Source organism: Ranitomeya imitator, chromosome 1, assembly GCF_032444005.1.
Source record: "Ranitomeya imitator isolate aRanImi1 chromosome 1, aRanImi1.pri, whole genome shotgun sequence".
NCBI classification, from domain to species: domain Eukaryota; kingdom Metazoa; phylum Chordata; class Amphibia; order Anura; family Dendrobatidae; genus Ranitomeya; species Ranitomeya imitator.
The window spans coordinates 815,182,630-815,470,987 of record NC_091282.1 but is presented as its reverse complement, the minus strand read 5'-3'; the positions used below and the strand labels follow the sequence as shown (position 1 = coordinate 815,470,987).

Genomic DNA, 288,358 nt, shown 5'->3' with positions numbered 1-288,358 from the left:
TGCATATAATGTAGGCGTGATGTTGAAAATGAGAAACTGTGTTATAAAACACATATAAATGAGAATACCAGTATCAAATAATAGTGCAGAAACACAGGCGTGGTGTTGTAACATGTCCATATACATAATATGCCCATGCACTGATCCTGGTGCATTATAAAACACATAAAATGAGAATATCAGTATCAAATAATTGTGCAGAAACACAATCACACCTAACACAGTCCCTGGACACGCTGAAAAATTATGCTGTTGCTGCTTCATTCTAAATGTGCCGTGGTCAGTGCCCTGAGCAGCACTTGTAACAGACAGTTGGATAGCATTTTTTATTATTAAGGCTCGTATTTTTTTATTACACGCACCCCTGCTGTATTTTATTGTATATCATGCTGTAATCCACATACAATGTATTGTGTCTGATACATACTTTAATAAAGTCTTTTAAAACTCATACAATGACTGTCATTTTCATAATATTGAGAATTATACTATCACACACTATTCTATTAAGCATTGCATATAATGTAGGCGTGATGTTGAAAATGAGAAACTGTGTTATAAAACACATATAAATGAGAATACCAGTATCAAATAATAGTGCAGAAACACAGGCTCATTTTTCCTGTCATCGGGTTATCAAATAAGAGTAAACTTAATACAACATATAATGACCAAGTAGTCGCATTTTGACATTTAACATTTTGATAGAGACATAGATAATATACCAGGATAAAATACATTGTGCTACACAACAACATGATAATAATAGCCCGGCAATCAAACCTTGCAAGCTCACAAAGCAACTACATATAATATGAAAATCTAATAGGATATAAAATAAACAGCATGGTGTGTTATAAAACACAATTCTGCACTATATGTGCTCATTGGTAATAAAATACATTGCTCTGATTACAGAATGAAATCTCACAACAACGACATATAAAAATTTAATATAAAAACAAACAAATACTGGGATAATAATCACTGGATCAAATTAACAATATCAAACTATATCAAAAGGGAAAATCAGCCAGACACACAGGGACAGCTGGCTGACAGGGGCTGGGAAGGGTTACACATTTTGATACACTCTGATAGGGGCGGGTCCACCTGTCAAAGTGAGTTTGACGAAACGTTCCTATGCTACGCTACTTGCAGTGTTGTTTCAACAACTACTTAACAAGAGCTTGAAGATAGAAGCTAGGGAGAGGCAACCTGCAGAACACCTTGGAGCGGCATACATCGTCTCTACAATCCAGACCCAACTTGTAGGCCTAATGCAGTGTTGCTTCAACAACTACTTAACAAGAGCATGAAGATAGAAGCTATGGAGAGGCAACCTGGAGGACACCTTGGAGAGGCAACCTGGAGAACACCTTGGAGCGGCAGGCACCGTCTCTACAACCCAGACCCAACTTGCAGGCCTAATGCAGTGTCGTATCAAGAACTACTTAACAAGAGCATGAAGATAGAAGCTAGGGAGAGGCAACCTGGAGAACACCTTGGAGCGGCAGACACCATCTCTACAACCCAGACCCAACTTGTAGGCCTAATGCAGTGTTGTTTCAACAATTACTTAACGAGAGCTTGAAGATAGAAGCTAGGGAGAGGCAACCTGTAGAACACCTTGGAGCTGCAGACACAGTTTGTAGACCCCAACGAAACTTGTGGCCCCAATACAGTTTTAAAATTCCGACAGGCTGAAAACCAGACAATTGCAGCTCATTTTTGTTTTAAAGAGGAGGAAAGCTGTATTGAGTGGCGCAGACAGACACTGCTAGTAGGCCTTACACCACAAAGTTGGCTCGCTGCAGGTTTAAAAAAGGTTACATAGGTACACAGGCAGCATTGGTGTGGTCAGCGGAGGACAATTGGAAGGAGGGACCGCAGACAGACTTAGTAGGCCTAAAATAAAAAAGTAGGCTCTATGCAGTTTTAAATAGGTTACAGGGGTACACAGGCAGCATTGGTGTGGTCAGCGGAGGACAATTGGAAGGAGGGACCGCAGACAGACTTAGTAGGCCTAAAATAAATAAATTAGGCTCAATGCAGCTTCAATTATGTGGTAGGGGTACACAGGCAGCATTGGTGTGGTCAGCGGAGGACAATTGGAAGGAGGAACCACAGACAGACTTAGTAGGCCTAAAATAAATAAATTAGGCTCAATGCAGCTTCAATTATGTGGTAGAGGTACACAGGCAGCATTGGTGTGGTCAGCGGAGGACAATTTGAAGGAGGGACTGCAGACAGACTTAGTAAGCGTAAAATAAATAAATTAGGAGTGTCTGACACAGTTAGTACTCCCAAAAAATAAATAGATGTTAATGTCTCGCAAAACAACAAAACAAAAAAAAAAGGGTGGCATACTTAGGTACAGGGGTGGGCTCCTCTGCTGACTTTCAGACATAGTATTTTGGCGCAAAGTATTTACTGGTGTAAATATAGGACACGGCCCCTGACTATTTTAACTAGCATCATACATGTCAACAAACTGGTATTGTCAGTGCCAGGCATTGAAAGATTTCAGCGCATAGACTAAACATTGGTGTAGCTGTGAGAGATAATTTAGCAAGTGGTAGAGCACTGTTTGAGCTGGGGGGGGACACTCTCTTGTGGCCGGCGGTACAGGCCCAGGGCCCCTCATGTTACAATGGTGTGTCTGACATTGGGTGCGTGCCACCACCGCCAGAGACACTTCATTGTACTATGAGGGAACCAGTGGCAGTGCCGTTGACCAAAAGTGGGCACACCCACCTCTTCAGACAAACGGCACTCTCACGGGTGCTTGCACCAAGTGGCGAAGCCACGGCCCTGTGGGGGGGAGTTAGCCCATTTAGGGAGGTGTAAACATGTCGTATGCTGGACAAACAGCAGCTGCAAATTAAGAGATTGGAACAGTCAGTAAGACCAGCCCACAATCAAGACCTTTTTATAGGAAAGCTAGGTGTCAGCCGGGAAAGGTGGGGCAAAATAATTAGAAATCCATGAGTGGTTCATTTTAATGAAGGTTAGATCATCAACATTTTGGGTAGCCAGACGAGTCCTTTTTTCGGTCAATATTGAACCAGCAGCACTGAATACTCTTTCTGATAGCACACTAGCTGCTGGGCAAGCAAGCTCCTGCAATGCATATTCTGCCAATTCAGGCCAGGTGTCTATTTTGGATGCCCAGTAATCAAATGGGAATGACGGTTAAGGGAGAACATCAATAAGGGATGAAAAATAGTTAGTAACCATACTGGACAAATGTTGTCTCCTGTCACTTTGAATTGATGCTGTAGTACCTGTCCTGTCTGCGGTCATTGCAAAATCACTCCACAACCTGGTCATAAAACCCCTCTGTCCAACGCCACTTCTGATTTGTCCACCTCTAACACCTCTGCCCTGTTGCCCCCTGCAGCTTGTATGAGAACCATCACCGGCGCTGTGTGCTGGGAATGCCTGAATCAAACGGTCTACAAGACTTGCTTGTTTGGTTGCCAATATTTGTTCGAGGTTCTCATGTGGCATGATATTTTGCAATTTGCCTTTATAGCGAGGATCAAGAAGGCAGGCCAACCAGTAATCGTCATCGTTCATCATTTTTATAATGCGGGTTCCCTTTTGAGGATATGCAAGGCATAATCTGCCACGTGGGCCAATGTTCCTGTTGTCAAATCTGCGCTTGTGCTGGGTTGAGGGGCAGTTTCTGGCAAATCAACGTCACTTGTCTCCCTCAAAAACCCTGAACCCGGCCTTGCAACGCCACCAGTTTCTATTGCCCCCTGAGAAGCTTCCTCATTCAAAAAATACTCATCCCCATCATCCTCCTCGTCCTCCTCCTCTTCGCCCACCACCTTGTCCTGTACACTGCCCTGACCAGACAATGGCTGACTGTCATCAAGGCTTTCCTTGTCCTCGGAGTTCCACCTTGTTGCAACGTCAATGATTAGGCGATGCTGGGGAAGGTTCAAAGACCGCTGATGGTTCTGCATACGGCTGGAGTGTATGGGCGAACGGCGGATATGCGAGCAAAGTCTGCGCACTTTGAGGAGCAGGTCGGGTAACCCCAGATAACTTTTCAGGAAGCACTGCACCACCAGGTTTAAGGTGTGAGCCAGGCAAGGAATGTGTTTCAGTTGTGAAAGGGCTATGGCAGCCATAAAATTCCTTCCATTATCACTCACTACCTTGCCTGCCTCAAGATGTACAGTGCCCAGCCATGACTGAGTTTCTTTCTGCAATAACTCGGACAGAACTTCCGCGGTGTGTCTGTTGTCGCCCAAACACTTGATTGCCAATACAGCCTGCTGACGCTTGCCACTAGCTGTTCCATAATGGGACACCTCGTGTGCAACAGTGGCAGCTGCGGATGGAATGTTCATGCGACTGTGGTCTGTGGACGAGCTCTCGCTTCTGCAGGAGGAGGAGGAGGGGGGCGAACGCCTACAGCCAACTGTTTCCTAGACCATGGGCTAGGCAGAACTGTCCCAATATTGCTGTCCCCTGTGGACCCTGCATCCACCACATTAACCCAGTGTGCCGTGATGGAGACGTAACGCCCCTGGCCATGCCTACTGGTCCATGCATCTGTTGTCAGGTGCACCTTTGTACTCACAGATTGCCTGAGTGCATGGACGATGCGGTCTTTTACATGCTGGTGGAGGGCTGGGATGGCTTTTCTCGAAAAGAAGTGTCGACTGGGTAGCTCGTAGCGTGGTACAGCGTAGTCCATCAGGGCTTTGAAAGCTTCGCTTTCAACTAACCGGTAGGGCATCATTTCTAACAAGATTAGTCTAGCAATGTGGGCATTCAAACACTGTGTACGCGGATGCGAGGATGAGTACTTCCTTTTCCTAACGAGAGTCTCATGTAGGGTGAGGTGGACTGGAGAGCTGCAGATGGTGGAACTAGCAGGGGTGCCGGTGGACATGGCAGACTGAGAGAGAGTTGGAGATGGTATTCTTGCTGGTGCCCTACATACAGTGTTTCCTGCCACGAACCTGGTGATTCCTTGACTGCTTTCGCCTTGCGACGAAACCTCCACATTTACTGCAGGTGGTGCGGTAAACGGTGGGCTTACAGTGAGGGAAGGGATGTAGCGTTGCTGACTAGCTTCATTGTGAGAGGGTGCTACAACGTTAAGGGACGTTTGGTAGTTAGTCCAGGCTTGCAAGCGCATGGTGGTTTAATGTCTACGCATGCAACTTGTATTTAGATTTTTAACATTCTGACCTCTGCTGAAGCTCCTTGAACATTTTTTACAGATGACTTTGCGCTGATCATTTGGATCTTGTTTAAAAAAATTCCAGACTGCACTCTTCCTACTCTCGGATACCTTTTCGGGCATTGCACACTGAGTTTCTTTAACCGGATGGCCACTCTGTCCTACAACTGGTTTTGGTTTTGCCACACATTTTTGGCCAGATACGGGCCTGCCAGATGGAACCTGTTGCGATGTTGATGCCTGCTGCAGCTCCTCCTCCTCCTCCGCTTCACAGCTACTGCTACCTGCACCCTGTTTCCCCAATGGCTGCCAATTGGGGTCAACAACTGGGTCTTCTATTACCTCCTCTTCTATGTCGTGTGCAACTTCCTCTGTGTCACCATGTAAGCCGGTGCTATAGCGTTCGTGACGGGGCTCCATAGTCTCATCAGGGTCAGATTCTAGATCAGTACACTGCGAGGGCAATGTTCTGATCTGAGTCAAAGGAACAGCATAGTAATCTGGCTGTGGCTGTGCATCTGTGCACTCCATGTCCGATTCATCTGGTAATGGGCATAGCCTGTTAACAATTTCCCTTTCTAACTCAGGAACGGTATGTGTAAAGAGCTCCATGGAGTAACCCGTTGTGTTGCCTGACGCATCCTTCTCTGTTGTTCTTAGTGAAGAAGTCAAGGAAGCGACTTGTCCCTGACCGTGAACATCCACTGACGACGCGCTGCTTTTACATTTAGCAGTTTCCGAAGAGGAGGCGAAAGAGCTAGAGGCAGAGTCAGCAAGGAAAGCCAAAACTTGTTTCTGCTGCTCTGGCTTTAAAAGCGGTTTTCCTACTCCCAGAAAAGGGAGCGTTCGAGGCCTTGTGTAGCCAGACGATGACGCTGGCTCAACAACTCGAGATTTAGTTGCTATATTGCTTTTCCCACGACCACCTGATGCTCCACCACCACTACCATCATTACCAGCTGGCAATGACCGCCCACAGCCACGACCTCTTCAACCAGACTTCCTCATTGTTTGAAAAACGTAGCCAAATAAACAAACAAACAGTATTTGTTACTGTAAAACCAGTTACAAGGTGTACTCAAACTTGTGGTGAATTTATATCTCCCTTTATAGGTGGGTGAGACTGCAGGGAAAATCAGGCCCACTGTATATGCAGCGCCCCAGAGACCTGGTCATTGCAGTAGTGTCGCTCTGCCACTAAGGGGAGTGATGGTACGTCTGATGGCACTAAAAGGGTTCAGCTGACCAGGTATCACGAGCACACATTACACTTCACACTCCGGCCACTAGGGGGAGCAAAAGGTCTTAGTTATTAGGCCACTCCTCACACTGGTAAAACTAGGGGTTGGATAGGAAGTTAGTCAGAAGCTGACTGGGTTTTGTCGAGGCAACATCCCGTGGCAGGGGGTGTTGCGGGGAAGATTCAGGGGGGTCCCTGTCAGGCGTGGGAACCTGGCAGGAACCTAGCGACAAGGCAGAACGTTACGGAACCGCGCATGCACTACCTTGCGGCGGTATGCAAAGAAAGGACACGAAGCGAAGGATATTGTGGACAATGAGAAACGAGATCAAGCACAAAGGAGAGCCAGTAGGAGACGTGCCCGGAGAACGGCAACATGCTACTGAGGCGCGTAGCCGGTGCCCAGAACACCGAGGAAGTAACTGATTTTATGCCTTACTTCAAATACCGCAGGACAGTTAATTATAGGTTGGCTGTCTACCTTACATCACCTAAGCAGACATAGGGGGCAACCGTGGAGAGGGCCGTCTCTAGGGTCCCGGAAGAGCTCCAAGCCTACCCGTCAAACGGGTGCGTCCTAGCCATAACAAACCTGGGGGACGGAGAATAGAAAGATCTAGAAAGAACTGGAACTAACGAGAATAGAAGTTGTGAGGACTATCCCGAATGCTCAGCAGGGAAGCACTACAACACACAGGCGCTAGTGGTAGGCAACGATTTCCACCTGCAAAGGGAACTCTGGATGTGCCTTCGGACCGGCCGGTCTCAGGCAGCCTTGTTAACTGTGCTCTGGATTGAGGATCCTGAAGTCACCAGTAAAGAGGTAAAGAGACTGCAACCCTGTGTCCTCGTTATTGTCTGCACCTCACACCATCACCATCCACCTTTCTGGGAAGCCCTGGGGACATACTTCACCTGTGGGAAGGTTTACCATCTAGCTGCCATCACATCACCCCAGTGGGCCCCAAGCAGCGTCGGTCACCCTGACCGAATACCACAGGTGGCGTCACGAAACCTTGACAGACTTGTATCACCTTTTATTGGACGCCCCTTGGCAGGGTCACGGACCGGGTCCAGCCACCGTGACATCCCCAGGATTGAGCCAGCAGAGGACCGGTACCGAGTAACCCGCGGCCCTGGGTTTGGGGGCGCTCCATATAACAGTACACAGCTTAAGTGGCAGACAGATATGCCACTAACAGAACTGACGCAGATGCACACACTACCAATAAAAATCTCCCCCTTTTTATTTTTTCTGGGAGAATATTGAAGAAATCAGGCCCACTGTAATACAGTATATTTTCTATAGCAGAAAATGAAAGACAGATGCCACACACAGGACTGGCAGTGATGCAGATTTGCCAATCTTAATCTCCCACTTGTTTTACTGGGAGAATTGTGAAGAAATCAGGCCCACTGTAATACAGTATATTTTCTATGGCAGAAAATGAAAGACAGATGCCACACACAGGACTGGCAGTGATGCAAATTTGCCAATCTTAATCTCCCACTTGTTTTTTTTTCTGGGAGAATTGTGAAGAAATCAGGCCCACTGTAATACAGTATATTTTCTGTGGCAGAAAATGAAAGACAGATGCCACACACAGGACTGGCAGTGATGCAGATTTGCCAATCTTAATCTCCCACTTGTTTTATTTTTTCTGGGAGAATATTGAAGAAATCAGGCCCACTGTATTACAGTATATTTTCTATGGCAGAAAATGAAAGATAGATGCCACAGTCATGACTGGCACTGATGCAGATTTGCCAATTTTAATCTGCCCCCTTTTTTTTTCAGGGAGACTAGTAAATAAATCTGGGCCACTGTATTAGAGTATATTTTCTGTGGCAGATAGTGGCTTGAAGAGATATAACAAAAAAAAAAAGGGACTGTACTACAATTACTAGCTCCCTACAGTAATCTCAGAAAAGTATGGCAGGCAGCAATAAAACGGACTGCTGCACACAAAAGTCAAAAGTGTGTGCAGCGCCCCAGAGATCTGGTCATTGCAGTATGACACTCTGCCACTAAGGGGAGTGATGGTACGTCTGATGGCACTTAAGGAATTCTACTGACCAGGTATCACCAGCACACATTACACTTCACACTCCGGCCACTAGGGGGAGAAAAAGGCTTTATTTATTGGGCCACTCCTCACACTGGTAAAACTAGGGGTTGGATAGGAAGTTAGTCAGAAGCCGACTGGGTTTGATTCAGGCAACATCCCGTGGCAGGGGGTGTTGCAGGGAGAAGACACAGGGGGATCCCTGTCAGGCGTGGGAACCTGGCAGGTGCCTAGCGAACAGAGCAGAACGATACGGAATCGCGCCTGCACACCCCGCGGCGGTATCCTAAGAGAGAGACACGAAAGGAAGGATAACCATGAAAGGAGAACCAGTAGGAGTCGTGCCGTGAGACCGAGGCAACATCCTACTGAGGCGCGTAGCCGGTGGCCGGAACACCGCGGGAGTAATTGACTCTAGGCCTTATTTCAAACTCCGCAGGACAGTTAATTATAGGTTGGCTGTCTACCTTAAATTTCCTACGAAGACATAGGGGGCAACGCGTGGAGAGGGGCATCTCTAGGGTCCCGGAAGAGCTCCGAGCCTTCCCGTCATACGGGTGCGTCCTAGCCATAACATACTGGGGGACGAGAAACTAGTAACATCTGGAACAAGCGAGAGAGAATTAGAAAGAACGAACGAACGAGAACAGCAGTTGTGAGGACTATTCCGAATGCTCAGCAGGGTAGCACTACAACACACAGGCACTAGTGGTAGGCACTGATTTCCACCTGCAAAGGGAACTCTGGAAGTGCCCATCGGACCGGCCGGTCTCAGATAGCCCTGTTAAGCGTGCTCTGGATTGAGGATCCTGAAGTCTTCAGTAAAGAGGTAAAGAGACTGCAACCTTGTGTCCTCGTTATTGACTGCACCTCACACCATCACCATCCACCTTACTGGGAAGCCTTGGGGACATACTTCACCTGTGGGAAGGTATACCATCCAGCTGCCATTCCATCACCCCAGCGGACCTCACAGCAGCGTCGGTCACCCTGACCGAACACCACAGGTGGCGTCACAAAACCTTGACAGACTCCTATCACCTTTTATTGGATGCCCCTTAGCAGGGTCACGGACCGGGTCTAGCCACCGTGACAGCCTCAGAACCGAATCAGAGAGGCCCGGTACCGAGAACTCGTGGCCCTGTGTCTGGTGGCGCTCCATGTGGACAAACAAGATAGCAGTGCAGAAAGGAAGGAGCAACAGGATTTGTGCTTTGAAAAAAGCAGTTGGTTTGCACAGTGGCGTACAAACAGCAATGCAGCTATCAGGGAGCCTTATAAGGCAGCCTAAGCTACAGAGCTGATGCACCCAAAAAAACTCCACTGTCCCTGCAAACAAAAGATGGTGTTGGACAGTGTAAATCGCTACAGCACAAGCGGTTTGTACCCTGCCTAACGCTATCCCTGCTTCTGACGAAGCGGCAGCAACCTCTCCCTATACTCAGATCAGCAGCAGTAAGATGGCTGTCGGCGTGCACACCCCTTTATAGTTCCTGTGACGTCGCAGAAAGCAAGCCAATCACTGTAATGCCCTTCTCTAAGATGGTGGGGATTGAGACCTATGTCATCACGCTGCCCACACTCTGTGTCCTCCTTCATTGGCTGAGAAATGGCGCTGAACGCATCATAGAAACGCCACTTTGGCACGAAGGTCGTCAACCGCATGGCCGACCCCACGCTGGGATCGGATCAGGTTTCATGAAACCTGACTTTGCCAAAAGTCGGCGACTTATGAAAATGACCGATCCGTTTCGCTCAACCCTACCCTCTACCCATCCAGATACCTGCTCAGTAAGGGTGCCCACACATGAAATAATTGGTCTTCCTGGATTTCCAGATTTGTGGATTTTGGGAAGCATGTAGAATGTCCCTGTTCATGGACTTTCTGGTATCAGGTCATTGGCTCTTATGGATTCGTCAGGCAGACAAGATACCAACTTGTTTAGTTCCTTGTAATAATCCTGTGTAGGATCCGACTCCAATTTTTTGTAGTAGTGTGTGTCCATAAGTTGTCTGTTTGCTTCCCTCATATAGTCTGATGTGTTCATCATGACTATTGCACCTCCCTTGTCAGCAGGTTTGATGATGATTTCTTTGTTGGTTTTCAGAGACTGTATGGCCTTTCTCTCCTGGGCACTGATGTTGGATGCTTGTCTCCTGTTAGTATCTATGATGGTGGATTTTATCAAATGTCTGAAGGAGTCTATATATTTATCCAAATGAGGGTGGCGTCCAGGTGGAGGTGTCCAGTCTGACCTCTTCTTTGTTGTTAGGATCCCTTTTCCTTCAGTCCAGGTGGGTTCTGAATCTTCTGTATCATTGAAATATTCCCTCAGGCGCAGTCTCCTGAAAAAAATGTTCCATATCACTGCAGAGTTCAGTTTTATCCAGGGCCTTAGTAGGACAAAATGAGAGTCCTCTGGAAAGCACAGCCAGTTCCACTTTGTTGGGTTTATAATCTGAGAGATTAATATTATGCACAAAACCTGTGTCACAGGACTTCTGATAAGATTAAGAAATCATGTTTTGCATGTCTGCTACAACATAAAGAGTAAAGTCCAAAGGCAATTTGAATCTCTGAGGAAAACACTTACAGAAGACACAGAGCAAAAATTACAACAATATTACAACAAACTACGGACCCATCTAATTCATAACAAGGAAAAGAAACTGCACAGTTTGCGCCTCATTTCAGGACTCTATACAAACAGATACAAAACAAAGCCAAAACCTGACAACTTGGACAACCACTCCATTCCAGACACAAAAGAATCTAACTGTGTCATTAATCGCCATACAATAAGAGAAAAAAGAATGGATCTACCTGTGGCAATACATTTTTGTCTCCCAAATCATAACACTATGGACATGAAATTACTTGTGTTAAAAGGTAGCTTCAAATCTCAGAGAGAAAGAAGAGTCTGGGAATATAAACTGATGACGACCTTTGACAGTCTTAATGCAGAAATGAATGTGTCGCACGGATTTATGTCTTTTTACATCAACTAAGGAACTTGCCCCTCAGACTATGAGGGGTCATCACAGCAGAGACCCTAATCAGAGGACAATAAAACATTCCTTATCTAAGAGCTGGCCCAATATTTATGGACATAACTTTAGTTATCATTCATGATAATTCTGTTTCATGTCACCTGTCTTATCCATGGTTCCCCCCCCCCCTTTTTTTTTTTTCTCTGTGCTATGTTGTGCCTAAATATGTGATTCTTCAGAATTTGTTTTAGTCTTTGCCTGATGAAGAGACCTGTGTAGTCTCGAAAGCTTGCAATTTGTTACCATCTTTTCAGTTAGCCATTAACAGGTATCAACCACTGAGGACTCTCAATTCTAAATATTTTTCTATCTACGGGCTAACACAGTACCAAGATATATATCTTTCCTGTATCGATTTCCGAAGATATTTTTGAGTTGCCTTGCACAAGTTGACCATAAATCTTTCTGATGGGTAATCATCGGTGGCTACTGGCTAGTATATTGTCAATCAATGATTTATTAGAACATTTCTTTTGTAGCATTTTTCTATCTAATTTTCCAGTATCATCTTTTTGTAAATTTTTTCCTGTAAATTCAGAATTATAATAACTAGCAGCATCTTTCAAAGAAGAACAAGAGTATGACAACGATGATGATAATGATGATGTTGAAGTTTCATCTGGAACCATATCATCTGAGGAAAAACCACCTTTATAACTAAAAGAATCAATCTCCTCAAAAAATTCCCCAGAGTGAATGCTTTCCAATTGCTCCAGTGAATTGAGTGACCCATCTGATTGATCTGATTCTTTTTCTTTAATATATTCAGGTGAGCAAGACGTTATGTTAAGAGGCATCCTTTTAATCTCCTCTAATATGCCTTCTTTGGTGGTGAGAAGAAAGGAATCAAAATCTATATTTTTTTATGCTCTCTTTGATATGGTTTGTTAGTTCAGTACAGGTACTCTCTGCAGGTGCAAAGTCTGTCCCATTAGATTTATTCTCAACCCCATTCACCTGCATTTCAAACAAGTGCACCTTCTCTTTAGTGACATAGGTAATATTAGGAGTATTAAAAGATTCATCTCCTGTATTTAGTTGGTGATTGTATAGACTTTTTGTATGTACAGGGTTCATTTTTATAAACTCTGTGTTATTTGGGCTTTTATAGGAATAGTTATTAGTGGCACAATCCATTGCAGTAAGAGTTGATTTATTACCGTTATAATTGAATGACGGTGTTTTGTTAACTGCACCTGATGATCACCAGTTAGTGCCATTACTCTGATCTCTCTCTTTTATTATGTCTGATGTACGTATGAGGGTTTTCTCATCTGTGTTCCAGTAAATTGATTAATGTCTGGAGGGCTCTCCCTCCATCCAACCAGAGTGATGTGTCTCCTGCAGGCTCCGTATTTGCATAGGATATTTCTCCTCCTCCATCGTCATATCCAATGTCCGGCCTTTTTTACCCCCATCTGTCTCAGGCATGAACACTGGCGCGTCATGCCTGAGTTTACTTCTTTGGACCTGGAGAGCTGCGGAGGTCTCTCCGTGTCCGTGCAAAGCCAAATCCAGAGATTCACCTTCTGCTCCCCTCCGTAGCGTTGCAGCACCAGGAATCCCCGCAGTCCCCCTGCGTCTTCCCAAGGCATTAATCAGAGTCGCGGTAAAAGCGGGAATCCCTGTGTTACGGAGAGGCGGGGTCAGTGGGTGCTCTTGTCCGCTGGCCTGGCTGCCTTTAGCAAGACTGCATGGACCACGGCTCATACCACTGAACGCCCGCTCTATCTCCCAGTGGGCAATACACTACACAGACAACACAGGGTTAAGGTAAAACAGGGCGGCAATACTTTATTGAACCACAGCACACAATAGCAAACAGAGCATTCCCAACATGCCTGGAATTGTAGGGGTACATGGGCGCATATAAAATATCACTGCGTCTCCACGTGTTTCCAGTGTTATTATTATTATTATTATTTATTATTATAGCGCCATTTATTCCATGGCGCTTTACATGTGAGGAGGGGCATACATAATAAAACAAGTACAATAATCTTGAAAAATACAAGTCACAACTGGTACAGGAGGAGAGAGGACCCTGCCCGCGAGGGCTCACAATCTACAAGGAATGGGTGAGGATACAGTAGGTGAGGGTAGAGCTGGCCGTGCAGCGGTTTGGTCAATCGGTGGTTACTGCAGGTTGTAGGCTTGTCGGAAGAGGTGGGTCTTCAGGTTCTTTTTGAAGGTTTCGATGGTAGGCGAGAGTCTGATATGTTGTGGTAAGTATGACATGATGTCAGAGCTCCCAGGGTCGCTACTCCATCTGTGGATGAACGCACAGAGAAGGGGTAACGACAAGCATAGGGAGATGACCAAGAACTGTCCATAGAGTCCATACAAGGTCCAAAGCCAGTTGACATGATATCAGAGCTCCCAGGGTCGCTACTCCATCTGTGGATGAACGCACAGAGAAGGGGCAGCGACAAGCATAGGGAGATGACCAAGAACTGTCCATAGAGTCTATACAAGGTCCAAAGCCAGTTGACATGATATCAGAGCTCCCAGGGTCGCTACTCCATCTGTGGATGAACGCACAGAGAAGGGGCAATGACAAGCATAGGGAGATGACCAAGAACTGTCCATAGAGTCCATACAAGGTCCAAAGCCAGTTGACATGAGAGTCACCACCTGTCTTATCGGACCATCTCCATGGAACCAGGCGACCAGCGGGTCCCAACCCTGGCTTTCTCCAAACATATCCATGGTGCAGAGATGGTCACTGGATCAGATCTGTGTCCTTCCAACCGGAGCCGAAAACCCCTAGGTTGTATCCTATAGAATCCTAGACCAGTGTCCCTCATGATGGTGCCATGATGAATTGGCTGCAGTCCTTTCTTCTTTTTGTAGTGTGGTTTTCAGAATGTCCGGCTGGTAGCTCTGTGTACTTCAGACTCCCAGGATGTCAACTCTGAGTCTTTTTATACCCAAGGCATGTAAGCTATTTTTAGAATTACCCAGTGTCCTTTAGTTCAACATCAAGATATGGCAAACAATGGTGATGGGATTAAGTAGCACTATTAGCATATAAGCACACATCAATAAACAAAGCTTAACCCACTCAATGTACAGTCACTATTACAGACTTAGGGTACCGTCACACAGTGGCATTTTGATCGCTACGACGGCACGATCCGTGACGCTCCAGCATCGTAACAATATCGCTCCAGCGTCGTAGACTGCTGTCACACTTTGCAATGTACGACGCTGTAGCGATAATTTCATGACGTATGTGCGATGTAGAAGCCGTTGGTTACTATGCGCACATCGTATACAATATCGTGCACACCTTTGTTACACCATGCGATCATGCCGCCACAGCGGGACACTAGACGACGAAAGAAAGTTTCAAACGATCTGCTACGACGTACGATTCTCAGCGGGGTCCCTGATCGCAGGAGCGTGTCAGACACAGCGAGATTGCTGGAACGTCACGGATATATCGCTGGAACGTCACAAATCGTGCCGTCGTAGCGATCAAAATGCCACTGTGTGACGGTACCCTTACACAGTATGTTAGATAGTAAATCAGTGGGCAGTCTGTCTTTTTGACCCACCAGACATAAACACTTAAATTCACAAGCCAAAATACAGATAAAAAAAAAAATGTTCTTTTGTTTATGCAAAAACGTAGCTGTCTGGGTAATTAAGATACAATCTGGTTTCTTCACACCCTGCCGCAGAAGAAAGAGTCCCATCATCTGATCCTCCCCGCTGCGTCACCATGCCAGAGCACAACACGATCCCCCGTCGCTTCTTCTTGTTATTGTCAGCTGGTACCGGAGCTGTGACAAGGGCGGGAATTTTAACTTCGTCACCATTTTCTCTCTTCTGCACCGTCACATCTTCAGTATCCATCGCGTTCACCTGGCCTCCCCTCGGGTTTTTGTCAGCTGATATTGAAGCCTCAATAAGAGCAGGAATCTTTGTTACAGATGTTCAACAGGCCGATTTAGATCCATGAGGCTTTGATACCATCGGGTCTTGGCAGGGATCCATATTTTGAGGTAAATGCCCAGTCACTTTTACCTCGGGAAAGCAGGCCTCCATTAGGCCCCCTCCCAGTGTCCTTGCGTCTCGATAAAGGAAATTTCTTTGATGAATCATCTTTTTTTCTTAACATAACCCAGTCCAGGCATATTTCTATAAAATTTAAGGTCAGATATTTCACAATTTAGTAAGCTTAAGTAGCTGAAAATAGGGGATTGTCAGGAGCTCCGTAAAAGCATGTCCGCTCCTGTCCCCTGCAAACCACACCCCTCCAGTCCTATCTGTGAGAATTCTAATATCTCAGCCAATGGTATGGGGTTACTTACAAAAGGATTTATCTCGAAGTAAAAAAAAACTCTTCCAGATCCTTGCATAAATCTTAGTTGTTACCTTCTTCCTACACCCCTTAATGATAGAAACTAGATTTTCAGAAAATTCCTTTGCCTCCAGGATATGCCACTCAAACAACGTGTCGTCAGATGGAAATTAAATAATCCCTGCCAAACTACTGGACCCTGGGATAGTAGTTCTGGAATTCTTGGGAAAAAAACACATATCCCCCACTGCCATTAGCCTTAGCCATATGAACCAAAAGGGTGCAATCAGGATTGCTTCTTGATCCAAACAAACCTTCATTAGCACTAAAGAAATCAGGGATGCTCCTATGAACATTTGATGAGCAAAGCATTCACCCCATATTGGGATTCCTTCATATCTAGGGAAAAATATTTTGGCACCCTCCTGTTAGTTTTGGATGCAAAAAGGTCTATCTGTGGCTGTCCCCATAGTGCTACTATCTTCTGATTTAGGCTAGTTTCACACTAGCGTCGTGTGACGGACGTCGCAATGCGTCGTTTTGGAGAAAAAACGCATCCTGCAAAGTTGCCCTCAGGATGCGTTTTTTCTCCATAGACTTGTATTAGCCATCGCATTGCGACATATGGCCCCACATCGCATCCATCGCGCGACGGATGCGTCGTGTTTATGGCAGCCGCGACGCACAAAAAACGTTCCATGTAACTTTTTTTTGCATCGGGACCGCCACCTCCTCCCCGAAACTCACAATGTGCAGCGGATGCGTTGTAAAACTGCATCCGCTGCCCTTGTTGTGCTAATCAGTCACACTGTCCGTCGGGCCGACGGTTTGCGACGGCCCGTACTGACGGACTAGTGTGAAAGTAGCCTTAGTGACCATTCGTCCTGACGTAGCTTGTGCCGGCTTAGGCACTTTGATGTTGGTCTTTCCTTTCATATAATCTGCTGATGAGATTTTTTTTTTTTACCGTCATGAGTCTCCCTATTTCAGCCATCAGTTACCTGGAACTTGTGCCCCCTTGCCATGAAGCATTTTGGAAAGAGGAGTTTCACTGCTTTTCCTATAGTCTCCATTTTGAAATGTATTCCTGCGCTAAGGTCTGTTGTTTTACCTTCAAGGACAGGATTTTTGTAATCAGGAATTTTTCTGGAGGCTGAGAGCTCAACTCTAGCTTTAACCCCTGTCGTATGATACCTAAGATCCACCTGCTTTTTGAAATCTGGAAGAAACAGCGGGATCAGCGGGAAAGGAACCATAGATAAATTCTTTCCTTTTCCGCTTACCTTTCCATCTTAGTGTCCCTGGCTCTTGTAGGGGAAAACTGCCTTCTACACGAGGGAGGAAATGACCTCCTCTGAAAGGGATTAGTGGAAAATCCTTTCTTGGCATCTGCCGCTTTTTCCAGGATTTCATCTAAGGGCTCATTCCCACTTGCGATGAAATCGGACCTATGTTATTCTATGATTTTGTGTTTATCTGCGTTTTTTTTTCCAGCTCGGACAATCGGACTGGAAAAAAGTCACAGCATGCTGCAATTGCAATTGGAAATCGGATCGCATCCTGCAATAGAAGGCAATAGGTGTGAGAAAAAAAATCACACAGCACTTCGACCATGCGAGTGGTGTCCGATTTTTACACACCAATCTCATTTGAAAAGCCGGCAATTCAAATGTACAGTAAAATCACACTGACAGGTTAGAATTGATAGAATAGCTATATACACATAGAATACAAATATATACAGCTCTGGCAAAAATTAAGAGACCACCACATCAAAACCCTGTCATGGGCAGCCCAATCTCCAAACCTGAACCCTATTGAAAACCTCTGGAAGTAATCAAGAGGATGATGGATAGTCACAAGCCATCAACCAAAGAAAAACTGCTTAAATCTTTGCAGCAGAAGCAGTGTTAAAGACTGGTTTAAAGCATGCCAAGATGCATGAAAGCTGTGATTAAAAATCATGGTTATTCCACAAAAATATTGATTTCTGAACTCTTCCTGGGTTTAAAACATTAGTATTGTTGTTTATAAATGACTATGAACTTGTTTTCTTTGCATTATTTGAGGTCTGAAAGCACTGTTTTTCTCAGTCTCCCATGACAACACCACGGAGAGAGGGGATCCGCTCTTCAGGGACAGGAAACCTACATTTACAAGGGCGGTACCTCTCCCTCGCATCAGTTGGTTTCCTGTCCCTGACAGGGAACTTTCAGTGCGGTACCTGCACGAAGATGTCGGCTGAACGAAGATAAAGGACCAGGGCTGGCTAGTTGGGATCCGGCAGCGAGGAGGCTCCTGCCACGGTTGATCCGGTGCTTGAGGCCGCCACCACTGGGACTGATGGGTCCTTCAGGGTGAGCGGGCGGGAGTGCAGCTGCCGCTCCGTAATGGAGTATGGGGCACCCGGATTCCCCAGGAGTACACGCGCCGACAGCGTGCACAATAGGTGCACCAAGATGGCCGCTGCTTCGGAAGTAGAGCGGGACTTCCGGGTCCCAGGGTGGGCGCATGCCCAGTAGTGCTCCCCTCTTTCCCAATGAGCGCAGGAGGAGGGGGCGGGACCGGAGGTGATGTTGCAGGGCAGCAAATTTTAAAAGGAGACCGATGCAGACAGCTTTTGCTGCATGCGGTCTCCATGAACATGGAAGGCAGCGACAAGCAGCTCAAGAGCAGCAGCACCAGCTTAAGCAGCAACAACAGAAGCACCATCATAAACAGCAGATGGTCCAAAGGACTAAGACAAGCGGAGTAGCTGTTCCAGTAACTGCTCCACGCAGCGCAGCAGGTCGGCTGCAGCGAACAAGTCACCATCTACAGATCCCTCGGTCCAAGCAGTCCCCCCTCCAGAACCGGTACTTGCGCTTTCATCTAATGGTGAGTGAAGGTAGAGAAAGTCCATCATTGTAATGGGGTTCCTTCTGTTCCCTTAATAGGGAAAGAAGAAGTTGGGGAAAATGAGAAATGATGTTGCTCCACTTGTAACAGACCCTTATCAGAATCATGGGATAAGAAGCTCTGTAGATCATGCATAGAAAAATAGTATGTGAGGAGACCCGGATTTTGCTTCTGAACTAAGATACGCAATTAGATCTGAAGTTCAGAATGCCTTCTCAACCATCACCCAGGGGGAAAAAATCAGTAAATAAAGATCCTATATACGCCAAGTCTGACCCCACTACTTCAGGGGAACTGGATTCAGATGCCTCAGACTCCTCAGCTTCATCCTGGGGTGAAGATAAAGGAGGATGTCACTGCTTTCCCCTAGACGAAGTGGAGGGTCTTGTAAAAGCAGTGAGATCCACCATGGGAATGGAAGACCCCTGTCCGGATAGAACAATCTAGGACATAATGTTTGGGGGCCTAGGACAGAAGAAACGCAGAGTATTTCCAATAAATCCAAATGTCCAAACCCTAATAAAAAAAAAAGAATGGGAAAAACCGGATTGGAAAAACTTGTCAGTTCCTTCCCTCAAAAGAAAATACTCCTTTGAGGATTCCCGAACCTAGGGTCAACACAATACCAACGGCCCTTTCGGTATAAGAAATTCTTCTGTAGAAAACCCCCAAGGGAACAAAATAGATGTGAGGAAGGACGGAAGAAGGACAGGGGATTTCTCTTCGGCAACCCCTCCCGAGATAAAAAATCCCCCAAGTGACTGTCTTCCCAGGGTGAGGGGAAGATTACCTTTTTTCCTCGCGACCAGGGAAAAAAAAAAAACAGCCCTTGGATCCTAGGTCTGATCGGATCAGGGTTGAAAATAGATTTCTCCTCCTTTCCCCCTCAAAACTACGTCATAACTCCTCTAAGGTCTTCAACAAAGGAACAAAGAGCATTAGAAAACAAGGTCTTAAATTTAGTAAAGAAAGCGGTTCTACAGCGTGTTCCACCTCACGAAATGGGGAAAGGATTTTATTCCCCACTATTCCTGGTATCAAAACCAGACGGTACATATCTGACAATAATAAACCTACGGAAATTGAACAACTTTGTTTGAAACCAAAAATTCAAGATGGAATCAATAAGTTCCACCATCAAGATACTGTTTCCAGGATGCTTTATGACGGTATTAGACCTCAGAGGGGCATATTATCACGTACCTGTCCACAAGGAATATCAGAAATTCCTGAGGCTGGCAGTCTTCATAAACAGGGATGTGGAAGAATTCCAATACAAAGATCTTCCATTCGGAATATCAATAGCCACCGGGTGTTTACAAAATTAGTAGCAGAAATAATGGCCCATCTGAGGGAACAAGACATTCCAATAATTCTATACTTAGACGATCTGCTAATAGTGAGCGACTCAGCCCAGAACTGCAGAGTTCAAAGAGACAGAGTGATGAGAACCCTGGAAAATCTAGGATGGCTCCTAAACTAAAAAAAATAAAGATTGGAAACCAGCAGAATTCAAGAGTTTCTAGACCTAACACTGGACTCACAAAAACCAGAATGCTGACTTCCAGTGCACAAAACACAGAACATCTTACACATAGCAACAAAAGCCTTACGAAATCCATCCATGACATTAAGAAAGGCAATGTCACTACTGGGCTCTCTCTCAGCTTGCTTACTGGCGGTACAGTGGGCCCAGCTACACATGAGAGACCTCCAATGGGACATATTGGAGAATCAGTACAAGTTGAGAGGCCACTTAGAAAGGCAGACAACTCTAAATTCCTCTTCTCATTCCCTACTTTGGTGGACAGATGCCCACAATTTATCCAAAGGGATCTCCTGGGCAACAAAGATATCCCATATAATTACTACAGATGCAAGCCCCGCGGGATGGGGAGCACACATGAACAACCTAGTTACTCAGGGGACATGGAAAAATCAGGAGCTAGAAGCTTCTCTGAATCAGAAAGAGCTATGGGCTGTGGGTCAGGCTCTCTCGGCTTTCCTACCTCAACTATGGGGTCACCATGTCCGTATATTTTTGGACAACCAAGTAGCAATAGCTTATGTAAACCATCAGGGAGGTACCAGGTCCCAATCCCTGATGGACACCTCCGCCAGGATCCTCAGACTAGCGGATGAGAATCTTCTATCCCTCTCAGCACTACATATTCGCGTGGTAGAAAATCAAAAGGTGGATTATCTGAGGATTAAAGCAAGGCGAATGGGTCTTGAATCAATTCATCTTTCAAAAAATAACAAAGATGTGGGGAACTTGTTTGCCGATCACAAAAACAAAACAGGAGAAGTCTTCTGCTCCCTCAATCCCAAGGGGAAATCCTCAGGTTTTAGATGCCTTTATGCTTCCATGGACTCAGAATCTGACATACGCCTTCCCCTTATCCTTATACCAGCAGTAATATGGAAAGTCAGAGAAGACAGGGCATGGATGAAACTAATAGCCCCATTCTGGCCAAAGAGAACCTGGTTCTCTTGGCTGAGGATGCTATCTGTCATCAACACTTGGGTGTTACCGGACCTCCTGTCTCCGGGACCAGTCTTACACCCTCAAGCAGCGAACCTCCATTTAACAGCATGGAATTTGAAAGGACGCTGCTGAGGGAAAGAGGGTTCTCAGACGAACTGATTTTTACACTACAGAAAGTAGGAAACCAGTTTCCACTAGAACTTACGGCAAAACCTGGAGAAAAATCCTATCCACCTCCAAGATAAAGATCAAGGAGGGGGCCTCAATTACAGAAGTACCTGAATTTTTACAAAAAGGTCTAGAAAAAGGCCTAGCAGTCAGCACGTTAAAAGTACAGGTAGCAGCCTTAGGTGCATTTTATAATCAGGATATTGCAGGCAATCCTTGGGTAGCAAGATTCATCAAAGCAGCAACAAGATCTAAACCATTGGTCAGCCAAAAACTGCCATCCTGGGATCTGAATCTGGTCCTGTCTGCCCTAACAGGACCCCCGTTTGAACCGATAGACACAGTCTCCCTTAAAATGTTATCCTGAAAGACCATACTACTGGTAGCCTTAACATCGGCCCGTAGAGTAAATAACATTCAGGCCCTATCGGCAACACCCTCATTCACGAAGATCCTAGATGATGGGGTTATATTAAAACCTGACCCAGCCTATTTACCTAAGGTGGCATCTCGGTTCCACAGGTCCCAAGAGGTAGTCCTTCCTTCCTTTTGCCCAAATCCTAGAAATAGTAAAGAGAAGGAATTCCACACTCTAGATGTCAATAGATTCCTAGTTCAGTACCTAGAGTCCACCAAGAGCTGTATTAAAGAAGGATCTCTCTTTGTCTGCTTTCAGGGGCTAAGGAAGGGACTTAAAGCATCCAAGGCAAGGTGGATAAAGGAAGCGATAACCCTGGCCTACTCATCCACTGAGAACACAATCCCGGATGGTCTAAAAGCTCATTCTACAAGGGTCATAGCGACCTCATGGGCAGAGAGGTCAGAAGTATCTATAGAACAAATCTGTAAGGCGGCCACCTGGTCATCACCTTCAACCTTTTTTAGACACTACAGATTTGATTTAACCTCTGATTTGACCTTTGGGAGAAGAGTCCTTCAGGTGGTGGTCCCTCCCTAAGTTTCCATTTTCTGAAATTCTCTCCGTGGTGCTGTCATGGGAGACTGAGAAAGTTGAACTTACTCACCGATAACTGTTTCTCAGAGCCCATAAAAGCACCCGCTTATTCCCTCCCATCATGCGTGCGGTGAGCACATTTTTTATGTACATAGTATAATTCAGTATAGGCACGGTGTTCTTCTCTAATAAGCAATACTATAATGTATATATATTTTTTGTTGTTACTAACCTGGAGGTCCTCTGATGCTCTGTAAGCTATCAGGGTTCAGGGGGAAAACCTGAAAAGTGGACCCTCTGGGTCACGGCTTCAGAGCCCCTGAGGATGAGCGGACCAGATGGATCCACCCCCTATACAGGGAGTGTTTGGAACAGGCCCAAGGGGTATGAAAACCACAACTGCCAGAGCCAAAGGGGTGACTAAGGGCTGGACAAGGAAGACGGGGTATGGATGAAGACACAGGACTGGCAGGGATGGCAGAGACACAGGACTGGCAGGAACGGAAGTGATACAGGGCAAGGCAGGAACGGCAGAGACACAGGGCTGGCAGGAATGGCTGAGACACAGGGCAGGCAGGAATGGCAGAGACATGGCAGTGTAATAAACTTAGTGCTAAGTGCAGTGGAGATCAGTATCATGGGTCAGAAAAGAGGCCGAGAGACAATAGATTAAGAGTTCAAGAATATTTATAATGATATGCAGGTAAACAGCTATGACACAGCAGGTTAGTAGCAGACAGAGCTGGATAAGCAGTAAACACGTGTACAGACTGTGGAAGTCCAAGTATGTCAGGTCCAGAGACCTGGAGACCAGACCAGGCCTCCTAGCAGGGAGCAGTCCAGCGGCAGAGACGAGTGCAGATCCAGGGAAACAAGTCTTTGCAATGAAGAGATGTAGAACCGGAGACAGATGGGGTATCCCAAAGTAACGAAGAAACCAGCAAGATAGCAGTTCTTCCAGCTTGATCACAAGTCAGGAACAAGATACTCAAGCAATGAGTACATATACAGAGCTCCCTTAAATACACCACAGACAGGAGCAAAGAAAATCTGACAGGAAACAAGATGGTCCCCGTGAGGCCAATGACTCCATCTTAGGTAAGGGCAAAAGTAACTGAACTGAGGGCAAACAGCAAACAGAAACAGATATACAGTCCAAGTCCTTACAGGCAGGCTGGAACAGCAGTGACACAGGGCAGGCTGGAACGGCAAAGACACAGGGCTGGCAGGAACGGCAGTGACACAGGGCTAGCAGGAATGGCAGAGACACAGGGATGGCAGGAATGACAGAGACACAGAGATGGCAGGAACGGCTGTGAAACAGAAGAAAGACAAGGCTGAGACTTAGCGAAGTAAATAGAGAGAGGGAGCCTAGGTACCAAAGATAGCACCAGCAAGAATGCTGGCGTGAGCACGATAGATACTAAGGCGTCTTACCTGAGGAGATGCCGGATAGAAATACCCGATGGGCGCCGCCATGTTGGGGCAGAGCCACCGGGTCATGACCTCCCAGAAACCCTAGCAGCAGAAGGAGCGCATCTGCACATGTGCGCGCCACAGAAGCGTCGCGAGCCCGAGAACCCGGGCGGAAGACAGTGAGGGACATTGTCGGGAGCGTGCCAGCCAGACAGGTAAGTATCAGACGACGTGACAGTACCCCCTCTCTTACTCCCCCTCCTTTTAATGCTGGAGAGGAACCTCCTTAAGATATGAGGAGCATCGATGCTCTCTAGGGTTTCCCATGATCTCTCTTCAGGACAGAATCCCTTCCAATCAATTAAAGACACAGTACTTCTCCTGATCGACTTTCTGGCTAAAATATCCTTAACCTTAAATATTCCAACAGAAGTACTGGGTTTAGGGGAGTGAGACGGAGCAGAATGAAAGTGATTGAAGACTGCAGGTTTGAGGAGAGACAAGTGAAAAGCATTGGGAATATGCAACGAAGCAGGCAGCTTCAACTTGTAGGATACATCGTTGACATGACTAGAAATCTCGAAGGAACCAATGTAGCGTGGACCTAACTTCTGAGAGGGAACTTTAAGTCTGATGTAGCGTGAGGATAGCCAGACTTTATCACCTGGACGATACGGAGGAGCATCCAGACGCCTCTTGTCAGCGTACCTTTTCATTCTGCCACTAGCCTCTCAAGCGCCCCTTTAGTCTCTTGCCAAATTTTAGAAAATTCCAAGGACAGGGAATCCTCCGCCGGTACACCTGAGGTTGGGAGAACAGGAAGGGGAATGCCGGGATGTTGCCCAAAGACCACAAAAAATGGAGACTTAGATGAGGATTCACTAGGGTGATTGTTGTAGGCGAATTCTGCCCATGGGAGGAGAGAAACCCTGTCACTCTGGTGAGCATTGGAGAAATGCCGAAGGAACTTGATTTACACATTCTACCTGACCGTTGGACTGAGGATGATAGGCGGAGGAGAAATCTAGGGACACTTTCATTAATCCACAAAGATCTCTTCAGAAACGTGAGGTAAATTGAACTCCTCGATAGGACACGACATGCTGTGGAAATCCGTGAAGTGGGAAGACTTGATGTAAAAAGATCTTCACCAAGTCAGGGGCAGAAGGTAATCCAGGCAAGGAAATGAAGTGGACCATCTTGGAAAATCTATCTATAACTACCAAGATAACAGTGAAGTTTGAGGAACGCGGTAAATCAGTGACAAAGTCCAAAGCAATATGGCTCCAAGGAACAGAAGGCACAGGGAGCGGATGCAGGAGTCCCAAAGGCAGCTGCCGAGGAACTTTGTTTCTGGCACAAGAAGAACAGGAAGCGATAAAATCAAGGACATCTTGGCGAAGTGACGGCCACCAGTAATGGCGAGAAATAAAGGAGAGAATCCTCTTGCCCCCAACGTGTCTGGCAAACCTGGAGGAATGACCCCAACGCAAGACTTTCACTTTGTCACGATTTGACACGAAGGTCTTCCCAGGAGGAGGGATGATCACGTTCAATGGTGCCGCGGAAAATTGATCTTAGCTGGATCAACAATATGCGCCGGTCTCTCCTCTTCATCCAGTGGTTGAAAAGACCTAGATAGGGCATCGGCTTTGATGTTCTTATTACCAGGTCGAAAGTGGAGCTCGAAGTCAAAACATCCGAAGAGCAATGACCATCTGGCTTGCCGAGAATTTAGTCTTTGGGCGGACTGAACGTAGGCCAAATTTTTCTGATCCGTGAAAATGATGAAGGGATGAACAGCTCCTTCAAGGACATAACGCCACTCCTCCAAGGCCAGTTTGATGGCCAACAGTTCCTTGCCACCAATGGAATAATTTCGTTCAGAAGAGGAGAATGCTTTAGAGAAAAAGCCACAGGAGACTAAATGACCAGAGTTAGACCTTTGCAAGAGAACAGCTCTAGCTCCAATGGAAGATGCATCTACCTCAAGGATAAATGGTCTAATGGCATCCGCTCGATGGAGCACAGGGGCTGTAGCAAATTTTTGTTTCAGGGGTTGGAAAACAACCTTAACCCCCGGGGGCCAGTGATTAGAGTCGACACCCTTATGAATAAGAGCAGAAATTGGTCCAGTTAAGGAGGAGAAATGAGGGATAAATTGCCTATAATAATTGGCAAATCCAAGAAAACGCTGGATAGCCTTCACTCCTAGAAGACGTGGCCAGTTTAGAACGGCAGATACCTTCTCAGGATCCATCCTCAGGCCATCCTTATAGACGACATAACCCAGGAAGGGTATGGAGGATTGCTCAAAGACACATTTCTCTATCTTCACGAAGAGATGATTCTCCTTTAAATGTTGTAACACTTGACGAACGTCTCGTCGGTGAGAAGATAAATCTGGAGAGAAGACGAGGATGTCATCTAGGTAGACTATGACACTGGAATAGAGACAATCTTGAAAAACATCGTTTAAAAATTCTTGGAATACCGCAGGAACATTACAGAGGCCAAATGGCATAGCTAAATACTCATAGTGACCGTGACGGGTGTTGAATGCGGTCTTCCACTCATCCCCAGCGTGGATTCGGACTAGGTTATAGGTTCCTCGAAGATCAAGCTTGATAAATATTCGCGCTCCCCTCAGGCGGTCAAAGAGTTCAGGAATAAGAGGCAACAGGTATTTGTTCTTCACTGTAATGTTGTTTAAGCCTCTGTAGTCAATGCATGGGCGAAGAGTGCCATCCTTTTTCTTCAGCAAAAAGAAGCCCGCCCCAGCAGGAGAAGATTTTCGAATGAAGCCTCTGGCAAAATTTGTCTAAACATACTCCGACATGGCTTGAGTCTCTGCAGGAGAGAGAGGATAGATTCTTCCTCTAGGAGGAGTGGTACCAGGAACGAGATCAATAGGGCAGTCGTAGGGACGCTGTGGAGGAAGATTCTCAGCCTCCTTCTTGTCAAAGACATCCGAGTAGGAGCTATAAACAGTGGGCAACTCGGAAGGGATAGAGGGTGAACAGGGAACACCAACAGGACGCACCCTAACGCAGAATATCACCCTTATGCCAATCTAAGGTGGGCTCGTGGGTCCGCAACCATGGAAGACCAAGAAGATCTGGATGAGAGATACTGGCTAAAATATAAAACGCCATTTTCTCCTTATGCAGGGCCCCTACCTGAAGCTCTACTAGCTGTGTAACCTGGGTTATGGTCTCTTGCAGGGGCTTGCCGTCCACTGAAGCGAGAAAGAGGGGATTTTCCAAAATCCTAACAGGGACAGAAAATTTAATGACCTCCTCTAGCCTAAAAAATTTCCTGCAGTGCCCGAGTCTACATAGGCCTCTAAAGAAAAACGTTTACCATCAACATGCAACAAGATAGACAGAGTGAGGGGTAGAGAGGTATCACATGCACCTAGGGAGGCCTCTCTTACCTGACCTAGGCAGAGGAGTTTTCTGGACGATCTGGGCAGGCACGGAGATGATAGGAAGAACTTCCACAGTAGAAACAGAGACCTTGGGTGCGTCTCTCCCTCCGACATTGCTCAGATAGTGCGTCTCTGCATTGGCTCTGGTGCAGATACAGAAGCGGAGGCCCTGAGACATGGACTGGGGGGGTCTGCGAGAAGACGGTGGAGGACAAGGAAACCTCTCACGGGCTTGCTCCTGAAAGAGAAGGTCAATACGAGTGGCCAAAGCAATCAAATCCTCCAAATTGGAGCATCGCGACCGGCTAATTCATCCTTTATACGTCCGGATTGCCCCCGCCAGAAAGCCCCCACCAAAGTTTCATTATTCCAACCCAAATCAGAGGATAAGGTCCAAAACTGAATAGTGTACTGACCAACAGTTAAGGACCCTTGGTATAGATTAAATAAGGACTCAGTAGTAGAGACCAGGCGACCCGGTTTGTCAAAAACTTGACGAAAAGACTCCAAAAAAGAAGTCAGTTGAGAGACCACGGGGTCGTCACACTCCCAAAGAGGGTTTACCCATGCCAAAGCGTCTCCTTCTAAGTGAGAAATAATAAAGGCTACCTTGGCCCTATCAGTTGGGAATTGCAGGGGCAGGAGTTCAAAATGGAGACGGCATTGATTAAGAAAGCCCCGACAAAACTTAGGATCTCCATTGAACCCAGGTGGCTTAGCCAGACGGGGAGGAGCAGATGCGGCAGTCTGCAAAGAAAGTAATCGACTGTCAACAGATGCCATGTACAGTAAGTAAGGATATGAGCCTGAGTGTCTCACTGCTGAGCCAGTTCTTGTTGCAGATTGGCCAACTGGGAGGCGTTCCCAGGATCAGAGGCCTGAAGAGCGGAGAGACGAGTGTCCATTGATTTCATAAAGGACATCATCCGAGTCTGATTTTCCCACAAGAAAACAAGCTCCTTCTGAGCGGCCGAGGCTCCAGCGGGATCCATGGCCTTAGTATGCTATCAGGGTTCAGGGGGAAAAACCTGAAAATTTGACCCTCTGGGTCGTGGCTCCAGAGCCCCCGAGGACAAGTGGACCAGATGGATCCACCCCTATACAGGGACAGTTTGGAAAAGGTCCAAGGGGTATGAAAACCACAACTGCTGGAGCCAAAGGGGCGACTAAGGGCTGGACAAGGTAGATGGGGTATGGATGAAGACACAGGACTGGCAGGGATGGCAGAGACACAGGACTGGCAGGAACGGAAGTGACACAGGACAAGGCAGGAACGGGAGAGACACAGGGCAGGCTGGAGCGGCAAAGACACAGGGCTGGCAGGAATGGCAGTGACAAAGAGCAGGCTGGAACGGCAAAGACACAGGGCTGGCAGGAACAGCAGTGACAGAGCTAGCAGGAATGGCAGAGACACAGGGATGGCAGGAATGACAGAGACACAGGGATGGCAGGAACGGTTGTCAAACAGAAGAAAGACAAGGCTGAGACTTAGCGAAGTAAATATAGAGAGGGAGCCTAGGTACCAGAGATAGCGCCAGCAAGAATGCTGGTGTGAGCACGATAGATACTAAGGCATCTTACCTGAGGAGATGCAGGATAGAAATACCCGATGGGCGCCGCCATGTTGGGGTGGAGCCACCGGATCACGACCTCCCAGAAACCCTAGCGGTGGAAGGAGCGCATCTGCACATGCGCGGGCTGCAGAAGCGTCGCAAGCCCGAGAACCCAGGCGGAAGACAGTGAGGGACATTGTTGGGAGTGCGCCATCCGGACAGGTACGTATCGGACGACGTGACATAAACCAACTGATGCGAGGGAGAGGTACCGCTCTTTTATCTGTAGGTTTCCTGTCCCTGAAGGGTGGATCCCCTCTCTCCGAGGTGCTGTCATGGGCTCTGAGAAACACCGTTATCGGGGAGTAACTACGAATTTTTAAATTTTGACCATTTCTCCTTTTCATAAATAAAACCTGCAAAACTTTGGAGACATGTTGTCAGAAGTTTATAGAATAAAAGAACAATTTACACTTTACTCAAAAATATACCTATAAAGAGAAAAATCAGACAATTTACAGTGTTCTCTTAATTTTTGCCAGAGCTGTATATATATATAGATGTCAGTGACATATATATGTATTTATATTACATAGATAGATAGAAAAAAAGCTGGCAATTCAGCAGCCACAGTTGTGTAAAATCACCGCAGTAGCGGACAGAATAGAAGATGGCTTAGAGCTGATGGTTTTAGCCTGGGGGGAAGTATCCATGGCCCCTTCCTAGGCTATTAATATCAGCCCACAGCTGTCTGCATAGCCTTTGCTGGTTATTAATGATAGCGGGATCTTTTTTTTTTTAGGGTCCCCCATTTTAATAGCCAGTAAAGGCTAATTAAACTGCCAGCTGATAGTAATAGCCTGGGAAACTCCATGGGTATTACCCCCTTCCCAGGCTATAAACATCTGCCCCCAGCCATCGGCTTTCCCTCTGCTGGTTACGAAAATTGCATGGGAGCCCACACCATTTTTTTTTTAAATAATCTTTTATTAAATAAATACATGTCCAGTAATTTGCACACACACTGTACTAATTGTATTTGTCACTGACATCTATAGTGGGTACAGAAAGTATTCAAATCCGTTTAAATGTTTCACTCTGTTTCAATGCTGCCATTTGATAAATTAAAAAAAGTTAATTTTTTTCACATTATTGTACACTCTGCACCCCATCTTGACTGAAAAAAAAACAGAAATGTAGAAATTTTTGCAAAATTAATAAAAAAGAAAAACTGGAATATTACATTGTTATAAGTATTCAGACCCTTTGCTCAGACACTCATATTTAAGTCACATGCTGTCCATTTCCTTGTGATCCTCCTTGAGATGGTTCTACTCTTGGAGTCCAGCTGTGTTTAAGTAAACTGGTTGGACTTGGTTTGGAAAGGCAATTGTGAGAGAAGAGCCTTGGTGAGAGAGGTAAAGAAGAACCCCAAGATCATTGTGGCTGAGCTCCAGAGATGCAGTAGGGAGATGGGAGAAAGTGCCACAAAGTCAACTATCACTGCAGCCCTCCCCCATTCGGGCCTTTATGACAGAGTGGCCTGATGGAAACCTCTCCTCAGTGCAAGACATATGAAGGCCCTCATAGAGTTTGCTAAAAAAAACACATGAAGGACTCCCAGACTATGAGAAATAAGATTCTCTAGTCTGATGAGACGAATGTAGACCTTTTTGGTGATAGTTCTAAGCGGTATGTGTGGAGAAAACCAGGCACTGCTAATCATCAGCCCAGTACAATCCCAACAGTGAAACATGGTGGTGGCAGCAGCACCATGTTATGGGGGTGTCTTTCAGCTGCAGGGACAGGACGACTTGTTTTCAATGAAGGAAACATGAATGCGGCCAAGTACAGAGATATTCTGGATGAAAACCTCTTCCAGAGTGCTCTGGACCTCAGACTTGGCCGAAGGTTCACCTTCCAACAAGACAATGATCCTAAGCAACCGCTAAAATAACAAAGGAGTGGCTTCAAAACAACTCTGTGACCATTCTTGACTGGCCCATCCAGAGCCCTGACCTAAACCCAGTTGAGCATCTCTGGAGAGATCTAGAGATCTAAAAATGGCTGTCCACCAACATTCACTATCCAATCTGACGGAACTGAAGAATGGCAGAGGATCTCCAAATCCAGGTGTAAAAAGCATGTTGCATCATTCCTAAGAAGACTCATGGCTGTACTAGCTCAAAAGGGTGCTTCTACTCAATACTGAGCAAAGGGTCTGAATACTTATGACCATGTGTTATTTCAGTTTTTCTTTGTTAATAAATTTTCAAAAAATACATTTTTTTTTTTCAGTCAACATTGGGTGCAGAGTGTACATTAATGAGAAACAAATGAACTTTTTTAATTTACCAAAATTATGCCCTATAATGTCTGGCATTGGATCTTTTTCTGAGATATTATCTGCCTGGGTAGATTGCTTTATTCAACCTTTGGTATTATATACCCCCACATATATCAAAGATACAAAATCGCTTTTGAATTTTATTAAAGAATTAAAATGGAAACAGGAATATGGATGGGTTACCAGCTATGTCATTTCGCTTTATTAATCTATGCCGCTTCAAGAAACATTATCGGCTGTATTCAGGGTTACGAAAATGTATACTACAGTGCCAGAGTGGATCATAGTTAAGATTGTTAATGTGGTGTCCTTTTTACTATCCCATAGTATTATTATTATTATTTATTGTTATAGCGCCATTTATTCCATGGTGCTTTACATGTGAGGAGGGGTATACATAATAAAAACAAGAACAATAATCTTAAAGAATACAAGTCATAACTGGTACAGGAGGAGTGAGGACCCTGCCCGCGAAGGCTCACAATCTACAAGGGATAAGTGAGAATACAGTAGGTGAGGATAGAGCTGGTCATACAGCGGTTTGGTCGATCGGTGGTTACTGCAGGTTATAGGCTTGTCGGAAGAGGTGGGTCTTCAGGTTCTTTTTGAAGTTAATAGTTAATTTTGATTCAATTAAAATACCATAAACAGGTTAAAGGTTGCCCGATGGGGGGGCAAATGCTTACCTTCTTTGGCAAACATTTACATGATATGTTGGGAATATGATTTTTTGGATCCAAAATCTAATTCATATTATGGCAGGATTGTGTGAACAGGACGCTACATTGATGATTTAATTTTTATTATCAAAAAAGAAATGGCAGGCGATCACCATATGTTTTTGAATTGTAATGATCGGAATTTGCAGTTTGTTTCAGAATACAAGGATCAAAGTTCCCCTTTTCTAGATGTATTTGTTGAAGGACAGGTGGACAGTGCTAAAATCTGTAGCAGAATATACCGTAAGCCAACTATGGGTAACGGAGTTTTGCATGCATCCAGAGCACACCCTGTTCGCACAATAAAGAATTTGCTCATAGGAGAGTTTTTTAGGGCGAGGGGTACTTGTTTTAATGATGTTGAATTCAATCAGGAGTGCAAAGTAATTGCAAGGAGATTCAAACAGGGAGTTTATTCCCAGGCATGTGTGAACAGGGCCAGAAATATAGCATGCAGTAGAAACAATGTTTAATGGATCGCAGTAGACGTGATTCTCAATCACAAGTAGTTTTTTCTACACCATTTTCCATTGAATATCTACAAATATTTAACCTCTTTCTGACATCTGACGTACTATCCCGTCGAGGTGGGCCCATATGACTACCGACGGGATAGTACGTCATACGCGATCGGCCGCGCTCACGGGGGGGGAAAGCACGGCCGATCGCGGCCGGGTGTCAACTGCCTATCGCAGCTGACATCCGGCACGGACCGCCTCCGGCACATTAATCAAACATGATCGCGGTGTGCCGGCGGTATAGGGAAGCATCGCGCAGGGAGGGGGCTCCCTGCGTGCTTCACTGAGACCCCCGCAGCAACGCGATGTGATCGCGTTGCTGCGAGGGTCTCTTACCTCCTTCCTCGCTGCAGGCCCCGGATCCAAGATGGCCACGGCATCCGTGTCCTGCAAAGAGGGAGGTGGCTTACCAAGTGCCTGCTCAGAGCAGGCGCTTGGTAAACCTGCAGCGCTGTAAGTCAGATCGCTGATCTGACAGAGTGCTGTGCAAACTGTCAGATCAGCGATCTGTGATGTCCCCCCCGGGACAAAGTAAAAAAGTAAAAAAAAAATTTCCACATGTGTAAAAAAAAAAAAATCCTAAATAATGAAAAAAATATATATATTATTCCCATAAATACATTTCTTTATCTAAATTAAAAAAAACAAACAATAAAAGTACACATATTTAGTATCGCCGCGTCCGTAACAACCCAACCTATAAAACTGTCCCACTAGTTAACCCCTTCAGTAAACACCGTAAGAAAAAAAAAACGAGGCAAAAAACAATGCTTTATTATCACACCGCCGAACAAAAAGTGGAATAACACGCGATCAAAAAGACAGATATAAATAACCATGGTACCACTGAAAACGTCATCATTAGGGTTGAGCGAAACGGATCGGTCATTTTCATAAGTCGCCGACTTTTGGCAAAGTCGGGTTTCATGAAACCCGACCCGATCCCAGCGTGGGATCGGCCACGCGGTCGGCGATCTTCGCGCCAAAGTCGCGTTTCATATGACGTGTTCAGCGCCATTTCTCAGCCAATGAAGGTGGACGCAGAGTGTGGGCAGCGTGATGACATAGGTCCTGGTCCCCGCCATCTTAGAGAAGGGCATGGCAGTGATTGGCTTGCTTTCTGCGGCGTCACAGGGGCTATAAAGGGGCGTGCACGACGACCGCCATCTTACTGCTGCTGATCGGAGCATAGGGAGAGGTTGCTGCCGCTTCGTAAGAAGCAGGGATAGCGTTAGGCAGGGTACATTAACCCCCAAACCGCTTGTGCTGTAGCGATTTCCACTGTCCAACACCACCTTTTCTTTGCAGGGACAGTGGAGGCTAGATTTTTCTTCATCGACTCTGTAGCTTATTGGGCTGCCCTAGAAGGCTCCCTGATAGCTGCATTGCTGTTTGTACGCTGCTGTGCAAACCAACTGCTTTTTTCAAAGCACAAATCCTGTTGCTCCTTCCTTTCTGCACAGCTACCTTGTTTGTTTGTCCACACTTTTGTGTGCAGCAGTCCTTTTTATTGCTGCCCGCCATACTTTTCTGAGATTATTGTAGGGAGATAGTAATTGTAGTACAGTCCCTATTTTTTTTAATATATATGTATCTTCAAGCCACTTTCTGCCCCTGAAACTGTGTAGTGTAAAACAGTGGGCCTGTATTTTTCTGCACTGTCCCACACCCAAAAAGGGAAATTTATATTGCCAATCAGTGCATCTGCGCCAGTCCTGTCTGCGGTATCTCTGTCAGTCATTTTCTGCCACAGAAACTATACTGTAATACAGTGGGCCTGATTTATTCACTAGTTTCCCATATAAAAAAAGAGGAGATTAATATTGGCAAATCTGTGCCAATCCAGTCTGTGGTATCTGTCAGTCATTTTCTGCCACAGAAACTATACTGTAAAACAGTGGGCCTGATTTATTCACTAGTCTCCCATATAAAAAATGGGGAGATTAATATTGGCAAATCTGTGCATCTGTGCCAGTCCAGTCTGTGGTATCTGTCAGTCATTTTCTGCCACAGAAACTATACTGTAAAACAGTGGGCCTGATTTATTCACTAGTCTCTCATAAAAAAGGGGAGATTAATATTGGCAAATCTGTGCATCTGTGCCAGTCCTGTCTGTGGTATCTGTCAATCATTTTCTGCCACAGAAACTATACTGTAATACAGTGGGCCTGATTTATTCACTAGTCTCCCATATAAAAAAGGGGAGATTAATATTGGCAAATCTGTGCATCTGTGCCAGTCCAGTCTGTGGTATCTGTCAGTCATTTTCTGCCACAGAAACTATACTGTAAAACAATGGGCCTGATTTATTCACTAGTCTCCCATTTTTTTTTTTTAAAAAGGGGAGATTAATATTGGCAAATCTGTGCATCTGTGCCAGTCCAGTCTGTGGTATCTGTCAGTCATTTTCTGCCACAGAAACTATACTGTAAAACAGTGGGCCTGATTTATTCACTAGTCTCCCATATAAAAAAGGGGAGATTAATATTGGCAAATCAGTGCATCTGTGCCAGTCTAGTCTGTGGTATCTGTCAGTCATTTTCTGCCACAGAAACTATACTGTAAAACAGTGGGCCTGATTTATTCACTAGTCTCCCATATTTTTAAAAAAGGGGAGATTAATATTGGCAAATCTGTGCATCTGTGCCAGTCCAGTCTGTGGTATCTGTCAGTCATTTTCTGCCACAGAAACTATACTGTAAGACACTGGGCCTGATTTATTCACTAGTCTCCCATATAAAAAAGGGGAGATTAATATTGCCTAATCTGTGCATCTGTGCCAGTCCAGTCTGTGGTATCTGTCAGTCATTTTCTGCCACAGAAACTATACTCTAAAACAGGGGTCCCCAACTCCAGTCCTCAAGGCCCACCAACAGGTCATGTTTTCAGGATTTCCTTTGCATTGCACAGGTGATGCAATTATTACCTGGGCAAGACTAAGGAAATCCTGAAAACATGACATGTTGGTGGGCCTTGAGGACTGGAGTTGGGGACCCCTGCTCTAAAACAGTGGGCCTTATTTATTCACTAGTCTCCCATATAAAAAAAGGGAAGATTAATATTGGCAAATCTGTGCATCTGTGCCAGTCCAGTCTGTGGTATCTGTCAGTCATTTTCTGCCACAGAAACTATACTGTAAAACAGTGGGCCTGATTTATTCACTAGTTTCCCATATAAAAAAGGGGAGATAAATATTGGCAAATCTGTGCATCTGTGCCAGTCCAGTCTGTGGTATCTGTCAGTCATTTTCTGCCACAGAAACTATACTGTAAAACAGTGGGCCTGATTTATTCACTAGTCTCCCATATAAAAAGGGGAGATTAATATTGGCAAATCTGTGCATCTGTGCCAGTCCAGTCTGTGGTATCTGTCAGTCATTTTCTGCCACCGAAACTATACTGTAAAACAGTGCGTCTGATGTATTCACTAGTCTCCCATCTAAAAAAAGGGGAGATTAATATTGGCAAATCTGTGCATCTGTGCCAGTCCAGTCTGTGGTATCTGTCAGTCATTTTCTGCCACAGAAACTATACTGTAAAACAGTGGGCCTGATTTATTCACTAGTCTTTCATATTTTAAAAAAAGGGGAGATTAATATTGGCAAATCTGTGCATCTGTGCCAGTCCAGTCTGTGGTATCTGTCAGTCATTTTCTGCCACAGAAACTATACTGTAAAACAGTGGGCCTGATTTATTCACTAGTCTCTCATAAAAAAGGGGAGATTAATATTGGCAAATCTGTGCATCTGTGCCAGTCCAGTCTGTGGTATCTGTCAGTCATTTTCTGCCACAGAAACTATACTGTAATACAGTGGGCCTGATTTATTCACTAGTCTCCCATATAAAAAAGGGGAGAATAATATTGGCAAATCTGTGCATCTGTGCCAGTCCAGTCTGTGGTATCTGTCAGTCATTTTCTGCCACAGAAACTATACTGTAAAACAGTGGGCCTGATTTATTCACTAGTCTCCCATATTTTTTTTTAAAAAAGGGGAGAATAATATTGGCAAATCTGTGCATTTGTGCCAGTCCAGTCTGTGGTATCTGTTGTGAATTTTGCTTTTGGGCTCCCTCCGGTGGTTGTAGGTTGTAATGCAGTTGTCCCAGGGCTGCAGTCATGGTCAGGTGTTTCTGCTGATTGCAATTCTGACTGGGGTATTTAGGTTTGCAGGATTCTTTAGTCCTTTCCAGTTGTCAATGGTTCTTGGGAGGTGTTGGACCTCTGTCTGGTTTCTCCTGCTTAGATGCCAATTCAGCAAAGATAAGTGTCTGGTTTTTTTTTCTATGGCACACATTCTGTGTGCTGGATTTTTGATTGTATTTCTGCTCTGTGTGTAGGATTCTCTGGAGTTGCAGATATACGTTCCACGTCTTTAGTTAGATGGAGGAATTTTTTGTATAATCTGCTGTGGATATTTTTGGAAGGGTTTTAATACTGACCGCACAGAACTCTGTCCTATCCTTTCCTATTTTAGCTAGAGTGGCCTCTTTTGCTAAATCCTGTTTTCTGCCTACGTGTGTCTTTCCTCTCCTACTCACAGTCAATATTCGTGGGGGGCTGCCTATCCTTTGGGGTTCTGCTCTGAGGCAAGATAGTGTTCCTATTTCCATCTATAGGGGTATTTAGTTCTCCGGCTGTGACGAGGTGTCTAGGGTTTGTTAGGCACACCCCACGGCTACTTCTAGTTGCGGTGTCAGATCAGGATTTGCGGTCAGTACAGTTACCACCTACTCCAGTGAAAGTTATTCATGCGGCTCCAAGGTCACCGGATCATAACAGTACAACTGGCCAATAATGAGTTAAATGCATCTCAGAAGAAGGGAAGAAAGGTGTTGAGCAATTTTTTTTTCTGCAGTCTGCTTTATCTTCTCTTCCCTCTTTATCTCTGGGTGGCTGAGGAGCCTTGTGCAAGCATGAATGTTCAGGAAGTAGCTTCTCGTGTAGACCAGCTTGCTGCTAGGATACAGGGTGTTTCTGATTATATTGTTCAAACTCCTGTTTTAGAGCCGAAGATTCCTACTCCTGATTTGTTTTTTGGTGACAGGTCCAAAATTTTGAGTTTTAAAAACAACTGTAAACTGTTTTTTGCTCTGAGACCTCGATCCTCTGGTGATTCCATTCAGCGGGTTAATATCGTCATCTCCCTGCTGCGTGGCGATCCACAGGATTGGGCATTTTCCCTGGAATCTGGGAATCCGGGTTTGCTTAATGTAGACTCCTTTTTTCAGGCTTTAGGATTATTATGTGATGAACCTAATTCTGTGGATCAAGCTGAGAAGACCTTGTTGGCCCTGTCTCAGGGTCAAGAGGTGGCAGAATTGTATTGTCAGAAATTCAGAAAATGGTCTGAGTTGACTAAATGGAATAATGATGCTTTGGCGGCAATTTTCAGAAAGGGTCTTTCTGAATCCGTTAAAGATGTTATGGTGGGGTTTCCCACGCCTTTCGGTCTGAGTGATTCTATGTCTCTGGCCATTCAGATTGATCGGCGCTTGCGGGAGCGTAGAACTGTGCGCGCTGTGGCGTTGTCCTCAGAGCAGATTCGTGAGCCAATGCAGTGTGATAGGATTCTGTCTAGAACGGAACGACAAGGATTCAGACGTCAGAATAGGTTGTGTTATTATTGTGGCGACGCTTCTCATGTCATTTCAGTCTGCCCTAAGCGGACAAAGAGGATCGCTAGTTCATTTACCATCAGCACTGTACAACCTAAATTTCTGTTATCTGTGTCCTTGATCTGCTCATTGTCATCATTTTCTGTCATGGCGTTTGTGAATTCAGGCGCCGCCTTGAACTTAATGGACTTTGAGTTTGCCAGGCGTTGTGGTTTTCCCTTGCAGCCTTTGCAGAACCCAATTCCTTTAAGGGGCATTGATGCTACACCCTTGGCTAAAAATAAGCCCCAGTTTTGGACACAGGTGACCATGCGCATGGCGCCAGCCCATCAGGAGGATTGTCGATTTCTGGTGTTGCATAATTTGCATGATGCTATCGTGCTGGGTTTTCCGTGGTTGCAGGTACATAATCCTGTGTTGGATTGGAAGTCCATGTCTGTGACTAGTTGGGGTTGTCAGGGGGTTCATAATGAGGTTCCTTTGATGTCAATCTCCTCTTCTTCCTCTTCTGAAATGCCAGAGTTTTTGCCTGATTTTCAGGATGTATTTGATGAGCCCAAGTCCAGTTTCCTTCCACCGCACAGGGACTGCGATTGTGCAATTGACTTGATTCCAGGCTGTAAGTTTCCTAAGGGTCGACTTTTCAACCTGTCTGTGCCTGAACATACCGCCATGCGGAGCTATATTAAGGAGTCTTTGGAGAAAGGGCATATTCAGCCATCTACTTCACCGTTGGGAGCGGGATTCTTTTTTGTTGCTAAAAAAGATGGCTCCTTGAGACCCTGTATTGATTATCGACTCTTGAATAAGATCACGGTCAAGTTTCAATACCCTTTACCTTTGCTTACCGATTTATTTGCTAGGATTAAGGGAGCTAGTTGGTTTACGAAGATTGACCTTCGGGGGCATATAATCTTGTTCGTATTAACCCCTTAAGCCCCGAGGGTTATTTGCACATTAATGACCGGGCCAATTTTTACAATTCTGACCACTGTCCCTTTATGAGGTTATAACTCTGGAACGCTTCAACGGATCTTGGCAATTCTGACATTGTTTTCTCGTGATGTATTGTACTTCATGTTAGTGGTAAAATTTATTCGATATAACTTGCGTTTATTTGTGAAAAAAACGGAAACTTGGCGAAAATTTTGAAAATTTTGCAATTTTCCAACTTTGAATTTTTATACCCTTAAATCACAGAGATATGTCATGCAAAATACTTAATAAGTAACATTTCCCACATGTCTACTTTACATCAGCACAATTTTGGAACCAAAATTTTTTTTTGTTAGGGAGTTATAAGGGTTAAAAGTTGACCAGCAATTTCTCATTTTTGCAACACCATTTTGTTTTTAGGGACCACATCTCATTTGAAGTCATTTTGAGGGGTCTATATGATAGAAAATACCCAAGTGTGACACCATTCTAAAAACTGCACCCCTCAAGGTGCTCAAAACCACATTCAAGAAGTTTATTAACCCTTCAGGTGTTTTACAGGAATTTTTGGAATGTTTAAATAAAAATGAACATTTAACTTTTTTTCACACAAAATTTATTTCAGCTCCAATTTTTTTTTTACCAAGGGTAACAGGAGAAAATGGACCCCAAAAGTTGTTGTACAATTTGTGCTGAGTACGTTGATACCCCATATGTGGGGATAAACCACTGTTTGGGCGCATGGTAGAGCTCGGAAAAAAGGAGCGCCATTTGACTTTTCAATGCAAAATTGACTGGAATTGAGATGGGACGCCATGTTGCGTTTGGAGAGCCCCTGATGTGCCTAAACATTGAAACCCCCCACAAGTGACACCATTTTGGAAAGTAGACCCCTTAAGGAACTTATCTAGATGTGTGGTGAGCACTTTGACCCACCAAGTGCTTCATAGAAGTTTATAATGCAGAGCCGTAAAAATAAAAAATCATATTTTTTCACAAAAATGATCTTTTTGCCCCCAATTTTTTATTTCCCAAGGGTAAGAGAAGAAATTAGACCACAAAAGTTGTTGTGCAATTTGTCCTGAGTACGCTGATACCCCATATGTGGGTGTAAACCATTGTTTGGGCGCATGGCAGAGCTCGGAAGGGAAGGAGCGCCATTTGACTTTTCAATGCAAAATTGACTGGAATTGAGATGGGACGCCATGTTGCGTTTGGAGAGCCCCTGATGTGCCTAAACATTGAAACCACCCAAAAGTGACACCATTTTGGAAAGTAGACCCCCTAAGGAACTTATCTAGATGTGTTTTGAGAGCTTTGAGCCCCCAAGTGTTTCACTACAGTTTATAACGCAGAGCCGTGAAAATAAAAATTCTTGTTTTTTTTCACAAAAATGATTTTTTAGCCCCCAGTTATGTATTTTCACAAGAGTAACAGGATAAATTGGACCCCAAAAGTTGTTGTCCAATTTGTCCTGTGTACGCTGATACCCCATATGTGGGGGGAAGCACTGTTTGGGCGCATGGCAGAGCTCGGAAGAAAAGGAGCGCCATTTGGAACACAGACTTAGATGGATTGGTCTGCAGGCGTCACGTTGCATTTGCAAAGCCCCTGATGTACCCAAACAGTAGAAACCCCCCACAAATGACCCCATATTGGAAACTAGACCCCCCAAGGAACTTATCTAGATGTGTTGTGAGAACTTTGAACCCCCAAGTGTTTCACTACAGTTTATAACGCAGAGCCGTGAAAATAAAAATTCTTTTTTTTTTTCACAAAAATGATTTTTTAGCCCCCTGTTATGTATTTTCACAAGGGTAACAGGATAAATTGGACCCCAAAAGTTGTTGTCCAATTTGTCCTGAGTACGCTGATACTGCATATGTTGGGGTAAACCCCTGTTTGGGCGCACCGGAGAGCTCGGAAGGAAAGGAGCACTGCTTTACTTTTTCAACGCAGAATTGGCTGGAATTGAGATCGGACGCCATGTCGCGTTTGGAGAGCCCCTGATGTGCCTGAACAGTGGAAACTCCCCAATTCTACCTGAAACCCTAACCCTAACACACCCCTAACCCTAATCCCAACGGTAACCCTAACCACACCCCTAACCCTGACACACCCCTAATTCTAATCCCAACCCTAATCCCAACCGTAAATATAATCCAAACCCTAACTTTAGCCCCAACCCTAACTTTAGCCCCAACCCTAACCCTAACTTTAGCCCCAACCCTAGCCCTAACCCTATCCCTAGCCCCAACCCTAACCCTAGCCCCAACCCTAACCCCAACCCTAGCCCCAACCCTAGCCCTAACACTAACCCTAGCCCTAACCCTAACCCTAGCCCTAACCCTAGCCATAACCCTAGCCCCAACCCTAACCCTAACCCTAGCCCTAACCCTAGCCCCAACCCTAACCCTAACCCTAGCCCTAACCCTAGCCCTAACCCTAGCCCTGATGGGAAAATGGAAATAAATACATTTTTTTAATTTTATTATTTTTCCCAAACTAAGGGGGTGATGAAGGGGAGTTTGATTTACTTTTATAGCGTTTTTTATATCGGATTTTTATGATTGGCAGCCGTCACACACTAAAATACGCTTTTTTTATAGCAAAAAAGTTTTTGCGTCTCCACATTTTGAGGCCTATAATTTTTCCATATTTTGGTCCACAGAGTCATGTGAGGTCTTGTTTTTTGCGGGACGAGTTGACGTTTTTATTGGTAACATTTTTGGACACGTGACAGTTTTTGATCACTTTTTATTCCGATTTTTGTGAGGCAGAATGACCAAAAACCAGCTATTCATGAATTTCTTTTGGGGGAGGCGTTTATACCGTTCCACATTTGGTAAAGTGGATGAAGCAGTTTTATTCGTCGGGTCAGTACGATTACAGCGATACCTCATTTATATCATTTTTTTATGTTTTGGTGCTTTTATACGATAAAAGCTATTTTATAGAAAAAATAATTATTTTGGCATCGCTTTATTCTCAGGACTATAACTTTTTTAATTTTTTGCTTATAATGCTTTGTGGTGGCTCGTTTTTTGCGGGACAAGATGACGTTTTCAGCGGTATCATGGTTATTTATACCTGTCTTTTTCATCACGTCTTATTCCACTTTTTGTTCGGCGGTATGATAATAAAGCGTTGTTTTTTGGCTCGTTTTTTTTTTTTTCTTACGGTGTTCACTGAAGGGGTTAACTAGTGGGACAGTTTTATAGGTCGGGTCGTTACGGACGCGGCGATACTAAATATGTGTACATTTATTGTTTGTTTTTTTTTAGATAAAGAAATGTATTTATGGGAATAATATTTTTTTTTTTATTTATCTATTTAGTAATTTTTTTTTTTTCTACACATGTGGAAATTTTTTTTTTTACTTTTTTACTTTGTCCCAGGGGGGGACATCACAGATCGCCGATCTTACAGTTTGCACAGCACTCTGTAAGATTGGCGATCTCACTGACATCGCTGCAGGCTTACCAGCACCTGCAGGCGACCCGGAAGTACTCCCTGCAGGACCCGGATGCAGCCCCGCGGCCATTTTGGATCCGGGGCCTGCAGGGAGAAGATGTTCGGTACAAGGTGAGCACATCACCTTGTACCGATCGTCTCAGGGAAGCACGCAGTGAGCCCCCTCCCTGCGCGATGCTTCCCTGTACCGCCGGCACATCGCGATCATGTTTGATCGCGGTGTACCGGGGGTTAATGTGCCGGTAGCCGCTCCTGGCACATAGTGCCGGATGTCAGCTGCGATAGTCAGCTGACACCCGGCCGCGATCGGCCGCGCTCCCCCCGTGAGCGCGGCCGATCGCATATGACGTACTATCCCGTCACTGGGAATTAAGTCCCAAGTCACCTGGACGGGATAGTACGTCATATGGGATTAAGGGGTTAAGCAGGGTGATGAATGGAAAACTGCGTTTAACACACCCGAAGGCCATTTTGAATACCTTGTGATGCCATTTGGGCTCACTAATGCTACATCTGTTTTTCAGTCATTCATGCATGATATCTTCCGGACTTATATTGATAAGTTCTTGATTGTATATTTGGACGATATTTTGATTTTTTCCGATGATTGGGAGTCTCATGTGGAACAGGTCAGGATGGTATTTCAGATCCTTCGTGAAAATGCCCTGTTTGTGAAAGGGTCTAAGTGTCTCTTTGGGGTGCAGAAAGTTTCTTTTTTGGGCTTCATTTTTTCTCCCTCGTCTATTGAGATGGATCCGGTTAAGGTTCAGGCCATTCATGATTGGATTCAGCCCACATCCGTGAAGAGCCTTCAGAAATTTTTGGGTTTTGCAAATTTTTATCGCCGTTTCATTGGTAATTTTTCCAGCGTGGTTAAACCCTTTGACCGATTTGACGAAGAAAGGCGCGGATGTGGCGAATTGGTCCTCTGCGGCTGTCTCTGGCTTTCAGGAGCTTAAACGTCGTTTTACTTCTGCTCCGGTGTTACGCCAACCGGATGTTTCTCTTCCGTTTCAGGTTGAGGTTGACGCTTCTGAGATTGGGGCAGGGGCCGTTTTGTCCCAGAGGGATCCTGTTGGTTCCTTAATGAAACCGTGTGCCTTCTTTTCCCGTAAGTTTTCGCCTGCAGAATGCAATTATGATGTCGGCAATCGGGAGTTGTTGGCTATGAAGTGGGCGTTTGAGGAGTGGCGACATTGGCTTGAGGGAGCTAAGCATCGTATTGTGGTCTTGACCGATCATAAGAATTTGATTTACCTCGAGTCTGCCAAACGGCTGAATCCTAGACAGGCTCGATGGTCCTTGTTTTTTTCCCGTTTTGATTTCGTGGTCTCGTACATTCCGGGTTCTAAGAACATTAAGGCTGATGCCCTCTCTAGGAGTTTTGTGCCTGATTCTCCTGAGGTCTTGGAACCGGTCGGTATTCTAAAAGAAGGGGTGGTCCTTTCTGCCATTTCCCCTGATTTACGATGGGTTCTTCAGGAATTTCAGGCTGACAGACCTCACCGCTGTCCTGTGGGGAAACTGTTTGTTCCTGACAGATGGACTAGTAGAGTGATTTCTGAGGTTCACTGTTCCGTGTTGGCTGGTCATCCTGGCATTTTTGGTACCAGGGACTTGGTTGGTAGGTCCTTTTGGTGGCCTTCTTTGTCGTGTGATGTGCGTTCTTTGTGCAGTCCTGTGGGACTTGTGCGCGGGCCAAGCCTTGTTGTTCCCGTGCTAGTGGGTTGCTTTTGCCTTTGCCAGTCCCTGAGAGGCCCTGGACGCATATTTCTATGGATTTTATTTCGGATCCTCCGGTTTCCCAGAGGATGTCAGTTATCTGGGTTGTTTGTGACCGGTTCTCTAAGATGGTTCATTTGGTGCCTTTGCCTAAATTGCCTTCCTCTTTGGATTTGGTTCCGTTGTTTTTTCAGCATGTGGTTCGTTTGCATGGTATTCCGGAGCATATTGTGTCCGACAGAGGTTCCCAGTTTGTTTCTAGGTTTTGGCGGGCATTTTGTGCTAGGCTGGGCATTGATTTGTCTTTTTCTTCTGCGTTTTATCCTCAGACAAATTTTTTTTTTTCTTTTTTTATTTTTATATAGCGCTAACATATTCCGCAGCGCTTTACAGTTTTGCACACATTATCATCACTGTCCCCGATGGGGCTCACAATCTAAATTCCCTATCAGTATGTCTTTGGAATGTGGGAGGAAACCGGAGTGCCCGGAGGAAACCCACGCAAACACGGGGAGCACATACAAACTCCTTGCAGATGGTGTCCAAGGTGGGATTAGAACCCAGGACCCCAGTGCTGCAAGGCTGCAGTGCTATCCACTGAGCCACCGTGACAAATGGTCAGACCGAGCGAACTAATCAGACTTTGGAGACTTATTTGAGATGCTTTGTGTCTGCTGATCAGGATGATTGGGTGGCTTTCTTGCCATTGGCCGAGTTTGCCCTTAATAATCGAGCTAGTTCGGCTACTTTGGTTTTGCCTTTCTTTTGTAATTTTGGTTTTCATCCTCGTTTTTCTTCTGGGCAGGTTGAGCCTTCTGACTGTCCTGGTGTGGATTCTGTGGTTGACAGGTTGCAGCAGATTTGGGCTCATGTGGTAGACAATTTGGTGTTGTCTCAGGAGGAGGCTCAACGTTTTGCTAACCGTCGTCGGTGTGTTGGTTCCCGGCTTCAGGTTGGGGATCTGGTCTGGTTGTCTTCCCGTCGTGTTCCTATGAAGGTTTCTTCTCCTAAGTTTAAGCCTCGGTTTATTGGTCCTTACAGGATTTCTGAGATTATCAATCCGGTGTCTTTTCGACTGGCGCTTCCGGCCTCTTTTGTGATCCATAATGTCTTCCATAGATCTTTATTGCGGAAATATGTGGAGCCCGTTGTTCCCTCTGTTGATCCTCCGGCCCCTGTGTTGGTTGATGGGGAGTTGGAATATTTTGCTGAGAAGATTTTGGATTCCCGTTTTTCGAGGCGGAGGCTTCAGTACCTTGTCAAATGGAAGGGTTATGGCCAAGAGGATAATTCTTGGGTTTTTGCCTCTGATGTCCATGCCGCTGATTTGGTTCGTGCCTTTCATCTGGCTCGTCCTGATTGGCCTGGGGGCTCTGGTGAGGGTTCGGTGACCCCTCCTCAAGGGGGGGGGTACTGTTGTGAATTCTGCTTTTGGGCTCCCTCCGGTGATTGAAGGTGGTAATGCAGTTGTCCCAAGGCTGCAGTCATGGTCAGGTGTTTCTGCTGATTGCAATTCTGACTGGGGTATTTAGGTTTGCAGGATTCTTTAGTCCTTGCCAGTTGTCAATGGTTCTTGGGAGGTGTAGGACCTCTGTCTGGTTTCTCCTGCTTAGCTGCCAATTCAGCAAAGATAAGTGTCTGTTTTTTTTTCTATGGCACACATGCTGTGTGCTGGATGTTTGATTGTATTTCTGCTCTGTGTGTAGGATTCTCTGGAGTTGCAGATATACGTTCCACATCTTTAGTTAGATGGAGGAATTTTTTGTATAATCTGCTGTGGATATTTTTGGAAGGGTTTTAATACTGACCGCACAGAACTCTGTCCTATTCTTTCCTATTTTAGCTAGAGTGGCCTCTTTTGCTAAATCCTGTTTTCTGCCTACATGTGTCTTTCCTCTCCTACTCACAGTCAATATTCGTGAGGGTCTGCCTATCCTTTGGGGTTCTGCTCTGAGGCAAGATAGTATTCCTATTTCTATCTATAGGGGTATTTAGTTCTCCGGCTGTGACGAGGTGTCTAGGGTTTGTTAGGCACACCCCACGGCTACTTCTAGTTGCGGTGTCAGATCATGATTTGCGGTCAGTACAGTTACCGCCTACTCCAGTGAAAGTTATTCATGTGGCTCCAAGGTCACCGGATCATAACAGGTATCTGTCAGTCATTTTCTGCCACAGAAACTATACTGTAAAACAGTGGGCCTGATTTATTCACTAGTCTCCCATATAAAAAAGGGGAGATTAATATTGGCAAATCTGTGCATCTGTGCCAGTCCAGTCTGTGGTATCTGTCAGTCATTTTCTGCCACAGAAACTATACTGTAAAACAGTGGGCCTGATTTATTCACTAGTCTCCCATATAAAAAAGGGGAGATTAATATTGGAAAATTTGTGCATCTGTGCCAGTCCAGTCTGTGGTATTTGTCAGTCATTTTCCGCCACAGAAACTATACTGTAAAACAGTGGGCCTGATTTATTCACTAGTCTCCCATATTTTTCAAAAAAGGGGAGATTAAAATTGGCAAATCTGTGCATCTGCGCCAGTCCAGTCTGTGGTATCTGTCAGTCATTTTCTGCCACAGAAACTATACTGTAATACAGTGGGCCTGATTTATTCACTAGTCTCCCATATTAAAAAGGGGAGATTAATATTGCCTAATCTGTGCATCTGTGCCAGTCCAGTCTGTGGTATCTGTCAGTCATTTTCTGCCACAGAAACTATACTGTAAAACAGTGGGCCTGATTTATTCACTAGTCTCCCATATAAAAAAAAAGGGAGATTAATATTGGCAAATCTGTGCATCTGTGCCAGTCCAGTCTGTGGTATCTGTCAGTCATTTTCTGCCACAGAAACTATACTGTAAAACAGTGGGCCTGATTTATTCACTAGTCTCCCATATATAAAAATGGGGGGATTAATATTGGCAAATCTGTGCATCTGTGCCAGTCCAGTCTGTGGTATGTCAGTCATTTTCTGCCACAGAAACTATACTGTAAAACAGTGGGCCTGATTTATTCACTAGTCTCCCATATTATTTTTTAAAAAAGGGGAGATTAATATTGGCAAATCTGTGCATCTGTGCCAGTCCAGTCTGTGGTATCTCTCAGTCATTTTCTGCCACAGAAACTATACTGTAAAACAGTGGGCCTGATTCATTCACTAGTTTCCCATATAAAAAAGGGGAGATTAATATTGGCAAATCTGTGCATCTGTGCCAGTCCTGTCTGTGGTATCTGTCAGTCATTTTCTGCCACAGAAACTATACTGTAAAACAGTGGGCCTGATTTATTCACATAGTCTCCCATATAAAAAGGGGAGAGTAATATTGGCAAATCTGTGCATCTGTGCCAGTCCAGTCTGTGGTATCTGTCAGTCATTTTCTGCCACAGAAACTATACTGTAAAACAGTGGGCCTGATTTATTCACTAGTCTCCCATATTTAAAAAAAGGGGAGATTAATATTGGCAAATCTGTGCATCTGTGCCAGTCCAGTCTGTGGTATGTCAGTCATTTTCTGCCACAGAAACCATACTGTAAAACAGTGGGCCTGATTTATTCACTAGTCTCCCATATTATTTTTTAAAAAAGGGGAGATTAATATTGGCAAATCTGTGCATCTGTGCCAGTCCAGTCTGTGGTATCTGTCAGTCATTTTCTGCCACCGAAACTATACTGTAAAACAGTGGGCCTGATTCATTCACTAGTTTCCCATATAAAAAAGGGGAGATTAATATTGGCAAATCTGTGCATCTGTGCCAGTCCAGCCTGTGGTATCTGTCAGTCATTTTCTGCCACAGAAACTATACTGTAAAACAGTGGGCCTGATTTATTCACTAGTCTCCCATATTTAAAAAAAGGGGAGATTAATATTGGCAAATCTGTGCATCTGTGCCAGTCCAGTCTGTGGTATCTGTCAGTCATTTTCTGCCACAGAAACGATACTGTAAAACAGTGGGCCTGATTTATTCAGTAGTCTCCCATATAAAAAAAAGGAGATAAATATTGCCTAATCTGTGCATCTGTGCCAGTCTAGTCTGTGGTATCTGTCAGTCATTTTCTGCCACAGAAACTATACTGTAAAACAGTGGGCCTGATTTATTCATTAGTCCCCCATATTTAAAGAAAGGGGAGATTAATATTGCCTAATCTGTGCATCTGTGCCAGTCTAGTCTGTGGTATCTGTCAGTCATTTTCTGCCACAGAAACTATACTGTAAAACAGTGGGCCTGATTTATTCACTAGTCTCCCATATAAAAAAGGAGATTAATATTGGCAAATCTGTGCATCTGTGCCAGTCCAGTCTGTGGTATCTGTCAGTCATTTTCTGCCACAGAAACTATACTGTAAAACAGTGGGCCTGATTTATTCACTAGCCTCCCATATAAAAAAGGGGGAGATTAATATTGGCAAATCTGTGCATCTGTGCCAGTCCAGTCTGTGGTATCTGTCAGTCTTTTTCTGCCACAGAAACTATACTGTAAAACAGTGGGCCTGATTTATTCACTAGTCTCCCATATTTAAAAAAAGGGGAGATTAATATTGGCAAATCTGTGCATCTGTACCAGTCCAGTCTGTGGTATCTGTCAGTCATTTTTTGCCACATAAACTATACTGTAAAACAGTGGGCCTGATTTATTCACTAGTCTCCCATATAAAAAAAAGGGAGATTAATATTGACACATCTGTGCATCTGTGCCAGTCCAGTCTGTAGTATCTGTCAGTCATTTTCTGCCACAGAAACTATACTGTAAAACAGTGGGCCTGATTTATTCACTAGTCTCCCATATAAAAAAGGGGGACATTAATATTGGCAAATCTGTGCATCTGTGCCAGTCCAGTCTGTGGTATCTGTCAGTTATTTTCTGCCACAGAAACTATACTGTAAAACAGTGGGCCTGATTTATTCACTAGTCTCCCATATTATTTTTTAAAAAAGGGGAGATTAATATTGGCAAATCTGTGCATCTGTGCCAGTCCAGTCTGTGGTATCTGTCAGTCATTTTCTGCCACCGAAACAATACTGTAAAACAGTGGGCCTGATTCATTCACTAGTTTCCCATATAAAAAAGGGGAGATTAATATTGGCAAATCTGTGCATCTGTGCCAGTCCTGTCTGTGGTATCTGTCAGTCATTTTCTGCCACAGAAACTATACTGTAAAACAGTGGGCCTGATTTATTCACTAGTCTCCCATATAAAAAAGGGGAGATTAATATTGGAAAATTTGTGCATCTGTGCCAGTCCAGTCTGTGGTATTTGTCAGTCATTTTCCGCCACAGAAACTATACTGTAAAACAGTGGGCCTGATTTATTCACTAGTCTCCCATATTTTTCAAAAAAGGGGAGATTAAAATTGGCAAATCTGTGCATCTGCGCCAGTCCAGTCTGTGGTATCTGTCAGTCATTTTCTGCCACAGAAACTATACTGTAATACAGTGGGCCTGATTTATTCACTAGTCTCCCATATTAAAAAGGGGAGATTAATATTGCCTAATCTGTGCATCTGTGCCAGTCCAGTCTGTGGTATCTGTCAGTCATTTTCTGCCACAGAAACTATACTGTAAAGCAGTGGGCCTGATTTATTCACTAGTCTCCCATATAAAAAAAAGGGAGATTAATATTGGCAAATCTGTGCATCTGTGCCAGTCCAGTCTGTGGTATCTGTCAGTCATTTTCTGCCACAGAAACTATACTGTAAAACAGTGGGCCTGATTTATTCACTAGTCTCCCATATATAAAAATGGGGGGATTAATATTGGCAAATCTGTGCATCTGTGCCAGTCCAGTCTGTGGTATGTCAGTCATTTTCTGCCACAGAAACTATACTGTAAAACAGTGGGCCTGATTTATTCACTAGTCTCCCATATTATTTTTTAAAAAAGGGGAGATTAATATTGGCAAATCTGTGCATCTGTGCCAGTCCAGTCTGTGGTATCTGTCAGTCATTTTCTGCCACAGAAACTATACTGTAAAACAGTGGGCCTGATTCATTCACTAGTTTCCCATATAAAAAAGGGGAGATTAATATTGGCAAATCTGTGCATCTGTGCCAGTCCTGTCTGTGGTATCTGTCAGTCATTTTCTGCCACAGAAACTATACTGTAAAACAGTGGGCCTGATTTATTCACATAGTCTCCCATATAAAAAGGGGAGAGTAATATTGGCAAATCTGTGCATCTGTGCCAGTCCAGTCTGTGGTATCTGTCAGTCATTTTCTGCCACAGAAACTATACTGTAAAACAGTGGGCCTGATTTATTCACTAGTCTCCCATATTTAAAAAAAGGGGAGATTAATATTGGCAAATCTGTGCATCTGTGCCAGTCCAGTCTGTGGTATGTCAGTCATTTTCTGCCACAGAAACCATACTGTAAAACAGTGGGCCTGATTCATTCACTAGTCTCCCATATTATTTTTTAAAAAAAGGGAGATTAATATTGGCAAATCTGTGCATCTGTGCCAGTCCAGTCTGTGGTATCTGTCAGTCATTTTCTGCCACCGAAACTATACTGTAAAACAGTGGGCCTGATTCATTCACTAGTTTCCCATATAAAAAAGGGGAGATTAATATTGGCAAATCTGTGCATCTGTGCCAGTCCAACCTGTGGTATCTTTCAGTCATTTTCTGCCACAGAAACTATACTGTAAAACAGTGGGCCTGATTTATTCACTAGTCTCCCATATTTAAAAAAAGGGGAGATTAATATTGGCAAATCTGTGCATCTGTGCCAGTCCAGTCTGTGGTATCTGTCAGTCATTTTCTGCCACAGAAACGATACTGTAAAACAGTGGGCCTGATTTATTCAGTAGTCTCCCATATAAAAAAAGGAGATTAATATTGCCTAATCTGTGCATCTGTGCCAGCCTAGTCTGTGGTATCTGTCAGTCATTTTCTGCCACAGAAACTATACTGTAAAACAGTGGGCCTGATTTATTCATTAGTCCCCCATATTTAAAGAAAGGGGAGATTAATATTGCCTAATCTGTGCATCTGTGCCAGTCTAGTCTGTGGTATCTGTCAGTCATTTTCTGCCACAGAAACTATACTGTAAAACAGTGGGCCTGATTTATTCACTAGTCTCCCATATAAAAAAGGAGATTAATATTGGCAAATCTGTGCATCTGTGCCAGTCCAGTCTGTGGTATTTGTCAGTAATTTTCTGCCACAGAAACTATACTGTAAAACAGTGGGCCTGATTTATTCACTAGCCTCCCATATAAAAAAGGGGGAGATTAATATTGGCAAATCTGTGCATCTGTGCCAGTCCAGTCTGTGGTATCTGTCAGTCTTTTTCTGCCACAGAAACTATACTGTAAAACAGTGGGCCTGATTTATTCACTAGTCTCCCATATTTAAAAAAAGGGGAGATTAATATTGGCAAATCTGTGCATCTGTACCAGTCCAGTCTGTGGTATCTGTCAGTCATTTTTTGCCACATAAATTATACTGTAAAACAGTGGGCCTGATTTATTCACTAGTCTCCCATATAAAAAAGGGAGATTAATATTGACACATCTGTGCATCTGTGCCAGTCCAGTCTGTAGTATCTGTCAGTCATTTTCTGCCACAGAAACTATACTGTAAAACAGTGGGCCTGATTTATTCACTAGTCTCCCATATAAAAAAGGGGGACATTAATATTGGCAAATCTGTGCATCTGTGCCAGTCCAGTCTGTGGTATCTGTCAGTTATTTTCTGCCACAGAAACTATACTGTAAAACAGTGGGCCTGATTTATTCACTAGTCTCCCATATTATTTTTTAAAAAAGGGGAGATTAATATTGGCAAATCTGTGCATCTGTGCCAGTCCAGTCTGTGGTATCTGTCAGTCATTTTCTGCCACCGAAACAATACTGTAAAACAGTGGGCCTGATTCATTCACTAGTTTCCCATATAAAAAAGGGGAGATTAATATTGGCAAATCTGTGCATCTGTGCCAGTCCTGTCTGTGGTATCTGTCAGTCATTTTCTGCCACAGAAACTATACTGTAAAACAGTGGGCCTGATTTATTCACTAGTCTCCCATATAAAAAAAGGGAGATTAATATTGGCAAATCTGTGCATCTGTGCCAGTCCAGTCTGTGGTATCTGTCAGTCATTTTCTGCCACAGAATCTATCCTGTAAAACAGTGGGCCTGATTTATTCACTAGTCTCCCATATATAAAAAAGGGGGGATTAATATTGGCAAATCTGTGCATCTGTGCCAGTCCAGTCTGTGGTATGTCAGTCATTTTCTGCCACAGAAACTATACTGTAAAACAGTGAGCCTGATTTATTCACTAGTCTCCCATATAAAAAAGGGGAGAGTAATATTGGCAAATCTGTGCATCTGTGCCAGTCCAGTCTGTGGTATCTGTCAGTCATTTTCTGCCACAGAAACTATACTGTAAAACAGTGGGCCTGATTTATTCACTAGTCTCCCATATTTAAAAAGGGGAGATTAATATTGGCAAATCTGTGCATCTGTGCCAGTCCAGTCTGTGGTATGTCAGTCATTTTCTGGCACAGAAACCATACTGTAAAACAGTGGGCCTGATTTATTCACTAGTCTCCCATATTATTTTTTAAAAAAGGGGAGATTAATATTGGCAAATCTGTGCATCTGTGCCAGTCCAGTCTGTGGTATCTGTCAGTCATTTTCTGCCACCGAAACTATACTGTAAAACAGTGGGCCTGATTCATTCACTAGTTTCCCATATAAAAAAGGGGAGATTAATATTGGCAAATCTGTGCATCTGTGCCAGTCCAGTCTGTGGTATCTGTCAGTCATTTTCTGCCACAGAAACTATCCTGTAAAACAGTGGGCCTGATTTATTCACTAGACTCCCATATTTTTTTATTAAAAGGGAAGATTAATATTGGCAAATCTGTGCATCTGTGCCAGTCCAGCCTGTGGTATCTGTCAATCATTTTCTGCCACAGAAACTATACTGTAAAACAGTGAGCCTGATTTATTCACTAGTCTCCCATATAAAAAAGGGGAAAGTAATATTGGCAAATCTGTGCATCTGTGCCAATCCAGTCTGTGGTATGTCAGTCATTTTCTGCCACAGAAACTATACTGTAAAACAGTGAGCCTGATTTATTCACTAGTCTCCCATATAAAAAAGGGGAGAGTAATATTGGCAAATCTGTGCATCTGTGCCAGTCCAGTCTGTGGTATCTGTCAGTCATTTTCTGCCACCGAAACTATACTGTAAAACAGTGGGCCTGATTTATTCACTAGTCTCCCATATTTAAAAAGGGGAGATTAATATTGGCAAATCTGTGCATCTGTGCCAGTCCAGTCTGTGGTATGTCAGTCATTTTCTGCCACAGAAACCATACTGTAAAACAGTGGGCCTGATTTATTCACTAGTCTCCCATATTATTTTTTAAAAAAGGGGAGATTAATATTGGCAAATCTGTGCATCTGTGCCAGTCCAGTCTGTGGTATCTGTCAGTCATTTTCTGCCACCGAAACTATACTGTAAAACAGTGGGCCTGATTCATTCACTAGTTTCCCATATAAAAAAGGGGAGATTAATATTGGCAAATCTGTGCATCTGTGCCAGTCCTGTCTGTGGTATCTGTCAGTCATTTTCTGCCACAAAAACTATCCTGTAAAACAGTGGGCCTGATTTATTCACTAGTCTCCCATATTTTTTTATTAAAAGGGAAGATTAATATTGGCAAATCTGTGCATCTGTGCCAGTCCAGCCTGTGGTATCTGTCAATCATTTTCTGCCACAGAAACTATACTGTAAAACAGTGAGCCTGATTTATTCACTAGTCTCCCATATAAAAAAGGGGAAAGTAATATTGGCAAATCTGTGCATCTGTGCCAGTCCAGTCTGTGGTATCTGTCAGTCATTTTCTGCCACAGAAACTATACTGTAAAACAGTGGGCCTGATTTATTCACTAGTCTCCCATATTTAAAAAAAGGGGAGATTAATATTGGCAAATCTGTGCATCTGTGCCAGTCAAGTCTGTGGTATCTGTCAGTCATTTTCTGCCACAGAAACGATACTGTAAAACAGTGGGCCTGATTTATTCAGTAGTCTCCCATATAAAAAAAGGAGATTAATATTGCCTAATCTGTGCATCTGTGCCAGTCTAGTCTGTGGTATCTGTCAGTCATTTTCTGCCACAGAAACTATACTGTAAAACAGTGGGCCTGATTTATTCATTAGTCCCCCATATTTAAAGAAAGGGGAGATTAATATTGCCTAATCTGTGCATCTGTGCCAGTCTAGTCTGTGGTATCTGTCAGTCATTTTCTGCCACAGAAACTATACTGTAAAAAAGTGGGCCTGATTTATTCACTAGTCTCCCATATAAAAAAGGAGATTAATATTGGCAAATCTGTGCATCTGTGCCAGTCCAGTCTGTGGTATCTGTCAGTAATTTTCTGCCACAGAAACTATACTGTAAAACAGTGGGCCTGATTTATTCACTAGCCTCCCATATAAAAAAGGGGGAGATTAATATTGGCAAATCTGTGCATCTGTGCCAGTCCAGTCTGTGGTATCTGTCAGTCTTTTTCTGCCACAGAAACTATACTGTAAAACAGTGGGCCTGATTTATTCACTAGTCTCCCATATTTAAAAAAAGGGGAGATTAATATTGGCAAATCTGTGCATCTGTACCAGTCCAGTCTGTGATATCTGTCAGTCATTTTTTGCCACATAAACTATACTGTAAAACAGTGGGCCTGATTTATTCACTAGTCTCCCATATAAAAAAAGGGAGATTAATATTGACACATCTGTGCATCTGTGCCAGTCCAGTCTGTAGTATCTGTCAGTCATTTTCTGCCACAGAAACTATACTGTAAAACAGTGGGCCTGATTTATTCACTAGTCTCCCATATAAAAAAGGGGGACATTAATATTGGCAAATCTGTGCATCTGTGCCAGTCCAGTCTGTGGTATCTGTCAGTCATTTTCTGCCACAGAAACTATACTGTAAAACAGTGGGCCTGATTTATTCACTAGTCTCCCATATTATTTTTTAAAAAAGGGGAGATTAATATTGGCAAATCTGTGCATCTGTGCCAGTCCAGTTTGTGGTATCTGTCAGTCATTTTCTACCACAGAAACTATACTGTAAAACAGTGGGCCTGATTCATTCACTAGTTTCCCATATAAAAAAGGGGAGATTAATATTGGCAAATCTGTGCATCTGTGCCAGTCCTGTCTGTGGTATCTATCAGTCATTTTCTGCCACAGAAACTATACTGTAAAACAGTGGGCCTGATTTATTCACTAGTCTCCCATATAAAAAAAAAAGGGAGATTAATATTGGCAAATCTGTGCATCTGTGCCAGTCCAGTCTGTGGTATCTGTCAGTCATTTTCTGCCACAGAAACTATCCTGTAAAACAGTGGGCCTGATTTATTCACTAGTCTCCCATATTTTTTTATTAAAAGGGGAGATTAATATTGGCAAATCTGTGCATCTGTGCCAGTCCAGCCTGTGGTATCTGTCAGTCATTTTCTGCCACAGAAACTATACTGTAAAACAGTGAGCCTGATTTATTCACTAGTCTCCCATATAAAAAAGGGGAGAGTAATATTGGCAAATCTGTGCATCTGTGCCAGTCCAGTCTGTGGTATCTGTCAGTCATTTTCTGCCACAGAAACTATACTGTAAAACAGTGGACCTGATTTATTCACTAGTCTCCCATATTTAAAAAAGGGGAGATTAATATTGGCAAATCTGTGCATCTGTGCCAGTCCAGTCTGTGGTATCTGTCAGTAATTTTCTGCCACAGAAACTATACTGTAAAACAGTGGGCCTGATTTATTCACTAGTCTCCCATATAAAAAAAGGAGATTAATATTGGCAAATCTGTGCATCTGTGCCAGTCTAGTCTGTGGTATCTGTCAGTCATTTTCTGCCACAGAAACTATACTGTAAAACAGTGGGCCTGATTTATTCACTAGTCCCCTATATTTAAAGAAAGGGGAGATTAATATTGGCAAATCTGTGCATCTGTGCCAGTCCAGTCTGTGGTATCTGTCAGTAATTTTCTGCCACAGAAACTATACTGTAAAACAGTGGGCCTGATTTATTCACTAGTCTCCCATATAAAAAAAGGAGATTAATATTGGCAAATCTGTGCATCTGTGCCAGTCCAGTCTGTGGTATCTGTCAGTAATTTTCTGCCACAGAAACTATACTGTAAAACAGTGGGCCTGATTTATTCACTAGTCTCCCATATAAAAAAAGGAGATTAATATTGGCAAATCTGTGCATCTGTGCCAGTCCAGTCTGTGGTATATGTCAGTAATTTTCTGCCACAGAAACTATACTGTAAAACAGTGGGCCTGATTTATTCACTAGTCTCCCATATAAAAAAAGGAGATTAATATTGGCAAATCTGTGCATCTGTGCCAGTCCAGTCTGTGGTATATGTCAGTAATTTTCTGCCACAGAAACTATACTGTAAAACAGTGGGCCTGATTTATTCACTAGTCTCCCATATAAAAAAGGGGAGATTAATATTGGAAAATTTGTGCATCTGTGCCAGTCCAGTCTGTGGTATTTGTCAGTCATTTTCCGCCACAGAAACTATACTGTAAAACAGTGGGCCTGATTTATTCACTAGTCTCCCATATTTTTCAAAAAAGGGGAGATTAAAATTGGCAAATCTGTGCATCTGCGCCAGTCCAGTCTGTGGTATCTGTCAGTCATTTTCTGCCACAGAAACTATACTGTAATACAGTGGGCCTGATTTATTCACTAGTCTCCCATATTAAAAAGGGGAGATTAATATTGCCTAATCTGTGCATCTGTGCCAGTCCAGTCTGTGGTATCTGTCAGTCATTTTCTGCCACAGAAACTATACTGTAAAACAGTGGGCCTGATTTATTCACTAGTCTCCCATATAAAAGAAAAGGGAGATTAATATTGGCAAATCTGTGCATCTGTGCCAGTCCAGTCTGTGGTATCTGTCAGTCATTTTCTGCCACAGAAACTATACTGTAAAACAGTGGGCCTGATTTATTCACTAGTCTCCCATATATAAAAATGGGGGGATTAATATTGGCAAATCTGTGCATCTGTGCCAGTCCAGTCTGTGGTATGTCAGTCATTTTCCGCCACAGAAACTATACTGTAAAACAGTGGGCCTGATTTATTCACTAGTCTCCCATATTTTTCAAAAAAGGGGAGATTAAAATTGGCAAATCTGTGCATCTGCGCCAGTCCAGTCTGTGGTATCTGTCAGTCATTTTCTGCCACAGAAACTATACTGTAATACAGTGGGCCTGATTTATTCACTAGTCTCCCATATTAAAAAGGGGAGATTAATATTGCCTAATCTGTGCATCTGTGCCAGTCCAGTCTGTGGTATCTGTCAGTCATTTTCTGCCACAGAAACTATACTGTAAAACAGTGGGCCTGATTTATTCACTAGTCTCCCATATAAAAGAAAAGGGAGATTAATATTGGCAAATCTGTGCATCTGTGCCAGTCCAGTCTGTGGTATCTGTCAGTCATTTTCTGCCACAGAAACTATACTGTAAAACAGTGGGCCTGATTTATTCACTAGTCTCCCATATATAAAAATGGGGGGATTAATATTGGCAAATCTGTGCATCTGTGCCAGTCCAGTCTGTGGTATGTCAGTCATTTTCTGCCACAGAAACTATACTGTAAAACAGTGGGCCTGATTTATTCACTAGTCTCCCATATTATTTTTTAAAAAAGGGGAGATTAATATTGGCAAATCTGTGCATCTGTGCCAGTCCAGTCTGTGGTATCTGTCAGTCATTTTCTGCCACAGAAACTATACTGTAAAACAGTGGGCCTGATTCATTCACTAGTTTCCCATATAAAAAAGGGGAGATTAATATTGGCAAATCTGTGCATCTGTGCCAGTCCTGTCTGTGGTATCTGTCAGTCATTTTCTGCCACAGAAACTGTACTGTAAAACAGTGGGCCTGATTTATTCACATAGTCTCCCATATAAAAAGGGGAGAGTAATATTGGCAAATCTGTGCATCTGTGCCAGTCCAGTCTGTGGTATGTCAGTCATTTTCTGCCACAGAAACCATACTATAAAACAGTGGGCCTGATTTATTCACTAGTCTCCCATATTATTTTTTAAAAAAGGGAGATTAATATTGGCAAATCTGTGCATCTGTGCCAGTCCAGTCTGTGGTATCTGTCAGTCATTTTCTGCCACCGAAACTATACTGTAAAACAGTGGGCCTGATTCATTCACTAGTTTCCCATATAAAAAAGGGGAGATTAATATTGGCAAATCTGTGCATCTGTGCCAGTCCAGCCTGTGGTATCTGTCAGTCATTTTCTGCCACAGAAACTATACTGTAAAACAGTGGGCCTGATTTATTCACTAGTCTCCCATATTTAAAAAAAGGGGAGATTAATATTGGCAAATCTGTGCATCTGTGCCAGTCCAGTCTGTGGTATCTGTCAGTCATTTTCTGCCACAGAAACGATACTGTAAAACAGTGGGCCTGATTTATTCAGTAGTCTCCCATATAAAAAAAGGAGATTAATATTGCCTAATCTGTGCATCTGTGTCAGTCTAGTCTGTGGTATCTGTCAGTCATTTTCTGCCACAGAAACTATACTGTAAAACAGTGGGCCTGATTTATTCATTAGTCCCCCATATTTAAAGAAAGGGGAGATTAATATTGCCTAATCTGTGCATCTGTGCCAGTCTAGTCTGTGGTATCTGTCAGTCATTTTCTGCCACAGAAACTATACTGTAAAACAGTGGGCCTGATTTATTCACTAGTCTCCCATATAAAAAAGGAGATTAATATTGGCAAATCTGTGCATCTGTGCCAGTCCAGTCTGTGGTATCTGTCAGTAATTTTCTGCCACAGAAACTATACTGTAAAACAGTGGGCCTGATTTATTCACTAGCCTCCCATATAAAAAAGGGGGAGATTAATATTGGCAAATCTGTGCATCTGTGCCAGTCCAGTCTGTGGTATCTGTCAGTCTTTTTTCTGCCACAGAAACTATACTGTAAAACAGTGGGCCTGATTTATTCACTAGTCTCCCATATTTAAAAAAAGGGGAGATTAATATTGGCAAATCTGTGCATCTGTACCAGTCCAGTCTGTGGTATCTGTCAGTCATTTTTTGCCACATAAACTATACTGTAAAACAGTGGGCCTGATTTATTCACTAGTCTCCCATATAAAAAAAGGGAGATTAATATTGACACATCTGTGCATCTGTGCCAGTCCAGTCTGTATTATCTGTCAGTCATTTTCTGCCACAGAAACTATACTGTAAAACAGTGGGCCTGATTTATTCACTAGTCTCCCATATAAAAAAGGGGGACATTAATATTGGCAAATCTGTGCATCTGTGCCAGTCCAGTCTGTGGTATCTGTCAGTTATTTTCTGCCACAAAAACTATACTGTAAAACAGTGGGCCTGATTTATTCACTAGTCTCCCATATTATTTTTAAAAAAAGGGGAGATTAATATTGGCAAATCTGTGCATCTGTGCCAGTCCAGTCTGTGGTATCTGTCAGTCATTTTCTGCCACCGAAACAATACTGTAAAACAGTGGGCCTGATTCATTCACTAGTTTCCCATATAAAAAAGGGGAGATTAATATTGGCAAATCTGTGCATCTGTGCCAGTCCTGTCTGTGGTATCTGTCAGTCATTTTCTGCCACAGAAACTATACTGTAAAACAGTGGGCCTGATTTATTCACTAGTCTCCCATATAAAAAAAGGGAGATTAATATTGGCAAATCTGTGCATCTGTGCCAGTCCAGTCTGTGGTATCTGTCAGTCATTTTCTGCCACAGAATCTATCCTGTAAAACAGTGGGCCTGATTTATTCACTAGTCTCCCATATATAAAGAAGGGGGGATTAATATTGGCAAATCTGTGCATCTGTGCCAGTCCAGTCTGTGGTATGTCAGTCATTTTCTGCCACAGAAACTATACTGTAAAACAGTGAGCCTGATTTATTCACTAGTCTCCCACATAAAAAAGGGGAGAGTAATATTGGCAAATCTGTGCATCTGTGCCAGTCCAGTCTGTGGTATCTGTCAGTCATTTTCTGCCACAGAAACTATACTGTAAAACAGTGGGCCTGATTTATTCACTAGTCTCCCATATTTAAAAAGGGGAGATTAATATTGGCAAATCTGTGCATCTGTGCCAGTCCAGTCTGTGGTATGTCAGTCATTTTCTGGCACAGAAACCATACTGTAAAACAGTGGGCCTGATTTATTCACTAGTCTCCCATATTATTTTTTAAAAAAGGGGAGATTAATATTGGCAAATCTGTGCATCTGTGCCAATCCAGTCTGTGGTATCTGTCAGTCATTTTCTGCCACAGAAACTATCCTGTAAAACAGTGGGCCTGATTTATTCACTAGTCTCCCATATTTTTTTATTAAAAGGGAAGATTAATATTGGCAAATCTGTGCATCTGTGCCAGTCCAGCCTGTGGTATCTGTCAATCATTTTCTGCCACAGAAACTATACTGTAAAACAGTGAGCCTGATTTATTCACTAGTCTCCCATATAAAAAAGGGGAAAGTAATATTGGCAAATCTGTGCATCTGTCCCAGTCCAGTCTGTGGTATGTCAGTCATATTCTGCCACAGAAACTATACTGTAAAACAGTGAGCCTGATTTATTCACTAGTCTCCCATATAAAAAGGGGAGAGTAATATTGGCAAATCTGTGCATCTGTGCCAGTCCAGTCTGTGGTATCTGTCAGTCATTTTCTGCCACCGAAACTATACTGTAAAACAGTGGGCCTGATTTATTCACTAGTCTCCCATATTTAAAAAGGGGAGATTAATATTGGCAAATCTGTGCATCTGTGCCAGTCCAGTCTGTGGTATGTCAGTCATTTTCTGCCACAGAAACCATACTGTAAAACAGTGGGCCTGATTTATTCACTAGTCTCCCATATTATTTTTTAAAAAAGGGGAGATTAATATTGGCAAATCTGTGCATCTGTGCCAGTCCAGTCTGTGGTATCTGTCAGTCATTTTCTGCCACCGAAACTATACTGTAAAACAGTGGGCCTGATTCATTCACTAGTTTCCCATATAAAAAAGGGGAGATTAATATTGGCAAATCTGTGCATCTGTGCCAGTCCAGTCTGTGGTATCTGTCAGTCATTTTCTGCCACAGAAACTATCCTGTAAAACAGTGGGCCTGATTTATTCACTAGTCTCCCATATTTTTTTATTAAAAGGGAAGATTAATATTGGCAAATCTGTGCATCTGTGCCAGTCCAGCCTGTGGTATCTGTCAATCATTTTCTGCCACAGAAACTATACTGTAAAACAGTGAGCCTGATTTATTCACTAGTCTCCCATATAAAAAAGGGGAAAGTAATATTGGCAAATCTGTGCATCTGTGCCAGTCCAGCCTGTGGTATCTGTCAATCATTTTCTGCCACAGAAACTATACTGTAAAACAGTGGGCCTGATTTATTCACTAGTCTCCCATATTTAAAAAAAGGGGAGATTAATATTGGCAAATCTGTGCATCTGTGCCAGTCAAGTCTGTGGTATCTGTCAGTCATTTTCTGCCACAGAAACGATACTGTAAAACAGTGGGCCTGATTTATTCAGTAGTCTCCCATATAAAAAAAGGAGATTAATATTGCCTAATCTGTGCATCTGTGCCAGTCTAGTCTGTGGTATCTGTCAGTCATTTTCTGCCACAGAAACTATACTGTAAAACAGTGGGCCTGATTTATTCATTAGTCCCCCATATTTAAAGAAAGGGGAGATTAATATTGCCTAATCTGTGCATCTGTGCCAGTCTAGTCTGTGGTATCTGTCAGTCATTTTCTGCCACAGAAACTATACTGTAAAACAGTGGGCCTGATTTATTCACTAGTCTCCCATATAAAAAAGGAGATTAATATTGGCAAATCTGTGCATCTGTGCCATTCCAGTCTGTGGTATCTGTCAGTAATTTTCTGCCACAGAAACTATACTGTAAAACAGTGGGCCTGATTTATTCACTAGCCTCCCATATAAAAAAGGGGGAGATTAATATTGGCAAATCTGTGCATCTGTGCCAGTCCAGTCTGTGGTATCTGTCAGTCTTTTTCTGCCACAGAAACTATACTGTAAAACAGTGGGCCTGATTTATTCACTAGTCTCCCATATTTAAAAAAAGGGGAGATTAATATTGGCAAATCTGTGCATCTGTACCAGTCCAGTCTGTGGTATCTGTCAGTCATTTTTTGCCACATAAACTATACTGTAAAACAGTGGGCCTGATTTATTCACTAGTCTCCCATATAAAAAAAGGGAGATTAATATTGACACATCTGTGCATCTGTGCCAGTCCAGTCTGTAGTATCTGTCAGTCATTTTCTGCCACAGAAACTATACTGTAAAACAGTGGGCCTGATTTATTCACTAGTCTCCCATATAAAAAAGGGGGACATTAATATTGGCAAATCTGTGCATCTGTGCCAGTCCAGTCTGTGGTATCTATCAGTCATTTTCTGCCACAGAAACTATACTGTAAAACAGTGGGCCTGATTTATTCACTAGTCTCCCATATTATTTTTTAAAAAAGGGGAGATTAATATTGGCAAATCTGTGCATCTGTGCCAGTCCAGCCTGTGGTATCTGTCAGTCATTTTCTGCCACAGAAACTATACTGTAAAACAGTGAGCCTGATTTATTCACTAGTCTCCCATATAAAAAAGGGGAGAGTAATATTGGCAAATCTGTGCATCTGTGCCAGTCCAGTCTGTGGTATCTGTCAGTCATTTTCTGCCACAGAAACTATACTGTAAAACAGTGGACCTGATTTATTCACTAGTCTCCCATATTTAAAAAAGGGGAGATTAATATTGGCAAATCTGTGCATCTGTGCCAGTCCAGTCTGTGGTATCTGTCAGTAATTTTCTGCCACAGAAACTATACTGTAAAACAGTGGGCCTGATTTATTCACTAGTCTCCCATATAAAAAAAGGAGATTAATATTGGCAAATCTGTGCATCTGTGCCAGTCTAGTCTGTGGTATCTGTCAGTCATTTTCTGCCACAGAAACTATACTGTAAAACAGTGGGCCTGATTTATTCACTAGTCCCCCATATTTAAAGAAAAGGGAGATTAATATTGGCAAATCTGTGCATCTGTGCCAGTCCAGTCTGTGGTATCTGTCAGTAATTTTCTGCCACAGAAACTATACTGTAAAACAGTGGGCCTGATTTATTCACTAGTCTCCCATATAAAAAAAGGAGATTAATATTGGCAAATCTGTGCATCTGTGCCAGTCCAGTCTGTGGTATCTGTCAGTAATTTTCTGCCACAGAAACTATACTGTAAAACAGTGGGCCTGATTTATTCACTAGTCTCCCATATAAAAAAAGGAGATTGATATTGGCAAATCTGTGCATCTGTGCCAGTCCAGTCTGTGGTATATGTCAGTAATTTTCTGCCACAGAAACTATACTGTAAAACAGTGGGCCTGATTTATTCACTAGCTTCCCATATAAAAAAGGGGGAGATTAATATTGGCAAATCTGTGCATCTGTGCCAGTCCAGTCTGTGGTATCTGTCAGTCTTTTTCTGCCACAGAAACTATACTGTAAAACAGTGGGCCTGATTTATTCAGTAGTCTCCCATATAAAAAAGGGGAGATTAATATTGCCTAATCTGTGCATCTGTGCCAGTCCAGTCTGTGGTATCTGTCAGTCATTTTCTGCCACAGAGTCTATACTGTAAAACACTGGGCCTGATTTATTCACTAGTCTCCCATATTTAAAAAAAGGGGAGATTAATATTGGCAAATCTGTGCATCTGTACCAGTCCAGTCTGTGGTATCTGTCAGTCATTTTCTGCCACAGAAACTATCCTGTAAAACAGTGGGCCTGATTTATTCACTAGTCTCCCATATTTTTTTATTAAAAGGGAAGATTAATATTGGCAAATCTGTGCATCTGTGCCAGTCCAGTCTGTGGTATCTGTCAGTCATTTTCTGCCACAGAAACTATACTGTAAAACAGTGAGCCTGATTTATTCACTAGTCTCCCATATAAAAAAGGGGATAGTAATATTGCCTAATCTGTGCATCTGTGCCAGTCCAGTCTGTGGTATCTGTCAGTCATTTTCTGCCACAGAAACTATACTGTAAAACAGTGGGCCTGATTTATTCACTAGTCTCCCATATTTAAAGAAAGGGGAGATTAATATTGCCTAATCTGTGCATCTGTGCCAGTCTAGTCTGTGGTATATGTCAGTCATTTTCTGCCACAGAAACTATACTGTAAAACAGTGGGCATGATTTATTCACTAGTCTCCCATATAAAAAAAGGAGATTAATATTGGCAAATCTGTGCATCTGTGCCAGTCCAGTCTGTGGTATCTGTCAGTAATTTTCTGCCACAGAAACTATACTGTAAAACAGTGGGCCTGATTTATTCACTAGCCTCCCATATAAAAAAGGGGGAGATTAATATTGGCAAATCTGTGCATCTGTGCCAGTCCAGTCTGTGGTATCTGTCAGTCTTTTTCTGCCACAGAAACTATACTGTAAAACAGTGGGCCTGATTTATTCACTAGTCTCCCATATTTAAAAAAAGGGGAGATTAATATTGTCAAATCTGTGCATCTGTACCAGTCCTGTCTGTGGTATCTGTCAGTCATTTTTTGCCACATAAACTATACTGTAAAACAGTGGGCCTGATTTATTCACTAGTCTCCCATATAAAAAAGGGAGATTAATATTGACACATCTGTGCATCTGTGCCAGTCCAGTCTGTGGTATCTGTCAGTCATTTTCTGCCACAGAAACTATACTGTAAAACAGTGGGCCTGATTTATTCACTAGTCTCCCATATTATTTTTAAAAAAAGGGGAGATTAATATTGGCAAATCTGTGCATCTGTGCCAGTCCAGTTTGTGGTATCTGTCAGTCATTTTCTGCCACAGAAACTATACTGTAAAACAGTGGGCCTGATTCATTCACTAGTTTCCCATATAAAAAAGGGGAGATTAATATTGGCAAATCTGTGCATCTGTGCCAGTCCTGTCTGTGGTATCTGTCAGTCATTTTCTGCCACAGAAACTATACTGTAAAACAGTGGGCCTGATTTATTCACTAGTCTCCCATATAAAAAAAGGGAGATTAATATTGGCAAATCTGTGCATCTGTGCCAGTCCAGTCTGTGGTATCTGTCAGTCATTTTCTGCCACAGAAACTATCCTGTAAAACAGTGGGCCTGATTTATTCACTAGTCTCCCATATTTTTTTATTAGAAGGGGAGATTAATATTGGCAAATCTGTGCATCTGTGCCAGTCCAGCCTGTGGTATCTGTCAGTCATTTTCTGCCACAGAAACTATACTGTAAAACAATGAGCCTGATTTATTCACTAGTCTCCCATATAAAAAAGGGGAGAGTAATATTGGCAAATCTGTGCATCTGTGCCAGTCCAGTCTGTGTTATCTGTCAGTCATTTTCTGCCACAGAAACTATACTGTAAAACAGTGGACCTGATTTATTCACTAGTCTCCCATATTTAAAAAAGGGGAGATTAATATTGGCAAATCTGTGCATCTGTGCCAGTCCAGTCTGTGGTATCTGTCAGTCATTTTCTGCCACAGAAACGATACTGTAAAACAGTGGGCCTGATTTATTCAGTAGTCTCCCATATAAAAAAGGGGAGATTAATATTGCCTAATCTGTGCATCTGTTCCAGTCTAGTCTGTGGTATCTGTCAGTCATTTTCTGCCACAGAAACTATACTGTAAAACAGTGGGCCTGATTTATTCACTAGTCCCCCATATTTAAAGAAAGGGGAGATTAATATTGGCAAATCTGTGCATCTGTGCCAGTCCAGTCTGTGGTATCTGTCAGTCATTTTCTGCCACAGAAACTATACTGTAAAACAGTGGGCCTGATTTATTCACTAGTCTCCCATATAAAAAAAAGGGGGACATTAATATTGGCAAATCTGTGCATCTGTGCCAGTCCAGTCTGTGGTATCTGTCAGTCATTTTCTGCCACAGAAACTATACTGTAAAACAGTGGGCCTGATTTATTCACTAGTCTCCCATATTTAAAAAAGGGGAGATTAATATTGGCAAATCTGTGCATCTGTGCCAGTCCAGTCTGTGGTATCTGTCAGTCATTTTCTGCCACATAAACTATACTGTAAAACAGTGGGCCTGATTAATTCACTAGTCTCCCATATAAAAAAAGGGAGATTAATATTGGCACATCTGTGCATCTGTGCCAGTCCAGTCTGTAGTATCTGTCAGTCATTTTCTGCCACAGAAACTATACTGTAAAACAGTGGGCCTGATTTATTCACTAGTCTCCCATATAAAAAAAGGGGGACATTAATATTGGCAAATCTGTGCATCTGTGCCAGTCCAGTCTGTGGTATCTGTCAGTCATTTTCTGCCACAGAAACTATACTGTAAAACAGTGGGCCTGATTTATTCACTAGTCTCCCATATTTAAAAAAGGGGAGATTAATATTGGCAAATCTATGCATCTGTGCCAGTCCAGTCTGTGGTATCTGTCAGTCATTTTCTGCCACATAAACTATACTGGAAAACAGTGGGCCTGATTTATTCATTAGTCTCCCATATAAAAAAGGGTAGATTAATATTGGCAAATCTGTGCATCTGAGCCAGTCCAGTCTGTGGTATCTGTCAGTCATTTTCTGCCACAGAAACTATACTGTAAAACAGTGGGCCTGATTTATTCACTAGTCTCCCATATAAAAAATGGGGAGATTAATATTGGCAAATCTGTGCATCTGTGCCAGTCCAGTCTGTGGTATCTGTCAGTCATTTTCTGCCAAAGAAACTATACTGTAAAACAGTGGGCCTGATTTATTCACTAGTCTCCCATATTTTATAAAAAAAGGGGAGATTAATATTGGCAAATCTGTGCATCTGTGCCAGTCTAGTCTGTGGTATCTGTCAGTCATTTTCTGCCACAGAAACTATACTGTAATACAGTGGGCCTGATTTTTTTGCTGTCTCCCACACCTAAAAATGGGTCTCTGTCAGTCCTGTTTGTGGCATATCTGTCAACCACTTTCTGCCACTCAAACTGGGTAGTGTAATACAGTGGGCCTGATTTTTTCCTGCATTCTCCCAATCAATAAAAAGGGAGATTTATATTGCCACTTAGTGCATCTGCGTCAGTCCTGTTTGTGGCATATCTGTCATCCACTTTCTGCCAGTCAAACTGGGTAGTGTAATACAGTGGGCCTGATTTTTTCCTGCATTCTCCCAATCAATAAAAAGGGAGATTTATATTGCCACTTAGTGCATCTGCGTCAGTCCTGTTTGTGGCATATCTGTCATCCACTTTCTTCCAGTCAAACTGGGTAGTGTAATACAGTGGGCCTGATTTTTTCCTGCATTCTCCCACACATAAAAAAGGGAGATTTATATTGCCACTAAGTGCATCTGCATGAGTCCTGTTTGTGGCATATCTGTCAGCCACTTTCTGACACAGAAACTGTGTAGTGTAATACAGTGGGCCTGATTTTCCCAGCAGTCTCACACACCTATAAAGGGAGATTTAAACTCACAACAAGTTTACGTACACCTTCTAACTGGTTTTACAGTACCATATAACGTTTGTTAGTTTGGTTACGTTTTTGCCAAGAATGAGGAAGTCTGATGGAATGGCCGTGGGCGGTCATTGCCAGCTGGTAATGATGGTAGTGGTGGTGGTGGAGCATCAGGTGGTCGTGGGAAAAGCAATATAGCACCTAAGTCTCGAGTTGTTGAGCCAGCGTCATCGTCTGGCTACACAAGGCCTCGAACGCTCCCTTTTCTGGGAGTAGGAAAACCGCTTTTAAAGCCGGAGCAGCAGGAACAAGTTTTGGCTTTCCTTGCTGACTCTGCCTCTAGCTCTTTCGCCTCCTCTTCGGAAAGTGAAAAATTTAAAAGCAGTGCGTCGTCAGTGGATGCTCCCGGTCAGGAACAAGTCGCTTCCTTGTGTCCTTCGCCCAGAACAACAGAGAAGGATGCGTCAAGCGACACAACAGGTTACTCAATGGAGCTCTTTACACATACCGTGCCTGGGTTAGAAAGGGAAATTGTTAACAGGCCATGCCCATTACAAGATGAATCGGACATGGAGTGCACAGATGCACAGCCACAGCTAGATTATTATGCTGTTCCATTGACTCAGATCACAACATTGCCCTCGCAGTGTACTGAGCCAGAATCTGACCCTGATGAGAATATTGGGCCCCGTCCCGAACGCTCTAGCATCGGCTTACACGGTGACACTGAGGAAGGTGCACAGGACATAGAAGAGGAGGTGATAGGTGACCCAGTTGTTGACCCCGATTGGCAGCCATTAGGGGAACAGGGTGCAGCCGGCAGTAGCTCTGAAGCGGAGGAGGAGGAGCCGCAGCAGGCATCAACATCGCAACAGCTTCCATCTGGCAGGCCCGTATCTGGCCAAAAACATGTGTCAAAACCTAAAACAGTTGTAGGACAGCATGGCCATCCGGTTAATGTAGCTCAGTGTGCAATGCCTGAAAAGGTATCCGATAGTAGGAAGAGTGCAGTCTGGCACTTTTTAAATCAAGATCCAAATGATCAGTGCAAAGTCATCTGTAAGAAATGCTCAAGGACCTTCAGCAGAGGTGAGAATGTTAAAAATCTAAATACAAGTTGCATGCGTAGACATTTAACCACCATGCACTTGCAAGCCTGGACTAACTACCAAATGTCCCTTAACGTTGTTGCACCCTCTCACAATGAAGCTAGTCAGCAATGCTACATTCCTTCCCTCACTGTAAGCCCACCGTTTACCACACCACCTGCAGCAAATGTGGAGGTTTCGTCGCAAGGCCAAAGCTGTCAGGGAATCACCAGGTTCGTGTTAGGAAACACTGTATGTAGGCCAACTGCAAGAATAACATCATCACCAACCCTCTCTCAGTCTGCCATGTCCACCAGCACCCCCGCTAGTTCCACCCTATGCAGCTCTCCAGTCCAGCTCACCCTACAAGAGACTCTCATTAGAAAAAGGAAGTACTCATCCTCTCATCCGCGTACACAGGGTTTGAACGCCCACATTGCTAGACTAATCTAGTTAGAGATGATGCTCTACCGGTTATTTGAAAGCGAAGCTTTCAAAGCCCTGATGGACTACGCTGTACCACGCTACGAGCTAACCAGTCGACACTTCTTTTCGAGAAAAGCCATCCTAGCCCTCCATCGGCATGTAAAAGACTGCATTGTCCATGCACTCAGGCAATCTGTGAGTAGAAAGGTGCACCTGACAACAGATGCATGGACCAGTAGGCATGGCCAGGGGCGTTACGTGTCCATCACGGCACACTGGGTTAATGTGGTGGATGCAGGGTCCACAGGGGACAGCCCTTTTGGGACAGTTCTGCCTAGCCCACAGTCTAGGAAACAGTTGGCTGTAGGCGTTCGCCCCCCTCCTTCTCCTCCTCGTCCTCCAGCAGTAGCGAGAGCTCGTCCACAGACCGCAGTCGCACGACCACTCCATCCGCAGCTGCCACTGTTGCACACGAGGTGTCCCATTATGGAACAGCTAGTGGCAAGTGTCAGCAGGCTGTGTTGGCAATTAAGTGTTTGGGCGACAACAGACACACCGCGGAAGTTCTGTCCGAGTTCTTGCAGCAAGAAACTCTGTCATGGCTGGGCAGTGTACATCTTGAGGCAGGCAAGGTAGTGAGTGATAACGGAAGGAATTTTATGGCTGCCATAGCCCTTTCACAACTGAAACACATTCCTTGCCTGGCTCACACCTTAAACCTGGTGGTGCAGTGCTTCCTGAAAAGTTATCCGGGGTTACCCGACCTGCTCCTGAAGGTGCGAAGACTTTGCTTGCAAATCCGCCGCTCGCCCGTACACTCCAGCCGTATGCAGAACCATCAGCGATCTTTGAAGCTTCCCCAGCATCGCCTAATCATCGACGTTGCAACAAGGTGGAACTCCACACTGCACATGCTTCAGAGACTGTGCGAACAGAGGCGTGCTGTTATGTATTTGTGGGAGGATACACATACACGGGCAGGCAGTTGGATGGCAGACATGGAGTTGTCAGGTGTGCAGTGGTCGAAGCTACAAGACCTGTGTCAAGTCCTTCAGTGTTTTGAGGAATGCACACGTGACACGGCTGGTTAGTGCAGACAACGCCATGATAAGCATGAGCATCCCCCTAATGCGTCTGCTGATGCAAAGTTTGACGCACATAAAGGAGCAGGCGTCTGCAGCCGAGGACGAGGGAAGCCTTGATGACAGTCAGCCATTGTCTGGTCAGGGAAGTCTACTGGACGAGGTGGAGGGCGAAGAGGAGGAGGGCGAGGAGGATGATGGGGATGAATATTTTTTGGATGAGGAAGCTGGGGGCAATAGAAACTGGTGACGTTGCAAGGCCAGGTTCAGGGTGTTTGAGGGAGACAAGTGACGTTGATTTGCCCGAAAGTGCTCCTCAACCCAGCACAAGCAGTGAATTGACAACTGGAACATTGGCCCACATGGCGGATTATGCCTTGCGTATCCTAAAAAGGGACCCCCGCATTATAAAAATGATGACCGATGACGATTACTGGTTGGCCTGCCTCCTGGATCCACGCTATAAAGGAAAATTGCAAAATATCATGCCACATGAGAACCTTGAACAAATATTGGCAACCAAACAAGCAAGTCTTGTAGACCGTTTGATTCAGGCGTTCCCAGCACACAGCGCCGGTGATGGTTCTCACACGAGCTGCAGGGGGCAACAGGGCAGAGGTGTTAGAGGTGCACAAATCAGAAGTGGCGTTGGACAGAGGGGTTTTATGACCAGGTTGTGGAGTGATTTTGCAATGACCGCAGACAGTACAGGTACTGTAGCATCAATTCAAAGTGACAGGAGACAACATTTGTCCAGGATGGTTACTAACTATTTTTCCTCCCTTATCGATGTTCTCCCTCACCCGTCATTCCCATTTGATTACTGGGCATCCAAAATAGACACCTGGCCTGAATTGGCCGAATATACATTGCAGGAGCTTGCTTGCCCAGCAGCTATTATGCTATCAGAAAGAGTATTCAGTGCTGCTGGTTCAATACTGACTGAAAAAAGGACTCGTCTGGTTACCCAAAATGTTGATGATCTAACCTTCATTAAAATGAACCACTCATGGATTTCTAATTATTTTGCCCCACCTTTCCCGGCTGACACCTAGCTTCCCTGTAAAAAGGTCTTGATTTTGGACTGGTCTTACTGACTGTTCCAATTTCTCAATTTGCAGCTGCTGTATGTCCAGCATACGACATGTTTACACCTCCCTAAATGGGCTGACTCCCCCCACGGGGCCGTGGTCAGCACTTGGCGCAAGCACCCGTGAGAGTTCCGTTTGTCTTAAGAGGTGGGTGTGCCCACTTTTGAGCGACAGCACTGGCACTGGGTCCCTCATAGTACAATGAAGTGTCTTTGGCTTTGGTGGTGCGCACCCAACGTCAGACACACCGTTGTAACATGAGGGGTCCTGGGCCAGTACTGCCGGCCACGAGAGAGTGTCCTCCCCCCCCAGCTCAAACAGTGCTCTACCACTTGCAAAATTATCTCTCACTGCTCCACCACTGTTTAGTCTATGCGGTGAAATCCTTCAATGCCTGGCACTGACAATACCAATTTGTTGACATGTATGATGCTAGTTAAAATATTCAGGGGCCCTGTCCTACATTTACACCAGTAAATACTTTGCGCCAAATAACAATGTCTGAAAGTCAGCAGAGGAGCCCACCCCTGTACCTAAAGGTACCTTCACACATAACGATATTGTTAACGATATCGTTGCTATTTGTGACGTAGCAACGATATCGTTAATGAAATCGTTATGTGTGACAGCGACCAACGATCAGGCCCCTGCTGGGAGATCGTTGGTCGCTGAATAAAGTCCAGAACTTTATTTCGTCGCTGGACTCCTGCTGACATCGCTGGATCGGCGTGTGTGACACCGATCCAGCGATGTCTTCACTGGTAACCAGGGTAAACATCGGGTAACTAAGCGCAGGGCCGCGCTTAGTAACCCACTGTTTACCCTGGTTACCATGCTAAAAGTAAAAAAAAACAAACACTAGATACTTACCTAACGCTGTCTGTCCTCCAGCGCTGTGCTCTGCACTCCTCCTGTACTGTCTGTGAGCCGGAAAGCAGAGCGGTGACGTCACCGCTCTGCTTTCCGGCTCACAGCCAGTACAGGAGGAGAGCAGAGAAGCAGAGCGCAGCGCTGGAGGACAGACAGCGTTAGGTAAGTATCTAGTGTTTGTTTTTTTTTACTTTTAGCATGGTAACCAGGGTAAACATCGGGTTACTAAGCGCGGCCCTGCGCTTAGTTACCCGATATTTACCCTGGTTACCGGCATCGTTGGTCGCTGGAGAGCGGTCTGTGTGACAGCTCTCCAGCGACCAAACAGCGACGCTGCAGCGATCCGGATCGTTGTCGGTATCGCTGCAGCGTCGCTTAATGTGAAGGGGCCTTAAGTATGCCACCTGTTTGTTTGTTTGTTTTTTTGTTGCGAGACATTAACATCTATTATTTTGGAGTACTAACTGTGTCAGACACTCCTTTCAATTGTCTTCCGCTGACCACACCAATGCTGCCTGTGCACCCCTGCAACATAATTGAACCTGCATCGAGCCAACTTTTTTAATTTAAGGCCTAGTAAGTCTGTCTGCGGTCCCTCCTGCCAATTGTCCTCCGCTGACCACAGCAATGCTGCCTGTGTACCCCTGTAACCTAATAAAACCTGCATCGAGCCAACTTTTTTAACCCCTTTACCCCCAAGGGTGGTTTGCACGTTATGGACCGGGCCAATTTTTACAATTCTGACCACTGTCCCTTTATGAGGTTATAACTCTGGAACGCTTCAACGGATCCTGGTGATTCTGACATTGTTTTCTCGTGACATATTGTACTTCATGATAAAATTTCTTTGATCTTACCTGCGTTTATTTGTGAAAAAAAGGGAAATTTGGTGAAAATTTCGAAAATTTTGCAATTTTCCAACTTTGAATTTTTATGCAATTAAATCACAGAGATATGTCACACAAAATACTTAATAAGTAACATTTCCCACATGTCTACTTTACGTCAGCACAAATTTGGAAACAAAATTTTTTTTGGTTAGGGAGTTAAAAGGGTTAAAAGTTGACCAGCAATTTCTCATTTTTACAACACCATTTTATTTTAGGGACCACATCTCATTTGAAGTCATTTTGAGGGGTCTATATGATAGAAAATACCCAAGTGTGACACCATTCTAAAAACTGCACCCCTCAAGGTTCTCAAAACCACATTCAAGAAGTTTATTAACCCTTCAGGTGTTTCACAGGAATTTTTGGAATGTTTAAATAAAAATTAACATTTAACTTTTTTTCACAAAAAATTTACTTCAGCTCCAATTTGTTTTATTTTACCAAGGGTTACAGGAGAAAGTGGACCCCAAACGTTGTTGTACAATTTGTCCTGAGTACGCCTATACCCCATATGTGGGGGTTAACCACAGTTTGGGCGCATGGCAGAGCTTGGAAGGGAAGGAGCGCCATTTGACTTTTCAATGCAAAATTGACTGGAATTGAGATGGGACGCCATGTTGCGTTTGGAGAGCCACTGATGTGCCTAAACATTGAAACCCCCCACAAGTGACACCATTTTGGAAAGTAGACCCCCTAAGGAACTTATCTAGAGGTGTGGTGAGCACTTTGACCCACCAAGTGCTTCACAGAAGTTTATAATGCAGAACCGTAAAAATAAAAAATCATTTTTTTTCACAAAAATTATCTTTTTGCCCCCAATTTTTTATTTTCCCAAATGTAAGAGAAGAAATTGGACCACAAAAGTTGTTGCACAATTTGTCCTGAGTACTCTGATATCCCATATGTGGGGGTAAACCACTGTTTGGGCGCATGGGAGAGCTCGGAAGGGAAGGAGCGCCGTTTGACCTTTCAATGCAAAATTGACAGGAATTGAGATGGGACGCCATGTTGCGTTTGGAGAGCCACTGATGTGCCTAATCATTGAAACCCCCCACAAGTGACACCATTTTGAAAAGTAGACCCCCTAAGGAACTTATGTAGATGTGTGGTGAGCACTTTGACTCACCAAGAGCTTCACAGAAGTTTATAATGCAGAGCCGTAAAAATAAAACAAAAATTTTTTCCCACAAAAATTATTTTTTAGCCCCCAGTTTTGTATTTTCCTGAGGGTAACAGGAGAAATTGGACCCCAAAAGTTGTTGTACAATTTGTGCTGAGTGCGCTGATACCCTATATGTGGGGGGAAACCAGCGTTTGGGCGCATAGGAGGGCTCGGAAGGGAAGGAGCGCCATTTGGAATACAGACTTAGATGGAATGGTCTGCAGGCATCACATTGTGTTTGCAGAGCCCCTAATGTACCTAAACAGTAGAAACCCCCCACAAGTGACCCCATATTGGAAACTAGACCCCCCAAGGAACTTATCTAGATGTGTTGTGAGAACTTTGAGCCCCTAAGTATTTCACTACAGTTTATAATGCAAAGAGCCGTGAAAATAAAAAAAAAATTTCCCCTCAAAATTATTTTTTAGCCCCCAGTTTTGTATTTTCTCAAGGGTAAAAGGAGAAATTGGACCCCAAAAGTTGTTGTCCAATTTGTCCTGAGTGCGTTGATACCCCATATGTGGGGGGGAACCACCGTTTGGGCGCATGGGAGGGCTCGGAAGGGAAGGAGCGCCATTTGGAATGCAGACTTAGATGGAATGGTCTGCAGGCGTCACATTACGTTTGCAGAGCCCCTAATATACCTAAACAGTAGAAACCCCCCACAAGTGACCCCATATTGGAAACTAGACCCCCCCCACGAACTTATCTAGATGTGTTGTGAGAACTTTGAGCCCCCAAGTGTTTCACTACAGTTTATAACGCAGAACAGTGAAAATAAAAAATCCTTTTTTTTCCCACAAAAATTAATTTTTAGCCCCCAGTTTTGTATTTTTCCAAGGGTAACAGGAGAAATTGGACCCCAAAATTGTTGTCCAATTTGTCCTGAGTACGCTGATACCCCATATGTTGGGGTAAACTCCTGTTTGGGCACACGGGAGAGCTCGGAAGGGAAGGAGCACTGTTTTACTTTTTCAACGCAGAATTGGCTGGAATTGAGATCGGACGCCATGTCGCGTTTGGAGAGCCCCTGATGTGTCTAAACAGTGGAAACCCCCCAATTATAACTGAAACCCTAATCCAAACACACCCCTAGCCCTAATTCCAACGGTAACCCTAACCACACCTCTAACCCAGACACACCCCTAACCCTAATCCCAACCCTATTCCCAACCGCAAATGTAATCCAAACCCTAACCCTAACTTTAGCCCCAACCCTAACTGTAGCCTTAACCCTAACTGTAGCCTTAACCCTAGCCCTAACCCTAACCCTAGCCCCAACCCTAACCCTAGCCCTAACCCTAGCCCTAACCCTAGCCCTAACCCTAGCCCTAACCCTAACCCTAACCCTAGCCCTAACCCTAACCCTAGCCCTAACCCTAACCCTAACCCTAGCCCTAACCCTAGCCCTAACACTAACCCTAGCCCTAACCCTAACCCAAACCCTAGCCCTAGCCCTAACCCTAGCCCTAAACCCTAATGGGAAAATGGAAATAAATACATTTGATTAATTTTTCCCTAACTAAGGGGGTGATGAAGGGGGATTTGATTTACTTTTATAGCGGGTTTTTTAGCGGATTTTTATGATTGGCAGCCGTCACACACTGAAAGATGCTTTTCATTGCAAAAAATATTTTTTGCATTACCACATCTTGAGAGCTATAATTTTTCCATATTTGAGTCCACAGAGTCATGAGAGGTCTTGTTTTTTGTGGGATGAGTTGACGTTTTTATTGGTAACATTTTCGGGCATGAGACATTTTTTGATCGCTTTTTATTCCGATTTTTGTGAGGCAGAATGACCAAAAACCAGCTATTCATGAATTTCTTTTGGGGGAGGCGTTTATATCGTTCCGCGTTTGGTAAAATTGATAAAGCAGTTTTATTCTTCGGGTCAGTATGATTACAGCGACACCTCATTTATATAATTTTTTTTATGTTTTGGCGCTTTTATACGATAAAAACTATTTTATAGAAAAAATAATTATTTTTGCATCGCTTTATTCTGAGGACTATAACTTTTTTACTTTTTTGCTGATGTTGCTGTATGGTGGCTCGTTTTTTGCGGGACAAGATGACGCTTTCAGCGGTATCATGGTTATTTATATCCGTCTTTTCGATCGCGTGTTATTCCACTTTTTGTTCGGCGGTACGATAATAAAGCGTTGTTTTTTGCCTCGTTTTTTTTTTTCTTTACTGAAGGGGTTAACTAGTGGGACAGCTTTATAGGTCAGGTCGTTAGGGATGCGGCAATACTAAATATGTGTACAACAGAGGAATGGAGGGCACCATCCAACACAATAGCAAAAGACAAGGGTTCAACCCACAGCATGACCTACAGTAAGATCCATGAACACCAAGAAAAAGATGTCATGCTATGTAGAGGGGAACACCAAGCAATAACAAAAAATAAAGAAATAACTTCAAATACTTTATTATGTCGAACAAAAGAGCACAAAACAACACACTACAATTTTAAAAACATTTAAAAACACACAAATGTGACGTCATAGATTCCTATAAGGAACCTCCCCCTGGACATGTAATGTGGTAGGAATTCGTATAGAAAATAATTATTTACTCATGGGTACAGCTGTCCTAAATACATATTCAAGATGATAAATCTAAACATGACACAACCGGCTTATAGTCACACAAATCAATACAAGATGAAAATAGTGAAAATTTGTACCTGGCCCAGCTCGCAGCACAAGATAACGGGCACTAATACAAGAAAGTGTGGTCCTGTTGTTGTAATGGGCAACTACTATACGAGTATGTATAACAAATATATCCAGTATAAATAGGTGATACCAAAACGAGTATATACATTTGTCTAAAGCAGGACTAGTAGGCTATCCTGCTATAAAATAAGCACATACCTAAACCCATATATAGCGGGTATACCCATACACACAAGTATTGACCATAATGCAGACATGGACCAGGTAGAGTGTCATATTTTTAGGTAGGCAGAAACCCAAATATATAAATAGTAGATGTACCCCTAATAAACAGGAGATAGCCGAAATGACAATAGAGCAAATAAATGATGTCTAAACCTACAAGAGTACGTCTACATTAGACACTCATATAGTTAACCACACATATATAAAATGAGATGACAGTGGTAATGAGGGCTAGGGGGCGTGTAGATCCACGTACCTTTTTCTCAAAGAGATGTTTCCGATCCTGTTGACAGGCATGTTGAAAGGCCCCCGAAATAAGTCTCTGTGGATATCCTCTTTTCTTAAAGCGGGCGGATAAATCCCTCGCTTGCTGTCTAAATTCTTCGTCTGTGCTGCAATTTCTTCTGACACGAAGGAATTGACCCTTCGGGATCTCTTTTCTAAGGTGGAACGCGTTGGGCCTTTGCCCCCCTGGACCTCTGTATGGATGGGTATTCTGGTCATGTTCTATTAGCGTCACCATTCCAATTTGTACGGGGATGATAGCTCTTTGCCCTTTTAGCGGGCTTTTTTGTCTCTATATGCCGCATATACTACTATTTGTTCGTTTCTCCTAGGCTTAAATGCCCAGGCTGAGGGTTGCTTCCGCATCCACATATGGTCTTTGTGTATATGGGACAAATGCAAATTTATCATATATGAATTTCAGCATTAGGGGCTTATCACCTCTCGGCTGTCATCTCATTTTCTATATGTGTGGTTAACTATATGAGTGTCTAATGTAGACGTACTCTTATAGGTTTAGACATCATTTATTTGCTCTATTGTCATTTCGGCTATCTCCTGTTTATTAGGGGTACATCTACTATTTATATATTTGGGTTTTTGCCTACCTAAAAATATGACACTCTACCTGGTCCATGTCTGCATTATGGTCAATACTTGTGTGTATGGGTATACCCGCTATATATGGGTTTAGGTATGTGCTTATTTTATAGCAGGATAGCCTACTAGTCCTGCTTTAGACAAATGTATATACTCGTTTTGGTATCACCTATTTATACTGGATATATTTGTTATACATACTCGTATAGTAGTTGCCCATTACAACAACAGGACCACACTTTCTTGTATTAGTGCCCGTTATCTTGTGCTGCGAGCTGGGCCAGGTGCAAATTTTCACTATTTTCATCTTGTATTGATTTGTGTGACTATAAGCCGGCTGTGTCATGTTTAGATTTATCATCTTGAATATGTATTTAGGACAGCTGTACCCATGAGTAAATAATTATTTTCTATACGAATTCCTACCACATTACATGTCCAGATGGAGGTTCCTTATAGGAATCTATGACGTCACATTTGGGTGTTTTTAAATGTTTTTAAAATTGTAGTGTGTTTTGTGCTCTTTTGGTCGACATAATAAAGTATTTGAAGTTATTTCTTTATTTTTTGTTATTGTTTGATGTTCCCCTCTACATAGCATGAATACTAAATATGTGTACTTTTATTGTTTTTTTTTTATTTAGATAAAGAAATGTATTTATGGGAATAATATATTTTTTTTTTCATTATTTAGGATTTTTTTTTTTATTTTTTTACACACTTGGAATTTTTTTTAAAAACTTTTTTACTTTGTCCCAGGGGGGGACATCACAGATCGGTGATCTAACAGTGTGCACAGCACTCTGTCAGATCACCGATCTGTCAAAGAGCGCTGCAGCGTTACCAAGTGCCTGCTCTGAGCAGGCACTTGGTAAGCCACCTCCCTCCCTGCAGGACCCGGATGCCGCAGCCATATTGGATCCGGGCTTGCTGCAGGGAGGAAGGTAGGAGACCCTCGCAGCAACGCGATGGTGCGGGGGTCTCAGGGAAGCCCGCAGGGAGCCCCCTCCCTGCGCGATGCTTCCCTGCACCGCTGGCACATCGCGATCATGTTTGATCGCGGTGTGCCGGGGGTTAATGTGCCGGGGGCGGTCCGTGACCGCTCCTGGCACATAGTGCTGGATGTCAGCTGCGATAAGCAGCTGACACCCGGCCGCGATCGGCCGCGCTCCCCCCGTGAGCGCGGCCGATTGCGCTGGACGTACTATTCCGTCCTTGGGAAGTAGGGCCCACCCTGTTGTGAATCCCGCTCTTGGGCTCCCTCCGGTGGTTGTAAGTGGCACTTTTGTGAGTTCTGCTCTTCGGCTCCCTCCGGTGGTTTTAAGTGGTATGACTGCTCCTTGGATTTAGCTGTCAGCAGCTGCTTCCACTGATTGTCTATTCTGCTCGGCTATTTAGCCTGGCTCTTTCCTAAAGCTTGTGCCACTTGTCAATGGTTCCTGGTTGGATTCACATCTCTTTGGATTTCCCTGTTATCCTGACCAGTTCAGCAAAGCTAAGTCCTTGCTTGCTCTTTTCTGTCCACAGGTTGTGGACTTATCCGTTCTGTGCTTTCTATGTTTGTCCAGCTTGTCAGTGTGAATTAATTCAGTTAAGCTGGAAGCTCTGGGAAGCAGATTTACCCTCCACACCTTTAGTCAGGTGTGGAGATTTTTGTAAACTCTGTGTGGATATTTTGTAGTGTTTTATACTGACCGCACAGTATTCCATCCTGTCCTATCTATCTAGCTAGACTGGCCTCCTGTGCTCATCCTGGTTTCATTCTGTGTATGTCTTTTCCCTCTCCACTCACAGTCATTACTTGTGGGGGGCTATCTATCCTTTGGGGATTTTCTCTGAAGCAAGATGTTTTCCTGTTTCTATCTTTAGGGGTAGTTAGTTCTCAGGCTGTGACGAGGTGCCTAGGGAGTGTCAGGAGCATCCCACGGCTACTTCTAGTGTTGTGTTGAGCTTAGGGACTGCGGTCAGTACAGATACCACTTCCTTCAGAGCTCGTCCCATGTTGCTCCTAAACCACCAGATCATAACACCACCCCACATGGACGGAATAGTATGTCTAATGGCAGAAAGGGGTTAATTTAAGGCCTAGTAAGTCTGTCTGCGGTTCCTCCTTCCAATTGTCCTCCGCTGACCACACCAATGCTGCCTGTGCACCCCTGCAACATAATTAAACCTTTATTGAGCCTATTTTTTTTATTTTAGGCCTAAGTCTGTCTGCGGTCACTCCTTCCAATTGTCCTCTGCTGACCACAGCATTGCTGCCTGTATATCCCTGTAACCTAATAAAACCTGCATCAAGCCAACTTTTTTAATTTTAGGCCTACTAAGTCTGTCTGCGGTCCCTCATTCCAATTGTCCTCCGCTGATCACACCAATGCTGCCTGTGCACCCCTGCAACATAATTAAACCTGCATTGAGCCTAATTTTTTTATTTTAGGCCTACTAAGTCTGTCTGCGGTCCCTCCTTCCAATTGTCCTCCGCTAACCACACCAATGCTGCCTGTGTACCCCTGTAACCTAATAAAACCTGCATCGAGCCAACTTTTTTAATTTAAGGCCTAGTAAGTCTGTCTGCGGTCCCTCCTGCCAATTGTCCTCCGCTGACCACACCAATGCTGCCCGTGTACCCCTGTAACCTTTTTTAAACCTGCATCGAGCCAACTTTGTGGTGTAAGGCCTACTACCAGTGTCTGTCTGCGCCACTCAATACAGCTGTCCTCCCCTTAAAAAAGCTGAGCTGAAATTGTCAGGTTTTCAGCCTATCGGAATTTGAAAACTGCATTGGGGCCACAAGTTTGGTTGGGTTCTACAAACGGTGTCTGCAGCTCCAAGGTGTTCTCCTGGTTTCCTGTTCTGAGCTTCGATCTTCAGGCTCTCATTAAGTAGTTGTTAATATAACACTGCATTTGGCCTACTAGTTTGGTTGGGGCCTACTAACGGTGTCTGCCGCTCCTTGCTGTTCTCCTCCACTGAACAAAGCAGTGCCGCCTATTTACTACTGTTACCAATTTTGAACTGCATTTAGACTACTTACTGATTTGGGCCTACTCACTGTGTCAGCCTCTCATTACAGTTGTCCTCCACTGAACAAAGCAATGCCGCCTGGTTAGTCCTGTTACCAATTTTGAAATGCATTTAGCCCACTTTATTATTTGGGCCTATATCTGTGTTTCCTCCTCATCCTGCCCATTGCCCAGCCAGTGCTAGATGACTCTGCTGGTACATTGACCCAGACCACTGCATTCCCCTTGCACGCTACACAGCCAGATTCTGACCCTGCTGAAAGTGGGGTTCCCCTTCCCGCATACTATACCACCTTACACAGGGACAAAGAGGAAGGTGCAGATGAAAGTGCAGGTTCCTTCATCAGGTGGGGGGGGAATACTCATTGGCGACGTCACTGGCACAGGGCCCCTCATAGTACGCAAAAGTGTCGCTGCCGGTGGGTGGTGCCCCCGCCGTGCAAACACACCGCCGTACTTTGAGGGGCCCTGTGCCAGTGCCAATGCGAACGAGTGGGCCCCCCCCTGCTTGCTCAGGATCACAGCACTTGCAAAGTTGAAATACTTACCTCTCCCTGCTCCACTGCCGTGACGTGGTCCACGTTTCCTGGGCCCACTAAATACTTGAACCAGCCATACCCCCCACAACTTTAGCCAAATGACCCCCAATGTCCAATGCCTAACTATTATTATAAGGTAAATTAAGATTGACAAGCTTCAGTACCAAGAATGGATGTTTTTGCCATTAAAATGGGCACTGTAGGTGTTTTCCTGGCCTCCACTCACTGCCGACTATGCTTCCCCATTGACTTGCATTGGGTTTTGTGTTTCGGTCGATCCCCGACTTTTCGCGATAATCGGCCGATTTCACTCGACTCGACTTTTGAGATAGTCAGGTTTCGCGAAACCCGACTCGACCCTAAAAAAGTGAAAGTCGCTCAACCCTAGTTATGACTTGTTCACTACCATCGTTAGGAAAGGCTAGGTGATGCAAAATTCCCAGCTTTGTAAAAACCCAGCCTCCTCTAACCTAGTGCAAAAAAATGCAGCCATGGGTTCTACTAAGCAGCCGCCTAGCACTCTGAAAATAGGAATGGTGGAGGCCCATAAAGCAGGAGAGGGCTATAAGAAGATAGTAAAGCATTTTCAAGCTGCCATTTCGTCTGTTCAAAATGTAATTAATAAATAGCAGTTAAGAGGAACAGTGGAGGTCAAGATAAGGTCTGGAAAAACAGGCAAAATTGCAGTGAGAGCTGCTAGTAGGATTGCTAGAGAGGCAAATCAGAACTCCCGCTTGACTGCAAAAGACCTTCAGAAAGATTTAGCAGACTCTGGAGTTGTGGTACATTGTTCTACTGTTTAGAGACACCTGCACAAATATGGCCTTTATGGAAGAGTCATGAGGTTAAAATAGAACTCTTTGGCCACAATGATCAAAGGTATGTGTGGAGAAAAAAGGGCACAGAATTTCAGGAAAAGAACATCTCACCAACCATTAAGAATGGGAGTGGATGATTCATGCTTTGGAATTGTGTTGCAACCAATGGCACGGGGAATATTTCTCGGGTAGAGGGAAGAATGGATTGAATGAAATTTCAACAAATTCTTGAAGCAAACATAACACCATCTGTAAAAAAGCTGAAGTTGACAAGATGATGGCTTCTATAAGTGGATACTGATCCTAAACACAGGTCAAAATCCAAACTAGACTGCCTCAAAAGGCGCAAGGTGAAGGCTTTACTATGGCCCTCACATACCCCTGATCTCAACATCATTTGAAAATCTGTGGCTAGGCCTCAAAATATCAGAGCATGCAAGACGACCCAGGAATATCGCAGAACTGGAAGAATGTTCAAAGGAAGAATGGATGAAAATCCCTCAAACATAAATTGACACTTTTGGCTTGTTACAAAAAAGCATTTTTAAGCCATGATACTAGCATTACTAGCTACTAACCATGCAAGAGCCCAGTTTCCTTTTTGTATTTTTTGAAATGTAAAAAATTATATATCTATGTATTTTTTTTTTTGCCTAAAATACAAAGGAAATGTGTCATCTTTAACTTTAGGCCCTTTAGAGATCATTTTATTTTTAACTTGCTTAACTGTTCACAATAACAGTAATTTTAACCAGACTTTTACATGTAACTGTAATTGCAACAATTTTGGGGGGGAAATACTTAATTGTCTGGGACAATTTCAAGGGTACCACCACATTTGGTCATGAGATTGTACGTACCGATCTCTATGTTCTGTAATCCTATCAGAACCGGAATGTGATTTACGATGAAAAAGTAACACACAAAATTGATGATTGACCCAACTAGTCTTTGTCGTGCACATGGTACAAAGGAAAATCAGAACAGCATTGGCAATGGGAGAAGACAGCAAGCGTTAAGCATATTGATACCCGCACTGCGTACCACATAGAATGAAATAGTCCTAACAGTTAAGTATTTTAATATCAGTACTTCTATATGTATTTTTGTGACAGTATCTTTTAATATTCATGTGGCAAAAACTGCAACATATGCAGTTTTTGCCACAGGAATAGTTAGAGATATACTGTTGGTGTTCATAGGAGATTGGAGGCTGTAATTTTTGTAAAGTTTGATTTGAACTTAGTTCAGAAAAAAAAAGTTGTTTTCATACATCCATCATTAATGGTCCGAGTATGGATTGCAATGTATGGACCAGCCATGAGTCTCCTGACCCAAACCCAACAGCATCATATATACAGCTCTGGCAAAAATTACCCTATATACTCGTTTATAAGACAAGATTTTCAGCTAATTTTTTTGTGCTGAAAACACCCCCCTTGGCTTATACACGAGTCATTGTCCCAGGGGGTTGGCGGGCAGGGGGAGCGGCAGGAGCCGGCAGCTGTCACATCATACTCACCCACTCCTCGCGCGATGGCTGCAAGTCCTCCCTGCATCACTCTGTTGTCCCAGCGAGGCAGCTTCTTCCTGTGTTCAGCGGTCACATGGTACCGCTCATTAAAGTAATGAATATGGACGCATCTCCACTCCCATAGGCATGGTGCGCATATTCATTACTTTAATGAGCAGTACCACGTGACCACTGAACACAGGAAGAAGCTGCCATCCCATGACAACAGAGAGATGCAGGGACATGCAGCGACAGTGCGAGCAGGATGAGGAGGACGGGGGAGCCGAGCAGAGCCATGCATACAACAGAGGGGAGGACAGAGGAGCCATGTACACAACAAGGGGAGGACGGAGAAGCCATGCACACAACAGGGGGAGGACAGAGGAGCCATGCATACAACCGGGGGAGGATGGAGGAGCCATGCAAACACCAGGGGGAAGATGGAGGAGCCATGCATACAACAGGGGGAGCCACACATACCAGGACAGTGATGAGGTGACAATGCATACCTAGCTTATACTCGAGTCAATAAACTTACCTATTTTTCCCTGGCAAAATTAGGTGCCTCGGCTTATACTCACGTCAGCTTATACTTGAGTACATACGGTAAGAGATCACTGCACAGTTTTATAAAAATCAGCTTCTTTACATGTCTGACAGCCATTTCATTCTAGTGTCAGTTGAATTCCAACCAGAGTACACCTCATTCTACTTAATGTGCTTCTGATTAGGTGATCACCTGAACCAAATCTTATTTCACGATGGAAAGTTTAAAAAACACTGCTGTGGTGTTCACAATCCTCTTGTAATAGGACAAGCTGAATGGCAAAACAAGTGCTAGTAATATCCCATATGTAATAGGAATGAAAAAATAACTTTAAACCATGCCACAGGAGTTGAAAAGTCTTGAGTGACAAAAAGAAGGGCTCAATTCTGGCTTTACTAGCAGAGGGACACAGTAAGCGTCATGTTGTCTCCATCTTTAAAATTTTTAAGACGGCAGTCCATTGCAACAAGGTCAAGCAGCAGACATTGGGGACAACAAAGCTACAGACCGACAGAGGGTGAAAACGGCAGGACTCTAAGTCATGTAAAGTTAGAAAATAGCCTTTCATCAATGAGAAGCAAAGAAGAGCCAGGCTGAAGTTTGCCAAAGACCATAAGGAATGGACCATAGAGGACTGGAGTAAGGTAATCTTTTCTGATGAGTCTAATTTTCAGCTATGCCCAACGCCTGGTCGTCTAATGCAGTGTTTTTCAACCTTTTTTGAGCTGCGGCACACTTTTTATACTTAAAAAATCCCGAGGCACACCACCAACCAAAATGGCACAAAATGGTGCGTCCAGGTTTGAGATGAAAGTCTGCAGTCATTCTATGTGACTGCAGGCTTCTGAATTCTCACAGCGCAAGCACTGCACACTTTCAGGATTCTCCCTTGCCGGTGGCCAGAGTGGACGGTCATGACAGCACAAGTATGTGATTTGGATACTTCTGGCCACATTCTAACTAGACGTGTCCGGCCTCAGTCAATTCATTTTCATTGAATGAGGCCACACATGTCTAGTCAGCACGTGACTGCATGTATGTAAATCACCAACATCAGAGAATTATGATAGCAGTGTGCACTGTGAGAATTCAGAAGTCTGCAGTCACATAGTATGACTGCAGACTCATCACAACCTTGGACATCCCCTTTAATGTTCCTAACAAATAAAAATGAGAATTAGTATCACAAAAAAAACACATTTACATCCAGGTACCTGATAGATGACGTTGTTTGTGGAGTCGCCTCTTTCTTTTCATCTTCACCTTGTCCAGATGCCATGATGACTCTTCTCATCCACCGGCAGAGCTCGTTTCTGCAGACTTCCATCTTCTCCTGTCTTCTGCAGCACATCCCGACACAACACCCTTAAAGATAGCAGTGTTATTATAATGCTCCGGAATAACAATATCTGCCCTAGGCTGAGCCCCTGAGTAAATAATTGCCCCTCACTTTATTCCCAGCACATAATATGACCCTCACTGTCCCTCTTATGGTACATGCCATCCACACTACCCTCTCTCTCTTTTCCATACTTCACACTGCCTTCTCATACGGTGTCCCTCATAGAGAGCCCAGTCTCTCTACTGTGCCCCTTCATTACACTCCTCCTACTTGGCATACTGTCTCCTCCTGGCTGTTACCCTCACACTACTCAGTATCTATTATGTGTCCACTCACACTTTCATCCCCCCATACTGTCTGCACACATTTCTAATAGCCTCCTCCTGTACATCCCCCCCCTGCTAACATACCCCTTTGCTCTCTCCATATTTCCTCCTCACACATTCCCCCCTCACACATTCCCCCGACTCCCCATACTGTCCTCACACATCCCATCACCGTTGCTCCCAGTACTGTCAGCACACATTTTTCCCCTCGCTACTGTGTCCACCCCCATCTCCCCACTCACCCCCACAGAATATATCCACTGCCCTTCCGATAGAATAAATCCATCCCCTTCCACAGAATAAATGCACCCTGCCCCACACATGCTAAATAAATTCCAGCCCCCCCCCCACGTACACACTGAATAAATCCCCCCCACACACTGATTAAATCCCCCCACACACTGAATAAATCCCCCCCACACACACTGAATAAATCCCCCCACACACTGAATAAATCCCCCCACACACTGAATAAATCCCCCCCACACACTGAATAAATCCCCCCCACACACTGAATAAATCCCCCCACACACTGAATAAATCCCCCCACACACTGAATAAATCCCCCCCACACACTGAATAAATCCCCCCCACACACTGAATAAATCCCCCGACACACTGAATAAATCCCCCCACACTGAATAAATCCCCCCACACACTGAATAAATCCCCCCACACACTGAATAAATCCCCCCCACACTGAATAAATCCCCCCACACACTGAATAAATCCCCCCACACACTGAATAAATCCCCCCACACACTGAATAAATCCCCCCCCACACACTGAATAAATCCCCCCCACACACTGAATAAAGCCCCCCACACACTGAATAAATCCCCCCACACTTAATAAATCCCCCCACACACTTAATAAATCCCCCCACACACTTAATAAATCCCCCCACATACTCCCCATAAACCCACCCCACGCTGAATCTTCGGTGTCTTCAGCTCCACAGCACAGGAGCACTTACCACCAAGTCTCTTCTTTCTCCTGCGCGCCGGATAGTGACGTCAGCAGCGTGATCACATGACTTGATCACGCTGCTGGCGTCGCTCTGACCCAGCGGTCAGAGCCTCAATTGTACTCGCAGCTGGTAGATGTCTGCGAGTACAATTGATCTCCGGGAGCCGGCGCGCTGCAGCTTCTCTGTGCCGGCTGTCAGCTTGACAGTCGGCACAGAGAACAGCTGACTCCCGTTCCCCGCGGCACACCCGACCATGTGTCGCGGCACACTAGTGTGCCGCGGCACACTGGTTGAAAAACACTGGTCTAATGGTTAGACAGAGACCTTGAGAGGCGTACAAGCCACAATGTTTTGCACCCATTGTTAAATTTAGTGGAAGATCGGACATGATCTGGGGATGTTTCAGCAAAGCTGGAACTGGGCAGGTTAACCTTTGCGAAGGACATATGGATCAAGCAGCATACAAGGTTATCCTGGAAAAACAGTTGATTCCTTCTGCTCAGGCAATGTTCCCCAACTCCGAGGACTGTTTTTTCCAGCAGGACTATGCACCATGCCACACAGCTAGGTCAATCAAGGTGTGGATGAAGGACCACCACATCAAATCCCTGTCATGAGCAGCCCAATCACCAGACCTGAGCCCCATTGAAAACCTCTGGAATGTAATCAAGAGGAAGATGGATAGTCACAAGCCATCAAACAAAGAAGAACTGCTTACATTTTTGCACCAGGAGTGGCATAAGGTCGCCCAAAAGCGGTTTGAAAGACTGGAAAGCATGCCAAGACGCATGAAAGCTGTGATTAAAAATCATGGTTATTCTACAAAATATTTATTTCTGAACTCTTCCTGAGTTAAAACATTAGTATTGCTGTTTCTAAATGATTATGAACTTGTTTTTTTGCATTTTTTGTGATCTGCAAGCAATGCATTTTTTGTTAGTTTGACCATTTCTCATTTTCAGAAAATGCCGTACTTTTCAGACTATAAGACGCACTTTTTTCCTCCCAAAATATTCATTTCTCTTAAGTATCGGCACACGTGACCTCCGGCAGCAGCAGGAAGCCGTTGGCTGACACTGCGCGCTACTGAAGAGTAATGAATACTCACTGAGATCTCCAATGAACAGTCCCGGTGAGTATTCTGATAGCTGTGCTTTGCTTGTGAGCAGCGCATGATGTCCCTGCCATGCGCTGCTTACAAGCATTAATCAGCTGTTGGCACCAGAGTAGGATACTGCGATTGCGAGGGAGCGGGGGAAGGTAAGTGTAATGGTTTGTTTTTTTAAATCTTTTCTGATGAGGCCATGTATACCAGAGACGGGATGGGGCCAATCAATCATACCAGGAACTGGATGGGGCCAATCAATCATACCAGGAACTGGATGGGGCCAATTAATCATACCAGGAACTGGATGGGGCCAATCAATCATACCAGGAACTGGATGGGGCCAATTAATCATACCAGGAACTGGATGGGGCCAATCAATCATACCAGGAATGGGACGGGGCCAATCAATCATACCAGGAACGGGATGGGGCCAATCAATCATATCAGAATAAGAATGGGACCATGCATACCAGGACTGGGATGAGGCCAATCATATCAGAATAAGGATGGGGCCATGCATACCAGAATAGGGATGAGGGGACCATATTTACCAGCATAGGTGATCTTAAGTATAGAATTGACCACATTTTTGCTTCAGTTTATTTTTTTCCTAATTTCCTAATTTTCCTCCTCTAAAACTTAGGTGCATCTTATCGTCCGGTGCGTTTTAAAGTCTGAAAAATACAGTAAATACAAAATTTAATGCTTGGAACTTCAGAGATATGTTGTCTGTAGTTTATAAAATTAAATAACTATTTACAATTTACTCAGAAATATACCTATAAAGAGAAAAATCAGACAAACTGAAAATAGGGCGGCACGGTGGCGCAGTGGGCAGCACAGCAGCCTTGCAGCGCTGGGGTCCCGAGTTCTAATCACACCCAGGACACCATCTGCAAAGAGTTTGTATGTTCTCTCCGTGTTTGCGTGGGTTTCCTCCGGGCACTCCGGTTTCCTCCCACATTCCAAAGACATACTGATAGGGAATCTAGATTGTGAGCCCCAACGGGGACAGTGATGATAATGTGTGCAAAACTGTAAAGCGCTGCGGAATATGTTAGCGCTATATAAAAATAAAGATTATTATTAAAAATAAAGATTATTAATTATTGCCAGAGCTGTATCTATGAGGCTGTTGAGTTCAGGTTAGGAGACACACAGCTGGTCCAGATATCATGGTCTGTAACTGGACCGTGAATGTCAGATTTGTGAAACCAATCTATGGGTTACAGATCCTGTATTAAACCGCGAGCTCTCAAATGGACTTTATTGTTAGCTGATTCCACAGTTTTCTATGACGTATGAAATTTAAAAGCGTTAGCAGCTAAATGGTTCTATTTTTAAATAAAATCTTATTTTAAAAATTCTTGTACATTTATTTAATGGGTAACTGTCACCAGGTTTTTGCTACTTCATCTGAGAGCAGCATCATGTAGGGATAGAGACCTTAATTCCAGTGATATGTCACTTACAGGGCTGCTTGCTATCATTTTAATAAATTTACTGGTTTGTGCAGATCCATAAGTTGTCTGATTGTTGACTTCTGTATAACCCCACCCACACCACTGACTGACAATTTTCTGTCCATGTACAGTTTACAAAGAAAGCTGAAAATCAGCGGTGGGGGCGGGATTATACAGCGCTCACGAATATGGTGGACTACCTGGCAGCAGGTTTACTAGTCCTCTACTTATAATCTCCTGATGATAAAGCAGTGAATTTATCAAAACTATATTAAGCATTCCAGTAAGTGACACATAGCTGAAATCAGAGTTCCTGTCTCTTCATAATACTGCTCGCATATAAGGTGGCAAAAACTTGATGACAGATTCCCTTTAAAAAACAAATATCCCAAACAAAAAGAAATATCCCAAAGACGTCCATGTTCTTTAACTCATATCAGAATTATCACTTCCTTTTTTGTGGATTTTTTGTCAATTAGATCAAGTTTTTACCTACCTACAATTTAGTTAACTACTATATCTGTGGTGGTACAAGAGCTGTGACCCCCACTGTTTGTCAGGGACTTCCGTTCCTGGTTACATGGAGCGGTGGTCAAACCTGAATAAAGATGCAGTTCCTATACAGGTGCTTCTCAGAAAATTAGAATATCATTAAAAAGTTAATTTATTTCAGTTTTTCAATACAAAAAGTGAAACTCCTATATTATATAGAGTCATTACAAACAGAGTGATCTATTTCAAGTGTTTATTTCTGTTAATGTTGATGATTATGGCTTACAGCCAATGAAAACCCAAAAGTCATTATCTCAGTAAATTAGAATACTTTATAACACCAGCTTGGAAAATGATTTTACAATCTGAAATGTTGGCCTACTGAAATGTATGTTCAGTAAATGCACTCAATAATTGGTCGGCTCCTTTTGCATCAATTACTGCATCATTGCGGTGTGGCATGGATGTGATCAGACTGTGGCACTGCTGAGGTGTTATGGAAGCCCAGGTTGCTTTGATAGCAGTCTTCAGTTCGTTTGCATTGTTGGGTCTGGTGTCTCTCATCTTCCTCTTGACAATACCCCATAGATTCTCTATGGGGTTAAGGTCAGGCGAGTTTGCTGCCCAATCAAGCACAGTGATACTGTTGTTTATAAACCAGGTATTGGTACTTTTTGCAGTGTGGATACAGCACTCTGTGAACAACCAACTCCTTTATCAATGACCTTTTGTGGCTTACCCTCCTTGTGAAGTTTGTCAATGACTGCCTTCTGGACATCTGTCAAGTCAGCAGTCTTCCCCATGATTGTGGAGCCTACTGAAACAGACTAAGGGCCCTTTTTAAATGCTTAGGAGGCCTTTGTAGGAGTGTTTTGCTAATTCTTCTAATTTACTGAGATAATGACTTTTGGGTTTTTCATTGGCTGTAAGCCATAACTATCAACAATAACAGAAATAAACACGTGAAATAGATCACTCTGCTTGTAATGACTGATGATTTAATAGATGACTATCACTTTTTGTATTAATGAAGTGAAATAAATTAACTTTTTGATGATATTCAAGTTTTGTGAAACGCACCTGTTCTCAACCACTCCATTCAAGCATAGACCGAGGTCCTCTCTTCTGGTGTAGTGGGAGTCTCAACAGTAGTCTTAACTGTTACGAGTTATCCTGTGGTTAAGCCAAAAATGTATCTCAGAGGTGCCCCTGGTTCTTGTCCTGTTTCCTGGTAGAGCCAAAGGTAACATTTCAGAACCACATAGCATAGCAAGTTACCACCACTAGAAATATCCTCCAATGACCATAATGAGAGGGTATGCACAGTCACAACAATTTACATTTCATAAACTGCGATATTTATTTGTACATTTCATACATTGAAGAAACTAAATGGCATTTAATCTACTCATAAAAGAATGCTTGAAATGTAGATACTGAGATGCAAACTCCTGTATTGTGCTAACATTACAAGTGAAGCTTTCATCACCTTCCTTCTGCATCAAATGCCCTATAATGCCCATAACAAGATTAAAGCAAAGGCCCGCAGGGAACAATAGTCTTGATAATATTTGCAGATTTAAAGGAGTTGGCTCATTCACTCTTTCTTTTCTTCTAGCATTATGAATGTGATTTATGTTTCCACAAAGTAGGGCATGAATTTGTCTCTGACCTTGACTCAAAGATAGAACATAAATGTCTCTACACGTGTTAAAGTAAATTCTAAAATATTGGCACATGGGATAGCTATCTATGTGACACAAAGGAGCAAAAAAAATGTTCCAAACATACAAAGTTCAGTACTCCTCCAGCTTCTCTCCTTCAATGTTATTAAATCGAAATCATTTTCATTTGGCAATATAAAAAAGATTTTCGGACGCATTTACTTCTGCTGTTCTGCAGGGTTAGCGAAAATGTATTTTCAGCCATGCTTTTTCTGAGTCCGTATTCTTAAGCTGAACCAACATACAAAGAATCGTATAGAAACGTGCAGCCTGTATTTGGATTAAGGCTTTGCTCCAAGCATTTTTAGGTCTTGCATTGGGTGTGATTGTAGTTACCAGGAGTAGGAGTAATCAAGGCAAGCCAATATTGTATAATGTCTTTGAAATGTGGCTTCTGTCATAAATAATACTATATAACTGTTTTTTTTGGTAACAACAAAGCCTTAAAAATACAACTTTCAACGGAATGGCAAGTATTTGTTTTATTGCCCTTTAGAACATATGCAGATTCTCCAGTATTCATAAAGTGCCAAAATACATCACAACCAAAGTGTCATGGTGCAGCCACCCTCAGGAAGTGTTTGTGGTATTACATGTGGAAATTATTATTTTCCAGGTGGACTTTTGAAGGGTTGGTTGAAGTGAGAAAACAAACAATCCAGGCATCCAGACCAGCACTTCTAATCCAAGTAAAATTATCTGTGCAGTTGCCTTCCAGATCACGTAGACCAGACTAGCTCATTGCCTGCAATCACTCATTGGTTACCTTTCCTGCAGTTTCCTCTGTGACCGTCACTATAGGACTTGGCACATAATTAAATGGTGTAACTCTTGCTGCCCTACTGGGAGAACTGTGCCTGCTTGTGGGTAAGTTTACTACTCCTAAGGCTACTTTTCCTGATTCAGGCATTGCTGTGGAAGTACCAGGTCTGTTTCTGCTTTCTATTGTGGGTGAGGTGCTAGAATTTGTCTTGTTACTAGTAAAATCTTCTGTCTGCACTACAGCATCACTTGTTTTCCTACGTGGCTCAATAGATTCCTCTGAAAGTGGTAAAGCGCATGCAGGCAACGTGCTTCTCAAAATATGTGGGATATCTTCATCTCTTATGCGTCTCCAAGTTGCTCTGCCTGAACTAGAAGGGGTGTCAATCCTCGGAACTCTTGTACTTAGAGTTTTTGATGTGCCCTGGCCTCCCCTACCTTCTGCACATGACCATGGGAGATTGATGTGAGGAGAGGAAGAGTACCTTTTGAAAGGTTCAGGTGGAGGTGGCATATTTTTGACAGGTAGGCGAGATGGGCTTTCAGAACTTGTCCTACGTGGTTGACGGTTTGGTGATAAGGGAACTTTAGATTTCGAAGACTTGTGCACTTTTAGCTCCTCGCATCGTGACGAGCAGAGAAAAACAGCAGGTAAAGCAGCATTGCTCCGGGGAGCAACTCTGTGTTGTCGCTGTGATATAGAGAGGTCAGAATGCTGACGCCTAATCCCCCCTGCCGATTCCTTTATAAAGGTAAGCTGACGCAGGATTCCAGATTTTTCTGACTCACTGTTTCGCACTTGGTTAAGACGGCTGCCCTGAGCAGTGGGTCTTTTGCTAGGACTTTGTCGAGGACTTGCACTAACAGATTCTATAGCCAAAGGTGAAGGACCAGCTGGACCCCGAGGACTTGGCTTTTTCATAAAAGGAATTCGCACAGGAGATTTTTGCGTTTTATTGCCAGGACCTTGGGAGTTCCTTACTCCCTTTGACTTTGGAGATGGTGGAGTCACTGTAGATTGTGCTTTCTGTGATGGGTTGGTATTACAAGTAGGACCATTATTGATTCGAGCTGGAGGTGTAGCACTTCTTTTTGGTAAAGTTATATCAACTCCAATATCTGCAGACTTTCCTAAACGATGAAGACTCCTGGACCGCATACTATTAGTGACTTTTGAGATTTCCTGAGGTTCGTTATTCTGATTTGATTGCTTGGCTGCTGTTATCTTGTCTTGTGCAGGCATGTAGATCACTGTCCTTCCACGGTAAACCATGGGTATATTAGAAAATGATTTTTGACTGGTATTAGCTACTTTTCTTCCTATATTACTTTTTGACCCTTCACTACTGCTTGATATTGGACTTGATGCAGAGATTTTAGAGCGCTGAGGTCTATTTTGGATTTGTTTATGCTGTCCATATAAAGGCTGCCGGGCTGATACAGAAGGGCTAGACATAAGTGAGTCTGAAGAAGGACCTCCGGAAATAGTTGAGGATTCCCTGGAAATAGAAGCAGATGCTTGATGTATCCAGCTGATTATGGAGTTAGCACCTTCCTTGATTGCTTCCCAGTCCACACTGTCCAGATCAGACATATCATCATTTTCTGCTTTGTCTTTAGCGACATGGAGAGTTTCCTCTTTGTTCTTATGGTTATGTTTCCTTTTGCGAGCTGACAGCCGTCTCCTTCTAGGCATCATTGAACTTGCACATTTTTCTTCATCTGATGTATGGCTTGGTGAGGATTCACGATTCCCAACATGATTACTGTATTTCCTTACTTGTAGCCTTGAAGACTGTTTAATAGGTTTATCCATCATTTCTTGGGCATACATAGGCTCAATGTCACTAATAGAGCTCATGGAAGAGCTAAGAGAATAACAAGGCATTGGTTCATCCTCAATCAAATTACTAAACTGAGCAGTAGCATGATCATTTTTGTCAGCACAAATAGGTTGTTTGATTTCTTGACGTTCAGGGTACTTACATTTTTTTCTTGAGGGTTTTGATGCTTCTGTTTTCCTCCTTAGAGAATCTTTGTTTGAATTTACAATATCAATTTCATCTTCATAAAAACAGTAAACGTCTTCTTCTGTTGGTGTAGTGTGACAAAATGACTGGAAAGCAACGTTCTCGTGAGAATTTTCTCCTTGCTTTATGTCAAGTCTTCTTGGATGACTAGAAGAACTAGTACTTCTTTCAATATTTTGAACATAATGAGAAGGAAGTTTGTGAAGTGCATCAAGGCTTCTACCTACGTCTGTTTTTTTATGTGTTTTAAACATAAAACTTGCATTGGAAGGTCTATTGAATTTGTTGCTAGTTTTTGGAGAACCAACACAGAACATATTTTTTTCTTCTGTAAATGCTACATTTTCACGGGAAAATTTTTTTCTTTCATCTGTGTGATGATGACTATCTAACATAGTTCCATAGTCTCTAATTTCCATTCGGCTTTTCGGTCTATCCCTCTGGTCTTGATTTTCTTTGAAAGAATACTGAAGAGTTTCATCACTAAGAGAAGCAGCACTCGAGAAATTTACAGGAGTTCCGGCTGCTGAGTCTGTGAAAGAAGAATCATCATTAACCAAGTCTTTTTTAGAATGGAAAGTTTTTGCTAGCTGTGTATGAGCTGGAACTAACATGTACACTGGTAATTGGACTGGCTTTTTCATCTGAGAGTTCACAAGGTGTCCAGAAAGAACTGATGTTTTCATTTTACGCAACCTGGGAGGCATAGCTGAGTTGATGCATTCTTTTAAAATATCTATATCGTCATCTGATCCAAGTTCCATCTCTGACTTTTTCATAAATCCTAAAAGCCGTTCTTCACGATTGTCTCCTTGTTTCTCATGTGCTACAAAGTTCAAACTGTTTTTCTCAGGAAATGGTGGAATAAGTTTGAGCTCAACATCTTTTTGAATATAATGTTCATGCAAGGGCAATGCACTTAGACTAGATGCACATGAGAAATTTTCAGTTGGCTTTTCCACAGTAAAGTAAATCATGGAGTCAATATCCCGAGGAATCTGGAACCTTTCTTTGAAATCTGTTATTTCCATGAATTTTTTCACATTGTTTTCCCACTGGATATTAAACTGACTTGCTTCCTTTTCAAGGTGGATATTTGGGTCAAAGCTTGGTGTTTTACTTCTGCTTGGTGGCATGGTCTGTCCAGGGCTGTCTGGCAATTCACTGGGACTAATAGTTCCACTGATCATCTCACTACATGGGTCACTTTGAATAGAGCTAGCAATAGAGGGGCTCTCAAAACTACCCAAAGAACTGACAGAACTGCATCGGCTCATCACTAATGGTGTCTCCTGAATGTAGTTTTCAGAGGAGCTAGATGGAGTCATATCTTCATTCCTAGATGGTGAGGCATCATATGTAAAATGCTTGTCTGTTTTTTCCATAGGAATAGCAATGGGCTGAGAGATGTTGAGGGTGCTTCCACCTCTCTCGGCTGCTTTAGACCTGCCTGGTTTCCTCTTATCACTACTCGTGCAGCCATCTTCTTCTAGAATTTCCAAGGAAGAGTCACTATCTAGCTCATTTTCGCTGCGGCTTGGTCCGTCCAGAAGGTTGTCTCCAGAAGAAAGAGAGGAAAGGGAACTACAGCGGGAGAAACATATTGGAGTACCTTCTACTGCATACTTTTGCAGTGATTCCTGCTCTCCTGTTGAGGAAGAATGAAGAGAGGTCTTATCTAAAGGTTTTGAAAGTATGTCAGAATTCTGTGATGGAAGCATCCATGCTTTCTTCTTTGCAGTAATAGCCTGCTGAAAAATGTTGACAGGTAATCCTGACCCATTATTTGCTAAATTGTCAATACCTGAAATGTGCTTGTAAGATGGAGATAACTTTATAGTATGCACCAATGTCTCTCCAGAAAGTTTATTACCAGCGTCATCTACTACCTGCTCATCATTTTTTTCTGTGCTATCCATAATTTGAGCTCCTGGAAGAGTAAGTTTTCTTTTCCTCAGATCATAGAGTTCATTTGGATTTTCTCTTGACAGCCCTTGTTTCACATCACTTTCATTGGGATCCTTTCTCTCTGGTTTAATAACTAGCACATTTTTTAAATCAAGACGACTTGGCCGTTTCTGATACCTTTGTAACTCTTCCTTGTAGTCAAGTAAAGCAGCTCTGCTACATGGTCTCATATGTTCTTTTGGGCAGTATCCATCACTTGTGCTACCACTGTTTAGACTGTCATTAGAGAGGCTAGTGTAAGCCGTTTTTAAGCGCAAAAGTGCTTGAGCTCGACTTAAGTTATCTCTTCTCATCATTCCACTGTTGTCAGAAAATCTACATGGAGAACAGGACTGAGCTCTGCCCTCATGTAGTTCATCTGAACCATATGGCCAGTCAATACAGTGATCCTCTGAACTAAGACTGAAGCTATCATCAGAGGATGTGTGCATTGTGGAAATGTCTTCCACCAGTCTTTCAATTTTTGCTGCCGTACAAGTTGCCAGTTTCTCAGCAAGAATCTCATCTTGAGTATTTTTCAACTCATGTTTATTGTTATCTGATTTTTCTGGCTCTACACCCCTTCTAAATGATGCAGTTTTTGGCACAGTCTGTCCCTGGGTGATAGAGGAGTTAAGGTACATGGAAAGTACAGAAGAATTCCCTGTATCTGCACTGATAGATGTATTTGGAATTTCATCATCATCAAAGCAGCCAGAATCTGATGCATAATCTTTAACCAGACTTTCTATGTGCCGTAAAGGTCCCTTCACTGGCTGAGATTTTAGCCCTTGTTTGTCCATAGAGTCAAAAGTCTCTGCTAAATGCTTTGCATCAAGCTCAGCTTCTAGAGCTTTCTGTTTTCTCATGTAAAGGGATGGCATGCAAGACCCTGGAGAAATAACAGAAGCATCCTTGTACTTGAGCGGTCTGTGTGCCAACAAGTTTCTCAGGGCAGCCGCACTTCCCATGGCAATCATCTTGTGCTTGGAATGGATAAGATTGCGCAGCATACTGACACCTCCCAAATCCCAAAGAAGTTCCTGGTCTTGAGGACACCTAGCAGACAGATTCCACAAAGTCCCACAAGCATTGCTAACAATGGTCAGGCTGTGGGATTTGAGATGCTGAAGAAGAGTCTGAAGACAGTTGTGATCACGAAGGATGTGCCTGTAAAAACAAATGAAAAAAATCTTTTTAGAAATTTAACAGAAAGATTCTTTAAACCTAATGAAAAATGAATATTGTTGAAAGATATTGTGCTTATAGCTAGTAATAATTATAGCCATCAATGTTAGTGATGAGCGAATATACTCGTTACTCGAGTTTTCCCGAGCACGCTCGGGTGTCCTCCGAGTATTTTTTAGTGCTTGGAGTTTTAGCAGCTGAATGATTTACATCTGTTAGCCAGCATAAGTACATGTGGGGGTTGCCTGGTTGATGGTTGCTACATGCACTAGTGTAGTCTGTAAAATTAACCAGACACGTGCATTCTGCATTTTTTTTCCAAACGGACCGTAGGTTCATGTGGAAGATCGCTAGTTTGCACTGGCACATAAACTATTGTTGGTCAGTGCGCTGTCCATGTGATGTCTTTTGCGTACATGGACATCACGTGTTACCAAAAACACACTTGTCTAAACAAGCACTTAAGGCCAGGGGAAGAGTGAAGACACCAGCATTGTATCAAAATTAGATACCTCATATAGCCACTATTTCACAATGCTAGTTTAACCTAAAATGTAAAATATACTGAATTGCGCTCATAGAAGAAGAGGGAAATACTAGGACAGTCTTTACCTGTAGTCATCACGAGTGGCGATTAGACTGGATACGTTTCTAAGGATACCTCCTCCACTCTCTATGATAGACAGTGAGTTGCTCTGACACTTGTAAGTCAGGGTGCTCACCAAAAAACCAAGCGATCCATCAACGGAACAGACAGATGCCTTGTTCTCAGTGCTATGGGCAGACAAATTCCACAAGGCGCTCAACACACTTTTCAACGTTGACTCCTAGTATGACAAAAATCACCTGTAAATTATTGTACCAAAAGTGTACCGTAAGACAAGTATCTCCTAGACTTGTTTCTTACCTTGCTGGCACGTAATGCACACTGCATTAAACTAACAACACTGCCTATTTCACGCAAAATCTTCTTACTGTTGATATCTGCTCGCCATGACAAATTTCTCAAAATACTTGATGCCACCTGGAAAATAATCATATAAAGTAAATATACACTACAGCTCTGGAAAAAAATTAAGAGACCACTGCAAAATGTTTAGTTTGTCTGATTTTTCTCTTTCTAGGTATATTTTTGAGTAAAATGTAAATTGGTCATTTATTCTATAAACTTTTGACAACATGTCTCCGAATTTCCAAGCAATACATTTTTTTTCTGACAAAGAAAAGTGGTCAAAATTAAAAAACAACAGCAGTGCTTTCAGACCTCAAATAATGCAAAGAAAAAAAGTTCATAATCATATAGAAACAACAATACTAATGTTTTAACTCAGGAAGAGTTCAGAAATCAATATTTTGTGGAATAACCATGATTTTTAATCACAGCTTTCATACGTCTTGGCATGCTTTCCACCCGTCTTTCACACTGCTTCTGGTGCAAAAATGTAAGCAGTTCTTCTTTGTTAGATGTCTTGTGACTATCCATCATCCTCTTGATTACATTCCAGAGGTTTTCAATGGGGTTCAGGTCTGGAGATTGGGCTGCCCATGACAGGGTTTTGATGTGGTGGTCTCTTAATTTTTTCCAGAGCTGTATATGCACAATGTATAAAATAATGAACAAATAATGTGCAGAGAATATACACAAAACATACCTGCTGAAGTTCTTCACTCTCAGATGCCAAGTGAGCCACAATGGCCTGCATGCAGCCACGACGGGAGCACAAGGTAGCCTATGCGATAGGAAATAAGTAGTGATAGCAATTATTGTCATTACCCACTGAAGATTGCGCATATAAAACTACATAGAATTTCATATAAACTGACATGTTCAATAACAGCGAAGATTATTATTAGTAATTAATTTTTAACGCATATTCGGCAAGTATAACCACCTGCTAGTGGTGACTATATGCAGCCAGAATTATATAGTTGTCAATGAATGTCTTAGTATTATGATCAAACGTATACAACAGACATATGCTCTATGTCCAGAGTTAATGCTAAGCTATTGTTCACTTACCTTGTTCACCACATCTCCAAAAGTGAGATTGGTGAGTGCCATCCCTGCATAGCGCCGCAGTGCCAAGCTAAGGGGATCACTGGTCATACGGTGCATCTGGTAGTCTACCTCTAGAAGCTCTGCAATTGTTTGCAGGCCTCCTAAGAAATGCAAGATGAAGAAAATAAGATACAACATATAGAGTATCAGGGTATATTATCTATAGATCCTACTGCAGCCATAGGTCTAGTAAATTCTTCTGAAGAATCTATCCTCCCTGCTGCTGCCTTTCTGTCTGTGCAGATAGTTATTGCATGCAGGTAATAATGAATCTTTAGGAATTACAAAGATGAAATTGGTTCAGCATGAAATACTTGCCTAGCTCATTCATTGCTCTTCGATATTCTTCATCAAATGATAATTTCATAATGGCACAGCTGGCTTGGCAGATTTGGGGTTCTATGGGCACCGGAGCTGAAAGAAAGACTTTATTTGACTTCTAGGATGTCTTCCCTACATACTCTTGTTAAGCGTATACCAAGGCACCTGACTTTCCATTCTATATATTTACATTTCTCAAATTATCAGTTTCATAATAAATGTAGTCTCTTATCAATAACAGGGATATTACACATTTTTTTTATCTTTTGGCCTGAATATTAAGGTTTTGAAATCTGAACTATTAGGTGTTGAGTTCCCGCCGCTGCACAGGGGAAACTCAAACCTCCTCCTCTGCAGTCTCCCATTCTCCTCCAGCCGCAGTGGAGCCTGCTCAGCAGAGACGTCGGTCCCAGCGCCTAGCTCAGGCAGAAACTGTGCGTTTGGTCACTGATGCCCTTCCAGGCTCAGCCTTTGTAACCAGCACTGATCAGCGGCGAGCAGGCGCTCCTGGGACTAAGTCTTGCTTTTCTTCTTCTGAGCATGCCCAAGGGACGACCTCTCATTGGAGGTTGGGGGTCACATGCTCAGGTCCTGTGGCAGCTCCTATTGGACCACTAGGAAGGTCCTGGAGAACTACAGCTATAAAAGGTTTGCATGGCCGCACAACCATGCGCTAGTATAAACCTGTTATTGTGTGTGTGTGGATGTATGCCTGTTCTGGTGAATGCTCCTAAATCATACCCATTCCTAGTGTTGTTGACTGCTCGCGAATGGTGGAGCTACCTAGCGCCTGACAGTGCTATCCTTAACACAAGAGCACGATCCTTACTGCGTAAAACCAGTAGCGACCGCCAGTGCAGCGCCGTGCGCAATTAGTGCGCTTTCCGAGCCCTAGTTAGGGTGGTGAGTGGCATCTCAGCATCTGACTCAGGGTGTCCTCAGGCACAGGCTCAAAAGCCACTGAGGGTCAGAGCGAGATCAATCACCAGCATAGTGGGGGTGAATTTCAGGGATCCCACTAGCGCCCATCTGCTGCACCCTGTGACTGCTAACAGGGCACAGCGTTTCCTTTGTTCCGCTGGGACTCAGTGAAGCAACAGAGTTCGCATCAGTTCATACCGGGTGATGGAACCCGTGTTTATTCTGGCATAGTACCGCCATATAGTGCCACCATTACCTAGCAGCAGGTTCCATCTCTGCACGGTGGACCCCGGCTGCGAACGCACCTTATTACTATCTTTATATTTATTCAGTGCGTTTCGCCAGCCCTAACATTAGCTGAGCAACGAGAGCTTTTAGCGCATAAAAATGGCCAATTTTATGTGTACCTCGTAGCCACTTTACGGCATCTCTCTTATACGAGGTCCTACTCTAAACCTACCTCGCTGAGAATAAACGTCTCCATCTGAACGGGTACATGTGAAACCTCTTCTTGGACTCAAATTCTCTCTCTCTGTGGAGGGGCATTGGACCTACTATAATTAAAACACCTGAAGCTAGGAGGCAAGGAGTGCACGATCAGAAGGCTAGAGAATACATTTCAAAAACCTGATCTGCACATCCAAACATAGACAGAATGTGAACAGGTGCTGAACCCAGAGTCGCCAACCCGTATATAGTTAAATAAACAGGGCAGCACACTGCAGCGCCAAAACATGCAAACTTGAAAACACGAAATTTAAACTGCATTACTGCACTAGAAATATGAAAAATGAGAGCTTTTAGCGCATAAAAATGGCCAATTTTATGTGTACCTCGTAGCCACTTTACGGCATCTCTCTTATACGAGGTCCTACTCTAAACCTACCTCGCTGAGAATAAACGTCTCCATCTGAACGGGTACATGTGAAACCTCTTCTTGGACTCAAATTCTCTCTCTCTGTGGAGGGGCATTGGACCTACTATAATTAAAACACCTGAAGCTAGGAGGCAAGGAGTGCACGATCAGAAGGCTAGAGAATACATTTCAAAAACCTGATCTGCACATCCAAACATAGACTGAATGTGAACAGGTGCTGAACCCAGAGTCGCCAACCCATATATAGTTAAATAAACAGGGCAGCACACTGCAGCGCCAAAACATGCAAACTTGAAAACACGAAATTTAAACTGCATTACTGCACTAGAAATATGAAAAATGAGAGCTTTTAGCGCATAAAAATGGCCAATTTTATGTGTACCTCGTAGCCACTTTACGGCATCTCTCTTATACGAGGTCCTACTCTAAACCTACCTCGCTGAGAATAAACGTCTCCATCTGAACGGGTACATGTGAAACCTCTTCTTGGACTCAAATTCTCTCTCTCTGTGGAGGGGCATTGGACCTACTATAATTAAAACACCTGAAGCTAGGAGGCAAGGAGTGCACGATCAGAAGGCTAGAGAATACATTTCAAAAACCTGATCTGCACATCCAAACATAGACTGAATGTGAACAGGTGCTGAACCCAGAGTCGCCAACCCGTATATAGTTAAATAAACAGGGCAGCACACTGCAGCGCCAAAACATGCAAACTTGAAAACACGAAATTTAAACTGCATTACTGCACTAGAAATATGAAAAATGAGAGCTTTTAGCGCATAAAAATGGCCAATTTTATGTGTACCTCGTAGCCACTTTACGGCATCTCTCTTATACGAGGTCCTACTCTAAACCTACCTCGCTGAGAATAAACGTCTCCATCTGAACGGGTACATGTGAAACCTCTTCTTGGACTCAAATTCTCTCTCTCTGTGGAGGGGCATTGGACCTACTATAATTAAAACACCTGAAGCTAGGAGGCAAGGAGTGCACGATCAGAAGGCTAGAGAATACATTTCAAAAACCTGATCTGCACATCCAAACATAGACTGAATGTGAACAGGTGCTGAACCCAGAGTCGCCAACCCATATATAGTTAAATAAACAGGGCAGCACACTGCAGCGCCAAAACATGCAAACTTGAAAACACGAAATTTAAACTGCATTACTGCACTAGAAATATGAAAAATGAGAACTTTTAGCGCATAAAAATGGCCAATTTTATGTGTACCTCGTAGCCACTTTACGGCATCTCTCTTATACGAGGTCCTACTCTAAACCTACCTCGCTGAGAATAAACGTCTCCATCTGAACGGGTACATGTGAAACCTCTTCTTGGACTCAAATTCTCTCTCTCTGTGGAGGGGCATTGGACCTACTATAATTAAAACACCTGAAGCTAGGAGGCAAGGAGTGCACGATCAGAAGGCTAGAGAATACATATGTATTCATATGTATACATACAATATGTATTCTCTAGCCTTCTGATCGTGCACTCCTTGCCTCCTAGCTTCAGGTGTTTTAATTATAGTAGGTCCAATGCCCCTCCACAGAGAGAGAGAATTTGAGTCCAAGAAGAGGTTTCACATGTACCCGTTCAGATGGAGACGTTTATTCTCAGCGAGGTAGGTTTAGAGTAGGACCTCGTATAAGAGAGATGCCGTAAAGTGGCTACGAGGTACACATAAAATTGGCCATTTTTATGCGCTAAAAGCTCTCATTTTTCATATTTCTAGTGCAGTAATGCAGTTTAAATTTCGTGTTTTCAAGTTTGCATGTTTTGGCGCTGCAGTGTGCTGCCCTGTTTATTTAACTATATACGGGTTGGCGACTCTGGGTTCAGCACCTGTTCACATTCAGTCTATGTTTGGATGTGCAGATCAGGTTTTTGATATGTATTCTCTAGCCTTCTGATCGTGCACTCCTTGCCTCCTAGCTTCAGGTGTTTTAATTATAGTAGGTCCAATGCCCCTCCACAGAGAGAGAGAATTTGAGTCCAAGAAGAGGTTTCACATGTACCCGTTCAGATGGAGACGTTTATTCTCAGCGAGGTAGGTTTAGAGTAGGACCTCGTATAAGAGAGATGCCGTAAAGTGGCTACGAGGTACACATAAAATTGGCCATTTTTATGCGCTAAAAGCTCTCATTTTTCATATTTCTAGTGCAGTAATGCAGTTTAAATTTCGTGTTTTCAAGTTTGCATGTTTTGGCGCTGCAGTGTGCTGCCCTGTTTATTTAACTATATACGGGTTGGCGACTCTGGGTTCAGCACCTGTTCACATTCAGTCTATGTTTGGATGTGCAGATCAGGTTTTTGATATGTATTCTCTAGCCTTCTGATCGTGCACTCCTTGCCTCCTAGCTTCAGGTGTTTTAATTATAGTAGGTCCAATGCCCCTCCACAGAGAGAGAGAATTTGAGTCCAAGAAGAGGTTTCACATGTACCCGTTCAGATGGAGACGTTTATTCTCAGCGAGGTAGGTTTAGAGTAGGACCTCGTATAAGAGAGATGTCGTAAAGTGGCTACGAGGTACACATAAAATTGGCCATTTTTATGCGCTAAAAGCTCTCATTTTTCATATTTCTAGTGCAGTAATGCAGTTTAAATTTCGTGTTTTCAAGTTTGCATGTTTTGGCGCTGCAGTGTGCTGCCCTGTTTATTTAACTATATACGGGTTGGCGACTCTGGGTTCAGCACCTGTTCACATTCAGTCTATGTTTGGATGTGCAGATCAGGTTTTTGAAATGTATTCTCTAGCCTTCTGATCGTGCACTCCTTGCCTCCTAGCTTCAGGTGTTTTAATTATAGTAGGTCCAATGCCCCTCCACAGAGAGAGAGAATTTGAGTCCAAGAAGAGGTTTCACATGTACCCGTTCAGATGGAGACGTTTATTCTCAGCGAGGTAGGTTTAGAGTAGGACCTCGTATAAGAGAGATGCCGTAAAGTGGATACGAGGTACACATAAAATTGGCCATTTTTATGCGCTAAAAGCTCTCATTTTTCATATTTCTAGTGCAGTAATGCAGTTTAAATTTCGTGTTTTCAAGTTTGCATGTTTTGGCGGTGCAGTGTGCTGCCCTGTTTATTTAACTATATACGGGTTGGCGACTCTGGGTTCAGCACCTGTTCACATTCAGTCTATGTTTGGATGTGCAGATCAGGTTTTTGAAATGTATTCTCTAGCCTTCTGATCGTGCACTCCTTGTCTCCTAGCTTCAGGTGTTTTAATTATAGTAGGTCCAATGCCCCTCCACAGAGAGAGAGAATTTGAGTCCAAGAAGAGGTTTCACATGTACCCGTTCAGATGGAGACGTTTATTCTCAGCGAGGTAGGTTTAGAGTAGGACCTCGTATAAGAGAGATGTCGTAAAGTGGCTACGAGGTACACATAAAATTGGCCATTTTTATGCGCTAAAAGCTCTCATTTTTCATATTTCTAGTGCAGTAATGCAGTTTAAATTTCGTGTTTTCAAGTTTGCATGTTTTGGCGCTGCAGTGTGCTGCCCTGTTTATTTAACTATATACGGGTTGGCGACTCTGGGTTCAGCACCTGTTCACATTCAGTCTATGTTTGGATGTGCAGATCAGGTTTTTGAAATGTATTCTCTAGCCTTCTGATCGTGCACTCCTTGCCTCCTAGCTTCAGGTGTTTTAATTATAGTAGGTCCAATGCCCCTCCACAGAGAGAGAGAATTTGAGTCCAAGAAGAGGTTTCACATGTACCCGTTCAGATGGAGACGTTTATTCTCAGCGAGGTAGGTTTAGAGTAGGACCTCGTATAAGAGAGATGCCGTAAAGTGGATACGAGGTACACATAAAATTGGCCATTTTTATGCGCTAAAAGCTCTCATTTTTCATATTTCTAGTGCAGTAATGCAGTTTAAATTTCGTGTTTTCAAGTTTGCATGTTTTGGCGGTGCAGTGTGCTGCCCTGTTTATTTAACTATATACGGGTTGGCGACTCTGGGTTCAGCACCTGTTCACATTCAGTCTATGTTTGGATGTGCAGATCAGGTTTTTGAAATGTATTCTCTAGCCTTCTGATCGTGCACTCCTTGTCTCCTAGCTTCAGGTGTTTTAATTATAGTAGGTCCAATGCCCCTCCACAGAGAGAGAGAATTTGAGTCCAAGAAGAGGTTTCACATGTACCCGTTCAGATGGAGACGTTTATTCTCAGCGAGGTAGGTTTAGAGTAGGACCTCGTATAAGAGAGATGCCGTAAAGTGGCTACGAGGTACACATAAAATTGGCCATTTTTATGCGCTAAAAGCTCTCATTTTTCATATTTCTAGTGCAGTAATGCAGTTTAAATTTCGTGTTTTCAAGTTTGCATGTTTTGGCGCTGCAGTGTGCTGCCCTGTTTATTTAACTATATACGGGTTGGCGACTCTGGGTTCAGCACCTGTTCACATTCAGTCTATGTTTGGATGTGCAGATCAGGTTTTTGAAATGTATTCTCTAGCCTTCTGATCGTGCACTCCTTGTCTCCTAGCTTCAGGTGTTTTAATTATAGTAGGTCCAATGCCCCTCCACAGAGAGAGAGAATTTGAGTCCAAGAAGAGGTTTCACATGTACCCGTTCAGATGGAGACGTTTATTCTCAGCGAGGTAGGTTTAGAGTAGGACCTCGTATAAGAGAGATGCCGTAAAGTGGCTACGAGGTACACATAAAATTGGCCATTTTTATGCGCTAAAAGCTCTCATTTTTCATATTTCTAGTGCAGTAATGCAGTTTAAATTTCGTGTTTTCAAGTTTGCATGTTTTGGCGCTGCAGTGTGCTGCCCTGTTTATTTAACTATGTACGGGTTGGCGACTCTGGGTTCAGCACCTGTTCACATTCAGTCTATGTTTGGATGTGCAGATCAGGTTTTTGAAATGTATTCTCTAGCCTTCTGATCGTTCACTCCTTGCCTCCTAGCTTCAGGTGTTTTAATTATAGTAGGTCTAATGCCCCTCCACAGAGAGAGAGAATTTGAGTCCAAGAAGAGGTTTCACATGTACCCGTTCAGATGGAGACGTTTATTCTCAGCGAGGTAGGTTTAGAGTAGGACCTCGTATAAGAGAGATGCCGTAAAGTGGCTACGAGGTACACATAAAATTGGCCATTTTTATGCGCTAAAAGCTCTCATTTTTCATATTTCTAGTGCAGTAATGCAGTTTAAATTTCGTGTTTTCAAGTTTGCATGTTTTGGCGCTGCAGTGTGCTGCCCTGTTTATTTAACTATATACGGGTTGGCGACTCTGGGTTCAGCACCTGTTCACATTCAGTCTATGTTTGGATGTGCAGATCAGGTTTTTGAAATGTATTCTCTAGCCTTCTGATCGTGCACTCCTTACCTCCTAGCTTCAGGTGTTTTAATTATAGTAGGTCCAATGCCCCTCCACAGAGAGAGAGAATTTGAGTCCAAGAAGAGGTTTCACATGTACCCGTTCAGATGGAGACGTTTATTCTCAGCGAGGTAGGTTTAGAGTAGGACCTCGTATAAGAGAGATGCCGTAAAGTGGCTACGAGGTACACATAAAATTGGCCATTTTTATGCGCTAAAAGCTCTCATTTTTCATATTTCTAGTGCAGTAATGCAGTTTAAATTTCGTGTTTTCAAGTTTGCATGTTTTGGCGCTGCAGTGTGCTGCCCTGTTTATTTAACTATATACGGGTTGGCGACTCTGGGTTCAGCACCTGTTCACATTCAGTCTATGTTTGGATGTGCAGATCAGGTTTTTGAAATGTATTAGCTGAACAACGTTAGGCTGTCCATATAATTTACTATTAATTTTCTTTACACCTTATCACCAGCCCAAAACAGAACAGGGGTATGGCTATGAATACTGCTGAAAACACCTGATTGACAAAATGTTTTATGGCAAGAGAAACCAGATAGAGAAACCCAGCATAAAATTCTCTCTGCAAAACAACAACACTGATTATGACCTAAACTAGGCAGGAGATCTTACTGACAGGTTGCCTGGAATAGGTATATATATACCTAGACTACTATCATGCACACCATCCTTCGGCTCATGACTTAGCATCCAATCCCAGCAGGTCTCAGAGTATGAACGTATCTGTTCCAGAATGTGGAGGACTCTCATCTCCTTTTTAGCTTGACCTTCGTCTGGTTGGGAGAAGATGACATTGTGAAGCGCAGCATTTGCTCGCATGCGGGCATCTTTGAAACTCTGTGATTCAAGCGTTCTTCCATCCCGTTCGGTTTCATGTAGGATCTGCAGCAGTAGTGGGAGACAGCCAGATCTACGCATCGCCTGACAACTGTCCTGTGAGCTGGACATGGCCAACAAAGTACGTGACATGTCATCTTTATCGCGTGTGGCCAACATGGACAAAAGCCAGAACACAACCTCAACCTGCAAGGAAGAGTAGGTATTGCATTACTTGGTATTACAATTTGTGTGAGAATGTATCATTGTGTATACATAAGATCATTTCTAAGGTCAATATATGCTTTTACTAATCTGCCAAAAATTGTAATGTTATAGCCTTCATTATACTGTTACCTTGTTTTCGGGTTGAGCAGAGTTGTCCTCAGCTTGGGAGATGGTCTCTGTAAAAATTTTCTCTGTAGGTTCATGACTTACACTGTGCTGTGAATGATAATTACATACATAGTACATGAATTTGATAAGTGTTAAGGAACATTGATGTGTGGCATAAAGCAGGAAAAGGATTTTTTTTTGTAGAGCCTTCTTCTGTATATAAATCCTCCATACAGATAATCTAAATGACAACGTAATGTTTCTTCCTGCAAGAGTGTTTTTACCTCTGTAGACTGTTCTCGGTTTTCAATTTTCCGTATTTCTTCCAGCTGCTGCTCTATTTGCTCCACGCGGGATGCTCGAATCTACCAGACAGAAATATGTATAGGGGTTCTCATTTAACTATATAAATTCAATATTTTAAATAAATATAATGCCAACTTAATATGTTGGAGTCGCTACTTGTAATATCTTCAGCTCCTTTTTATTAGACTGCTAAAGTTCTAGTGTGAGGGGCTTGGGTGGCGCTGCTTAGCCATGTGAACACTGCTGTACTCTACAGCATATTTACAAGAAAGACCCAACAATACAGCAAAAGATGGCTAGACAGAGGGAGGTGCTCCCACCATTAGCACCCCATAACATGAAAACACAGCATAAATGGGATGCCATGGTAGCCTGGAATTTAAAGGGAGCCTGTCATGTAAAATAACACAATAAACCTGTAGATATGGGGTTAATATGCAGGTTAATAGCGTTCTGAAGCTGTGCAGCCGCCGCACTCAGGTCCCTGCTGCCAGGAGGAAATTAACTTTATTTTCCCAGGCAGCTTCAGTCACAGAGATGACGCCGACACAGTTTCAGTATGCTAGCCACCAAAGTCATATGGCTTTAGTGAGCTTTAAAGTGGTTGTCTATTACTGCACATCCCCTTTTTAAGTGCTAAAGTGTCCTAGGTAAAATAATGAATACACATACTCCCCTTCTGGACCGTCACCTTTCCAATGATATGTATCCCAACAGTCACATGTTGTTGTGAGATGTTGGTGAATAGATTTGCAGCATCTGACTTCGACTGCTAGAGGTCACTGTTGCCTCTTGGATAGACTGTTGCAGACCTCTTGGGTTTTTTGAGTAGAGTTGAGTAGTAGTAGGAGAGAGCTGACTAGAGGAGGACAATCGACTGCCATCCTGGGAGCTGAGTTCCAGAAACTGACCAGAGTACTGAGAAACGTGTAACTGTTCCTGTGACTCATGCTAGAGGAAGAGTTACTTTGTGGAGAGTGGAGATGACTATGGTTGGATGCAGAGTTGGATTCCCCCTCAAGGCATCTTCTATGACATGGAGGGTCTAGGATCCACTCCTCGGCCTGCCAACTAATAGACGAATGAACAATCAAAAAAATAATGGACACCAGAGCTAGAAAAATATAACAACTTTTATTGAGAACCAAATTTCTAAAATGTAACACGTAAATATTAAAAATACAAGTAAAAAGATGCAATAAGGAAGAGAAGGGTGAACCTAGTTATATATTTATTTGACTTGGAGCTTTTTTCTCCCTCCCCTCGGTATAGCTGCCCACTTCTTACCATCACAATTTTGTGTAACAGTCTGTGTTGTTTTTTTCGGGCCTTTAACTTGAAGTTTCTATACCCGGGGGATTACTTATGTATATGTATGTATGCACGGTCTGCTGATTTAGTACTACTGAACTGCTCCATTGTCATTAGCTGTTAACCGTGTGTGGAACTAGGTTCACCCTTCTCTTCCTTATTGCATCTTTTTACTTGTATTTTTAATATTTACGTGTTACATTTTAGAAATTTGGTTCTCAATAAAAGTTGTTATATTTTTCTAGCTCTGGTGTCCATTATTTTTGTGGTTGTTTAGTAATTTAATATGGCGGAGCATATATGCTGTTTGCTCTTTGTATAGGTTTACTAATAGACGAATGAACAATCAGCTGCCTTCTTCAGCGACCAGGTTTTGGTTGGTAAGTCCTGAGCTCAGACCCCACCACACAGATCCCGATAGAGTTTACATGGAGACTTAGAGAGAGTTTGGCGCCAAACATAAATCCTGAGCTAGAGACATTGTTTGCTAGTAGTATTAAATGAACCAGAGCTAAATTCTCATTTCATTAAGGGGAACTTATATTCAGATAGCGTAAAGAATTGTAATATTAGAGAATTGTTACGTTTGTGAAGCGTTTCGTTGCACCACCGCAGGGATCGCTTCTTGCACCCATCTACACCCTTGTCCTTGGCTAACTTTTGGTTACCACATTAGGCAGAACCACAGGTAGGCAAATAATTTATCCGATACAGGGCCGGCTCCAGATTTTTGAGGGCCCTGGGCGAAAGAGTCCCAGTGGGCCCCCCTTTAAAATATACCACGATTCATGATGCACAGATACAGCAGAGAAATATAGCACAGCCACGTAGAATATAACACAGCCCGCGTAGTATATAACACAGCCCAAGGAGCTTATAGCACAGACATGTAGCTTATAACACAGCCCACGTAGTATATAAAACAGCCCATGTAGCATATATCACAGACACGTAGTATACTGCATTGCACAGCCCACATAGCATAACACAGCCCACGTAGTATATAGCACAGCCACGTAGCATTTAATACAGCCCACGTAGTATATAACACAGCCATGTAGTATATAACACAGCCCACGTAGTATATCACACAGCCCACGTAGTATTTCACAGCCACGTAGTATATCACACAGCCACGTTGTATATAGCACAGCCACGCAGTATATAACACAGCCGAAGTAGTATATAACACACAGCCACGTAGTATAACACACAGCCACATTGTATATAGCACAGCCACGCAGTATATAGCAAAGCCTAAGTAGTATATAACACAGCCCAAGTAGTATATAACACACAGCCCACGTAGTATATAACACACAGCCCACGTAGTATATAACACACAGTGTTATGGCTGGCAATCAGGCAACACAGCGTGCAGTAATCAGCGCACATACAGAGATCTGGCAATAACCAAAAACAATAGGACGAGCTCTGAGACGTGGAATCTCTGTAGACTGCAGTACCTAATCTATCCTCACACAACTATAAGCAGCAGTGGATTGCGCCTAACAACTACCTATGCAACTCGGCACTGCCTGAGGAGCTGACTAGCCTGAAGATAGAAATACAAGCCTGACTTACCTCAGAGAAATACCCCAAAGGAATAGGCAGCCCCCCACATATAATGACTGTTAGCAAGATGAAAAGACAAACGTAGGAATGAAATAGATTCAGCAAAGTGAGGCCCGATATTCTAGACAGAGCGAGGATAGCAAAGAGAACTATGCAGTCTACAAAAAACCCTAAAACGAAAACCACGCAAAGGGGCAAAAAGACCCACCATGCCGAACTAACAGCACGGCGGTGCACCCCTTTGCTTCTCAGAGCTTCCAGCAAAAGACAATAGCAAGCTGGACAGAAAAAAACAAAAAACAAACTAGAAGCACTTATCTAGCAGAGCAGCAGTCCCAAGGAAAGATGCAGTAGCTCAGATCCAACACTGGAACATTGACAAGGAGCAAGGAAGACAGACTCAGGTGGAGCTAAATAGCAAGGCAGCCAACGAGCTCACCAAAACACCTGAGGGAGGAAGCCCAGAGACTGCAATACCACTTGTGACCACAGAAGTGAACTCAGCCACAGAATTCACAACAGTACCCCCCCCTTGAGGAGGGCTCACCGAACCCTCACCAGAACCCCCAGGCCGACCAGGATGAGCCACATGAAAGGCACGAACAAGATCTGGGGCATGGACATCAGAGGCAAAAACCCAGGAATTATCTTCCTGAGCATAACCCTTCCATTTGACCAGATACTGGAGTTTCCGTCTAGAGACACGAGAATCCAAAATCTTCTCCACAATATACTCCAATTCCCCCTCCACCAAAACAGGGGCAGGAGGCTCCACAGATGGAACCATAGGTGCCACGTATCTCCTCAACAACGACCTATGGAATACATTATGTATGGAAAAGGAGTCTGGGAGGGTCAGACGAAAAGACACCGGATTGAGAATCTCAGAAATCCTATACGGACCAATAAAACGAGGTTTAAATTTAGGAGAGGAAACCTTCATAGGAATATGACGAGAAGATAACCAAACCAAATCCCCAACACGAAGTCGGGGTCCCACACGGCGTCTGCGATTAGCGAAAAGCTGAGCCTTCTCCTGGGACAAGGTCAAATTGTCCACTACCTGAGTCCAGATCTGCTGCAACCTGTCCACCACAGAATCCACACCAGGACAGTCCGAAGACTCAACCTGTCCTGAAGAGAAACGAGGATGGAACCCAGAATTGCAGAAAAATGGAGAGACCAAGGTAGCCGAGCTGGCCCGATTATTAAGGGCGAACTCAGCCAACGGCAAAAATGACACCCAATCATCCTGGTCAGCGGAAACAAAACATCTCAGATATGTTTCCAAGGTCTGATTGGTTCGTTCGGTCTGGCCATTAGTCTGAGGATGGAAGGCCGAGGAGAAAGATAGGTCAATGCCCATCCTACCACAAAAGGCTCGCCAGAACCTCGAGACAAACTGGGAACCTCTGTCAGAAACAATATTCTCAGGAATGCCATGTAAACGAACCACATGCTGGAAGAACAAAGGCACCAAATCAGAGGAGGAAGGCAATTTAACCAAGGGCACCAGATGGACCATTTTAGAAAAGCGATCACAGACCACCCAAATGACCGACATTTTTTGAGAAACGGGAAGGTCAGAAATGAAATCCATCGAAATATGTGTCCAAGGCCTCTTCGGGACCGGCAAGGGCAAAAGCAACCCACTGGCACGTGAACAGCAGGGCTTAGCCCTAGCACAAATTCCACAGGACTGCACAAAAGCACGCACATCCCGTGACAGAGATGGCCACCAGAAGGATCTAGCAACCAACTCCCTGGTACCAAAGATTCCTGGATGACCGGCCAGCACCGAACAATGAAGTTCAGAGATAACTTTACTAGTCCACCTATCAGGGACGAACAGTTTCTCGGCCGGACAACGATCAGGTTTATTAGCCTGAAATTTCTGCAACACTCTCCGCAAATCAGGGGAGATGGCAGACACAATGACTCCTTCCTTGAGGATACTCGCCGGCTCAGATAACCCCGGAGAGTCGGGCACAAAACTCCTAGACAGAGCATCCGCCTTCACATTTTTAGAGCCCGGAAGGTATGAAATCACAAAATCAAAACGAGCAAAAAATAACGACCAACGGGCCTGTCTAGGATTCAAGCGCTTGGCAGACTCGAGATAAGTCAAGTTCTTATGATCAGTCAATACCACCACGCGATGCTTAGCACCCTCAAGCCAATGACGCCACTCCTCGAATGCCCACTTCATGGCCAGCAACTCTCGGTTGCCCACATCATAATTACGCTCAGCAGCAGAAAATTTCCTGGAAAAGAAAGCACATGATTTGAACACTGAGCAACCAGAACCTCTCTGTGACAAAACCGCCCCTGCACCAATCTCAGAAGCATCAACCTCGACCTGGAACGGAAGAGAAACATCAGGTTGACACAACACAGGGGCACAGCAAAAACGACGCTTCAACTCCTGAAAAGCTTCCACGGCAGCAGAAGACCAATTAACCAAAACAGCACCCTTCTTGGTCAAATCGGTCAATGGTCTGGCAATGCTAGAAAAATTACAGATGAAGCGACGATAAAAATTAGCAAAGCCCAGGAATTTCTGCAGACTTTTTAGAGATGTCGGCTGAGTCCAATCCTGGATGGCCTGAACCTTAACCGGATCCATCTCGATAGTAGAAGGGGAAAAGATGAACCCCAAAAATGAAACTTTCTGCACACCGAAGAGACACTTTCATCCCTTCACGAACAAGGAATTAGCACGCAGTACCTGGAAAACCATTCTGACTTGCTTCACATGAGACTCCCAATCATCTGAGAAGATCAAAATGTCATCCAAGTAAACAATCAAGAATTTATCCAGATACTCGCGGAAAATGTCATGCATAAAAGACTGAAAAACAGATGGAGCATTGGCAAGTCCGAACGGCATCACCAGATACTCAAAATGACCCTCGGGCGTATTAAATGCCGTTTTCCATTCATCTCCCTGCCTGATTCTCACCAGATTATACGCCACAGCCACAGACTCAGCCACAGAATTCACAACAACACAGCCCACGTAGTATATAACACACAACCCACGTAGTATATAACGCAGGCAGCCCAGGTAGTATATAACACAGCCACGTAGTATAACACATCCCAAGTCGAAGACAGTGCACCCTCACTCACTGCTTCAGGTCACCGTCACGCCGTTGCCCCCATTGTGGACAGAGGGTGCACCGTCCATGCACCTGACTGATGCTCGTCTTGCATGGCGGTTGGAGCTGGACCTGGAGTGGACGGTGGACGACGAGCTCTTAGGATGACAAGCTCTCACTCGGCCGGAAGTGATTACACAGATGACCGCTGGCCGGCGGAAGTGACTCGTATCCATGGTCACGGGCCTGACGGCGGTGACAGGGGGGTATTCCTGCCGCTGCGCAGGAGCTCTGTGCAGCTTGCTGCCGGGCGGGGATGACGGATGTGCTCCGCCTTGGCGCCTCAGAGTCCTGGCTCGCTGGGAGTTGACTGTCACACACAGACACAGCACAGGGATGTAGTCCGGCTGCGGGGGCCCCCCAGAAGCGCATCAGTGTGTGTGTGTAATGTACTGTTACTACCGTAAATGGGTTCTCCCGTCTCGCCAGGGCCCCGGCACTTGCCCGGGTGCGCCGGGTGCTGACGCCAGCCCTGATCCGATAGAACATCCTGGGCCTATAGGTTGTGTAGGTCCAAGCTGACCCGAGCTAGGTGTGTGTGAAATTTAATTGTGTTTCTTTATTACGTTGTTGGGGTAACTCAGGTACTGTTGTTAGTAAACAGTAATTCCTTGACAAATTGTCTGGTCATGTTCTTTGTCCCTGGCCCACTGTATTCTGGGAGAGACCACCCCGATACACGGTCTACAATGCTATGTCTTGTGACTGTTTTAGCCAATGAGTAACCACTGATCGACTGCAACCTTCACACTTCTGTCAAACTGAAGAGTTCTGTCTGATGGAGCTGTGAAGGCTGCAGCTCATCACCAGACTGATGTAATTATTTCCTACTGTTAGATTGCTTTGGGTAATAACTTTACTGTATATTCAAATATTGTCATTTATTTAATCAACTATGTATTATATTCCAGTACAATCTGAAAAGTAAAGTAATGATAGTGGTTTTTATTATTTCATGAGTCGATTTAATAGTGTCTTCACAATGTTCAAAATAACCCGAGCACCAAGACTTTAGCTAAGAGTCTGCTTATGAAAATTTAATGAAAATTTCCATCAAGTAATTATCTAGCTTTTAGGCTATACTCTATTTCTTTTTAACTCTAGAATCTTAAAAGGCTCCTGGATGGCTTGGGATCATCTATTCTTTCTAGCTCTATCAAGTAGTTAAACTAAACTCAATAGCTGCAGGGATGTTATAATCACATTTGTGCACAACTATGACTGAGCAACCTAGACAGGATACAAAAGGAGCTCACTATCTACTATCAGCACCTGATATCCCTGGATTTGGAATCATTCTACTCAGTATAAAATATTAAGTTACATGCAGGTGCCGTATTTCATCCTAGTAGTGTGAAGTTATGCTACGCTACCCAAAGCACTTTGTGGGACCCTACTTTTCCACGATATGCCTTTGGATTCTCTATTAAGGAGGTGTTCTGCCCCATACACATTAAGTGCCTTTGGCTCCATTCTTCTAAACATACTCTAAGCGCATAACTTCTGGATCTCATCCCAATACGGTTGTGTTCATGGCTCGCCCCCCAAGGGCCGTGGGGTACTCGGTACTGGGTCCTTCAGTTCACAGGCGGATGTCACGGTGGCTGACCCGGTCCGTGGCCCTGGGACGTCCGTATAAAAGGGAAAGGTCTTTAAAGGGATAAAGTTTATGTTCATGACGCCACCTGTGGTATTCGGTTAGGGTGACCGACACTGCTTTAAGGGGTCTGCTGGGGTGATGTTATGGCAGCTAGATCGTATACCTTCCCACAGGTGAAGTATGTCCCCAGGGCTTCCCAGTATGTAGATGATGCTATGGGGAATGGCGCAGTGAAGAACGAGGACACAAAGTTGCAGTCTCTTTACCTTTACTGAAGACTTCAGCATCCACAGTTCAGGGCCCCAGATCACAGGGCAGGCAGAGTCCAGCCGGTTTGGAGGCAAGTCCAAAGTTCCCTTGTCCAGGTGGAAATCAGTAGCCTTCCCTTGCGCTGCGGTGGTGCAGTCCCTTACTGCCTATGGCTTCACATAAGGGTCTCACAGGTGCGATGTTTTGCTCTCTCTGTCCCCCGTATAGGATAGGACAAAACCCGTAAGACTGGTGACTTGAGCCTGTTTATAGGGTCTCTTAGATAACCCGGCTCTGTAGGTGTCACCGTGCCTGCTGGGTGTAGGTGCGGACAGGTAAACTGCAATTAGCTGTCCTGCCGCTCTCTGAAATAAGGTGTAGAGGTCCTTACTCCCTCGGTGTTCTGGCTCCTGGGATTTTGTGCCTCAGAAGGAGGCAGCCTGAGCGGGGCTGGTCCCCTTCTGGTATCCTCTCCTTTGCTTTGACTTCCTTCACGCTCGCTGCAATACAATTCTGCCTTACAATGTTTCTTTCTGGGAGCTGCAGCTCTGAGGGCATGCACAGCTCCTTCGACCCTCTGTCCTCCTCAGACTACTGTCTGGAACTCCTAACAGAACTCCAGACTGGAGCTCTGTCAGGAACTGACTAACTTTTCCTACAGACTACCAGTTATGTATATATATGGGGAGGGTCCTAATAAATAGGAGCAGGAGCTCCTCCTGGTGGCATGGAGTGTGAATGTGTTGCATGTTTGTGATACCTGGATGCAGTTAACCTTCTTTGCCCCCAAACGTAGCATCACTCTCCCCGAGAGGAAAGCAATACCACTGCGACGACCAGGACCCTGGGGCACCGCATTCACACTGCATTTTAAACCTTCCATTGGAGGTATACTTTGGGAAGACTCCAATCATGTACCTCTGACAGACAGCTAGGATACATATATACTATACAGCTCTCTCCACAAGCTTTATCAAAACTTTGCTTCACAGGGCTGCACCATCTGGAGTAAAGTATGCAAATCGTATACTTACAGTCACATGACCGCCCACCAACATAGGGAATAGAGAGGAATCGTGACAGTGTGTGTAACACCCGGTCACCATTCGGCAGTCTGCAGCCACATAGAGTGACTGCACGCTTTGTTTTCTAGACCAAACAACCCCTTTATCTTTTCAGCTACAGCTTAAGCTGTGTGAGAGAATCTCATCGTACCCAGTCTGCGTGAACCGATAACCAGGTTAGCAGGCATTTCTTCCTTCACTCCCCAGAACACTTTTTTTTGAGCAAATTGCGGTAATATGGCATTTTTCCCTGAAAAAACTCTAGTGGAATCTGTGACGTATATGATCTTTTCTCTAAAGGAGGGGTGCCCAGCCTTTTGGAGTCTCTTGGCCACATTGGAAGAAAAAGAGTTGTATGTCCACACATTAAATACTCAAACACTAACAAAAGCTGATGAGCAAAAATAGGATCCATACATAATTTTCATTATACCGCCACCACAGATAAGCAAGAAAATCCTCACATTATTGTCCTGATTATGCAGGTACGCAATCGGAGAATATAATAAAATCATTGAGCAAGTCCCAAGTTTGTGATCACTAATATAGAAAATATAGATATTAGTAATAAAATGTCATTATTTGTATTATTCTAAATGTAAAAGTGACTAGCTTTATGTTGCCCATTTTGTTTTACCTTGATAATAAAAAAAGAACAAAAGAAGTCCATTAAAGTTGTTGTCTCAAGGTTTGAAAGAAACCCCCCACTAATAGGATAGAGAATAACTTCCCGATAGCTTGGGGTCTCTAAGGGTACAGTCACACTATACGATTTACCAACGATCACGACCAGTGATACGACCTGGCCGTGATCATTGGTAAGTCGTAGTGTGGTCGCTGGAGAGCTGTCACACAGACAGCTCTCCAGCGACCAACGATGCCGAGGTCCCCGGGTAACCAGGGTAAACATCGGGTTACTAAGCGCAGGACCGCGCTTAGTAACCCGATGTTTACCCTGGCTACCAGCGTAAAAAAAACCAAACACTACATACTTACATTCCGGTGTCTGTCCCTTGCCGTCTGCTTCCCGCACTCACTGACTGCCGGCCGTAAAGTGAAAGCACAGCACAGCGGTGACGTCACCGCTGTGCTCTGCTTTCACTTTACGGCCGGCAGTCAGTGAGTGCGGGAAGCAGACGGCAAGGGACCTGACGGACACCGGAATGTAAGTATGTACTTTTTTTTTTTTTACATTTACGCTGGTAACCAGGATAAACATCGGGTTACTAAGTGCGGCCCTGCGCTTAGTAACCCGATGTTTACCCTGGTTACAAGCGAACGCATCGCTAGATCGGTGTCACACACACCGATCAAGCGATGACAGCGGGAGATCCAGCGATGAAAGAATGTTCCAAATGATCTGCTATGACGTACGATTCTCAGCAGGATCCCTGATCGCTGCTGCGTGTCAGACACAGCGATATCGTATGGATATCGCTGGAACGTCACGAATCGTACCGTCGTAGCGATCAAAATGGCACTGTGTGACGGTACCCTAAGTGGAGGCTCAAGTGGTCAGACCCTATCTATGATAAATTCAAAAGTTTAGATAACCCCTTTTATCAGGTTGTCCAAGTTAAATATTTATTATATTTATTGCCCATGGGTTTGCATATAGAAATCAAACACACAAATGCTAATGTATTGGTAAGATAAACTGAAAAAGCTGTTTGTGCATCACATGTGATACACTGAGATTGCTGTATATTCATCACATCGTTTTTACCTTGCTTTAAACATCACATGGGGTACACTGATATTTTGCTGTATATGCAAAAAAGAAAAAATAGGGCCAGCACACCTTTAGTATTAAAGTAATGCACAGGTGTACAAATACGCTATGTGGTCAATATACTAACATATGCATGCACTATACACACTGTGACTAATGAATACATGAACTCCAACATTGCTGCAAATGTTAAGAACGTGGTACTTAGTTACCATTTCTTGATTAAAGAGCGCAAAGGCCATCCAACCACGTCAAGATGACCTTTTAATATAGATGGTCCTTAAATACTAAAGTCTTACGTCTCTATGTACCAAACCAGCCCCATTTAAATGAGGAGTGAAAAGTAAACCAGACATAGCTAGCAATTAGAGATGGGCAAACCCAAACAGTAAAGCTCGGAGTCTGTACCGAACACCCAGTGTTCGGGCATGAACCCTGGACAATTACTTATCCAGGAATTCCATGTTACTGTTTGGGTTCGGCCCCCACAGATATCAGGTCTTTCCCATGGTGTCATCAAATTGTCCTCCTTAGAATATTAACATCAGCATTCAGCTGTCGACTTTACCTCTGCTGCTTATGAAAAGTACGGGGGTCCCCTAGGCATTTTTTTTTTTCAAATTTAATAACAAGAACAGGAAAGTTGGATTATAGCAACTGTTTGTTAGGAGTCGAGTTTCCTCTGCTGCACAGGGGGAATCTCGATCCGTGTCTGCTGCGGTCTCCCATTCGGTATCGGCCGCAGTGGGCTCTGCTCAGCGGAGACGTCGCTCCCAGCGTCTCGCTGGGGCTGATTCGGTGCATAGGGTCACTATTGCCTTTTCTGGCTTTCCTATGGTACCCTGCACTGATCTGCGGCGAGCGAGCCTCTCTGAGACTGTCCTTGTTTACTCACACTGAGCATGCCCAGGGCAGGGTCTCCCATTGGAGGTCGAGGGCCACATGTTCGGTCACATGCTCAGGTGCTGCAGTACATTCCATTGGTCCTTCTGGAAGGTCCTGAAAGGGCAAAACATGCTCAGGTACTGCAGCACTTTCCATTGGTCCTTCTGGAAGGTCCTGAAAGGGCAAAAACTTCAGTAGCAGCTTCCTGTGCTGCAACTATATAAACTGTGCATGACCGCACGGCCATGCGCTAGTATCGTCTTATGCTATATGCTTTGCGCCAATGTGGTCATGTGTTTGAATGTGTTCAGGGACCCGGCTGAAATAAGCCCCTAGAATGCTGGCACCTCCGGCGAGGAGATTGTGTTTAAGTGTGTTCAGGGACCCGGCTGAAATAAGCCCCTAGAATGCTGGCATCTCCGGCGAGGAGTTTTGTATGCATGCATGACCACTCACTGCTCACATCTGGGTAGTTGGCCTGTGCTTCTGTGAAAGTCTAACAGGGCACAGAGCTTTCCTCTCGCGGTTACTCTGTGAAGCTAACAGAGTTGGTATATACCGCCATATAGAGCCGCCATTATTTAGCAGCAGGTGCTTTCCTGCACGGTGGATCCCGGGTTGCGAACGCACCAATTCCATTTAATAAATTATATATTTGGTGCGTTCCGCCAACCCTAACAGTATACTAGCGCCAGGATCTGGCTAAGTAATGGCGGATGAACAGCGATTGCAGGGGTACATCCAGCTGCTGGAGGGCCGGTTGGCGTCTCTTGAGCGTGCAACCTCGGCGGTGGATGTTACCGCAATAGCTGTTCAGGCTGCTAGCGTGGCTGCAGCAGCTTTACCCACTGCCACCTCTGTTCCGACCCTATCTCACCTTCCTTTGCCTGAGAGATACTCTGGGGACAGTAAGTCCTGTAGGGGTTTCGTGAGCCAATGTGGTATACACCTCGAGCTTCTGGCTGCACTTTTCCCTACTGAGCGGGCAAAGGTGGGATTCATAATCTCTCTCCTGTCGGACAGAGCGTTGGAGTGGGCTACGCCGCTGTGGGAGCGCAACGATCATGTGATGCGGAGTGTTCCTAGGTTTCTGGACACTCTGAAACAGGTCTTTTTAGGACCTCAAGTCACCCATGATACAGCGCTCCAACTGCTGGCTTTGACTCAGGGTTCAACCATGGTCAGCCATTTTGCTGTTCACTTCCGGACATTAGCGTCTGAGTTGGAATGGCCAGATAAAACCCTCATTCCCGTATTTTGGAGGGGGCTGGCTGACCATGTGAAGGACGCTTTGGCCACTAGGGAGATTCCCGCCACACTGGAGGAGCTCATAGCCGTATCTACTCTTATTGACCTCCATTTTAACGAGCGGAGGTTGGAGCGAGCCCAGTGTAGGCAGAGGTTTCGGCTGGCTCCCACCTTCGCCAAACCTTTGGAATCTCCAGTCCAGGCATCCGAGTCACATGAGGCCTTAGAGGTGACACGAGCGGGATCCAAGTCTCAGTCTGCCCGTGCACATAAGGTCCGTCATGTTTGCCAGCAGTGAGGACACCTTGCCTCCAAGGGTCCTCAGCGGTCGGGGAAACGTCAGCGTCTAGTGGCAGTTGGAGGAGGTACACTAGACACGGCGACGTTTGCCTCAAAGTTGTCCTTCAAGGGGACAATTACCATAGGCCTATCCACTCTTATGGTCGAGCTATGCGTGGATTCTGGGGCAGAGGGTAACTTTATGTCTTCCGCTTTTGCCCAGCGTCACGCAATACCCTTGGTGATGATCGCCAAGCCGGTAACCGTTCGAGTGGTAAATGGGTCAACACTACCTTCACAGATTACCCACCAAACCATTCCTTTCACGCTATCTGTGTCTCCATCACATCAGGAGATAATCTCCCTATTAGTCATTCCTGAGGGAATTGATGAGGTCCTGTTGGGGATACCATGGCTTCGCTACCATTCTCCTCATATTGAGTGGTCCTCTGGGAGAATTTTGGGTTGGAGTAAATCTTGCGAGGGTAGATGTCTGAGGGAGTGCATTCAGGTTGCTACTACACAGGTACCCGCAGATCTTTCCTCTCTCCCCAAGCACTATTGGCCCTATGCAGACGTGTTCTCCAAAAGAGCTGGGGAGACCCTTCCGCCTCACCGCCCCTATGACTGTCCTATTGACCTCTTGCCTGGTGCTGAGCCTCCCCGGGGTCGAGTCTATCCGTTATCTCTGCCGGAGACGGAGGCAATGTCCCAGTACATCCAGGAGAATCTGGCAAGAGGATTCATTAGGAAGACAGTGTCACCGGCAGGGGCAGGGTTCTTCTTCGTACAGAAGAAGACTGGAGACTTACGTCCATGCATAGACTACAGGGGTCTTAACGCCATCACCGTTAAGAACAAGTACCCACTACCCCTGATATCTGAGCTGTTTGATAGGCTACGGGGAGCGAGGGTATTTACAAAGTTAGATCTGCGGGGTGCTTACAACCTGATTCGCATCCGTGAGGGGGATGAATGGAAAACGGCTTTTAACACCAGGGATGGGCACTATGAATATCTGGTGATGCCCTTCGGGCTCTGTAATGCCCCAGCTGTTTTCCAAGACTTTGTGAACGACATCTTCCGGGATATGCTCACCACCTCGGTCGTAGTCTATCTGGATGATATTCTCATCTTCTCTCCAGATATTGACTCCCATCGGAGAGATGTTCGCAAAGTCTTCGACCTCTTACGGGCAAACTCCCTCTACGCCAAGTTGGAGAAGTGTGTGTTTGAGCAGGAGTCCTTGCCTTTCCTTGGTTATATCATCTCTGCCCAGGGTTTGGCTATGGATCCTGCCAAGCTACAGGCTGTAATGGACTGGCAGGAACCCCATTCTCTTAAAGCGGTGCAGCGCTTTATGGGGTTCATTAATTACTATCGCCAGTTCATTCCACACTTCTCAACTTTGGTAGCTCCCTTGGTTGCCCTCACCAAGAAGGGAGCAAATCCCAAGTTGTGGTCAGAGGACGTCTCCAAAGCCTTTCTCTCGATCAAGTCACACTTCGCTAGCGCTCCCATCCTACATCGCCCCGATGTTGATAAGCCATTTATCTTGGAGGTGGATGCCTCATCCGTTGGTGCTGGAGCAGTCCTTTTCCAAAAGGATGCTCAAGGTCGGAAGCATCCTTGCTTCTTCTTCTCCAAGACCTTCACACCAGCGGAGAGGAATTATTCCATCGGGGACAGAGAGTTGCTGGCCATGAAGTTGGCTTTTTCGGAGTGGAGACATCTCTTGGAGGGAGCTCGCTTTCCCTTCCAAGTCTTCACTGACCACAAGAACTTGGTGTATCTGCAAACGGCCCAGCGGCTGAATTCTCGCCAGGCTAGATGGTCCCTGTTCTTCTCCCGGTTCCATTTTACTCTCCATTTCCTCTCCGGGGAGAAGAACGTTCGTGCTGACGCTCTCTCCCGCTCCATGGTGTCATCGGAGGAGGAGGAGGAGGAGCCTCGGCTTATTGTCCCTTCTGAGAGCCTGAGAACTGTAGCTCCGGTTTCGCTAGAGTCTGTGCCCCCGGGCAAGACTTTCGTACCAGCTAACTTGCGACCGGAGGTTCTCTCTTGGGCTCACTCCTCCAGAGTGGGTGGGCATTTTGGGACCAAGAGGACATCTGAGCTTCTGGCGAGAACATACTGGTGGCCGCATATGGCCCGAGATGTCAAGGACTATATTCAGGCGTGCGTTTCTTGCGCCCAGAATCGGTCTCCTCGGCAACGGCCTGCTGGGTTGCTTTACCCTCTACAGGTGGCAGACAGGCCCTGGGAGATGGTCGGGATGGACTTTGTGGTGGGTCTACCCAAGTCGCGTGGATGCTCCATTATTTGGGTTGTCACCGCCCATTTCTCCAAGATGGTGCATTTGGTGCCGCTTCCTCGGTTACCCTCAGCACGGGCCTTGGCGGTGTTGTTCATTAAACACGTTTTCCGTTTGCATGGTATGCCTGATAAGATTGTCAGCGATCGGGGTCCCCAGTTCGCATCTCGGTTTTGGAGAGAGCTCTGCCGTTTACTCAGCATAGAGTTAAACCTCTCCTCTGCATACCATCCCGAGACGAATGGGTTGGTGGAGAGAACCAACCAGACTCTGGTGACATATTTGCGACATTTCGTCTCTGCTAGGCAGGATGACTGGGCATCTTTGCTACCTTGGGCGGAATTTGCCCTGAACAACGCCGTAGCCGATTCCACTGGTCAAACTCCTTTTCTCCTTAATTACGGCCAGCATCCACGTGTCCCTGTGCCCATGCCCGTGTCATCCACCGATTCTAGGGTGGCAGACTGGGCGGTGGAGGCACGTGACATCTGGGACCGCACACAGGATGCCATCCGGGCCTCCAAGGAGAGAATGAGGGTTTCGGCTGATACACACCGGCGCCCCGCTCCGGTCTTTGCTCCTGGCGACTTAGTGTGGCTCTCCGCCCGTAACATCAGGCTGCGAGTTGAGTCCACTAAGTTTGCTCCTCGCTACATTGGCCCGTTTAAGGTTCTGGAACAGGTCAACCCTGTGGTCTACTGTTTGGCTATTCCTCCACGCCTTGGTATCACCGATACTTTCCACGTTTCCCTCTTAAAGCCCGTTCATTTGTCCCGGTTTTCCGAGTCATCTGCTGGGACATCGGGTTCATCCACGGATGAGTTTGAGGTGAATGCTATTGTGGGGTGCAAGGTGGTACGTGGCAAGAAATTTTATCTGGTGGACTGGAAGGGTCACGGCCCAGAGGATAGAACCTGGGAGCCTGTGGAGCACATTCAGGCTCCGCTGCTTATCGCAGCTTTTGAGCGTAGTGAGGCTCAAGGAGGGGGGGGGGGGGCCCTAGGAGGGGGGGTAATGTTAGGAGTCGAGTTTCCTCTGCTGCACAGGGGGAATCTCGATCCGTGTCTGCTGCGGTCTCCCATTCGGTATCGGCCGCAGTGGGCTCTGCTCAGCGGAGACGTCGCTCCCAGCGTCTCGCTGGGGCTGATTCGGTGCATAGGGTCACTACTGCCTTTTCTGGCTTTCCTATGGTACCCTGCACTGATCTGCAGCGAGCGAGCCTCTCTGAGACTAAGTCCTTGTTTACTCACACTGAGCATGCCCAGGGCAGGGTCTCCCATTGGAGGTCGAGGGCCACATGTTCGGTCACATGCTCAGGTGCTGCAGTACATTCCATTGGTCCTTCTGGAAGGTCCTGAAAGGGCAAAACATGCTCAGGTACTGCAGCACTTTCCATTGGTCCTTCTGGAAGGTCCTGAAAGGGCAAAAACTTCAGTAGCAGCTTCCTGTGCTGCAACTATATAAACTGCGCATGACCGCACGGCCATGCGCTAGTATCGTCTTATGCTATATGCTTTGCGCCAATGTGGTCATGTGTTTGAATGTGTTCAGGGACCCGGCTGAAATAAGCCCCTAGAATGCTGGCACCTCCGGCGAGGAGATTGTGTTTAAGTGTGTTCAGGGACCCGGCTGAAATAAGCCCCTAGAATGCTGGCATCTCCGGCGAGGAGTTTTGTATGCATGCATGACCACTCACTGCTCACATCTGGGTAGTTGGCCTGTGCTTCTGTGAAAGTCTAACAGGGCACAGAGCTTTCCTCTCGCGGTTACTCTGTGAAGCTAACAGAGTTGGTATATACCGCCATATAGAGCCGCCATTATTTAGCAGCAGGTGCTTTCCTGCACGGTGGATCCCGGGTTGCGAACGCACCAATTCCATTTAATAAATTATATATTTGGTGCGTTCCGCCAACCCTAACACTGTTTCTCTTGCTTTGCTAGTGCCAGTTCCGGATTGATGAATTTCCACAAGTCTGTGAGACCCAGCAGCTTGAACTCAAGCAACCTTTCAGGTTACCCGAGTTCAGAGCCACCAGGTCTCCCAGCAGCTGCGAGGCCTGGAAACCTCATAGGAAACTTTTGAGGGACATTTTAAGGATACTGGAGTTTCTAAATGCTGGAACTCAACTGAGTCAGCAGCTGATATTGTGAGACAGAATAGCCACCCATAACAATTAGAGGCTCTGTAATTGGAATGAGTAGTTAAATCCTTCAATGGGGCATTTTATATTTGGCTCAACTTATTGATGCACCATTTCTGGGTTGGATGAGAGCGAATGTTTATAGTCAGGGAGGGGGCCAATAATTATGGCCAATTCCTAGGTTAATAATATCAGCCTGCAGCTGTCTGTGTAGCCTTTGCTGGAGGCTGTGAACAAAGGCTACATTTGGGTGTGTATTTTACTGTACTTGTTAATAAATAAAAAAATAAATAAAAAAAAATGTCGAGGCTTCCTCCGTAATATTCATAAGCAGCAGCCAACTGCTGCGGGCTGATGTTAATATTCTGGGAAGGAGGGCAATATTCTTAAGGATTCCTAGGCTAATAATATCAGCTCACAGCTGTTTGCTTAGCCTTTACTAATTATTACAGGTAAGCCCCCCCCCAAAAAAAAAATGACGTGAGGTCCTCCCTGTATTCAATAACCAGCAAAGGTTACACAGACAGCTGCAGGCTGATGTTAATAACCTAGGAATTGGCCATGATTATTGGCCCCCTCCCTGACTAAAAACATTAGCTCTCATCCGACCCAGAAATGGTGCATCAATAAGTTGAGCCAAATATAAAATGCCCATTAAAGGATTTAACTACTCATTCCAATTACAGAGCCTCTAAATTGTTATGGGTGGCTATTCTGTCTCACAATATCAGCTGATGACTCAGAAGTGGTTCATTTGCTTGACTGCTGCCTTTGTTGGCTGTGGTACACGTTTATCAGGTTGCGTCTCTGGAATAGAAATCTGATTCTCCGTTACACGTGTGTACTCTGCAACCCTGCATGTGGGTGGTTTGAGATTTGATGGCTGAGAGTGTGTACAGTTCCTTCACTTTGTGATCCACCTGGTCCCCTCTTAATCATGGCCCCAGTTGGAGCAAACAAGAAAATAGAAAGAGTACAATTCCATTATCCCTAGCTGAAGTATTCAGACGTCGTTGCCTGTTTTGAACACTATTTTTTTCAAGGGAAACACTTCGGGCCCCCGGGATCCTAAGGCAAGAGAATTGGAGAGGCGTCCCAAGGCATATGGGCTGGGACTGGCAATAACAAGCCTCATGGCGGACTTCCATCTGTATCCAGAATTAAACCATGAGCTTTTTATTTGCGGCTGCTTGTACTCTAATGGAGGTTAATTTTGGAGCTGTGAGGGAAATGTGTCAACAACATGGTATGTGGGTGAAATTTTTAACTTGACTGCAGGTAGCAAGCCTCGCTGCAACTCGATATAAGATACTGCAACCAGCTTTTCATCTGCGGCATTTGTAACATATGCTACTGGAGCAGACATTTTTGAGCTGTGGGGTACTGTGCCACATTGTCTGGATGTGAAATTTTTGAATTTTTGATCTGTTTTCTCAGGGAAATTTGAAAACATGCTGTGTGGCTGAAATTTATTATCAGCTTCTGTGAGAGAAATTTGTCAACAACAAGCTCTGTGTGGGAAATTTTAATCTGCTAATATAGGGGCACTCTGCCCCATGCTCTGTGGATGAAATTTGTAAGATACTAATGAAGATGTACTGTGGCTCATGATCTGTGGGTGAAATTTTTAAACTGGACTGGAAGTAGCAAGCCTCAGTCTCTGTTAGGACACTGTTAACATTTTTGTTATTCATTGACATCCTATTTTACCATGATTCAGCTATGGTGAAAGAACACCTTTAAGTCATTTTCCTATCCACATTGCCCTGCTCTTATCCCCATTTAGCATCCTTTTGCAGCCCCCAAACCCCTGACTACAACCATTTTGCAGCCATTTTAAAGCACTGAAGTTCCCATTGATTTGTATTAGGTTGGGGTACAGGGTCAAATTCGAGGTCAAGTTCAGACCCAAACCCACCTTTTTACTGTTTGTTTGTTGAACGCGGCAGACCCCCGAACATCCATGGGTTTGCTCATCTGTACTTGTGACATATACTGTCGAACTTGGTTCGTGTGAAATTTTGCTGGTTTGATATAAAAAAACAAGATTGGCCTGGTACAGGTGTAGAAATTTGGTTGTTCCAAAATTAACTATTCTCATACATACTATAAAACTTGGTTTGTGTGAAATTTTGCTTCTTTCAAATAAAAATGAAATTTGGCCTGGTACAGATGCTGAAATTTGGTCCCTCGGTACTCAGTCAACAGACGTCACTATTTCTCCCGTTGTGGTATCCCCGTCTTGTACCAGCACATGTCAAGAAACATCACCCATGCCCTTACCAACGCGGTTAATGGGATTGTCCACTTAATGACTGACATGTGGACAAGCGCTTGTGGCTAGTGACGTTACATTTCCCTGATGGCACACTGTGTGAACACTGAAAAGTCCCACCCTGGCACGGCACATGTTCTACCGACCCCAAGGATTGCTGCTCCTACTTCTATCAGGGCTTCTTCCACCTCCTACACCAGTTTCTGGAGCCCCTCCTTCTCCGCCATCTCCAATGTGCTATCTCAGAACACGTGGTCCACATCAGCTGGAAGCTCTGCAACACTGCCTCAGCGAGGAGGCAATGGGCTTTGCTGAAGCTAATTTGTCTAGGAGACAAACGCAAACAGCGGCAGAGTTGCTTAAAGGAATAACAGACCAGACAGATCTGTGGTTTTTGCCGCTGAACCTCCAACCAGGCATGGTCATATGCGATAATGAGCGTAACCTGGTGGTAGCTGTGAAGGTTCGCAAGCTCACTCACGTACCATGCTTGGCACATGTGCTCAACTTGGTAGTTCAGCAGTTTCTGAAAACCTACCCAGACTTGACAGAGATTCTGATCAAGGTACTCCGCGTCAGCTCTCATTTCCGTAAGTCTGCTACAGCTCCCGCCGCTCTGGCACTACTGCAGCAGCACATGCAAGTGGTCGCTCACCAACAGGTGTGCGACGTGCCCACACGCAGGAACCACACACTGCACATGCTGGCAAGGGTTTGTAAGCAGCAGAGGCCAGTTGTGAAAGACCAGCTCCAACCCACCAATCGGTATTCTGGTCATCCTCCGCACTGAATAGTGGGCATGGGTGTCTGACATTTATATGGTCTTCAAAGGCTTTGAGGACTCCACAAAGATAGTGAGTGGCAAAGATGCCATAATCAGCACACCAATCCTGCTTCTGTACCTACTTAAACAGTCTCTCCTGACAATTAAACATGAAGCTTTGTATGCGGACCAGGTGGAGATACTACCCAGCCCATCCTCATCGCATTTGCTCACTGGAAATTGGGTAACAATAAGGAGGTGGAGACTCAGGAAAAGGAGGAGGAATGGGATCTGGTGGCTAGCACAACAGAGGCTGGTACCCACAAAACCTTTGTTCCGTCTCTCCTACGTGGATGGGGTGAGGAGGGGAATGAGGAGGAAGAGAGGGAGGAGGACCAGATGAAAAATCATCATCATGGTGGGGACAGGGAAGTGTTAGCTGTAGGGAGCTTGGCATATGTAGCTTGACCACTTTATGTAATTCTGCCTTTCCCGTGACCCTCACATTACATTCGTCATGGACAAAAAAAGAGTACTGATTGTTCACACTGTTAGACCCCTGCTACAAGGAGAACTTTGCATCTCTTGTTCCTGAGGCAAGAGGTCTTCTAAAATGCTGCTATACCAGTAGGCCATTGTGGAAATATGTTGAAAAAATTCCCATCAGTCAACGCTAGCAACAGGGAGCTTCCTTGCCCAACCAAGGAGGAGAAGCGAGAGAGAGACATACCAGGTACAGCAGAGGCAGGGTACAGTCAAAGCCCTGGGCTAATTTCATGACACCCTCCCAGCGTATATGCCCTCATGACTGGGTATTTTTGACAAAGGAGGGAAAAGTTTTAAAAGATGGTCAAGTAATACCTGGCCGATCAAACCAGCGTACTCTCTAATTCTTCTGCGCCTTTCAGCTATTGGGACTCAAAGCTGGACACCTGGCATGAGCTGTTCCCCTATGCCTTGGAGGTGTTGTGCTGTGCTGCCACTAGCATCATATCTGAGTGGATTTTTAGTGCCACAGGGGGGTCATAACAGACAGATGCTTTCGCCTATCTACAGAAAGTGCTGACAGGCTCACTCTGAATGAACAAAGCCTGGCATAGACCCGAATTTTACACAAAACCAGATCATAGAAGCAAATAGTGTTTTTATTGTTCTTCATTTGAATGAGGCCAGCCAGTTGTTGCCTTGTAGGGTCTAAGGATGACCCTGATTATAATTTCTTATTGGCTTTGCACTTTGTGCAAAGTCTTTATGAGTGTAGGAGTAACACAACTACACTTTGTTCACAATATTTGAATGAGACAATACAGTTGGTGCCTTTCAAGGGTGTATGGATGACCCCGCTTCTCATTTTTTTGCAGGATTTGCACTTAGTGAATGTGAGAATGTGCATAAGGCCCTCCTTTATGTCTAATACAGGGTGCATCTAAGTCCCTCTAAGCCCCTAATTTTTTTACATTTCTTGCTTCCTTCATAAATTACATTGATATTTCCATTTTTTATAAAAAAAATTCAATTTTAGTATACTTAAATTATAATTTTTAAAATCCTTTTAAAATTTTGCCTTATATACAAGTCATTTTCCTGTAAAATGCAATTTATCATCGATTTGGAATGTTTTATTGTCAGTCCTTAAAGTGGATTAAAGTGTGACACTATTACTCTTCAGTGGTCTGAGAGTCAGAGATGCTTCTAGGAATCTTCCCCATCCTGTTCTCCTTCCATTCAGCACTTTTTACATACATTTCAATATTTTTACTGTCCCCCAGACCTCTTTGTAGGGTCTGATGGAAAAATGCTCAGATTAGCCATTGACTCCCATTATACTCGTTACTCAAATGAGCATTCGAGCATTAGGAATTGTTCGGTTCGAGCAAAGAGCACCCGATCATTTTAGTACTCGCACATCTCTAGTGTCTATAAGATACCCCCATTTCAAACCTCAGTTAGATTGTAAAAAATGCACAGCTAGAATAAAATCCTTTATTTGAAAGAAAAGCACAGACACTTTTATTTGAATTAAAAATAAAAAAACACAGTTACCTAATCCATTGAATCCTTTGTCACCTGTAAAAAACACAAAATAATAAACAACCATAATACTTACCTTATGCTTAATCCACCGATGCCCATGTCCTCTGTAAAAAAAGATAAATAATAAACAACCATATCCCTCAACTGACCTCCCTTTCTCATGCAGCGAGCCGTGCTGTAAATGAGGTAACTGGGGTTCATCAGGTTTGAACTCCGGTGAACTTTCTCACGGCAGCTCAGCACTACACACTGCAGGAGTGATTACCCTTCTGTCAGTGTGTTCCGGCTGGTGAGGACAGCGATCGCTCACTCATGTGACTGCTATCCAAATCATGCGAATTGTCATGGGACAGTATGGATTAGCTTCACGTCGGACAGGTAAAGGATATGGATGTTTATTATGTTTCCTTTTTTTTGGATTGGGCAGATTTTCTGTTCATGCTAGGTAAATTACATAACTCTCATTGCCATGTAGAGGATTGAGAAGCAACTACTTTTTTAGTACATTTTGTATACAGAGCATTAATCGTCAAGGGCATACAGTGAGGAAAATAAGTATTTGATCCGAATTTGCAAGTTTTCCCACCTCCAAAGAATGGAGAGGTCTGTAACTTTTATTTTAGGTACACTTCAACTGTGAGAGACAGAATCTTAAAAATAAAAAAACAGAAAATCACATTGTATGATTTTTATATAATTAAATAAGACTTTTTATTGCATTAAATAAGTATTAGATATAATAGAAAAATAGAGCTTAATATTTGGTTCAAAAACTTTTGTTTTAAATTAGAGAGGTCAGACAGGGCTGTCACTGGGCAACATTGAGTATCAGCTCGCTCCAAAGATTTTTTATTGGGTTCAGCTCTGGAGACTGACTAGGCAACTCTAGGACCTTGAAATGCTTCTTACAAAGCCACTGTTTAGTTGCAATGGCTGTGTTTTGGGTCATTGCCCTGCTGGAAGACTCAGCCAGAACCCATCTTGAATGTTCTTACTGAGGGAAGGAGGTTGTTGGCCAAAATCTTGCATACATGACCCCATCCATCCTCCCTTCAATACCCTTCAATACCATGCAGTCCTGACCCCTTTGCAGAAAAGCAACCCCAAAGTATGATGTTTCCCCCACCATGGTTCACAGTTGGTACTGTGTTCTTAGGGTTCTACTCATCCTTTTTCCTCCAAACACGGCGAGTGGAGATGATGCCAAAAACTTCTATTTTGATCTCATCTGGCCACATGACCTTCTCCCATGCATCCTCTGGATCATCCAGATGGTCCTTGGCCAACTTCAAGTGGGCCTGGACATGTGCTGAGCAGGGGGACCTTGCCTGCCCTGCAGGATTTTAATGCATGATGGCATATTGTGTTACTAATGGTAATGTTTGAGACTGTGATACCAGTTCTCTTCAGGTCATTTACCAGATCCTCGTGTGTAGTTCTGGGATGATTCCTGACCTTTCTCAGAATCATTTTTACCCCATGAGGCGACCCCAGTCTGAGGAATATTGACTGTCATCTTGTGTTTCTTCCATTTTCTAATGATTGTGCCAACAGTTGTTGTCTTCTCACCAAGTTCTTTGCCTATTGTCCTGGAGCCCATCCCAGCATTGCGCAGGTCTACAATTTTGTCCCTCGTGTCCTTAGACAGCTCTTTGGTCTTGGCCATGGTGGAGAGTTTGGAGTGTGATGGATTGAGTGTGTGGACAGGTGTCTTTTATACAAGCAATGGGTTCAAACAGATGCAATTAATACAGGTAATGAGTGCAGAGTAGGTGAGCTTCTTAAAGAAAAACTAACAGGTCTGTGGGAGTCAAACTTCTTGCTGGTTGGTAGGTGATCAAATACATTTTTCATGCAATAAAATGCAACTTGATTATTTCAAAATCATACAATGTGATTTACTGTTTTTTAATGATACATCCTGTCTTTCACAGTTGAAGTGTACCTACGATAAATATTACAGACCTCTTCATTCTTTGTAGGTGGGAAAACTTGCAAAATCGGCAGTGTGTCAAGTACTTATTTCCCCCACTGAATTTAATGAAGTAAATTTAGGGGGACAGAGGTAGCAGTTGGACCTGAAGCTAGGTGCCTGAAGTGTCCTAAAGCCCCTTCTACCACATCAGATGAGTAGTAGATGTCACATACCAAGTTTTTCCGAAGTTAAGACAGGGTCATGTATTATTTTTTTGCTCCAAAAGATGGGTTAGGGCTTATTTTCAGGGGATGTCTTTTTTTTTTTTTTTTTTTTACAAGAACAACAAACCACATTTTTTCTTGAACAAAAAAATAAACATTTTTTCCAATATAATCATGTCATCATACAAACACATACTGCACAATCACATGTGTATATATATATATATATATACACACACACACACACACACTGCACATACACATGTAAATAAACACATTGTACATGCCAGCATGTCTCCTCTTCAGTTCTTCTAGACTCCTACAGTTAAAGGACCTTTGGTAACATCATGGTCATATGTCACCAAAAGTCCTTAAGCAGTCTTAACCCCAGAATAGAAATGCTGGTGGTCACTAAGAGAGTGGGGGCTCTGAGAAATTGCCCAGATTGTCCTCCCCTTTCCCCTAACACCGACCCCCTATATCAACCTGTCTCCTCTTTAGCTCCTCTAAACTCCTGCAGATAAATTACTTTTTGCAACATCATGGTCACATGACCATGATGTCCCCAAAAGATCCTCAAGGAAAATTAACCTTGGAATAGAAATATCGGGGGTCCCTAAGAGAGTGAGGCCTTGGGCAAGTGACCAGTTTGCATACCACCCAATCATCGGTCCAGACTATAGCTAGGGCTTATATTTGAAGCATCTACTATATAATTGTCTAAGGGTCACTTCCGTCTGTCTGTCACAGATATTCATTGGTCGCGGCCTCTGTCTGTCAAGGAAATTTAAGTTGCTGATTGGTTGTGGCAAAACGCCCACGACCATTGCCACGACCAATCAGCAACAGCCATAGTCTGGCAGCGAATTGGACGCTTCTTTACTGCCCTGCAGTCAGCGCTGAGCGCTCACACAGGGTTAATGCCAGCTTAACGGACCATGGTGTAACGCACTCAGTTACACAGTTATTAACCCTGTGTGACCAAGTTTTTATTAAAAAGATCTAATGTGTCAAATAATAATAATTAAAAAAAAAGGTTATTCTCACCCTCCGACGTGGCACGCTGTCCTTGGCAGTGCAAGCGGCAGGTTCCGGTGCTAAGGATGCTATGCGAGAAGGACCTGCCATGACGTCACGGTCATGTGACCGTGACGTCATCACAGGTCCTGCGCTCATACCAACTCTGGGACCGGAAGCTGCCACGTGCACCGCAAACAGGCGCCAGGACTTCAAGGGGCCTTCGGAAGGTGAGTATATGTTTATTTTTTATTTTAAGTCTTTTTTAACCACGCATATAGTGCCCACATTGCTATATACTACGTGGGCTGTGTTACATACTGCGTGGGCTCTGTTATGCTGTGAAATACACAGCGTGACTGTGTTATATACTACGTGGCTGTGCAATATACTACGTGCCTATGCAATATACTACGTGGCTCTACAATATACTACGTGGCTATGTTATATACTACGTGGCTGACCAATATACTACATATCTGTGCAATACACTACGTGGCTATGTTATATACTACGTGGCTGTGTTATATACTACGTAGCTCTGCTATATACTACGCTCCTATGTTATATACTACGTCGGTTGTGTTATATACTATGTCACTGTGCAATATAGTACGTAGCCTGTACTATATACTACCTACATATTCTAGAATACCCGATACATTAGAATCGGGCCACCACCTAGTACTCCAATAATCCTGTAAAATCATGCTTTGGCTTATTTTCGTGGTAGGTATTACTTTTCAGGAAATACAGTAGTAGATGTAGGACCAGTTACAGCCTTTGCATAGGGAGGAGTCTCAAGTAAAGCCACTGATTGTCAGCATTTTTTATATAATTCTGCTTGTCGTAATAGCTCCCATTAATTAGACTTTTGTTTTATGCTTAACTCCTACCTGAGCTCTCTGCACCATTTCATCTGCAGTACCAAATCTTTCTTCTAGCACACAACGCAAGTGCTCTGATTCAAACTCCAACTGTTGTCGAATAAGATCGATCTGCAGGGAGAACTGAAAGTGTACACTTGGTCATCAGGATAAGTACGGCAAGTATAAAATTAGAAAAAAAGTAGTAGAGTGTTGAGAAAAGATAAGCAGCACATAATAAAGACATACTTAGAATTGGTGTATTTGAATCAAGGTCCTTCTGTAACTTTCAAAGCATCTTACCGTCTCAACCTGGGGCAACTCCTCTAAGCGCTTGGACAGACTTTGAAGCTGCGAGTAATACCATAGTTTCTCTTTTTCTTCTTTATCAATCTCTGCCAGCAGCAGAGCCCTGACAAAAGAAATATTTCACATCAAACTAACTAACTTGTGTAAAGATTGTTGACTGCTAGAATCAATCCAAGTTGAACGTTAATCCTAGATAACAATGTATCTTAATACAGATGGTAAGTCTGCTGCTCATTTACCAAAATATGTGTATAATATACAATAATTGATAGTACTCACTACCTATACAGTGGCTTGTGAAAGTATCCACCCCTTTGGCTTTTTACCTATTTTGTTACATTACAACCTGTGTTTAAATATTTTTGTAATCTGCTTGGTGTGTGATGCATCAGTACTAAATAGTCTAAGTTGGTGAAGTGAGAAAAATATAGGCATAAATTACATTTATGGGATCAAGTAAATAAAAATTGGCATATGCACATGTATTCACCCCTTTAGCGATGAAGCCCCTAAAAATTACCATCACAAGTTATATGCTTAGTGAAAGGAAGCCCACCGTGCGCAATCCAAGTGTCACATCGTCTGTCAGTATATACACTCCTTTTCTGAAAGGCCACAGAAGTAAGAGGCACCACTAACTAAACAACACCATGAAGACCAAGGAGGTCTCCAAACAAGTCAGGGACAAAGTTGTTGAGAAGTAGTCATGGCTGGGTTATAAAAAATATCCCAATCTCTGATGATCCCCAGAGCACTATCAAATCCATTATCATCAAATGGAAAGAACATGGAACCCTAACAAACCTGCCAAGAGAGGGCCACCCATCAAAACTCTCAGCTAGGAAAGGGAGCCATTAATCAGAGAGGGAGCACAAGGACTAAATGTAACCCTCAAGGAGCTGCTGAGTGCAGAGTTCCCAAGCATAGACTGGAATATCTGTCTATATGACTACAATAAGCTGTACACTCTATATGGAAGAGTGGCCAGAAAAAACAATTTACTTATACAAAAAAATTGTAAGGCTTGTTTTGAGTTTGGTAAAAGACATGTGGTAGACTCCCCAAATGTATGGACGAAGGTGCTGTGGTCAGATAAGACCAAAATTGAACTTTTTGGCCACCAACCTAAAAGCTATGTCTGGTGCCAACACAGCTCATCGCTCCGATAATACCATCCCCACAGTGAAACATGGTGGTGGCAGCATCATGCTGCGTGGGTGTTTTTTTCAATAATAGGAAAATGGGATAAGGAAAATGGTCTGATTTTAGGTGAAGATGGATGGCGCAAAATACAGGATATTCTTGAGCAAAACCTATTTCAGTCTGTCAGTGATTTGAGACTGGGACAGAGGTTCACCTCCCAAAAGTCAATTACCCAAAGCATACTACTAAAGCAACACTCGAGTGGTTTAAAGGGAATGTGTAAATGTTTTGGAGTGGCCTAGTCAAAGCCCAGACCTTCAAAACCTTTAACTCCCTCCTCCATCCCCCACTGCCCCCTCCAACCTCCCTCATCTCTACTGTGGACTTTGTCACACACTTTGAAAATAAGATCGACCAAACAAGGCAAGTCTTCATTGTTCAACCACCACAACCGCTTTGTATACCAGACCAATGCCCAAACCCCATAACCTCCCTCTCCAAGATCACTGAAGAGGGGCTTGATTGTCTCCTCTCCAAATCGCACCTCACCACTTCCTATCCCATCCCACCTCCTCCCCAACCTCACCACCACACTTATCCCATCCCTAACTCACCCCTTCAACCTATCACTAACTTCTGGCACCTTCTCTTCTGCTTTCAAACAGGCCACAATCACGCCTATCCCTAAAAAGCCAACCCTCGACCCAACAGCTATGTCCAGCTATCACCCAATATCACTGCTCCCATTCGCTTCCAAACTCCTGGAGCAGCATGTCCACGCTGAACTTTCCTCCCACCTCTCATCTAACTTGCTCTTTGACAATCTACAATCTGGTTTCCGCCCCATCACTCAACTGAGACAGTCCTGACCAAAATCACTAATGACCTACTTACAGCCAAAGCTAACGGACAATACTCTGTACTCCTCCTTCTAGACCTGTCCTCTGCTTTTGAAACAGTTGACCAATGCCTCCTACTACAGATCCTCTCCTCCTTTGACATCAAATACCTTGCCCTATCCTGGATCTCCTCATACCTTTCCAACCGCACATTCAGTGTCTCCCACACTACCTTCTCATCCCACCCCCTCTCTGTTGGGAGTCCCCAAGGCTCTGTTCTAGGACCCCTACTCTTCTCAATCTACACACTTGGCCTGGGACAACTCATAAAATCCCATGGATTCCAGTACCACCTTTATGCTGATGACACTCAGATCTACCTTTCTGTCCCAGACGTGCACCTTTCTGCTGTCCAGAATCCCAGAGTGTCTATCAGCCACATCCTCCTTCTCCTCTTGCTTCCTCAAACTCAATGTGGACATATCTGAACTCATCATCTTTCATCCATCTCATAGATCTTCCATACCTGACCTATTTATTGCAATTAACGACATCACACTTTCCTCCATACCGGAAGTCCGCTGCCTTGGAGTAACCCTTGACTCTGCCCTGTCCTTCAAACCACACATCCAAGCTCTTTCCACCTCCTATCGCCTCCAGCTCAAAAATATCTCCAGAATCTGTCCTTTCCTCAACCGTCAATACTAAAATGCTTGTGCATGCCCTCATCATCTCCCTCCTTGACTACTGCAACATCCTTTTCTGTGGCCTCCCTGATAACACCCTTGCACCTCTCCAGTCCATCCTTAACTCTGCTGCCCGACTAATTCATCTCTCTCCTCGCTACTCCTCCACTTCCCCCTCTGCAAATCTCTTCACTGGCTCCCATTTCCTCAGCGTATCCAGTTCAAATTACTAATACTGACCTACAAAGCCATCCATAACCTGTCTCCTCCATAAATCTCTGAACTATTCTCCCGATATCTTCCCTCACGTAATCTCCGGTCCTCCCAAGACCGCCTTCTCTCCTCCACACTTATCCGCTCCTCACCCAACCGCCTCCAAGACTTCTCCAGAATATCCCCCATCCTCTGGAATTCCTTGCCCCAACACATCCGACTATCAACCACATTGGGATCCTTCAGACGGAACCTGAAAACCCACCTCTTCAGGAAAGCCTACAGCCTGCACTGACCCCCCCTGCTTCCTCACCACTACTGAAGCTACCGCCTCACCAACACCGGAGCTCCTACAGCCCTCAACCTATTTTCCCCATCCCCACCATCCTGTAGAATGTAAGCCCGCAAGGGCAGGGTCCTTGCCCCTCTGTACCATTCTGTAATTGTTAGTTTGCTTACTGTAAGTGATATCTGTAATTTGTATGTAACCGCTTCTCATGTAAAGCACCATGGAATCAATGGTGCTATATAAATAAATAATAATAATAATCCAATTGAGAATCTGTGGTCAGACTTAAAGATTGCTGTTCACCAGAGGAAACCATCTAACCTGAATGAGCTGGGGCAGTTTTGCTTTGAGGAATGGGCAAAAATCCAAGTGGCACAATGTGGAAAGCTCATAGAGACTTACTCAAAGCAACGTGCAGCTGTAATTGCCACAAAAGGAGGGTCTACATAGTACTAACTTTAGTGGGGGTGAATAGTTATCCACTCTGCAGTTTTCAGTTATTTTGTCTTATTTGTTGTTTACTTCACAAAAACAAGAAAACCAAATGTTCACAGCTGTAGGCATATTCTTTACATGGACTGATGTTAACTCTCAAAAAGAAGAATTGAAATTCCAAGTTGTGAGGTAGCAAAACACGAAAAATGCCAAGCTGGCGAATACTTTTGCAATCTACTGTACAGACATAAAAGCCCTATTATAAAAAGTTAAACTACATAAAAGTAGATATTTGCTTTGAAGATCAACCTTATGGTAAGCCAAACCTGCAAGTAAAGTAAATACATGGCTGTAATGGGGCTGTAATGCAGATTAAACTGATACCTTTGGTGAAGATATCCCCTTTTGTTGTTCTCCTTTAATCACCATTTGAAGATTTCTGCTAATTATATTTCGGTGCACAGGACTGTATTCTGGGTCTTTTCCTCCTTGTTTTTGATTCTCCGGCCTCTCTGCCTTCCTCCAGTGTTTGAATGACTGACCTCCTCTGTATGATATCTCAGCAGTGACCTGTCATTCAAAGACTTCAGGCAGGTGGAGGAGTCAGGGAAGCACAGACAGGGAGGAGAAGATCCAGAGTACAATCCTGTGCACCAAAATCTAATTAGCAGAAAACTTCAAATGCTGATTAAAGAGAGAACACAAAGTGGATTTCTACACCGAATGTAGCAATATAATCACCATTACAGCCATGTCTTTACGTTACAAAATTGCGCTGACAGGTTCTCTTTAATGTATACACAATGTATATGCTATAAGTCATATAGACTGTAATTTTTTAGCCACTTGATTTACGTGTATAAAATCCAAACATAACTATTTTAGGTAAGGATAAACCAATGGACATTTGAACATACTTTCAATAAATCAATAGTTGGTCTTCTTTCTCCAACATGAATTTTACTGTCTAAAACACTTTATTTTATTTTTTGACTTTGTAAAGTTCCTCACCTTTCCTTGTCCAGTTCTGTTTTGATTGTCACACTGGACCGACTTTCCACCCGGTGTTTCTTCTGAGAACTGTCTGTGTATATTGATGATGTTCCAGATGCCCGACCCAAGACTACAGAGGGGACAGGAGGACCAATCCCTGAAGATGCATACTGATTATATAAACCAGGAATATCACCTTGCAGAGCTGAAATTGAATGAAGCCATGTGAATGTTAATTACATTTCCCAAAGAAGAGGGCTGTTAGAAAAGCCTGATTTACATAAATCAGTAATGCAGTGTTCATTTTTTTTTATTTCTTCTATAACTATTCTACTAATGTATACAATTTGGCTAGTGTTGTAGTCTAGAGATCATGGATTCTTTTTACAAAGTTTGATCATCTGCTCTTATGGTGACATCCTCGGAATCACATGCTTTTCTGTTCCCTCAATGGGGTCACCAGAACTGCTTGTGTGATCACACTGTATCACGTAAGTTCTCTACAGCAAAGTTGGAGAAACTTGTAATAGAAACTCTCATCACAGTTACTGATGATGATCAGATAGTTTCTGTCACATAGCTATAATGAAACATATCACAATTTAACTTTCATGACTGTATACTTACGTTACATAAATACTTAAAATCTATTAGTTTTTTTATCAGCGTCAAGAGGTGCCTCATTGAATTGATAGAGCAGAAAGAAAAAGAAAAAAGTCAAATATGAAGTTCAAGATAGGGTTTGAAGAGGAAACTGTAGATTGAACTGCGGGGAACTGAGTTGACTATGTATAAAAGAAGACCAGAGTGTAAAAGAAAATCCGGTCGGGGGAGCGGTGAGAGAAAAAGGTGCTTCTGTAACGCTACTTTCACACTAGCGTCGGTACAGGGCCGTCGCCATGCGTCGGGCCGACGTACCAACGCAAACTGCGAAAAAAAAGAACAACGGGGGCAGCGGATGAAGTTTTACAATGCATCCGCTGCCCCATTGTAAGGTCCGGGGAGGAGGGGACGGAGTTCCGCCGCGCATGCGCAGTCGGAAATGGCGGACTCGACACACAAAAAAACGTTACATGTAAAGTTTTTTTGTGCCGACTGTCCACCAAAACACGACGCATCCGTCGCACGACGGATGCGACGTGTGGCAGTACGTCGCAATGCATCACTAATGCAAGTCTATGGAGAAAGAACGCATCCTGCGTGCACATTTGCAGGATGCGCTTTTCTCCAAAACGACGCATTGCGACGTACAGCAAACAACGCTAGTGTGAAAGTAGCCTTAATGTGAATATGTAAAACTTTGCAATGATAACTTAATTTGCAGATGCATAACTAGAATATCAAGTTTTCTAGAGAAAATATTGGTATGCCTCTGTAATGTCCACACGGTGCAAGGAATTTAAGAGAGTAAGCTTTAACTGTAGTTTATTCGTCTCCTCTTTTCCCCCAGCACACAGCATAACAGTAGCATAACATTTTCTCCTCAGACTAGAACTGAAACTGAAACTGCAAATAAACTCCCGCCCTCGCTTTCTTAAAGAGACAGATCTAATCATTATACATTACATCATCCCCATATTAACAACCTAAAACAAATATTGACAATGCAACAACAACTTGAAAATATCCAAGAGAAACCATATGTCTGTATTGTCTTTTTCCTTTTTTTTTTTTAATTATATCTCCTCAATAAGTCTCGATGGAGCCCTTCTTTCCTGTATAGGGTAATGTCTGGGTTCATTGGGGTTGTCCATTGCTGACGGATTAGCCACCTCCTGTTGGTCCTCTCCACCGTCGGGTATAAAATCTTCCACTGGTGGGATTTCATTACCATTGTTCTGCGGTATGATTTTAAAATGTGAGGAATTTCGAGTGATGGAGTGTCCATCTCGCTCAGCCGTGACTAGTGTTGAGCATTCCGATACAGCAAATATCAGGTATCGGCCGATATTCGCTGTATCGGAATTCCGATACCGAGTTCCGATACTTTTGCGATATCGGATATCGAACTGGAAGTTCCCATAGTGCAATGATGCACTATAATGAAGTGCGGGTGGTGCGTGGGCGGAGACTGCGTGTGTGTGCGGGCGGGGTCTGTGCGTGACCGTGGGGGGTCTGTGCGGGCCTGCCAGGGGTCTGTAGGGGCCTCTCAGGGGTCTGTGCGTTCCTGCCGGGGGTCTGTGCGTGGTGCGTGCCTGCCGGGGGTCTGTGCGGACCTGCCGTGGCTCTGTGCGGGCCTGCCGGGGCTCTGTGCGGGCTGGCGGGGGTCTGTGCGGGCCTGCTGGGGCTCTGTGCGGCCTGCCGGGGGTCTGTGAGGCCTGCCGGGGCTCTGTGCGACCTGCCAGGGGTCTGTGCGGGCTGCCGGGGGTCTGTGCGTGCCTGCCGGGGGACTGTGCGGGCCTGCCGATGCTCTGTGCGGGCCTGCCGGGGCTCTGTGCGGGCTGGCGGGGGTCTGTGCGGGCCTGCCGGGGCTCTGTGTGGGCTGCCGGGGCTATGTGCGGCCTGCTGGGGCTCTGTGTGGCCTGCCGGGGGTCTGTGAGGCCTGCCGGGGCTCTGTGCGGCCTGCCGGGGGTCTGTGCGGGCTGCCGGGGGTCTGTGCGAGCTGCCGGGGGTCTGTGCCAGTTGCCGGGGGTCTGTGCATGTGTGCAGGCATTGTCCAATGGGACTACAAGTCCCATCGGACGATGCCTGCTACAGTGACAGTGATTGACACATTAGCCAATGATGGGACAGTAGTAGTCCCATCATCCGGCTAATGCGTTGAATGTAAAAAAAAACAACTACATACATACTACATATATACATACTACATACATACTACATACATACTACATACATACTATATACATACTACATACATACTACATAATACATACTTACATACATATTACATACATGCTACATACATACATACTGTACATACTACATACATACTACATACATACATACTACATACATACTACATACATACATACTACATACATACATACTACATACATACTACATACAACACACTACATACATACTACATACAATACATTCATACATTACGTACAATACATACATATAGACATACATACATATAGACAATCTCCCCTATAGAACAGTGACATTGGGTGATGTCACTGCTCTATAGGACATTCAGTGACACACTGACAGGAGAGAATGGCTCCTGCAGTGCATCACCGAGGTTACTATAGTGCAAAGTCTCACTTTATGGCAATTGCTGCGTGGGAAAATTTCTCACACAGCAATGCCAAAAGTGAGACTAGGGACTATTTTTTACAGTGGTGGAGGAATACAGTGCGGAAGGATACCTTCCTCCCGTCATTGTGTTCCTGGAACCCCTGGAGAGCAGTCGCATCAGCTGATGCTGCCGTTCTCCATGGGAGATCGTCGTGGGACACTCATGGATTTCTGTGGATCAGGGAGTATATTGGTTGTTATTTTAATATTTTTTACAGGTGACACTGGCTTCGGGGATCAAAATGACAAGTAATGGTGAGTATGTAATCTATGTTTAATGTACTGTATGTCTATGTGTATGTATTGCATGTAATGTATGAATGTATTGTATGTAGTATGTATGTAGTATGTATGTATGTATGTAGTATGTATGCGTTTTTTTTTTGTTTTTTTTACATTCAACACATTAGCCGGATGATGGGACTACTACTGTCCCATCATTGGCTAATGTGTCAATCACTGTCACTGTAGCAGGCATCGTCCGATGGGACTTGTAGTCCCATCAGACGATGCCTGCACACACGCACAGACCCCCGGCAGCCCGCACAGACCCCCGGCAGCCTGCACAGAGCCCGGTCAGGCCCGGACAGACCCCTGGCAGGCCCGCACAGACCCCCGGCAGCCCGCACAGACCCCCGGCAGCCCGCACAGACCTCCGGCAGCCCGCACAGAGCCCTGAGAGGCCCATACAAATCCCCGGCAGGCCCGCACAGACCCCGCTCGCACACACAGACATGCACAGTGTCCGCCCACGCACCGCCCACACTCTTCCCCCTCCGGATGTAGAAGGACAGAAAGGGCTTATTTACATTCTGATATTTGTGTCCCATTAACTTGCATTGGTATCGGGTATCGGTATTCAGCGATATCCAATATTTTTTGGATATCGGCCGATCCAATCCGATACCGATACTTCTGGATATCGGAAGGTATCGCTCAACACTAGCCGTGACCATATTGCCTTTTCTCTCAGTAACAGTATATTTTGCAGGACTATATACAGCTGAGGTTTTATTGGTTGATTTTTGACGCACAACAACGATATCACATCTTTTGATGGCACATGGCTGTGCCCCTCGCCTTCTGTCTGCATAATGTTTCATGACTTGCTTGTTAAAGAAATCCGTTGTTTGCACTGAAAAGTCATTTGGTAAGAGTTGATGATGGAGTAATTACTTGACAAGTGGAGCAATGTCTAATCTTCTCTTCCACCAATTAATCCATATTTGGGAACTACACTTTTTCTCTGAGTAACTATTTTGTGCCAACAATTCCTAGATGACCTTCGTGTGCTATCTGTATGACTAGGTTGCGCAAGGCCTTAGGTACAACCAGTTTGGTACCGCGAAAGATGAGTTGATCTTCAGTGACTGATAATTCCTCACGTACATTTGAAAATAGTTTTAACTCCTTCAAATCAATCCCATCATCAGGAATTTTTTTCTTTTGAATTTCATGCCACCTTCTATTTTGAATAATTTGCATTAAGGCACAGAGTGCCTTGTCACTTCTTGTTGTTTTCACAAACTGATCAACAGAAAGTGCTTTTGGCATGGCGTGAGCTGCAACAAAGTGTATATATTCTTCAATGGAGGAATGCCTAGGTAAATCATCATTCGTAGGATGTCTTGAGAGGTAATCAGCCGCATTGCTGTATTTTCCAGGATTGTGAACAATTTTGTAATTATAGTCCTGTAGACGAAGACCCCATCGTTCAATCCATGCCGGCATTTTAGCTCTGAGATTTCCAAAAATTGTAAGGGGGGCTTGATGATCTGTGACAATAGTGAAGGGAGCTCCATAGAGAAATAAGTGAAAGTGTTCACATCCCCAGACGACTGCCAAGCTTTCTTTTTCAGGTTGCGAATACTTTCTTTCCGTGCTTGTTAAGCTTTTACTTGCATAAGAAATGATGTGGGGACTTTGATTGTCATCCTTGTATTGTGCTAAAATAGCACCCAGTCCCACGGGGCTGGCGTCCACAATCAGTTCGGTTCGAAGAGCTGGATCAAAATAGGCCATGGTGGTTGTTGAGCAGAGTTCGTTTTTAATTGTTTCAAAAGAGGCCTGACAGTCTTGGGACCATTGAAAAACACAATTTTGTTTCGTAAGTTCCCTTAATGGAGTGCTGATTGTCGAAAAATTTAGAATGTATCCAGCACAGTAGCTTGCCATTCCAAGAAAAGAACGCACTTCACTGGCATCCTGTGGAATTGAAGCTGCTCTGATGGATTCCACCTTCTTGGGATCAGGTCGTACTCCTTCCGCCGAGAAAATGTGACCATAGAACTCCAATGAATTTTTATCAAATTCACATGTTTCTTTGTTTAGAGTGAGTCCAGCAGAGAGCAGACATTCAAAGATAGCATATAGAGCACGATTATGTTCAGCTTGAGTTTTCCCCAAAACCAGTATGTCATCACTGTAATTAAAAGCATTTGGAATGTGTTGAATGATGCTCCTTATCATATCTTGAAAAATTTCCGCGGCTGAGCAGACCTCAAAAGTCAATCTTTTGTATCTTCTGAGACCCACATGGGTGGAAAATGTTGTTAAGTATCTGGATTCTGGGCTCAATTCTAATTGATGATAGCCCTTATTGAGGTCAAGCTTTGAAAAAACGGTTGCTCCATTTAATAAATGAATAATATCATCAATTGTGGGTGAGATATGTCTTTCCCTCTGAATAGCAGTGTTGGGCAGGTGCATGTCAACACACAGTCTTACCTGCTCTGGAGTCTTTGGTTTTGGAACTACCACAAGTGGAGAGACCCACGGAGTGGGACCAGAAACAGTTTCAATGACATCATCATCCATGAGTAATTGGAGTTCCTTTTCTACCTTCTTTCTCAGGTGAAATGGAATACGCCTGTGAGCCTGGGCTACTGGACGGACACTGTCATCCACATGAAGATGCACTTGAGAGTCCTTTAATTTCCCCAATGCACTAAATAGGGAGGGAAAACTGTTCACTATGGCTTGTACATCCAGGTCCGCAGGGTCGGTTATGGTATGAATAATCTGGATGAGTCCTAGCTTCAAGGCACAGTGATAGCTGAGAAGACAGCCTCCTGATCCTTGTAATGTGTGAAAAGTGGTTTTCTGCCTATTTTCTTTATAGCTGAGTTCAGCATCAAATTGTCTCATTGTAACTAGAGGTGTTTTAGATCCATATGGAAAGATTTTAGTATGCACTTGCTGTAAGACTGGCTTTGTTTTCAATTGTTCATAAGTATTGCTGTCTATGATATCCACCGAAGCTCCTGTATCTATGGTAAATGTGATATCCGTATTGCAGATGGTGAGTGTAATACATTAATACATGGAGACTGCACACATAGTTTTCAGCCACAGACATTTCTTCTATATCTTGATTTACCATTTTTTATATTTGCAGGCTTTGTCATTTGCAGAGGAGACTTGTTGGGTGCTGATTTGCAGACAACTGCAAAATGGTTCCCTTTTCCACATTTACTGCAAGTTTGTCCTATAGCTGGACATTTGATCATGTGGTGAGGGAAATCTTGTCCACATCTATAACATTTCTTCTGTTGCGGGGCCTGCTTGCCTTGTGCACTTTTATGTTTGAGATTATGCACATGTAAATTATCCCCACTCTCCATTGCAGTTGCCTGATGATCTGCTATCTCTATAGCACGGGCCATCTTGAGTAAATCATGCAGAGCGAGATCCTGCTGCAGAGCTTTACGCCTTATGGTATTAGACGAGCAGGTGACAATTACTTGAGTTAGGATTTCATCATCTACGTCAGTAAATGCACACCCACGTGCTAGTTCTTTTAGCCGGGTGACATAGGTGTCTATGGATTCTTCTGGAAGCTGCTTAGCAATCCTGAACTTGTATCTTTCATATCTGATGTTTTGTTTAGGGTTGAAGTAGTCAGTGAGAGCTTTGGAGCAGTTGCTGTACGTGTCTGTCTCTGCTGCCGGTAATGTGCTGTATATGTCATAGACTCCTGTGCCCGCGCAATGCAGGAACACAGCTCTCTTTCTTTTCTTATCCTTTATGTCTATTGCTTCCAGAAAGTTCTCAAACCAGTTTAGCAATTTTCTCCAGTTATGAGAGAGATTAATAACATCAGTCATATCAAACTGGGGGAACGTGTGCAAGTATTCAGCCATGATGGAGTCTCTCAGTGGCGCTGGAGTGTGAAGCGGTAAAGCAGGGGTCAGTACTCACAGCAGCAGGTGATTGAATCCCATCCTCATCGCCAGTTGTAATGTCCACACGGTGTAAGGAATTTAAGAGAGTAAGCTTTAACTGTAGTTTATTCGTCTCCTCTTTTCCTCCAGCACACAGCATAACAGTTGCATAACATTTTCTCCCCAGACTAGAACTGAAACTGAAACTGCAAATAAACTCCCGCCCTCACTTTCTTAAAGAGACAGATCTAATCATTATACATTACAGCCTCAAACATTATACTAAAAATTTTGACACCTCCTTTGCCCGTAAAATGTACCACAGCTATACATACAATGCTTGCATGCACAGAGGCACAGAACTACGCTAGAGTCTAGAACACAGCATCTACATGTGAACAAGGGAAAGAAATAGACAGAAGAGTCTTGCAACCACTTCTTTGTGCTGTGCCACTTATCAATGTAATGAAAGTGTGGTTGTAAGGGCCTCTCTACAGGCTCCATGTCTGTCAGTTGAACTGTTGCCTGGTATGCCAGGCTGTGACTGTGCATGCAAGTAAGTCGAGACTCAGCAGTGTAGTGTTGGTGCGCATCTACATTATGCCTAGTCATGGTCACACCACCTGTGACAGATGATGTTTTGCTTCTTATAAATTGTCATCTTCTTCACCATGCAGAACCGCCTCAGTCCACAAAATTGGTGGGAAATAGTGAATTTTAAATAGGAAAGGAGAGGGGGGCTGCAGTTTTTTTGCTATTTGTCGTTTTGAATAGTACTTGTACATGTCCAATTTTTTCCTTGAGCCAAGTGGTCCAAGGAAAAAAATTGCAGTGTCCACGATTTGCCTCGAGAGATCAGATGACCAGCGTCCATTGAAGTCTATAGGCTTGTGAAAAAAATTGTATCACACTCGGTGATGCGATTATCACAGACAAAGGCCCCGTCACACATAGCGACGCTGCAGCGATACCGACAACAATCCGGATCGCTGCAGCGTCGCTGTTTGGTCGCTGGAGAGCTGTCACACAGACCGCTCTCCAGCGAGGAACGATGCCGGTAACCAGGGTAAACATCGGGTAACTAAGCGCAGGGCCGCGCTTAGTAACCCGATGTTTACCCTGGTTACCATCCTAAAAGTAAAAAAACAAACAGTACATACTTACCTACCGCTGTCTGTCCCCGGCGCTCTGCTCTGCACTCCTCCTGTACTGTCTGTGTGAGCACAGCGGCCAGAAAGCAGAGCGGTGACGTCACCGCTCTGCTTTCCGGCTGACCGACGCTCACAGCCAGTACAGGAGGAGAGCAGAGCACAGCGCCGGGGACAGACAGCGGTAGGTAAGTATGTACTGTTTGTTTTTTTACTTTTAGGATGGTAACCAGGGTAAACATCGGGTTACTAAGCGCGGCCCTGCGCTTAGTAACCCGATGTTTACCCTGGTTACCAGTGAAGACATCGCTGAATCGGCGTCACACACGCCGATTCAGCGATGTCAGCGGGACCTCAACGATCAAAAAATGGCCCAGGCCATTCCGACACGACCAGCGATCTCACAGCAGGGGCCTGATCGCTGGTACGTGTCACACATAGCGAGATCGCTACTGAGATCGCTGTTGCGTCACAAAACTTGTGACTCAGCAGCGATCTCGCTAGCGATCTCGCTATGTGTGACGGGGCCTTTACTGCATGGAGAAGGTGGAGAAACTTTTTCTTTCTCCACCTCCGAGAAAATTGGATTTCACTCTGTTCACACTCTGATCAAAGTTCGGTCAGAGTCTGATTAGCATATTAGCATAATCAAACCAATTTTCCCGGATGGGAAGAAAACTCATTATCTGCACCTGAACTTTCAGTGAGAGGGGAACAGAAATGATGGGTTCAAAGCCCACATCTCTGACATCTTACAAAAAGTGCCCACCCACTCACTCTACCTTTACAAACACCATCAAACGGAAAGAAAATTAGCAGGTTATCTGCATCATCCTATTGCGATTTTATTTTTCACTTTTGTACAAATACTCTTTAACAAAATTATAATTTCTTTAACAGCCATCATTGTATAATTGCTGCTGAAATAAACCAAAAAAGTCACTCATTCCAAATAGTTTCTAAATAGTAATCATTCCAAACTCTGTGTTACTCACCTTTCATTTGGTCTAGTGCATCTGTCTGCATTCCCGTTGTCCCTACATCCTGTTCAAGTTTGTCTTGAAGATGTTTTAAAACCTCCTAAAATCAAAATACAATAAAAACATGTTTATATTTTTGAACAAACTACGGGGTTATGAGTGCTTTCATCCCCTTTGGCGTCTGGTCACATGGCATACATTCAGAACAGATGTAAGAAGAGGGACCGGACTGTCTGCTCTTGCGCTGGGTCCGGAACTGTCAGGGCTGTCTCCTCTGTTGTCCGGGGGAAAACTTAAAAACCCGTACCGACCTTTGCACTTGGCAGCAGGGAGCGTCGCTAAACTAAAAAGCCCAGAGTGCGCGCGGAAGCAGTCAGTTCTGGTGTGAACAAGCAGCGCGCAGTAGGGAATAGTTGGTGCTCAGTCCTATGAGTACCGTGACAGCGCAGGCCCGCACGATAGACTTCCTGTGACCAGACACAGAGACTTTGATGAGAAACGTGTCGTGTGCCTGGTGGCTCCTCCAAATGAAAGTGCCAAATGCTCCTGGCCAATTTGTGCTGCACACATGCTGCCTAGTAAAGACAGGGTGACTCACCGGGAACTGTGCCTCATCTCACCCACCTATATCTGTCGAGCTACGTTCAGCTCCGACGGAGTGGGAGATTGCAGTTTGTATCACACCACGAACTCTGGACCCAGGACCGCGTCCAAGACGACAAGGACCCACCATCACCACCGGAAACCAGATTATCAATGCCTTCAGGACGACATCGGATTCATCACGGGCTAACTGTGTTGGCGCCACCATTTGAACCAAAGACTCTACTGTCAGGAAGCTGTCGTACCAATAAGTTAACCCTCAAAGAACTGCTGTATTACTCACTGTTGTTCTTATAACACTATACTTCTGTTTACCCTTTCCTCTCCCTGCGTGGAGTAACCCCCGTTCAAGTAAAATATCATTAACCCTTGCTCTGCCTCCTGTCCGTTACTGCATCCCGCAACCTGCTCACACAGACATAGAGAAAAGTATAGCTATAATGATGCCTGTGTTTGGGAAGTACAAAATGTTATGGTCTTCTGGCCTCCAGGCCTAGTGTGGGCAACATTACCGGATTTTCATCCAAATGTCACACTCAAAAATCCGTGGTTTTACATATGTGAGACTGTAATAAAATATCAAGAAATAAGAGTTCATTATATTATGACATCTGGAAAAATTATATAGCCCCTTCACACAAAATCATGTACGAAACTAAAAGCACAAAGTAGGTAACACTATTTATTTTGTCATCGACCGTGGAGGTAGAACATTCTACTGAAGAGGTTTTCCAGACTTGTGCAAGTCAGATAGCTTGGCTGATTTCTTGAGACATTCCCTGGATGCAACACAAAGAAGCAGTGTGTTTCAGGTGTGCATTAAAATACATCCACAGTTGTGTCTCTAATTAACTCAGATGTTTCCCAAAAAAAATCAGAAGCTTCTAAACACATGACATCATCATATGGTCAGTCCAGAACTGTTTAAAGGCATAGTAGTCGTAGTGTATGTAAACTTTTGACTTTGCAGTAAGTAATAAAAATGCTTTAAAATATTGTCTCATTATTTTGGCATTTGGCAAATATTAATAATTAATAATTATTCTGATTTCATGTCAGATATTGAGAAAACCATGCATATGTGTCTTTTTATATAGTGTATGTAAAATTTCTGGTTTCAACTGTACGTGGTGTTTCCCCTTTAAATGATGGGTGCAGCGACAGCCTTGTGGTATGTTACATGGCTCCTGGGAGAACAGGTCCCGTAATATTGGAAACTACTGATTGGGGTATAATATGACGTGGCGCTGGCATATGCAGCGTCTGTCTCTGGTGTGTTTAGATATATCCTATATAAGAGATAGTTTGAATAGGACACTAAATAATTTGACAATATTTGTATTTGTAAAATGATACTATTGGCTGAGACCACATTGAGTTGAACGTGCAATGCAATGCGTAGCTCTGTGATTTTGTACGAAAACTAATATATTTTGTGTGTTGGTAAAAAGGAAAAAAACAGTGGTTTTCCTGTTAATGAGCAGTTCTGCTTCCAACTGATAATTAACATCACAGTATGTCTAGCCAAGCAATTATGTAAATTGCCATTTGCAAATATGGTATTGTAGAAGGGTGACATGAGATATGACTTGTGTATTGTAGAGGCTGTCCTTCCTCCGCAACTTCTTTCCTCTAAAAATCTATTAACCTTCATGAAATAATGACAAACCCGAGTGTTGGAAAGTTGTCCTTTATTATAAGAAATATAACAATAATAATAACTTTTGGTTGAAAGAGGTTCTTGGAGATCCAAAAGGCTTGATGTTATCCAAAATATTTTTAAATCTTCTGGCATTACCCCCAGCCGTGACCACCAGCTCGGGGATGCCTTCGTTGCCGGAAAACCTTCACCATGTCACTGACTCCCCAGGACACCATTCTGAAAAGTCACAAAAACTCTGCCAGGCCATTTCCAAATTACAAACATGATTGAAGGGTGCCATCTGCTTGATGCGCAAACCCCCCACCACAAATTTCCACCAACTCTAAGAAACCCTTCACACCGCCACAGCGAGCATCACTGGACTCCTCAATGATGCTAGTCACTCCACCAAATGTAGCACCCTCTCCACGCTCTCTTGAATCCTAAAAGTCCAAAGGTCATTATCAAATTGCTGGAGCAACACCTCCATCTTGACATATTGCTCCCTCCCCCCTCTCCTACTGCTCCCTCTTTGATAGGTTACAATCTGGCTTCCGTTCCCATCACTCAACTGAAACTGCCCTAACTAAAGTCACCAATGACCTACTAACTTCCAGGAGCAAGCGACACTACTCTGTCCTCCTTCTCCTGGACCTGTCTTCTGCCTTTGACACTGTGGACCACTCCCTTCTGCTACAAATCCTCTCATCTCTTGGCATCACAGACTTGGCCCTTTCCTGGATCTCGTCATATCTGACAGATCGAACATTCAGTGTCTCCCTCCCCACACCACCTCCTCACTTCGCCCCTTGTCAGTCGGTGTTCCTCAAGGCTCTGTTCTAGGACCCCTACTCTTCTCCATGTACATGTACACTTTTGGCCTGGGACAGCTCATAGAATCCCACGGTATGCAGTACCATCACTACGCTGATGACACGCAGATCTACCTATCCGGACCTGACCTCACCTCCTTACTTACCAAAATCCCGCACTGTCTGCTATTTCAGCCTTCTTTTCTGCTCGCTTTCTACAACTGAACATGGACAAAACAGAATTCATCATATTTCCCCTATCTCACTCTACCCCTCCACCTGACCTATCCATCAATGTCAATGGCTGCTCACTTTCCCCAGTCCCACACGCCCGGTGCCTTGGGGTGATCCTCGACTCTGCCCTCTCTTTCAAGCCACATATCCAAGCCCTTGCCTCCTCCTGCAGTCTCAAACTCAAAAATATTTCCCGGATCCGTGCTTTCCTTGACCGCGACACCGCAAAAATGCTAGTGCATGCCCAGAGACTCCAGTTCAAAACCCTCACAATGACATACAAAGCCATCCACAACCTGTCTCCTCCATACATCTGAGACAAGGTCTCCCGGTACCCTACCTACATGCAACCTCCGATCCTATCAAGACCACCTTCTCTACTCCCCTCTCATCTCTTCTTCCCACAACCGCATCCAAGACTACTCCCGTGCTTCCCCCATACTCTGGAACTCTCTACCCCAACACATCAGACTCTCGCCTACCATAGAAACCTTCAAAGAGAACCTGAAGACTCACCTCTTCCGACAAGCATACAGCCTGCAGTGATCCTGAACTTACTGAACGACCGCACAACCTGCCCTACCCTATCCTAGTGTTTCATCACCCATCCCCTGCAGACTGTGAGCCCTTGCGGGCAGGGTCCTCCCTCCTTAGGTACCCGTGTTCCTTGTTTTTTGCTCATGTTTAATGTATTTGTCTATATTTGCCCCGTATTCACATGTAAAGCGCCATGGAATAAATGGCGCTATAAAAATGTATAATAATAATAATAAAAATCAACTGCGTTCAGATGCACGACATCATGGAAAAAAAATGTCCCTCCCCCATCACAAAATTCGTATGCTTAACCACTATTCTACCATTTCTTGCTATAAAATTCTCAACTTTCCTATTTACTTTAATTCTTATTTTATTAATTTTTTTCGATGGTTCTGGCAGCGACCCACTCCCATCTAGGAACAATGTCTGACCAAACGATCTTCAATTTTGAATAGTATAACCACAGGCGCAACACACTGTGATGTATATCCCTGATCACATCCCTGCATGTTTGAACACCAAAGTCGTTACCCCAACATGCAGCACCAAAACTTCTGGATAATGATCAAACCAAGTGCAACAATAAAATTCTGGTAACACCTTCTGCCAACTCATGCCTCATACCCCCAGCCACCTAACTACCTTGACAAACCCATCTGACACCCCTTTCTGTGCACATCCACCATAAACGCCCCCCAATATACAATTGAATGTCCTAAAATCCAAACTAAACGCAGACCACCTAACAGTCAAAAGAAAAAGGGAGGGGGAATAATTATAAGTACACTTGCCACTAAATTATTTATTTTAAACATGGATAATACCAAGACATATCTTGTGTCAAGCACAATTAATCAGACAAGTTATTTTAACCACCTAGTGCACCAAATTTGGACGCACAAACAGCTTATATCTCTTCGCTTTCCACCTGCCTATTTTTTGTGTTACCTCCAAAAGAAGACCCCTAGATTCTGTCTCTGTCTCTGCTAAACTTCTGAACGGATGAGGAGCAAATCTATCCACTTCTAAACCCAACCCTGTTAGGCACTTTTGAAAAACTGCAGTAAACTGATAGCACGATAACAAGGAGCCATCTTCATGTTGCAATAAAGGACCTGAAACAGTCCCTCTCAGCCCCAAAAATCACATAATGCAACATACAGGGCACATTTTAGAACCCTCCAACACTACTTTCATTCCTCTTCTCGACTGATCCGTTTGTGACAGACTCACCCAGAATTCAACTGAATCTCATATCTCCCACACACCCTTTCTCAGTAAACCTTCTCCCTTAACCGATGACGATGGCACCAGCTCACCAATTCTAATAGCCCCAAAAGAGGCCCAAGAAAAAGCCAACTGAACTAGTGCCACATTAAGAGGCAAGCTGCACACCTGAACTAACCTGTTCCCCAATTCAAACAGGCCTACGGGAATCTACTTTCAAGTGCTTTTTCTGAAAACCTTTTAACACTCGGCCCACCAAAAATTTCTTAGTAAAATCCATAACTCCTTGAAAGGCTATCCCAGCCAACCATCTATTAAGTTGTGCAACCAACCGACCTCCCTCACTCCCCCACATGACCTAACCAAAACAGCAAAGCCCCTACTTGATCCTATTCTGATATGACATTGTCTAGTTGCCTAGTCCACAACACCAAGTTCGTCCAAGCTGCCTCAAACATCGCCCACATGTTATCTGCCAAGGAAGCTCTTATTAATTTCCCTTATGGAGTTGACGATGCAGATAAATTATTTATCGCCATCACTACTGAAAGATTTTCGCAATGGAATCTGATCTTCTAATTGCGGAAAAATTGTCCCCAAACCAATAATGCCACGATAATTGGAACAAATTCCAATAAAGTAAGGTTCCTAGTAAATCCCGCTTCCACCCAACATTTTGCCCTTCAAAATAAGCACCAAAACCTGTACTACTTGCTACGTCAGTAAACAACTTGCAATTGAAATTCTCGACCAACTCAGTAATCATTAGTTACCAACCTTTAAACTTTTCCAGAAGCCCTTCCCACGCTAATAGGTTCTGCCAGAGATTCTTTGTTAGGTGAATTAAATGATGAGGTGTGGTAACCCCAGCCGTGGCTGCTGCCAAATGCCAGGAAAAAACCCTACCTATCTGCATAATCCAGCAGGCAAAATTAAGTTTCCCCAGCAGCGATTGAAGCTATCAGTCTAACTTTTTTGAGCTGATGAAACTCCACCCGCAGTGCTGCAGTTCTTTCTTCAGGCAACCTGCACTTAATTCGAACTGTGTCTATAGTGATTCCAAGAAAACTAAGACAAGTTGTGGGACCTTCTGTCTTCATCTGAGCTAAAGGAAGCCCAAAGCGCTGAGCTACCCATTCTGTTAACCTCAACAACAACTGGCAAACAAGTGGACCTGGTGGACCGATACATAAAAAATTGTCTTAGTAATGAATAACTGATGAAACCCTTGCCATAACCTAACAAATGTAAACTATCAACATGAACAGGTAGTAAGCTAAAAGTGGATTCAATATCCATTTTTGCTAATAATGCACCACTTCCAAAACTCCTAACCCACTTGACTACCTCATCAAACGAGGTATAAACCACAGAGCAAAGATCTGGATCAATACCATTGCTCTCCGAAAAACCTTTTGGGAAAGATAAATGCTGAATGAGCCAAAATTTATTCGGATCCTTCTTAGGCACTACTGCCAACAGAGAGACTACCAAATTGGATAATGGAGAGGTGCAGACTTCAAATAATTTTTAAGCTTAAAGCAAACCTCATGAGATGGTACAGGAATCCTAAAACCTAACTGAAAACCATTTCCAACAACAAAGCCATATCCCGATTTGGATATCTAGATAAGGGACCATCCCGTGCAGGTTCACCGGAGTCTGCCCCTTTTCCAATGTCCCCACCAAGGCTTACCCTTTCCTTTTCTAAAGCAGCAAGCTGCTCCATGTGATGTCTCAGTGCATGAGGAGCATTGGTGTCTAAATTTACAATTAGCCCCGAACTTACATTGGCCCTCATTAAACTGCCAGCAAAGTCCAATTTTTAACCCAACATTCCCAGCCTGTGCTGAGACCCCCGATGTTCCAAATTAACCAGAAGAACTGGCTTCCCATGAAAGGACTGACCAAAATGCCACGGAGCCATCACCTTCAATCACAAGCCTATATCCCTTAGGTTCCAGCGTATACTGCGCCATGAAAGGACTGACCAAAATGCCACTGAGCCATGCAGTGTATACTGAGCCGCACTACTTTTCTCTGTCTAAACTGTTTATCGTTCCTCAACCACATCTGACCCCCATAAGTGCAATGTGCTTCCCCACTCGCATCTAAATAGCAAAAAAGGACAGAACAATTCTCTGGAGCTTTTTCCCCAATTATACTGGCAAATATGATAAAAGCCTGTAACTAATTCACAAAAGTCTGTGGAATTAACCGCCATCTACGCTTTTCTTCCTCTTCTTTTTTACTTTCTTGAAGCCTGGAAGCCTGGTCCTGTGGTGAGTTGCAGGCCTAGGCTCCGTCTTTGCTGGCCTCAGCTGCCTAATAGAATTCCACCTCAGCCTGGATGTGCGGCCCAGGACAGGAAGTGGAAGGTCCCGGCAAGAAAGGTCCCTGGTGGGCTCCTGTGGTGCCTCTGAGGCCTATGAGCCATTTCAGGGGACAGGTGCTTCGGCGGTCTGGCCATGCGCACTCGCCATTGTTTCTGTCTCATCACTGCGCAATGGCCCACCAACAATGTCCTGGGCACTGGACATCAGCCTGTCCCCATCTATGCCACCGGCAGCATTCTGAAACTGCTCCAGTAACTAGTCAACCGCTGACATCACTGGCCATGTCACTTCAGGAGGGCAGGTAAAGATGGGGACACCTTTTTCTGTGGTACCTACGTACAGATGAATGCTCTGCAGCCCCTTCTATCTTCTCATTTGAAAATTACCACCTCCTCAATATGTCCTCCTTAACTTTGACTCCACTTGCCCAGCTACGTACAGAGCATTTAACCCCTTGTCGGCCCCTAAAGCCATATGTCACTATGCCCATGTGTCACTCTGTTTATTTACTGGGGCTCCATTTTTCTTTTCTAATATCATCCCATGCTATGACCAAATACTGGACATAATTAATAGAGATTTATATGAAAGTTTCATGAAACGCTCTCATTATTCCATTAAAATAAATTATCTTAAAGTGTATCCTATTTTGTTCTATCTTCTGGGACCTCATTGACGTGTCAGAAGATAATTATTTGATGTGGGACTCCCACCAAACATTAGAGCAAACAGTGAAACCCTGCTTTGCCCCTTCAGCTTTCACCTCAAAATTTTCTTTATGGCCAAGTTATGTTAACAGCAGTTTTATTCACATCAATGAAACTGAATCATCGCTGAAGTTAATGAATTTGCTGTGGACATAGCTTGGCAATACAGAAAACGCTGAGTGGAGAAGTCATGGTACTTGTCATCATTTTAATGACCAGTGAAGTACAGTGAAGGAAGTATTTGATCCCTTGCTGATTTTGTAAGTTTGCCCACTGACAAAGACATGAACAGTCTATAATTTTAAGGGTAGGTTAATTTTAACATTGAGCGATATAATATCAAAAATAAAATCCAGTAAATCATATTGTATAAATTATAGACTGTTCATGTCTTTGTCAGTGGGCAAACTTACAAAATCAGCAAGGGATCAAATAATTATTTCCTTCACTGTACAATCTTATCAAACTCTATCAATGTCATGTAATGATAAACCACACCAGAGGACTGTGAAGTATTCTTCCACTCTCACCTTCATGTCAGATGTGTCATGTTCTAGGCGGCTCAGTTGGCTGCTGTTATCCTGCAGCTCCCTTCTCAGGTGGGAATTCTCCTTCTTCAGGTCCTCTACCTGGCGGACTAGCTGATCATATGAGGCTGGAGAGCCAGTTAGTCCAATTCTTGCACACACCTACACAAATCATAAAAAAACACAAAAGTTGTTATATGATGACTGCGAAAGGCCAATGCTAGGAGTATACGCGAAAAGATCGTTCTCTTCTTCTGTATCTACTCCCGGCAGCCCTCCTTCCTTATTCCTCACCTGTTGCCTGACTCCTGTGTCTGACTAACAGGTCAGAGGAGGCAGATCACCTACACTGGAGTGACCAGACACAACAGGCAGGCGGACAGGAAATAGGTAGTGAAGGCAGGAGAGCAGCAAGTGCAATGTCCCTCCCCGAAGCACTTTCAGCTTATCTGCATACGATTTTAATGCTGGATTTCTCAGAAACTCCACAACAGATTTCTACAATCAAGGTATGGATTTAATCAGCATGAAAGCGTCTGTACATACATGCCATTAGTTGGAGGTATTAAATCCTCATGACAGGTTCCCTTTAAAACACTGTATTGCAGATATCAGGCTCATTATAGTCTATAAACGTACACCCCAAATGTTATGTGAACATAATTTATTAAATATTTTAAGAAATATAGCTTTCATCTAGAGTCTGAATGGCTGTGAAGACCGGTTTGCTGCAATGACAAAGCCTCGCAATCTTTTGGCAATGAATGTGTTAAGCATTGCGGATCTCTGCCAGCTTAGGAACTGATCCGTTCTGTAGCGTTACAGCTGTAATGTCACTCAAATCGACCTCATTTATGTAAATTGTGGATGAAGTCCACCAATCACAGCACCTGGCTACAGAGAAAATATCATGGCAACAACCAATCCCAACCCCTGATGTGATCTTCAGCAGGAGATGAGCTCAGTTGCATTTTAATGTGTTGTCTCCTAGTGAGACACTGTGAGACATAACATGGCCGCTTCTTGTGCAGGAATGTAAGATTTTTGTGGGTTATAAATTGTGTCATATATATTTCTACAAACAGAAGAGAAATGATTTGTCCAGGAAAGATAAGTCTTTAAAAAAGACAAACGTCTCTAGCAGCGAGCATTGCATTGATGCCAGACACTTGGCGTCACCACCCAAGGTTAAGAAAATCTGTACAAACCATGTACAGCCCGTTAATGCAGGCGTGTGATAAGAAAGTAAATAACGTTATAATTAGTAAGACAACAATACACGGTATATTATCTAATTATAACATAACCTTTATCTTATAAATACCAGGTACAGAAGGTCTAGTTATACATAATGCACGATATAGCCATGGCTAACTACTAAATAGCCACAGTAGAGGATTACCGTGCGGAGTCCCAGAACCTTATAAAAAAAATTCTTACAAAAGGGTAATAATGAAAGCAACCTAAAAGAAACTAACAATGAGACAGACAAAATACACCGGGAATTAGTGTTGACTTCAACCACAACCAAATGCACATAAAGGAACGACAATCAATTTTTAACAATCCAGTCATAACTCCCAGGATTGTAGACGGCAGAAATAAATTGTGAAAAAACACTGGTCTTTTTTTACAGGCAGTTCCTTTAGGAGTACAGGAAAGGTAGAGAAATATTGGAGGGGAGGAAATTATATCCATCAGATGTCAAAAGGGGAGAGTATGTAGATATTTTGCACTACATGTATTAAAAGCCAGCAGGTCTAAACAGCAAAATAGAACTATTTGCATTTGGTAATTAAAAAGAGAACTCATCACAAAATTTTCAACCAGTGAACATACAGTGGGGCAAAAAAGTATTTAGTCAGTCAGCAATAGTGCAAGTTCCACCACTTAAAAAGATGAGAGGCGTCTGTAATTTACATCATAGGTAGACCTCAACTATGGGAGACAAACTGAGAAAAAAAAATCCAGAAAATCACATTGTCTGTATTTTTTATCATTTTATTTGCATATTATGGTGGAAAATAAGTATTTGGTCAGAAACAAAATTTCATCTCAATACTTTGTAATATATCCTTTGTTGGCAATGACAGAGGTCAAACGTTTTCTGTAAGTCTTCACAAGGTTGCCACACACTGTTGTTGGTATGTTGGCCCATTCCTCCATGCAGATCTCCTCTAGAGCAGTGATGTTTTTGGCTTTTCGCTTAGCAACACGGACTTTCAACTCCCTCCAAAGGTTTTCTATAGGGTTGAGATCTGGAGACTGGCTAGGCCACTCCAGGACCTTGAAATGCTTCTTACGAAGCCACTCCTTCGTTGCCCTGGCGGTGTGCTTTGGATCATTGTCATGTTGAAAGACCCAGCCACGTTACATCTTCAATGCCCTTGCTGATGGAAGGAGGTTTGCACTCAAAATCTCACGATACATGGCCCCATTCATTCTTTCATGTACCCGGATCAGTCGTCCTGGCCCCTTTGCAGAGAAACAGCCCCAAAGCATGATGTTTCCACCACCATGCTTTACAGTAGGTATGGTGTTTGATGGATGCAACTCAGTATTCTTTTTCCTCCAAACACGACAAGTTGTGTTTCTACCAAACAGTTCCAGTTTGGTTTCATCAGACCATAGGACATTCTCCCAAAACTCCTCTGGATCATCCAAATGCTCTCTAGCAAACTTCAGACGGGCCCGGACATGTACTGGCTTAAGCAGTGGGACACATCTGGCACTGCAGGATCTGAGTCCATGGTGGCGTAGTGTGTTACTTATGGTAGGCCTTGTTACATTGGTCCCAGCTCTCTGCAGTTCATTCACTAGGTCCCCCCGCGTGGTTCTGGGATTTTTGCTCACCGTTCTTGTGATCATTCTGACCCCACGGGGTGGGATTTTGCGTGGAGCCCCAGATTGAGCGAGATTATCAGTGGTCTTGTATGTCTTCCATTTTCTAATTATTGCTCCCACTGTTGATTTCTTCACTCCAAGCTGGTTGGCTATTGCAGATTCAGTCTTCCCAGCCTGGTGCAGGGCTACAATTTTGTTTCTGGTGTCCTTTGACAGCTCTTTGGTCTTCACCATAGTGGAGTTTGGAGTCAGACTGTTTGAGGGTGTGCACAGGTGTCTTTTTATACTGATAACAAGTTTAAACAGGTGCCATTACTACAGGTAATGAGTGGAGGAAAGAGGAGACTCTTAAAGAAGAAGTTACAGGTCTGTGAGAGCCAGAAATCTTGATTGTTTGTTTCTGACCAAATACTTATTTTCCACGATAATATGCAAAAAAAATGATAAAAAAACAGACAATGTGATTTTCTGGATTTTTTTTTCTCAGTTTGTCTCACATAGTTGAGGTCTACCTATGATGTAAATTACAGACGCCTCTCATCTTTTTAAGTGGTGGAACTTGCACTATTGCTGACTGACTAAATACTTTTTTGCCCCACTGTAGATACTTACCTATGAAAGAACTTTCATCAACTGGGCCCGGAGGTTTAGCATTTAGTTGCAGAGGGACAAGACTGTCTACAATGGCCATTTCTGGTGGTACAATGTGTAACTTTGCTGTAGCACTGGGGACTGGATGAATAGCTGGGTTAGCTAAGTGCTATCAGTAAAAAGATGGCTCAGTGGTTACCACTACAGCTTTGCAGCACTGGGGTCCTGAGTTTAAATCCCACCAAGGACAACATCTGCAAGGAGTTTGTATGTTCTCCGCATGTATCATGGGGTTACCCCAACAGTGTGGAGCCAAAAGACCACAGCGTCTGATTGCTCCTACTCCACGGCTGAGAAGAAGCACTTCTCCTTCATTTTAAAAGGTGTTTATTACTTCTGGTAGAACGGAGGTTAATTGGCCGTGTTGGAAATTTCTGTGCTCACAGCTGAGGTCAGTTAGCCACTCCTTTCCCCTTTATAATCTAGGCTCTGATGCAAATCCTTGTCAGAGCTAGCATTTGCTGCATGGCTTCTGGAGGGAGAGGAGTTCATACGAGAAGGAGTGTTGGAGGAGTTATCTGTGACTGTTGCTTGGTTTGTATGTGTGGTAATTCTCTAGCCTTCTCTATTTTGGTTTATTCCCCTACCTCCATGCCCCGGTACATTCCTCTGTTATATGTAAGTGAATATTATGAATGCCTGGAGTTTTCTGTTAACCCTTGTTTGTGTTCTCTTGTTTGTTGTGTTGGTGTACTACGGTGCACAGTAGTGCCCCACTTCCATCGATGGGGGAAGAGAACAGATGGAGGGCTGATTCAGGAGATAAGGCAAGGGTGGAGGCCCCAGCATCTTCACCTTCAAAAGTATCCCGGGGAATAGGGCGAGCTAGGGCACCCTCAAGTGTTAGGGACAGGGAAGGAGCCCCTGGTCCCGGGACAATCGACAGCTGTATTGTGACACTGTGTTTGCCTGGGTTTCCTCTAGGTACTCCGGTTTCCTCCCACATTACATACTGTCAGGGAATTTATATTGTGAATCCCAATGGGAACAGTGATGATAATGTCTGGGGGTGGAGTGTGCTCTGGTCTTAACTATCCATCTAATGCCATAAACTAAACTGCTTTCTAATATACTTGAATAAAAAGTAACATATCTTTCACTAATTACTATATCTAACTGATTATATATTTTTTTTTTCTACAACTTCCTTTTTGATGAAGCTCATGTGCATGCTGGGATACTCAAACAAAGTGTCATCAGGGAAGCAGAAGCTGTGGTCATTGCTGCAGCCCCTGCCCCGTCCCCGAAACAAAGCATCATCAGTGACACTCATTTCGGGGGCTGGGCTTGTCTTTGTTCTGTCAATGTGCGATGTGCACAATGACAATGCTCTCTCTTGCAGGCTTAGATGAATACCAACGAGCCTGTTTGTCTTACAACACAGTTAATACTGCACTCTGTTTCAGGCTTGTAGGTATTCATGTAAGCCGGCAAGAGAGAGTGTTCTCATTGTGCACACCACACAGGGACTAGCACTCTGCTACTTCGTTTTAAGGGAGGGGTCAGGGGCTGCGGCAGTGACCCTTCCTTTGAATATCCCAGCATGCACTGGGATTCTCAAACATAGCTTCATCAAAAAGGAAGTTGTAAAAATAAAAGAGAAAAGCATTTGGTTATCTAGCTGGGAAGGATGGGGGATTTTTAATTCAAGTTTAGATTATGGCACTAAATAGGTAGGTATTAAGGATGAAAATTAATCTGTTTTTCAGACCACCATTTCATTAATGAGAACCTTTTACCAGTTTGAGTATGTTAAACTGGCCACATGGAATAATTGCTGCATGGCTGAGTAAAACATGGTTTTTATTTTTATAGTTCAAGTGGGTATTACTAGAGATTTGTCTCTGAATCATGTACCGCTTCCCTTGTAGTAGTTTGACTAATCATAAGCAGGCAGAAACACACAAGGGAGAAAAGAACACGCCCTCTTCTCACTTATCTCTACAGCTACTATGTAGAGATACAATGAACACAACCCTCGTGGTAACATGCAACAATGAAGGAGACTGCACTGTATATACAGTGGGGCAAAAAAGTATTTAGTCAGTCAGCAATAGTGCAAGTTCCACCACTTAAAAAGATGAGAGGCGTCTGTAATTTACATCATAGGTAGACCTCAACTATGGGAGACAAACTGAGAAAAAAAAATCCAGAAAATCACATTGTCTGTTTTTTTAACATTTTATTTGCATATTATGGTGGAAAATAAGTATTTGGTCAGAAACTAAATTTCATCTCAATACTTTGTAATATATCCTTTGTTGGCAATGACAGAGGTCAAACGGTTTCTGTAAGTCTTCACAAGGTTGCCACACACTGTTGTTGGTATGTTGGCCCATTCCTCCATGCAGATCTCCTCTAGAGCAGTGATGTTTTTGGCTTTTCGCTTGGCAACATGGACTTTCAACTCCCTCCAAAGGTTTTCTATAGGGTTGAGATCTGGAGACTGGCTAGGCCACTCCAGGACCTTGAAGTGCTTCTTACGAAGCCACTCCTTTGTTGCCCTGGCGGTGTGCTTTGGATCATTGTCATGTTGAAAGACCCAGCCACGTTTCATCTTCAATGCCCTTGCTGATGGAAGGAGGTTTGCACTCAAAATCTCACGATACATGGCCCCATTCATTCTTTCATGTACCCGGATCAGTCGTCCTGGCCCCTTTGCAGAGAAACAGCCCCAAAGCATGATGTTTCCACCACCATGCTTTACAGTAGGTATGGTGTTTGATGGATGCAACTCAGTATTCTTTTTCCTCCAAACACGACAAGTTGTGTTTCTACCAAACAGTTCCAATTTGGTTTCATCAGACCATAGGACATTCTCCCAAAACTCCTCTGGATCATCCAAATGCTCTCTAGCAAACTTCAGACGGGCCCGGACATGTACTGGCTTAAGCAGTGGGACACGTCTGGCACTGCAGGATCTGAGTCCATGGTGGCGTAGTGTGTTACTTATGGTAGGCCTTGTTACATTGGTCCCAGCTCTCTGCAGTTCATTCACTAGGTCCCCCCGCGTGGTTCTGGGATTTTTGCTCACCGTTCTTGTGATCATTCTGACCCCACGGGGTGGAATTTTGCGTGGAGCCCCAGATCGAGGGAGATTATCAGTGGTCTTTTATGTCTTCCATTTTCTAATTATTGCTCCCACTGTTGATTTTTTCATTCCAAGCTGGTTGGCTATTGCAGATTCAGTCTTCCCAGCCTGGTGCAGGGCTACAATTTTGTTTCTGGTGTCCTTTGACAGCTCTTTGGTCTTCACCATAGTGGAGTTTGGAGTCAGACTGTTTGAGGGTGTGCACAGGTGTCTTTTTATACTGATAACAAGTTTAAACAGGTGCCATTACTACAGGTAACGAGTGGAGGAAAGAGGAGACTCTTAAAGAAGAAGTTACAGGTCTGTGAGAGCCAGAAATCATGATTGTTTGTTTCTGACCAAATACTTATTTTCCACAATAACATGCCAAAAAAATGATAAAAAAACAGACAATGTGATTTTCTGGATTTTTTTTTCTCAGTTTGTCTCCCATAGTTGAGGTCTACTTATGATGTAAATTACAGACGCCTCTCATCTTTTTAAGTGGTGGAACTTGCACTATTGCTGACTGACTAAATACTTTTTTGCCCCACTGTAAATAAAACCACAGAAAATCAGTGAAACGATGTCTCAAATAAATCTAATTTATTAAAATAACAGAAGAACAAGGAAAAACTTAAAGAGGGGACACAAAAAACTGCCATATATATTAAAATACACTATGTGAAGATAAAAATAAGCTAAGGATAGTAGTAGTATCCATTGATAATACTGCAATATGTAAATATAAACAGTGCTAAAGATTCATATACACGTTTAGAATATCTACATTAATGACAATAGTGTTGGCCGAGTGTCACCCACCCGTGAGGGAACACGTTGCCGACACCATTGTTAGTAATGTAGATATTCTAAGCAAATATATATACAAATTTCCAGTTTGTCTGATTTTTCTCTTTATAGGTATATTTTTGAATAAAATGTAAATTGTTCTTTTATACTATAAACTACTGACAACATGCCTCCGAAGTTACAAGCAATAAATTTTGTATTTATTTTCTGAAAATGAGAAATGGTCAAAATAACAAAAAAATGCATTGCTTGCAGACCTCAAATAGTGCAAAAAAACAACAAGTTCATAATGATTTAGAAACAACAATACTAATGTTTGAACTCAGGAAGAGTTCAGAAATCAATATTTTGTGGAATAACCATAATTTTTTTTTAATCACAGCTGTCATGTGTCTTGGCATGCTTTCTACCAGTCTTTCACACTGCTTTTGGGTAACCCTATGCCACTCCTGGTACAAAAATTTAAGCAGTTCTTTGATTGCTTGTGACTATCCATCTTCCCCTTGATTACATTCCAGAGATTTTCAATGGGGTTCAGGTCTGGAGATTGGGCTGGCCATGACGGATTTGATGTGGTGGTCCTTCATCCACACCTTGATTGACCTAGCTGTGTGGCATGGCGCATTGTTCTGCTGGAAAAACCAGTCCTCAAAGTTAGGGAACATTGCCTGAGCAGAAGGAATCAACTATTTTTCCAGGATAACTTTGTATGCGGCTTGATTCATACGTCCTTCGCAAAGAGCAACCTGCAAAATTCCAGCCTTGCTGAAGCATCCCCAGATCATCACCGATCTTCCACCAAATTTCACAGTGGATGCAAGACACTGCGGCTTGTACGACTCTCCAGGTCTCCATCTAACCATTAGATGACCAGGTGTTGGGCAAAGCTGAAAATTAGACTCATCATAGAAGATTAACTTACTCCAGTCCTCTATGGTCCAATCCTTAAGATATTTGGCAAACTTCAGCCTGGCTCTCCTTTGCTTCTCAATGATGAAAGTTTTTTTTCTAGCTTTACATGATTTGAGTGCTGTCTCTAGGAACCTGTTACGAACTGTTCTTGCCGTGCACTTCATCCCAGCTGCCATTTCCAATTCCTTTTGTAGGTCACTTGATGTCATCCTGCAGTTGCTGAGTGACATTCGAATATGATGACGGTCATCCCGGTCAGTGGAGAGTCGTTTTCGCCCTCTGCCGCTGTGTAGCTTTGTTGTCCTCAATGTCTGCTGTTTAACCTTGTTGTAATGGACTGCCGTCTTAGAAATGTTAAGGATGGAGGCAACATGATGCTCACTGTGTCCCACTGCTTGTAAAGCCAGAATTGAGCCCTTCTTTTCCTCACTCAAGACTTTTCAACTCCTTTGGCATGGTTAAAAGATATTTTTTCATTCCTATTACTTTTGGGATATTACTAGCACTTGTTTTGCCATCCAGCTTGTCCTATTGCAAGAGGATTGTGAACACCACAGCAGTGTTTTTTATACTTTCCTTCGATAAATAAGATTTGGTTCAGGTGACCACCTAATCAGAAGCACATTAAGTAGAATGAGGAGTACTATGGTTGGAATTCAACTGATACTGGAATGGCTGTCAGATATGTAGAGAAGCTATTTTTTTTTATAAAACTGTGCAGGGGTCTCTTAATTTTTGCCTTGCGAAAGTATTCAGCCCCCTGGAACTTTTCAACCTTTTCCCACATATCATGCTTCAAACATAAAGATACCAAATGTAATTTTTTGGTGAAGAATAAACAACAAGTGGAACACAATTGTGAAGTTGAACGAAATGTATTGGTTATTTTAAATTTTTGTTGAAATTCAAAAACTTAAAAGTGGGGCGTGCAATATTATTCGGCCCCTTTAACTTAATACATTGTTGCGCCACCTTTTGCTGCGATTACAGCTGCAAGTCGCTTGGGGTATGTCTCTATCAGTTTTGTAGATTGATAGCTGAAATCCTTGCCCATTCTTCCTTGGAAAATAGCTCGAGCTCAGTGAGGTTTGATGGAGATAGTTTGTGAACAGCACTTTTCAGCTCTTTCCACAGATTCTCGATTGGATTGAGGTCTGGACTTTGACTTGGCCATTCTAACACTTGGATACGTTTATTTGTGAACCATTCTATTGTAGATTTTGCTTTATGTTTGGGATCACTGTCTTGTTGGAAGACAAATCTCCATCCCAGTCTCAGGCCATTTACAGACTCCAACAGGTTTTCTTCAAAAATGGTCCTGTATTTGGCTCCATCCATCTTCCCATCAAGTTTAACCATCTTCCCTGTCCCTGCAAAAGAAAAGCAGGCCCAAACCATGATGCTGCCACCACCATATTTGACAGTGGGGATGGTGTGTTCAGAGTGATGAGCTGTGTTGCCTTTACGCCAAACATATCATTTGGCAATGTTGCCAAAAAGTTCGATTTTGATTTCATCTGACCAGAGCACCTTCTTCCACATGTTTTGTGTGTCTCCCAGGTTGCTTGTTGCAAACTTTATACAACACTTTTTATGGATATCTTTGAGAAATGGCTTTCTTCTTGCCACTCTTCCATAAAGGCCAGATTTGTGCAGTGTACGACTGATTGTTGTCCTATGGACAGACTGTCCCACTTCAGCTGCAGATCTCTGCAGTTCATCCAGAGTGATCATGGGCCTCTTGGCTGCATCTCTGATCAGTCTTCCCCTTGTTTGAGATGAAAGATTAGATTGACGGCCGGCTCTTGGTAGATTTGCAGTGGTATGATACTCCTTCCATTTCAATATGATCGCTTGCACAGTGCTCCTTGGGATGTTTAAAGTTTTGGAAATCATTTTGTATCCAAATCCGGCTTTAAATTTCTCCACAACAGTATCACGGACCTGCCTGTTGTGTTCCTTGGTTTTCATGATGCTCTGTGCTTCAAACAGAACCTTGAGACTATCAAAGAGCAGGTGCATTTATACGGAGACTTGATTACACACAGGTGGATTATATTTATCATCATTAGGCATTCAGGACAACATTGGATCATGCAGAGATCCTCAATTAATTTTTGGAGTGCGTTTGCTGCACTGAAAGTAAAGGGGCCAAATAATATTTCACGCCCCACTTTTCAGTTTCTGAATTTCCACAAAAATTTAAAATAATCAATAAATTTCGTTCAACTTCACAATTGTATTCCACTTGTTGATTCTTCACCAAAAATTTACATTTGGCATCTTAATGTTTGAAGCATGATATGTGGGAAAAGGTTAAAAACTTCCAGGGGGGCAAATATTTTCACAAGGCACTGTATATAATATATATATATATATATATATACGTATATATATATATATATATATATATATATATATGTATATATAAATATATATATATATATACACAGTATATATATATATATATTTATGTCACGGGGTCCTTCTCCGGTATCACACAATCAACAGAGCTGGAGTATAGTAAACAATTCCAAGACCTTTATTTAGGCAAAAATACGAATGGTCCATATACGATCCACTACACAAAGGATAAGATAGTCCAGAACACGAATACAGTTCAGTAACAGGATAAAATGTTCAACAATCCAGAAGACAGAGGATAACAGTCCATATACTCTTCTTTCTCTCTGAGGTGCTGTGAACACATCATAGTTCCATAAAGGCACAGATGATTGACCTCGTGGAGACCAAAACATCCAACACCGCGGAGACACCATCACGTGTTTCTCAACGCAGTGATCCAGAACACTGCCCCCAAATATGCAAATGCATGTAGAGGAGCTGCGGAGACACCATCACGTGTTTCTCAACGCAGGCATTGAATAGCCAGGCCTTTCCCCGGGAAGGAACAACCAAGGGAAGGGCAGCATCCAATAAAGGAAAACATCCAATAAAGGAAAACCACCTATGCCAAGCATGGTATCCATCCACAGACAGCTGTTTCGGGGTTTTTGCCCTCATCAGTGTGGAGTAGGAATCTGGCTATCAGGAGCAGTGCCTAGTAGAAAGTCTATAAAGGTTGTTCCTTCTCAGGGGCACATTGTTTCAACAAGCTAGGTCAACATGTCATTAGCAAACAATACAGTGCTGTGGGGGCTGATATCAGATGGCTGCAACAGCCATTCTTCAATTAGCAAATAACTCCTTCTACAAGAGAACACCATGAAAATAAGTAAAATAGAAATATACACAAAAATGATACCCACATAGCATATCAAACCATCACAACCTCTCCCTCCCATAATAAGTTAGCACGCTATTTGGTCTACACAGTCTCTGGCCTGCTCACTTTAGTCCACTTTGCTCCACTGTTTATAGTTCCTTGTACAGTGGCAGGGGTTGCAATAATCATGAGCACTTGCCCATAAATTCTCGGGTCCTGGCTTTATCGTCATACCAGGCTTTTTGACTGGGCTGGGCCATTCGCTGATGTTCATTAGCCAAGGTAGCTAGCTGGGCGAGACAGTCTCTGAACTCTATGACCATGAAAATAAGTAAAATAGAAATATACACAAAAATGATACCCACATAGCATATCACACCATCTTTATATCTTCTATATATATAATTGTCTAAGGGTTTTTCCGTCTGTCTGTCTTTCTGTCTGTCTGTTTGTCTGTCCTGGAAATCCCGCGTTTCTGATTGGTCGAGGCCACCAGGCCTCGACCAATCAGAGACCGGCATAGCATCGACGTAGAAATCCCGCGTCTCTGATTGGTCGAGGCCGCCAGGCCTTGACCAATCAGCAACGGGCACAGCGACGATGATGTCATAAAGGACGTAGACATCCCGCGTCTCTGATTGGTCGAGGCCGCGCGGCCTCGACCAATCAGCAACGGGCACAGCGACGATGATGTCATAATGGTTGCCATGGCGATGGGCACAGCATCGACGTAGAAATCCCGCGCCTCTGATTGGTTGAGGCCGCCAGGCCTCGACCAATCAGCGAAGGGCACAGCGACGATGATGTCATAAAGGACGTAGACATCCCGCGTCTCTGATTGGTCGAGGCCGCCGGGCACAGCGACGATGATGTCATAATGGTTGCCATGGCGACGATGATGTCATAAAGGTTGCCTCGACCAATCAGCGACGGGCCCAGTCTGCCGCGAATTCTAGAATCATCATTGTCCATATACTATGGGGACATGCATATTCTAGAATACCCGATGCGTTAGAATCGGGCCACAATCTAGTATATATATATATATACAGTGCTCAGTCAGCCTATATGGGTGCACCCCAACAGTTTGTCAGAAAATCTTTATCTTCCTTTAACCCCTTTCTGACCTCGGACGGGATAGTACGTCCAAGGTCAAATCCCCTGCTTTGATGCGGGCTCCGGCGGTGAGCCCGCATCAAAGCCGGGACATGTCAGCTGTTTTATAAAAATAAAATAAAATCAATAAAAAAAATCAAATCTACGCATATTTGGTATCGCCGCGCTCAGAATCGCCCGATCTATCAACTAAAAAAAAGCATTAACCTGATCGCTAAACAGCGTAGCGAGAAAAAAATTCGAAATGCCAGAATTACGTTTTTTTGGTCGCCGCGACTTGCATTAAAATGCAATAACGGGCAATCAAAAGAATGTATCTGCACCAAAATGCTATCATTAAAAACGTCATCTTGGCACACAAAAAATAAGCCCTCAACTGACCCCAGATCATGAAAAATGGAGACGCTACAGGTATCGGAAAATGGCGCAATTTTTTTTTTTTTTAGCAAAGTTTGGAATTTTCTTTCACCACTTAGGTAAAAAATAACCTAGTCATGTTAGGTGTCTATGAACTCGTACTGACCTGGAGAATCATAATGGCAGGTCAGTTTTAGCATTTAGTGAACCTAGCAAAAAAGCCAAACAAAAAACAAGTGTGGGATTGCACTTTTTTTGCAATTTCACCGCACTTGGAATTTTTTTCCTGTTTTCTAGTACACGACATGCTAAAACCAATGATGACGTTCAAAAGTACAACTCGTCCCGCAAAAAATATGCCCTCACATGGCCAAATTGACGGAAAAATAAAAAAGTTATGGCTCTGGGAAGGAGAGGAGTGAAAAACGAACACGGAAAAACGAAAAATCCCAAGGTCATGAAGGGGTTACGAATCAACATTTTCTATGGGATATCGTACTACAAAATACTCCCACAAATGTGGGCCATTGACTACAAACAAGATTCATTATTTTGCATATACAACAAAGTAATTTTCCTAACAAATTAATTCAAGACCATGCTGTAAAAATGAGTACACCCTAATGAAAATCTTAGGAGTAAAGATAAAGTTTGTACTATAAAATTCTAATTAAAGTACTTGCATCAAAGTTTTTATCCTCTTAATATATTGAAATTGTATAATATATCACTGTGTACTTACAATTGCTCATTTTGCCTTTCTACCCAGCTAATTCTTCTCTTTTCGGTTCTCTATGTACAGTGAGTATGTAAAGTATTCAGACCCCTTTAAAATTTTCACTCTTTGCTTCATTGCAGCCATTTGATAAATTCAAAAAAGTTCATTTTTTCTCATTAATGTACATTCTGCACCCTATCTTGGCTGAAAAAAACAGAAATGTAGTAATTCTTCCAAATTAATTAAAAAAGAAAAACTGAAATATCACATGGTTATAAGCAGGGGTGTCAAACTGCATTCCTCGAGGGCTGCAACCAGGTCATGTTTTCAGGATTTCCTTGTACTGCACAGGTGATAATTTAATCACCTACACACATAATGATTGCAGCACCTTGTGCAATGCTAAGGAAATCTTGAAAACATGCATGGTTTGCGGCCCTCGAGAAATGCAGTTTGACACCCCTGGTCATAAGTATTCAGACCCTTTGCTCAGTATTGAGTAAAAGCACCCTTTTGAGCTAGTACAGCCATGAGTGTTCTTGGGAATGATGAAAGAAGTTTTTCACACCTGGATTTGGGGATCCTCTGCTATTTTTCCTTGCAGATCCTTTCCAGTTCCATCAAGTTGGATGGTGAACGTTGGTAGACAGCCATTTTCAGGTCTCTCCAGAGATGCTCAATTGGGTTTAGATCAGGGTTCTGGCTGGGCCAATCAAGAATGGTGCAGAGTTGTTCTGAAGCCATTCCTTTGTTATTTTAGCTGTGTGCTTAGGGTCATGGTCTTGTTGGAAGGTGAACCGTCAGCCAACTCTGAGGTCCAGAGCACTCTGGAAGATGTTTTCATCCAGGATATCTCTGTACGAGGCCACATTCAGGTTTCCTTCAATGACAACCAGTCGTCCTGTCCCTGCAGCTAAAAACACCCCCATAGCATGATGCTGCCACCACCATGTTTCACTGTTGGGATTGTATTGGACCGGTGATGAGCAGTGAATTGTTTTCTCCACACATACCGCTTAGAATTATCACCAAAAAGGTCTATCTTCATCTCATCAGATCAGGGAATCTTATTTCTCATAGTCTGTGAGTCCTTCATGTGTTTTTTTTTTAGAAAACTCTATGCGTGCTTTCATATGTCTTGTACTGAAGAGAGGCTTCAGTTGGGCCACTCTACCATAAAGGTCTGACAGGTAGAGGGCTGCAGTGATAATTGACTTTGTGGAACTTTCTCCCATCTTCCTACTGCATCTCTGGAGCTCAGACACAGTGATTTAGCTTTCTTCTTTACCTCTCTCACCAAGGCTTTTCTCCTTGCTCAGTTTGGCTGGACGGCAAGGTCTAGGAAGACTTCTGGTGGTCCCAAACTTCTTCCATTTAAGGATTATGGAGGCCACTGTGCTCTTAGGAACCTTGAGTACTGCTGAAATTCTTTTGTAACCTTGGCCAGACCTGTGCTTTGCCACAATTCTGTCTCTGAGCTCCTTGGCCAGTTCCTTTGACCTTATGATTCTCATTTGGTCTGACATGCACTGTGAGCTGTGAGGTCTTATATAGACAGGTGTGTGCCTTTCCAAATCAAGTCCTATCAGTTTAATTAACCCCTTCAAGACATTGCACTTTTCCATTTTTGAGTTTTTGCTTTTTGCTCCCCTCCTTCCCAGAGCCATAACTTGTTTTTTTGCGGGACAAGTTGTACTTCTGAACGACATCATTGGTTTTAGCATTTTGTGTACTAGAAAACGGGAAAAAAAATTCAAGTGCGGTGAAATTGCAAAAAAAGTCCAATCCTGCACTTGTTTTCTGTCTGGGTTTTTTGCTAGGTTCACTAAATGCTAAAACTGACCAGCTTTTATGATTCTCCAGGTCATTACGAGTTCATAGACACCAATCTATGTTATGTTTTATCTAAGTGGTAAGAAAAATGTCAAACTTTGCTAAAAAAAAAAAAAAATCCGATACCCGTAGCGTCTCCATTTTTCATGATCTGGGGTTAGGTGAGGGCTTATTTTTTGCGTGTCGAGCTGATGTTTTTTATGATAGACTTTTGGTGCAGATACGTTCTTTTGATCGCCCGTTATTGCATTTTAATGCAATCTTGTGACGACCAAAAAAATGTAATTCTGGAATTTTGAATTTTTTTCTCGCTACACCGTTTGGCGATCAGGTTAATCTTTTTTTTATTAATAGATCGGGCGATTCTGAACACGGTGATACCAAATATGGGTAGGTTTGATTTTTTTATTGTTTTATTTTGAATGGGGCAAAAGGGGGGTGATTTAACCCCTTAGCGACCGCCGATACGCCTTTTAACGGCGGCCGCTAAGGGTACTTAAACCACAGCGCCGTTAATTAACGGCGCTGTGGAAAAAGTAAATAGCTCCCCCCAGAGTCGGATTTTCTCCGGGGTCTCGGCTGCCGGGGGTAGCCGAGACCCCAGAGAACATGATTCGGGGTTTTTTTTGGCCACCCACTTTCCAGGCATTTTAGGGAATACCACGGTAGATCCACTAAGGGATTAATATTTTGCGGCATCCAAGTAGTTCCAAAAAACTGGAGGGGAGGGGACTACATAAAACTAATGTCACGCACCGAATCTAGGTGGATTTTTATGCTGGATAGCCTGGCCCCTAAGGGTCTTAATCATGAATTGGAGCTTTATGCTTTTAAATAGTTATCTACTTAAGTATGACTCAGTATTCTTGTTTTTTTTTCTCTTCCCCCCCCCTTTTTTTAACAAATTATATATAAAAATTCCCCCCTTCTTCTTTTATATATTTTTATAATAATTGTCTCTCTCGAATATAGATTTCTTAATGTATTTTTTAATGTATTTATTTAACAATAAAAATTTTTTAACATTAGTACATAGTAACATAGATCACCTATTATTCTGAGGTATGCCATCAGGTCCATGGACTTATAAGTCTACAGCCTCTTCCTGTAGCCTAGCGACACTCTCATGCACATACATGCATTTAGTTTTTTGTATAGTGGGCTTTTATATCCTATATAGAGCAGCAGACAGCCAGGGACCTCTAGCCCTGACGAAGAAGGTCCGGTGACCTTCGAAACGCGTAGGCAATAGAGGCCCTGTTCGGCACTTGTCTCCTGCTCCATTTTCTTGTAGCTCCGGGTGACGTCACCCAGACCATGCCCCCCTATTCCCTGTCGCAGTGTAGCGGCGCCCCTGGCCAGGACGCCGCTTGTCTACTTTCTCGGCGTGCGCGTGGCAGCCAGGCGCCAATAGGGAGGACGCTCCCCTCGGGCCTGTCGCTTCACGCTGCCGTCCGGACCTCCGGACCTCGGACTCACCTCGGACTCACGGAGGAGCGTCTGTCTTCATCACTTCAGCCCTCCATCAAGCTTCCGCAGTCCAAGTCCTGGCACTTTAACCACTCAGTAAGTGCTTTATGTTAACCCTTTTGTGGGTACTTTTTAGTTCATTATATTTATTATCTAGGAGATAGGTAGCGCGGTGGCCTAACTTTTAGTTTTACTCCTCTGCATATACATGACAGGCTTGGCGCAGTAGCCGTCTAGGCACCTGCAGCTTCCCTTTACTCCTACACCCACTATCATTCGGAGCGCCGGTGTATTTATTATATTATTTCTTTTAGCTCTTTCTGTGCACATACACCTAGGCAGCTTCAATGGCGTTTAGGGCATTGAGACATGATAGGGATTATCGTTTAACCCTTGTTAATAAACAATTTTCTTTTAACATTTCCCCTCCCCCTATGGATGAACAAGCAAGACAATTATTGAAAACATTAGAGAAACTTTTAATTACGGAAATGAGGGACATATGGGAGGTGGCCACACTTGAGAAATATGTACAGACTAACATTATTCCGAAGGGATTAGTGATTTATAAATCCCTAGCAGGGGACTTCGGGGACCCCCAAATACAGCAAGACTGGGATGATATGTTCAATAATTTTTCAAAGCAAACTTTGCAATTTATCATAGACAAACGGAGGATAAAATTGAATCATACGAGCCAACAAATTATTGCGCTTTTTGAACAGCTCGATGAATATGAAAACTTGGCTGACTTCCAAACTCTCACTGATAGCATACTGATCAGATTAAAAGAAAAAGAGAAAGAAATCATAGCCAAAAAAGTGAGGAAATTTCACAGAGATAGGGTGCCTAATGCACTCTCTGATAATATGGCGTACTGCCGAGAAACGCATTCGCCTTCTGCTAGTATACATCAAGCTTCTATGGACCTCGTAGTCCTAGATGAATACAATGAAACTCCAACACACAATACGCTAGATCGTTCGGAAATTTTTTCAACTTATACTAACACAAATTCCACCCAGTATACACCTGTTTCCATTGGTAATAGGAATCAGGTTAATATTAGACCGTCTGTTAATTCAGAAGCAGCCAACGTATCATTTGATTTTAGTACCCACGAACATTCAGGGCCATCATTAGAACTACAAGAGTCTCCTATTGCTTCCACCTCCAACTATTATGCCCCACTATCTCTAATTGATGATACGGATGACACCTTTAGGAGCAATGAATTACCTGGATCAAGCCAGAGCGCAAGTATGGCACCTAATCTAGGAACCCATAATGGCTATTCAGATAAAAATAAAAGATTGATGGAAGTAAAATATGGCACTAATACCCCCATTACTCAAAAACGACAACAAAAAAGACCAGAAGGGGTTACTAATAATAATAATAAAATTAAAAATAACCCCCAAAAAATCTCCAGCCTTATACCAAACAGAGGTAGAGGATTTAAAACACAGACTAAAATCACTCGGGATTTTTTTCGGTCACATACTCTAAAACCAAAAGAGGTAGGAGGGGGGGGGAAACTCTCCAAAAAGAAAATAAAAAATTCCCTCCCCTCCACCCAAAAAATATTTAACCTGAGTTCGCATGTACTTTCGGATAACGAAAAGTCCCTCTTACAAAAGGGACTGAAATTCGCACCAACCACAACAGCAAAACCTTTTAACCTTTTCATCAGTATGAAGCAGTTTTTGCGCAATTTGGCCATTAAGAAATATTTCCTCAAAAAAGCACCACAAGTCCCTAATCCTGTTTCTCATGAGTACATACAGACTTCGCTATCTAATCCCTCTACATTTCATCCCGTACAAGAATACTCAAATGCCTTTCGGTCTTTTGAAACTGCGGTCACACAGGATATTAGGAAAATGAGGAGAAAGAATCCCAAATATATATCCCAAAATTTAAATAACTTTGAACGGAAGGCACTACTGGACCTTCAAGTAAACCATGATATTATTATACGTCCAGCGGATAAAGGGAGTGGGATTGTTATCCTCAATAAAACCACATATCAGGAGGAATCTGATAGACTCTTGAATGATGAGACTACCTATAGGAAATTAAATAGTGACCCTACTGAACGGTATACCAAAAATTTGAATATTTTAATATCACGAGGTAAATCTTCAGGTATTGTAAATAAAAAAGAATCTTTATTCATCATGAACAAAACCCCCAGTGTGGCGGTGTTCTACTACCTCCCTAAAGTCCATAAAGATGCAATGCGCCCACCTGGGAGGCCTATTATTTCGGGGATCAATTGCCTGACAGCTAATCTGTCACGCTACATAGACACACACCTCCAAAAATGCATGCCTATTATCCCCGCATATCTTAAAGATACTAGTCAAGTGCTCCAAATATTGGAAAAAATCGAATGGGAAAGTGGCTTCACACTGGGGACATTAGACATAAAATCTCTGTATACAGTAATAGACCATTCAAAAGGATGTGAAGCGGCAGAACACTACCTTAATAAACTGGCCACCCACAAGAAACCACAGATCCAGTTCATTGTGGAAAGTATTTTATTTATTTTGGAACATAATTATTTCACCCATGATGGCCAATTTTACCTCCAAACACGGGGCACGGCTATGGGCACTTGTTTCGCTCCCAGCTACGCAAACATCTATGTAGCCAAGTGGGAGGAGCTACATATTTCGCTCACAAAAAGCCCCAATACTGGCTTGATTATGTGGAGGCGTTTTATCGATGATATACAATTCATCTGGAATGGCCCCCAAAGAGAATTAGATGCATTTATTGCCAATCTCAATTCTAATGACTTTGGGTTGGAATTTACGGCCACTACCAGCAAATCCGAAATACATTTCTTAGACCTAAACATCTTTATTGAAAATAATCGGATACTAACTAAATGCCACCATAAACCAGTAGACTCTAATGGATTTATTGATATTAATAGCTGTCATCTACCGATTTGGTTGACTAATATTCCCAAAAGCCAATTTACCCGGGTAAGACGTAATTGCACTAAAAAACGAGACTATATAATAGAAGCAGAACAACTTACCCAGAAATTTCTGGAAAAAGGATACCCCAAAGACCTACTAGATGTGGCTAAACAGGAGGTCTATGAAACATCGAGGAATACCCTAGTACAGAGAACAACTAGGGATAAATTTACTCCAACTAATATCCCTACACAAATTCATCAGTTACCTATTATTACGCAGTTCCATTATGGATACAAACAGTTTACTAAAATCATGTATAAACACTGGTCAATCCTCCAGACGGACAAAGTAATAGGGGAACTGCTACCAAAACGACCCAAATTTGTTTTTAGAAAATCACAAACAATAGGTAACATTATAGCTCCAACTACCAACAAGGGTCCTGCAAAGAGTATATCCTCAAAAAATCCAGGCTTTGTACCTTGCGGCACTTGTTCCTGTTGTGTGCGTACAAATTTTAAAAAAATAAAACAGCTTAAATTTTTTAACTCTAACGCCACTGAGGAATTTACTATTAAAGACCAAATTTCATGCTGGTCGTCAGGAGTTATTTACTTAATCAAATGCCCCTGTGGTAAAATTTACGTGGGTCGCACTAAACATAAATTGAGGGACCGCTTGAAAGAACATTTTAATAATATAGAAAAAGGCTTCATTGGCCACCCCCTTTCCAGGCATTTTAGGGAATACCACGGGGTTAGGGGTGGGGCTAGGGTTAGGGCTAGAGGTAGGGTTAGGGGTAGGGTTAGGGGTAGGGTTAGGGGTAGGGTTAGGGCTAGGGGTAGGGTTAGGGGTAGGGTTAGGGCTAGGGTTAGGGGTAGGGTTAGGGCTAGGGTTAGGGGAAGAGCAGTTGGGGCTAAAATTAGGGTTAGGGGTAGGGTTAGGGCTAGGGGTAGGGTTAGGGCTAGGGTTAGGGCTAGGGTTAGGGCTAGGGTTAGGGGTAGGGTTAGGGGTAGGGTTAGGGCTAGGGTTAGGGGTAGGGCTAGGGTTAGGGTTAGGGCTAAATTTAGGGTTAGGGTTGGGGCTAAATTTAGAGTTAGGGTTGGCGCTAAATTTAGGGTTAGGCTTCTTTCACACTTACGTCGGTACGGGGCCGTCGCAATGCATCGGCCCGACATACCGACGCACGTTGTGAAAATTGTGCACAACGTGGGCAGCGGATGTAGTTTTTCAATGCATCCGCTGCCCAATCTATGTCCTGGGGAGGAGGGGGCGGAGTTACGGCCACGCATGCGCGGTCAGAAATGGCGGATGCGACGTACAAAAAAACGTTACATTGAACGTTTTTTTGTGCTGACGGTCCGCCAAAACACTGATCCAGTGCACTACGGACGCGACGTGTGGCCATCCGTCACGATCCGTCGGCAATACAAGTCTATGGGCAAAAAACGCATCCTGCGGGCACATTTGCAGGATCCGTTTCTTGTCCAAAATGACGGATTGCGATGGATGCCAAACGACGCAAGTGTGAAAGTAGCCTTAGGGCTAGGGTTAGGGTTGGGGCTAAAGTTATGGTTAGAGTTGGGATTAGGGTTAGGGTTTGGATTAGGGTTGGTATTAGGGTTAGGGTTGGCATTAGGGTTACGTTTGGGATTAGGGTTAGGTTTGGGATTAGGGTTAAGGTTAGGGTTGTGATTAGGGGTGTATTGGGATTAGGGCTAGGTTTGAGGTTAGTGTTGAGATTAGGATTAGGGGTGTGTTGGATTTAGGGTTTTGATTAGGGTTATGGTTAGGGTTGACATTAGGGTTGTTTTGGGGTAAGGGTTAGGATTATCGTTAGGGTTAGTGATTAGGATTATGGATCGGGTTGGGATTAGGGTTAGGGGTGTGCTGGAGTTGGGTTGGAGCTAGAATTGGGGGGTTTCCACTGTTTAGGTACATCAGGGGGTCTCCAAACACGACAGCCAATTTTGTGCTCAAAAAGTCAAATGGTGCTCCCTCCCTTCTGAGCTCTGCCGTGCGCCCAAACAGTGGGTTACCCCCACATATTTGGCATCAGCATACTCAGGATAAATTGGACAACAACTTCTGGGGTCCAATTTCTCTTGTTACCCTTGTGAAAATAAAAACTTGGGGGCTACAAAATCCTTTTTGTGGAAAAATATATATATATTTTTTTTATGACTCTGCATTATAAACTTCTGTGAAGCACTTGGGCATTCAAAGTTCTCACCACACATCTAGATAAGTTCCTTGGAGGGTCAAGATTCCAAAATGGGGTCACTTGTGGGGGATTTCTACTGTTTAGGCACATCAGGGGCTCTCCAAACGCGACATGGCGTCCAATCTCAATTCCAGCCGATTCTACATTGAAAAAGTAAAACGGCGCTCCTTCACTTCCAAGCTCTGCGGTGCGCCCAAACAGTGGTTTACCCTCACATATGGGATATCGACGTATTCAGGAGAAATCGCACAACAACTTTTGTGGTCTAATTTCTCCTGTTACCCTTGTGAAAATAAGAATTTGTGGGCGAAAAAATCATTTTTGTGTAAACAAAAGCGATTTTTTATTTTCACGGCTCTACGTTATAAACTTCTGTGAAGCACTTGGGGGTTAAAAGTGCTCACCACACATCTAGATAAATTCCTTAAGGGGTCTAGTTTCCAAAATGGTGTCACTTGTGGGGGGTTTCCACTGTTTAGGCACATCAGGGGCTCTCTAAACGTGACATGGTGTCCGATCTCAATTCCAGCCAATTCTGCATTGAAAAAGTCAAACGGCGCTCCTTCACTTCTAAGTCCTGCGGTGCGCCCAAAAAGTGGTTTACCCCCACATATGGGGTATTGGCGTATTCAGGAGAAATTGCATAACAAAATTTATGGTTACATTTCTGTTTTTACACTTGTGAAAATAAAAAAAATGCTTCTGAATTAAGATGTTTGCAAAAAAAAGTTAAATGTTCATTTTTTCCTTCCACATTGTTTCAGTTCCTGTGAAGCACGTAAAGGGTTAATAAACTTCTTGAATGTGGTTTTGAGAACCTTGAGGGGTGTAGTTTTTAGAATGGTGTCACACTTCGTTATTTTCTATCATATAGACCCCTCAAAATGTCTTCACATGTGATGTGGTCCCTAAAAAAAAATGGTGTTGTAAAAATGAGAAATTGCTGGTCAACTTTTAACCCTTATAACTCCCTAACAAAAAAAATTTTGTTTCCAAAATTGTGCTGATGTAAAGTAGACATGTGGGAAATGTTATTTATTAACTTTTTTTCGTGACATATCTCTCTGATTTAAGGGCATAAAAATACAAAGTTTGAAAATTGCAAAATTTTAAAAATTTTCGCCATATTTCCGTTTTTTTTTCATAAATAATCGCAAGTAATATCGAAGAAATGTTACCACTAACATGAAGTACAATATGTCACGAAAAAACAATCTCAGAATCAGCGGGATCCATTGAAGCGTTCCAGAGTTATAACCTCATAAAGTGACAGTGGTCAGAATTGCAAAAATTGGCCCGGTCATTAAGTACCAAATTGGCTCTGTCACTAAGGGGTTAAACTTTTATATATATATTTTTTTCTTATTTTTTAAAACATTTTATTTTTTTTATTTTTGCCATGCTTCAATAGCCTCGATCGGCTCTGCTACATAGGAGCTGACCTGCCAGGGGACTGCGTGTGGGGAGCTCAGCCTAGGGAGGAAAGAGAAAGAGGAGGAGGGAGATGGGGGGCAGGCGCCGGGCATGTAACAGCAACACAGGAGGCGGCACACAGACATAAGAGGGGGATGATGGACGGCTAGGAGGCGGCTGGAGCAGGCGAAGACACCATACCTCTGGGACTCAATACAAGTATGGGCCACAATTTATAAAAGTCAATATTTCAGTGTTACTAGGGATCAGAAACATAAGAGCCACCTCCACAGAATGCAGCCTTAGTGCTGCTGAAGGGGGGTGACAAGTTCCCTTTAAATATAAGTGTCTGAACAAAGGGTCTGAATAGTTATGACCATGTGATATTTTGGTTTTTCTGTTTTATTAAAATTGCAAAAATTTCTACATTTCTGTTTTATTTCAGTCAAGATGGGGTGCAGAGTTTACATTAATGTGAAAAAAAATTAACTTTTTTGGATGTACCAAATGGCTGCAATGAAACAAAGAGTGAAAAATGTAAAGGGGTGTTCTGCCTTCCTCCACGTAGGATGCTGTGTGGATTCCAACATACGGCTAAACCTTCATCCACATCCCAGTAAACAGACTGTGTTGATGCTTAAGTCTTATTTATTAGGGTGATGATAACCAAAACTATAACGTTGAACAACAATGGTGGACAGTATTCATAGTAGATGATCAAATAGTGAATGATGTTGATATACAAGGTGGATGTTCAGTGAATAATCATAGTGAATGACTGATCATAGTGGATGACTGGTGAAAAACTGTAAAGAATAACAGCATTTCAGTATATGCACATACAGGGTGCAATCACATAAATAACTGGGACATTACAGCAAGAATTATACAGAGTGCATTACACAGTAATTCTAACAGCACTGCCCTATTCTATACAAAAATGCATCTATCTACATGCAGAGTACACCTGAACCTAACTGCAAGCTGCAAAGCACATCTGCCTAACTATATCTGACTATAGGAGCTGCATAAGGCTTAAATACTAACACAAACATAAGATGCATTAAACCTTTATAAACGTACCGAGATCCGTTAGGACAGGGGTAAGAAAGTAAGCGAGACAGGAGCACGTGTGCCTCTCTGCAGATCTCAGGAAAAATGGCTACTGAAGCTTGTCTTCACAAGAAGAATGTGGGCGGAACTAACCCATAAGACATTGCTCTTAGGAGGGAAAGGTTGGTAAACAACATGAAAAGTAGGCAACTGATGACCTCCAGTGGCCACAACTTGAATAACATGATAATTAACTCTTTGCACATTAAGATGGGCAGAACACTCCCCGCTTGGCGTCAACAGATGCCACAATTAGGTTCTTTTGGGGAAAATAATAATACAAGCTCGGTAACGGGTCTGAGGAACAGTTTGTTTTCTCCAAGTTTGCACACTCTGACCTCTACTTTCCGCACTTTCCCATCTTTACTGGGCAGGGTCTTAATGACTAGGCCGAGTGGCCACTCGTTCCGATGTGACTGACTGTCTTTGACGAGTACAACATCGCCAGATTGAATGTTTGGGCGGTCTTTCTGCCACTTTGTCCTGGCTTGCAGAGTGGAGAGATACTGTTTCCTCCATCTATCCCAGAAGACGTTGCACACGCTTTGTACTTGCCTCCATTGTCGTCTGTAGAGGTCTTTGTCATTGAATTCTCCGAGTGGAGCTTTTAGGACACAGGTTTTCTGTGTGAGTAACATTGCAGGAGTAAGGATGGATGGATCTCCAGAATCACTAGAAAGTGCTGTAAGTGGCCTGGCATCGAGGTGGCAGCTTGAAATCTCTGTATGTAGAGCAGACACTTGAGGTCGGATCTCTTCGTCTGTGTCTGGACCCACTAGTTCGAAAGTTTCAGGCCTGCTGATGTGGGACATCGAACGGTACAAAGAGGTAGGACCTGTGAACCATGAAGTGTCCTTCAGATGACTGGGTGCAACGGATCTAGTCGCGTGGTCCGCAGGATTGTGATGAGTAGGTACGTAGTGCCACTGATTAGGGTCGGTGGATCTTCTTACCCGAAGTACCCGGTTGCTGACGTAGACGTAGAAGCGTCGTGTCTCGTTACAGATGTACCCCAGTACCACCTTGCTATCGGTGTAGAACTCTGCATCCTTGATCTTCAGGCTCATCGCATCCGGGATCAGTTCGGCTGTCTCAACTGCGAGGACAGCAGCACAGAGTTCCAGTCTGGGTATCGTGTGTTCACGAAGTGGCGCCAATTTCGTCCGGCTCATAACGAACCCGATATGGCATTGTCCGCTTACGTCTGTGGATTCGAGGTATGCTACTGCTGCAATCGCTTTGACTGATGCATCACAGAAAATACAAAGTGTTTGCGTTTTGACCTCTGTGGATGGCACAGGAGCATACGGTCGTTTCACACGAAGGTTGGTCAGGGCTTCAAGAGACTTCCTCCACTCTGCCCACAGGTCAGCCTTTTCTGCTGGAAGTGGATCATCCCAATCAGTAGTGTCTTGGGTGAAGTCCCTGAGCATCAGCTTCCCTTGGATGGTTACTGGAGCTACGAACCCCAAGGGGTCGTATAAACTATTCATGAAGGAAAGAACTCCTCTGCGCGTGAAGGGTTTCTCATCCTTGCTGATCTGAAAGGTGAAGGTATCTGTCTTCAGTTCCCACAGCAATCCAAGGTTCCGCTGCATGGGAAGGGGGTCGATGCTGAGGTCTAAATCCTTTAGATCTCTAGAATAGTCTTCAGAGGGAAAGGCTTCCATCAACTCTCGGCTGTTGGAAGAAATCTTGTGTAACCTTAGGTTAGACTGAGCGAGCATGTCACGAGTCCTCTTTAGTAGACTGATTGCGGCCTCACTTGTCGGTGTGGACTTCAAACAGTCATCCACGTAAAAATCCTTTTCCACAAAGGACCTGACGTCCGAGCCATACTCTTCTTCACCCTTTTTGGCAGAATGTCGGAGGTCGTAGATTGCGACCGCTGGGGAAGGACTGTTCCCAAAGATGTGTACCCGCATCCGGTACTCTGCGATGTCTTCGTCCGAGTCGTTGTCACGGTACCAGAAGAACCTCAGGTAGTTTCTGTGTTCCTCTTTGACGAGAAAACAGTGGAAAATCTGTTGTATGTCAGCCATAAATGCCACTGAATCTCTACGGAAACAGAGTAATACTTCCAGAAGTCTGTTGTTGAGGTCTGGGCCCGACAGTAAGACATCATTCAATGACACGTCTTCGCATTTGGCACTTGAGTCGAATACCACTCTAATTTGACCTGGCTTCTTAGGATGGTACACTCCGAAGATGGGCAGGTACCAACACTCCTCTCCGTGTCGAAGTGCAGGTGCAATCTCTGCGTGGTTGTTCTGGAATATCTTTCCCATGAAGGTAAAGAAATGTTCCTTCATCTCAGGTGACTTCTGAAGCTTGTGTCTTAGGGAGATGAATCTGCTGTAGACCAATTCCTTGTTGTTGGGTAGGCGTCTCCTCTGAGGTCGAAATGGTAGAGGTGCGACCCAACTATTCGCCGTATCCTTGACTATTTGTTCATCCATGATGTCCAGGAATATCTTGTCTTCTATAGACATCGCTACCTTGTTGTCTTCCTTCGTCCTGTGGAAGACTGTACATCCTATGTGGTCTTGTTCACCTTCACAGGCGTGGTCTTCGTTGATAGGAACTGAGAAAGGGCAAGGTAGGGGAGTGCTGCTCGGTAGTTCCTTTACCAGCAGACTATTGTGACAAGGCTGGAAGAGAGATGGACGTCCATTTTCTAGTGTGCTGGTAAGCATACTGTTGACTGAGACCGGCTTGTGTGCTCCTCCTAGACAGACATCTCCTACAATGACCCATCCAAGGTCTTGCCTCTGCGCGTATGGAGCATTCAGTGAGCCGTTGATATATTCTCTAGTCTTGTGGACTCATAGTATATCTCTTCCCAGAAGTAAAGCTATTGGCGCTTCTGGTTCCAACTTAGGTATCAGGTGGGCTATACGCTTCAGGTGGGGGTGATACGTTGCCACCTCTGGTGAAGGTATCTCAGACCTGTTGTCAGGAATCTGGTTGCACTCCAGGATGGTCGGTAGTGACAGACAGGTCTGGCCATCCATGGACTCCACTTTGTATCCGGTTGCTTTCCTCCCCGCCGTCTCGACGGTACCTGAACATGTCCTAAGGGAGTAGGGAGAACCGGGGCCTACAATGCTGAAGTTGTCAAAGAAGATGGACCTGGCTAAAGACCTATTACTTTGGTCATCTAGGATTGCATATATCTTGAGCGCTTTGTCTCTGTGGCCTGTTGGATAGACTCGGACAAGGCAGATTTTTGAGCAGGATCTTCCTCCCTTGAGTCCCTTACAGATCTCCGTACATTGAGAGGTGACCGCAGGGGTGTCTTCGTTGGTGTTCTTCTGTTTCTCATCGTGCTCCTCTGCTTGTGACAACACTCCTGGAGGTGGTCCAGGATGCAAGGCTGTATTGTGATCCGTTCTGCTGCATTCTGCACATTTCACGCTAGCTCCACAGTTCCTGGCGAAGTGAGAGGTCGTAGCACAGCATTTGAAGCAGATGTTGTTTTCCTTGAGGAAACCTTTGCGATCCTCTAAAGTCTTCTCCTTGAAGGCTCTGCACTTTAGTAGAGGATGTGGTTTCCTGTGTAGAGGACACTGCTTACTGACATCCTGAGGTTTGCTCTCTTCCGTAGGGGGCTTAGTTGTCTTGTGTGGAGGACCTGTGGAATCAATATCAGTTTTATGGACTGCCACGGGTGTCTTACTGGGTTTGACACCAGGGGTAGTGGAACATGACAGAGTGAAATCAAAACTAGGGTCATTTCTGATCTTGGCTTGCTGGGTGACAAACTCAACAAATACAGCAAAAGGAGGGAATGGTACGTTATGAATTTGTTTATACCGTGAACCATGTATAATCCACCTTTCTTGAAGATTGTAAGGAAGTTTTTGTACTATTGGATTGACACCCCTAGCAGTGTCTAAGAATGCCAATCCAGCCAAGTGACCTTCCTTCTGGGCGACCTGTAACTCTATCAATAAATCATTCAATTCTCTAAGTCTTTGATAACCCTTGGGTCCTATCTTAGGGAAATCATCAATTCTTTTGAATAAAGCATTCTCTATTACTTCTACGGACCCATAGCATTCGTCAAGTCTTTCCCACACTTTACGTAAACCTATGTGTGGGTATTCTATGTTAATGTCTCTTAGTCTTTTAGCATGCTCGACCGATTCAGTTCCAAGCCACTTTACCAGGAGATCTAACTCCTCACTACTAGAAATGTCCAGTCCCTGAATGGCGTTCTGGAACGAAGCTCGCCACGACCTGTAGTTTTCGGCTTTGTCAGTGAACTTTACAAGTCCTTTTGTTACCAGTTCTCGGCGGGCAAAGAACTTTGCTAAGTCTATGGTGGCTTGATCAGTGTTGGTACGAGCCGGTATGTTATAGCCATGTCTAGTGTGTGGTGCATCACCATACCTGTGAGATGCTCTTGGCTTCGGACAGTCTGCATAGTACCTTTCTGGTGAAGAAGATGTCTCTTTAAGGTGAGGTGGGAGCTGTACCTTCTTCTCAGTGGAACGGTAGCTGTGGTCGACTCCTCTGTCTTGGACGTCTTCTTGTTTGTAGTAGTGAAGTTCGGGGTTGGATCGATGATAATCGGCGTAGGCTGATCGTTGTAGTCTGTCGAGGGTGTTGTCCATGCTGGAGTGTCGATGAACGTACTCTGCGACGCGCTGAGCTGGATCTTGCTGCTCTAGATCTGTTCCAAGAACGTTGCTGCGTCTCTCATAATCAGGATCCTTTATGGCTTCCAAGTACTCTGCCTTAGCTATTGCAGCTGCTGCCTCTTTGTCTACCATAAGTCTTTCTAGAGACACTTGCAGGCGCGCACCTTCTGCTTCTTGCTCTGCCCGCAAACGTGCATTTTCTGCTTCATGCTCTGCCCGCAAACGTGCGGTTTCGGCTTGCAGGCGTGCAGTTTGTTTTGCCTGCAAACGCACCTTTTCTGCCTCATGCTCTGCTTGTCTCAGCTTTAGATGCATTTCTTTCTCGGCAAAGGAGGACCTTGCTTTGGCTGGTTCAGCTTCAGCACGAGCGACAGCAGCCAGCTCTGCTAATGATGACCTGTTAGAGCTTGCTCGTGACCTCGTCTTGAGTGAGGATGTGCTGTTTCGAGACATTGTGCGCTTAGCTGCGTACTGCTGAGTGTTTTGGCGGGAAACTGAGTCTAGGTGCGGTGAGCTTCCGCGTGGCGGGAATGATGTAGCTTCTCTTGGCGGGCTGCAGTATAGTCCCGCGGCTGTATGGAGGCTGCTGTGATACCCGAATGCGGAGCAGTGTGGGTGTTAGCGGTTCCGTACAGTCTGAACAACTACAGCCTGCGACCGGCTATCAGTTTCACTGAAGGCAGCTAATCTGATCTTACTTTACAATCACCGCCTGCGACTGGCGGTCTCATTTTTCACTGTTCTGCCTTCCTCCACGTAGAATGCTGTGTGGATTCCAACATACGGCTAAACCTTCATCCACATCCCAGTAAACAGACTGTGTTGATGCTTAAGTCTTATTTATTAGGGTGATGATAACCAAAACTATAACGTTGAACAACAATGGTGGACAGTATTCATAGTAGATGATCAAATAGTGAATGATGTTGATGTACAAGGTGGATGTTCAGTGAATAATCATAGTGAATGACTGATCATAGTGGATGACTGGTGAAAAACTGTAAAGAATAACAGCATTTCAGTATATGCACATACAGGGTGCAATCACATAAATAACTGGGACATTACAGCAAGAATTATACAGAGTGCATTACACAGTAATTCTAACAGCACTGCCCTATTCTATACAAAAATGCATCTATCTACATGCAGAGTACACCTGAACCTAACTGCAAGCTGCAAAGCACATCTGCCTAACTATATCTGACTATAGGAGCTGCATAAGGCTTAAATACTAACACAAAACATAAGATGCATTAAACCTTTATAAACGTACCGAGATCCGTTAGGACAGGGGTAAGAAAGTAAGCGAGACAGGAGCACGTGTGCCTCTCTGCAGATCTCAGGAAAAATGGCTACTGAAGCTTGTCTTCACAAGAAGAATGTGGGCGGAACTAACCCATAAGACATTGCTCTTAGGAGGGAAAGGTTGGTAAACAACATGAAAAGTAGGCAACTGATGACCTCCAGTGGCCACAACTTGAATAACATGATAATTAACTCTTTGCACATTAAGATGGGCAGAACAAGGGGTCTGAATACTTTCCGTACCCACTGTATGTAACAGCTGGAATCACAAGATCACAAACAAGGGGGGTGCATAATTTCAGTAATGCAAGCAGATAGATCACACCGAAAGGTACAAAAGCATTAGGCAGAATTAAGATAATGAATGACCCTGGAGATAAATTCAAAATGACACACATGGAGCCAAGGATCTTCCGATGCCAGCTCGCAGGCGATGCCTGTGTGACCCTCAGCTCTGCTGGTGCCGGAGGTGGGTTCAGTCATGCAGGGAATCATAGAAAAAGCTGGCATGTGGCTTTGCTGAATGACCATCTGGGGCACATGTAGACATTAATGAGTTCTATAAATTAGCTGTTTATATGAAGAATCCCAGGGGCCTTGCACAAATGCAAACAAAGGCTCCTATTTTTGACTATTTTGTTCTACAGTCCTTACTAAGTAGGGACCAGTACAGTCCTATGTTCTGCGCCCAGTCACGCTTTTCTATTCACCAGTATTATCACAACCATCCTCCATCTGCTGACATGTGCTGGTTTCTGAGGAGCTCCACAAACAGCTAATGTTGTGTTCCCTGGGCAGAAAAGATTCCTCCAAGAGCCCATTATAACAGCAATAAGAGTGACTGCCCCTACATCCCACAATTCCTACTATTCTGCCCAGTCTCACCCTGCCTGATGGATAATACATTTACAGATACACCATTACAGCCCACTCACGGAGAAGGGAAAAGCTCCTAAAAATGGAAACAGTGAAATGAGTGAACGTTTCAGCACTCTGGACAGATCCTGAAATATTAGGAATATTTAATACCAGAAAAAGATGTACAATAACAAATGATATTGTGGTACCAGGATAAGAACGCTGCTTCATGGGCTGTTGGGATGTATAATGATGAGTGCAATTATCCGGTCAGCCATACACCATATTCCTGAATGGCCTGAAGGCTGTGTAAGACTCCTCACATGTATTACTGAGCAATTCTATGAAAAGGAGGAACTAAATAACAGGAAAACATCCAGCATCCACTACTGTTAAACAAAGACCTGACGTAATGCATCAAACCCCAGCGGGCAAACAACAAAATTGCATTCCTGAGGAGTCGAAGGGTCAAGAGAGAGGGGGCGCCATATTGTCACTGTGAGGTCCTTTGCAGTCATAACTGAGGGGCACGTCTGTGCCAAATGCACACTTAACACATTCAGCGCCAATACATTGATTTTCATTGGAAGGAGCTAATCCTGTGGAATCCCTGTGGAAGGCAAAGCTTAATGTGTTATATGCAAATCTGGACTGATAGAACAAATAATATATATTGCATGTATACCACCTTCTCAATCAGTGAGAGGGCATCAATACAGCTGCCAGGACAAATGTTACCCAGCTTTTTCCATTTACATTACTTTAAAGAACGCAGCATAGAGAAGGAACAATAATTCACGGCCAGCTCTATCCTCACCTACTGTATTCTCACCCATCCCTTGTAGATTGTGAGCCCTCGCGGGCAGGGTCCTCTCTCCTCCTGTACCAGTTGTGACTTGTATTGTTTAAGATTATTGTACCTGTTTTTATTATGTATACCCCTCCTCACATGCAAAGCGCCATGGAATAAATGACGCTATAATAATAATAAATAATAATAATAATAAATTAAAACTATCTTGGCACTTCTGTCATCTTTTTTTCTTTGAGCCCACTGAGACAGAAGCTAACTGATAGATTATTATCTGCTATTTCCATTTATCATTCATTTTTAGATTTAGGAACACAAGAAAAAAGGAGAAAAAAACCGAACTACAAGGATCAACACAGTAATAGAAAGAAACACATGATAATGTATAAAGTAGTCCAAAAAGTATTTTTATTGGTAACAAATAGGGACAAAGAAAAGGAGAAAGAGATGGTAATGTGGCGCTAACCACACACAATGTGTATCAGCCCACACAAACACCACATATGCATACCAAAAATGTATAATGCTCAAATGTACATAATGTAAACAAAGCAAAACAATGGCATATATCAAAAAAATATATATATACCCCGTAAAAAATAGATGTAATAAAGGGGCATATACATGTACATAGAGATGCATCAGGAAACCAAAAATCGCAATAGTCAGTGCACATGGATCATGCATCTAAATAGAATCAATTGCTCAATGTGAGACCAAACCATATCGTGACCTGCAGCTGCATTAAATAACGGTCACAACATGTAACTGTGGAGAGAATGGTTTACCTGAGTATAGCGGTGAGTGCGAGCAGACGCACCCCATGTACATGTATATGCCCCTTTATTACATCTATTTTTTACGGGGTATATATATATTTTTTGATATATGCCATTGTTTAGCTTTGTTTACATTATGTACATTTGAGCATTATACATTTTTGGTATGTATATGTGGTGTTTATGTGGGCTGATACACATTGTGTGTGGTTAGCGCCACATTACCATCTCTTTCTCCTTTTCTTTGTCCCTATTTGTTACCAATAAAATACTTTTTGGACTACTTTATACATTATCATGTGTTTCTTTCTATTACTGTGTTGATCCTTGTAGTTCGTTTTTTTTCTCCTATTTTTCTTGTGTTCCTCATATTTACCGAATGGTCTGCCATTTTTTCTTTTTTTCTTTCCTCTATCAAGCTTTGCGATACATTGTTGTCTTTACGCATTCTATTACATTGCTTGTGAAGTGTGCATTTCCTTATTTTTAGATTTAGATTGCTTTTAAGGTGAGGTCCTCACTGTACGTTTTGGTTTCTGATGTTTATATTTAATAATAATAATACTAATAATAATAATCTTCATTTATATAGCACCAACATATTCCGCAGCGCTTTACAGTTTAATATTTAAAAATAAGTGGATATAAAAGAGGGGTGTATAAATCCATGTGTTATATTTGTATTTCCTTTAACAACCATTAGATGCCAATACACAAATTACCGTACCATGCGTTAAGCTGGCCAATCTAAGCTCTAACTGGTCCTGGCCCCCACTAAGAATGCTAAGAAATGTCCCTCCCTTCTTCTAATAAGGCTTGTAAGCATAAAAATATAGAAACCCCCCAGCCTACATACGGTAACTCCATTATGTTACTTTATGTTACATCTTGTAAAGAGAAGTATTGAAGTACTCGCTATTACTGCTGACTCCTTGCCATTGTTTTACATTATGCACATGACAAAGACATCAGTGCGCCAGTAAATCAATGAATAGCCATTGATCTGGAAAATGAAAATGAGTCTGCAAAAAGTATACAGAATATTATATATTAAACTGCCTAAAATATCTGCATGGATTAACCATGTAATGTGACGTGTCTTCTTCACGTCATTCCAATCTATGTGCATCTATGGGATTGAAAGGATGACTTCACAGCCTACTTGGTACAATCACCAGTTGGGCGTGTTTGTCAGTAAAAACATTGGTGTAATGGCATTCTTACAAGCAAGTCTTACAGTCAAAGTTTTGTGTAGGATGGAGTTTTCCAATACAGGGATCAGTAATATTCTACGGTGTACTGTATACTCTATGGTAGGAATACTCGTCCACTGGGTTGATGATGCTCTTTCCTTCTATGTATCAGTCTAAATGTACATTTCGTGTATTTTCTCTATGAAAAAGAGTTGAAATGGCCAGTCCTACAAAAATCCATTCTGTTCATCACAATCCCATTGCTTTTAACTACCCAGAGTCAATAATGTGTTGTGGAAATAAGAGACACTTAGAAAAGTTGCTATGTATAATCCCTTCTGTATAAAAATTTTCACAAAATGATGTTTTTGCACCAAAAATAACACATCCATATTATAGCATAGATAAGCATTCGGTCATAATGGCTTCTATTTGTTACATCTTTAATTGTAATAGTAATAATTTTTGTTCATGTGGAACATATTTCACAGCATTTCATGTTTCAGAAGTGAAATGGACACACAATATCAGACATAACAGAGTAATAAATTAATCACTTATTGAAACATGAGGCGTGACGGTGCTGCTAGCAATCTACTATGAGATAGGGGTGATGCAAAAGGTAAAAGTGCTAGTTTTCTTTAATGGTCCAGCCATCTCTTAGAAAAGACAAAAGTAGTACACATAAAGCTGCATGAGCCAGTCTCCAGCCAATATCTGAGTATCCACAGAGATCATGTGCAACTGAGTGCATGGAGTGTGGAAGATATTGTAGATACCACTTCTTAGGGTACCGTCACACTATAACATTTCGATCGCTACGACGGTACGATTCGTGACGTTCCAGCGATATCATTACGATATCGCCGTGTCTGACACGCAGCAGCGATCAGGGATCCTGCTGAGAATCGTACGTCGTAGCAGATCGTTTAGAACTTTCTTTCATCGCTGGATCTCCCGCTGTCATCGCTAGATCGGTGTGTGTGACACCGATCTAGCGATCTAGCGATGCGATCCAGCGATGCATTTGCTTGTAACCAGGGTAAACATCGGGTAACTAAGCGCAGGACCGCGCTTAGTTACCCGATGTTTACCCTGGTTACAAGCGTTAAACTAAAAAAAAACAAACAGCACATACTTACATTCTGGTGTCCGTCAGGTCCCTTGCAGTCTGCTTCCCGCACTGTGACTGCCGGCCGTAAAGTGAAAGCAGAGCACAGCGGCTGTGCTTTCACTTTCACTTTACGGCCAGCAGTCACTGAGTGCGGGAAGCAGACTGCAAGGGACCTGACGGACACCAGAATGTAAGTATGTGCTGTTTTTTTTTTTTTAGTTTAACGCTTGTAACCAGGGTAAACATCGGGTAACTAAGCGCGGTCCTGCGCTTAGTTACCCGATGTTTACCCTGGTTACCCAGGGACCTCGGCATCTTGGTCGCTGGAGAGCTGTCTGTGTGACAGCTCCCAGCGACCACACTACGATTTACCTACGATCACGGCCAGGTCATATCGCTGGTCGTGATCGTAGGTAAATCGTATAGTGTGACGGTACCCTTAGTTTTGGGGAAGGATGGTAACAAGAAGACAGGAGTCAAAAGATAGCTACCCTTACCTAAAATGCTGCCTAAAATATGCTTTTTTTTACGGCACACTTAAAACTGGATATTTGTAATTAATATTATACTTGACGATAGAGCATTCCAGAAAACTGGTGCAGCACAAGAAAAGTCTCGGAGACTGATGGAAGTTTCAAATTATAGAGAAAGTTAATCATACACATTTCTCTAAATGGCGGTGCTCTGATTTTCATTGATGCCAAGTGTTAGAGGTAAACAGCCTGGGCCATTAGATTTCAACAGTCCCTTTTTGTTCTGTTTGTAAGTTTAAATTGAATTAGAAAGTGAATGGGCGTTCAAACCAGTCATTGTCACAAAGTAGATTGGCTTTGTGGCTGCATAGATTGGAGAGGGGCGATTTTGTAGAGTTGATTATGGGTTAAGTAATCGAGATGACAATAAATCAGCGCTACAATGAGAGTTTTGACTCTTTTCACAGTAAGCAAAGGGTGATTTTTTGAAGTGCAGGTGGCATCAGTATCTATCTACATAACCAATTACACAACCTTGATTTACTTTTTATGTGCTATAAATAACATGCATAATTCAGGCTAAGGTATCACTACCACGTATAGCTATAATGGTGGAAATATAAAATGAATAGAAGTAATGTAGGCAGTGTTGTGTGTCATTCTTATTGCCAACGCGGAGTATATTACTAATGATACAGATGAGGAAAAAATAATCATAATGTGTATGACTTGCATTAACTCCTAAAGCAGTACTGAAAATGGATGGCGTGCAGACAGACCAGTTTCAAGTAATTGATATTAATGAGCCATTTATGAGTCTATAGTCATACTCCTGAAAAATGCATACATGCACCAGGCATTATTTCAAACTATTTAGTAGCCTCATACAGCTCTGCATACATCGTACTAATGTTAATATCGTTCTTTCATAGCTGTCCACAGACCAATAGTCTAAACTGCACATTTCGGCCCCAATTCATTAAAGCAATTTGGACAGAATTCTGGGGTTAATGGCTTTGAAAAGTCACAAAATTAGGGCCCAAACAACTATAAATGACCTGCTATATAATATGGAACTTGCAATACGTAAAGAAATCCGAAGAGAATGGAAGCAGACAACCAAAATCATAATCACAATAATCCTTATTAAGCATATATAAAGAACAATTAAAATAAGGATAACATTTTGCAAAATAAGGGAGTGTGAGACAAAGGAGCGCACTCACCCAGAGACCAACACAATAATGGAGCATTTAGATATACAGCACACCTCTCGAACAGTAATATAAACAAAGTGCACCAGAATGCTATATCTACTAATACCAACTGCCACTGTTTGGCATTATTATATACTAGATGGTAGCCAGATTCGAACGCATCGGGTATTCCAGAATATGTATGTAGTTTATTTATGAAGACGCACGCAGTGTATAACACAGGCCACGTAGTGTATAACACAGGCCACGTAGTGTATAACACAGGCCACGTAGTGTATAACACAGGCCACGTAGTGTATAATACAGCCTACGTAGTGTATAGCACAGCCCACGTAGTATACAGCACAGCTACGTAGTATATTGCACAGCCACGTAGTATATTGCACAGCCCACGTAGTATATTGCACAGCCCACGTAGTATATTGCACAGGCCACGTAGTATATTGAACAGCCCACGCAGTATATTGCACAGCCTATTGCACAGCCCATGTAGTATATTGCACAGCCCACGTAGTATATTGCCCAGCCCACGTAGTATATTGCACAGCCCACGTAGTATATTGCACAGCCCACGTAGTATATTGCACAGCCCATGTAGTATATTTCCCAGCCACGTAGTATATTGCCCAGCCATTTAGTATATAACACAGCCCACGTAGTATATAGCACAGCCCACGTAGTATATTGCACAGCCCACTTAGTATATTGCACAGCCCACGTAGTATATTACACAGCCCACACAGTATATAGCAATGTGGGCATCGTATCCCTGTTAAAAAAAAAAAATAGTTATATACTCACCTTCCGTTGGCCCCCGGATCATGACGAAGCGGTTACCGACGCTCCTCGCGCACTCCGGTCTCAAGAGTGCATTGCGGTCTCGCGAGACCGCAACGTCATCATCTCGCGAGATCGCAATGCATGGAGCGGTCAACGGAACGTTGCGAGGAGCGGGAAAGGCCTGTTCTGGATCCGAGGGGCCGACGGACGGTGAGTATATAACGATTTTTTTTATTATTATTATTTTTAACATTAGATATTTTTACTATTGATGCTGCATAGGCAGCATCAATAGTAAAAAGTTGGTCACACAGGGTTAATAGCAGCATTGACGGAGTGCATTACACCGCGGCATAGCGCGGTCCGTTAGCGCTGCCATTAACCCTGTGTGAGCGCTGATTGGAGGGGATTATGGAGCGGGCACTGACTGCGGGGGAGGAACGAGCAGCCATTTTGCCGGCCGGACTGTGCCCGTCGCTGATTGGTCGTGGCTGTTTTGCCGCGAACATTCAGCGACTTGGATTTCCATGACAGACAGAGGCCGCGACCAATGAATATCCGTGACAGACAGACAGAAAGACAGACAGACGGAAGTGACCCTTAGACAATTATATAGTAGATAAAATTCAGGTGCAATTTATGATTAGTTTACATTACTGTTGTGGAGGCGGTGTACTGTATATCTACATGCTCCATTATTGTGTTGGTCTCTGGGTGAGTACGCTACTTAGTCTCACACTCCCGTATTTTACATAATTTTATCCTGATTTTAATTGTATTACATCTAACGTAATACAAATAAACATTTTAATTACATTACTATATACACCATACTATGACAGCAATACATGGTTCAACTCTTGGTCAATTAGACAGTTTGTGGCACATGGGCCATTCACGTTGTCCAAAATAAGTAACAGGCATGCACTTCTTATAAATTTGGGACATCTTACTCCAGAGCTATTTTTATTATGACCAATCGAAACCAAACATTTCTGTACATATCCAGAGCAACACGTCCTATTTTACTTTTTATGGTGTCTAACAAAATAGCTAAAACATTGTTTCTTATTAGTATGATTTATGATTTAGTATTTGAGATGTTAACATAGAATTTCAATTTAACAGCAATGGGTCTGATCAGTATGACAATTGCCTACCCAGTCAATGGGAGCTTATGACTAGAGATGAGCGAATTTGTCGACTTCCTCCTTGTTCGGCAAGCTGCCTCGGGAACTCAGCTTCCTGGATGGCACCGGCTGATCAGCTATTCCGAGCCGCAGCTGCATGTGTCGCGGCTGTGTGACAGTCACAAAACTTGCATAGAGAGCCTGTTTGTTGGGCGACACATGCAGCTGCGGAGCCGAACAGCTGATCAGTTGGTGCCATCCAGGAAGCCGAGTTCCCTCTGCACTTTATTTGGTAAGAGCTATAGCTTGCCGAATAAGAGGGAGCCGAATAAATTCGCTCAGCTCTACTTATGACCAATTTGACATTGGCATAGTAAGTACAACCGCATGATTAACATGATGACCAACCATGTGACCAAAACAAATTAATTTCTCAAAATGATGCACATTAACACTATAAAATAATGAAATAAATGAATTAATCTCTGATCAACCAAATTCTACTGACAAAGAATGTCAATTCAGAAGACAATAACTGACTAAAATTGAAATTTTTGTAAAACATGGGAAATGTTATCCATTACCCTGTCCAAAATATTTTCACAGATGTAGACTTTTCCCTGTACCACTGCTTGAAGAAAATGTCTTCTAAAAACTGGCAGTAGGTTCGGGAGTTGAATTTAAGTGCATATTCAACCAGATAAGGTCCAATTAGCTCATCTTTAATAATACGAGCCCATGGCAAGTAGCCCACTTCTTCTTCATTGCTGGTGTTAGAGTCGGCATGGAGGTGTCTATGCCCATTACTGATCCAGCCACAGGCCCATCTATCTGGTCTGTCAAGAGCCACATTCATCTAGTCTATATCTTCAGGCCAAACCTTCACCATTATACAGATACGCATCACCTGATTTGCTTCAAACCAATAAGCATTCAAGTTAATACAGCTTGGGGTTGGAAAATCTGCATAAAAATGATGATATGGCCAAAATACTCACTAACTTAATGATTCTGAACACAGTGTATGTTTTAATATTTGTTCTATTACACTTTGTATGTTTTGTGACTTTCTCTCTTATGTGACATTGCTGTGAAGGTTATTTTTGTATTACGATTCTATTGCTTTTAATCATGTGCAATGACATTGTAATAGTATGCAGGTACTGAGTATGTCACCACGGAATAGACAGACCAACATTTAAGGGGTTTAATAACAGGAATCAGGTTCTCCTCGCAGGGAGGAAGCAATGGAATATAACTAGCAACAAAACAGTGCAAAAATATGGGAGTCAAACATTGTAACATAAGTAAGCAGGATTTCTTGAGAAAAGAACACTTATCAGTCTGATGAGGACTTGCTTGTCGGGTCGTCTTCTCCAACGTAGGCGCCGAGAAACAGCTGCACTTGTCGTCCCTCTGTTGTCCTTGGGCTGAGTAGTCCCTAGGAGCCCGCTGCCTGGGGTTTCGGGAGTTAATGTGATATGCACAGGCTCTGAGTCTTTAGCTTTTACAGCACAGTTTATTCCAGGAAAATGATGGTCAGTCTATTATTAAGTCTCTCACCAGGAATCAGGGGCTCTGCACTGATACCGTGAGTACCAGGCGTCACAGTCTCTGAACTGATACCGTGAGTACCAGGGGGTCGCAGTCTCTACACGGGCCAATGTCTCTACACGGGTCTCAAAGCGCCCCTCTCCAGGCACAGCAGAGTCCGCATTCATGTAGTCACAAGATGCAGTCTTTCTGGGCAATCTCCCTGTATTTGTCCTCTGACCGGGAGCTCTCTCTCTCTCCTGGAGTGCAGCTGCACCCTGCTCTGACCGCTGCTCACGCTCCTCTGTTCCTTGCGCGCGTGCCTTTCCCGCTCTCTGCCCAGCTTCCTTCCTATCCCAGTCTCTAAGTCTGCCCCCTGGGGAACCTGTAGCACAGCTCAATGGTTCCAGGCATAGAGCCGAGAAGGTAACCGCCCCCGGACTCTTCTTGTGCTTCACCTCCTTACATTCCCCCCCTCTTTCTGCTCGCCATTCCACGGGCGAGATTTTCTGGAGCTCCTGTTGGCAATCTTCCAGTCCTTGTACAATCTGCTAGCAAATGAACTCATCCTGATTGTAGCGAACAGGGGGTACACCAGCCGTTGAATGTTCAGAGCATCTCAAATCAGCAGGGGCGGTGGTGTCAACTGCTGTGGGAGGAGTCGAGGTTTCCTCCGATACGTTGGTAGTTATATTCCATTGCTTCCTCCCTGCAAGGAGAACCTGATTCCTGTTATTAAACCCCTCAACTGTTGGTCTGTCTGTTCCGTGGTGACATACTCAGTACCTAAATACTTTTACATTTGGCGTAGTCGGCAGGATGTCACACGGTAGCGCGGACAGGGCAGACCAAGCAGCTGGGGAAGTTCCCAGTTCTAGCATTTCCCTGGGAGCCATGTTGAATAATTTGCCAAGGTTCACTGGGAACAATGTAATGCTGTGGAGTTGGATGGAGCGTACCCGGGGAATGATGCGGATGAATCCCATGACGCCCGGACTGGAGGCAGAAATTGCATTGATGGCCCTGGAGGGGGAGGCGTGGATTCTGTCATGCATAGGTCCCCCCGGGAGAGACATACCCTGGACAAAGTGCTGCACATACTTGAGGAGACGCATGGGGACCCCACCGATGTAGGGGAACTTCGCCTTCGCATGCGAATGTTTCACCGGGTACAACGGGAGGGGGAGACTGTGACCCAATTCATGAACGCCCTACAAGAGCTTCACACTGCTAACAGACAAAAGGATGGTGTAGGGGTTGGGTCAGTTGATGTGGTGCTCAGAGATCAGCTGGTGACGGGACTGTGTGACGCAATGATGAAACAGGCACTGCGAGAGCGCATGCGAGTAAAGCCAGACATGACTTTCTCTGAGGTTGGCAGTGAGGGGAGGTATGCACCACCACAGACAATATCCCCCAGTGGGTGGAGGACCTGAGAATGGAGATCAGATAGGTCCATGAAGAAATGGCGGCCTCCAGAAGAACTCTGGCAGAAGGGCACGGCCCTCTGGTGTGTGACAGAGAAGCTGCCCCCTGAAGGGAGGGTGAAACTACCAGGAGGAGAGGCCCTCTTACATGCTACACTTGTGGAGAATCCGACCACATTGCTCGATCGTGTCCCTGGCAGAGCTGACCATACCCATGCCCGCCTTTAAACTAGGTGGCTCTGAGCTCGAGGGGCACCGCTCGGAGCGTGAAGAACAGAGGAGTAGTAAAAGTCCCCACAGCCTTGTTTCCACGTTCCCTCTGGTCTGGGCAGAAATCAATGGAAGAGCAGTGCGGTGCTTGATAGACACCGGCTCACAGGTGACCACCATGCCTGAGAGATATTTCCGCCGTCACTTCACAGAGGCGCTACGGCCCAAATGGGGCCCTGTGATTAAACTTATGGCGGCCAATCACTTGCCCATCCCGGTCGCAATGGTGGTATGGATGAACATAGAGGTCTGTGGAAAAGACATCGGGAGAAGAGGAGTGGTACTGGTGAATGGAGAGGTAGCTAAAGACCATACCGTGACCCTGGGCATGAATGTGTTAAAATATGTTAGAAGACCTCGGAAGCCTGGTTTTCAATGAGTCTCCAGAACAGTTCCTGCCACAATGGAGCGACCAAACCCCCCCAGAGAAGGGTCTTTCAACAACTTATACAGACCGCCCTGGTCCGGGAAGCATAGAGCGACAGACAGGAACTCGGCAAAGCCGCCTCAGTCAATCAAGTGTTGCCCCCTGGGCAGATGGTGCTTCCCCTGCCTATACGAGCCGGCATCCCGCTGGAAGGGGTCGAAGTCCAAATTGGGCCCAGCAGAGCCGACCAGCTGCCGTCAGGAATATTGGTCGTGCGGTCCCTGGCTACCATGCGGGTTGGAACTGTCCTTGTGCGCTGCATAAATTTGGGGGAGACAGATACAACTTTGTCCCCTAGAAGCAAAGTCGCCCAAGTCCTGGGCCTCCCAGACAAGTTGGTCCCAACTGAGGCGGTACAGCTGTCCGCAAGGCAAGAAGATCCGTGGCTGGAGACCGTCAAAGCGGAGGCAGCTCCGGACCCCAGATTACTGCAAGAAGGGCGCCAGATACTGGAACGCATGAGGGCGGAGCTCTCAGAACTTACTCCGCAGCAGGTACCTCAGGTGGAAGCCGTATTGGGGAAATTTCAGGAGGCGTTCGCCAAAGATGAAGATGACTTTGGACGTACCACGGCCATCACCCACGAGATACCCACCGGGGATGCGGCACCAATCCGGGAACGGTACCACCAAATACCCCCACAGATGTACCAGGAGGTGAAGGGAATGCTGTCACACATGCTGAAGAAGGGAGTTATATGCGAGAGTCAGAGCCTGTGGGCTGCCCTTATAGTCTTGGTGAGAAAGAAAGATGGGTCCTTGCCGTTCTGCGTGGACTATCGCCGGCTCAACGCTTGCACAGTGCGGGACTCGTACCCACTGCCCAGGATAGAGGAGTCCCTGATGGCACTAGGGAATGCCAGATATTTCTCCAAGTTAGACTTGGCCAGCAGCTACTGGCAGGTGCCCATGTCTGAGCAAGACCGAGCCAAGACGGCTTTCATCCTTCCGATGGGACTGTATGAGTTCGACCGGATGCCCTTCGGCCTAGCAAACGCCCCAGGAACATTTCAGCAACTCATGGAGAGATGTCTTGGAGACCTGAACTTTGAAGCCACTTTGATTTACTTGGATGATATCATCGTCTTTGCCCCCACCTTTGAGTAGCATCTGCAGAGACTAGAGCAAGTTCTGAGTCGGCTACAGAAGTATCAAAATAAGGAAAACTCCGGCACACTATAAGTCCAAAAAGAATTCATATGTTTTATTTATCAACAGCACAAAATAGGATTTCCAAAAAAAGATCATTCTGTACACTTTGTTAGGACATATATAATTTCTTTTTCTCAACGTTTCGGCTAAAGAGCCTTTCTCAAGAGATGTCCTTCTGAAACATCTATATATATAATTGCCTAAGGGTTTTTCCATCTGTCTGTCTGTCCGTCTGTCTGTCCTGGAAATCCCGCGTCCCTGATTGGTCGAGGCCGCCAGGCCTCGACCAATCAGCGACGGGCACAGCAACAATGATATCATAAAGGACGTAGATATCCCGCGTCTGATTGGTCGAGGCCGCCAGGCCTCGACCAATCAGCAACGGGCACAGTATCGACGTAGATGTCATAATGGTTGCCATGGCGATGATGATGTCATAAAGGTTGCCTCGACCAATCAGCGATGGGCACAGCGACGATGATGTCATAAAGGATGTAGAAATCCCACGTTTCTGATTCAGCGACGGGCACAGTATCGACGTAGATGTCATAATGGTTGCCATGGCGACGATGTCATAAAGGTTGCCTCGACCAATCAGCGACGGGCACAGTCTGCCGCGAATTCTGGAATCATCATTGTCCATATACTATGGGGACATGCATATTCTAGAATACCCGATGCGTTAGAATCGGGCCACAATCTAGTCTATATATATAATTGTCTAAGGGTTTTTCCGTCTGTCTGTCTGTCTGTCTGTCTGTCCTGGAAATCCCGGCTCTCTGATTGGTCGAGGCCGCCAGGCCTCGACCAATCAGCAACTGGCACAGCGACGATGATGTCATAAAGGACGTAGAAATCCCGCATCTGATTGGTCGAGGCCGCCAGGCCTCGACCAATCAGAAATGGGCACAGCGACGATGATGTCATAATGGTTGCCATGGCGACGATGATGTCATAAAGGTTGCCTCGACCAATCAGCGACGGGCACAGTCTGCCGCGAATTCTGGAATCATCATTGTCCATATACTACGGGGACATGCATATTCTAGAATACCCGATGCGTTAGAATCGGGCCAAAGTCTAGTATATATATAAGAATCAATCAATACAGAAACAAAAACATAACAAGAAAACAAGGAAATAGAGAGAGCATTACACCATGTCCTCCCTATGAGGTATAAAAAAATAATATGATATGTGTAAAATGATATATATATAAAAAAATAAATAAAAAATGTCATCTGACAGATTAGGGATTCAGAAGAGGCTGGTAACCCCGAACTGTGTCACAGTTCACCGGCAATCTGTACTGGATGCGATATTCATTTGTGACGTCTCGACTAGGTAATTATTCCTGGGCACTCTCTGGCGCTTGTCTGCGGATTAGACATCAGTGCTTGACACATACCATCTCTCTGCCTATTTTCCACAGTGGGTTTCCCTGCCTAGTTCTGCGTACCAGCAAGTATGGTCTTTACTTTATACTCACGTATGGTGGTGTCTGATTGTTATCTTGGGGTATTTTGATATTTTGGGGTGTATTTTACATAGAGCGCCTATTTATCTGTATTTTTGTACGGCGCATACATGGTGCACATATGGATTTTTTCTATAGAATGGGATTTAATCTGGTCTTCCTTCCCTTTTTTTGGACCTGATTTTCCATTTCTGCATTTTTGCTGGCTTTTTCTGGGAGTCCCGTTATATCCATAGATGAATTGTTTCTTTGTTCGGAGTTACCAGCCTCTTCTGAATCCCTAATCTGTCAGATGACATTTTTTATTTATTTTTTTATATATATATATCATTTTACACATATCATATTTTTTTATACCTCATAGGGAGGACATGGTGTAATGCTCTCTCTATTTCCTTGTTTTCTTGTTATGTTTTAGTTTCTGTATTGATTGATTCTTATATATATATATATATGTTTCAGAAGGACATCTCTTGAGAAAGGCTCTTTAGCCGAAACGTTGAGAAAAAGAAATTATATATGTCCTAACAAAGTGTACAGAATGATCTTTTTTTGGAAATCCTATTTTGTGCTGTTGATAAATAAAACATATGAATTTTTTTGGACTTATAGTGTGCCGGAGTTTTCCTTATTTTGATTACTGTTTTCTCCTGAGCACCTCCTACTAAATTAGTGAGCACCTTACTCATCGTGATATGGCTACAGAAGTATGGCTTGAAAGTGAAACCCCAGAAATGTCACCTCTCCCGTACCGAGATTGAATATTTGGGACACGTTGTCTCCGCTGAAGGGGTGAGGCCTTCCCAGGAGAAGATCGCTGCGGTACAAGAGTGGCCAACTCCAAAAACTGTGAAAGATGTGCATGCGTTCCTGGGACTCACTGGATACTTCAGATGCTTCGTAAAAGACTTTTCCCGCCTTGCTATTCCACTCAAGGAGTTGTTGAGGGGAGTGCCCTCTTGCGCCAAAAACAGGAACATACAGTGGGGGAAGCGTCAGGAGGAGGCATTCTTGGCTTTGAATAAAGGTTCCTTCACACTGAACAACTTTACAACGATAACGATAGCGATCCGTGACGTTGCAGCGTCCTGGATAGCGATATCGTTGTGTTTGACACTCAGCAGCGATCAGGATCCTGCTGTGATATCGCTGGTCGGAGCTAGAAGGCCAGAACTTTATTTCGTCGCTGGATCACCCGCTGACATTGCTGAATTGGCGTGTGTGACGCCGATCCAGCGATGTCTTCACTGGTAACCAGGGTAAACATCGGTTACTAAGCGCAGGGCCGCGCTTAGTAACCCGATATTTCCCCTGGTTACCTAATAAAAAACAAACACTACATACTTACATTCCGGTGTCTGTCGCGTCCCTCGCAGTCAGCTTTCCGCACTGACTGTGAGCGCCGGCCGTAAAGCACAGCGGTGACATCACCACTGTGCTCTGCTTTATGGCCGGCCCTCACAGTCAGTGCGGGAAACTGACGGCGAGGGACGTGACAGACACCGGAATGTAAGTATGTAGTGTTTGTTTTTTTTAGGTAACCAGGGTAAATGTCGGGTTACTAAGCGCGGCCCTGCGCTTAGTAACCCGATGTTTACCCTGGTTACCCGGGGACCTCGGCATCATTGGTCGCTGGAGAGCTGTCTGTGTGACAGCTCTCCAGCGACCACACAGCGACGCTGCAGCGATCGGCATCATTGTCTATATCGCTGCAGCATCGCTTAATGTGACGGTACCCTATGGCTTTGATGGAGGCCCCCGTGCTGGCCTACACTGCCTTCACACAACCGTTCATCTTGCACACTGATGGGAGCCTGCAGGACCTCGGGGCTGTACTATCGCAGATGCAGGACGGGAAAGAGCGCGTCATCGCATACGCCAGCTGGTCTTTACATGACTCGGAAAAGAATCCAGAAAACTACAGTTTGTTTAAGCTGGAGTTGTTGGCGCTGGTGTGGGCAATGACTGAGAAGTTCGCGGAATATCTGGCTGGCTCAGAAGTTCATGTACGCACCGATAACAATCCGTTGGCCCATCTCGAGAATGCCAAGTTAGGGGTCCTGGAACAACATTGGGTAGCCCGAATGGCCAAGTTCCGATGCAGAATTTCGTATAAAAGAGGAGCTGAGATTGTTCATGCGGATGCCCTCTCCCGAGTAAACTATCGCAAACCAGCACCCAGCCAGGATGAAGAACTGGAAGATGTGGAGGTTCCAGGTTTTGGAGAGACTGCCAGGACGGTGGCAGCGATGCGGGAAATTGAATAGGAAGAGGCCTGTGTGAATTTGCTTGAGCAGCCCTGTGATGATAGGGTCCGAGTGCAGCAGGAGGATCCGGAGCTAGCTCAGTTGAGAAGTTTGGTCGTGTCTGAACAAATGCCCAATCGGCACGAGAGGAGGTCCATGTCACCTGAAGTACTGAAGATGCTACGCCAGTGGGAGAGGCTCCAGTTGCGGGATGGTATCCTGTACCGGAAGGTATTCCTGCAAACAGAACTCAGTCTTGTATGGCAGACGGTAATTCCCTCGTCCTTGATAGATCAGGTGGCTAAGGAAGCACATGAGAAAGGAGCACACTGTGGGCCAGAAAAAACTTTCCAGTGGTTACAGCACCTATTTTATCATCCCAACTTAAGGAACATTGTGGAGAAAGTATGTCAACAATGCAGAAGTTGTGAGCTGGTCAAACCACCAGAACAACGAGCCCCCACAGAGAACGTGAGGTCTTCTGGCCCCATGGACCTACTGGCAATAGATTACTTGACAATTGGACCAGCACACCAAGGCTGAGCATTGTTTTGTGATGATAGACCACTTTACTAAATTTGCCGTAGTGACGCCCATGCGGGACCAGACTGCTGAGTCTGCTGCTCACGCAATTTGCAAACACTTCATACAGGTGTACGGGTGTCCCAAGCGCATCCATTCTGATCAAGGGGCCTGCTTCCTCGGAAGAGTGATGGAGGAGCTGCACAAGCTGTACAAAATGGATAAGTCCCGGACCACCCCTTATCATCCACAGGAGAATGGGGCTTGTGAAAGATTTAACCGCACTCTGATTCAAATGCTGAGGACCCTGGAAGAGGATCAGAAGGCGAAGTGGACTGAGTCCATCCCTGAATTGGTGTGGGCGTATAACAATCGGAAACACAGCACCATCGGATTCACCCCCTACTCTTTGTTCTTTGCCCGACCTGGGAAGGGGCTGGCAGAGCTGGAGCTGGAAACCGAGGAGGACTACCCACGGACGGGGGTGTACTCCTGGGCTCAAGAACATCGTCTTCGGCTGTAGACAATTCAACATCTAGTGCAGAACCGGCTGCAAGAATTGGAACATCCCCACGTAGCTCCTCAAAAGGGGACAGCCCTGCGGCCTGGAGACCGAGTCTTAGTGAGGGAAAAGCGCCCACACAACAAACCAGAGTACCGGTGGGAGAAAAGGCCGTACCGAGTGAAGCGGCGGCTCGGCAACGGGGGTCCCGTTTATGAGGTCCAGCCCGAAATGGAAGAGGGGACTCCCACCCGCACACTGCACAGGAATATGTTGCGTCCCTGTTTGTCTCGAGATCCTGAATCAGTCCAATTGGCTCCAGCGCCCCCACCGACTACGCCAAATGTAATAGTATGCAGGTACTGAATATGTCACCACGGAACAGACAGACCAACATTTGACTGGTTTAATAACAGGAATCAGGTTCTCCTCGCAGGGAGGAAGCAATGGAATATAACTAGCAACAAAACAGTGCAAAAATATGAGAGTCAAACAGTGTAACATAAGTAAGCAGGATTTCTTGAGAAAAGAACACTTATCAGTCTGATGAGGACTTGCTTGTAGGGTCGTCTTCTCCAACGTAGGCACCGAGAAACAGCGGCACTTGTCGTCCCTCTGTTGTCCGTGGGCTGAGTAGTCTCTAGGAGCCCGCTGCCTGGGGTTTCGGGAGTTAATGTGATATGCACAGGCTCTGAGTCTTTAGCTTTTACAGCACAGTCTATCCCAGGAAAATGATGGTTAGTCTATTATTAAGTCTCTCACCAGGTATCAGGGGCTCTGCACTGATACCGTGGGTACCAGGGGTCAGAGTCTCTGAACTGATACCGTGGGTATCAGGGGGTCGCAGTCTCTACACGGGCCAATGTCTCTACACGGGTCTCAAAGCGCCCCTCTCCAGTCACAGCAGAGTCCGCTTTTATGTACTCACAAGATGCAGTCTTCCTGGGCAATCTCCCTGTATTTGTCCTCTGACCGGGAGCTGTCGCAGCTGCTCCCTGCTCTGACCGCTGCTCACACTGCTTGTTAATTGCGCGCGTGCCTTTCCTGCTCCCTGCCCAGCTTCCTTCCTGTCCCAGTCTCTAAGTCTGCCCCCTGGGGAACCTGTAGCACAGCTCAATGGTTAGAGGCATAGAGCCGAGAAGGTAACCGCCCCCGGACTCTTCTTGTGCTTCACCTCCTTACAACATTACTGTATTTAACTTAGCCATTAACTGTGACAACACTAAATATTTTCCCTTTTCATTCTTTGTCATTCATATGCTTGTTCTGTCACATAATTGTGTACAAACATAATGCTTGTACCATGTTTAGGATTTCTATGCTCTGATATTAACCATTTGGGAACAGGGACAATTTTAGACAAAGTGGGGCCCTGGCAGTGGGTCCCCAAATGCTAACATATTGCACCATCACACAGAAACATTTTATTTGTATTTACATGCCCTGAATTCATGCCGTTAAACAAGTGTGATCAATAATATTTAAGTAATTTGACACTTGTTTTCCAACCTCTTTACATCAGCTGAGGAAGAATGATGGTCACAGAAGGATCACTAGTAGATCAATCTGTCCCCATACAGTATCATGTTATCAGCTTATCTGTGGTGTTCACTGGGCAATGTGCTGCTGAGAACGATTTTTGTTCCGGCATAACCATTCCAATCACTTGATGAGTAGGCATCATTTTGCTTGTTTAGTATAATGCACCCAATAGTCCTCCACATAGTATAATGCTCCCAATAATCCCCCATATAGTATAATGCACACCCCATAGTTCTTCATATAGGATAATGTGCCCCATAGTCCTCTATATAGTATAATGTGCCCCATAGTCTTAAACATAGTATAATGTGCCACATAGTCCTTTATATAGTATAATGCACTCCCCATAGTTCTACATATATTATAATAGACTCCCTATGGTCCTCCATACAGTAAAATGCACCCCATAGGCCTTCATATAGTACAATGCACTCTCTATAGAATAATGCACTCCATAGTCCTTCATATAGTATGCTGCACTCCCCGTAGTCATCCATACAGTATAATACACTCCCCATAATCCACCATACAGTATAATGCACTCTATAGTCCTCGAAAGTATAGTCCTCGAGAGTATAATGCAGCATACATATAGTACACATAGTGTAATGCACACCTCATAGTCCTTGATAGAGTATAATGCAGCCCCCAATATAGTACATATAGTATAATGCAGCCCACCTATAGTATAATGCCACACCATATAGTATAATACAGCCTCATATAGTATAATGCAGCCCCATATAGAATAATGCAGCCCTCATATAGTACATATTACATATAGCACATCGGAATAATGTGTGCGTTAAAACAAATGTACTTTATTACTCTTAAATATAAAATACAATTAATTAATGAAAAAGGTGCACGTGCAAAGACAGTCAAAATCATGTTGGTACTGTACACTTGGTTACAGCAAATGCCTTGAAGCATAGAGGATTGCTGACCCTATAATTATCGTATTCGGGTACTTCTGCTTTCGTCCAACCTAACTGTAATAGGCTTGAATCCCGAAACCAGATCCCTTTTAGGAGACAGAATTAAGTGTACAGTCCACACAGGCTAATGAATTAGGTCAATAGTCATATTAAGCCTTTTGCAGTTGATACCTGTCCCTACCACAAACCTTGGGATGAAAAAGAAAGTTAACAGCCACCCACCCTCAGATCCAAATGCTAAACATGCACATTTCCAAGCTGCTTGCTGTGGAAATGTTGCAATTTAGGCTGACAGACAGAGGATTTTCAGCGGCTCATGGTGGCAGCCATCCCTCATTACTCCGTCCCCAGCCACTACTTTTTTTCTCGGTGTGGTGTACCCGCCTTTTACTAGCACGTGTTCAGGAATGTCCGTGCGCTTACCAATGCACTTACTGGCTTTGTCCACCCGATGCTGAGGATGCTGGCCCTACTTCAATCAGGGTTTCCTCTACCTCCTACACCAGTTCCTGCACTCCCTCCTGCTCTTCCTCATCCTCCATCTCCGAAGTGCTATCTCAGAGCATGTCGCCCACATCAGCTGGAAGCTCTGCAGCACTGCCTCAGTGAAGCGGCAACAGGCTCTGCTAAAGCTAATTTGTCTAGTTAACAAAGCACACACTGCGGCAGAGTTACATAATAACAGACCAGACATATCTGTGGTTTTTGCCATTGCACCTAGTATGGTGCGATAATGGGCGCAATCTGGTGGTTGCTGTGAAGCTTAGCAAACTCACACATGTACCATGCTTGACACTTGTACTCAACTTGGTAGTTCAGCGGTGTCTTAAAATCTACCCAGATTTGCCAAAGCTTCTGGTCAAGGTATGCCGCATCAGCTCTCATTTCCTAAAGTCGGTGACAGCTGCTGCCACTCTGGCCATGCTGCAGCAGCGCATGCAAGTGCCAGCTCACCGACTGTTGTGCGATGTGACCACGTGCTGGAACTCCACACTGCACATGTCGGGCTTTGTGAACAGCAGAGGCCAATTGTTGAGTACCAACTCCAACACGCCAGTTGGTATTCTAGTAAACCTCCACAAATAACAACTGAAGAGTGGGCAATGATGTCTGACATTTTGTGTGGTTCTCCAAGACTTTGATGATGAGCGGCGATGATACCATAGTCTGCACAACGATCTTGCTTATATGCCTACTTAAACAGACGCTGCTTACAATTAAACATGAAGCTATGCACACTGACCTGGTGGAAATGGAGGAAGACATAAGACAAAGAGATTCTACCCAGCTCAGCCTCATCTCATCTGCTTATCGCGGAAAAGGGTAAAAATGAGGAGGTGGAAGCTGAGGAGGAGGAAGAAGAGGAACAGGAGCTGGTGGCTAGCAGAGGCTAGTAGTCACACAACCTTCGTCTGTGTTTCCTACGTGAATGGGCGGAGGATGGGAATGAGGAGGAAGAGAGGGAGGAGGAGATGGAGAATCGTCATCCTCGTGGAGACAGGGAAGCATTGGCTGTATGGAGCTTGGCACATATGGCCGACTTTTAGTATCACTGCCTTTCCCGTGACCCACGCATTACATTCATCATGGTCAAAAAGAGTACTGGTTGTTCACCCTGCTAGACCCACACTACAAGGAAAACTTTGCATCTTTTCTGCCTGAGATCGAGAGGTCTTAGGCCATTGTGGAAATTATAATGAAAAAATTCCCAGTAGAGAATGCTAACGGCAGGGGGCAAGCTTCCTTGCCCAACCAAGGAGGAGAGGTGAGGGAGACACACACCAGGTACAGCAGAGGCAGGGGTACACTGTCAAAGGCTTGGGCCAATTTCATGACACCCTCCCAGCATCGATGCCCTCATGACCGGGTATTTTTGACAAGGAAGGGAAAGTTTTAAAAGATGGTCAAGCAACACCTGGCGGACCAAACCAGTATACCCCTAATTCCTCTGTGACCTTGAGATATTGGGGTCTCAAAGCTGGACACCTGTCATGAGCTGTCTCTCTATGCCTTGGAGATATTTTGCTGCCCTAGGGTCTTGTCTGAGTGGATGTTTAATGCCATAGGGGGGTCATAGCAATGACCAAAGCCTGGATTAGACAAAAGGGGCCTTAACTGTACTTTAAACTGAGACTTTTAGCAAACAATTGATCAATTCTTTGAGCTACCCTGCCACGTCACGGCATTCTCAGATAGGGGCAGTCCTACTCTCCTTTTTTTATATATGCTGTGCCGTTGCGGCCTCCTAAATGTATTAAAAGCAACACTATATTAAATGCAAACGTACCTGAAGCATTTCTGAGACACTCCCATGGAGCCAAAAGGGCAAGCGCAGATAGAGGCTAACCACGTCCGGATAAGACGTCTGGACATTTCAGATCTGACCTCCACACTGCCAGACCAGCAACCATAGATGAAGGGGGAAACAGGCCCAGACACAGATGCATAAATCAAGTAGAGCCTATGGGGGAGGGGAGGGCTGCTGCAAGTGTATACAACAGCCTAGGTCAATCACAATAAAGACAGATAAAATGGCGCACATAACCAAGCGCACACGGCGAAAGTGGTCGTCAGCCACAAACCAATATGAAAAAAAGCCAAGAAGCCAGCGCTGCCTATGGTCAGCATGCAACACATAAAGTGCATGTGCACATATTAATTTCTAACTGTACTTTAAACTGAGACTTTTACCAAACAATTGATCAATTCTGAAATGTCTGGACGTGTTATCCGGACCTGGTCGGCCTTTATCTGCGTGCTGACCATAGGCAGCGCTGGCTTCTTGGCTTTTTTTTTTATTAATTAACACCTATGTACCGTCACTGTGTCTGCTATTCCTGTTGTAGATGAATAATGTTCACTAATATTACAATATATGGACACTTTTGAAAATTTACAGTCAGATGACATTTTCTTGTTATTTTTTTGGTGAGAGATTTTTCCAGCTAATATAGTCAATAATAATAGCAAGTAAAAGCATGTAATGAGAAACTGCAAAACTGTGCTGTACCCAAGGTTACTACAAATAATTAGATATAGGGAATATTAATCAATCGTTTTGTATGCAGAAGTCCGCTATACACAGTGATGTATTAGGCTGGCATAAACAAATCATGCAACACGTCTAAGTGATCTGGAACTGGAAACCCCTATTCAACTATAACAAACCATAACAGATAAATCATCTTGATAAAATGTGTTCACCAGCCTGCAGCAATCCCAGTGAAATCTGACAAGTTATGGATCCACCAGGCAGACATTGAGAGGCTTAGTGTGCTCACGACCATAGTTTGGTCCTAGTTATCTACTGTCTACAATCATGCTGGCATTCTGTTCATGATCTCAGTGCCTCATACCTCCATTGCAGACTCAAGTCAGCTTGTCGCTCAGTGTAAATACCAGAGGAAATCAGCCAAATTCTTCATTCTGGTGACAAAATACAAATTTCATACATGTAAAAACAGATTGTTCACTGATCAGTACAAACATTTATTGCCACAACTCCTTTGGTGTCACTCCAGGACCTGCCCATGGCCCCAATCTTTCGCCTAATAATGGACTTCATACGGGAAAATATAACCTCCCCTAACAAATAGTATGATTACTACTATTCTAGATCTCCAGATTATATGGCGCTCTATTCTATCGGATATTATAGATGTTTCCTGAATATTCTCACCATCATGACTTCTAGACATGGCTACACCTTTGGATCGCTGCCTCTCTAGCCTTCTCCTCAAATGCATGACCACAGTACAGTATGTTTTAGCATCTCGGACCCTCATCACACGCAAACACAGTCACACAATCATTACATGTCCTCTATCTGGCGTGCCGCACTACAGCCCAACATCACGCTCTTGTATTCCTGCATATATTAGAGGCCCATTCCTTACCTCTCGATTTCTTTGTTTAATGGCTAGATAAATCGGTTCGGTGCCATCGTCACTAAGCCCACCTATTCCCATCCAATGCTAATCCCTATTACCGCCCACCACTTTCCCTCAAATATCTATTTATACCTGAACGCACTGACTTCACTAGTCACCAGGCAGAATCTAGCTATTTTCCACCATTATTAATCTTCCGGCAACAGAAAACAAGATGAATACTAAGGATTGCAAATAACAAGAATAAAATGGAAATGGCCCCACATTCCTGACAGAGACCTAATATTTTCATCCACCTCCTAAGACGATAAAAGAATACACCTGCCTCTTACTCACCTGCTACGATGCGGAAATCCAGAGGATGCTGAGAGCCCTTGTATTCTCAACAACCTCCATGATCCTTCCTCCCCATCTCTCCCCCATCCGTCTCACCTCCCCCTCCCTGTCTGCTCAATCCCTCCTCTAGGAGCACATCCTCCTCCTCTCCCAATGCCTGGTGCTCTATACTGTACATTTCATCATCTTTCTCCCAGCATCCTTCCAGCTCGTCCATCACTAATGTTCCTCACCAATTCCGTAACATCAAGCCTACAGCTTTCCTCACTGTAGGGTAATGAGACCCCATTTACCATATGAAACACAACTCTAAACCGTCCCATTCCACAAAACATATCTACATGTGTGCAATACGCACGTTTAACTCTTCCACCCCTAGTCCTATGATTAACAATGTTAGGTGTTTGCTTTTTTCTACTGAAACAAATGCAGCGGCGACACAATTCCAAGCATTTCCTCAGGAGAGCCCCAAGCCTATAACAGCCCCCTGGAGTCCATGCTAATACAAAAGAAATGATTTTATTGTCTTCTGATATATACGAGTTGTTAACCAATTAACAATTAAGGATTAATCTACATCTACATTGGTATTTATTTGATCAGGGTCAAAAAAAGTTTTACATTTTTCATGGAGCCACACTGGACAGTGTAGTAGCGCGACATTCTGTGTGTTGATAAACTGGTAATAAATATGGTAGATATATTTCTTCAGGATTTAATTAGAAATGTAAAATATTTTTATTTCATTTTTATTTACTGTATATAGTTATTTTTTTACATAATTATATAGGTTGAAAAAAGACACACTGTAAGTCCATCAAAATGAACCTTTCTCCATCTATCACTAGATTATTTACGACCTACAATGCCATTTATTATGAGGAAATCATCCAGCCCTTTTTTAAAAGCTGCTATGGTGTCTGCTATTACTACCTCTTGTGGTCAGGCATTCCACAGTCTGACTGCTCTAACTGTAAAGAACCTTTTAGCTACCGGTATCGCCTTTCTTCTACCCGTAATGAATGCACCCTGATTCTCAGTATGGTCCTTGGTAGGAATAAGTTATGTGCCAGTGTTTTGTACTGACCACACATATAGTTATATACAGTATATAAATGAGATCCCCTCTGAGGCGTCTTTTTTCTAAGCTAAACAAGCCCAACTTTTCCAACTATTCATCATATGAGAGGCCTTCTATCCCTTGTAATAATCTATTTGCCCGCCTTTGAATTGACTCTAACTTCTGAAAATCCTTTTTAAAATATGAAGCTCAAAACTGGATCCCATATTCTACATGTGGCATCACAAGCGATTTATAAAGGGGTAATAATACGTTGGGATCACAGGATTTTACATTATTATTACTATTATTATTATTATTATTTATTGTTATATGTTTATTCCATGGCGCTTTACATGTAAGGAGGGGTATACATAATAAAAACAAGTACAATAATCTTAAAGGGAACCTGTCACCTGAATTTGGCGGGACCGGTTTTCGGTCACATGAGCGGAGTTTTCGGGTGTTTGATTCACCCTTTCCTTACCCGCCGGCTGCATGCTGGCCGCAATACTGGATTGAAGTTCATTCTCTGTCCTCCTTAGTACACGCCTGCGCAAGGCAATCTTGCCTTGCGCACGTGCAGTATGCTTTGCCCAACAGCGGGCAAAGCCAAAAAGCATAAGTGTGCATGCACTGGCGCACTATGTCCCGGAAGTATTTTGCTGTGTTCCGGGACATAGTGTGCCGGTGCATGCGCACCAATGCTTTTCGGCTTTGCCCGCAGTTGGGCAAAGCATACTGCGCATGGGCAAGGCAAGATTGCCTTGTGCAGGCGTGTACTACGGAGGACTGAGAATGAACTTCAATCCAATATTGCGGCCAGCATGCAGCCAGCGGGTAAGGAAAGGGTGAATCAAACACCTGAAAACTCCGCCCATATGACCGAAAACCGGTCCCACCAAATTCAGGTGACAGGTTCCCATTAAACAGTACAAGTCATAACTGGTACAGGAGGAGAGAGGACCCTGCCCGCGAAGGCTCACAATCTACAAGGGATGGGTGAAGATACAGTAGGTGAGGGTAAAGCTAGAACGATTTGATGCAGCGGTTTGGTCGATTGGTGGTTACTGCAGGTTATAGGCTTGTCGGAAGAGGTGGGTCTTCAGGCTCTTTTTGAAGGTTTTGATGGTAGGCGAGAGTCTGATGTGTTGTGGTAGAGGGTTCCAGAGTAGGGGTGATATGTGAGAGAAATCTTGTATACGATTGTGGGAAGAGGAGATTAGGGGAGTAGAGAAGGAGATCTTGTGAGGATTGGAGGTTGCGTGTAGGTAAGTACCGGGAGACGAGGTCACAGATGTATGGAGGAGACAGGTTGTGGATGGCTTTGTACGTCATGGTTAGGGTTTTGTACTGGAGTCTCTGGGCAATGGGGAGCCAGTGAAGGGATTGACAGAGAGGAGAAGCTGGGGAATAGCGGGGGGACAGGTGGATTAGTCAGGCAGCAGAGTTTAGGTTAGATTGGAGGTGTGCGAGAGTGTTTGAGGGGAGACCACAGAGCAGGAGGTTGCAGCAGTCAAGGCGAGAGATGATGAGGGCATGGACTAGCTTTTTTGCGGATTCTTGGTTTAGGAATGAACGGATTCGTGAAATATTTTTGAGTTGAAGTCGCCAGGAAGTGGAAAGAGCTTGGATATGTGGTTTGATGGAGAGATCAGTGTCAAGGATTACCCTGAGACAGCGAGCTTGTGGGACTGGGGAGAGTAGGCAGCCATTTACTGTAATGGATAGGTTCGTGGGGGGGGTCATATGAAATGGGGGAAAGATGATGAATTCTGTTTTGTCCATGTTAAGTTTCAGAAATCTAGTGGAGAAGAAGGATGAAATAGTGGACAGACATTGAGGGATTCTGGTTAGTAGGGTGGTGATATCTGGTCCAGAGATGTAGATCTGTGTGTCATCAGCATAGAGATGATACTGAAAGCCATGAGATTCTATGAGCTGTCCCAGGCCAAAGGTGTAAATGGAGAAGAACAGGGGCCCTAGGACTGAACCTTGTGGGACTCCAACAGATAGGGGGCGAAGTGAGGACGTGGTGTGTGAGTGGGAGGCGCTGAATGTCCGGTCTGTTAGGTATGATGAGATCCAGGATAGGGCCAAGTCTGTGATGGCAAGGGATGAGAGGGTCTGTAATAATAGGGAATACATCTTTTTATACATCCTAAAATGTTGTTTGCTTTTGCGGCTGCTGCTTGACATTGAGTACTGCTGATCAGCTTGAAGTAGGGATTACAGAATGGGAGAAGGATTTTGGCATTGCAAAGCTGATATCCTCCAGCACTTTCCATGAAAGGTAGTGCCCAACCAGCAGCATGGGAATACAGTGATGGCAGACAAGTTTATAAGTGATTCACTAACACTGCTCATTGAACTGCGTGCATCCCAGCCATCACTTACGATGAGCACACACTGAGTGCGATTTTCAGGTAGATGTGTGTCGTGGGAGCTATTGAGGAGCAGAGAGCCACTGGCACACAGATAACTCTGTTAGCCACTAACCTACGAAAAGCTGGCAGTTGCACAGGACATCAGCGTTTTGTCTCAGGCAGCACAATAACATCAGTGCATTGTGCTTGGACAAGGAAGACCATGCCACTCATCGTGCTTAGTAGCATCAATGTATATACTCACTGTGTACTGTGACGTTACTGTTTATCATCCCTGTACTGTGACGTCACAGATTATTTGTGGGATCCTGTTACTGTAGGGGTAATGAAAGTGATACTGGTACTGTGTAGTGCACCAGGGGGTAAGAATGTTGCCCACTATGTAGCTACATAGAAATGAATACAAGACCACCAATTATGTGATAAAACACGCTAATATTAGAGTATAATATAAAGTAGTACACATCTTAGTTATGTAGCAAGGGTTGGGGTAGCCTCCTCATAGAATGTAATGTAGCCTCCCTCATGGAATATAATGCAGCCCCCCTCATAGAATATAATGCAGCCCCACTCATAGAATATAATGCAGCCCCCCTCATAGGGTATAATGCAACCCCCCACAAAATAAAATGCAACCCCCTCATAAGGTATAACTCAGCCCCCCATAGAATATAATATAGCCCCCTCATAGGGTATAATGTAACCCTCCTCATACAGTATAATGCAGCCGCTCCACAGAATATAATGTAGCCCCCTCAGAGTATAATGTAACCCCCTCATACGGTATAATGCAGCCCCCAATAGAATATACTGTAGCCCCCTCCTCTCATATAGTATAATGTAGCCCCCAGAATATAATGCAGCCCCCACACAGAATATAATGCAGCCCCCCAACAGAATATAATGTAGCTCCCTTATAAAATATAACACAGCCCCTCATATAGTATAATGCAGCCCCCTCATATAGTATAATGCAGCCCCCCTCATAGGATATAATGCAGCCCCCTCAAAGGTTATAATGCAGCCCCCCCCACTTCCATCATTGTTCTCTCCCCTACACCACCATCATTGTTCTCATCACCACCACCCCTATCGTTGCCCTTTCCACCACCTCCATCATTGTTTTCTCCCCCACTTCCCCCATCATTGCCCATTACACCACCTCCATCATTGCCTCCTCCCCCACCACTACCATCATTATCCTTTCTACCACCTACATCATTGCCTCCTCCCCACCACTTGATCGTCCTTTCCACCACCAACAACATTGCCTTCTCCCCACCACCCCATCACTGATCTCTCCATCACCCACATCATTGCCCTCTCCAATACACACACACAGCACCACTCTCTCTCACACACACGTACACACACACACTGCACCGTACCACTCTCACTCTCTCACACACACACAGCACCGCACAGTGGCGTATCCAGGGGGGTAGCCGGGGCATGTGCCCCGGGCGCAGCCGACATGGGGGCGCCAGCAAGCCGCCTGATGCAGAGGTCCAAGGAGGAGGCTCCCCGTCAGCGGAATTCTGACTCCCCCACACTGAGATTCTTCCGTTCTCTGAGCTGGCTGTCAAATTGACAGCTGGCACAGAGAAAGTGCTGCGTGTCGGTTCCCAAGGATGTACTAGCATCTTCAGACGCTAGTACCCTTGATCTATGCCCTGACCGCCGCCGGCACTTCCGCATCAGTGAAGCACCAGCAGCGTGATCAGGTCACATGATCACGCTGCTGACATCACTCGCTTGCTCTTCACAGGCAGCCTTGCGGTTGTGGTAAGTGCTCCAGCTCCAGATGGCTGGGTAATGGAGGCTGGAGCTGAAGACACCGAACTGCCAGAAGGAGAGATGCAGGCTGTGCTGTATACTATTGTGTGGGCTGTGCTATATACTACTATGTGAGCTGTGCTGTATACTACTATGCGGGCTGTGCTGTATACTACTATGTGGGCTCTGCTGTATACTACTGTGTGGGCTGTGCTATATATTACTATGTGGGAAGTGCTGTATACTACTGTGTGGGCTGTGCTGTATACTACTATGTGGGCTGTGCTGTATACTACTGTGTGGGCTGTGCTGTATACTACTATGTGGGCAGTGCTGCATACTACTATGTGGGCTGTGCTGTATACTGCTATGTGGGCTGTGCTGTATACTGCTATATGGGCTGTGCTGTATACTACTGTGTAGGCTGTGCTGTATACTACTATGTGGGCAGTGCTGTATACTGCTATGTGGACAGTGCTGTATACTACTGTGTGGGCGGTGCTGTATACTGCTGTGTGGGCGGTGCTGTATACTACTATGCGGGCTGTGCTATATACTACTAAGTGGGCTGTGCTATATACTACTAAGCGGGCTGTGCTGTATACAACTATGGGGGCACTGTTGTATACTAATGTGTTTCTCAGATTTCTCCACCGCATGCAACTGCACCCGGGAAGGGAGGGGATGGGGGCAGAAATCAGGACATTATGGGGGCAGAAATCTGAGGACATTATAGGGGGTAGAAATCTGAGGACATTATAGGGGGCAGAAATCTGAGGGGGGCGCCAAACTGATCCTTTGCCTTGGGTGCAGGAAGAGCTAGATACACCTCTGGCACCACACCACTCTCTCACACACACACACACAGCACCGCACCACTCTCACATACACAGCACTGCACCATTCACTGCATGCAGCCGCAGCACATCCTGTCAGCATCTTCGTCGCCAGCAGCTTTCTCGGTTGCAGCTAGAATGTATGGGCTCCTTCTAGGTCCTGACTACAGCCCATACATTCTAGCTGTCTCCCGGAAATGACATTCTACCTGGAAGCAGTCCAAACATTCTAGCGTCTACCCTGCAGCAGGCAGTGTTAGCCTCAGCCTGTGGCTAACACTGCCAGCTATGTGAAATAAATATTCACTCCTCTCCACACCCATGGGGGCATGGGGAAGCGTGAATATTCATTTCTCTTTAGCATCGGCTGCTCCGCAGGCCCCAGGCAGGCCCCCCTGACTCATGGGCCCCATAGTAACTGGGGGTGCTGCTATTAGCGACATGCTACTGGCTGGGGGTCCCTGAAGCAGCGGAGGCCCTAGCAGCTGCCGACCCTGTCTGCCAGCCGGTCTAAATGCCTGAGCCCACCGGAGAATCCTCCGATTCCCCGGTGGGCCCGTCCGACCCTGATTGTACTTAGGCTAGAAGACGGTTTAATAACAATACTATTGTATCAGACCAAGAAGGGGGCATTTATATTTTGTGTGAAAGGGGGACATCACTATTGTAATGTTTGGCGGGATCCTGATACTAGGGGAAGGGGGGATAGTAGTATTGTGTAGGGCACTAGGGGGCACTATGGAGTTTGTGCAGACATGGGGAAAAAATGAGGAGGTGCTCAAGAAGTGATCAGTCATAGTCTGACTCAGGTGAAGAAGAAAAGCGAAAAGAAGAGAAAATAAGTGACCTTTATTGCAGACCTCACAGGTGAATCACTGGATTTACATGTACTACAGTATATACAGTATATGGACCACAGAGCACCAGTGTAATAATGGCATCTAGCAGTATATGAGGGTGATATTGTTGTTAGTGCACTGGTTTGTTTTAAAGATCACTAGGGTGGTATTATTTAATCACTACTTTCCATGCTCTTAAAGGGAAGGTGCCATAAAAAAAACTTCAACAATTGAAAAAAGTAAAGTAAACTTTTTAACATATTATAATTATTATTTTTAATGAAGTCAAATCTGAAAAAATGTAACCCCTTAACCGTTAACGTCCACCAATACATCCTTTAACAGCAGTCACTAAGGGTACTTATTTCTCAGCTCAACTTTTTGAGTACATGAGTACAGCAGTGTATGAGACCAGTGATCAAAATAAAAATTATACATGTCCGACAGTGAAAAAGTGTAAAATAAAGTATGTAAAAAAGTTAAAAAAAACACACAAAATGCTCACAAAAATCACTAAAATCTGTTTTGCCACTCAAAATGCAGCGTTTCTAATAAGACAATAATAAACAAAAAACGTACACATAATTGGTATCACCGCGTCCATAACGACGCGCTCTAGAAAACTGGCATGTTATTTATACTGTTTGGACAACGCTGTTAAAAAAAAACTAATAAAAAGATGCCAAAAATGTCGCTTATTCTTCATAGTGACTCACAAAAAAGTGAATAAAAAGTGATCAATAAGTCACTAGCAGAACTAGCAGGCCTCAGAAAAACCAACCCTCAAACCACAGGTGAGAGTTTGGCTTAAGATATTCAATAGCGTCATCACTCCTATACTGCTGTGTGGTAGCGAGGTTTGGGGTCCAGTGAATTACCCAGACCACACAAAGTGGGATTCCAGCCCAACTGAAGTCTTCCACCTAGAGTTCTGCAAATATCTCCTTCAAGTACATCGCAGCATCTCAAACATAGTCTGTCGGGCACAGTTGGGACGATTCCCCTTATGGCTAACTATAAACAAGAGGGCACTATCACACTAGGCGCACATACAGAGCAGCAACCCCAGCTCCTACCATCGTAAAGCCCTACTGAGCCAAAGCCCAGAGCAAGCCACGAACCCTGGCAGCCAGTCCCGCCAAAGTCAGCAACACAACCTGACAAAAGCCGAAATAAAGAAGATCTCAGAGTGCTGCAACATGCAATATATAGAGTGTTGGCAGATTGAATTAGAGAAATCCCAGAAACTCACTATCTACCGGTCATTGTGGAGGGTCGATACTCTGGGCCCATATCTGGAGAGGTTACATCAGCCCAAAGACAGGCAGACCCTTAGTCTATACAGACTGAGTGCCCACAGTCTAGAGATGGAAACGGCAGCACTGACAGACATACAAGCCACGGGAGAACAGACTGTGCCAGCACTGCCAGTCGTGGACACTGGAGGACGAGTCGCAGTTCCTGCTTCACTGCAACAAATACTCAGCAGTGAGGGCCTTCCACTTCCAGAGACTTTCCATTCACAACCCGGACTTCCCATTCATGGACGAGGAGAGGAAACTCTGCATCCTACTGGGGAAGAGGAATCAACAGTGGAGATCGCCACCCAATATATCACCATATGTCATAAGCTGAGAGGAACTTAAAACCCCCACATGGATTATTATTTCCCAAACTGTGCCCAAATAGCGCTCTTTCCTTTCCTAGCCCTGCCATGTGCAGAAGCAGAAGTTTTTGACCAGAGATTGGGTATGGTCGCATTCTGGACAAATTGTGCAACAAATTAAACAAATTATGGAGTCTGTTTTCTCATATTATCCATTGTGAAAATTACAAATTTGGGGCTAAAACAACATTTTCGTGAAAAAAATGAAAATTTTCAATATGACTACATAATATCAAATTCTGTGCAGTACATGTGGGTTCAAAATGCTCACTGTACCCCTGGATAGAATCCTTGAGGGGTGTAGTTTGCAAAATGGGGTCACTTGTGGGGGTTTTCACTGTTTAGGCACATCAGGGCCTCTCTAAACGCGACATGATGCCCGCAGACCATTCCATCAAAGTCTGCGTTCCAAAACATCACTCCTTCCTTCCGAGCCCCGACGTGTACTCAAACAGTGGTTTTCCTCCATATATGGTGTATCGGCGTACTCAGGAGAAATTGCTCAAAACTTTTTTTGGTCCATTTTCTTCTGTTACCCTTGGGAAAATTAAAAAAATGTACATTTTTGTGGTTAAAATGTGATTTTTTTTTTAATTTTCACAGCTCTACGTTATAAACTTCTGTGAAGCACCTAGGGGGTTCAAGGTGCTCATGCCACATCTAGACAAGTTCCCTAAGGGAACCCCATAATGGGGTCACTTGTGGGGAGTTTCTAATGTTTAGACATATCAGGGGCTCTGTAAACGCGACATGATATCTTGATTCCGGACGTTTTTGTGTTAAAAAAGTCAGACGACACTACTTCTCTTCTGAGCCCTGCGCCCAAACAGTGAATTTCCCTATCATACGAGGTATCGGTGCGCAGGCACCAGGCCTCTCTGACCTTTCCCAGTGCCTGCGCACTGCAGTACTTTGCTCTGCCCTCAACAGGGCAGACAAAGTACGCCTGTGCAGGAGCCACGGCAGAAAGAAAAGAAGAGGACATCATCCTATGAAGATGGGAAGCCCCGGACTGGACCGCGACGCCCATTGCCTGCCCCTGGGTGAGTATAATATAACCTGTTTTTCTTATCTTTCAGGTTACATCGGGGGCTTATCTACAGCATTACAGAATGCTGTAGATAAGCCCCTGATGCCGGTGGCCTTAGTTTATAGGCCATTTTTGGGGTGACAGATTCCCTTTAAAGATATTCACGATGGTAAGGACTTCATTCCAAATCAAGTATTAATAGCTCAAAATAATTTCTTCAGTCAGCACTTTACCCCTATAGCACTAATAAAAAAATTACGGTATTTCTTACCCTTCTCATTAATACATTTTTAGTCACAGAAACTACTACTTTACTATTATGCAACCCCAATAATAATATTTATTGGAAATCAAAAAATATTTAGGACATCTTAAACCAGGACTCAGAATTTGAATAAACTTATTTCATGACAAATTGGTAAAAGGATCTTAATATTTCCATCACACCAGAGCGTTGGCAATCGTCTTTCAAATCAACATACTCAACTAATATTTGTGTGTCTTTACACAAATCCATGTTCAAGTTAGTTTCAAGATGGTATTTTATTCCTGCTAAAATGGCTAGAGCATTCCCAGGAAACCCTGGTGGTCTGCTGCTCCAATATCCCTCCTGTGCAGAGCATGTCTCCTGCAGCTGCCATGGTGTTCCAGATCTCAGGGCCTCTTCTTCCAGAGCACAAGGTGAGGGATGGCCGGGAGTTAGAACTGTTGCTGGTTAGTATCCTCAGAGCAGCAGTGACAGGAGGCAGCATGTCCCTGATGACAGCAGTGACTTAGGCTACTTTCACACTAGCGTTTTTTGCAATACGTCGCAATGCGTAGTTTATGGGAAAAAACGCATCCTGCAAAGTTGTTTGCAGGATGCGTTTATGCCCCATAGATTAACATTAGCAACACATTGCGACGCATTGACACACGTGTTGTGGCGGACCGCCGGGAGCAAAAAAGTTACATGTAACGTTTTTTGCTGCCGAGGGACCGCTTTTTCCGACCGCACATGCGTGGCCGGAACTCTGCCCCCACCTCCCCGCACCTCACAATGGGGCAGCGGATGCGCAGGAAAAATGCATCTGCTGCCTCCATTCTGCGGCGCATTCACTGCTAGCGTCGGAACCTCGGCCCGACGCAGGCCGAATCCGACACTAGTGTGAAAGTAGCCTTAGTGACTGTGTGCTCCGTGCTTCCTGGTCGGTGCTGTGAGTGGCTGAGAGACCTGACCCTGCGCCGATTAGATAGCACTGAGCTGCATCACAGTATTGACCCCAGACACCTCCTGCCATTACTGCAGCAATAACTCCAGGCTCAGAGTGGCCTCTGACCCCATCCTCCCTCCCGTGCAGCATTTGTATTGCTTCACATAATATATACAATTGTGTATAATATGTGCACAGTATACAGTTATGTGAAAAAGTTTGGGCACCCCTATTAATCTTAAGCTTAATGTTTTATAAAAATAGTTTTTTTTGCAACAGCTATTTCAGTTTCATATATCTAATAACTGTTGGACACAGTAATGTTTCTGCCTTGAAATGAGGTTTATTGTACTAACAGAAAATGTGCAATCTGCATTCAAACAAAATTTGACAGGTGCATAAGTATGGGCACCCCACCAGAAAAGTGACATTAATATTTAATGGATCCTCCTTTTGCAAAAAATAAAAGCCTCTAGTCGCTTCCTGTAGCTTTTAATGAGTTCCTGGATCCTGGATGAAGGTATTTTTGACCATTCCTCTTTACAAAACAATTCCAGTTCAGTTAAGTTTGATGGTTGCCGAGCATGAACAGCCCTCTTCAATGATCCCACAGATGGCCATTTCAGAACAGTGTAATTGTTCCTCTGCATGAATGCCTGAGTAGATTTGGAGCGGAGTTATGGATCATTGTCTTGCTGAAAGATCCATCCCCTGCGTAACTTCAACTGATTCATGAACATTATTGTCAAGAATCTGCTGATACTGAGAGGAATCCATGCGTCCCTCAACTTTAACAAGATTCCCGGTGCCGGCATTGGCCACACAGCCCAAAGCATGATGGAACCTCCACCAAATTTTACTGTGGGTAGCAAGTGTTTTTCTTGGAATGCTGTGTTTTTTGGCCGCCATGCATAACGCCTTTTTGTATGACCAAACAACTCAATCTTGGTTTCATCAGTCCACAGGACCTTCTTCCAAAAAGAAATTGGCTTCTCCAAATGTGCTTTTGCATATCTCAGCCGACTCTGTTTGTGGCGTGCTTGCAGAAACGCCTTCTTTTGCATCACTCTCCCATACAGCTTCTCCTTGTGCAAAGTGCGTTGTATAGTTGACCGATGCACAGTGACACCATGTGCAGCAAGTTGATGCTGCAGCTCTCTGGAGGTGGTCTGAGGATTGTCCTTGACTGATCTCACCATTCTTCTTCTCTACCTTTCTGATGTTTTTCTTGGCCTGCCACTTCTGGCCTTAACAAGAACTGTACCTGTGTTCTTCCATTTCCTTACTATGTTCCTCACAGTGGAAATTGACAGGTTAAATCTCTGAGACAGTTTTTGTATCCTTCCCCTGAAAAACTATGTTGAATAATCTTTATTTTCAGATCATTAGACAGTTGTTTTGAGGAGCCCATGATGCCACTCTTCAGAGGAGATTCAAACAGGAGACCAACTTGCAAGTGGCCACTTTAAGTAGCTTTTCTCATGATTGCATACACCTGGCTATGAAGTTCAAAGCTCAATGAGGTTAGAAAACCAAAAAAGTGCTTTAGTAAGTCAGTAAAAAGTAGGAAGGAGTATTTAAAACAAGAAAATGATAAGGGTGCCCATACTTATGCACCTGTCAAATTTTGTTTGAATGCAGATTGCACATTTTCTGTTAGTACAATAAACCTCATTTCAAGGCAGAAACATTACTGTGTCCAACAGTTAATAGATATATGAAACTGAAATAGCTGTTGCAAAAAAAACAATTTTTATAAAACATTAAGCTTAAGATTAATAGGGGTGCCCAAACTTTTTCATATAACTGTACATTATAGTACACAGGTGTGTATTATATGAGTATATTCCACATGTGTACAGTAGATATCGATTCATGCTGTATTTGTGTATTAAATATATAGGCATATCCTGGCTCATTGATAATGGCAACCACTGTATGTCACTTTTGCCTAATGCTAGTCTCAAAAAGTCTCCTCACAATGTCTAAAGCCCCCTAATTTATGTATGGAGATACTGTAGACAGTTTGTGTAAAGGTAAATATTGAGGTTTTCCCAGAGCCGGACAAATCGCCGCTGCAGCTGCATTGGGGCCAAAGATGAAGGGAGGCCCTCCAGCACCAATGAATATTTCAGCTGGCTGTGCATTCATGAACAGACATTCAGCTGAAATATATTGCAGGGCAGAGGATCCGCCGACTCCCTGTGCTGTAGTACACACCGCTGGCCAATCAGAGGTCAGCAGCTGACCTCGGTGTGCCCATGACTGAGGACACATGGCAGTGACATCATGGGCCATGGTGGGGATGTCGAAGTCAGCTGGCGGCTCCTGCACCTGCTACAGAAGAGTACGTTGCGTGGTGTGGGAGCCGAAGAATGTGAGAACAATAGTTTTTTCATGTGTTGTAGAAGAACAGGTCAAATTATCCAAGGAACTGGACCAGGATATGGCACATTATACTAAGAAAGGGACCAGGATGGATATTCTATCCCTGGAAGGAAAGTAGGATGCGACACATTCTATCCCAGGAAGGCAACCAGAATGGATCACATTATCTCATGAAGAAAACCAGGATGCAGCACATTCTATGCCAGGAAGGAAACATGCATGCGGCACATGGTATCCCAGGAAGGAAACCAGGATGCGGGACATTCTATGCCAGGAAGGAAACCAGAATGTGGCACATTCTATGCCAGGAAGGAAACCAGATTGCGGCACATATTATCTCAGGAAGGAAACCAGGAAGCGGCACATTCTATCCCAGGAAGGAAACCAAAATGCGGCACATACTATCCCAGGAAGGAAACTGGGATGCAGCACAATCTGTCCTAGGAAGGAAACCAAGATGCATCACATTGTATCCCAGGAAGGAAACCAGGAGGAGGAACATTATATCCAAGGAAGGAAACCAAGATGCTGCACATTCGGTCCCAGGAAGAAAACCAGGATGCTGCACATTCTGTCCCAGGAAAGAAACCAGGATGCTGCACATTCAATCCCAGGAAGGAAAAAAGGATGCAGCCCATTGTATCCCAGGATGGAAACCAGGATGCTGCAAATTCTATCCCAGGAAGAAAGCTAGGATAGGTCACATTCTATCCCAGGAAGAAAGCTAGGATAGGTCACATTCTATCCCAGGAAAGAAACAGGGATGCTGCACATTCTATCCTAGGAAAAAATCGGGATAGGTCACATTCTATCCCAGGAAAGAAACCAGGATGCAGCACATTCTTTCCCAGGAAATAAACCAGGATACAGCACATTCTATCCCAGGAAGAAAACTAGGATGGGGCACATTCTATCCCAGGAAAGAAACAAGGATTCAGCACAATATATCCCAGGAAATAAATCAGGATGAGGCACATTATATCCCAGGAAAGAAACAAGGATGCAGCACATTGTATCCTAGGAAGGAAACCAGGATGAGGCACATTCTATCCCAGGAAAGAAACAAGGATGCAGCACATTGTATCCCAGGAAGGAAACCAGGATGAGGCACATTATATCCCAGGAAGGAAACCAGGATGAAGCACATTCAGTCCCAGGAAGGAAACCAGGATGCTGCACATTCTACCCCAGTAAAGAAACAAGCATGCAGCACATTGTATCCCAGGATCACGGCTCGGGGGAGTGGAAACAAAGGGGAGGTGAGCAGGGAAGGACGACGGCCGTTTCGCGCTATCAACAGGGCACGGGTAGAAGCGCTGTTGATAGCACGAAACAGCCGTCGTCCTTCCCTGCTCACCTCCCCTTTGTTTCCACTTCCCTGAGCCGTGAAAATGTTGTCTCTTTACGTGTCTTAATAAAGGACTTGGACCACACATGGACTGGTGAGTGCTGCCACATTTTCTACTTATTTCCATGATGTTTAAACTAGGGATTGGGGGGAGGATATTCATTTTATAGGAGGGGAAGTTAGTGCAGATAGAGACCTGGGCACAATAATCTACTATATAATTGTCTAAGGGTCACTTCCGTCTTTCTGTCTGTCCTGTCTTTCTGTCACGGATATTCATTGGTCGCGGCCTCTGTCTGTCATGGAATCCAAGTCGCTGATTGGTTGTGGCAAAATGCCCACGACCATTGCCATGACCAATCCGGCAGCAATATGGCCGCTCTTTCCTCCCCACAGTCAGTGACCGCTCCATACTCCCCTCCAGTCATCCAGTCAGCCATCACACAGGGTTAATGCCAGCGTTACCGGAGCGCGGTGTAACGCACTCCGGTTACGCAGCTATTAACCCTGTGTGACCAACTCTTTACTATGGATGCTGCGTACGCAGCATCCATAGTAAAAAGATCTAATGTTACAAATAATAATAATTAAAAAAAAACGTTATTCTCACCCTCCGACGTGTGGTCCTGTCCTCGGCAGTGCAAGCGGCAGGTTCCGGTGCTAAGGATGGTATGCGAGAAGGACCTGCCATGACGTCACGGTCATGTGACTGTGAAGTCATCACTAGAGTTGAGTGACTTTTACTTTTTAGGATCGAGTCGGGTTTTGTCAAAAGTCGGGTCGGGTGAAAAGTCGGGGGCCGACCGAAACACGAAACCCAATGCAAGTCAATGGGGAATCAAAGTCGGCAGTGAGTGGAGGACAGGAAAACACCTACAGTGCCCATTTTAATGCCAAAAACATCAATTTTTATTTCTTAAACTTGTCAATCTTAATTTACTTTATAATAATAGTTAAGCATTGAAAACAGGGGGTCATTTGGCTAAAGTTGTGGGGGGGTAGGGCTGGCTCAAGATTTTTGTGGGCCCAGGAAACGCGGGATACGTCACGGCGGTGGAGCATGGAGAGGTAAGTATTTCAAATTTGCAAGTGCTGTGATCCTGAGCAAGCAGGGGGGGGCCACTCGTTGGCATTGGCACTGGCACAGGGTCCCTCATAGTACGGCGGTGTGTTTGATGGCAGGTGGCGCCTCCCACTGCCAGAGACACTTTTGCGTACTATGAGGGGCCCTGTGCCAGTGACGTCGCCAACGAGTATGCCCCCCCACCTGATGAAGGAACCTGCACTTTCATCTGCACCTTCCTCTTTGTCCCCGTGTAAGGTGGTATAGTATGCGGGAAGGGGAACCTGACTTTCAGCAGGGTCATATTCAGGCTGTGTAGAGTGCAAGGGGAATGTAGTGGTCTGGGTCAATGCACCAGCAGACTCATCTAGCAGTGGCTGGGCAATGGGCAGGATGAGGAGGAAACACAGATATAGGCCCAAATAATAAAGTAGGCTAAATGCAGTTCAAAATTGGTAACAGGACTAAACAGGCGGCATAGCTTTGTTCAGTGGAGGACAACTGTAATGAGTGGCGCAGACACAGTTAGTAGGCCCAAAATAAAAAGTAGGCTAAAAGCAGTTCAAAATTGGTAACAGGACTAAATAGGCTGCATTGCTTTGTTCAGTGGAGGACAACTGTAATGAGTGGCGCAGACACAGTTAGTAGGCCCAAAATAAAAAAGTAGGCTAAATGCAGTTCAAAATTGGTAACAGGACTAAACAGGTGGCATGCTTTGTTCAGTGGAGGACAACTGTAATGAGTGGCGCAGACATGGTTAATAGGCCCAAATACAAAAGTAGGCTAAAAGCAGTTCAAAATTGGTAACAGGACTAAACAGGCGGCATAGCTAGGTACTGGGGTGGGCTCCTCTGCTGAGTAGCAGACACTGGTATTAGACGCAAAGTATTAACTGGTCAAAACGGAGGCCAGGGCCCCTGTATATTTTAACTATCATCTATCATTTCAACAAATTTGTATTGGCAGTGCCATTGAAGGATGTAATAGCACAGACTACACAGTGGTGGAGCAGGGAGAGGTAAGTATTGCAAGTGGTAGAGCACCATTCAAGCTGGGGGGAACACTCTCTCGCGGGCGGCGGTACTGGCACAGGGCCCCTCATATTACGACGTTGTGTCTGACGTTGGTTGTGCACCACCACCGTCAGAGACACTTCATTGCACTATGAGGGACTCTGTGCCAGTGCCGTCGCCCAAGAGTGGGTGCACCCACCTGTCCAGGCAAACGGCACTCGCACGGGTCCTTGCGCCAGGTGGTGACCACGGCCCTGTGGGGGGAGTCAGCCCATTCAGGGAGGTATAAAAATGGCCTATGGTGGACATTCAGCAGCTGCAAATAGCGGAATTGGAGAAGTCAGTAAGAGGAGGCCAAAAGCAAGATATTTTTCAGGCAAGCTACGTGTCAGCAGGAGAAGGTGGGGCAAAATAATTTTAAATCCATGATTGGTTCATTTTAATGAAGGTTAGATCATTAACATTCTGGGTAGCCAGACGTGTCCTTTTTTCGGTCAGTATTCAACCAGCAGCACTGAATACTCTTTCTGATAGCACACTAGAAGCAGGGCAAGCGAGCTCCTGTAATGCATATTCTGCCAATTCGGGCCAGGTATCTATTTTAGATGCCCAGTAATCAAAGGGGAATGACCTGTGAGGGAGAACATCGATAAGGGAGGAAAAGTAGTTCGTAACCATACTGGACAAATGCTTTCTTCTGTCACTTTGAATTGATGCAGTGGCAGAAAGTGGCTGGAAGATATATGAAAAAATACAATGACTGTAGTACAATTTCAATATCCCTACAATGATCTCAGGAAAAGGACTGCTGCACACAAAAGTGTGGACAAATAAACAAGATAACTGTGCAGAAAGGTGTAACAGGATTTTTGCTTTTAAAAAAGCAGTTGGTTTGCACAGCGACGTGCAAACAGCAATGCAGTTATCAGGAGCCTTATAAGACAGCCTAATAAGCTACAGCGCTGATGCACAAAAATATAGCCTCCACTGTCCCTGCAAACAAATGGTGGTGTTGGACAGTGGAAATCGCTACAGCACAAGCAGTTTCGGGGGTTAATCTTCCCTCCCTAACTATATCCCTTCTTCTGATGAAGCTGCAGCAACCTCTCCCTATGTTACGATCGGCAGAAGTAAGATGGTGGTCGGCGTGCACGCCCCTTTATAGCCCCTGTGACGCTGCAGAAAGCAAGCCAATCACTGTCATGCCCTTCCCTAAGATGGTGGGGACCGAGACCTATGTCATCACGCTGCCCACACTCTGCGTCCTCCTTCATTGGCTGAAAAATGGCGCTGAAAGCGTCATACGAAACGTGACTTTGGCACGAAGATCGCCGACCTCATGGCCGATCCCACACTAGGTTTCATAAAACCCGACTTTGCCGAAAGTCGGTGATTTTTTAATTTGTCCGATCCTTTTCACTCAACTCTAGTCATCACAGGTCCTGCGCTCATACCAACCCTGGGACCGGAAGCTGCAGTGCACCCAGTCCTCATCTCTCTCTCCAGTTTGCAGCTATGGCATTTCCAGGAGGAGGCTACTATCCGACCCCAGGGGTGAGTGCTGCGCCGCGGCCTCTGTGCGCTCACTGACTGACTGTGGTTAGTGATGAGCAGGAGGGGGGGCTAGGTATAATCGCATGTGGTACCGTGTGTAGTCTGCACGGGGAGCTCACAGGGCGGTGTGCAGGGATGCACAGGGTGTGGTCCCTCACTTGGTCCCTGGAGGAGAAGTCACTTTTAGGGCAGTTCCCACATTTTGCAAATTGGACCATAGTCCTGTATAGGAGGTAATAATTCAAAAAAGGAAGTTCTAGGAGCCACGTAATACTACGTGACTGAGCAATATACTATGTGGCTGGGCAATATACTACGTCACTGGGCAATATACTACGTAGCTGGGCAATATAGTATGTGACTGGGCAATATACTACGTGGCTGGGCAATATACCACGTGACTGGGCAATATACTATGTGGCTGGGCAATATACCACGTGACTGGGCAATATACTACGTGGCTGGGCAATATACTACGTGGCTGGGCAATATACCACGTGACTGGGTAATATACTACGTGGCTGGGCAATATACTACGTGGCTGGGCAATATACTACGTGGCTGGGCAATATACTACGTGACTGGGCAATATACTACGTGGCTGGGCAATATACTACGTGGCTTGGCAATATACTACGTGACTGGACAATATACTACGTGGTTAGGCAATATACTACGTGGCTGGGCAATATACTATGTGGCTGGGCAATATACTACGTGGCTGGGCAATATACTATGTGGCTCGGCAATATACTACGTAGCTGGGCAATATAGAATGAGACTGGGCCATATACTACGTGGCTGGGCAATATACTACGTGGCAGGGCAATATACTATGTGGCTGGGCAATATACTTCGTGGCTGGGCAATATACTATGTGACTGGGCAATATACTACGTGGTTGGGCAATATACTACGTGGCTGGGCAATATACTGAGTAGGCTGGGCAATATACTGTGTGGCTGAGCAATATACTACGTGACTGGGCAATATACTACGTGGCTGGGCAATATACTACGTGGCTGGGCAATATACTACATGACTGGGCAATATACTACGTGGTTGGGCAATATACTACGTGGCTGGGCAATATACTACGTGGCTGGGCAATATACTACGTGGCTGGGCAATATACTACGTGGCTGTGCAATATACTACGTGACTGGGCACTATACTACATGGCTGGGCAATATACTACGTGGTTGGGCAATATACTATGGGACTGGGCAATATACTACGTGGGCTGTGCAATATACTACGTGGACATGCATATTCTAGAACACCCGATGCCTTAGAATCGGGCCACCATCTAGTAATAATAATAATAATAATAATCTTAATCTGAGACAGGGACAAGGGGAATCCTCTACGTCTGGAGGAAAGAAGGTTTAAGCATAATAACAGACGCGGATTCTTTACTGTAAGAGCAGTGAGACTATGGAACTCTCTGCCGTATGATGTTGTAATGAGTGAGTATAATGTTACACGTTATATATTCTAGATACCAAGTGCAGTTAAAAGCCTTCCTCTAGCACGGTGATGCTCTCTCTGTCCCCCGTATAGGATAGGACACGACCCGTATGACTGGTGACTTGAGGCGGTTTATAGGGACTCTAGCACGCCCCAGCCTCTAAGGATGTCACCGTGCCTTCAGGTGTATGTGGGGACAGATAACTTGCAATTCAGCTGTCCTGCCGGTTTCTGCTGTAAGTTATAGAGTCCTTACAACCTCAGTGGTCCGGCTACCGGTTATCTGCGCTTCAGAGGGAGATAGTTCATTCGCAGCTGGGAGCTCACAGGGCGGTGTGCAGGGATGCACAGGGTGTGGTCCCTCACTTGGTCCCTGGAGGAGAAGTCACTTTTAGGGCAGTTCCCACATTTTGCAAATTGGACCATAGTCCTGTATAGGAGGTAATAATTCAAAAAAGGAAGTTCTAGGAGCCACGTAATACTACGTGACTGGGCAATATACTATGTGGCTGGGCAATATACTACGTCACTGGGCAATATACTACGTAGCTGGGCAATATAGTATGTGACTGGGCAATATACTACGTGGCTGGGCAATATACTACGTGGCTGGGCAATATACCACGTGACTGGGTAATATACTACGTGACTGGGCAATATACTACGTGGCTGGGCAATATACTACGTGGCTGGGCAATATACTACGTGACTGGGCAATATACTACGTGGCTGGGCAATATACTACGTGGCTTGGCAATATACTACGTGACTGGACAATATACTACGTGGTTAGGCAATATACTACGTGGCTGGGCAATATACTATGTGGCTGGGCAATATACTACGTGGCTGGGCAATATACTATGTGGCTCGGCAATATACTACGTAGCTGGGCAATATAGAATGAGACTGGGCCATATACTACGTGGCTGGGCAATATACTACGTGGCAGGGCAATATACTACGTGGCTGGGCAATATACTTCGTGGCTGGGCAATATACTATGTGACTGGGCAATATACTACGTGGTTGGGCAATATACTACGTGGCTGGGCAATATACTGAGTAGGCTGGGCAATATACTGTGTGGCTGAGCAATATACTACGTGACTGGGCAATATACTACGTGGCTGGGCAATATACTACGTGGCTGGGCAATATACGACGTGACTGGGCAATATACTACGTGGTTGGGCAATATACTACGTGGCTGGGCAATATACTACGTGGCTGGGCAATATACTACGTGGCTGGGCAATATACTACATGACTGGGCAATATACTACGTGGTTGGGCAATATACTACGTGGCTGGACAATATACTACGTGGCTGGGCAATATACTACGTGGCTGGGCAATATACTACGTGGCTGTGCAATATACTACGTGACTGGGCACTATACTACATGGCTGGGCAATATACTACGTGGTTGGGCAATATACTATGGGACTGGGCAATATACTACGTGGGCTGTGCAATATACTACGTGGACATGCATATTCTAGAACACCCGATGCCTTAGAATCGGGCCACTATCTAGTAATAATAATAATAATAATAATCTTAATCTGAGACAGGGACAAGGGGAATCCTCTACGTCTGGAGGAAAGAAGGTTTAAGCATAATAACAGACGCGGATTCTTTACTGTAAGAGCAGTGAGACTATGGAACTCTCTGCCGTATGATGTTGTAATGAGTGAGTATAATGTTACACGTTATATATTCTAGATACCAAGTGCAGTTAAAAGCCTTCCTCTAGCACGGTGATGCTCTCTCTGTCCCCCGTATAGGATAGGACACGACCCGTATGACTGGTGACTTGAGGCGGTTTATAGGGACTCTAGCACGCCCCAGCCTCTAAGGATGTCACCGTGCCTTCAGGTGTATGTGGGGACAGATAACTTGCAATTCAGCTGTCCTGCCGGTTTCTGCTGTAAGTTATAGAGTCCTTACAACCTCAGTGGTCCGGCTACCGGTTATCTGCGCTTCAGAGGGAGATAGTTCATTCGCAGCTGGTCTCCCCTGATGTTACTCTCCTGTGCTTCGCTCTCCTGCACACTCACTGAACAATGTTCGGCTTTCTGTATGTCTCTTTCAAGGAGCTGTAGTGCTTCAGACTACAGGCCCCTTCAGACTTTCTGACACTCCATGTCGGTCTGCTCTCTTCTGTGTCTCTCACTCTCTGAACTGAAACTGAACTTCCTTTCCCTCCAGATCAGGATGTAGTCATATGGGAGTTCACCTTAAATAGGTTTAGAGCTCCCCCTTCTGGTCTGGAGTGTGAACATGTTGTATGCATTTTGGTTACCTGATGAAAGATCTTCCTTCATCGCTTCCAAAAGAAACATCACTCTCCCCGTGAGGAAAGCAATGCCACTGTGACAACCAGGACCCTGGGGCATCACAAACACTCCATCTGCTGGATTGAGTGTAGTGGAAGACCTGTCGGTCCCTATTATACTATTTCTACTGTGGTGAAATTAATGCCACTTCTGTGGCATGGAGCGCATATTCATGACCTTAATGAGCGGTACCACGTGATCGCTGAGGAGAGGAGAGCCACCAGCACCGTGGCAACAGAGATGCAGGGATGGAGATACAGGCGTGAGGAGGGTGAGTATAACGGGGAGGCGGGGGCTATGTGAGCCATGCATACAACCAGGGGAAGGGGGGGAGCAGAGCCATGGGAGACGGGGGAGCTGATTAATGGGGACCCCCCCCCCCCCAACTCTTAGGGTATGTCCACACGCTGCGGATTTTGCTGCAGATTCACAGCTGTTTTTCTTGAGTTTACAGTACCATGTAAACCTATGGAAAACAAAATCCGCAGTGCACATGCTGCGGAAAAAAATGTGCGGAAATGTAGCGTTGTTTATACCGCAGCATGTCAATTCTTTGTGCGGATTCCACATCGGTTTACACCTGCTCCATCATAGGAATCCTCAGGTGTAAAACTGCATGGGAAATCCGCACACAAAGCGCAAAAAAAATCGTGGTAAATCCGCTGTAATTCCGCAAGTAATCCGCAGTGCGGTTTACTTGCGGATTTACCAAAATCAGTCCGGAAAAATCCGCAGGACTTTCCGCAACGTGTGCACGTAGCCTCAGAGAAACTTTAAGTATGCAAGATATTTTGGTGCAGTTTTTACATTTTTCAAAACATGTGGTTTTTGCACTAAAAAGTTGCAAAACAAGTCATAGACAAAAATAAAGACCATTTTTTACTTTTTGCAAAACTCATGAACTGTGTGCACCATTTTGAAAAATTTGGCCAAAAAGGCAATGACTACCACAAGACCAAAAAGAAAAGTGATGAATCTGGGCTAGGCATAATGATGAAGGGCCATAAAATGCTGCAGCACGTTTTTGTGCCTGTTACAGTTTAGAGATTCTGCAGATCACTGCAAGAAAACTCACTGACAAATGGATAAAACTTATCCTTTCTTATAACAATAGCAGCAAATCAAATAGTATACAGACAGTGAACTAATTACCCACTGTGAACACTGTGAGCTGAATTAATAGTGTTCTGTGGGGGTACTTAGTAGGCTACAAGGCTAAGTTCACACTAGGAGTTTTTGCAGCATTTTTTTTTTGTTGGCAGATATGCAACAGATACAGACTTATTTGTGAGCAGGAGGAGTTTACACTTTTCTGACAGTAGACGGCGATGTTGTTACTGTTATATGCTTAATTCAATGTAATGTATATACTTGTTGTACTTTGGTTTCACTTTCTCTCTGGTAAAAGGTCCTTCAGACATCCTGTTATGCTGTATTAAGAAGCTGATGCATGTACCTCATGTTCTGTGAAGATAAAAGTTGAATTACCCCATATAATCTACTCTCACAAGTTTCTTATGCAACCAAACTGTGCAACAGTTGTGATGTTCCGCACAGCCCTTGTTGTGATCTCCCTCACAGCCCTTGTTATGATGTCCCCCACCTCCCTTGTTGTGATGTTCCCCACAGCCCTTGTTGTGTTGTCTCCCACAGACCTTGTTGTAATGTCCCCCACAGCACCTCTTGTAATAACCTCCACAACCTCTTATTATAGCCCCCACAGCCAGCAGCTCTTGTGATAGCTGCCACAGCAATCTCCTCTTGTGATAGCCCCCACATCGCCTTTTGTGATGCCGCATAGCTAGTCCCTCTTGTAATGTATCCATAGCCAGCCCCTCTTGTGATAGCCTCTGCAGCCTCTTTGGTGATGGCGCCCACAGCCCCTCCTGTGATGCCTACACAGCCAGCTCTTCTTATGATAGCCCTCACAGCCCCACTCTTGATGGCCTCCACAGCTCTTCTTGTGATAGCCCCCACAGCCAGTCCCCATTCTTTGATATTATAAGAAACATTTAAAAAAAGCTTATACACACATAATCCATGCTCCCCATCCAGCTCAGCCACCATCTTTTCTTCTGTCTGGTAAAGCAGTGGGCACTAGATGTCGGTTCGTCTTTGCGTCGATCAACGTCTCCCACATGCGCTGTCTCCAATGGGGCACAGGCCATAAGTAGCTTGCATTCTTATGGAGTTCTCTGCGGAGCAGAGAGCTGATTACAGGTCTTCTACTCCTGTCCCTGTCGACGGTCATCTTCATTCTGTTTGTGTTTTATAGACTCGAATACAATTGAATGGAGGGAGGGAGCAACGGCCGGGGCACAGGGTAGAGAGATGGGTGATTGGTGTCAGTGACTCAATGTCACCCCACTCACCTGTATGCCTACCTCCTGACCATCAGTGTGCTGAATGCCTGCTGCCGGAGGAAGGCACCCAGAGTTTTCCAAAGTTAGTCCAAATCGGGGAGGCAAGAGGTAGCGCCCTAGGCGGTGCCTACCCTGCCTACCCCTCTTCTCGGTCCTGCATGTCAATAATACTTACATAGAACAATAAATAGTATTAATGATTGATCATTGATCTCATGTACAGGTTGGAAGGGGGAACATAAGATGTCAGCATCTGGCTGCATCAATGGGCGTCCTGCATGAGTGGGCATTATTTCTTATTAAGGGGTACTCAGGATAATATTTCTTTAAAAGGAGCACTCAGGGCATTATTATTTGTTAAAGGAGCACTTATAGTACCACCCCGGCTTTTGTTTTTTATGTTACCGCTGGAGTGTTGTGACTAATGTAATTTCCCTTCCTCTAGTCTTCTAGTTATCAGTAGCCATCTTCTTCTGTTCTTGGCGCTGCTTTGGTCACCTACTGCTGTTTGTGACCTGCCAGATCGTTTCAGTGTTTGCTGGGCGATCTGAAATTCACCACTCAAGGCTATGAGAGCAGAACCAAGCCAGAACGAGACTCTCATAGACTTGCATTGAGAGTTTGTGACCGTTAGCTTTAACTTCCGGTTAGCCAGATGCAGGCTGAGAGGGACCATAGTGGCGCCGAGAGAAGCAGATGGCGGTGGGTGGAAAGTACATTACCCCTGAGTCTGCACCACACGGCATGCAGGCATCGGAGAGCCCGTGACGTCCTCGGTCCAGGGGGCTGACGATGCCGGTGCTTCTTTTCAGTTGACTGTGCGGTTATAATGGGTATAATGATACTATTGCTTTAATCCCATAGCTGATTTCTTATGTTGATTTTCAATAATGTCCTGACAAACAGTATATATTCCCATCCTGGTATATATGTCCCTTATCCTTGGCCCCATCCTGGTATATATATCCCTTGTTTATAATGCATAGAAAAATATAAATTATTACACTCCCCTTCCCTCTTCTCTCCCGCGCCGTGCAAGGTCCTCGTCTCAAGTTGGCGTTTGAAAAGTTATATATTGAGCACCACGAAGTGTCTCATGGTACAACCTGTCTACAAATGTCTTGGTGCAACCCTCCACTCTGTTGTAAAAACTGTGAAGAATCCAAGAATCTAAAGCACTGGCTAGTATCCTGCAAAAGAGTTTTATTGGCACCAGGCACCACTGTACACATAAAAAAACGGACTCTTCTGAAGTGGGCAGCTGACATCAGCATGCAAGCGACGGGAGCGCATGACGATACTGCCATGCGCCGCTAGTCATGTGCACGCCGATGTCAGCTGCTGGCCACTAATTGCCTGACAGCATGAAATGCAGCGCATGGACCAGTCTGATCTCTGCGCTGTAATACATTGCAGCTGAATGTGTGTCCGAGGACGCACATCCAGTTGAAGTTTGCGCTGGTGTCGGCAGGTCCCACACCCACACAGACCTGATCACCTCTGTGACTGTGATTGTTTCACCCCGCTGTATACGACTTGAATTAAGCATTTTTCACCAGTTTTCCCATCTACAGGCTGTTCTATCTGTACTAGTAGGAGGGGATTAGCTGCTATGATGTGTCCTATACACAGAAACAGAAGGATTCCTGCTTCTTTGCATTTTCCTGTTTTCTCACTTTGTTCTTCACTCCCCCTCTCTCCATGAAGTATAATAACTGTAACCTGTTGGCTGTCTCTTTCTTTGACTAAAATGTATTTGAGCTGTTTTTCAAGGTGGATGGTGAGTTCACTAAGCAAATGCAGGTGGGAGGTGACAGGGAAAAAGAAGGGGCTCATAAGTGGAGAAAGAAGTAGGTTTCTCTGATAACACGTATTACAAAGGTTCTTATATTTGCCTACACTATTGATTTATGCAAATTGTGGTTGAAATGAGTGACCAATGAACATGTAATTATGCCCAGAATTTTATAGACATATACTTTAAACAAGCGAGTAGTATGTGTGTCGGTTCTGTCTGTAGGGAGTGCAGCCCATGCTGTCTTTTGCTTCAGATCTATGGTTTTCTACACTCCTGCTGCTATCAATGGCTGACAGTTGAGTTACCTAGAACTGATGCCTACTTTAATGCATTTACAATCCTTTAGCTAAACAATGGGTTCCCTCTTCTTCCATGTGCATCAGTTATGCAACAGATTCATTTTTTACATTAATTCTGTACCTAAAAACGTGCATCATTTATTAGTAATTGAAATATATCGGAAGTGTACGTAGACTTTGGTCCATAATCTTCATGTATCCTTTGGAAAATGTTGATTTCTACTGACATTTGTTCCCGGAAGAGAAAGCAGAAGTTGTCCATATCTGCAACATGAATAACATTTACACGCAATCTGTTCACATCCACAGATATATTCTGCAATAAAATATAAGGCTGGAGAACGAATGACCTAGAAGCGCTGCTTTTTATGTGGCACCTGAGCGGTTGGCGAATTGCTCATATACTGCATGAATGGTAAACTGGCAAATAACTCCCACCAGCAGATCATGGCGCTGATGCCAGATGCTGCACAGAGACACAAGCTAAAGATATTCTTCACAGTTGAATTTACGTCTGTACATATAACGAATTTTTCACAAAGTGTAGACTGGCAATGAATTGTCCTCCGGTGTACAAAGCCTTCTGTTATTTTATAATATGTTAGAATGAAGAGGACCTCAATAAGAATTCTACTTATCAGTCCAATAAAATGAAGGTTGAGCTGTACGTTCTTTCTTCTAAGTTGGGCGTGTAACCAGCTGTCCCGTGCCTGAAAGGTAGAACGGGCAAAGCACGCCACACATAGCGAGTGTGTGAGCAGAGCTACCATTTGTAATGAGAAAAGGTTGAAGGAGGAGATAGGAGAGAACTCATCAAAGCAGCTTGGCAGGCAGAGTAACCTTGTAGAGTTGCAAAGAAAATCTTTCTCTTCGTCCAGCCATACTGTTTTACATCCAAGAAGCAAAATTCCAATGCGAATGAATAAAAGTACTGATAAAATTGCCCGACTTATCTTCGATGCGATTGAGGACACTCCACTCAGGAGGCAAGTAGTGGTTTCTACCTCCTGAAATACCTCAGGTGACATGGCCATAGTGATGATCCTGTAGGAGATAAAGTAGAAAAATGCGTCAATAATCTTATGGGGGAAAAAAAGGAAAAAGCAGCACTGCTATTATGGGGTTAATCCAGTCGGTCCACGCAATTGAGTATTTCCCATAACATAATGCCCGAGTCCATCAGACTTGGTCAAGACAAAAAAAGGAAAAAGGAAAAGCAAAGCTTCAATGCAAAAGATGGTTTCAAAAGGAACATCTTCATTATTAAATTAAAAAGCAATGTTTTATCAAGCTCGATAATAAAGAGCCACAACCTTGCGTTATGTTTGAAACCACCTTTTGCATCGGAGTGCTGAGGTTCCTTTCTAGTCTTTTTGCATATAAACTTACATTACAAATACAATATCTTTAAAGAGTCTTATACAGGGGGAAATAAAACATGATTTATGGTGGGACATCGAACAGATATGCATTATGTTACAGTTCTTCAACATCTCGCACACAGTAATCCACCCAGCAAGTGTTCCCTTTAGGTCTGGGGGGCCGCAGTTCTGTTTTTTCTCAGTGTTTTTTTTATTTTTATGTGCTTGGCAAAGTTCTGAATTGTTTCACCTGAAGAAACCAGGTGGAGATAAAGTACAGTATATCACAAAACCGTGTCTCGAAATTCATGCACTGGATTGTAAATTGTTGAAAAACACTATCAGCTCAATCTTCAGCCGCTTTGATGGTGCACCTCAAGTTTCCTCAAAACTGTATTTTATGGCATATTTACTGTAATATCCCACTCTATATAGAACAGTGGAGGTCCTAGAAATGGAGGCCCCTTTCCTGAGAAAATTAGATGTTGAATGACAGGGGTCTCTTTGTTTTAGGAACCTTCAGTATAGACAACCATGTCTCATTTAAATTACATATTTCTGCCTGCAGCTGTTACAAGATGGAACATTAATTGTGTTAGAGGCATATTTATTACCCATACTAATTTATTATCCATACTACGTGTAAATTGTATAATAGAAAAATTGCTAAGGGGCTGTCCAGGATAAAATAAAAAAGATTTGCTTTTTGTTTCAGAAACGTGTGCCGTGCCTGGAGTGGCTAATTACCGGTAGAAATGTCTTTAAACTACCCATGACCATGTGTCAGTGTATCTGAAAAAACAGTATGTCTTCCAGTCCTGATGAACCCCCTTTCAATATGGGGGTCCACAGATGAAGAAATGGAATGCTTATACAATAATAAATATTATATCTTATGTTCCTTGAAACGCTGTTGTAGTAGACCCAAGCATAAACTTCACTACTAAGGCATAATAAACTATAGGTTTTATGTGTTTGTCATTCATGGATTAAACCTGGACATCCATTAACCATATTATACAGCTTACCTGTGTAGTGTCTATAGTGTTCTCGGCAATGTCCCCTCTGCCAGACTTGTCCCCTGCAGTGTGAGTCTTCTTTTTGGATCACTAATCCTACATTATTGTCTCTGACCTCCTGCTTGTGGCTAGATCTCTGTCCCCTGACTATGATTGAGACCTTCTATGTTCTTGTTTGAGTTGTTCTCTGTTTCTATGACAAGGTTCTTCCTCATTTCTTCTCTGAGCTTTTTGTTTAGCCACAAACAGAGGCAGCATTTGGGAGGGGTATAGCCTGTACAAAGACAGGTCACGAAGAAGGTGAATGTGCCTGGGCTGCCATCCAAAGAGCCATATAAACAGAGCCAGCTACAAACTGGGGAATTGAGCCCTTTAGGTGTCAGGGACCATAAGGATTGAAATAGTCTGAGGAGATATTGTGCTATCTCAATACAATGCATGGATAATATTCAAACACCAAGGTAGATAATACTGAAAAGTTATTAATATCAGTGGAGTACACAGTAAAGAAGAGGGCATATAGAAATGATAAAATTGTGCTGCATTTTGTCAAACAGGATAAAGCCGCTGTGTATTTCTCCTTCCATCCCCTTTCTTTCACCTGCTTTTTTGATAAAAGCTCATTCCTTTGAAGAACAGAGTCCTACATCGCCACCCTACCTACCAGCAATGAGGATGGGCTCAATCAGGACTAGACCTTTCTCGGATCACAAGCGCATGGTCTGCTTCTAAGGAGCATACTTTTGTGGTGAATAGAATTTAGAGTTCTAGTTATAATTTACATTGGAATTTAGAAAGCGGAATATACTTAGTTGGTATAGACAATTACAATCTTTTTCTGAGTGCTGTGACATCATATAAAATCAAATGGCATCTAATGGTCCTCACTAACTTATCACTTATCATAAGTCCGTCAAGGTTCTGGTCATTTTGACATAGAAATGGTACCACACACTGTCCTGACAAATGCTGAATGTGAACAGAGCCTAAAGGTACCTTCACACTGAGCAACTTTAGAACGATAACGATAGCGATGCGTGACGTTGCTGCGTCCTGGATAGCGATATCGTTGTGTTTGACATGCAGCAGCGATCAGGATCCTGCTGTGACATCGATGGTCGGAGCTAGAAGGCCAGAACTTTATTTCATCGCTGGATCACCCGCTGACATCGCTGAATCGGCGTGTGTGACGCCGATCCAGCGATGTGTTCACTTGTAACCAGGGTAAACATCGGGTTACTAAGCACGACCCGATATTTACCCTGGTTACCATTGTAAATGTAAAAAAAAAAAAACACTACATACTTACATTCTGGTGTCTGTCGCGTCCCCCGGCGTCAGCTTCCCTGCACTGTGTCAGCGCCGGCCGGCCGTAAAGCAGAGCACAACGGTGACGTCACCGCTCTGCTTTACGGCCGGTGCTTGACTGGGGCGGTACACCTGTCAAACCGTAACGCAGGTGTCCTAAGGCGAGCTCAGGGAGGCCAGAAACCTCCCGTGGAGCAGAAGGGCTTTTAAGCTATCTAGCGCTGTATGATATATTAATATATATATATATATATATGTGTCTCACTATATATATATATATAGACAGTATATATGTTTTTACGATTTTTTGAGAACATGGATCCATTGTATGTCCGTATGTCGGTTTTGCAAGCCTGCGAGAGAATCGCGCAGTACGGACGCCATATGGATTACATACGGAGGATGCCATGCGCAAAATACGCTGACACACCCTGCCTACGGATGAGATACGGACCACTATTTTGGGGACTTTTCTGCGTATTACGGCCATAAATTACGGACCGTATTTTTATACGCTGAGTGTGAGGCCGGCCTAAGACTCCTGGCAGGTCTAACACAATATCTAGAAATTTGTTGCACTGTTAGGCTGCCGTCACACTAGCAGTATTCGGTCAGTATTCTACATCAGTATGTGTAAGCCAAAACCAGGAGTGGAACAATTAGAGGAAAAGTATAATAGAAACATATGCATCACTTCTGCATTTATTACCCACTCCTGGTTTTGGCTTACAAATACTGATGTAAAACAGGGGTCCCCAACTCCAGTCCTCAAGGCCCACCAACATGTCATGTTTTCAGGATTTCCTTAGTCTTGCCCAGGTAATAATTGCATCACCTGTGCAATGCAAAGGAAATCCTGAAAGCATGACCTGTTGGTGGGCCTTGAGGACTGGAGTTGGGGACCCCTGATGTAAAATACTGACCAAATACTGCTAGTGTGACCGTAGCCTTATGGTCACAAATACATTCTTGTGTAGGATAAGGTTGCTTGTGCAATACAACCTACTACTGTGGCTAATCAGCAAGATCCTGTGCATGTGAGGCAAGTTTGTGTTTTGTATATTTCATAGGTGTTTTCACAACAGTTATCTCTATGTTGTCTATACACATTCTAGATAGTCACTATATGGAAAGGTCAGCAAAGTGACACTCTGTCAATCAACATGGAAGTAGATTTATCTCTTTGATGACTTTCGATTCGTCTTTTAATGGCGGCCGTTAAGGGGTCTTATTCCTCAATGTAGAAAAAAAAAAAGAGTAAAAATTTGCCAGCTCACCATGAATCGTTCAGTGTGCACGCAAAACACAATCCGACCAATCGTGCAATGTATAGGAAAAAGAAAAAAATTCCTGCTCCTGGTACAAAATTTATATTCAAGATTTTACTACTACTGCTACTGCTACTACTGCTACGACTTTTGACATAGAACGGTCACGCTCAAAATGCATCACTTTTTTGATCACCTTGTCTTAGATTCTACTTTAAAATTTTGATGGAATAAAGTCTTGAATATTACCGTATTTTGCGGATTATAAGATGCACCGAATTATAAGACGCACCCCAAATTTTGAGGAGGAAAATAGGAAAAAATCCTTAAAAAAAAAAATGGTGCTGCTGCTTATAATTCATGAGTCTTATTGCTTACCAGGGGTGGTGGTTGCAGTGAAGCAGCGTCCCAGGGTCGCTGCTGGAGGAGGCAAGAGTGAAGCGTTGCTGCTGGCCGGGATGAGGGGAGGTTCGGATGTGCGGCGCACCGCTGCGGGTGTTCGGTGCTGCGGGTGCTCAGCCAACATCTTGTGAAAGCCCAGAGCCTCCTGCACTTACATGGTTTCCTATGCAATGGACTCCGGTGGCTCTGGGCTTCCACAAGATGTCGACAGAGCCCCCGCAGCACTGAACACCCGCAGCACCAAACACCCGCAGCGGCGCACCTCACATCTGAACACCCCCTTATCCCAGCCTGTGGCCTGCAGCAACGCTCCACTCTTGCCTTCTCCAGCAGTGACCCTGGTTCATCGTGGCTAGTAAGGTATATCCACATTATAAGACGCACCCAAATTTTCCTCCCAAATTTAGGGGGGGAAAAAGTGCATCTTATAATCCAAAAAAACGGTAAATTTTTTACCAGGAGCTGGAATTACGTTTTTCTTATGCCTTATTTCTCAGTGCCGCTTTTAAAATGCACTGAGGAAAAAGTGAATAACGTTGCCCCACTGCTGAAATTCCCGAGGGTAACAACTGTACATGACAACTGCCACACTGCGATATTGACCCCGGATGATTTTGTAACCGATCAGGACCAACTAATCCATTAAATACTGTTAGTCCTGACTGATATTTAACTAGTTAAAGGGGTGTTAAAACACCATCTTTGTAACCATCGGAAACCCCGCAATTAGAACCGCGGGTTACAATGGTTACCATCAGTGGCGTAACTACCGCGGTCGCAGCGGTCGCCAGTGCGACCGGGCCCGGCAGGTCAGGGGCCCGGGCCCGGCAGGCAGGCTCGGACTGGCAGTGCCTCCCCCCGCTCCAGGGCCCCCCCCGCCGCCGCAGCTGCCGCTGCCTTGAATACTCACCCTGCTCCAGCGATGGTCTCGGCGTCTGCACTGCAGCTCGTTCCTGCTTGAGCGGTCACGTGACACCGCTCATTAAGATCATGAATATGCGCATATTCATGATCTTAATGAACGGTGTCACATGACCGCTCAAGCAGGAAGAAGGTGCTGCGCCGGCGCTGCCGCCTGGAGTCGGGACAGAGCGCGAGGGATGTCGGCACGGCCGTGCAGTGGGAAGACAGGTGAGTATGAGGGCCGGGGGGACGGGGGATGAAGGAGGACATAAGCCGGCGCGCCGAGCAGGAGCGGAGAGATAAGCCTGCATACAGGGGGGAATATAAGCCATGCAGGGGGGAATATAAGCCATGCAGGGGGGGATATGAGCCATGCAGGGGGGAATATAAGCCATGCAGGGGGGGATATGAGCCATGCAGGGGGGAATATGAGCCATGCAGGGGGGAATATGAGCCATGCAGGGGGGAATATGAGCCATGCAGGGGGGAATATGAGCCATGCAGGGGGGAATATAAGCCATGCAGGGGGGAATATGAGCCATGCATACAGGGGGGAATATAAGCCATGCATACAGGGGCGGAATATGAGCCATGCATACAGGGGGGGAATATGAGCCATGCATACATGGGGAGATATGAGTCATGCATGCAGGAGGGGTAATATGAGCTATGTATATGGGATAGGAGGGAGATGAGCCATGCATACAGGAGGGGGGTCATTATACAGTATTGAGCATCATGTGTGGCCGTTATACAGTATGGAGCATCATTTGTGGTCATTATACAGTATTGAGCATTATGTGGGATCATTATACAGTATGGAGAACTGTGTGGCCGTTATACACTATGGAGCACTATGTGTGGGTGGTCATTATACAGTATGGAGCAATGTGTGGCCATTATACACTATGGAGCATCATGTGCGGCCATTATACAGTATGCAGCATCATGTGTGGCCATTATACAGTATGCAGCATCATGTGTGGTGGCCGTTATACAGTATTGAGCATCATGTGTGGCCATTATTCTATGGGGGTTACATTGAGTTGTATGGCAGGGCTGCAGGGGGGGGGCCCCATTTGGAAGTTCGCACCGGGGACCCTAACTTTGTAGTTACGCCACTGCTTACCATGGTACCCTGAAGTCATGTGATGACCTCAGGGTATGGTGGCCTGTGAAATCCAGCTATAAGCAGGGTCTCACAGGCTGACTCCAGGTTTTCATGGGCCCGTGACGAAAGAGTTTCAGTGGGTTCCTTTAACACATACCGCAATTTATGATGAGCAGATACGTCAGAAAAATATAGGTATAGTACAATGCCAAAAAATTAACTTCTTATATTACTTGAGTGATATCTAGTGTAAATTCTACAATAGGTGAGAAACTGGACAGTATAGTCCTCCCTATAGTATTATGGGCACCAGATAGTCCTCTCTACAGAGTAATGAGCCCCATATATTGCTCCATACAGTATTGTGGGCACCACATAGTGCTCCATACAGAATAATGAGCTTCATATAGTGCTCTGTACAAAATAATGAACCCCATATAATGCTTCATACAGTATAATGAGCCACATAAATTGCTACATCCAGATTATAATAGGCCCCATATATTGCTCCATACAGTATAATAGGCCCCATATAATGCATCATAAATAATAATGAGTTCCATACGTTGCTCCATACATAATGGGTTCCATATAATGTTCCATACAGTATATGATGGGCTCCATGGATATAATGCTCCAGTATATGATGGGCCCCATAAATTGCTCCATATATAACGGGCCCCATATAATGCTCCATACAGTATGGGATTGGCCCCTGTCACTGGTGTGTCAGATGCTGCAGACAGTTGTTCTGCCTCTGGCGCAGAAGGTCTCTGCTTTTGGCATTGCAGATGCCTTCTTATTTCTTCTGACTCTTGGAAGCACTGGCAACCTCCCTTCGGCTCCATTTGACACACCTGGACCTGGGTGTTTATAGACTCCCAGTCTGCTTCAGGGAGCTATAACAGTCGCCTTACTTCCTCTCTGGTGCTGTTGGAGGACATTTGGTGTTATCTCTATGGAGTTTGCTCAAGCTAAGTTGTTTCCTGTTGTGAATTCTGTTGTCGAACTCCCTCCTGTGGTCGTGAATGGTACTTCGGCGAGTTCTGTCCATGAACTCCCTCTGGTGGCTGTGAGTGAAGCTGCTGCTTCTGAGGTTCCTTGCACAGGTGACGTGGTTTATCCTTTGGTTGGCTGCTCTATTTAACTCCACTCAGATCGTTACTCCATGCCAGCTGTCAATGTTCCTGCATTGGTTCAGTTCGCTCTTGGATCTTTCTGGTGACCTGTCTTCTCCAGCAGAAGCTAAGTTCCTGATAGTTATTATTTGTTCATTGTTTCCTTGTCCAGCTGGTTATCATGATTTTGTCTTGCTAGTTGGAAGCTCTGGGATGCAGAGTGGCACCTCCTCACCGTGAGTCGGTGCGGAGGTCTTTTTGCACACTCTGCATGGTCTTTTGTAGTTTTTGTGCTAACCGCAAAGATACCTTTCCTATCCTCTGTCTGTTTAGTAAGTCTGGCCTCCCTTTGTTGAAACCTGTTTCATTTCTGCGTTTGTGACTTCATCTTTACTCACAGTCAATATATGTGGGGGGCTGCCTTTTCCTTTGGGGAATTTCTCTGAGGCAAGGTAGGCTTTATTTTCTATCTCTAGGGCTAGCTAGCTCTTAGGCTGTGAAGAGGCGTCTAGGGAGAGTCAGGAACGCTCCACGGCTATTTCTAATTGTTGTGATAGGATTAGGGCTTGCGGTCAGCAGAGCTCCCACATCCCAGAGCTTGTCCTGTGTGAGTTTAACTATCAGGTCGTGCCGGGTGCTCCTAACCACCAGGTCATAACAGTACAGCTGGCCCAAAGTATTAATGCATCTCAATAGAGGGATAAGAGAAGTTCTGAGACCATTTTTTTTTCTTTGCACTGTGTTTTGTCTTTCTTTTCCCCTAAACCTTTGGGTGGTTCAGGACACAGGTGTAGATATGGACACTCAAGGTCTGTCCTCTTGTGTGGATCATCTCACTGCAAGGGTACAAAACATTCAAGATTTTGTGGTTCAGAATCCTATGTTAGAGCCTAGAATTCCTATTCCTGAATTGTTTTCTGGGGATAGATCTAAGTTCTTGAATTTCAAAAATAATTGTATACTGTTTCTAGCTTTGAAACCCCGCTCCTCTGGTGACCCCGTTCAACAAGTTAAAATCATTATTTCTTTGTTGCGTGGTGACCCTCAAGACTGGGCATTTTCCCTTGCACCAGGAGATCCTGCATTGCGTGATGTTGATGCGTTTTTTCTGGCGCTTGGATTGCTTTATGATGAACCAAATTCAGTGGATCAAGCAGAGAAAATCTTGCTGGCTTTGTGTCAGGGTCAGGATGAAGCGGAGGTGTACTGTCAGAAGTTTAGAAAGTGGTCTGTGCTTACTCAGTGGAATGAGTGTGCCCTGCTGGCAATTTTCAGAAAGGGTCTTTCTGAAGCCCTTAAGGATGTCATGGTGGGATTTCCCACGCCTGCTGGTCTGAATGAGTCTATGTCCTTGGCCATTCAGATTGATCGGCGCTTGCGTGAGCGCAAAGCTGTGCACCATCTGGCGGTATTCTCTGAGCATAGGCTTGAGCCTATGCAGTGTGATAGGACTTTGACCAGAGCTGAACGGCAAGAACACAGACGTCGGAATGGGCTGTGTTTTTACTGTGGTGAATCCACTCATGCTATCTCCGATTGTCCTAAGCGCACTAAGCGGTTCGCTAGGTCTGCCACCATTGGTACGGTACAGTCTAAATTTCTTTTGTCCGTTACTCTTATTTGCTCTCTGTCGTCCTATTCTGTTATGGCATTTGTAGATTCAGGCGCTGCCCTGAATTTGATGGACTTGGAGTTTGCTAGGCGCTGTGGTTTTTTCTTGGAGCCCTTGCAGTATCCTATTCCATTAAGAGGAATTGATGCTACGCCTTTGGCCAAGAATAAGCCTCAGTACTGGACTCAATTGACCAAGTGCATGGCTCCTGCACATCAGGAAGATAATCGCTTTTTGGTGTTGCATAATCTGCATGATGTGGTCGTTTTGGGGTTGCCATGGCTACAGGTCCATAATCCAGTGTTGGATTGGAAATCTATGTCTGTGTCCGGCTGGGGTTGTCAGGGGGTACATGGTGATGTTCCATTGTTGTCAATTTCACCTTCCACTCCTTCTGAAGTCCCTGAGTTTTTGTCAGATTACCGGGATGTATTTGAAGAGCCCAAATCCGGTGCCCTACCTCCTCATAGGGATTGCGATTGTGCTATTAATTTGATTCCTGGTAGTAAGTTTCCTAAGGGTCGTCTGTTTAATTTATGTGTGCCAGAGCACGCCGCTATGTGGAGTTATGTAAAGGAATCCTTGGAGAAGGGTCATATTCGCCCGTCGTCGTCACCATTGGGAGCAGGCTTCTTTTTTGTGGCCAAGAAGGATGGTTCTTTGAGACCTTGTATTGATTACCGCCTTCTTAATAAGATCACAGTCAAATTTCAGTATCCTTTGCCGCTGCTGTCTGATTTGTTTGCTCGGATTAAGGGGGCTAGTTGGTTCACCAAGATAGATCTTCGAGGGGCGTATAATCTTGTGCGAATTAAACAGGGCGATGAATGGAAAACAGCATTTAATACGCCCGAGGGCCATTTTGAGTACCTGGTTATGCCATTCGGGCTTTCTAATGCTCCATCTGTGTTTCAGTCCTTTATGCATGACATCTTCCGAGAGTACCTGGATAGATTCATGATTGTATATTTGGATGACATTTTGGTCTTTTCAGATGATTGGGAGTCTCATGTGAAGCAGGTCAGAATGGTGCTCCATCGGTATTTCAGTCCTTTATGCATGATATCTTCCGGAATTATCTGGATAAATTTATGATTGTGTATTTGGATGATATTTTGGTTTTCTCCGATGATTGGGAGTCTCATGTGAAGCAGGTTAGGATGGTGTTTCAGGTCCTTCGTGCGAATTCCTTGTTTGTGAAGGGGTCAAAGTGTCTCTTTGGAGTTCAGAAGGTTTCATTTTTGGGTTTCATTTTTTCCCCTTCTACTATCGAGATGGACCCTGTTAAAGTTCAGGCCATTTATGATTGGACTCAGCCGACATCTGTGAAGAGCCTGCAGAAGTTCCTGGGCTTTGCTAATTTTTACCGTCGCTTCATCGCTAATTTTTCTAGTATTGCTAAACTGTTGACTGATTTGACCAAGAAAGGTGCTGATGTGGTCAATTGGTCCTCTGCGGCGGTAGAAGCTTTTCAGGAGTTGAAGCGTCGTTTTTCTTCTGCCCCTGTGTTGTGCCGGCCAGATGCTTCGCTCCAGTTTCAGGTCGAGGTTGATGCTTCTGAGATTGGAGCAGGGGCTGTTTTGTCGCAAAGAAGTTCTGATGGCTCGGTGATGAAACCATGTGCCTTCTTTTCTAGAAAGTTCTCGCCTGCTGAGCGCAATTATGATGTTGGCAATCGAGAGTTGTTGGCCATGAAGTGGGCATTCGAGGAGTGGCGACATTGGCTTGAAGGAGCTAAACATCGCGTGGTGGTCTTGACAGATCACAAGAATTTGACTTATCTCGAGTCTGCCAAACGGTTGAATCCTAGACAGGCTCGATGGTCACTCTTTTTCTCCCGTTTTGATTTTGTGGTTTCATACCTTCCGGGATCTAAGAATGTGAAGGCTGATGCCCTGTCAAGGAGTTTTGTGCCTGATTCTCCGGGTGTTCCGGACCCGGCGGGTATTCTTAAAGAGGGGGTAATTTTGTCTGCCATCTCCCCTGATTTGCGGCGCGTGCTGCAGAAGTTTCAGGCTGATAGACCTGACCGTTGTCCTACGGAGAAACTGTTTGTCCCTGATAGATGGACTAGTAGAGTTATATCTGAGGTTCATTGTTCGGTGTTGGCTGGTCATCCTGGAATCTTTGGTACCAGAGATTTGGTGGCTAGATCCTTTTGGTGGCCTTCCTTGTCACAGGATGTGCGTTCTTTTGTGCAGTCCTGTGGGACTTGTGCTCGGGCTAAGCCCTGCTGTTCTCGTGCCAGTGGGTTGCTTTTGCCCTTGCCGGTCCCGAAGAGGCCCTGGACGCATATTTCCATGGATTTTATTTCTGATCTCCCTGTTTCTCAAAGGATGTCGGTCATTTGGGTGGTTTGTGATCGCTTCTCTAAGATGGTCCATTTGGTACCCTTGTCTAAATTACCTTCCTCCTCTGATTTGGTGCCATTGTTTTTCCAGCATGTGGTTCATTTGTATGGCATTCCAGAGAACATCGTCTCGGACAGACGTTCTCAGTTTGTTTCAAGGTTTTGGCGGTCCTTTTGTGCTAAGATGGGCATTGATTTGTCTTTTTCTTCGGCTTTCCATCCCCAGACTAATGGCCAAACCGAACGAACTAATCAGACTTTGGAAACATATCTGAGATGCTTTGTTTCTGCTGATCAGGATGATTGGGTGTCCTTCTTGCCTTTGGCTGAGTTCGCCCTTAATAATCGGGCCAGCTCGGCTACTTTAGTTTCTCCTTTTTTCTGTAATTCTGGTTTCCATCCTCGTTTCTCTTCAGGGCAGGTTGACCCTTCGGACTGTCCTGGTGTGGATACGGTGGTGGACAGGTTGCAGCAGATTTGGACTCATGTGGTGGACAATTTGACATTGTCCCAGGAGAAGGCTCAATGTTTCGCTAACCGCCGGCGCTGTGTTGGTCCCCGACTTCGTGTTGGGGATTTGGTTTGGTTGTCATCTCGTCATGTTCCTATGAAGGTTTCCTCTCCTAAGTTTAAGCCTCTTTTCATTGGGCCATGTAAGATTTCTGAAGTTCTTAATCCTGTGTCATTTCGTTTGGACCTTCCAGCTTCTTTTGCCATCCATAATGTGTTCCATAGGTCGTTGTTGCGGAGATACGTGGCGCCTATGGTTCCCTCCGTTGATCCTCCTGCCCCGGTGTTGGTCGAGGGGGAGTTGGAGTATGTGGTGGAGAAGATTTTGGATTCTCGTGTTTCGAGACGGAAACTCCAGTACCTGGTCAAGTGGAAGGGTTATGGTCAGGAAGATAATTCCTGGGTTTTTGCCTCTGATGTTCATGCTGCCGATCTAGTTCGTGCTTTTCATTTGGCTCATCCTGATTGGCCTGGGGGCTCTGGTGAGGGTTTGGTGACCCCTCCTCAAGGGGGGGGTACTGTTGTGAATTCTGTTGTCGAACTCCTTCCTGTGTTCGGGAATGGTACTTCGGCGAGTTCTGTCCATGGACTCCCTCTGGTGGCTGTGAGTGAAGCTGCTGCTTCTGAGGTTCCTTGCACAGGTGACGTGGTTTATCCTTTGGTTGGCTGCTCTATTTAACTCCACTCAGATCGTTACTCCATGCCAGCTGTCAATGTTCCTGCATTGGTTCAGTTCGCTCTTGGATCTTTCTGGTGACCTGTCTTCTCCAGCAGAAGCTAAGTTCCTGATAGTTATTATTTGTTCATTGTTTCCTTGTCCAGCTGGTTATCATGATTTTGTCTTGCTAGTTGGAAGCTCTGGGATGCAGAGTGGCACCTCCGCACCGTGAGTCGGTGCGGAGGTCTTTTTGCACACTCTGCGTGGTCTTTTGTAGTTTTTGTGCTAACCGCAAAGATACCTTTCCTATCCTCTGTCTGTTTAGTAAGTCTGGCCTCCCTTTACTGAAACCTGTTTCATTTCTGCGTTTGTGACTTCATCTTTACTCACAGTCAATATATGTGGGGGGCTGCCTTTTCCTTTGGGGAATTTCCCTGAGGCAAGGTAGGCTTTATTTTCTATCTCTAGGGCTAGCTAGCTCTTAGGCTGTGAAGAGGCGTCTAGGGAGAGTCAGGAACGCTCCACGGCTATTTCTAATTGTTGTGATAGGATTAGGGCTTGCGGTCAGCAGAGCTCCCACATCCCAGAGCTTGTCCTGTATGAGTTTAACTATCAGGTCGTGCCGGGTGCTCCTAACCACCAGGTCATAACAGTTTCCCCCTTGTTTGTCTCCCTTCTTTTCTTTAGTGTACAGTGGTTACTGACCAGGGCTTAGGTTTCTGCTCTGCAATTGGTGTGGAACCAATATAGGGACAGTCCCCATATAATGCTCCATATACAGTGGGGCAAAAAAGTATTTAGTCAGTCAGCAATAGTGCAAGTTCCACCACTTAAAAAGATGAGAGGCGTCTGTAATTTACATCATAGGTAGACCTCAACTATGGGAGACAAACTGAGAAAAAAAATCCAGAAAATCACATTGTCTGTTTTTTTAGCAATTTATTTGCATATTATGGTGGAAAAAAAGTATTTGGTCAGAAACAAAATTTCATCTCAATACTTTGTAATATATCCTTTGTTGGCAATGACAGAGGTCAAACGTTTTCTGTAAGTCTTCACAAGGTTGCCACACACTGTTGTTGGTATGTTGGCCCATTCCTCCATGCAGATCTCCTCTACAGCAGTGATGTTTTTGGCTTTTCGCTTGGCAACACGGACTTTCAACTCCCTCCAAAGGTTTTCTATAGGGTTGAGATCTGGAGACTGGCTAGGCCACTCCAGGACCTTGAAATGCTTCTTACGAAGCCACTCCTTCGTTGCCCTGGCGATGTGCTTTGGATCATTGTCATGTTGAAAGACCCAGCCACGTTTCATCTTCAATGCCCTTGCTGATGGAAGGAGGTTTGCACTCAAAATCTCACGATACATGGCCCCATTCATTCTTTCATGTACCCGGATCAGTCGTCCTGGCCCCTTTGCAGAGAAACAGCCCCAAAGCATGATGTTTTCACCACCATGCTTTACAGTAGGTATGGTGTTTGATGGATGCAACTCAGTATTCTTTTTCCTCCAAACACAACAAGTTGTGTTTCTACCAAACAGTTCCAGTTTGGTTTCATCAGACCATAGGACATTCTCCCAAAACTACTCTGGATCATCCAAATGCTCTCTAGCAAACTTCAGACGGGCCCGGACATGTACTGGCTTAAGCAATGGGATACGTCTGGCACTGCAGGATCTGAGTCCATGGTGGCGTAGTGTGTTACTTATGGTATCCCTTGTTACATTGGTCCCAGCTCTCTGCAGTTCATTCACTAGGTCCCCCCGCGTGGTTCTGGGATTTTTGCTCACCGTTCTTGTGATCATTCTGACCCCACGGGGTGGGATTTTGCGTGGAGCCCCAGATCGAGGGAGATTATCAGTGGTCTTGTATGTCTTCCATTTTCTAATTATTGCTCCCACTGTTGATTTCTTCACTCCAAGCTGGTTGGCTATTGCAGATTCAGTCTTCCCAGCCTGGTGCAGGGCTACAATTTTGTTTCTGGTGTCCTTTGACAGCTCTTTGGTCTTCACCATAGTGGAGTTTGGAGTCAGATTGTTTGAGGGTGTGCACAGGTGTCTTTTTATACTGATAACACGTTTAAACAGGTGCCATTACTACAGGTAATGAGTGGAGGAAAGAGGAGACTCTTAAAGAAGAAGTTACAGGTCTGTGAGAGCCAGAAATCTTGATTGTTTGTTTCTGACCAAATACTTATTTTCCACCATAATATGCAAATAAAATGTTAAAAAAACAGACAATGTGATTTTCTGGATTTTTTTTTCTCAGTTTGTCTCCCATAGTTGAGGTCTACCTATGATGTAAATTACAGACGGCTCTCATCTTTTTAAGTGGTGGAACTTGCACTATTGCTGACTGACTAAATACTTTTTTGCCCCACTGTATACCGTAATGGGCCCCATATGATGCTCCATATATAATGGGCCCCATATATGATGCTCCAGTGTATGATTGGCTGATATAATTCTCCATATATAATAGGCCCCGTATATGATGCTTTTGTGTATAATGGGCCCCATATAATGCTTGATATATTATGGGCCCATATATGATGCTCTAGTGTATGATGGACCCCATATATGATGATCCAGTGTATAATGTGCCCCATATATAATCCTCCAGTGTATCAGGGGCCCCATATATGATGCTCCAGTGTATCATGGGCCCCATATATGATGCTCCAGTGTATAACCCCTTCATGACCTTGGGATTTTCCGTTTTTCCGTGTTTGATTTTTGCTCCCCTTCTTTCCAGACCCATAACTTTTTATTTTTCTGTCAATATGGCCATGTGAGGGCTTGTTTTTTGCAGGATCAGTTGTACTTTTGAACGACATCATTGGTTTTACCATGTCGTGTACTAGAAAACGGGAAAAAAATTCCAAGTGCGGTGAAATTGCAAAAAAAACTGCAATCCCACACTTGTTTTTTATTTGGCTTTTTTACTAGGTTCACTAAATGCTAAAACAGACTTGCCATTATAATTCTCCAGGTCAGTACGAGTTCATAGACATCAAATATGTCTAGGTTCTCTTTTATCTAAGTTGTGAAAAAAAAATTCAAACTTTGCTAAAAAGAAATTGAAAAAAAATTGTGCCATTTTCTGATACCCGTAGCATCTCCATTTTTCGAGACCTGGGGTTGGGTGAGGGCTTATTTTTTGCGTGCTGAGCTGATGTTTTAAATGATACCAATTTTGTGCAGATATGTTCTTTTGATCGCCCGTTATTGCATTTTAATGCAATGTCGTGGCGACCAAAAAAACGTAATTCTGGCGTTTCGAAAAAATTTTCTCGCTACGCCATTTAGCGATCAGGTTAGTCCTTTTTTTATTGATAGATTGGGCGATTCTGAACACGGCGATACTAAATATGTGTAGGTTTGATTTCTTTTGTTTGTTTTATTTTGAATGGGACGAAAGGGGGGTGATTTAAGCTTATATATTTTTTTTATTTTTTTCACTTTTTTTTAATTCTTTTTTTTTACTTGTGCCATGCTTCAATAGCCTCCATGGGAAGCTAGAAGATGGCACAACTCGATCAGATCCTATGTAGCTGAAATCCTGCATTGCTATGAGCGCCGACCACAGGGTGCGCTCATAGCAATCCGGCATCAGCAACCATAGAGGTGTCAAGGACCTCTATGGTTACTATGCAGACGCATCACTGATCCCCGATCATGTGACGGGGTCGGCGATGCGCTCATTTCCGGCCCGATGGCTGGAAGCGCCGGTTAAATGCCACTGTCAGCATTTGATAGCGGCATTTAACTAGTTAACAGTGGTGGGTGGATCGCGATTCCACCCGTCGCTATTGCGGGCACTTGTCAGCTGTTTAAAACAGCTGATATGTCCTGGCTTTGATGCGGGCTCACCGCCGGAGCCCGCATCAAAGCGGGGGTTCTGACCTCGGATGTACTATTCCAACCGAGGTCAGAAAGGGGTTAATGGACCCTTATATGATGCTCCAAACATTAAAAAAAGAAATTCTCACCTCTCATCGTTGTCCGCTGCTCTGCTCCAGACTGCTCAGTGCCGCCATCTTTTGGCTCTCTGCACTGTGTCTGTTCAGACAGAGGGCACACAGTACTGATGTCATCACGTCCTCTGACCTGAACGTCACAGTCAGGGGACGCGGAAAACGCCGCTGCGGTGGAGCAGGGAGATGTAAGTAGCAAGCGGGGGTGGGGGGGCAACTTGTGGGTGCTGCCACTGGCACAGACATCGGGCTCCCATTGCACACCGGTGTCTCCGATGTCAAGTGGGCCCCCCCCACCTGCTCAGGGCCCCGGCACTGACAGTCTCATGCACTGGCAGTCTCATGCATTGACAGTCTCATGCCCTGCAGTATACGAGTACTGTGATGCATAAGACCAGAGATTAAAGTAAAAAATATTCCTGTCCCACAAATTTGAAAAAGTGAAAAAAAGTAAAATAAAATATTTAAAAAGTAAAAAACTCAAAAAAAAGTGCACACATCATGAAAAGCTGTTTCACCACTCAAAACGCAGCCATTGTATTAAAACAAAAATAAACAAAAAAATACACACAATTGGCATCGCCGTGTCTGGAATCACGGGATCTATAAAACTTTCATTTTTTTCCCCACCATACTGCAAAAATCGCAACAAAATAGTAGAAACCATACCAAAAATTTTGCTTTTTCATCATACTGACTCATAAAAAAATTAATAAAAAACAATAAAAAATTAATATGTAAAATAAAAATGTATGATTGAAAATGCCAAACCATCTCACAAAAAGAAGCCCTAATGTGGCTCATTCTGCAAAAAAAATTACAAAAAGTTACAGCTCTTAGAACATGAGAATCATATATAAAAAAGCACCGATCAAACCAAGGTAATAAAAATTGCCAAAATGTATTCATAAGCATATAACAACAGTAGACAAAAAAACAACAGGGGATGTGACAGAGGTAAGCCAGATTAAGGTGGCACCACAACCAGAGACAGGTACATTCAGGTACATATAAGTATATTTGCTCAAAACAGTGCCTATGCACAGTATGCCAAACAGCATATCAATTTGTAAAATCTGATACGTATAATATCCAACATAATACCCCCAGGAGGGCTGTGTGCCACAACTAGAACAACCCCGTGAACCGTGACACATTGTTGGCAGCACAGTGGGATCTGTGACAATTGCACAAGTGTGGTCGACCACAGATCTGTGCACGCCTAAAAAAAGATGGGTGCCACTGTAGCAGAAGCCAAAAGAGGATTAAGTGTCTCCATCTGCCTCATTATAGTGAGTGGTTCGATCAGGGGCTTCATCTGAATCACATTTTTGTGGGATCTACATGGAAACCTTGATGCAAGTGCTCAACGTTGAACACAAAAATGTGATCTCAGCTTCAATATGAAAGAGATCAAAAATGTTATGTACCCCAAAATGTTACCAATAAAACCCCTAATTTAAATCACACACACCAGCCCCCACTCAGGTCCTTCATCTGTGACTAAAACTATAGGGGGTTCCCACGTTACTGATAGAAGAAAGACTCTGGAAAAGTGACACAGCTCCAACATCCCCTCAAATAAAATCTAGTGAACTCTGCACTCCCAAATCCAAATCCCCCCCCCCCCTTCCTTCTGAGCCCCACTGTGCCAAAACCACAGTAGGCGGCCACATGTTTGGCATTTTTGTAGTGGGGAGAGCACACTCAACAATTTACAGGGTGCGTGTTGCCACAAAGAAGAAGCTGGGAATAATATATAATGTATGGGGGCTCTACACTCTATTGGGACACAATGTTTGGGCACTGAACTGTCATATTTGCAATTCTCCAGAATGAAGCACGCCGTGGCTGTTATAAAATAGTCACTGCAGCTGTAGATGAATTTATTGAACAATGGGGTACTTTGGGGGGTTTTCTGCTGTTCTGGCACCTTCAAGGATCCGTAAATGTTGCCCGCTATAATGCAACTGCGGAGCAGTTGCACTCAGCCACCACCAGGGGGCGATGTTACAAGCAAAAAAAGTTGCAGTTACTGTGTAGCACTTCGATGCAAAAGTGCAGGCCGCCACCAGGAGGCAGCAGAGTAGTCAGACAGGCCGAAGTCATCAACAAACAGGGAGATGAAGTACCAAAGGTCACAGCAAAGCACGAGGTCAGAGATGAGCCAAAAGTCAGAACCAGACAGGAGCGTGGTAACCAAAATGAGAGACGGAAAGAGGAGTCAAGGTACAAGCCATAGGGTCAAAAGCCAGTTGGGGAATGCAGTACCAGAGACAGAAAAACCGGAGACGGAGTTCAAGCCAAGTAATACACTATAGGGAAATCACCAAACATACACCAAGTCAGGGATAGGGAACAGGTCAAACACACACACGGGAAGTCAAAAGCAGAAGGATCACTAGGGTATACGGATCAGCTGCTCTAGCCTGGAAGCATAAACTATCACTGACAAAGGCTATGTAAAATCTAATTATATAATTGTCTAAGGTCCACTTCCATCTGTTTGTCTGTCTGTATGTTTGTCTGTAATGGAAATCCCGCATCGCTGATTGGTCGCGGCCGGCTGTGTTGTGTTGTGCAGAAGTCTGGTGGATACAAAGCTGATAGTCCTACTGAATAGACTGTTAGAATTTGACATATGGCAAGAAAAAAGCAGCTAAGTAAAGAAAAACGAGTGGCCATCATTACTTTAAGAAATTAAGGTCAGTCTGTCTGAAAAATTGGGAAAACTTTGAAAGTGTCCCCAAGTGCAGTGGCAAAAACCATCAAGTGCTACAAAGAAACTGGCTCACATGAGGACCGCCCCAGGAAAGGAAGACCAAGAGTCACCTCTGCTTCTGAGGATCAGTTTATCCGAGTCACCAGCCTCAGAAATCACAGGTTAACAGCAGCTCAGATTAGAGACCAGGTCAATGCCACATAGAGTTCTAGCAGCAGACACATCTCTACAACAACTGTTAAGAGGAGACTTTGTGCAGCAGGCCTTCATGGTAAAATAGCTGCTAGGAAACCACTGCTAAGGAAAACAAGCAGAAGAGACTTGTTTGGGCTAAGGAACACAAGGAATGGAGATTAGACCAGTGGAAATCTGTGCTTTGGTCTGATTAGTCCAAATTTGAGATCTTTGGTTCCACCCACCGTGTCTTTGTGCAACGCAGAAAAGGTGAACGGACGGAATCTATATGCCTGGTTCCCACTGTGAAGCATGGAGGAGGTGTGATGGTGTGGGGGTGCTTTGCTGGTTACACTGTTGGGGATTTATTCAAAACTGAAGGCATACTGAACCAGCATGGCTACCACAGCATCTTGCAGCGCCATGCTATTCCATCCGGTTTGTGTTTAGTTGGACCATCATTTATTTTTCAACAGGACAATGACCCCAAGCACACCTCCAGGCTGTGTAAGGGCTACTTGACCAAGAAGGAGAATGATGGGGTGCTACGCCAGATGACCTGGCCTCCAGTCGCCAGACCTGAACCCAATCGAGATGGTTTGGGGTGAGCTGCACCGCAGAGTGAAGGCAAAAGGGCCAACAAGTGCTAAGCATCTCTGGGAACTCCTTCAAGATTGTTGGAAGACCATTCCCGGTGACTACCTCTTGAAGCTCATCAAGAGAATGCCAAGAGTGTGCAAAGCAGTCATCAAAGCAAAAGGTGGCTACTTTGAAGAACCTAGAATATAAGACATAATTTCAGTTGTTTCACACTTTTTTGTTAAGTGTATAATTCCACATGTGTTAATTCATAGTTTTGATGCCTCCAGTGTGAATGTACAATTTTCATAGTCATGAAAATACAGAAAAATCTTTAAATTTGATGGTGTGTCCAAACTTTTGGTCTGTACTGTATGTGGGCCTGCTTCTCCACAGAGTACACCAGAATATCATCAAGATACACTACCAAAAAGTACCCAATAAAGTCAGAAAAGACATGGTTGATCAAATTTTGAAAAAACAGCCGGCACATTAGTCAGCCCAAAAGGCATAAACAAATTTTCGAACAGCCCCTCAGAGGTGAGAAACGCAGTTTTCCACTCATCCCCCCTCTCGCATACGGATGAGATTGTATGCTCCCCGTAGATCCAATTTGGAAAACCACTTAGCCCCAGACAGTTGGTAGTATAAATCAGGGATAAGTGGGAGAGGGTAAGTATTTCTCACAGTGATCTTATTCAACTCTCAGAAATCGAGGCATGGGTGCAAACCACCATCTTTCTTTTTCAAGAAAAAGAACCCAGCTGCCACAGAGGACTTGGAAGGGCGAATGTGATCTTTGCGAAGACTCTCAGAGATGTATTCCTTTATGGCCATACGCTCGGGACTGGCTAAATTATACAAACAGGCCTTGGGCAATTTAGCATCAGGAAAAAGATCAATGGTACAATCAAAAGGGCAGTGTGGTGGCAAAACCTCATCCTCTTTTTCGGAGAATACATCTGTAAAGTCCTTCAGGTACTCCGGAATACCCTCCAGACTGACGGATGACATAGACATAGTAGAAAGACAATTTTCATAACAATTAGGTCCCCACATAACGATATTCCGGGACTCCCAGTCAATCACCAAGTTATGAAGTTGCAACCAAGGAAACCCCAACACCAGGGCAGCAGGGAGATTATCCAAGACAAAACATGAAATACACTCCTGGTGTAGGGCCCCCACCTTGAGGGTGAACTCTTTAGTTATGACATTGACCCCGCCCTTGGTGAGGGGTGTAGAGTCAAGGCTGGGCACCCTCCTCAGTAGTTATCCAGACTTGGGCGTTTCCCAACACTTGGGAGTAGGAGGACAGGAGGGTCAGTCCTTCTTCCAATGTCCTGAAGCACTGCAGTAAAAACAAAGTTTGCCTTCCCGTCGACGTCTGCTCTCCCTTTCCTTGAAGGTGATGGCCCCTACTTCCATTTGCTCTGCAGGTTGTGAAGGTTCCAGTTTAGTCAGAAGGAAAGGAGCTTCCCGTTGCACGACTCCTCTCTCCTGTAACCTCCGATCAATGCAAACGGCCTAAGTCTTGGCCTCTTCCAGAGAGCAGGGAGGAGGATGAAGAGCCAGAGCGTCCTTTAAATGATCCGACAGTCCCTTTCGGAACTGACACCTGAGTGCTGAGTCGTTCCAGGACATCTCCGGGGACCATCTCCGAAATTCCGAACAGTACCATTTGGCAGAGAGCTTTCTTTGCGATAGACCCATAATAGTGTCCTCTGCCAATTTGACATGGTCTGGTTCATCATAGATGAGGCCCAGAGCCTCAAAAAACGTATCAACAGACATTCTCTCATGGGCAGTTGGGGGTAAGGAAAAAGCCCAAGACTACGGACCCTCCCTCAGTAAATATATAATTATCCCCACCCACTGACTCTCATCCTCTGAGGATCGGGGTCTAAGGGAAAGTAATAATCTGCAACCCTCCCTGAACGTGTGGAACTTGTCCCTCTTGCCAGAGAAGGTGTCAGGGAGTGCAGAGAGACGTCAGTCACCTCACCAGACTTACTGACAGAGAAGGTCCCTCGGATTAACTTAACTGTCTCAGCCATCTCCCTCTGCACCTGCTTCTGGGAAATAACCACAGATAATTCCTGCATCATCTGAGTAAAGTTAGCCACCCGGCCTAAGTACGGAGCGAATCCATCCCAGAGAAGAAAAAAAAGTGCAAACTCCCCTTTAAAATGTAGTTGATCAGTGATAATGTAATGCAACTGCGGAACAGTTGCGCCTAGCCATCAACAGGGGGCGATGTTATAGGAAAGAGGGTTGCACTGACTGTGTAGCACTTCGGTGCAGAAGTGCAGGCTGCCACCAGGAGGCGGCAGAGTAGTCAGACACGCCAAAGTCACCAACAAACAGAGAGATGAAGTACCAGAGGTCACAACATATATTGTGAGGTCCACTTTCATCTATTAACCATTGTGTAACTGACAAATTTGCAGCTAATAAATAAATTACATTTTTACCACTAAAATGTTATATTTCCATGTCTTAATGTTAGAAAATTCTGTAAGTCACCTGAATGCCAAAGTTTGCCTTTGAATATAGACGATATACGCAATTCCATGATGTCCATGTCAAAAAACGCAGGAGAGGCAGGAGAAGCGGAAGATGGGGCAGAAATCGCACCATGGAAACAATATCCTACAAGGAATAAGAGGAGGAAGTTCTAGAAAATTCATCTTTACCATCTAGTGTGTTAACTTTGACTCCTACTATTTTATCTCAAGCACAAATTGACATTTTGAGCAAAGGTTTTAATTTTGATCCCAGCAGAAGTTTCGATGTGTTCCAAACCATTAAAGATGTCAAAAAATTTACAATACTACTCACGGTTAAAAGACACTTTTTTTCTGAACTAGATCAGCAGGAAACGATGCAAATTGCACATTTTGCATACTACCATGGACCTGGCAGCCTTTTCTTTTAAAGAATATAATGCCATTTTGACTTTGTTATCCTTACAGGACCCTTTATCGAATATGAATCTTATACAAAATGATGATATCAGGATTGCACAGCAAAATCCCTTTTACTATCCGATACAATCAAGGGTCCCATCTTTAGATTTATTTTGGTCCTTGATTGAGAAAGACTTAAGATTATTGTATGAACGTACTAACCTCTCCCACCAACATAAAAATCTAACTGATTTATAATATAAAGCCATTGGTGAACTAAAAAATAGCTTGAATCTTACTGTAAGGCAGTCCGATAAAGGGGGTTGTACTGTGGTGTTGGATACTGCACTTTATGTCAAATCTGGATATACTATTTTGCACGATTGATCCACCCATAGACCTCTACAGTTTGATCCCACCCTGTCATACAAGCTTATAATGTCTGGTATCCTTAATGAAGGTTTGAATTTGGGTTTATTCAGAGGTAAGATTCGTACATGGCTCCTCCCTGACCATCCTGTTATTCCCATACACATAAGGACATCTTTCCCCCCTTCCCTTCGTCCTATAATTTCTAATATAAGATCCCTTAATGAAAATCTAAGCCTATGGGACAATGAACATCTTCAACCTCTGGTCACTAGAATTCCGGCTTATGAATAAGGGCGTTACCACCGTGCCAGAAACGCGTCAGGTTCTTTTATTATTTTAATCATGGCTTCACATGCCGAAAAATAGTTTACGGTTTCATTTCACAAGTTGGTGTGCTGGAGAAAGTCTCTTCCTTTTTTTCCCTCATTGTGGCTGTGCTTACCAGCGGGATCGGAACTCACCTGTTACGCATTGAACTCAGCCTCATTTGGATTCATTTGCTACGTTGCAAGCTCCCTAAACCCCTCACGTCTAAAAGCCAAAGTAGCCCTCTTTCCAATCAGATCCCTGACGTTTGCTCAAACAACAGTGTAAACCACATATGGAGTACTGCCACATTCAGAAAAAATTGCATAACAAATTGTGGGGTCCAATTTCTCCTATTACCCCTCATGTGAATTATAACTTTGGTGCTAAAACAGTATTTTACTTGAAAAAAATGTAAGTTTTTGTTCTCACATCTAAATGTTATAAAGTTTTGTGAATCACCTGTAGGATAAAAATGCTCAGCACATCCCTAGATGAATTCCTTGAGAGATGTAGTTTCCAAAATGGGGTCACTTGTGGAGGGTTTCTGTTGTTTTCACATGTCATTGGCTCTCCAAATGCGACATGGCATTCACAATCTATCCCGGGTAAAGAGTGCTCTTTCCTTTCCTAGCTCCGACATGTGACCAATCAGAAGTTTTTGACCACACATGGGGTATCATCGCATTTGGGAAAAATTGCTTAACAAATTATGGGGTCCGTTTTATTCTATTATCTATAGTGAAAATTACAAATTTGGGACTAAAACAACATTGTCATGAAATAACTGACATTTTACAATTTGATGACCTAATATTATCAAATTTTGTGTAAGTACCTGTGAGTTTAAAATGCTCACTATACCCCTGGATAAAATCAATGACTGGTGTAGTGTCCAAAATGTGGTCACTTGTGGGAGTTTCGGCTATTTAAGCACCTTAGGGTATGTTTCCACCTTCAGGATGGCCGGCGTTTTCGTCTGAGTGGCTTTGCCGCTCTGCGGTAAGCCCCGCCCCCTTCTGGGACGCGATGATGCCGGATGTGTTCATGGCACACATCCGGGATCATCGCACCCATCGTATAGGGTCCTGTGCTATATCTTGCAGCGACGCAGCGATCTGAAAAGACGCGCAGCATGTCCGGAGTCGCAGGGCCGCCGCGTGCGTGTTACCACGCATAGTGGAGACGGGATGTCATTAAATCCCCTCCACTATGCTGGAACATCTGGACGCTGCGTGTCTGACGCTGCGGCTCTATGCAGCGTCAGACACGCAGCGTTTCCTGCACGTGGAAACATACCCTTAGGGGCCCTGCAAATGGAATTTAGTGCCTACAATTTACAGTGGGTATGGAAAGTATTCAGACCCCTTTAAATTTTTCACTATTTGTTTCATTGCAGCCATTTGGTAAATTCAGAAAAGTTCATTTTTTTCTCATTAATGAACACTCTGCACCCCATCTTGACTGAAAAAAAAAAACAGAAATGTAGAAATTTTTGCAAATCTATTAACCCCTTAAGCCCCGAAGGTGGTTTGCACGTTAATGACCGGGCCAATTTTTACAATTCTGACCACTGTCCCTTTATGAGGTTATAACTCTAGAACGCTTCAACGGATCTTGGCGATTCTGACACTGTTTTCTCGTGATATATTGTACTTCATGATAGTTGTAAAATTTCTTCGATATAACATGCATTTATTTGTGAAAAAAATGGAAATTTGGCGAAAATTTTGAAAATTTTGCAATTTTCCAACTTTGAATTTTTATGCCCTTAAATCACAGAGATATATCACACAAAATAATTAATAAGTAACATTTCCCACATGTCTACTTTACATCAGCACAATTGTGGAAGCAAATTTTTTTTTGTTAGGGAGTTATAAGGGTTAAAAGTTGACCAGCAATTTCTCATTTTTACAACACCAATATTTTTTAGGGACCACATCTCATTTGAAGTCATTTTGAGGGGTCTATATGATAGAAAATAACCAAGTGTGACACCATTCTAAAAACTGCACCCCTCAAGGTACTCAAAACCACAAGAAGGTTATTAACCCTTCAGGTGTTTTACAGGAATTTTTGGAATGTTTAAATAAAAATGAACATTTAACTTTTTTTTCATAAACAATTTACTTCAGCTCCAATTTGTTTTATTTTACCAAGGGTAACAGGAGAAAATGGACCCCAAAAGTTGTTGTACACTTTGTCCTGAGTACGCTGATACCCCATATGTGGGGGTAAACCACTGTTTGGGCGCATGGCAGAGCTCTGAAGGGAAGGAGCGCCATTTGACTTTTCAATGCAAAGTTGACTGGAATTGAGATGGGACGCCATGTTGCGTTTGGAGAGCCCCTGATGTGCCTAAATATTGAAACCCCCCACAAGTGACACCATTTTGGAAAGTAGACCCCCTAAGGAACTTATCTAGAAGTGTGGTGAGCACTTTGACACACCAAGTGCTTCACAGAAGTTTATAATGCAGAGCCGTAAAAATAAAAAATCATATTTTTTCACAAAAATGATCTTTTTGCCCCCAATTTTTTATTTTCCCAAGGGTAAGAGAAGAAATTGGACCCCAAAAGTTGTGCAATTTGTCCTGAGTACGCTGATACCCAATATGTGGGGGTAAACGACTGTTTGGGCGTATGGCAGAGCTCGGAAGGGAAGGAGCGCCATTTGACTTTTCAATGCAAAATTGACTGGAATTGAGATGGGACACCATGTCACGTTTGGAGAGCCCCTGATGTACCTAAACATTAAAACCCCCCACAAGTGACACCATTTTGGAAAGTAGACCCGCTAAGGAACTTATCTATATGTGTTTTGAGAGCTTTGAACCCCCAAGTGTTTCACTACAGTTTATAATGCAGAGCCGTGAAAATAATTTTTTTTTTTTTTCACAAAAATGATTTTTAGCCCCCAGTTTTGAATTTTCACAAGGTTAACTGGATAAATTGGACACCAAAAGTTGTTGTACAATGTGTCATGAGTACGCTGATACCCCATATGTGGGGGGAACCACTGTTTGGGCACATGGCAGAGCTCGGAAGGGAAGGAGCGCCATTTGGAATGCAGACTTAGATGGATTGGTCTGCAGGCGTCACATTGCATTTGCAGAGCCCCTGATGTACCCAAATAGTAGAAACCCCCACAAGTGACCCCATATTGGAAACTAGACCTCTTAAAGAACTTATCTAGACGTATTGTGAGAACTTTGAACCCCCAAGTGTTTCACTACAGTTTATAACGCAGAGCCGTGAAAATAAAAAATCTTTTTTTCCCACAAAAATGATTTTTAGCCCCCCAAATTTTTATTTTCCCAAGGGTAACAAGAGAACTTGGACCCCAAAAGTTGTTGTACAATTTGTCCCGAGTACGCTGATACCCCATATGTGGGGGTAAACCCTTGTTTGGGCGCACGGGAGAGCTCGGAAGGGAAGGAGCACTGTTTTACTTTTTCAACGCAGAATTGGCTGGAATTGAGATCAGACGCCATGCCGCGTTTGGAGAGCCCCTGATATGCCTAAACAGTGGAAACCCCTATTCCAACTGAAACCCTAATCCAAACATACCCCTAACCCTAATCCCAACTGTAACCCTAACCACACCCCTAACCCTGACACACCCCTAACTCTAATCCAAACCCTAATCCCAACCGTAAATGTAATCCAAACCCTAACCCTAACTTTAGCCCCAACCCTAACCCTAACTTTAGCCCCAACCCTAACCCTAACTTTAGCCCCAACCCTAACCCTAACTTTAGCTCCAACCCTAACCCTAACTTTGGCCCCAACCCTAACCCTGATTTAGCTCCAACCCTAACCCTAGCCCTAACCCTAACCCTAGCCCTAACCCTAGCCCTAACCCTAACCCTAGCCCTAGCCCTAACCCTAGCCCTAACCCTACCCCTAACCCTAACGGGAAAATGGAAATAAATACATTTTTTTTAATTTTATTATTTTTCCCTAACTAAGGGGGTGATGAAGGGGGGTTTGATTTACTTTTATAGCGTTTTTTATACCGGATTTTTATGACTGGCAGCTGTCACACACTAAAAGACGCTTTTTATAGCAAAAAAGTTTTTGCGTCTCCACATTTTTCCATATTTTGGTCCACAGAGTCATGTGAGGTGTTGTTTTTTGCGGGACGAGTTCACATTTTTATTGGTAACATTTTCTGAAACGTGATAGTTTTTGATCACTTTTTATTCCGATTTTTGTGAGGCAGAATGACCAAAAACCAGCTATTCATGAATTTCTTTTGGGGGAGGCGTTTATACCGTTCCGCATTTGGTAAAATGGATAAAGCAGTTTTATTCTTCGGGTCAGTACGTTTACAGCGATACCCCATTTATATCATTTTTTTATGTTTTGGCGCTTTTATACGATAAAAACTATTTTATAGAAAAAATAATTATTTTGGCATCGCTTTATTCTCAGGGCTATAACTTTTTTTTTTTTTAGCTGATGATGCTGTATGGCGACTCGTTTTTTGCGGGACAAGACGACGCTTTCAGCGGTACCATGGTTATTTATATCTGTCTTTTTGATTGCGTGTTATTCCACTTTTTGTTTGGCGGTATGATAATAAAGCGTTGTTTTTTGCCTCGTTTTTTTTTTTCTTACGGTGTTCACTGAAGGGGTTAACTAGTGGGACAGTTTTATAGATTGGGTCGTTACAGACGTGGCGATACTAAATATGTGTACTTTTATTGATTTTTTTTAATTTAGATAAAGAAATGTATTTATGGGAATAATATATATTTTTTTTCTTTATTTAGGAATTATTTTTTTTTTTTTTTTTTTTTAATACATGTGGATTTTTTTTTTTTAACTTTTTAACTTTGCCCCAGGGGGGGACATCACAGATCGCTGATCTGACAGTTTGCACAGCACTCTGTCAGATCAGTCATCTGACTTACAGCACTGCAGGCTTACCAAGCGCCTGCACTGAGCAGGCACTTGGTAAGCCACCTCCCTCCCTCCCTGCAGGACCCGGATGCCGCAGCCATCTTGGATCCGGGCCTGCTGCAGGGAGGGAGGTAAGGAGACCCTCGCAGCAACGCGATCACATCGCGTTGCTGCGGTGGTCTCAGGGAAGACCGCAGGGAGCCCCCTCCCTGCCCAATGTTTCCCTATACCGCCGGCACATCTCGATCATGTTTTATCGCGGTGTGCCGGGGGTTAATGTGCCGGGGGCGGTCCGTGACCGCTTCTGGCACATAGTGCCGGATGTCAGCTGCGATAGGCAGCTGACACCCGGCCGCGATCTGCCGCGCTCCCCCCGTGAGCGCGGCCGATCGCGTATGACGTACTATCCCGTCACTGGAAATTACGTCCCAGGGCACCTTGACGGGATAGTACGTCATATGGGATTAAGGGATTAAAAAAGAAAAACTGAAATATCACATGGTGATAAGTATTCAGATCCATTGCTCAGTATTGAGTAGAAGCACCCTTTGAGCTAGTACAGCCATGAGTCTTCTTGGGAATGATGCAACAAGTTTTTCATACCTGGATTTGGGGATCTTCTGCCATTCTTCCTTGCAGATCCTCTCCAGTTCCGTCAGGTTGGATGGTGAACAACCATTTTCAGGTCTCTCCAGAGATGCTCAACTGGGTTTAGGTCAGGGCTCTGGCTGGGCCAGTCAAGAATGGTCACATTGTTGTTCTGAAGCCACTCAAATGTTATTTTAGCTGTGTGCTTAGGGTTATTGTCTTGTTGGAAGGTGAACCTTCGGCCAAGTTCTGAGGTCCAGAGCAATCTGGTAGAGGTTTTCATCAAGGATATCTCTGTCCTGTCCCTGCAGCTGAAAAATACCCCCATAGCATGATACTGCCACCACCGTGTTTAACTTTTGAGATTGTATTGGGTAGGTGATGAGCAGTGCCTGGTCTTCTCCACACATACCGCTTAGAATTATCACCAAAAAGGCCTAACTTTTGTCTCATCAGACCAGAGAATCTTATTTCTCATAGTCTGGGAGTCCTTCATGTGTTTTTTTAGCAAACTCTATGCGGGCTTTCACATGTCTTGCACTGAGGAGAGGCTTCCGTCGGGCCACTCTGCCATAAAAACCCGACTGGTGAAGGGCTGCAGTGATAGTCAACTTTTTGGAACTTTCTCCCATCTCTCGATTGCATCTCTGGAGCTCAGCCACAGTGATCTTGGGGTTCTTCTTGTCCTCTCTCACCAAGGCTCTTCTCCCACGATTGCTCAGTTTGCCTGGACGGCCAGGTCTAGGAAGACTTCTGGTGGCCCCAAACTTCTTCCATTTAAGGAATATGGAGGCCACTGTGCTCTTAGGAACCGTGAGTACTGCAGAAATTCTTCTGTAACCTTGGCCAGATCTGTGCTTTGCCACAATTCTGTCTCTGAGCTCCTTGGCCAGTTCCTTTGACTGGTCACTGCACTCATAACAGGGGTCCACTTTTTGGTGTTACCTCTTGCAAAAGTGAGAAATTTGGGGATAAAGCAACATTTTTGTGAATAAAATGAAAAGCTTCACTATATCGAAGTAATGTTATCAAATTCTGTGTAGTACCTACGGGTTCAAAATGCTCACTATACCCATGGATAAAATCCATGAGGGGTGTAGTTTCCAAAATGGGGTAACTTATGGGTGTTTCTGCTGTTTAAGCACATTAGAGGCCCTGCAAATGTGACCTGGTGCCTAAAATTTATTTAATCAAAATGTGTGTTCCAAAATTCAAATATTGTTCCTTTTGTTCCGAGCCCTGTCGTTTGTCAAAACAGAACTTTTTGACTACAGTACAGACCTAAAGTTTGGACACACCTTCTCATTTAAAGATTTTTCTGTATTTTCATGGCTATGAAAATTGTACATTCACACTGAAGGCATCAAAACTATGAATTAACACATGTGGAATTATATACTTAACAAAAAAATGTGAAAGAACTGAAATTATGTCTTATATTCTAGGTTCTTCAAAGTAGCCACCTTTTGCTTTGATGACTGCTTTGCACACTCTTGGCATTCTCTTGATGAGCTTCAAGAGGTAGTCACCGGGAATGGTCTTCCAACAATCTTGAAGGAGTTCCCAGAGATGCGTGGCACTTGTTGGCCCTTTTGCCTTCACTCTGCGGTCCAGCTCACACCAAACCATCTCGATTGGCTTCAGGTCTGGTGCCTGAGGAGGCCAGGTCATCTGGCGTAGCACCCAATCACTCTCCTTCTTGGTCAAATAGCCCTTACACAGCCTGGAGGTGTGTTTGGGATCATTGTCCTGTTGAAAAATAAATGATGGTCCAACTAAATGCAAACCGGATGGAATAGCATGCTTCTGCAAGATGCTGTGGTAACCATGATGGTTCAGTATGCCTTCAATTTTGAATAAATCCCCAACAGTGTCGCCAGCAAAGCACCTCCACACCATCACACCTCCTCCTCCATGCTTCACGGTGGGAGCCAGGCATGTAGAGTCCATCCGCTCACCTTTTCTGAGTTGCACAAAGACACTGTGGTTGGAACCAAAGATCTCAAATTTGGGCTCATCAGACCAAAGCACAGATTTTCACTGGTCTAATGTCCATTCCTTGTGTTCTTTAGCCCAAACAAGTCTCTTCTGCTTGTTGCCTGTCCTTAGAAGTGGTTTCCTAGCAGCTTTTTTACCATGAAGGCCTGCTGCACAAAGTCTCCACTTAACAGTTGTTGTAGAGATGTGTCTGCTGCTAGAAATCTCTGTGGCATTGACCTGGTCTCTAATCTGAGCTGCTGTTAACCTGCAATTTCTGAGGCTGGTGACTCAGATAAACTTATCCTCAGAAACAGAGGTGACTTTCTTTCTTTCCTGGGGTGGTCCTCATGTGAGCCAGTTTCTTTGTAGCGCTTGATGGTTTTTGCCACTGCACTTGGGGACACTTTCAAAGTTTACCCAATTTTTCGGACTGACTGATCTTCATTTCTTAAAGTAATGATGGCCACTCCATTTTCTTTACTTAGCTGTTTTTTTCTTGCCATAATACAATTTCTAGCAGTCTATTCAGTAGGACTATCAGCTGTGTATCCACCAGACTTCTGCACAACACAACTGATGGTTCCAACCCCATTTATAAGGCAAGAAATCCCACTTATTAAACCTGACAGGGCACACTATTAAATCCTTGAAAGGTGTAGTTTCCAAAATGGGGTCACTTGTGGGGGGTTTCTGCTGTTTAGGGGTCCTACAATTGCAACATAGTCCCAACAATTTATTTAAGCCAAATTTATGTTCCAAAATTCATTGGTGCTCCTTCCCCTCTGGGCCCTGCCATTTGTCTAAACAGAGTTTTGTGACCACATATAGGATATCATATCAGTGCACTCAAAAGAAACCGAGTAACACATTTTGTGGTCCATTTTGCATGCTGATGTAATCAATAAACTTGGCACTCAGCTTGATGACGAGAAGACAATTTTAATGCAGTCCAAAATGTAGTACATAAAGCCAAAACGTTTCAGTCATGTAGCGACCTTCATCAGTGTAATCTACTATATTATTGTCTAAGGGTCACTTCCGTCTGTCTGTCCCGGATATTCATTGGTCGCGGCCTCTGTCTGTCATGGAATCCAAGTCTCTGATTGGTCATGGCAAAACGCCCACGACTATTGCCACGACCAATCAGCGATGGGCGCAGTCTGGCGGCAACATGGCCGCTCCTTCCTCCCCGCAGTCAGTGCCCGCTCCGTACTCCCCTCCAGTCAGCGCTCACACAGGGTTAATGGCAGCGCTAATAGACCGCGTTATGCCACGGTGTAACACACTCCATTAATGCTGCTATTAACCCTGTGTGACCAACTTTTTTACTATTGAGGCGGCCTATGCAGCCTCAATAGTAAAAAGATCTAATGTTAAAAATAATTAAAAAAAAATAAAAAATCATCATATACTCACATTCCAGCGCCTTTCCCGCTCCTCGCGACGCTCCAGTAACCGCTCCATGCAAGCAGCAGGTTCCGGGGGTAAGGATGGTATGCGACAAGGAGCTGCCATGACGTCACAGTCATGTGACCACGACGTCATCACAGGTCCTGCGAGAAAGACCTGTCATGACATCACGGTCATGTGACCGCGACGTCATCACAGGCCTTGCGCCCATACTAACCCTGGGACCCGAAACTGCCGCGTGCACCACACACAGGGCCAGGACTTCAATAGAGGGTGAGTGTATGTTTATTTTTTATTTTAAGTCTGTATACTACATGGCTCTGTGCTGTATACTCTGTCGCTGTGCAATATACTATGTGGCTGGGCATTATACTACGTGGCTGGGCAACATACTACGTGACTGGGCAATATACTACATGGCTGGGCAATACACTATGAGACTGGGCAATATACTATGTGGCTGGGCAATATAGTACGTGACTGGGCAATATAGTACGTGACTGGGCAATATACTATGTGGCTGGGCAATATACTACGTGGCTGGGCATTATACTACGTGACTGGGCAATATACTATGTGACTGGGCAATACACTATGTGGCTGGGCAATATAGTACATGACTGGGCAATATAGTACGTGGCTGGGCAATATACTACTTAGCTTGGCAATATACTACGTGACTGGGCAATATAGTACGTGACTGGGCAATATAGTATGTGGCTGGGCAATATACTACGTGACTGTTCAATATACTACGTGGCTGGGCAATATACTACGTGGTTTGGCAATATACTACGTGGTTGGGCAATATACTACGTGGCTGGGCAATATACTACGTGACTGGGCAATATACTATGTGACTGGGCAATACACTATGTGGCTGGGCAATATAGTACGTGACTGGGCAATATAGTACGTGGCTGGGCAATATACTACTTAGCTTGGCAATATACTACGTGGCTGGGCAATATAGTACGTGACTGGGCAATATAGTACGTGACTGGGCAATATAGTACGTGGCTGGGCAATATACTACGTGACTGTTCAATATACTACGTGGCTGGGCAATATACTATGTGGTTGGGCAATATACTACGTGGCTGGGCAATATACTACGTAGCTGGGCAATATACTACATGGCTGGGCAATATACTACGTGGTTGGGCAATATACTACGTGGCTGGGCAATATACTACGTGGCTGGGCAATATACTACGTGGTCATGCATATTCTAGAATACCCGATGCGTTAGAATCGGGCCACCATCTAGTACAACATAAGTATAAAGGTGAAAGCAAAACACATATGTTTCAATAACAAAAAATATGTATCAATAACAAAAAATTATTCTGTATAAATCACAAAGGTTTTTCCAACATTTAGGAAATAGATAATAAAGAGGAAATGAAAAACAATTCATACATAACCCATAATCCGATGTGGCATAACATAACGGTATTTTGTTGTGCAAAGCAAAGCAGTGTATCACAGGAAAATATCAAGGGGAAAAAACAGGTAAGGAGAGGGACCTACCCAACTGCTATTTGAGATAAGTACGTATCAAATTCTATAGAGAACAGTGCCACTCCGTGGTACATCCTGTTGGACAAATAAAGCGAGATGAGTGAAGGGTGCAGTGTATACTAGCACAATAAAGGTATGGACCCACCTATTGCATTGGTTCTAATAGTTGCTGTATGTGGCTGTTTAGATCCAGTGTGTAGCTTGACTCTTTGACCTGTAGGGCCTAAATCATACAGTAAGGTGAGTGCAATATATTGGACATAATGATGACAAGATAGAGCCGACCTACCTATATTTTTTAAAAAGTGAAGGGAATACTTTTGTAGAGCAGAATAGATAAGGTGTCCACCGTAGATCTATTGGGTGGACATGCCTAGAATATAATGTGATAATACAATGTATAAATTATTATAAATGCTGGTCCATTGATTATAAGTAGAATGCCTATCGGTGATATCCTGAGGAGTGGAGTGTGCTTCCAAACGTGGCAACCACCGCTTGTTGGAGACATATGTGTTTCTGCATATTTAGTATAGAACTGTGGGGGGTGGGGGGGGGGAATTTCAAGCAGGCATTCAATATAAACGACTCTGTGAAAAGGAGGATACTAAAAGTTAGTAATATAAATAACTATAAATATATAAACATATTATTTATATATATGTTTTTTGCACTTCATTTTTCAGGGTGCAGCCAGTTACAGAGGAGAGTGAGGGAGAATATTTGTGTGTGTGAGAGAGAGTGTTTGTGTGTGTTGGTGAGAGTTTTTGTGTGTATGTGAGAGTGCTTGTGTGTGAGACAGTGTGTGAGTGCGAGAGTGTGTGAGAGACAGTGTTTGTGTGTGAGAGAGACTGTGTGAGTGAGAGTGTCTGTGTGTATGTGAGAGACAGTGTTTGTGTGTGAGAGTGTCTGTGTGTGTATTAGAAAAGAAGAGTGTGTGAGTGTGCGTTTGAGAGAGTGTGTGCATGTGAGTGAGAGTGTTTGTGTGTGTGTGTGACAGTGTTTGTGTGTATGTGAGAGTGTATGTGTGTGAGAGAGATTGTTTGTGTATGTGTGTGTGAGTGTTTGTGTGAGAGAAGGTGTGTGAGTGTGTGTGAGAGTGTGTGAGAGAGAATGAGTGCTTGCGTGTGACTATGCGTGTGAGAGTGTGTGTAAGAGTTTGTGTGTGAAAGCATGCTTGTGTGTGTGAGAGGGTTTATGTGTGTGTTTGCAAGTGTGAGAGTGTTTGTGTGTGAGAGAGAGTGTTTGTGTGAGTCAGAGAGTGTGTGAGAGTGTGTGTGCGTGAGAGTGTTTGTGTGTTTGTGTGCGACAGTGTGCATGTGTGAGAGAGTATGTGTGTGAGAGAGTTTGTGTGAGTGTGCGCGTGAGAGTGTTTATGTGAAATAGTGTTTGCGTGAGAGTATGTGTGAGTGTTTGTGAGAGAGTGTGGGTATGTGAGAGAGTGTGTGTGAGTGTTTGTGTGGGTGAGAGTGTGTGTGTGTGAGAACATGTTTGTGTGTGAGAGAGTGCTTTTGTGTGAGAGACACTGTTTATGTGTGAGAATTTGTGTCTGAGAGTGTGTGAGAGTGTTTGTGTGTGATCCTTTGCTAGGTGAAGAGAATGGGGCATCAGACTGCGCTGCTCGCTTGTCGACATAATGTACCAGAGAAGTCCAAGTAAATGTAATACAGAATAGACTTTATTTCTACGAGTTTCGTGGTGATCACACCACTTCCTCAGGACAGTCTATACACATACAGTACATGATATTTGAGCACACAGCACTGTGTATAAAGACATCCTCTGTACAGCAGCTCCATTCTAGATGTCTCACTACAGGGATGAGTAGATCGGAGTTACTGCACTGAGGCTCATGATTTATGTGCACACCGTAATCACACCTCCCAACTGTCCCGTATCCCGCAGGGCAGTCCCATTTTGAGAGTCTGCCCTGTGGTCATGGGCGGGACGGTACTTGTCCCGCACTGCAGAGCTGCATCCTTCCACCCGCAGAGAGCCGCACACCACATATATGGCTGCCGCTACTCTGTGTGCACAGGACCTGTGATGAGGTTGTAGTGAGCTGGCCGGCTGTGACTGTTCTATTATCATTGACATAGAATCTGTGACAGACACTGCCCCCGTGTGGCCAGAAGTTATACCTATGCCGAATGTGATTACAGAGAAACAAACTGTATTGGCAGAACTTCCCCCTGTGATGTCATGTGAACAGGAAGGGGAGGGAAAGAGGGAGCCTGGGAAACTGGTGTGTGCAGAGAGAGGTCGGTGTGTGCTGGCATCCTCCTGTAGAGGCGATATAGAAGATTGCCTGGATGACCGCTATCTCTTGGAAGCCGACATCCAGATTGTTCCCAGCTCCCACACTGCGGAGCACCCAACGGTGACATCTTCACAGACCCTGGAGCCCATGAACTGTAAGCGGGTCCTCTGTTGAGAGGCCGAACATTCCACCCTTACCTGTTGAACCCCAAGGACTACAGTCTGGACCTGAAGGACGGAGTTTTGTTTAATCCCTGTTGTTTTTCTCTTCGGCTGGAGCGTCCCCCTGCAGTGACAGACAGGCCTGCGACGTGGGAAGATAACCTCCTGGAGCAAAGGAACTGGTAACGTGTGGATAGGGAAAGTGAGGGACAGTTTGTTATTACACGTTATCTCTGTGAATAGGCATATTTTCTACTGTCTATTATTGTGTTCCGCTGTGTTATGGAAAATGTACAACAGTAAAGATACGGTTGTTAAAATGGAGTCTGAGAGTGGAAGTTTTGCTGGGCCAGATCATGGATATACATGGGCGACCTTGCCCTCGGTCACTTCAAGGTCACAGGAGGGAAGGAGTCAGGAGTCACATGATCAATGGCCTCTGTGTATTGCAGGAATCTGCCAAGCTGTCATGGTGCTGGATGAGGATAAGCTTATGTGTGGGGTCAGGAGGGGTTTACAGTGTGGATGTAGCAAAGCCATGTGTGTACGAGGTGTACGGAGGAGAGCCGTGTGTGTACGAGGTGTACGGAGCAGAGCCGTGTGTGTATGAGGTGTACGGAGCAGAGTCGTGTGTGTACAAGGTGTATGGAGCGGAGCTGTGTGTGCAAGGTGTACATGCAGCGACCCAGGGTCCTGGTCGTTGCAGTAAAGTCATTCTTCCACCAGGGGGAGTGATGTTACGTCTCATGGCAATAAAGGAGATCACCTTACCAGGTATCACAAACCACACAACACACTTCACACTCCAGTCCACCAGGGGGAGCTATGCTCCTATCTAGTAGGGCACTCCTCACAGTTGGGTAAAACTGGTGGCTTGAATAGGAAGTTAGAGAGAAGTTGACTGGGCTTCACCCAGGCAGCACCTGTCAGGCAGACAGGGAAGGGAGGAACATAAACAGCTGCAGACAGAGTGGTCCCTGACAGGGGTGGCATCCTGTCAGAGGTCTAGATAGAAGGTTACGGAGCTGAATTGCGTTGCTGAGAGTGAGAAACAAAGTCAGAGCACAAGCACAAGGAGAAGAATCCAGAGGGAGTTCTACCCTGAAATAGGCTGCCTCCCTCTGAGGCGCAGAAGCCGGTAGCCAGAACACCGTGGGAGTAAGGAACTCTATGCTTTATTTCAGAGACTGGCAAGACAGTTAATTCCACGTTAGCTGCCCGACCTTACACCCAGGAGGCACGGTGGCAACTTGTGGGGGCTGGGGTGTCTCTAGGGTCCCTGTAAAAAGCCTCAGGCCATCAGTCATAAGGGTTTGTCCTATCCATACCATCTGGGGGACAGAGAGAGAGAGACAGAACACCTAGAACACCGACATCAGTTGTGAGGACCTCACCGAGAAGCTCAGAAGGGAGGTACTACAACACTCAGGCGCTAGAGGAAGGCTACTGATTTCCACCTGGAGGGGACTCTGGAGTTGCCTTCAGACCGGCCGGACTCTGCCTGCCCTGTGATCTGGTGCTCTGGACTGTGGACGCTGAAGCCTTCAGTAAAGGTAAAAAGACTGCAACCTTGTGTCCTCGTTATTCACTGCGCCTTACAACATCCACCATTCTCCATCTACACTCTGGGAAGCCCTGGGGACATACTTCACCTGTGGGAAGGTATACCATCTAGCTGCCATCACACCACCCCAGCGGACCCCTAAGCAGCGTCGGTCACCCTGACCGAATACCACAGGTGGCTTCATGAACACTATCCCTTTAAAGACCTTTCCCCCAATTTACAGCGGACGTTCCCCTAGGGCCACGGACCGGGTCAGCCACCGTGACTTTCCCACTGAGAACAGAAGGGCCCGGATCTGAGTACCCCACTGCCCTACTGGGGGTCGATCCATACAGAGCGGAGCCGTGTGTGTGCAAGGTGTACAGAGCGGAGCTGTGTGTGTACGAGGTATATGGAGCTGAGCTGTGTGTGCAAGGTGTACGGAGCGGAGCCATGTGTGGAGGAGTAACTGTGTGGCCATTATACTGTACACAATATCATGTGTGGCCATTATACAGTATGGAGCAACATGTGTGGCCATTATATAGTATTGAGCATCATGTGGGGCCATTATACAATATTGAGCATCATGTGTGGCCATATATTTTTGTTTATAATTATTGTTTATGAAACTGTGATCAGCAGTGCTAAATTGGTGTGGTTGGGACGTGGATATGGGTGTGACTAGTTGTGAAATGGGTGTGGTCAGAGGCGTGGCCTGAAATTTGCCGCGGCGCCGCAAACTTTATCCCTCTTTCCCTTCTTCAAAAGTTGGGAGGTATGCTGTAATGTCTATTCTACTGGTTACACTAAGGTTTCCATGCACATGCTCAACTTTCCTTTCATACTTTATGTGTGAGTGTATGTGCCAACAGTCAGCAATCGGCAGGGTTTTGGATGCAGCACATGTCCGCGGAATCACCGAGTCCAATAAATTGTACGAGTGACATTTATCTTGCGAAGGCTCGCGTCTCCGCAAGATAAATAGACTTGCTGCGGTCTGGAGAGATGCGCCAACGCACCGCATGTCCATCTCCGCGGGTGACCTGCAGGCATCTCAGCACGCATAGTGGAGATGGGATTTCTTGAAATCCCATCCACTATGTTGTAACATCTGGACGCTGCATCTGGACGGTCTGACGATTATCTAATATGTTTGAGGGTTTTATGCCATGATCATACGTTCAGTATTTGGTCAGTATTTTACATCAGTATTTGTAAGCCAAAACCAGGAGTGGAACAATCAGAGGAAAAGTATAATAGAAACACATCACCACTTACCGTATGTATTTTTTACCCTCTCCTGGTTTTGGCTTATAAATACTGATGTAAACTACTTAGTAAATACTGAGAGTGTGACCGTAGCTGTAAAGGTATGTAGAAAGAAAGGGAAAGAAAATGCACCTTGCGCAGATCAGCCGGGACTGATGGAGGCAATGTGGTGAGCGTACTCACCTATGGAGGGTGTGAAAGGCAGTCACAACTCTGGAGGGAAGTGAATAGGAGTCTGAGTCTCCTGCCAGATTCTGCTCCCCACGCTGGATCTAACATATCTCCCCTCGTACGCTGTGTCAGTGACCCTGTCACAGTGGCTATGTGTATGGAGGCTCATAGTATAGAGGGGGCTGTAGTGACCATAATACTGTCTGGAGTGTGGTTGGGCCCATGAGAACCATTATGTCATGTGTGGGCCAGTATGAGGACTGTCATACCTTGTGCGGCTGCTTGTAAGGATCGTCCTGTGTGTGGGGAGGGCTGGCTGTGAGGACCACCATTACTGTCTGTGGGTGTATATGGGTGCCATTACTATGTGTGGGTGGCTCTGATGACCATCAAATCATGTGTGGGGGTGCTGCGAGATCCATCATACTGTGAGGCCATCATCCTGTCTATGTGGGGCCATCAAATTATGTTGGGGAGCTGTGGGGGCATCGTACTGTGTGCGGCTGTTTGCTGTGGGGGCTTCGTACTGTGTGTGGCTGGCGAGGCATTGTACTGTGTGTGGGGGCATCATACTTTGTGTGGCTGGGGCTGTAGAGCATTGTACATTGTGGGGGCATTGTATTGTGTGTGGCTGGGGCCAGCGTTGGACTGGATCACCTTGGGTACACCAGAGAAAATCATTCTTGGGGGCCACTATGTAGATACATAGAAATAAATTCAAGACCATCAATTGTGTAGTTAAACACGCTAATATCAGGGCATAATGTAAGGTAGTACATGGAGCGCCCCCAGACGCAGGGCCGCGGGTTACTCGGTACCGGTCCTCTCTGGCTCAGTTTTGGGGATGTCACGGTGGCTGGACCCAGTCCGTGACCCTGCTAAGGAGCGTCCAATAAAAGGTGATACAAGTCTGTCAAGGTTTCGTGACGCCACCTGTGGTATTCGGTCAGGGTGACTGACGCTGCTAGGGGCCCACTGGGGTGATGTGATGGCAGCTAGATGGTAAACCTTCCCACAGGTGAAGTATGTCCCCAGGGCTTCCGAGTTAGGTGGATGGTGATTGTGTGAGGTGCAGACAATAACGAGGACACAGGGTTGCAGTCTCTTTATCTCTTTACTGGTGACTTCAGGATCCTCAATCCAGAGCACAGTTAACAGGGCTGTCTGAGACCGGCCGGTCCGAAGGCACATCCAGAGTTCCCTTTGCAGGTGGAAATCGTTGCCTACCACTAGCGCCTGTGTGTTGTAGTGCTTACCTGCTGAGCATTCGGGATAGTCCTCACAACTTCTGTTCTCGTTCTTTCTAGTTCTTTCTCGTTCTTTCTATTCTCCGTCCCCCAAGTTTGTTATGGCTAGGACGCACCCGTTTGGCGGGTAGGCTCGGAGCTCTTCCGGGACCCTAGAGACACCCCTCTCCACAGTTGCCCCCTATGTCTGCTTAGGTGATGTAAGGTAGACAGCCAACCTATAATTAACTGTCCTGCGGTATTTGAAGTAAGGCATAAAGTCAGTTACTTCCTCGGTGTTCCGGGCACCGGCTACGTGCCTCTGTAGGGTGTTGCCGTTCTCGGGGCACGACTCATACTGGCTCTCTTTTATGCTTGATCTCGTTTCTCACTGTCCACAATATCCTTCGCTTCGTGTCCTTTCTAAGGATACCGCCGCAAGGTAGTGCAGGCGCGGTTCCGTTTCATTCTGTTCTTGTCGCTAAGTCTCTACCAGGTTCCCACGCCTGACAGGGACTCCCCTGAAGTCTCCCCCGCAACACCCCCTGTCACGGGATGTTGCTTGGGCAAAACCCAGTCAGCTTCTGTCTAACTTCCTATCCAACCCCTAGTTTTACCAGTGTGAGGAGTGGCCTAATAAATAAAACCTTTTGCTCCCTCTTGTGGCCGGAGTGTGAAGTGTAATGTGTGCTGGTGATACCTGGTCAGGTGAACTCCTTTAGTGCCATCAGACGTACCATCACTCCCCTTAGTGGCAGAGCGACACTACAGCAACGACCAGGTCTCAGGGGCGCTGTAGAACACATCTTAAAGGGAACATGTCACCCCCAAAATCGATGGTGAGGTAAGCTCACAGTCATCAGGGGCTTACAGTGGGGCAAAAAAGTATTTAGTCAGTCAGCAATAGTGCAAGTTCCACCACTTAAAAAGATGAGAGGCGTCTGTAATTTACATCATAGGTAGACCTCAACTATGGGAGACAAACTGAGAAAAAAAAATCCAGAAAATCACATTGTCTGTTTTTTTTATCATTTTTTTTTTTGCATATTATGGTGGAAAATAAGTATTTGGTCAGAAACAGACAATCAAGATTTCTGGCTCTCACAGACCTGTAACTTCTTCTTTAAGAGTCTCCTCTTTCCTCCACTCATTACCTGTAGTAATGGCACCTGTTTAAACTTGTTATCAGTATAAAAAGACACCTGTGCACACCCTCAAACCGTCTGACTCCAAACTCCACTATGGTGAAGACCAAAGAGCTGTCAAAGGACACCAGAAACAAAATTGTAGCCCTGCACCAGGCTGGGAAGACTGAATCTGCAATAGCCAACCAGCTTGGAGTGAAGAAATCAACAGTGGGAGCAATAATTAGAAAATGGAAGACATACAAGACCACTGATAATCTCCCTCGATCTGGGGCTCCACGCAAAATCCCACCCCGTGGGGTCAGAATGATCACAAGAACGGTGAGCAAAAATCCCAGAACCACGCGGGGGGACCTAGTGAATGAACTGCAGAGAGCTGGGACCAATGTAACAAGGCCTACCATAAGTAACACACTACGCCACCATGGACTCAGATCCTGCAGTGCCAGACGTGTCCCACTGCTTAAGCCAGTACATGTCCGGGCCCGTCTGAAGTTTGCTAGAGAGCATTTGGATGATCCAGAGGAGTTTTGGGAGAATGTCCTATGGTCTGATGAAACCAAACTGGAACTGTTTGGTAGAAACACAACTTGTCGTGTTTGGAGGAAAAAGAATACTGAGTTGCATCCATCAAACACCATACCTACTGTAAAGCATGGTGGTGGAAACATCATGCTTTGGGGCTGTTTCTCTGCAAAGGGGCCAGGACGACTGATCCGGGTACATGAAAGAATGAATGGGGCCATGTATCGTGAGATTTTGAGTGCAAACCTCCTTCCATCAGCAAGGGCATTGAAGATGAAACGTGGCTGGGTCTTTCAACATGACAATGATCCAAAGCACACCGCCAGGGCAACGAAGGAGTGGCTTCGTAAGAAGCATTTCAAGGTCCTGGAGTGGCCTAGCCAGTCTCCAGATCTCAACTCTATAGAAAACCTTTGGAGGAAGTTGAAAGTCCGTGTTGCCAAGCGAAAAGCCAAAAATATCACTGCTCTAGAGGAGATCTGCATGGAGGAATGGGCCAACATACCAACAACAGTGTGTGGCAACCTTGTGAAGACTTACAGAAAACGTTTGACCTCTGTCATTGCCAACAAAGGATATATTACAAAGTATTGAGATGAAATTTTGTTTCTGACCAAATACTTATTTTCTACCATAATATGCAAATAAAATGTTAAAAAAAACAGACAATGTGATTTTCTGGATTTTTTTTCTCAGTTTGTCTCCCATAGTTGAGGTCTACCTATGATGTAAATTACAGACGCCTCTCATCTTTTTAAGTGGTGGAACTTGCACTATTGCTGACTGACTAAATACTTTTTTGCCCCACTGTATCTACAGCATTCTGGAATGCTGTAGATAAGCCGCCGATGTTACCTGAAAGAGGAGAAAAAGAGGTTAGATTATACTCACCCAAGGGCGGTCCTGCTCTGATGGGTGTCTCAGGTCCGGAACAGCGCCTCCCATCTTCATTCCATGATGTCCTCTTCTGGTCTTCTCCGGCGCAGGCGTACTTTGTCTGCCCTGTTGAGGGCAGAGCAAAGTACTGCAGTGCGCAGGCGCCGGAAAGGTCAGAGAGGCCCGGCGCCTGCGCACTGCAGTACTTTGCTCTGCCCTCAACAGGGCAGACAAAGTACGCCTGCGCCGGAGCCGCAGTGTGAAGACCAGAAGAGGACGTCATGGAATGAAGATGGGAGGCGCCGGAGCGGACCAGAGACGCCCATTTGACCGGACCGCAGCGGGACTGCCCCTGGGTGAGTATAATATAACCTCTTTTTCTCCTCTTTCAGGTTACATCGGGGGCTTATCTACAGCATTACAGAATGCTATAGATAAACCCCTGATGACGGTGAGCTTACCTCACATTCGACTTTGGGGGTGACAGGTTCCCTTTAAATATGTAGCAGGGGTTGGGGTAGCCCCCTCATAGAATATAATGTAGCCTCCCACAGAATATAATGCAGCCCCCCATAGAATATAATGCAGCTCCCTCATAGAATATAATGTAGCCTCCCTCATGGAATATAATACAGCCCCCCTCATAGGGTATAATATAGCACCCCACAAAATATAATGCAACCCGCTCATAAGTTATAATGCAGCCCCCCATAGAATATAATGTAGCTCCCTCATATGGCATAATGCAGCCCCTCCACAGAATATAATGTAGCCCCTTAGAGTATTATGCAACCTCCTCATAAGGCAGCCTCCCATAGAATATACTGTAGCCCCCTCATAGGGCACAATGCAGCTCCCCTCATATAGTATGATGTAGCCACCTGAGAGAATAATGCAGCCCCCACATATAATATAATGCAGCCCCTCCACAGAATATAATGTAGCCCCCTCAGAGTATAATGCCAACCCCTCATAAGGCAGCCCCCATAGAATATACTGTAGCCCCTCACAGGGCATATTGCAGCTCCCCTCATATAGTATGATGTAGCCCCCTCCGAGAATAATGCAGCCCCCCACAGAATTATAATGTAGCCCCCTTATAGGGTATAATGCAGCCCCCCGGAAAGGCTATAATGCAGCCCCCTCCACCATCATCATTGTTCTCCCCCTCCACCATTGTTCTCATTGCCACCACCATCATTGCCTCCTCCCCTACCACCATTGTCCTTTCCTCCACTACCATCTTTGTCCTTTACACCACAACCATCATTGCTTTCTTCCCCACCACCATTATCATTGCCTCCCCCACCACCATCATCATCACTGCCTCTCTCACCACCACCATAATCATTGCCTCCCCCACCACCATCATTGCTTCCTCACCACCATTATCATTGCCTCCCCCACCACCATCATCACTGCTTCCCCCACCACCATCATTGCCCCCACCACCATCATAATTGTCCCCACCACCATCATTATTGCCTCCAGCACCATCATCATTGCCCCCACCACCATCATCATTGCCTTAAGCACCATCATCAATGCCTCCAGCACCATCATCATTTCCCCCACCACCATCATCATTGCCTCCAGCACCATCATCATTGCCCCCACCACCATCATCATTGCCCCCACCAACATAATTGTCCCTACCACCATCATCATTGCCTCCAGCACCATCATCATTGCCTCCAGCACCATCATCATTGCCTCCAGCACCATCATCATTGCCCCACCACCATCATCATTGCCTCCAGCACCATTATCATCATTGCCCCCACCACCATCACCATTGCCCCACCACCATCATCATTGCCTCCAGCACCATCATCATTGCCTCCAGCACCATCATCATTGCCCCACCACCATCATCATTGCCTCCAGCACCATCATCATCATTGCCCCCACCACCATCACCATTGCCCCACCACCATCATCATTACCTCCAGCACCATCGTCATTGACCCCACCACCATTATCATTGCCTCCAGCACCATCATCATTGCCCCCACCACCATCATCATAGCCCCCACCACCATCATCATAGCCCCCCACCATCATCATTGCCTCCAGCACATCATCATTGCCCCCAGCACCATCATCATTGCCTCCAGCACCATCATCATTGCCCCCACCACCATCATCATAGCCCCCCACCATCATCATTGCCTCCAGCACCAACATCATTGCCCCCACCACCATCATCATTGCCTCCAGCACCATCATCATTGCCTCCACCACCATCATAATTGCCTCCAGCATCATCATTGCCTCCATCACCATCTTCATTGACCCCACCACCATCATCATTGCCTCCTGCACCATCATCATCATTGCTCCCACCACCATCATCATTGCCCCACCACCATCATCATTGCCCCCACCACCATCATCGCCTCCAGCACCATCATCATTGCCCCCACCACCATCATCATCATTGCCCCCACCACCATCATCATTGCCTCCAGCACCATCATCATTGCCTCCCCCCACACACACAGCTGCACACACAGAGGCAGGGACACACAGGCAGGCAGAGACGCACACACACACACAGCCAACACACACGCAGGCCCACACACACACACACACACACACACACACACACACACACAGACACACACACAGCCGCACACACGCAGGCACACACACACACACAGACAGCACCCACTTACCTCTCACCACGTTCCCAGCAGCCGCAGTACATCCCGGCAACTTTCTCTCTGACACAACTGTGCTGAATGATGACATCATCCAGCCGCGCTGATTCAGACAGGAAGTGCCGGGCAGGAAGGAGGACGGCGTGGATCCCTGCAGCTCAGCTCTGGTCTCAAGCTGCAGGGATCGCAATCAAGGATCGCCGCCCATTAGGGGCCCACCTCCAGGGCCCCCCATTCAGCAGCAGTGGTGGGCAGTGTTAGCCTCAGCCTGCGGCTAACGCTGCCCGCCATTAAAGTGAAATGTTATTCACGCCTCTCCACGCCCATGGGGGAGTGGGGAAGCGTGAATATTCATTTCTCTTTAGCAGCGGGGACAGGCTCCTGTCCATCTGCTGCTCTCTGGCACCAGGAGGGCCCCCTTGACTCAGGGGCCCCGATAGCAGCTGGGTGTGCTGCTATTAGCGACATTCCACTGGCTGGGGGGCCCTTGGAGCAGTGGGGGCCCTAGGCAGCTGCTGGCCAATATGTCAGCAGGTGTCAGTGCCTGGGCCTACCGGAGAATTCTCCGGTGGCCCAGTCGGACCCTGGCTGGGGCTGTGGGGGCATTGTACTGTGCGGGGGAATCGTACTGTGTGTGGCTGGCCTTGTGGAGTCATTGTACGTTGTTGTGGCATTGTATTGTGTGTGGGGGCATCATACTGTGTGGGAGGGCTGTGGGGGCATCGTACTGTATGTAGCTGTTTATAAAGGTACAATGGCTGAATAACGGGAACAAATGATTTATAGATTTTATAAAAAGCAGTGAATTATATGGCGCTGATTCGCTGCCACAAGTAAAGATACAAGGTACAATCATCCCTATCGTAACATGTAGCAGCAACTCAGCGGAATTTGTTTCCATGCATGAATAGAGAGAATTTGATTTTATCAGACGACCCCTTTATCGCTTATCCAAAGTGATCGGTGGCGTCCAATAGCTGGGTCCTGCACTGACCGACAGGATGGGGCACACTTCTCTCTGTAAGGCTGCGCTCACACTGGCATATAACTCGGACCAATGTTATTCAATGCGGCCAGATCTGTGTATTTTTTTCTGAGCTGCATTCTGCATGCTACGATTTCACTATGAAATATGATGGGTGTGAGAAAAAAAATCAGATGTCACATGGATTGTCAGTATACGGATCACCAGTATATGGATCATGAGTATATGGACCATCAGT

At 44.3% G+C, this 288,358-nt stretch overlaps 2 protein-coding genes across 2 annotated transcripts; both read right to left on the bottom strand.

Annotated features, from left to right (window-relative positions):
* Window positions 1-91,504: 91,504 nt before the first annotated feature.
* APC2 (APC regulator of WNT signaling pathway 2) lies at window positions 91,505-213,912 on the bottom strand. The gene is made up of 16 exons (XM_069739755.1): window positions 213,797-213,912; window positions 212,927-212,996; window positions 158,531-158,689; window positions 149,915-149,999; window positions 140,381-140,567; window positions 135,759-135,867; window positions 135,486-135,599; window positions 108,781-108,861; window positions 108,518-108,604; window positions 107,989-108,367; window positions 100,198-100,293; window positions 99,841-99,980; window positions 99,473-99,550; window positions 98,728-98,844; window positions 98,433-98,647; window positions 91,505-97,802 (listed from the first exon to the last, which is right to left on the bottom strand). Exons 2-16 carry the CDS (start codon window positions 212,930-212,932, stop codon window positions 92,645-92,647), a joined length of 7,011 nt encoding a protein of 2,336 aa, XP_069595856.1. The 5' UTR covers window positions 212,933-212,996; window positions 213,797-213,912; the 3' UTR covers window positions 91,505-92,644.
* A 26,531-nt stretch (window positions 213,913-240,443) lies between these two features.
* Window positions 240,444-242,748, bottom strand: LOC138649381 (gap junction beta-1 protein-like). The gene is made up of 2 exons (XM_069739744.1): window positions 242,612-242,748; window positions 240,444-241,266 (listed from the first exon to the last, which is right to left on the bottom strand). The coding sequence occupies exon 2, from the start codon at window positions 241,254-241,256 to the stop codon at window positions 240,573-240,575; it is 684 nt and encodes a 227-aa protein (XP_069595845.1). The 5' UTR covers window positions 241,257-241,266; window positions 242,612-242,748; the 3' UTR covers window positions 240,444-240,572.
* Window positions 242,749-288,358: the final 45,610 nt, after the last annotated feature.

Coding starts and splice junctions, on each gene's coding strand:
- APC2 (XM_069739755.1), bottom strand. Junction 108,862..135,485: donor AAATGGTGCAGAGAGCTCAG/GTAGGAGTTAAG, acceptor TCTGTCTGGTAG/ATTCGAGCATCCCGCGTGGA. Junction 98,845..99,472: donor AGAGTGAAGAACTTCAGCAG/GTATGTTTTGTG, acceptor ATTATTTTCCAG/GTGGCATCAAGTATTTTGAG.
- LOC138649381 (XM_069739744.1), bottom strand. CDS start 241,256: ATGGCCATGTCACCTGAGGTATTTCAGGAGGTAGAAACCACTACTTGC.